General features: G+C 48.6%; 1 protein-coding gene across 9 annotated transcripts; it reads right to left on the bottom strand.

The window, feature by feature from the left end:
* Positions 1 to 63252: 63252 nt before the first annotated feature.
* Positions 63253 to 251648, bottom strand: ADGRD1 (adhesion G protein-coupled receptor D1). 9 transcript variants are annotated; one of them, XM_054444290.2, is made up of 26 exons: positions 250272 to 250968; positions 250143 to 250179; positions 237424 to 237507; positions 234669 to 234764; positions 232151 to 232273; positions 221707 to 221886; positions 216256 to 216510; positions 211993 to 212057; positions 210674 to 210829; positions 204993 to 205052; positions 202116 to 202233; positions 201096 to 201206; positions 199024 to 199099; positions 190809 to 190950; positions 128394 to 128467; positions 120617 to 120740; positions 100212 to 100315; positions 99271 to 99382; positions 94968 to 95121; positions 85281 to 85347; positions 82814 to 82880; positions 72981 to 73072; positions 68631 to 68757; positions 67740 to 67781; positions 66510 to 66602; positions 63253 to 65559 (listed from the first exon to the last, which is right to left on the bottom strand). In XM_054444290.2, the coding sequence occupies exons 1-26, from the start codon at positions 250335 to 250337 to the stop codon at positions 65464 to 65466; spliced, it is 2721 nt and encodes a 906-aa protein (XP_054300265.1). In that variant the 5' UTR covers positions 250338 to 250968; the 3' UTR covers positions 63253 to 65463. The 9 variants fall into 9 exon arrangements, with proteins under 9 accessions (XP_054300265.1, XP_063502895.1, XP_063502897.1 ...); XM_063646825.1 differs by lacking the exons at positions 204993 to 205052; positions 250272 to 250968 and adding an exon at positions 251553 to 251648; XM_063646827.1 differs by lacking the exons at positions 234669 to 234764; positions 250272 to 250968 and adding an exon at positions 251553 to 251648.
* Positions 251649 to 288358: the final 36710 nt, after the last annotated feature.

Here is a 288358-nt window from a genome sequence, read left to right as displayed (position 1 = left end):
TACTGAGGAGATGCAATAAAATCATACACTCTCTGCTAGTCACGTGACAAACATCACACTAGATAAGAGACATTCTGCCTTCAGGGAAATGGGCACTGTTTTTTTTTCTATTTTTAAAAATCAATTTTAATTACACAGAGATGCATGAACACATTCCTAGTCCACCATCTTGGGAAACTAATTTTTAGTTGCACACCCGTGTAAGAACATTTTCCCCTCTAAAGCTAACACATAAGTCACGAGGCTTTGAGTGCCTCCTCCAATCTAACCACACCTCACAAAACCCCTGTAACCTGTGGCATCTGTGGCAAATATCTGCCACCCTGTGCAATGTTCTTACAAACACACTGATGCACGCACAGAAGCATAAGGCGCATCTGGCAACACAACCAAGATCTATCTCTGACATTTTGGCTGGGATGGCCACCATTTTTCCACCCGACAAGGCCTCACTGGTGATGCTCTGGCTGTGATATTGGACCATCATTTTGCCAGAAGTTACCACTGGGGAAACCGGGTAAAAGTTGCAAAAGGTCCTGTATTACTTCTTACGACAGCACATGAATCTACAATTTTTCTCAAAATCAAAGTTTGAATTGAATATATGTGATCTTTCATTGTTTACACACATGTACTTAACTTGCTTGAAACTTATGCTTGGCTCATTGGGCCTGTGTGTCAGGCACAGACAATCAAAACCCTGCATTCCCCTGGCCACAATTATAGGAACATAGATGGATGCATGACCCAAACCAGACCTTTAGGAGACAAGGAAACTAAATTTTGGAACTCTTATTTTAAAGGACTTGAGAAATCAACAACTTCCCCTTCCAGCAGGGTTCCTGAGAGGCTGAGATGCAAGCCTCACAACCTCTAGAAGGTATCTTGACACCACAGTGAGGGATTCTGTCTGAGGATGCAGCCAATACAGAGCAAGCACAGTAAGAGGCAACAGGAGAGAATTATGGAGATCTCCTGGATCCAGCCATGCCTGAAGATAAACTATCCCTGGGTAGTTATTTACATCAATAAGCTATTAGGTGTTTAAGCCAATTCTAGAGATTTCTGCCACTTTGACCTGAAAATAAATTCTCATTCCACTGTTGTAGCTCCATCACCAACATGAAGAAAAGTAGAGCCAAGAGGTGTAAAGAGACAGCCTTCAGAGACCTAAGTTGATCTCCTAGATCCAGCCATGCCTGAAGCTGACATAGCTATGAATAGTTATATGTCAAAAAACTTTCCTTCTTACTCAAGTCAGTTTGAGTTGGGCTTTCTGTCACCTACAACGGAAAAGTCCCAATTATCCTGCTGTATCACAGTGGTTAACACATAGTCAGCATCAGTGAATACTTGGTGAATAACTGGTACATAATGAACAAAAGTGAACGTTGTGTGACCACCCCAGGATGCACTCTTTCTAAGCACCCACAAGGGGACAAACAAGGGCTCTGGAATGTCCCAGCAGATCCCATCTGCAGGTGGGAGGCTTAGGACTGGTGACTTCCAGAGGTCGCACATGAGCAGGAACTTCATAGAGGGGCTGAGTTTGCAGTGGGGACTCCAGACAAGCAGGCAGCAGAAGCAAAGGGGCTGGGGCTGGTGTAGAGGACAGCAAGGAGTCTGGGTACCAGGGCACACGGTGTGTGAGGATGAGAGGAGGACGAAATGGGCTGGGGTAGAGGCCTGAGTGTCCTGGTGAGGGGCACCTCTGCACTAGGGTCCAACCAAGGAAAGAGGGGTCACTGCAGGTGCTTCAGCCAGGAAGAGACAACACAGGGATCTGCGTGGAAAGCTGACAAGGCAAACAAGGGCCTATGATGCAAAGATCAGTGACAACCCGTCATTGACCCTGGGATAGAGGAGCCGAGAGCACGTTCAGTCTTCAGCTCAGGGGCCACAGAGGGGACTGGCGCCATGGTGGAGACACGGGCACTGCAGATGCGGCCCAGGCAGAGGGGAACACCCTGGGTCCTCCTTGCCCCCACCCTCCACCACAGCCCCCCACCGCTAATCCAGGCAGACACCAGCCCAGTCAGAGCCTGGGAAATGTGGCCTACCGGGGTGAGCCCAGAGACTCGTGGGAAGAGGGATGAAGTGGTCTGAGGACAAGCAGGCCCAGGGCAGCCCCAATGTCCCTCCAGACCAACCCTGAGTCCAAGAGACTTCCAGAAGCCCCTTGTGGTGCTGCTCTGAAAACACCACACTTCAGGAATGAGACAGTCGGCTCTTAGAGAAGCATCATTCCTCATCAGAGCAACAGGAAATGTAGTTAAATAAGCAAAACTCAATCTCTTTTAGTCTAGACATAAATAATGAGATTTCATAGAATGCTAATTTCAAGTGCAATATATTGCACGATTACTATCCCTCTAATGCGATTTTATTCCTTTGAAATGGATTCGTGAATAGATTTGGCCTGGGTATAAATCTGTGTTTACAGCTGGATCATAGGCACAGGCTGATGTCCCGTCTCTATGCTCAGTCCCCTGCTGCTGCACAAATGGCACGTATCACATTGTGCTAAACTGGGTCACAGTAGGTGGCCTGCCCGCAATGTCCTGTCGAGGACAAAAGTGCCCCCAGCAAACACACTGCCCATGGTCCTGCACTGGGCTCTAGCAGCCCCAGCTGAAAAGCCATTAGCATTTGATCCACATCGATCTGCGGCCCTCAGCAAGTGGGCCGAGTGACCCTCCCAGACAGAGGCTGGAACGCCTGCATTTCATCTGGCCTGGAGCCATGACACTCATTACAGGACCCATTCTCCAGAACCCCAAGGTCGCGGGCTTGTGGATATTCAATTTCACTTTCAAGGTCTAGTGGTGAGGGACCAGAGTCAGGCAGGCTCGGCTCCTTCCTGCAGATCCAGGGAAACAAGAAAGGAGATGTTCTGGGGTGAAGTCACCCCATCCCTGCTTGTGTCTTTGTGGTTCTGTGCGCCCGTGTAGACGGTTGTTTCTGGGTTTGTGTGTGTGTGCATGTGTGTCTAAGTTTCACCCGCAGGTGTGTGTGTCTGGGTCTTTTCACAGGTTTTGCATGTTTGTCTTGTCAGAGGTGTGTTTTCTCTGGATACGTGCTGGCCTCCTGTCTCACCCCTCTGCATTCCAGCAGCAGGATGGATAAAGGATGAACCCGATCATCTCACTCCCTGGTCACATCTCTCCCATGGCTTCTGCATCATCGGGTTCTTCGCTGTAACCACAGAAGACCACCCCTCCAGCTGCATTAAGCAGGAGTAGCTCATTACAGATCACGCTTCTCTGACTCCCATTACACACAAATCCCCAGGGGTCTTGATAAAATGCAGGCCCTGACCAGCAGGTCTGGGCTGGGGTCTGAGACTGTGTGCATTTCCAACAAGACCCAGGGGAAGCGGATTCCTTGGGGCCGGTGTGGACATCAGGAAGCTCCCAACCCTTTGTGGGGCAGAGACTCAGTGGCTACAAGTGTCCAGCCCATACCAGGGACTGCTCTGAAGAAGGCCATTTAACCAGACCCCACAGCTCGCCCTGATGACCCCAGGAGGGGACATCAACTTCCTTCCCATTCCCCCTGAATCCACCAGGCCTTTCTAGCTCCTGCGCCCACACGGGAATCTGCCCAGCGCCATCTTCTCGCCCTCTTCCTGAGCAGGGGCTCAAGGGAGACTTCTGATTGGTTGAGCCTGGGTCACATGATGGGATTCGGGTCACATGAGGGGCCTGACTGCAAGGGATGCTGGGAAATGGAGTCTGGTTTCCTCCTTGGAACTGTGCAAGGCAGCATGAGGGATGTGTGCATGTAGGAAGGGCACTCATAGGGATCATCAGAGGCCACAAAATGCCCATGGCAGCTTCTCCCAGAGCCCGAACTCTGACAAGACCCCAGGCCCCTTCCTGTGCATCTCAGCACACGCCTCCTTCACACCAACCAGGCCCATCCCCAACTCATGTCTGGAATATTCTCCTCACACATCTCCTTCCAGGCCTCAGCCAGAATGTCACCTCCTCAGAGAGCTTTCCTGACCACCCCAGTCATTTCACAACATGATACCGAAATCCAAGGCAGCAGACTGAGAAACCTGCCCAGAAGATTCCCCAATGCCCTCCCCCTTTCAACATGAGACTCTAAAATGTCTTTCCAAGGCCATCCCAGCCAGACACCATGACCCCAGCAGATCTGGTCCATGGATGCTCCCAGGCATCTCCCAAACAGAGGCAGGGCTCCTCCCAGAAGGTATATTCTGGAAATGAATCTAAGTCTGCGCTGCTACCTGTGTCTGTGCATGTGGCTTCTTCAAAAGTCTGGATTCTTTGCCAGTGCCCTTCTCTGCCAGCGTGATCAGAGTTCTTGGCCCCAGCATTTAGTAAGAATCCACTGTGCATGCTACCACACTGGCCTTCTGCATGCATGACACTTTTAAAGGGTCTGCTCCTCAACAAACACGGATGCTGGAGGTGATGCAGGTGCCCAGGGTGGGGAGGAAGCCTCAGGATTGGGGTCTGTCTGTCTGCCTTCCTAAAGCAGGATGGACATGTTCTTCCGTGTTTAAACAGCAAATCGTTTCCCTATGCTCAAAAAAATGACCCCAGTGATTCAGGGAAGGAAGGAAGGTAGGGGCCAGTGGTACTGGGCATGCTGGGGCTCTCAGCTGCTGCCTATTGTGGGAGGGGCTGTGGTGATCGAAGTGGGTCCATCCCCACAGACAGTGGCAGGAACAGCAGAATGGCCTTCTGGCGTCTCCTGCATGAACTGGAGACCTCTAGCTGGTGTGTCTCCAGGAAGAACACTGGCTCTGGCAGGATGCATCCAGGGACCTGGAGCCCCTCTGTGTGCAATAAATGGATCAGACTTGAAGAGCACGGACAGTGGGTGGAAGAGATGCCTGCTGGGACTGAGCCGCAGTGGACACCTGGGGTGGTGCTGGATGCTAAGGGACTCCTGGAGGGTCCCCTCATCTGTCCATGCACTCACTCACTGCCTCACTAGGTTTGGGTAAAGGGAGCCATGTCTCAGGAACATGGAGGATGGGACGGGCAGGGTTGGGGAAAGAGAAGGGAGCAGACAGAGGGCGGAGTCACAGCATCACCCAGGTGAATGAAAGTAAGTTTAGAAGCAGGTGAGAGCCATGAAGATGGAACCCAGGGATAGGGAGGGGGGAAGGTGAGGGCAGAGCTGTTGGGATGATAGAGAAATCAAAGTTCTTAATCCCGGCTCACTCAAACACTTGTGATCCCACTCCCCAGGGAGCTGCGGGCAGTAGTAGTGAGGGTGCTCCCAGGGTAGGCAAGAGATCAGAGGAGTGAACTGGAAGAGGCTGGATCCCTCAGCTCTGTGGCTGAAATGAGGAAATTCTTCCTAACAGGCAAGCCTGGACATCAAAGCATGAAAGAGAAAAATCTTGGTCCCCAAAGTAAGGCTCTGTTTCCTTTCATGCCTAGGATCTTCCCATTAGAGTAGGCAGACCAACTCGAATAAAGTGCAGAATCATGAAAAAACACCTATAATTCTTGAAAATTATATTTTACCATAAAACATATAAATGTAAACTTTTTTTGCTAATATTCTTAGTGTGGGTTTGATAGCTGGAGATCTGCCCCCTGTCTCTTACATCTCTTGCACCCATAATATGTCCAAGAATGAGTTTTATTTTACCTTTTTTAAATTTTATATTTTATTGATACATAATAGATGTACATATTTCCAGGGTACCTGTGGTAATTTAATACATTCATATAATTTGTAAGTATAATTGGGATACCCACCACCAATTACATGATGGATATTTGAGTACAAAAATTTACAATTTGAGTACAAAATCCTTCAGACTTCTACCAAATACTTCATAGTTCTTTGATCCCAATGTACTCTAATGGTTTAATTTTTAATGACTCTATTAAATAATTCTAAAACTAGCAATTCAGGTTTTACAGAAATAACCCATTTTGTCCTTTTATCTCAGTGGGTTATGGTGGTTTGTAAAAGTACCTAAACTCAATAACACATATAACCGGCACAAGCAGATTTCAGATCAGTCAGCATTTCCCCCAGCAGGAGCACACATGTCTGGGGACTGGAGAGGGGCTCAACCTACACGTGGTCCACACCCTTGGGCTGTGGTCAGTGTGCAGAGGGAAGAGTAAGTCAATGTGGGGGGTTCACCATGTGGATATAGACCAAAATGCCTCTACTAAGTTATTATATGGCATAAAATGGGACACTGGTGCCCACTCATCTAGCTTCTACAATTTAAATATATATAGCCAACAGAGAGAGAGCAAGAGCAGTTTAAAGCCATTTAGGTAATTCCAGTCAAGGAGCTAAACCTTGACGGCAAGGGAGTTGTGGGTTGGAGTCTGCTGTCCCCTCATCAATCTCTCCTGTATGTGAACAGCTCACCACCCTCAGGGTGATCCCAGTGTTTAAAATTACATTTTTCATTCGAGAATCCTACAAACAAGGCATTCATTTCATCTGCTGCTCAACAGAAAAGAAAAACAAAAAACCAGTTATCTCTTACAATGCTGAACAATTCCAGTGATGTCTAAAGGAACTGAGCTTAAACTGTACACCCTACACCACGTAGTTATTATTTTTCATACCCACTGTTTATTGTGCTTCGCCACACCATGCTGGGTCCTGGGTGTGAATGTCCCAGCTTAGACTGGAGTAGACTTGTGTGGGAATCCTGGATCCACCCCTTGCTGGATGTGGGGCCAACTCTGTAAACTCTCTGTGGCCTCAGTTTCTACATGGGTAAAAAGCACATGACAGTGGTACCAGCTTCACTGGGTGAGCATTAAATAAAATATTCCATTAAGACCCCTTAGCAGAAGGACTGTCACACAGTAGGTGCTCAGTAAATGCTATTGTTATTAACATCATATGCACAAGATGGACTTTACATTGAAGGATGCAGAGGTAATATAAATATCCATCAAGCTGTGTTTCAGGGCATTGGCGAATGAAGCACTAGATTAGGCTTTTGATCAAATACATTCACATCTCTCTCGTAAATAGGTCCCTGGACTCAAATAATTCTTTATGTTAAATGTACATATTTGTTCCTAAACCCATATTTCTTATTGCCTCAGTCTTAATGCTTAAACCTACATTTTAGAAGAATAACAGGAATTGGAACCACTATTTATTATTTTTCAAGATTAAAATTGATTTTCAGATTTTATGCAATATTGCCTTTTTCACACTGCCTGTGGGTTATTAACATTTAGTCAGAGCTTCCATTTCACATTCTTCATATCTCATTTCTCCTGCTTGCCATCCAGAAGAAGAGAGTCTCCCTGAGTTTTTAGGCAACTCGCTTTAGATTATTTTTAATTTACTCCTGATGGAAAACTGAAATTGCTCAAACTTAAACTTTCCTATTTTCCCTCAGGCTCCTATGTCAGCAAATATGATTTCTTTTTCTCCATTTTTTTAAGGTAAAATTTATGTAACATAAAATTAACCATTTTAAAGTGAACAATTCAATGACATTTAGTGCATTCACAATGTTGTGCAACCACCACCTCTATCTAGTTCCTCAGTAGACTTGTCCCTCAGTATCCACAAGGGATTGGTTCCAGGACCCTCTGCAAATACCCAAATCTATGAATGCTCAAGCAGTTTGTATAAAACGGCCTAGTATTTTCATGATTGTACTGCTATTGTCATAGGATCTTTGGGGTGTCATTTTTCCAACCTGAAACCTTTGTGGCTGGTGGTGCCTTTGCCTGAGTTTTGCTCAGACCTGCTGGGTTCATTCTGCCCATTCAGCCCAGCAGGCTGCACTTGGGAGTGCTACCAGCTTAGATCCCATGCCTGCCAAAGGTGCACCAAGTGCAGAGCAGTAAGGGGTGTGTGAGTGAGCATGGGGCCCAGCCACTGTGCACAGCCAGGCATGCTAGCTGTAGCAGAGTGGGAAGCTCCAGGTGCCAGCACAAGCAGCAGCTTCATTCAAGGCTGCAGCTGGGCCAGGCATATTGCAAGCAGCTTCCACTGTGGGCACCAGGGAACATGGTGGCACCCAGAGGCTTGGAGAAGCCAGGAACTGCAGAACCCCAAAAAGGGTATCACAGCCCCAGCTTGGAGAGCCCCTAGGTCTGAGCTCTGTGCTCAGAGTGCAGCCTGCTGGTTGAGTGGGCAGAATGAGCTCAGTGGGCCTGAGCAATATTCGGACAAAAGTGCCACCAGCCACAGATCTTCTCTCCTTCTTGTTGCCTGCAACATGGCGAGCAGGGAGCATGTTTCAGCCCTGATGGTGTTACAACTCTTTCGACTGTGCCATTCAGCAGGTCCCAAGATCTTGTCCCATGTCTTGTCCCATGTCCAGGAAGATTGAGTGCTATGGTTTTGCTGTGTCCCCATTCAAATCTCAACTTGAATTGTATCTCCCAGAATTCCCAAGTGTTGTGGGAGGGACCCAGGGGGGAGGTACTTGAATCATGCGAGCCAGTCTTTCCTGTGCTATTCTCATGATAGTGAATAAGTCTCATGAGATATGATGAGTTTATCAGGGATTTCTGCTTTTTCTTCCTCTTCATTTTTCTCTTGCTGCCGCCACGTAAGAAGTGCATTTTGCCTACCTCCATGATTCTGAGGCCTCCCAGCCATGTGGAACTATAAGTCCAATTAAACCTCCTTTCCTTCCCAGTCTCAGGTAGGTATTTATCAGCAGCATGAAAACAGACTAATACAATGAGGTACACAGACAACAGGAAGGTGAGCAAGGTGGAAAAGAGCTTCACTGAGCTACAGAATAGCTTTCAGGAGACCCAGAGAGAGTAGCCCTTCTTTCTGCAGGCAGGTCTCCCTGATGAGTGTCCAGCTCTCGGCGGAAAGAAGACCCACAGTGGGTAGTTTCTTTCTGTAGGCAGGTCAACTCTCAGTGGTGCCCAGCTATCAGTGGAGAGGAGACCTGGAGTTGATAGCTCCTTTCTGCAGGCAGGTTGTCCTGATAATTTGAGGAGAACCAAAGTGGGTACATCCTTCCCACAGCTGGTAGTCATGATGTCTCTGTGAATCTGGCTGAGTCTAGGGTTTGTATGGGCCTCAGAAGGGAGGAAGTGCGTACTGATTGGTCCATGGACAGCCATGGACGGGCCCACAAAAAGCATCATAAGTTCTTACTCCAGGCCGCAGACACCACCTGGAACTGATTACACCTGGAATTGGTGGGACTCCACCTGGCCCCCATGCTTCCAGCCGTCCCTGGCTTGAAGGTGGGGCTTCACTGGAAACCCACCCCTTTCTGCCTGCCCAGGAGCATGTCTGCCTCCTGCTGCCATCAATCATATTGTCCACAATGCCCAGGTTGTTTGTGTCAATGGGCAGCTGTAGGCTCATGCCAAGCCACCCTCAGCACCCCCCTCAGCCTCCCTCCCATGCTTTTCAGCACCCAAAGTCTGGAGGGGGCCAAGGTGGCAGGGTCATGACATCTTAGTGCCACCCTGAGCACATGCACACCCAGCCAGGTTGAGACAGCATGCAGTCTTGGCCTCAACTTTGCTCCAGAATCAGAGCAGCCACCAGGAACAGGGAGAGGCCAGGCAGCAGGAGAAGGCACTTCTGAGCCTGTGGGGGAAGGGGGATTCCCAGGCCCCTGAGGGTGAAGGAAAGCCTGGGTCTGCAACCATGGCCGGGAAGCTGCAGCTGTGCCTGGGAGCATGGGGCTCCTGCCCCAACAACTCGGAATGGGGCGGGGTTCCCACCTGTTCCTGGCTCCCACTGGCTCCATAGAGCATGCAGCTGGTGTCTTCACAGTGGCTGCTCCAGATAGGCCACTGCTGCCATCACTATCATGTGTACACAAGTATTTCTCAGAATACCTGTGTTCAATTCTTTGGGGTATTTACCTGTGAGTGGAACTGCTGGGTCATATGTCCTATAGTTGAAATTTGATCCCAAGTGTTGGAGGTGGGGCTTAATGGAAGGTGTTTTGGCCATGGGAGCAAATTTCTCATGAATATATTAACGCCCTCCCTGAGGAGTGAGTTCTCACTCTATTAGTTCCCATGAGAGCTGATTATTAAAAAGAGCTTCAGACCTCCCCTTCTTTCTCTTGCTTCCTGTCAGTGACCTCTGCATCCCCTTCACCTGGCTCCCCTTCACTTTCCACCATGAGTAGAAGCAGCTTGAGGCCCTCACCAGAAGCCAAGAAGCTGCTGGTGCCATGCTTCTTATACAGCCTGCAGAACCATGAGCCAAAGAAACCTCTTTTCTTCATAAATTACCCAGCCTCAGGCATTCCATTATAGCAACACTAAATGGACTAAGATATATGATAATTCTATGTTTAACTTTTTGAGGGACCTCCAACATTTTTATAGGGACTACATCATTCTACATTACCACCAGCAAGGTACAAGGGTTTCAATTTCTTCACATTCTGCCCAACACTTTTTATTTTCAATTTCTTATTTGTTTTTTTGCTTATAGCTATCCTTGCAGGTGTGAACTGGTATCTCATTGTGGTTTCAATATGCATTTTCTTACTGACTAATGATATCAATCATCTTTTCTTCTGCTTGTTGATTTACATATCTTCTTACGAAAAACATCTATTTGAGTCTTTTGCAATTTTCAATATTATGTTGTCTTTTGTTGTCAAGTTATGAGTTTTTATATATTCTGTATATTAGATCTTTACGAGATAAATGATTCACAAATGTGTTCTGCCATTCTGTGGATTGTCTTTTTACTTCCTTGGTAATGTTCATGATGGATGAAATATTTTCTTATTATTTTACTTATTTTTTAATTGGTAGATTACAACTATACATACATACTGGATACAGTGTGATGTTTTGATACATGTATATATTTTGAAATAACCAAATCAGGGCATATAGCATTCCCATCACCTTATACATTTATCATTTCTTTGTGGTGACAACATTCAAGATCCTCTCTTCCAGATATGTTGAAATATACACGTAATATTTTTAACTATAAGCACCTTATTGTGTAATAGAACACCGAAGCTTAATCCTTTTGCCTGACTGTAACTTTGTGCCTATTGACCTATTCCTCCCTCTACCCTCCCCAGCTTCTGGCAAGCACTATTCTATTCTCTACTTCTATGAGATCAACTTCTTTAGATTCCACATATGTTGAGATCATGTGGCATTTGTCTTTCTGTGCCTAGCTTATTTCAATTAACATAATGTCCTCCAGGTTCATTCAAATTGCTGCAAATGACAGGATTTCATTCTTTTTATGGCTGAAGAGTATTCCATTGTGTATCTACATCACATTTTATTTATCTGTTCAATCTGTTGGTGGACACTTAGGTTGATTCCATAGGTTGACATTTGTGACTGGGTTTGCAATAAACATAGGAGCACATATATATCTCTTTGACATAATTATTTTCTTTTGCATATATAGCCAAGTGTGAAATTGCTGGATCATATGGTAGTCCTATTTTTAATTATTTGAGGAACTATATGGTTTTTCATAATGGCTGTACAAATTTGAAGTCCCACCAACAGTGTATAAGGGTTCCCCTTTTTCCACATTCACACCAGAATTTGTTGGGGTGAGGAGATATTGTATTGTGGTTTTGATTTGTGTTTCTTTGATGATTAGTAATGTTAAGCATATTTTCATATATCTGTTTTTCCATTTGTATGTATTTTTTTCAGAAATGTCTATTCAGGTATTTCTACCCATGTTTTAATCAGATTATTATTTTGCTATTGAATTATGTGAGTTCCTTATATATTCTGGATATTAACCCCTTGTCAGATGCATAGTTTCCTTCACTTTAAGTCTATTTGTGTCCTTACAGGTGAAGTGAGTCTCTTGTAGACAACATATAGTTGGGTTTTGGTTTTTAATCGATTCAGCCACTCTATGTCTTCTAATTGGGGGACATAATCCATTCATATTCAAGTTAATTATTGATAGGTAAGAACTTACTATTACCATTTAGATAATTATTTTCTAGTTGTTTTGTAAATTATTTCTTCCATTTTTCCTCTCTTACTCTCTTCTTTTGTGGTTGATTTTCTGTGGTAGTATGTTTTGACTCCTTGCTTTTTATTTTTATGTCTCTATTACAGATTTTTGCACTGTGGTTACCATGAAGCTCACAAAAAACATCCTATAGTTGTAGCAGGTTATTTTAACTGATGACAATTTAAATTTGATGACAAAAAAAGAAAAAAACTCTACCATTTACCTTATTTCTCCTCCTCCCATATTTTGAGTTGTTTTTGTTTGATTGTTTGGTATTAGGTTATTTTTACTTTAGTAGCTGTAGGGGTACAAGTCGTTTTAGGTTACATGGATGAATTGTACTGTGATGAAGTGTGAAATTTTAGTGTACCCATGATATGGTTTGGCTGTGTCCCCATCCAAATCTCATCTTGAATTGTAGCTCCCATGATCCCCACATGTTATGGGAAGGACCCAATGGGAGGTAATTGAATCATGGGAGCAACTACCCCCATGCTGCTGTTCTCATGACAGTGAGTGAGTTCTTACAAGATCTGATGGTTTTATAAGGGTTCTTTTCCTCTCTGCTCATTCTCTCTCCTGCTACCCTGTGAAGAGGTGCCTTCCACCATGATTATAAGTTTCGTGAGGCTTCCCCAGCCAGGCAGAACTGTGAGTCAACTAAAACTCTTTTCTTTATAAATTACCCAGTCTCTGGTGTTTCTTCATAGCAGTGTGAAAACAAACTAACACAGTAAATTGGGACCACAGAGAGTAGGGTGCTGCTGTAAAGATACCCAAAAATGTGGAAATGACTTTGGAACTGGGTAACAGGCAGAGGCTGAAACTGTTTGGAGGACTCAGAAGAAGACAGAAAGGTGTGGGAAAGTTTGGAACTTCCTAGAAACTTGTTGAATTGCTTTAACTGAAATGCTGATAGTGATATTGACAATGAAGTCTGGGCCGAGGTGGTCTCAGATGGAGCTGAGAAACTTGTTGAGAACTGGAGTAAAAGTTACTCTTGCTATGCAAAGAGACTGGCAGCATTTTGTTCCTGCCCTAGAGATCTGTGAAACTTTGAACTTGAGAGAGATGAATTTAGGGTATCTGGTGGAAGAAATTTCTAAGCAGCAAAGCATTCAAGAGGTGATACAGCATAAAAGTTTTTAAAAATGTGCAGCCTGATGATGCCATAGAAAAGAAAAACCCATTTTCTGGAGGGGAAATTCAAGCCCACTGCAGAAATTTGCATAAGTATTGAGGAGCCAAATGCTAATCACCAAGACAATGTGGAAATTTTGTCCAGGATATGTCAGAGACTTTTGTGGCAGCCCCTCCCATGACAGGCCCTGAGGCCTAGGATAGAGAAATGGTTTCCTGGGCCAGGTCCAGGGCCCCCCTTTTGTATGCAGCATTGGGACTTGGTGCCCTGTGTCTCAGCCACTCCAGCTGTGGCTAAAAAGGGCCAAGGTACAGATCAGACCATTGCTTCAGAGGGTGCAAGCCCCAAATCTTGGCAGCTTCCACATGGTGTTGGGCCTGCAGGTGCACAGAAGACAAGAACTGAAGTTTGGGAACCTCTGCCTAGATGTCAGAGGATGTATGGAATGCCCAGATGTCCAGGCAGAAGTCTGCTGCAAGGGCAGAGCCCTCATGGAGAACCTCTGCTAGGACAGTGCAGAAGGGAAATGTGGGATCAGAGTGCCCACATTGGGGCACTGCCTAGTGAAGCTGTGAGAAGAGGACCATTGTCCTCCAGACCCCAGAATGGTAGATCCACTGACAGATTGCACTGTGTACCTGGAAAAGCTGCAGACACTCAACACCAGCCCATGAAGTCAGCCAGTAGGGGGGCTGTATCCTGCAAAGCCACAGGGGCAGAGCTGCCCAAGGCTATAAAAGCCCACCTCTTGCATCAGCATGTCTTGGATGTGAGACATGGAATCAAAGGAGAGAATTTTGGAACTTTAAGGTTTAATGACTGCCCAGTTGGATTGTGGACTTGCATGGGGCCTGTGGCCCCTTTGTTACAGCCAGTCCTTCCCATTTGGAGTGGGTGTATTTGCCCAATGCCTGTATCCCCATTGTATCTAGGAAGTAACTAACTTGGTTTTGATTTTGCAGGCTCATAGGCAGAAGAGATTTGCCTCGTCTCAGATGAGACCTTGGAGTTGGACTTCTGGGTTAATGCTGCAATGAGTTAAGACTTTGGGGGACTGTTGGAAGGGCATTATGGTGTTTTGAAATATGAGGACATGAGATTTGGGAGGGGCCAGGAGCAGAATAGTGTGATTTGGTTGTGTCCCCACCCAAATTTCATCTTGAATTGTAGTTCTCATAATCCTCACATGTCATGGGAGGGACCCAGTGGGAGGTAATTGAATCATGAAGACGGTTACCTCACGCTGCTGTTCTCATGAGAGTGATTGAGTTCTCATGAGATCTGATGGTTTTATAGGGGGGCTTTTCCCTCTTTGCTCATTCTTCTCTCTCCTGCTTCCCTGTGAAGAGGTGCCTTCCACCATGATTGTAAGTTTCCTGAGGACTCCTCAGTCATGCATAACTGTGAGTCAATTATACCTCTTTTCTTTATAAATTAACTCGTCTCAGGTGTTTCTTCATAGCAGCATGAGAATGGACTAATACAACCCATCACCTAAGTAGTATACAATGTACTCAATATGTAGCTTTTTATCACTCACCACCTTCCACACTTTTCCCTTCTGAGTCTCCAATGTCTATTATAACACTCTGTAGGCCTTTGTGTACCCATAGCTTAGCTTCCACTTATAAGTGAGAAGGTGCTGTATTTGGGTTTTCATTCCTAAGTTGTTTCACTTAGAAAAATGGCCTCCAGCTTCATCCAAGTTGCTGCAAAAGACATTATTTCATTTTTTATGGCTGAGCAGTATTCCACGGTGTACCTATACCACATTTTCTTTATTCATTCATCAGTTAATGGGCACATATGTTGATTCCATACATTTACAATTGTGAATTGCACTGTGATAAATGTACATGTACAGGTGCATTTTTTATATAATGACTTCTTTTCCTTCAGGTAGATACCCAGTAGTGAGAAAGGAAAGTAGTGAGCTTGCTGAATCAAATGCTAGCTCAACTTTTAGTTCTTTGAGAAATCTCCATATTGTTTTCCACAGAGGTTGTACTAATTTACATTCCCACCAGCAGTGTAAGCAGTGTATAAGCATTACCTTTTCCCCACATCCACATTAATATCTATTATTTTTTGACTTTTTAATAATGACCATTCTGGCTGGAGTAATGTAGTGTCTCACTGTGGTTTTAATTTGCATTTCCCTGATGATTGAGTGATGTTGAGCATTTTTGCATGTTTGTTGGCCATTTGTATGTCTTCTTTTGAGAGAGAGCTATGCATGTCCTTTGCCCACTTTTTGATGGGATTTTTTTTCTTGCTAAGTTCCTTGTAGGTTTCGAATATTAGTCCTTTGTCAGATGCACAGTTTTCAAATATTTTGTCTTATTCTGTGGGTTGTTTGTTTACTCTGATGATTATTTCTTGCTGCACAGAAGCTTTTTAGTTTAATTAGGTCCCTTTTTTTGCTATTACATTTGCTTTTGATATATTACTTATAAATTCTTTGCCTAAGCCAATGTCCAGAAGAGTTTTTCCTAGGTTTTCCTCTAGATTTTTTTATAATTTGGGGTATTAGATTTAAGACTTTAGTCAATCTCAAGTTGGTTTTTGTGTATGGTGAGAGATAGGGATCCAGTTTTATTCTGCTACATGTGGCTTTTCAGTCTTCCCAGCACCACTTATTGAATCAGGTATTCTTTTCTCAATTTATGTTTTTGAATGCTTTGTTAAGGATCAGTTGGTTTTAAGTATTTGGCTTTATTTCTGGGATTTTATTCTTTTCCATCGGTGTATATATCTACTTGTATATCAGCATCATGCTGTTGTGCTTACGGTAGCCTTGCTTGTAGTATAATTTGAAGTCAGGTAATGTAATGCCTCCAGATTTTTTTGTTTTCTTTGGATTTCTTTGGCTATTCAGGCTATTTTTTGGTTCTATATGAATTTTAGAATTTTTTTTCTATTTCAATGAAAAAATAATGTTGACATTTTAATAGGAATTTGAATCTGCAGATTGCTTTGGGCAGTATGGTTATTTTCATGGTATTGATTCTTCCAATCCATAACCATGGGATATATTTCCATTTATTTGTGTCATCTTTGATTTCTTTCAGCAGTGTTTTGTAGTTCTCCTTGTGGAGATATTTCATCTCTTTTGTTAAGCATATTCCTAGATATTTTACTATTTTTTCGCAGCTGTTGTAAAAGAGATAGAGTTCTTGATTTGATTCTCAGCTTGGTCATTGTTGGTGTATAACAGTGCTATTGATTTGTATACTTTGATTTTGAATAAATAAAAGGAATAAATAAATACTGAATTAATTTATCAAATCTAGGAGTCTTTTGGAAGAGTTTTATAGAGAGTTTTCCAGGTATACAATCATATCATCAGCAAACAGAGATAGCTTGACTTCCTCTTTTCCAATTTGGATACACTTTATTTCTCTTGCCTGCTTGCTCTGGCTAGGACTTCCATTACTATACTAAATAGAGGTGGTAGAAGTGCGCATCCTTGTCTTGTTCCAATTCTTAGGTGGACTGCTTTCTACTTTTCCGCATTCACTATGATTTTGACTGTAATATATAGCTTTTATTATTTTGAAGCATCTTCCTTCTATGCTTAGTTTGTTGATGGCTTTTATCATAAAGGGATGCTGGATTTTATTAAATGCTTTTTCACATTCATTAAGATGATCATATGGCATTTGTTTTAATTCTGTTTATGTGATGAATAACATTTATTCACTTGACTCTGTTAAACCATCCCTGAATCCCTGGGATGAAACCCAGTTGATCATGGTGAATTATCTTTTTCATGTGCTGTCAGGTTAAGTTTACTAGTATTTTGTTGAAGAGTTTTGCATCTATATTCATCAGAGATATTGGTCTGTAGTTTTCTTTTTTTGTTATATTATTTCATGGCTTTGGTATTGGGATAATATTGGCTTCATGAAATGAATTAGGGAAGATTCCTTCTCTCAATCTTTTGGAATAGTTTCAGTAGGATTGGTACTAATGTTCCTTTGAATGTATGATAGAATTCAGCTGTGAAGCTGTCTGACCCTGGGCTTTTCCTTGTTGGCATTTTTTTTATTACTGATTTAATCTCACTGCTCGTCATTGGTTTGTTCAGGATTTCTACTTCTTTCTGATTCAAGATAGGAGAGTTGTATGCTTCCAGAAATGGATGCATTTCCTCTAGGTAGTCTAGTTTTGTGCATTGAGGTGTTCATATTATTCTCAAATGATCTTTTGTATTTCTGTGTTGTCAGTTGTAACGTCTCTATCTTCATTTCTAACAGGTTATTTGAACCTTCTCTCTTTTTTACTTGGTTAGCATTGTTAACGATCTATCAATTTTGTTTATCTTTTAAAAGAACTGACTTTTTATTTCATTGATCTTTTGTATTTGTTGTTTCCATTTCATTTAGGTCTGCTCTGGTCTTTGTTATTTCTTTTTCTTTGCTAGCTTTGGGTTTGGTTTGTTCGTATTTCTCTGGTTCCTTGAGGTGTGATGGTAGGTTGTCAGTTTGTGATCTTTCAGAATTTTGGTGTGGCTTTTAACACTATAAACTTTCCTCTTAGCACTGCTTTTGCTATATCCCAGAGGTTTTGATAACTTGTGTCACTGTTATGCATTGCAAAGAATTTTTTAATTTCCATTTTGATTTCATTGTTAACCCAAAAATCATTCAGGAGCGGATTGTTTAATTTTCATGTATTTGTATAGTTTTGAGGGTTCCTTTTGGAATTGATTTACAGTTTTATTCCATTGTGGTCTGAGAATATACTTAATATGATTTTGAATTTTTAAAATTTATTAAGACTTGTTTTGTGGCCTATCATGTGGTCTATCTTGGACACTGTTCCATGTGCTGATGAGAAGAATGTCTTTTCTGCAGCTCTTGGGTAGAATCTTCTGTCACATTCTACTCAAGAATATTCTGTAAATATCTGTTCAGTCAATTTGTTCTAGAGTGCAGTTTAAGTCCAGTGGGGTTTCTTTCTGCTTCAGTTATCTGTCTTCTCCTGTCAATGGCATATTAAAGTCCCCTATTATTGTGTTGCTGTCTATCTCTTTCTTTAGATCTAGTAGTAATAGTTTTATGAGTCTGGAAGCTGCAGAGTTAGGTGTATATATACTTAGAATTGTGATATATTCTTGTTGGATTGTTTCTTTTATTATTATATAATGATCTTCTTTGTTTTTTTGTTTTGTTTTACTCTTGTTGCTTTAAAGTCTGTTTTATCTGATGTAAGAATAACTACTGCTCACTTTTGGTTTCCATTTGTTTGGAATATATTTTTCCACCCCTTTACCTTGAGTCTATAAGAATCCTTATGTGTTAAGTGTGTCTCTTTTTTATTATTATACTTTAAGTTCTGGAATACATGTGCAGAAGGTGGAGGTTTGTTACATAGGTATACACATGCCATGGTGGTTTGCTGCACCCATCAACCTGCCATCTACATTAGGTATTTCTCCTAATGCTATCCCTCCCCTACCCTCTCCACCCCACAACAGGCCCCAGCATGTGATGTTCCCCTCCCTGTGTCCATGTGTTCTCATTGTGCAACTCCCACTTATGAGGAGAACATGTGGTGTTTGGTTTTCTGTTCTTGTGTTACTTTGCTGAGAATGATGGTTTCCAGCTTCCTCATGCCCTTGCAAAGGACATGAACTCATCCTTTTTTATGGCTGCATAGTATTCCATGGTATATATGTGTCACATTTTCTTTATCCAGTCTATCATTGATGGGCATTTGGGTTAGTTCCAAGTCTTTGCTATTGTGAACAGTTAAGTGTGTCTCTTGAGGACAGCAGATATTTGGTTTATAAATTTTTATCCATTCTGCCAATCTGTATCTTTTAAGTGGAGCATTTAGACCGTTTACTTTCAATGTTAATAGTGACATGTGAGGTACTGTTCTAGTCATCATGTTGATTGTTACCTAGTTACTTTGTTTTCTTCACTGTGTTATTGTTTTCTTTTCCTTGTGAATTTTATGCTTTCAAGAGGTTCTACTGTGTTGCATATTGACCCATTGTTTCAAGATTTACAACTCCTTTTAGCATTTATTTTAGGGCTGGTCTGGTAGTGACAAATTCACTCAGCATTTGCTTGTCTGAAAAAGACTTTATTTCTCCTTCATTTAAGAAATTTGGTTTTGCTAGATACAAGATTCTTGTTGGACAGCTATTCTGTTTAAGGAGACTAAAGATAGGATCCCAATCCCTTATGGCTTGTAAGGTTTCTAATGAGAAATCTGATGTTAGTCTGATAGCTTTTTCTTTATAGATGACCTGATGCTTTTGTCTCACTGCTCTAAGAAATCTGTTCTTCACATTTTTTTTTCTTTTTCTTTTATTATTATTATTATTATTATTATACTTTAGGTTTTATGGTACATGTGCCCAATGTGCAGGTAAGTTACATATGTATACATGTGCCATGCTGGTGCGCTGCACCCACCAACTCGTCATCTAGCATTAGGTATATCTCCCAATGCTATCCCTCCCCCCTCCCCCCAACCCACAACAGTCCCCGAAGTGTGATGTTCCCCTTCCTGTGTCCATGTGTTCTCATTGTTCAATTCCCACCTATGAGTGAGAATATGCGGTGTTTGGTTTTTTGTTCTTGCGATAGTTTACTGAGAATGATGATTTCCAATTTCATCCATGTCCCTACAAATGACATGAACTCATCATTTTTTATGGCTGCATAGTATTCCATGGTGTATATGTGCCACATTTTCTTAATCCAGTCTATCATTGTTGGACATTTGGGTTGGTTCCAAGTCTTTGCTATTGTGAATAATGCGGCAATAAACATACGTATGCATGTGTCTTTATAGCAGCATGATTTATAGTCCTTTGGGTATATACCCAGTAATGGGATGGCTGGGTCGAATGGAATTTCTAGTTCTAGATCCCTGAGGAATCGCCACACTGACTTCCACAAGGGTTGAACTAGTTTACAGTCCCACCAACAGTGTAAAAGTGTTCTTATTTCTCCACATCCTCTCCAGCACCTGTTGTTTCCTGACTTTTTAATGATCGCCATTCTAACTGGTGTGAGATGGTATCTCATTGTGGTTTTGATTTGCATTTCTCTGATGGCCAGTGATGGTGAGCATTTTTTCATGTGTTTTTTGGCTGCATAAATGTCTTCTTTTGAGAAGTGTCTGTTCATGTCCTTCGCCCACTTTTTGATGGGGTTGTTTGTTTTTTTCTTGTAAATTTGTTGGAGTTCATTGTAGATTCTGGATATTAGCCCTTTGTCAGATGAGTAGGTTGCAAAAATTTTCTCCCATTTTGTAGGTTGCCTGTTCACTCTGATGGTAGTTTCCTTTGCTGTGCAGAAGCTCTTTAGTTTAATTAGATCCCATTTGTCAATTTTGGCTTTTGTTGCCATTGCTTTTGGTGTTTTAGACATGAAGTCCTTGCCCATGCCTATGTCCTGAATGGTATTGCCTAGGTTTTCTTCTGGGTTTTTATGGTTTTAGGTCTAACATTTAAGTCTTTAATCCATCTTGAATTGATTTTTGTATAAGGTGTAAGGAAGGGATCCAGTTTCAGCTTTCTACATATGGCTAGCCAGTTTTCCCAGCACCATTTATTAAATAGGGAATCCTTTCCCCATTTCTTGTTTTTCTCAGGTTTGTCAAAGATCAGATGGTTGTAGATATGTGGCATTATTTCTGACGGCTCTGTTCTGTTCCATTGATCTATATCTCTGTTTTGGTACCAGTACCATGCTGTTTTGGTTACTGTAGCCTTGTAGTATAGTTTGAAGTCAGGTAGCGTGATGCCTCCAGCTTTGTTCTTTTGGCTTAGGATTGACTTGGCGATGCGGACTCTTTTTTGGTTCCATATGAACTTTAAAGTAGTTTTTTCCAATTCTGTGAAGAAAGTCATTGGTAGCTTGATGGGGATGGCATTGAATCTGTAAATTACCTTGGGAAGGATGACCATTTTCATGATATTGATTCTTCCTACCCATGAGCATGGAATGTTCTTCCATTTGTTTGTATCCTCTTTTATTTCCTTGAGCAGTGGTTCATAGTTCTCCTTGAAGAGGTCTTTCACATCCCTTGTAAGTTGGATTCCTAGGTATTTTATTCTCTTTGAAGCAATTGTGAATGGGAGTTCACTCATGATTTGGCTCTCTGTTTGTCTGTTATTGATGTATAAGAATGCTTGTGATTTTTGCACATTGATTTTGTATCCTGAGACTTTGCTGAAGTTGCTTATCAGCTTAAGGAGATTTTGGGCTGAGACAATGGGGTTTTCTAGATATACTATCATGTCATCTGCAAACAGGGACAATTTGACTTCCTCTTTTCCTAATTGAATACCCTTGATTTCCTTCTCCTGCCTAATTGCCCTGGCCAGAACTTCCAACACTATGTTGAATAGAAGTGGCAAGAGAGGGCATCCCTGTCTTGTGCCAGTTTTCAAAGGGAATGCTTCCAGTTTTTGCCCATTCAGTATGATATTGGCTGTGGGTTTGTCATAAATAGCTCTTATTATTTTGAGATACGTCCCATCAATTCCTAATTTATTGAGAGTTTTTAGCATAAAGGGTTGTTGAATTTTGTCAAAGGCCTTTTCTGCATCTATTGAGATAATCATGTGGTTTTTGTCTTTGGTTCTGTTTATATGCTGGATTACATTTATTGATTTGCGTATATTGAACCAGCCTTGCATCCCAGGGATGAAGCCCACTTGATCATGGTGGATAAGCTTTTTGATGTGCTGCTGGATTCTGTTTGCCAGTATTTTATTGAGGATTTTTGCATCAATGTTCATCAAGGATATTGGTCTAAAATTCTCTTTTTTTGTTGTGTCTCTGCCAGGCTTTGGTATCAGGATGATGCTGGCCTCATAAAATGAGTTAGGGAGGATTCCCTCTTTTTCTATTGATTGGAATAGTTTCAGAAGGAATGGTACCAGCTCCTCCTTGTACCTCTGGTAGAATTCGGCTGTGAACCCATCTGGTCCTGGACTTTTTTTGGTTGGTAAGCTATTGATTATTGCCACAATTTCAGCTCCTGTTATTGGTCTATTCAGAGATTCAACTTCTTCTTGGTTTAGTCTTGGGAGGGTGTATGTGTTGAGGAATTTATCCATTTCTTCTAGATTTTCTAGTTTATTTGCATAGAGGTGTTTGTAATATTCTCTGATGGTAGTTTGTATTTCTGTGGGATCGGTGGTGATATCCCCTTTATCATTTTTTATTGCATCTATTTGATTCTTCTCTCTTTTTTTCTTTATTAATCTTGCTAGCAGTCTATCAATTTTGTTGATCCTTTCAAAAAACCAGCTCCTGGATTCATTTATTTTTTGAACGGTTTTTTGTGTCTCTATTTCCTTCAGTTCTGCTCTGATTTTAGTTATTTCTTGCCTTCTGCTAGCTTTTGAATGTGTTTGTTCTTGCTTTTCTAGTTCTTTTAATTGTGATGTTAGGGTGTCAATTTTGGATCTTTCCTGCTTTCTCTTGTGGGCATTTAGTGCTATAAATTTCCCTCTACACACTGCTTTGAATGCATCCCAGAGATTCTGGTATGTTGTGTCTTGGTTCTCGTTGGTTTCAAAGAACATCTTTATTTCTGCCTTCATTTCGTTATGTACCCAGTAGTCATTCAGGAGCAGGTTGTTCAGTTTCCACGTAGTTGAGCGGTTTTGAGTGAGATTCTTAATCCTGAGTTCTAGCTTGATTGCACTGTGATCTGAGAGACAGTTTGTTACAATTTCTGTTCTTTTACATTTATTGAGGAGAGCTTTACTTCCAAGGATATGGTCAATTTTGGAATAGGTGTGGTGTGGTGCTGAAAAAAATGTATATTCTGTTGATTTGGGGTGGAGAGTTCTGTAGATGTCTATTAGGTCCGCTTGGTGCAGAGCTGAGTTCAACTCCTGGGTATCCTTGTTGACTTTCTGTCTCGTTGATCTGTCTAATGTTGACAGTGGGGTGTTAAAGTCTCCCATTATTAATGTGTGGGAGTCTAAGTCTCTTTGTAGGTCACTCAGGACTTGCTTTATGAATCTGGGTGCTCCTGTATTGGGTGCATATATATTTAGGATAGTTAGCTCTTCTTGTTGAATTAATCCCTTTACCATTATGTAATGGCCTTCTTTGTCTCTTTTGATCTTTGTTGGTTTAAAGTCTGTTTTATCAGAGACTAGGTTTGCAACCCCTGCCTTTTTTTGTTTTCCATTTGCTTGGTAGATCTTCCTCCATCCCTTTATTTTGAGCCTATGTGTGTCTCTGCATGTGAGATGGGTTTCCTGAATACAGCACACTGATGGGTCTTGAGTCTTTATCCAATTTGCCAGTCTGTGTCTTTTAATTGGAGCATTTAGTCCATTTACATTTAAAGTTAATATTGTTATGTGTGAATTTGATCCTGTCATTATGATGTTAGCTGGATATTTTCCACGTTAGTTGATGCAGTCTCTTCCTAGTCTCAATGGTCTTTACATTTCGGTATGATTTTGCAGTGGCTGGTACCGGTTGTGCCTTTCCATGTTTAGCGCTTCCTTCAAGAGCTCTTTTAGGGCAGGCCTGGTGGTGACAAAATCTCTCAGCATTTGCTTGTCTGTAAAGTATTTTATTTCTCCTTCACTTATGAAGCTTAGTTTGGCAGGATATGAAATTCTGGGTTGAAAATTCTTTTCTTTAAGAATGTTGAATATTGGCCCCCACTCTCTTCTGGCTTGTAGGGTTTCTGCCGAGAGATCCGCTGTTAGTCTGATGGGCTTCCCTTTGATGGTAACCCGTCCTTTCTCTCTGGCTGCCCTTAACATTTTTTCCTTCATTTCAACTTTGGTGAATCTGACAATTATGTGTCTTGGAGTTGCTCTTCTCGAAGAGTATCTTTGTGGCATTCTCTGTATTTCCTGAATCTGAATGTTGGCCTGCCTTGCTAGATTGGGGAAGTTCTCCTGGATAATATCCTGCAGAGTGTTTTCCAACTTGTTTCCATTCTCCCCATCACTTTCAGGTACACCAATCAGATGTAGATTTGGTCTTTTCACATAGTCCCACATTTCTTGGAGGCTTTGCTTGTTTCTTTTTATTCTTTTTTCTCTAAACTTCCCTTCTCGCTTCATTTCATTCATTTCATCTTCCAGGGCTGATACCCTTTCTTCCATTTGATCGCATCGGCTCCTGAGGCTTCTGCATTCTTCACGTAGTTCTCGAGCCTTGGTTTTCAGCTCCATCAGCTCCTTTAAGCACTTCTCTGTATTGGTTATTCTAGTTATACATTCTTCTAAATTTTTTTCAAAGTTTTCAACTTCTTTGCTTTTGGTTTGAATATCCTCCCGTAGCTCGGAGTAATTTGATCGTCTAAAGCCTTCTTCTCTCAGCTCGTCAAAGTCATTCTCCGTCCAGCTTTGTTCCGTTGCTGGTGAGGAACTGCGTTCCTTTGGAGGAGGAGAGGTACTCTGGTTTTTAGAGTTTTCAGTTTTTCTGCTCTGTTTTTTCCCCATCTTTGTGGTTTTATCTACTTTTGGTCTTTGATGATGGTGATGTACAGATGGGCTTTTGGTGTGGATGTCCTTTCTGTTAGTTTTCCTTCTAACTGACAGAACCCTCAGCTGCAGGTCTGTTGGAGTACCTGGCCGGCCGTGTGAGGTGTCAGTCTGCCCCTGCTGGGGGGTGCCTCCCAGTTAGGCTGCTCGGGGGTGGGGTCAGGGACCCACTTGAGGAGGCAGTCAACCCGTTCTCAGATCTCCAGCTGTGTGCTGGGAGAACCACTGCTCTCCTCACAGCTGTCAGACAGGGACATTTAAGTCTGCAGAGGTTACTGCTGTCTTTTTGTTTGTCTGTGCCCTGCCCCCAGAGGTGGAGCCTACAGAGGCAGGCAGGCCTCCTTGAGCTGTGGTGGGCTCCACCCAGTTCAAGCTTCCAGGCTGCTTTGTTTACCTAAGCGAGCCTGGGCAATGGCGGGCGCCCCTCCCCCAGCCTCGCTGCCGACTTGCTGTTTGATCTCAGACTGCTGTGCTAGCAATCAGCGAGACTCCGTGGGCGTAGGACCCTCTGAGCCAGGTGCGGGCTATACTCTCCTGGGGCACCGTTTCCTAAGCCCGTCGGAAAAGCACAGTATTCGGGTGGGAGTGGCCCGATTTTCCAGGTGCCGTCTGTCACCCCTGGAAGGGGAACTCCCTGACCCTTTGCGCTTCCCGAGTGAGGCAATGCCTCGCCCCTGCTTCGGCTGGTGCACGGTGCGCTCACCCACTGACCTGCGCCCACTGTCTGGCACTCCCTAGTGAGATGAACATGGTACCTCAGATGGAAATGCAGAAATCACCCGTCTCTGCGTGGCTCACGCTGGGAGCTGTAGACCGGAGCTGTTCCTATTCGGCCATCTTGGCTCCTCCCCCTTTTCTTCACATTGACTTTAGATAGCATGACAATATTCCTTGGTGATGTTCTTTTTGCAATGAATCTCCCAGGAATTCTTTGAGCTTCATGTATTTGGAGGTCTAAATCTCTAGAAAGTCCAGGTAAGTTTTTCTCAATAATTCCCTTGAATATGTTTTCCAAACATTTTGCTTTTTCTTCTCCCTCAGGGACACCAGTGATTCTTAGATGTGGCCTTTTGACATAACTCCATATTTTTTGGAGACCTCATTTATTTAATTCTTTTTTTCTTTATTTTTGTCTGATTGGGTTATTTTAAAAGCCTTGTCTTAGAGCTCTGAAATTCTTTCTTCTACTTGGTCTAGTCTATTGTTAAAACTTTCCACTGTATTTTGTAATTTCCTAAATGTGTCTTTCATTTCCAGAAATTCTGATTGGTTTTTCTTTAAAATATCTATCGCTTTAGAAAATGTTTCATTCATATCCTGAATTGATTTTTTAAAATTTCTTTATGTTGGTTTTCACTTTTCTGTTGTATTTCCTTGAGCAACCTAATAATCAAGCTCTTGAATCCTTTCCTGGTATTTCAAAGATTTCATCCTGGTTTGGATCCATTGCTGGATAGCTAGGGTAATCTTTTTGGGGGTGTTATAGAATCCTGCTTTTTTCATATTGCCAGAATTATTTTTCTGGTTTCTTATCATTTGGGTAGATTATCTCTTGTAATTATTTTAATATTTTTGATTCAACTGTGTTATTTTTCCTCCTTTGAAGATGTGACTTTAATATTTATAGTTTATTGTAACCTAATTTGGCTCTGGGTGCTTTCAGGGATGAAGACTTTGCATAAGTTCCTTGGTTACAGAGAGTCTTTGTATGATGGCTTTCTCAGATGCTGGTTGTAGTAGCAATCTGCTCAGTGTGTGAGCAGGTTGGGAATGGCAAAGGTCTCATGAAGCTTATCTCATGCCCCATTGGTGTGCACTTTTTAGTTTATTTATTTTTTCCTCAGTGTTTTTTCAGTGGGTTGAACAGTTCAGGCTTCAGGCCAGTAGGAGGTGTCCACAAGTGACAAACAGTTGTGGCTAAAGCAGGTGGGTAAATGCAATACCCAATAGTAGGCAGTAGCCCCAGCCTTTACAGAGGAGGCTGGGGGAGCTTCTCTAAAGGAGGCTGGAAAAGAATCCTGCTTCTCCTCTGGGTCTAGCCACCTAGTGAGGCTGCCACACTCCAGGGTGGTGCTGGGGAATGTCTGCAAGGGATCCAATGATGTGACCTGTTGTCAAGTCTCCCAGCAGGCGGTACCAGCACCAGCTCAGTGAGACACATTGAGGTCTTTACAGGGGGAAGGAAAGGAGCCACCTCAGCTCCTCTATCAGGCCAAAAGGAAAGTGATTTACCGCCCAGTCATACTCCTGACACAGTGTTCCAGCTATTTGGACCAGACAGGCATTTCTTTTCATCTGCAGGAATGCTGATGCCCTATGTAGAGAGGGATCATGATTCTACCCCTCGTACAAGCCTGAACCTGGAGGACGCTTCTCCTGTGGGGATGCAGTGTTCCAGAAAGTCTGCCTACAGGTGTGGCGCACTCATGCCAAACTTCCTTGGGAGAAGCCCCAGTTGTGACTGCAGTGATGGGGATGTGGGAAGAGAAGAAATTTTCTTCTCCAAGACCCTTCACAAGCGCCAGGGTTGCCTGACTGTTGAGGTAGAGCTGCAGACTTTCCTCACTGAGCCCAGCACTACACCTGTAGCTCTGCTGAAAGAAACATCCCATAAGCAGAAAATTCTGGGACTCAAGTCCTGCCACCTGGATTCTTCTGTCCCATGGAATGCTCCTTTCATGTGGTGCACTCCCATTTCCCCTAGGAGTAGGAGTCCCTGAGTCCCTGCCAGATATTGTGAATCCTGCTTCTCCTCTGGGTATAGCTACCCCAGACCAGTGCTGGGGAATGCCTGCAAGGGATCCAGTGATGTGACCTGTCCTCAAGTCTCCCAGCAGTGGGTACCAGCACCAGCTCTGATGAGGGTGGCAGAGGGGTGATATAGATTCTGTGAGATTTCCTTGGTTACAAATAGCCTTAGTGTGTTGGTTTTCTCAAATGCCAGTTGTAGTCATAATGAACTGGTCACATGGACACTCAGGACCTCCTGTAGCCAGCATAATACAGGCAATGGTAATAGCTGAAGTCACACATAAGTTTTCTCTTTCCTGGGCATTGTGTTATTCTACCTGCAGATGTTACAACAGACTGTTGGCTGGCCTACAGCCAGGAGGTGGTGCTTGCAAAAGAGTGCCAACTGCAGTGGTAGCTAGCAGTGGGATTTGTGCTTGCCTTGTTACCTAGGGGAAGTACTCTGATGTCTCAGGGAATGGGCAAGGACATGGAGCTCCCAAAAGTTTCTGTCCTTTGTGTTAAGCTACCAGAAGGGGTGGACGAGCAAAGTCAGGTAGGGACTGCGTCAGGAAAGTCCACATTCTGGCTCCTCACATGCAGGCACAAGCAGCAGCCCCAGTGGGGAGTTGAGGGCAGTTCTCTGGCTATTGGGGTAGTGTTCCAGGGAGAAGCACAGCTGTTTCTGCTGCACAGAAAAGTCTACAGGGAGTGAGGAGTAGCAGGTGTCAGTAAGCCTCTAGCTCCCATGCACTTGGCAAGGCAGGTCTCACACCAGCAGTGTCCCACTAGCAGCAGCTAGCTAGGTTCCAGGCAGTCTGTGCTCAGAACTCAAAACTGCCACAGGCCACAAGCCTTCCCCACTGAGGCAGAAACCATGGCTTTCATGCCACACCACTACCAGTCTTCCCATGAAGCAGGGATATGCAGTTTCTGCCTCTGTGACTACAGCACACATCCCACTCTCCCCTGAGTTCTGGACAAGAGCGGTTAACCCCACTTGATATTATATCATGAATCTCAGTTGGGAGCTTCTCTCAACCTGCGACTGCTGCCTGAGTTAGCTGGCAGATTTCTGTGAGATCCCCTGTGAGGTAGGATCAGAAATGGCATCCCTCTGTCTTCACTGGAGTCTGGGAGTGCATACAAAGCACATCCTGATGCCACTCCTTCTTATATACTCCCCACCACTCACCAAATTAGTTCCAACACTGGGTAGGATTAAGGCCTTCCCCCACTGCCTAGATTGCCAGGTTTCCCAGTGGGAGCATACATGCTGGAGGCCGTTCCTCCTCTCTCTCACTCTGAGGACTCAGTTTTCCACCTGGCTCATGGTGTAGGCTTCAGCTCACCACTTCTTTCAAAGGGTCTGTGATTTCTCTCAGTTATCTTTTTCTTTTTTTTTTTTTTTTTTTGAGATGGAGTCTCACTCTGTTGCCCAGGCTGGAATGCAGTGCCGCCATCTCAGCTCACTGCAAGCTCCACCTCCCGAGTTCACACCATTCTCCTGCCTCAGCCTCCTGAGTAGCTGGGACTACAGGCACCCAATTTTCTTAAGTTCCTGTAGTGCTTCTTGGAAAAAATTTCATGGCATGAGTGGACACGCTATTTTGTCTTTACAGTGGGCGACGCATACAATGTCTCCAATCTGCCTTCTTAGAAATTTTTTTGTTACGTCTGATGTCATAATTTACATGTTTTATATTGCCTATCTCTTAATAAATTATTGTACTTATTACTATTTTAATAGCTTTGTCTTTTAACCTTCATACTAAAACTATAAATGATTTACACACCACAATTACATTTAGAGTATTCAAAATTTAACTCCCTACTTATTTTCCCAGTAACTTACATACTTTCCCATGTTTTCATGTTACTTATTAGCACTCTTTTCTTTCATCTTGAAGTAGTCCCTTTAGCATTTCTTGTAATACAAGTCTGGTGGTGATTAATTTCCTCAGTTTTTTGTGTTTGTTTGTTTTGTCTGGAAAAGTCTTTCTCTCTCCCTCATTTCTTTACTGAATACAGTTATTTTTGGTTGGCAGAGGTTTTTTGTTTTTTGTTTTTCCTCGCCTCCCCACCAGCACTTTGACTATATCATCTCACTGTCTCCTGGCCTGTAAGGTTTTCCACTGAGAAGTATGCTGTTAAACATATTGAGACTTCCTTATATGTTATTTGCTTCTTTTGTCTTGCTGCTTTCAGGATCCTCTCTTTGTCTTTGATCTTTGATAGTTTGACGATAACATGTCATGAAGTAGTCTTATTTGGATTGAATCTGACTGAATACCTTTGACTTTCCTGTACTTGGGTATTTATATATTTCTCTGTATTTGCAAAGTTTTCTGGTTTTCTGTTATTTATTTAAATAAACTTTCTACCTCTTTCTCATTGCCTACTCTCTCATACAGTGATGACCCATATATTTGTTCTTTTGTTGTTATCCCATAAATCCCATAAGCGTTCTTCATTCCTTTTCATTATTTTTTCTCCTTTGAGTGTATATTTTTTATTAACCTGTCTTTGAGCTCACATATTTTGTGCTCCTGCTTGATCAGTTCTGCTGTTATGCTCTCTGTTGCATTTTAAAATTTCATTGTATTTTTCAACTCTGGGATTTCTGTTTGATTTTTAAAACTATTTCAATCTCTGCTAAATGTCTCTGATAAATTTCCGAATTACTTCTCTGTATTTGGTTGATACTTTTTGAGCTTCCTTAACCCTTTCCCATTTAGAAAAAAAAAAGTGCAGCTCACTGCCAGCACTCACTAAATTTTATGTAAATACACTCTTTGAAGTTGAGGCAAATCTGATTTTCAATGTGAAAATAAAATATAAAAACTGTTCTTAGTTATTTCTAAACAGAACTAACATCAGAATCATCTGAATCATCAAAATTGTCTATTTTGAAAAAATCAGATTCATCAAATGAATCTTCAGCCAACAACTGTTTGAGAATGATGTTAATATAATGCATAGCAATGTCACATTTTCTAGGACTTGACATTTTCAGTGATCAAGAATTACTACATTTTGTAAATGGAAATGCCACTACTAAAAACAGAATGCTATAAATAGAATAATGTCTTTTGTTTGCAAAGTCGATATACTAGAGCAATGCAAAAATAATAATAAAAGTGAGATATTTCATGGCAAAGTTATCTCGGGGTAAACACTACAGTACAAGCACCACTGGTGAGTATTCTCAGGGGAAATGGGAAAACAGTTACAACAGCTGCTTTGAATTCTTTGTATTCTTCCATCTCCACTTTCTTAGGGTCAGTAACTAGCACCTCATTTTGTCTTTGACAATGTCATGTTTCTCTCATTAATCTTGATCCTTGTGGCCATATATTGATGTCTGTGCATTGATGTCAGTACCCAATCCAGTCTTTATGGTCTGGCTTTTGGAGTTTCCTTCGGCAGGAAGCCTGTCCAGAAATTCCAGGCAGGTTGACTTGGAGAACCTTAAGCCCATGACTGCTTCAAGCATTAAAGCCCTAGTGGTCACCCAGGACCAGGACTACTGCAGCTGGAATCCTTTAGACACCAAGGCTGAAACAGCACTGGGTCACACTCAAAGCCCATGGCCACGGAGACCTGCATAGCACTGAGGCATGCCCAAGACCCATGACTTTTGCATCCTGCCCACCACTGAGGTTTATTCAGTGCCCAAGGCTGCTATAGTCAGCAGGTAGTGATGTGGGCCAGATCTCACACCATCTTCCCAGGGGCATGGGTTTCCCTCTGGCACCAATGCACTTAACAGGATCTGCCCATTGGTACCAACCTGGTATCAGGGGCTATGAGGTTCTGCCCAGTGCTGAGTTTTATTGTGGCAGTCCCAGTACTGAGTTGCAAGACAAAGCCCCATACTTTTCCCAAAAGTGAGTACTCTCTCTGCACTACACTGCAGTGCCTGGAAAAGGAGTGACATGAGCAATTCCATGGCCACTGAGGCTGACAAAGTAGGGTTACATCCGAAGCCCACAACTGCCAAGATCAGCACAGCACTGAGGCATGTCTAAGGCCCATAGGTGCTATAGTCTGCCTGCCACTGAGATTTATTCAGAGCCCAAGGCCATTGTAGTCAACCAGCAGTGATATGGGCTAGAATATGAGTACATCTCACTTGGACCAGAGGCCCCTGTTTGGCACCAGATGGTACCAGAATAGGTCAAGAGGTTCCCTCTGTGGGTACTAGCCTGGTGTCAGAGACCAAAGGGTTGTGCCCAGTGCTGGGGTTTACTGAGGCAGGCACATTACTGTGTTGCAAGGTAAAGTCCTATGCTTACTTCCTTCTCCTTCCCCCAAGTGGACCATGTCTCTTTCTATGCTGTTCTCCCTGGGGTTGTAGAAGGGGTAATGTGGGTAATGTAAAACTGTCCTTCCTACCCACTTCACTACATGTTTTCTCACTATTACACTAAAACAATGTACTGTGACCTCTCACCTGTTTCCTGAGCCTTTGTGAAGGTTTTCTTTGTGTGTGAACAGTTCTTCAAACTGATGTTTCTGTGGAGGAATTATCCCTGGAGAGTTCTACCCACCATCTTGTTTCACTGCTTCTCAAGATTTTAATTTTTACAAAATTCAATTTATTCTTTTCTTCTTTTTGCTGCTTGTGCTTTTTTTTAATCATTTATGTCATTTTATTTTTTTTATTTTTTAAATTTATTATTATTATACTTTAGGTTTTAGGGTACACGTGCGCAATGTGCAGGTTAGTTACATATGTATACATGTGCCATGCTGGTGCACTGCACCCACTAACTCGTCATCTAGCATTAGGTATATCTCCCAGTGCCATCCCTCCCCCCTCCCCCCACCCCACAACAGTCCCCAGAGTGTGATGATCCCTTTCCTGTGTCCATGTGTTCTCATTGTTCAATTCTCACCTATGAGTGAGAATATGCGGTGTTTGGTTTTTTGTTCTTGCGATAGTTTACTGAGAATGATGATTTCCAATTTCATCCATGTCCCTACAAAGGACATGAACTCATCATTTTTTATGGCTGCATAGTATTCCATGGCGTATATGTGCCACATTTTCTTAATCCAGTCTATCATTGTTGGACATTTGGGTTGGTTCCAAGTCCTTGCTATTGTGAATAGTGCCTCAATAAACATACGTGTGCATGTGTCTTTATAGCAGCATATTTTGGTATATTTAAAAATCCATTGCCAAATCCAAGGTTATGAAGATTTGCCACTATGTTTTCTTCTAAAAGCTTCATGTTTTTTCGTCCTTATGTTCAGGCTGCTGGTCCATTGTGAGTTCATTATTGCACATGGTGTGAAATAAGGGTACAAGTTTATTTTTCACATGTGATAATGCAGTTTTCTCAGAACCATTTGTTGCAGAGACTGTGCTTTCTCCACTGAATGGTCTTGACACATTTGTCAAAACTCATCTTACCTTATATGTGAGGGTTTATTTGGAGTTATTTATTCTATTCCATTAGTCTGTATGTCTGTCTTTATGCTAGTATCACCCTGTTTTGATTTCTGCAGCTTTGTAGTAATTTTTGAAATCAGGAAGTGCAAAACCTTCAACTTTGTTCTTCTTTTTCAAGGTGGTTTTGGCTATTTAGGGCCCCTTGAGATTCCATATAAATTTTAGAATGAATTCTCCTATTTCTACAGAAAGAAATTGAGATTTTGGTAGAAATTACATTAAATCTGTGGATTGTGTGGGCAGTATTGTCATTTTGACAACATTAAGACTTCCAATCTATGAGCACAGTATGTCATCCCATTTATTCTGGTCTTTAATTTTTTCAGGAAAGTTTTGTGGATTTCAGTGTGTAAGTCTTTCACCTCTTTGGTTAAATTTATTCCTATGTATTTTATTCCTTTAGATGCTATTATGAATGGAACTGTTTTATTAATTTTTTTATTGTTCTTTACTGGTGTCTACCATCACAACTGTTTTTTGTATGTTGATGTTGTATCTTGCAATTTTGCTGAATTCATTTGTTAGCCCTAGTTGTATGTGTCTGTATTTTTTTTTGAGATTTTAAAAATATATAGGCTCCTGTCATCTGTGAATAGAGATAATCTGACTTCTTCCATTCCAATCTGAATGCCATTTGTCTCTTTCTTCTTGCCTAATTGCTCTGATCATAACCTCCAGTATAATGTTAAACAGCAGTGATGAAAATGAGCTTACCTGTTTTGTTCCTGATCTTAGAAGAAAGTTTTTAGTCTTTTGCTATTATGTATATTGTTTGCTATGGATTTGTCATAAATATGCTTTGTTATGTTGAGGATATTCCCTTCTATTCCTAGTTTACTGAGTGTTTTTATGATGAAGGGGTGTTGGATTTTGTCAAATACTTTTCCTGATCATGTAGTTTTCATAAATGATCATGTGGTTTTTCTCCCCCGCATTCTATTACATTGACTGATTTTCTTACGTTGACTCACTCTTGCATTCTTGGGATAAGTCACACTTGGTCATGTTATGCTATGCTTTTACTATGCTTTTGAATTTGGTTTGCTCATATTGTTAAACATTTTTGCCTCTATATTCTAAGGGATATTTGTCTGAAGTTTTCTTCCTTCTGGTATGTTTGTCTAGATTTGGTATCAGGTAATATTGGCCTCATAAAATAAGTTTGGAAGTGTTGCCCTCTGATTTTTTTGGAGGAGTTTGGGAAGAGAGTTGGTGTTAATTCTGCTTTAAATATTTGGTAGAATTTAGTAAAGCTATTTGGTTGTGGGCTTTTCATTATTGGAAGGTTGTTTACTGATTCAATCTCTTTCCTAGTTATAGATCTCTTCAGATTTTCTATTTCTTCTTCAGTCAGTTTTGGTAATTTGTGTGTTTCTAAGAAATTATCCATTTTGTCTTGGCTATCTAAATTTTTTGGCATACAATTGTTTAGAGTATTCTCTCATAATCGTTTTCATTTCTGTAACAACAGTAGTAATGGCCCCACATTTATGATTTATTTATGACTATCTATGACTATTTATGATTTTGGACTTTTTTTAGTCTAGCTAATTTTTTTTGTTTTGTTTTGAGATGGAGTATCTCACTCTGTTGCCCAGCCTGGAGTGAAGTGGCATGATCTCGGCTCGCTGCAACCTCCACCTCCTGGGTTCAAGCAATTCTCCTGCCGCAGCCTCCCGAGTAGCTGGGATTACAGGTGTGTGCCACCATGCCTGGCTAATTTTTATATTTTTAGTAGAGATGGGGTTTCATCATGTTGGCCAGGCTGGTCTCGAACTCCTGATCTCAAGTGATCCGCCCACCTTGGCCTCCCAAAGTGCTGGGATTATAGTCATGAGCCACCGTGCCTGGCTTGTCATTTTTAAAGAACCAACTTTTGGGCCAGGCACAGTGGCTCACGTCTGTAATCCCAGCACTTTGGGAGGCCGAGGCAGAGGGATCACAAGGTCAGGAGTTCAAGACCAGCCTACCCAACATGGTGAAACCCCGTCTCTACCAAAAATACAAAAATTAGCCTGGTGTGGTGGTGCGTGCCTGTAATCCCAGCTACTCAGAAGGCTGAGGCAGGAGAATCACTTGAATCTAGGAGATGGAGGTTGCAGTGAGCTGAGATGGTGCCACTGCACTCCAGCCTGGGTGACAGAGCAAGACTCTGTCTCAAAAAAACAAAAAAGAACCAACTTTTGATGTTATTAATTCTATTGTTTTTTTCTATTCTGTATTTTATTTTTCTCTGCTGTAATTTTTATTAATTACTTCTTTCTACTTTTAGGTTTTAGGTTTACATTGCTCTTCTTTTTCTAGTTCCTTAAGGTGTAAAGTTAGATTACTGGTTTGAGATCTTTCTTTTGTAATGTTGATGTTTACTGCTATAGATCTGTGTGTAAGAAGTGATTTCACCACATTCTATAAGTTTTGGTATGTTGTATTTTTATTTTTATTTGTCTCAAAATATTTGCTAAATTATCTTGTGATTTCTTATTTGGTCCACTGGTTGTTTAAGAGCATTGTTTAATTTCCATGTATTTTTGAAATACCAGGCTGGGTGCGGTGGCTCACACCTGTAATCCCAGCACTTTGGGAGGCCAAGGCAGGTGGGTCACTTGAGGTCAGGAGTTCAGACTAGCCTGGCCAACATGGTGAAACCCTGTCTCCACTAAAAATACAAAATTAGCAGGGTGTGGTGGCCCACGCCTGTAATCCCAGCTACTCGGGAGGCTGAGGCAGGAGAAGTGATTTAACCCAGGAGGCAGAGGCTGCAGTGAGCCAAGATTATGCCACTGCACTCCAGCTTGGGTGACAGAGTGAAAATCTGAGAAGAAAGAAGAAAGGAAGAAGAAGAAGGAAGAAAAAGAAGAAGAAGAGGAGGAGGAGGAGGAGAAGAAGAAGAAGAAAAAGAAAGAAGAGGAGGAGGAAGAGGAAGAAGAAGAAACAATTCCAGTGTTTTTGTTTTTGATTTTTTTGAGATGGGGTCTCACTCTGTCACCTAGGCTAGAGTGCAGTGGCACGATCTGGTTCACTGCCAGCTCCACCTCCCAGGTTCACGCCATTTTCCTGCCTCAGCCTCCTGAGTAGCTGGGACTACAGGCGCCCGCCACCACGCCCGGCTAATTTTTTGTATTTTTAGTAGAGACGGGCTTTCACCATGTTAGCCAGGATGGTCACGATCTCCTGACCTCATGATCCACCCGCCTCAGCCTCCCAAAGTGCTGGGATTACAGGCATGAGCCACCGCACCCGGCCTACAATTCCAGTTTTTATTCTAATATTGATTTCTAGCTTCATTCCATAGTAGTCAGAGAAGAGACTTCATATAATGTCAATCTTTTTAAACTTGGTGAGGCTTGTTTCGTGACTTAGTATATAGACTATCCCGGAGAATGTTCCATGTGCACTTGTCAGGAATGTGCATTTGGTTGTTGTTCGTCTTCTACTTCTTATTCGTCTCTGTCTATAAGTTGTACCCATTATTGAAAGTGGTCCCTCTTTCTTCTCTTTCTAATACTCACTCATATAAGGCATATTTAAATGACCCCCAAAACAATGGAACATCCCTCAAGAAAATCTTTCAGCATCCTTACAGCTGGAGGTATCCCCTTCACCCATTTCCAGGCATATTTCACACTTCCTCTCCTGCCACTCACCATCCAGCCCCTCCTGCTCTCTACAACCCCACATCTCTCAGGATGGATGATACTCTGCAGCCTGCAGGTAAGGGCTGCAGCTTCACCTGACTAACGCTTCTTAGACTCAGGGAGATAGCAGGGGTAGATCCTGCAACAACAGGACACAGCTGAAGTTCATCACATTGGTGAAAAAGCATAAGTTTTCTGGAAATCTAGAATGTTTAATGTATTAGGAGTGAAGTCAAAATAACCTCCTTCGTGGTATACAGATAGTGCAGATTTCATCCTGCTGCCATCCCACCATCTCTGCTCCCCAAATCTCTGACATGTGAGTTGATTTACAGGACTTGATCTTCCCACTGATGCTCACACCCAGCATCCAGGGGAGGGCCTGGTCCACAATCCACACTCAATAAAGATCAGGTTAAAGAGTGAATGTCAGGGAAGTGTGTAAGGGGGGCCAGGTTCCCAGGGCCATTCAGCCAGCTCCTTGTCATGGACATAGACTTATACCTAGGCTCAACATCATCATAAGAATTCAATGTGGGCTTTTTCCAGGAAGTCATCACCACCACAGGTAACAGACAACGTTCTAGGATCCATGCCAGAGCTGGTACAGCTGGTGATCAGAAAAGCTGAGAGAAATTGCCCAACTACTCTATAAATAATGGTGTGTGATTCAGACCTGCCAGTGAAAGAAAAAAAAATGACCCCCTCCCTGAGAACCTTTCAAAAATATCAGAAGATCATAGCAAGCAAAGAGCAGTTTCTTAACAAAATCAATCTTTCAATGTATCATTTCACAGTTAGGACACAAAAAGCACAAATACAACATTCTCAATAGAATATAAAAACACTTCAGCAGATCACACACTTTCCAACCTGTTTCTTTGCCCTAGCATTTCTAGGAAGTCGTTCTGCTGATCCTCTGCCAAGTCTACTAAGCAAATGGCAGCATCAGCACTCTGCTAAGTGGGTAATTAGCTCTCAGGATTCCAGTTCACGGTGGTGGTTATTTGGGGCTCACTCACCCTGTTCTACCTTTCAGGATACTGGTGAGCACTGCCAACATTTTCTCTTGGGCAGCTGAATGCGTCCTTCTCACCACATTTGTTTCTATTCTCCATCCTAAGGTCAGCTCTCCTCACCCAATACCTTGCATATACACCCCTGGCCTCAAGTGGAGCTGCCTTCCAGTCTCTGCAAGCTGAAGGGCAGCTCTCCTTTACTTCCAGAATCATAACCACCTATCTTAGATTCCCACTACGGCCCTAACAAATCACCACAAACTTAGTGGCTTAGACAACACAAATATTTTCTTGCAGTTCTGTAAGTCAGAAGCCTGACGTGGACCTCACTGAACTAACATCAAGGTGTCCACAGGCTGTGTTCCTTTTTGGAGACCCTAGGGGAGGATAATTTGCTGACACATTCAGGTTGTCGGCAGAATTCATTTCCTTGTAGTTATAAGACTGAGACCCCTGTTTTCTCTCTGCCTATCGGCTCAGGGCCTTCCCAGCTTCTAGGGGCCATGTGCATGCCTTGGCAGCTTTCTCTACCTTCCAAGCCAGCAACAGGGTGAGGCTCTCTCAAGCTTTGAATTTCTCCTCCTTCTGACTCATCTCTCTGACCCAGCTGGGAAAGTTATCCTATTTTAGGGACTCACATGATGACACTGGGCTCACCTGGACAACCCAGGATGCTCTCTCTATCTCAAGGCCAATACCTTTAGTCACATCTGCAAAGCCCTTTTTCCCATGTGAAGTAACATATTTATACATCCCACAGATTTAGGTATGGACATATTGGGGGGGCGTGATTCTGCTAACCACACCATCCTGGTTCTCCCCACTATTTCCCCACACAGATGCTGTCCTGTGATATGTTGAACTGCTTGTCTGTCCATCTCATGTAACATGAAAGTCAAACTTTCTCAAGATCAAAAACAGTATCACCATTTCCAAAGATCCATTCAGTGAATATGAGTTGGTGCAAAGTTGGAATCTTCAGAACACCCTCAGGCACATGGCTACAGGCTACAGGAGAAATGGAGCAGGTGGGCTGGATGAGCTGGTGAGAGTGTGCCCCCAGGAGGGGATGTCCACTGCTCAGCCATGGCTGCCATTTGAGAATGGGGCCTGAGGTAATCAGAGTCCTGACTGTTCAGGAAAATCAGAAACCTGGATTACAAACAAAACTTCTCAATTTTAAGCATCAGCCACTAATTCAAATGTTAACACTGATCATGTTAAGTAAACACCTGAGGATCTTGCCCAGCACGTGGTCCTCCAGCGTGAAGTCTCTGCCCTGGGAAATTTCTTATTTACCAGGAGCCCAGTGCCTCCTTCACAGGCCTGCAGATTAAATCTGATCTTGGTAACCATCATTTTACCCCCGCCCTCAGAGGATTCGATCCTGGGGCCGAAGGCTTTCCCCTACCTCCTCTCCAGCTTCACCTGCTGCCCTACCTTCCTCCATCTCCCATTTCCCCACTCCCAGCAGTTCCCTTTCACCCCACTATGTGCACTCCTTAAGCCTTGGCCCTGCTGGTTTCCACCCCTGGAATGTCCTCTCCCATTGTCAGCCTGGTGAATCTGCCTTCATGGAGAGCCCCCTCCTCTGTGAAGCCTTCCTCTATTTCTCCAGGGGACTCTGGGCATCTTCCTCTGAGCCAGTATCTTCCCCATAACGGGCTGCCACCGTGCATGATAGATGTTCATGGATTCAACCAAATGTTTACTTACCACCTACTATGTACTAACAGCCTCTCAATCCTGAAGACATGGCAGCGAGCAAGACACACATGGGCTCAGCCCTTATCAAGACAGTGATGCCAGCTATGAAGGGAACCAAATTGGGTGAAACGGTGGAGAGTAGGGTAGGTTTGAAAAAGGAGGTCCCAGAAGGGGTTTCTGGAGAGGTAACTCTCTCACTAGAATGATGGGAAAAAGCTGACACCCAACTGGCTGTGGGAAGAGTTTTCCAAGCAGAAGGAAAAGCAAGTGCAAAGGCCCTGAAGTAAAGAAAAAGGAAGATAATCACAGAGGCAGAGCAGGTTGGGGGTGGAGAAAGTCAAGCATATGACGCTGAGGAAATGATGATAGAGGAGCATGTAGGGCTTCACAGACCAAAGTAAGGGGGTTAACTGCTGATGTGGATTCCCCCCGCAACCCCCACCTGCTGGGGGACTCATGAGTGCTGAAAGAGAGCACGCCCAAATCACTTGAAGGGTGGACCGCAGGGCCGTGGGGTTTGGGTCCTTTCTCCACAGTGGGACAGACTTACAGCACGGGCGAGTGCTCCCTGCATCTGGACACAGCTGTGGCGCTGTGGTCGCCCCATCTTAGGCCTTGTTTCTAGGAGACGTTCCCACCAGAGAGTGTCTCTCATCATTTTCCCCAGGTGATTCAGGAGCCCCGGGTGTCATTAGGTTGCATTGCTCATTCCCAGATCGAGCGGAAATCCCAGCCTGGCGTCTCCCACCAGCGCTCACGTGCATATCTGCAGCTCTCTGATACTTTGGGACTTCTGGGCGTGATGTCAGTTTCCGAGTTCAGGAATCAGACAATTAGATTAAAAATTCAAATTCCACTTGGAACTCTCAGACCTCTGAAGCTCGGCGTGTTCTGCACTCAGTGGCCGCAGAGTCGGGGTCCTGGCGCGGATGCACTGGGGCTGAACGCCCACTCCTGACAGCGCCGTCCAGAGAGATGCGGCCCGCGGCGGGGCTGGGGGAGCTGGGGATCCGCGGGCCCAGAGGAGGCACAGGACAAGGGGCGCCGAGCCCCACCAGGACCGTCCCGGAGGCCTGAACGCAGTGTCTGGTGGGCCTGAGGAGGCCAAGACCCGGGCCGCGTCCCCGTCTCCTCGTCCCCAGTTCCCAGTGTGGGGCCTCGGGGTACAGACTCCACATCTGCCGGGGGCCTCGCCCCCTCCTTCCAGGACCGCCCGAGTTTCACTCAGGAGCCCGCCCACCCACAGCTAACACGCTGGGACCGCTACAAGGGCTCTTGGTCTATGAAGGGGCCTGTGGCCCAGGTGTGGTTGGAAGCCCCTTACCCTGGCTCTGTGATTGGTGCAGGGCTGGTCACGTGGCCTGAGCAAGTCCAATCGGAGTAAGCATCACGATTTGTTCCTTGGCCAATGGGAAAGGTTGTTACACTTCCACAGGCTGTGCCCTGGCTTTGTGATTGGTGCAGAGCTGGCCACATGGCCGGAGCAAGTCCAATCAGTGTCAGGTGGCTGTGTCCTGGGCCTATGATTGGTACAGACCTAGTCACATGGCTCTGCCAGTCCAATCAGAGCGCATGCCAGGACCTGCCCTAGGGCTGGCAGGTAGAGGTCCCTGCTTGGGGCATTAGCGGGGCCAAAGCCGCTGAAGGCCCAGATATGAGATAGAAAAAGAGATCACTGGAGCCCTGGACCCAGTCGAGCCTGCGGCCAGGTCTGTGCTGCAGCGTTTCCAGGGCCAGGTCCCCTCCCCGCTTTTATTTCCTTGAGCTCATTTGAGCGTTTCTTGGCTTCTGGGCTTCCTAGCCCAAGGAGTCCTCATCCACACAGAGCCGGATCAGAATCCGGAACCCCAGAACCTGGATCACTCCGCTTCCTTGCTGCGCAGTCCTGACCTGGGCCCGTGGCCTCAGTTTCCCTGCTGTGAAAAGAACCCGGAGGGCGCGGGCGTTGGGAGCGCGAGGGGCCTCAAGGCAGCATCGGGGGGGCACCGGGCAGACCCCGCCTGGACGCCAGCCCCGAGCCCTCAGAGCCCGCTGTCCCCGCGACTGCCCGTGTGGGACAGAGAGACAAGGTCAGGCCGGAGAAGGGCCGCGCCATCAGGCCAGGAGTCCACAGAGGGGCCGCAGCACTTGCCACCCGGGCAGCAGCGGGGCTCCCCGAGCCAGGCCTCTGGACGACCCCTGGTAGGAGGGGGAGTGGCTCGGGCTCGCTTCCGAGGGTCCTGGCCAGCGGAAGGAGGGGCTCAGGGACGGGCGGGGAGATGCCTTTGCGGTCGCGGTCCCGGTCCCGGTCCCGATGAGGACAGCGGCCGGCTCTTCCCGTGACCTGGAGGGCCCTGTCGGAAGCAGCTTGAGGACCCGGAGTTCCCCAGAGTTTCCTACCAGCCTTCATCTCTACCCGCCCCTCACGCCGCAGTAGAGGGAAGGGTGCGTTCCGCGGGCGGCAGCATGTGAGTATCCATGAGGCCCCGTGCCTGGGTGACACTGGCAATGTCCACATGTAGCACATAGCTAATAATCATGTCAGCAGCCTGCGTGTGTGACACCTATAAGTACAGGTGCAGGTGGCACAAACATGGGTGATGCAGATACACCCAGGCAGCACCACACACAGCACCATGTAGGTCATACAAGGAAGGAATCCGCAGACTCCTCCCATGAGCAGCGGACATACAGGAGCATGCGGGAATGGTTTAATACACAGAGCAGCAGGCCCAGGTAATAGGAGTGGCACACACAGGCTGTTTACAGGCAAACGCACAGGAAGTAGCCTGCAGCAGAACGCACACACACGACATATCAGGTAAAATACAAGACTCACGTGGCAACACAAATGACCACCAGCAAACAGATGACAGGCACAAGTGACACAAGATGATGACACACTTAGGTACCATGAAGGCACCATGCACACAGGAAATACAGACAGTGCGCGCCAGCAGCCTGCACGGTTATAACAACACACGCGAGCAACCCATTCACACCCCGGGTGAGTGAATGTGTAGGTTGCACGTAGATGGCATGCAGTTAATATACACATAATTCATGGAACAGCCCTTAAAGAAATGCAGCTGGGTGGTGCACACATAGAGATAACATGCACACAAGATCCACACTCAGCATCAAGGGAGCATATGATCAGGAAACATGCGGGTAACATACTGGAGCATAAGTGTAGCACACAGATCACATATGCAGAGATAACCTCCAGATAGCAGCACACGAGAAACACTCACAGATACCACACTCACTGGGAACACAGTAGTACATAGATCACTGGGAAGGAGCACATGTGTCACACCCAGGTGACACGCAGAGGCTTACACATGCAGGACCTACAACACACATTGGCAGCCCATAAGTCACAATTCACATGGGACCAGACAGATAAGGCACAGGTTACTCACACAAGTAACAGATACCACCCACAGGATGCACATCCATAGATGCAGACATGGGCAGCACACAGGTAACACATACATGGCTGATTCTGACGCCAGGCTCCGAGGTAAGATTGGAGAAGGTCCAGATATGGACCCAATATTACTTCTATTCTGAATGCCAGATGCTCTGGGAAATGCAACCTGTTTGGAAACCAGGGCAGAGGGTAGAGAAGGATAATTGGCCTGACTTCCTTGCTTGGTCCTAAGAAAGAGATGGCTGCATTAGTGCATTAGGCTGACCCCTCCTTGCTACAGCACTTCACAATTCTAACTCATTATCTTAAGATCATCCACAGAAAAGAACATCACGATGTTTAAATAAGGTAATTCACAGGAGTTCATTTCCTTTTTCAGCATCACTGGTGCAGTAAATACTTTGCAGTGAAGCCTTCATCTCTTAGATTTAAAAAAAAGAGCTTATGCAGACACTACTTTTTGACTTGCTTCATAAATCTTCCCGGTTGTGTCCTACTGCCAAGGCCTGTCCAAGCGCCCCTCCCCTTATTGGAAGTGGGCTTTTACTGGGATGTTAAAACTGCTGGGCTGAGACTGGAGAGAGCCCCCTCAGATCCTAGGAAGCCTCAGGCAACTCTGGGAATCACAGTGGAGCTGGTGTTAGGTGACACTTGAGTTTACTGCACCCATTCCTAATACTTCAAAGAAAGTGGAGGCCAAGGACCCCTGGAAATTTTATAATGACACAGTGGAAAGTGATGCTGCACCTGGACATTCCATCCTGAGAGCAGTTTCAAATCCTTACCCTTCCAGCGACTTGGACATACTCTCTTTCAGCACTCATAAGTCCCCCAGCACTGCCAAGTTGGGCCGAGGGAGGAAGCTGTACCTGGGAGGTGGTGTTATCCACCAGGTCCCCTAGGGGAACCCCTACTAGGGTGGGGTGAGGATGCAGTCTCACAGATGTTTGCCTGTGAGGCGGCTGTGATCTAAGCTCGCTTTCATCTCTCCTTCATATGGCATGTACAAGGCATCAGAACAGGGCAAAAGTCTCAAGTTCAGATGGATATACATTAAATTTCAAAATGTTTCTGTCTTTTCACGTTTGGCTTGATGGTGATACATATGGAGGTTTTGGCGTGTGTATGTAGGCATTTACTATTTATGTAACCCTGGCCAAGTTCTTTATCTATAAAATAGCGATAATTGGACTTACCTCCTCACATGATTGTAAGGATAAATGAGTAAATATAGGATCCCCATCCTTTCATTGAACCCATTTTATCTGAATTGCCCTGAGTCCAGGTCTGCTGCAAGACCTGGACCTGCAGGGACTATGACTTGTCCCTGGCAGAGATTGTGTCCTTTGGGTGCAGCACAGCCTTGGACTCAGGCTACTTGGGAAATGAAAGGCCCTTCTGCAAACCCCCTGTCACAACTCAGCTGTGATAGGACTGGCACCCCTCACCCTTTGCACCCAGACTCCAGATGCCCCCACTGATGCCCACCATGGGATGGACTTGGGAGCTGGACATTTTTATTACAGCATCTCTACCCAAACTCACCCCAAGCTCCCCTCCCAGAATGTCACCTGTCCCCAGTGCACTCAGTAGAGCATAGAGAAGGGAGGCTCTGTGTGAATTAAAAATGCATCAAGGCTGTCAGAAGACATCAAACTCAAATTCAGTTTTCAAGAACAAAATGCATTTCATGGTACAGCATTGCAATTACTTTGCATTATAAACACCCAGACCCTTTCAGACCTGTCTCCATCTCCTCATTTCTTATGCAAGATCTTAATGCAGAGTGATACCCATCTTAGTTGTAATTAAAAGCTCATAATGCACGAATGTATTTAAAAGGAAAAAGGACACAGATTCTCTGAGGATAATTATGTGATTGATAATAGCTCATTTTCTAGGTCTTGTGATATGTAAAACTCACCCCATGTGTCCACCAGGGGCCCTGATGGAGCCTTGTCACATGTCATTCAGCATGCATTTTCTGATTTTCTATCATGAGCCAGTCTCTGTGTGTTACTGATGGCATAAAACTTTGCAAGACAGAGAGAGCCCCTGCCTTCAAGGAGATTTCAGTCTAGAGAGAAACACAAAGAAGGACTGAGAAATCCTACCAACAAAGTTAAACTAATAGTCATTAGAAGGAAAAATACAGGAGTCTGTGAGAACATAAAGCAGAGAAATTCAGGAGAGAAGTCCTGAGGAAGCAACATTTGAGCTGAGATTTTTGAACCAGGCAGCTGAGTGAGATTACAAAGCTTGGTGTTTCCCTGAAGGTCACACAGATTGTCAGTAGTGAAAACAGTGCCGGTGGATATTCAGATCTGATCTCCCAAGACTGTGCACAACCACTGACAGTCTGTCTCCCAAGACTGTGCCCAACCACCTTATTGGAATAGCTTACAGCCTCCCTCGCCTTTGGGAAAGGGAGAGGGTGGGCTCCTTATCCTTGGTGCCACCTATCGGCCCTTAAGAGCTGTGATCAAATCCCTCTTGATGCCCCAGTTAAGAGCTCTGCAGGGGATATGGACATGTTTGGAAAAGGCAGATACCACCAGAGAAAGACCATGGCTCATCAGGAACCAGAAGTTTCTCTAGAAACGCTATCCTGATGCTTTTGTCTCAGTGAGTTTGGAGACACAAACCTAAGGACCATTACATTGCCTCAAATTATTTTCTGCCTCTTCCAAATAGAATCCCTCTCCCTCACCCGCTACCCACTCTACCCCTGCATGAGGAACCTTGACAGGAGTAAGGGCTCAGTCCCAGTCCTGTGCATTCTGCTGCCATGGGAATCTCACTGACTTTGACAATGTTGTCGGAAAGAATGTGAACAAATAGTGGTGATCAATAACCCAACCTCCAGGAATGGGAACAACACATAGCCCTGAGATCATGCCCCACATGGGTGATAGGCCTGTATGTCTGTGTGGCCACTGGGTCGTCACCCAGCTCTCCAGGTTCACCCTCTCTCGTGCATGTAGGAGCTTGTCTTAGTCCATCCATTTTGTACTGCTAAAACAGAATACCACAGACTGGGTAATTTATAAAGAACAGAAATTTACTTCTCATAGTTCTAAAGGCTGGAAAGTCCAAGATCAAGGTGCTGGCATCTTGTAAGGTCCTTCTTGCTGCATCATAACATGGCAGAAGGCATCACATGGTGGAAGGACAAACAGAGGGTGAGAGAGAGCAAAAGGGGACCGAACTCCCCCTTTTATAATGAACCCATTCCTGCAATAATGGCATTATCACTCATTCTCCCCTTGGGGCCTAATCACCTCTCACTACACCCCACCTTTCAGCACTGTTGCTTTTGGGATTAAGTTTCCAACATGCTTTTTGAGGGACACATTCAAACCACAGCAGAGCCATTGACTCTTGTCCCCTTTCTAGGACCATCCAAGAGCTTAGGTTGAACGTATCAGGAATTCTACCCCCAGCTGGAAAGCATCTGTAGGGAATATTTTTACATATTTAACCTTTGACAATCATAGTGCCCATCAAGGGGAGGGCACAAGACCCCAGGAGCCCCCATCAGAATTTCTGACCAGGGGTTTCAGACCAGAGCTATGGGCCTCTCTGCAATGGTGTTGGCTGGCTAGGCCAGGAAATGCCAAGCTCTGTAGGTTGATTCTCACAGAAAAAAATTGGTCTGAGAGTCACATTGACATAGAGAAGAGGAAGGAAGAAGGCTTGGTGAGTTTGTGGGTCCCTCCCCATTGAGACCCCATAGCTTAATGGCACCCCTGCCTCCAACAAGTTTTGGTGAAGTTCCTGTGTCGGGAATCCCCAAGACCACCCTCAGGTTTAATAATTCACTAGAAGGACTCACAGGACTCAGAAAAGCTGTTATACTCTTAGTTATGATTTACTTTCATGAAAGGATACAGATAAAATCAGCAAAATTTTAGGAAAAGTGCATAGGTCAGAGTCCCGGAGAAGCCAGGTTCAAACTTCCAGGTGTCTTGTTCCAGTTAAGTTAGATGGACAGCACTTAATTCTCCCAGCAACAATGCGTGACAACACACACAAAGTACTGCCACCCTGGGAAGCTCCCCCAAGCCTTGGTGTGTAGAGCTTTTACTAACAAGGCCCAGTGCAAAATGAAAATGCAGGGCCCCTCACTCAAAAATGAATGAAAAAAAATGCATTTCCTTCAAAAATGAATAATTGTTAGTAACAACAGAGCATTAAACCAAGCATGGATCTCTTCAAAATGCAGGGCCCTGAGTGTATACCCATGAAGCTGGCCTTGCCCTCATGAACACAGCAGTTTAGGAGTGGATGTTGTTGAAAACAGCATGTGCAAAGGCCCCGAGGCAGGAGCCTGCCTGGAGGGTGAGGAACTGTGCATTCAGTGTGTGCAGAGCAGAATAAATGCAGAGAGAAAGAGAGCTGAGGCCAAGAAAAAATGGGAACCAGACCACGTGGCCCTGTAGGCCATTCCCAGGAGGCAGGCTCTACTATGAGAAGCAGGCCAGCTGCTGGAGCATTGGGAGTAGAGGGGTACCATGGGCCTAGCTAGCAGGGCCCCACTTTACCAAGGCATGATTTACTTACAGTAAAATTCACCTATTTGAATGTACCTTTGATGAACTGCAGCCACTGTAGACAGTCCCCATTCCCATGTGCTCTCCCTCCTACAGACCAGTTGCTCCCTCAGACACTCCCCTTCTCCAGAGTGCAGGAGTGTCAACTCCTTAGGGAAGCCCATGCTGACCTCCTCGACCAGGTCAAATTGCGCCACAGGTTCCCACAGCATCATGAATCTCTCCTCATAGCTGTCCCAGCTTCCTTCACATGAGTGTTTGTGGCTATTGGATTCAAGCCCATCTCCCACTAAACTGTGAGCAGCACAAGATCAGGGGCTATGTCTGTCTTGAGTCACCATAGAGGCCCCATCACCCGAATGAACATGGCCCAGAGTGGTTGAGCAAAATAGAATTACTGAGTGAGTGAATAAATGACTGAACCTGTAAAACTGGAAGATGGTAAAACCATTTGACACCCAATGCTGGCTAAGCTGTGGGCAGATGGGCATTGCCACTCCCTACTGTGCACTGCTCACTGGTCTCTTCTTTCTGGAGTGTCAATGACAGTTTACATTAGATATGATAAAGGTTCTTTGGCCCACTGATCCAGTTTCCAGAATGTATCCACAATATCTGACGTATACAAAGATATACCTATTAGTATGTTATGTACTTATAAAGGCAATTATACTCCATAGATATCTATAAAGGTGAAAATACCCATTTCCAATTACATGGCCATGGTTAAAGAGGGACTCAGACATCCATAAAATAAAATGCTATTCATTATCACAACAGCATGAGTCAATCAGCCTCCTGGGAGAGCCCAGGGTCTGGGTGTGCCCTTCAAGGCTCCTCAGGTGACTCTGAAGTTCAACCAGAGGACAACTCATGCTAGAGAAGAAAGATCAATGCCATTAAAAATAAAGTTAGACTATATTGTTACATTGTATTGTTAAGAAAAAAGCCCAATATTTTGTAGCCTTTAACCCCATCTCCCAATTTCCCTCACCCCCCAGCACCTGGTAACTACCATTATACTCTCAGCTTCTATGGGTTTGACTATTTTTGATTCCACATGTAAGTGAGATCATGCGGTATTTGTCTTTCTGTGTTTGGCTTATTTCACTTAACATAATGTCCTCCAGGTTCATCCATGTTGTCACAAATGGCAGGATTTCCTTCTTTTTATGGCTATATAATATTCCAATGTGTGTGTGTCTAGATAGAGAGACAGAGATAGAGATAGTTTATATTTATCCACTCATCCTTTGAAGGACATTCATGTTGTTTCCGTATCTTGGCTATTGTGAACAAGGCTGCATTGAACATGGGAGTGCAGCTCTCTCTTCAAGATCCAGATTTCATTTCCCTTAGATATATACTCAGAAGTGGGAGTGCTGGAGCATATAGTAGTTGTGTTTTTAATTTTGGAGGGAACTTCTCTGGCAACTTTAGTTAACAATTTCTGTATTGTATACTTGAAATTTGCTGAGGGTAGATCTTAAGTATTCTCACCAAATAAAGGGAGGGAGGGAAGGAGGAAGGGAAGGGAGGAGGGAAGGAAAGAAAGGGAAAGAAGGAAAGAAAAGAGGAGGGAGAAAGAAGGGAAGACATAGTAACTATGTGAGGTGATGAATATGTTAATTACTTTGTGGTGATCATTTCACAAGGTAGACAAAACATCAAGTTGCATACCTTAAATATATATAATTCCTGTTTCTCAATTATACCTCAGTAAATCTGAAGAAGACAGTTATAATATAGGATGAATCAATTTTCATGAAGACAATGCACAAATGTGTAAGTGTATACACAAGCTCTCACATGCACAGAACCTGAAAAGCTATGAAATATTCACCACAGTTTTCTCAGTGGCATAATCATAGGTGGTTCTTTTCCTTCCTTTTGGTTATCAATAATTGACATATTTTCCATGATAAAAAAAATTGCTTCTAAGCTTCCAAACACAGTTGTTGGCATGTGGATATTTCAGAATGGATATGTAAGATATTGTTAGTACTAATAATACTATCACAAGAGGAAAAAATCCCAAACTCATGATTTTATAGACTGATATAAATGATTAAGAGTTGGAAATGAATAGAAGTAAATATGTATATCTGGAGTCTTAAACTGCTAAATTTTTTTCTAGTAATTGCTCAAGAAAATGCTCTTTAAAAATTAATAAATGCACACCAATAAATAGATGATTTCCTGGAATAAGGCCAGAACTTGATTCACTGTGCAAAAAAAAGTGATGAGTGGAACTGTTTCATTCAGGAAGGAGGAGAAATCTTTGAGCAATCAGGGAGACTTCAGGAGAACAAGTGGAAGGTCTGAGAGTTCATCATGAGAACCAGCTGATTTCCAGGCTGGTTCCTTGCAGGGATGTCCTAAGAGAGGACACTTGGGCCCAAAGAGAAACCAAGTTGACAGTTCCTCCAAGCCTGGCCCTCCAGCCCAGCACTGCAGCTTCCCCATCTGCGTTTATAGCAAGAGTCTGTGCAGGAGCCAAAGAGAGGACGGGAGGTGGTGTGGGAGAGTGATCCCTTCTGATTGCGGGCAGACGTGCTGTCTTGAAGAGTGCTTAGCATCCTCAGGTACAGTCAGGGTTCCTGTGCCGCAGCCTCCAATTTCTAGTCAACCTTCAGAAGACAGAAGGGAAGCCAATCTTAAAACCCAGCAAAATGGCTGATAAAACCTACTTCACAGACTCGGAGAAGCATGAATGGAAACTATTAACTCATCGTCTGGATCTTCCCCAGGCCTCTGAAATCACAATGGTGCCACAGTCTCCTGCTATGGAATGAAACTCACAGGGACAGCCAGGTGAGGAAAGGCAATACATTAACTGTCACTTGCAGCTGAAGAGTAATGGGGCGGCCTCCAGGACTCACAACATTGCAGAGCCCTCGCTCTCTGCCAGGAACATCCATGTTAGATTCCTTTTTGCTGATTGCTTTTCTCTGAAGGCTGTTCTTGCAGGTGGAGCTGGACAGAAAGTGTCCTAGGTGGGGAATGTGAGACGCCTGGGCTGAGACCCCAGAAGGCAGGTAAGCCTCTGCTACTCCAGGTGTGGAGTAGGACCTAGAGCACAGAATCCTCTGGGAGCCTGTAAGAAATGCAGAATCCCAGGCCCCTGCCCAGACCTAGGAATCAGCAATTGCCATTTAACTAGTGCTCTAAGGAACATGGGGCTCAGCCACCGCCAGGAGGGAAGCTGCTTTCTCCAGGAGCAGCACCGCACCGAGGCTCAGGAAATGCACATGCTGTGGCCATGTTGGTTAAGGTGAGGTCAGCTGTGAGCCACTGAGAACCACAAACACAGGAGCTTAAACAAGACAGGAGCGTACTTATCTCCCACAAAACAGTCTAGAGAAGTGTAGTCCGGACCTGGTGTCGTCATTCATCTCCATAAGGGAGGGGGACTTCTCCATCTTGCTTCCCATGCATCCTCAATATTTGATCCTCCTCACGTTCCATAATGGCTGCTTGAGCTCCAGCCCCCACACTGCACTCCGTCAGCCTGGGACAGGGAGGCCATCATCCTTATGTGACTCTACTCTCCCACCTGCTCCAGTCACCTCCACACTTGGGCTCAGCTCACACAAAGCCCAGCAGCCGTCGCCTGCATCCTGGGACGAACCTGGGAAAGCCTAAGTAATTCTGCTGTGGGGCCAGGCAGGAGGATCTAGGTGCCCTGTGTCCCCCACTCCACATGGAAAGAGCCTGACCAGCATCCGTCTACAGGACCCACCGGGGAGGAAAGAGAGAAAGTCACTTCATTTAGGAAACATCTCTCAAACCCCAGGAGATCTGCAGGACTGGGAGTAGAACAGAGGGAAGGCGCTGTTTGCAATCTCACTGACAATTGCAGCTTGTTAACCTAATAGAAGCAGAGGAGTCTCCAGAATATGTGAGCAGGCTGGGCAGCAGGCATCAGTCTGGCCATTATCTGACTCATCTAGACAGACTCCATTAGACCATTGCTTTTTCTTTCTTTTTTCTGAGATGGAGTCTTGCTCTGTCGCCTGGGCTGGAGTGCAGTGTCGTGATCTCGGCTAACTACAACACCCGCCTCCCGGGTTCGAGCAATTTTCCTGCTTCAGCCTCCCGAGTAGCTGGGATTAAAGGTGCGTACCACCGCACCCAGCTAATTTTTTTTTTATTTTTAGTAGAAATGAGGTTTCACCATGTTGGCCAGGCTGGTCTCGAACTCTTGACCTCATGATCCACCTGCCTCGGCCTCCCAAAATGCTGGGATTACAGGTGTGAGCCACCATACCCAGCCTCTGTTGCTCTTCCTTGATTAAATCTTCTCTAACGATGTCTGTCCAGGGAGGGAGAGAATAACCACATCTGCTGGAGGAGATGTGAGGGTGAGGGTGGCAGGTGGTGCCCTTTCCAGACCTGCCCACACAGCCCCTCATTCTCCCTCAGCCCTAAGTCAGAAGCAACCAGTGCATGGGCCTTCCTGCCGTGGGGGGACATGCAGGAGGCCCCCAGCTGTGAACAACAAGAAACACTGCCCTGCTGGCTGAAGGGAATGAAGGAATTGTTCTCGTCCAGCAGTGGCCTTAAGGGGGTTTCCAGGGCCAGTCCATAAAGCAGCTCCACCCAGAATCAGGAACCTCAGCTCACTCCAACTCCAGAGCCATTCTTAGTAGTTAGCTGCAGCCTGACTAGATCTCCTGCATCAAATGATGGTTCTTGACTTCCTGGGTGGACACCTCGGCATCTGGGGGAGAGACAGGGAAGATGCCCTTATATTGTCATGGGATCCTTGGAGTGTCACTTCACCAGCCAGAAACCTCTGCGACTGGTAGCACCTTCTGCCTGAGTATTGTTCACACTCACTGGGCTTATTATGTCCACTCAGCCCAGCAGGCTGCACCTGGCTCACACTACTGACCCAGATCCCACACCTGCCAAGGGCGAGCCAAACGTAGAGCAGCAAGGGGTGTATGAGCGAGCAAGTGTGGGGTCTGGCCACTGTGTACAACCAGGCACACCAGCTGCTGTGGTGGGGTGGGCAGCTCCAGGTGTCAGCTCCATGCGAGGCGGCAGCTGGACCAGATGTACCACATATGGCTTCCATTGCAGGCACCTGTGTCTGGACAAGGAATGTGGTGGTGTTGAGAAACTTGGAGACACCAGGAACTGCAGAGCCCCAAAGAGGATGTCACAGCCCTGGCTTGGGGAGCTCCTAGGTCTGGGCTCCCCAGAGGGCTACAGCTCTTCTCTCCTCATCCCCCACAACATGGCAAGTGGGGGAGGGGGCATGTTTCAGCCCTGTTTGTGTTACAGCTCTTTCAGTTCCACCAATCAGCAGGACTGAGTTCTTGTCCCGCCAGGAAGCATGAAGTACTCAGACAACTGGAGGGTCAGCAAGGCAGAGATGAGCTTCATTGAGTAACAGAACAGCTCTCAGGAGACCTGAAATGGGCAGCTTCTTTCTGCAGGCAGGTCATCCCAAGTGTCCAGCTCTCAGTAAACAGGAGAGCCACAGTGGGTAGCTCCTTTCTGCTGGCAGGTCATCCCAATGACTGTACAGCTCTCAGCGGAGAGGAGACCCACAATGGGTAGATCCTCTCTAAAGCTGGTAGTCCCAACATCTGTGTAAGTCTGACTGAGTCAAGGGTTTCTGTGGGCTCAAAAGGGAGGAAGTGTGTGCTGCCATGGGCAGGCCCAGAAAAAGCACCATAAGTTCTCATTCCAGGCCATGGACTCCACCCAGAACTGGCAGCCTGGACCTCATGCTTCAGGCCGTCTCCATCGTTTTTCCAGAGTTGAGTCCAAGTTCCAGGGAGCTTCTGTAGCACCAAAGTATCAAGAAGTGGAATCAGATCCCCACTTCTGTAGCTGAGAGCCTGCACACTGCTCATTCCTCTCTCAGTATTCTCCAAGTCCCTAGAAAGACAATAAAGAGGAAAGAGGATGGGGGAAGAGAACATTTCCAATGTAGTTAAAGCACATCTTGGTGACATGCCAGGAGAGAGCTGGCAGCCAGAGAATGGGAACTGTAGCTTGTTCCTGCCATGGTGCCAGCAGGCAGCCTATCTTCCAGGGTGAAGTATTCACCAAAGCCTCACCCCACTTGGGGGAGGGTGGTCCCTCCTCCCAGCTCCCTCAGGTTTTTTTATCTACACTAAGGGGAGAAATGCTGTCACTGGAGTAACACTTGTGAGGGTACCACCCTAGACACAAACCCACTGAAAGGCTGAGATTTATTGTAAGATGATATAACATGTCTCCTATCCCACACATTACCCCCATGACAACAAGAACACAGAACAACAAGAACTGACTACAGCTGGAAGAGATGCAAGATGCAGACTCTATGAGGAGTGTATGGGAAAAGCCCAAAGTCAAGAATAACGACAAAAGCAAGGACACTAGAAGAATTTGAAGCCTCTGGCACCTACAGCTACAGCAAACATTAAACAGCCCAACTCCTAGCCAGGTAACATAAGTCTTGACATTAAAGTCCTTGTTACCTCAGTTCCTAATACCCAATACGAAATGTTCAGCTTTTAACAACAATAACAACAAAAATTGCAAGACTACAGATGACAAGAAAAAAACCAACCAAGCATTAGAACTAGGTTCACATATGACACAATGTTGAAATTATCAGATGGGGAATTTAAAATAACTATGATTAGTATGTTAAGAGCTATAATGGAAAAAGTATACAACATGCAAGAACAGATGGCTAATGTAAGCAGACCTGTAAAGACTAAGAAAAAATCAAAATGAAACACTAGAAATAAAAAACCCTTTAACAGCAATGAAGAATGCCTTTGATAGGCTCATCATAGACCAAATGCCACTGAGGAAACAATCAGTGAGCTTGAAGATAGGGTCATAGAAATTTCCCAGACATAAATGCAAAGAGAAAAAGATTGGAACAAATAACACCCAAGACTGTAAGGCAACTGTAAAAAAAAAAAAAGTAACGTGTAATTGGAGCATCAGAAAAAGAAATTAGAGGAAAGGGTCGGAAGAAACATCTGAAATAATAGTAACTGAGAACTTTCCAAAATTAATAACAGATATTAAACCACAGATCCAGAAAGCTCAGGGAATACAAAGCAGGATAAATAACAAAGAAAATCTTGATGTTTCATATTAAAATTGCAGAAAGCAAAGACAAAAAGAAAATCTGGGTCAGAGGAAAAAACGCCTTACTTATAGATGAGCAAGAATAAGAATTACAGCAGATTTCTTGTCACGAACCATACAGGCAAAAAAAGACAGTGGAGTGAAATATTCAAGTCATTGAAAGAAAAAAATCACCAATGTAAAATTAACATAATATCCAGCAAAATGATTCTATAAAGGTGAATGAGGCTGGATGTGGTGGCTCATGCCTGTAATCCCAACACTTTGGGAGGCCGAGGCAGGTAGATAACTTGAGCTCAGCAGTTAGAGACCAGCCTGGGCAACATAGTGAGACCCCATCTCATAAAATAAAATAAAATAAAATAAATAAATAAATAATAAAATAAAATAAAATATAAAATAAAAAATAAAATTAAATTAAAATAAGTAAATAAAATAAAATAAATAAAATAACATAACATAAAAATAAAATAAAATATAAAATAAAATAAAATATAAAATATAAAATAAAATAAAAAAATAATGAAGGAGAATAAACACTATTTCAGACAAAACTTGAGGGAATTAGCCAGCAGAACTTCCCTGTAAAAAATGTATAAAGAATTTCTCCAGAGAGAAGGAAAATGATACAATCAGGACATAAACTGAGATCTACATAAAGAATGGAAGAGTATCAGAGAAAAATAAATGGAGGTGAAAGAAGATATTTTCTTTTTTTTTTTTTTTGCTCTTGATTGATCTAAAAATAGCTGTTTAAACTTATAGCATCAATGTATTAGATAATTATACCACATAGACAAGTGAACTGGATGATGACAGGGCATGGGGCCAGAGAGAATTGAGATACAGTGTTATAAGATACCTGTATACCTGTGGTATACTCTTATTTGAAGATGGATTTAGATTAGTTAAAATCTATATTGCACTCTCTAGGGCAATCACTAAAAATAAAATAAAAACTAGTTAAAAATAGACATTGGGCATGGTATCTCATGCCTGTAATCCCAGCACTTTGGGATGCTGAGGTAGGAGAAACACGTGAGTCCAGGAGTTTGAGACCAGCCTGGTCAACAGAGTGAGACCTCATCCCTACAAAAAAAAAAAAAAAAAAGGTCAAAACTTGCCAGGTGCAATGGTGCACACCTGTAGTCCCAGCTACTTGGGATGCTGAGGTGGGAGGATTGCTTGATCCCAGGAGGTTGAGACTGCAGTGAGCTGTGATCATGCCATTGCACTCCATCCTAGGTGACAGAGTGAGACCCTGTCTCTAAAAATTAATTAATTAAAAGCATATACATTGGAATAAAAAAGTAAGTCTAAATTCTACCAAACATTTAAATAAGAAATTATTCCAATTCTAAAAGTCAAAATAGATGGAGACATATTCCATATTCATGGATGTGAAGACTCAATATTGTTAAGAAATGAATTGTTCAAGATTGACCTGTGGATTCATTGAAATCCCAATCAACATCTCAGCAAGGTATTTTGTAGATATTGACAAACTGATTCTAAAATTTATGTGGAAAGGCAAAAGGCCTAGAATAGCCAATAGAATTCTGAGGAAGAACACATTATGGGAACTCATACTTCCTGATTTGAACAATTACCATAAAGCCAAATAATCAAGACAGTGTGGTATTGGAAGGAAAACAAATAGACACGTATGTCAGTGGAATAGAATGGAGAACGCAGAACTATAACCATACAAGTATAGTCCACTGATCTTTGATGAAGGAGCAAAGGCAAGTCAATAGTTAAAGGAGAGATCTTCGAACAAATGAGGCTAGTACAACTGGATGTCCATTAAGATAACCACAGGCAAAAAGAATGTGTCTTGACTTCAGCTTCACACCTTATGCAAAAGTTATTTTTTAAAGGATTCTATATTTTAATTTAAAGCTGAAACTATAGCCCTTTTAGAAGAAAATCTTTTGGATCTAGGTTTTGCTGAAGAGTTCCTAGGCATGATACCAAAAGTACAATTGACAAAAGACAAAATTGATAAATTGAACTTTATTAAAATAAAACTTCTCTTTGGCAATTTCTCAAAGAAGTCAAAGCAGAATTACCATTTGACCCAGCAATCCCTTATTGGGTATATACTCAAAGGAATATAAATTGTTCTACCATAAAGACATGTGCACATGTATGTTCATCACAGGACTACTCACAATAGGAAAGACATGGAATCAACCTAAATGCTCATCAATGGTAGACTGGATAAAGAAAATGTGATAGATATACACCACAGAATCTTACGCAGCATAAAAAAAAGTGAGATCATGTCCTCTGCAACAACATGGATGGAGCTGGAGGCCATCATCCCAAGTGAACTAACAAAGGAACAGAAAACCAAATACCATATGTTCTCACTTATGGGTGGGAGTTAAACACTAGCACACATGGACACAAAGAAGAGAACAACAGACACTGGGGGGCCTACTTGAGAGTGGAGGGAGGGAGGCGGGTGAGGATTGAAAAATTACCGTACTGGGTACTATGCTTAATAATCTGTACATCAAACCCCTGTGACATGCAATTTACCTGTAACAAACCTGCATATGTATCCCTGAACCTAAAATAAAAGTTAAAAACAAATAAATAAAACTTTTGCTCTGTCAAAGGCTCTGTTAAGAGAATGAGAAGGCAAGCCACGGACAAGAGGAAAATAATTGCAAAACACATATCTAATAGAGGAAGTGCTCTCTCTCTCTCTCTCACACACACACACACACACACAATGGTATGTCAGAGGGACACAAGATCCAACTGAGAAAGCTCTCAATGGCCAAAGCTGGAATAATTTGAGCAACAAAATCATTAAAGTAGTATTGGATAATAATCCATCAAGTATCCATGAGTCTGTACTGATATCAATGGCTGAATTAATTAATAAATGGCGAAGAATAGACATCTCCCATGCAGAAGAATTCAAAATAATTTATGCAGAGCCTCCTTCCTTGAGGAGGTAGAACATAACTCCACAGTCCTTTAGTGTGGGCTGTGCACAGTGGCTTCCTTCTAAACAGGATGGAATGGGGAGACAGGGAGGGAGTAATTTCCCATTGGAGAAACCGGACAAACACTACCTCAGCTCAGTGATTAAGGTCATCATCAACATATGAGTCATATGTCAACATACAAGTCAACATATAAGTCATGTTGATAGTATGTACATACCCTTGACATGATGCGATGAGAATGACACTTTACCTCTATGGTCTTCCTCCCCAAAACCCATAACCCAAGTCAGGCATCAGAAAAACATCAGATCCATCCCAACTTAAGTACATTCTACAACATACCTGATCATTCATCCTTAAAACTGTCAAGGTCATCAAAACAAGGAGAGACTCAGAAACTGCCACGGCCAGGAGGAACCTAAGGAGACGTGGCTACTAAGTGTAATGTGACATCTGAAATAGTATCCTGCACGGGAGAAAGGATACAAGGGAACACCTGGAGAAATTGGAATAAAGTACTGCTTTAGGTGATACAGTATCAATACTGGTTCATTATCTGTAACAAATGTGCCATATTAACATAAGATGTTAATAATACAGAAAACTAGGTGTGGGTTACATGGAGACCTTCTGTATTATTTTCACAGTTTTTCTATAAACCTAAAATGTTCTAAAATAAAATATTTATTTTTAAATGAGACATGGAGAACAAAACACAGGAATCCAATCTGTGGACCGTAGGAATTCTTTATGAAGACAAAACCATCAGGTCAATAATGGGATCGATATGCAGCCAAGTCTCACCTTTTGATTTACACAGAGCTGATTTTAATTGCTTATGCTGGAGGGCCCTGACTTTCACTAATAAAAATGACTGGTTGAACTCTCTCCCCTGCCCATGAGAGGAACTGCATGATAAATATTCACCAGTTAAAAAATACACAAGGTCAGTCTACAGTTATGACTGCAATGAAGCTTTTAAGTGATCTTCTTATTAATTACAGCATGATCTACATTTGGAAAGACAGGCACCTAGAGGTAGGAGACACATTGTTTATTCAAACTGTAGACAATGCTTAGGGTAGATATTGATTAGCAGATACCCTGTTTAAAAAAGCAGCTCTGCATGGCCCACCACAGGCTAGGAACCACGGATCAGGACCCTGGAGGTCTGCCATAGAGTTATTTCCACTCAACCCACAATCTAGTCCTATCCCTGTATTCCAGAAAGTCTACTTAATAGCCACCCTAGCCATGGGAAAATCCACTGAGATTCAGGAAAACAATCCTGATCTCCAGAGTAAACTCATGAGTAAGAAAAAAAGTACTGGCATTGCAAAAGATTTGCAATGCAAACACATCATAAAAAGAAGAAAATGTTCTTCTTGGAAAAGATTTTCAAGTGAAGCAAGTAAAATTCACAGCGTGGCTGTTTTATCAATAAGATAAAAGAACACACTGCATCACATCAAGAAGAACCCATCTGGATAAAATGTGCTGTGCAGCAGAATGAAAACCACAGCAGACTAAATAAAACCTTTGTTGAAAGCAGGAAATGGAGAACTGACCCCGAAAAACTATAAATTTGGTAAGTAACGATTATTTTATAAAATATATCCAAAATATCAAGAAAATGTAAAAATAAAATAAAGAAAAATAAGAGATGATGATAAACACAAAGGACACAGCACAGATTCCCAACTCGTGAACAACGGGAGTCCTAATGGAGATGAATGCACATCTCAAATATGCCATCGGAGCTGCAACTCAGAAAGGATAGCACAAAAGGCCTGGGATTCGAAAGAGTGGCATGTCTATATTCTACTAAAAACTGAGAATGAAAACAATATCAATACATAATCTGGTTAAAAATTAAACTGTAAGGGAAAGCATCTTGACATTTTCCAAAGAGATCAGATGAGGGTAAGTTGACTTTCACATAAAATTATATTATTAACTTCTGAATTTCTCTTCTTCATTAAACAATCATACCTATAGATGCTTCTGGGGAAAAGGATGTGACATCAGAATTGTGTATCTTGATACTTACAAAGAAAAAAAAAACAAAAGATACTCTCTTTTTTTTATAAACTTAAAATGTTCACATGGCAAGTGTTCACTCAGCAAAGTACTTCAGAACAAATTCCAGAATCACCAGAGAACCAGTGAACAAAGAGGGTGCAGAGATAAGGAGAGGCATTAGATGATAAAGCAATCAGTTCTCCAAGGAGACATAACAGTCCTCACTGTGTATGCACCAAACAACACAACACCCCAATACATGAGGCAAACTGATGAACCGCGAGGAGAAATGGCCAATTCAGATACTGACTGGATTAGAACAAATACCCAAAACTTGGGGAGTAGTGCTCAATATCATATGCCATTAGGGAACTGAAAATTCAAACAATCAGATGTCACTACACACCTATTAGTATGGCTAACATTCAACACAATGACAACACAAAATGCTGGTGAGGATGTGGAACAACAGAAACTCTCATTCACTGCTGGCAGGAATGCAAAATGGTGCAGCTACTTGGCAGTCTCTTATAAAACTAAACATTTTCTTACCATACAATCCAGCAATCATGCTCCTTAGTATTTATCCAAATGGGATGAAAACTTATTTCCACACAAAAACCTGCACACAAATGCTTATATTAGCTTTACTCATCACTGCCAAAATGTGGAAGCAACTAAGCCGTCCTTCATAGGTGAATGGATAAACAAAGCGTGGCCCCTCCACACAATGGAATATTATACAGCAATAAAAAGAAATGATCTGTCAAGCCATAAAAAGATATGGAGGAACCTTAAATGCATATTGCTATGCAAAAGAACCCCATCTGAAAAACATACGTACTGTGTGATTCCAACTATGAGACATTCTGGGACAGGCAAAGCTATAGAAACAGTAAAAAAAAAAAAAAAAAAAAAAAAAAGATAAAAAATAGTGGTTGTCAGGCTTAGTTGGGGAGAGAGAGATGAACAGGTGAAGCCCAGAGGGTGTTTTAGGGCAGTGAAGCTACGTGATGCTGTAAGTCAATACCTTTGTCAAAACCCGTAGAACAGTACAACACAGAGTGAGCCCTGGTGTAAACTATGGACTCTTGTTAACAACAATGCATCAACATTCATTCGCCAGTTGTGACAGATGCACCGCACTGACGCAAGACATTGATAATCGGGGAAACTGCAGGAGTGGGATGGGGAAAAGGAGGTATGAGGGAGCTTAGTTGTTCTACAGACTTAAAAGTGCTCTAAAAATAAAGCCTATTAATTTTTAAAAAGTAGATTAACAATTTAAATTTGCTTAATTTATAAATAAGATTAAAACAGCATGAATGTGTACAACTTTTAAGAGTAAAAACACTAATATGAAAATCCTTTTTTTTTTAAATTTTTTGAGACAGGGTCTTGCTCTGTCACCCAGGCTGGAGTGCAGTGGTAGGAACAGGGCTCACTGCAGCCTCAACGTTCCAGGCTCAAGTGATTCTCCGGCCTCAGCCCCACAAGTAGCTGGGACTACAGGTGCACACCACCACACCTGGCTAATTTTTGCATTTTTAGTAGAGACGGGGTTTTGCCATGTTTCCCAGGCTGGTCTCAAACTCCTGAGTTCAAGTGATCTGCCTGCCTTGATCTCCCAAAGTGCTGGGATTACAGGCATGAGCCACGGTGCCTGGCCTGAAAATCCTTGCTTTAAATACCAAACAGAAACAAAGTTGCCAACAGTAAGTGCACACTAAATACTAAGCTTTATGGGCCTGTATTATGGCATTAGTGCAGATGTAGTCAGGGAAAAGCCAAGATAGCTCTGAAGCAAATTATCGTAAAAGATTGAAAGATTGCAACCCAGACACCAAAAAGCAAAACAAAAAAGAAATAACAGAACAACACTGCCCCCAACCCCTCACCACAACCCCCCAGCACAAAAAAACCCAGGAAGCATGAATACAATGACAGATGCAAAATGTTACAAATAGATCACATAAATATCAAGATGTCAATTCCATAATTAAATGCAGAGATCCTCAGACTGGCTTTGAAAGCACAGCCACTAATACGCTCTTTAGAAGGAATCATCCTAGCGCAAACTGGCATAAGGGCTAAAAATAGAGGCTGGGCAAAGAGGAACCAAATGCCATTTAGAAGCAAGCAGGAAATCGGACAATGATGCAGACTGCCCACATCTTCTTTGCTCACATCCAAACTCCCTGAATTTAGCTGAAAAAAATATTTTTAAAGGCCTGTTGGAGCACGAAAATAATGACTCCCATTTGTGGACTGTAATTTCTGATGCCTCTGAAAGAAGTTGGAGGGCGGCAGGAGCAGCTCGCTATGGAGGAGAGGCTGGGATGCAGGAGGGCACTCAGGGGACCCCCCTCCTTCCAGGGTGACCCCTCTGCCCCATGATTGCAGCTCCACCAACCTGACTCGTCCCCTCATCCCCAGAGGCTAAAGGGAGAGGCCTGGCCAAGGCTGGGCGTCAAGTGGCTTGTGGGAGAGGGAGGGCCCTGCACCACCCTGGATGGGCGGCACCGGCTGAGGCATTTCTCCAGGCACCCAGGACGGCCACAGCTGCTGGCTCCTGTCACCATGTGTGCGGCTCCCGTGGGACCTGGTCCCACCGTCACCACAGGAGAGCGCAATTGGGATGGTTGCAGGGCAATGAGTGATACCGTAAACAAATGAAACATCTCCCCTATATATTCAGAATTGTAGCCACCTTCCTAAGAAAATAAAAAGTAAAAACATATGAAAGACTTCAAACTCAGTAGTAATCAAGAAAATACAAATTAAGTTTCACACATACTAAGCTGGTGATGAGAACACTGCTCACCTTTCCTGTAAAAGTTTTGAGAAATGAGAGTATCAATAAGTTCTCACTGAGAGTATTAAATTATCACCAGCAGTGAAAACTGACCCGATAACTCTTTCGGTAAAGAATTTGGCAGAATGTTTCAAAAGTCATGGAATTCTTTACTTTTTGATGCAAAACCCATTTTTTTTCAGATTTTTAACCTAAAAAAAATCAACATAAAAAATAAGGAAAAAAGTCATAAGCACAAAGACATTATATCTATTCCTCTATTATATATTATAAAAAATATTGAAATGTTAAAAAATATATATATGATAAATATGTAAATGTTGATATATGACACAGAAGCATAGAAATAATCCAGTTATAAAACAGTGCAAGATTTTTGGTAAAATATAATATGTAACGGAGCACTTTATATTACAATCATAATTATGAACAATAGAGAGTAATATGGAAAGTGGTTTATGAGTGCATATTAAGTTTAAAAGCAGACGGTGGGCCTGGTGCAGTGGCTCACACCTGTAATCCCAGCACTTTGGGAGGCCGAGGCAGGCAGATCACCTGAGGTCAGGAGTTCCAGACCAGCCACGCCAACATGGTGAAACCCCGTCTCTAATAAAAATACAAAAATTAGCCGGTTATGGTGGTGCATGTCTGTAGTCCCAGTTACTTGGGATGTTGAGGCGGGAGAATGGCTTGATCCTGGGAGGCGGAGGTTTCAGTGAACCAAGATGGCACCACTGCACTCCAGGCTGGGCGACAGAGAGACTCTGCCTCAAAAAATAATAATAATAATAAAAGCAGACGGCTGCACAGCAGAGACAATGTAGGACCATGTAAATTACATCTCTGTAAATTCTGTAAAGAGTGGAAAAGCAACATGGGGAAGGAATGAATGAGTGTATTTGGGCGTGTGGCATGTGGCTGAACTCCGCCTCCTTTGAAGCAGCGGCCACGTATTTTGCAGTAAATTACCCTGGGCAGACAAAGGCCTGTGCACGTCCCTCCAGGCCTCCTTCCCACGCTTCCTTCCCAGGCGTGCTGCTTGTCCCCGGTGTGTGTTCATACCCCATCCCTGGGACAGAAGCTTCTGGGGCATCCCCACAGCAAGAATGTGTGGGGCTCACAGCAGGTGCTGAGTGAATGTCTACTGAGTGGATCCCAGCCTGGGATTTTACTGACATGTGTTAAGAGACTCACGGTCCTGTTCACATTCCACTAGCAACAGATTTTAAGGAGCACACTTTCTTTTAAGGACATGAAGATTTTATTTCATGAAAATCACAACATATTTTCACAACTTAGTGTCATCATCTTTCTTCTACTATAAACTAAACATTTCATTCTTTCCAATTTCTTATTTTTGGCCAAATTATGTATAGATAATAAAAGTACTGCAGAAGCCAAAACATATAGAGCCTATAAATAAAGCGCACGACTTTCATTCATTGGAAATAAAAGGTTTAGACAGGTTTTGTTCATTACTTATCTTGAAATATTAGCTATATAGATGAATATGGCAACAGTTAAAAACAAATAATTCCATCTAAACTAAAGATAGTTCCTTACTTGATTTGTTTCACTAGAAACTAAATAAGGAAAAATATCCAAGTGTAAATTGTAGGAATACAGTGTTCTCACTTCTAGGTGCTCACAGGTGTGATGAGGATCTGGCACTGTGGTCCACGTGACCTGGTTTCTGGGGTCATGGGAGCCTGGGGCAGTGGCTAAACATGGGACTTCAGTCCATACTAAAGATGGGACTCTTCACTGAACAGTGGCCTTGGCCCGCAGCAGCCGGGTGTGCCCACCACAGCACGGTGGCAGGGGCTATACGCAGGGCCCGTGGCACTGTCACCATGTGTCAGGTGGCCGGTGCAGCCTGGGCCTCGCCTGACAGACGAGCAAAGATTCACCCCTGCAGACATGCTGCTCCCTGCCTACCCTCCCCAAGCAGGAGAGGCCTGCGGATGACTGGTCCACTCCAGGTGGCCAGGGGAAGAGTTACATTAAGAAGCCACCATATGGCATGCAAAAGGGCCACAGGCTGCATAGAAAACTCCCTCTGAAACAAGGCAGACATAGGGGTGCGGAGGGGCTGAATGAAATCATGCTCACAGTTTTAAAGGAAGAGTTTCCAGTATCAAAACCAGGTTTGAATGTCTTACCCACATTTCACAGACACCACAAGTGCTATCGGCACAGTATGAACCTCACAGCCCGTGTCTCAGTGGTGTCTTAATTCACATCTATGATCCCAAACCTGTGTTCCACAGGATCATGCCCACGCACGGGTCTAACGATTATCCCATCTCCTCTGGGGCTGAGTCTGAGTCCATAAATTTCCCTCAACACAGAAGACACGGCTGTCGCCAGCCCTCCCTCTCCAGGTCAGTGGGGACTTAGCGCAGGTCGGTCTCATGGTGACCAGACGGAGCGCACTGTGCTACATGCGGCGTGGTCTGCCCATTAGAAACTTAGTGGAGTGCCTGCGAGTCATGAGGAAGTCTCTGGGGAAAGTGGTGCCTTGGAAAATGCTCTCCATTTTCCACCTGGACACCAGGCACTGCAGGGACACGGCCAGCTCCCGTGGCCCAAGAACAACCAAGGAGGCTCGCACACGAGGAAGGAGGGCATCTTAAGGCCGAATTGGGGTCCAAAGAGGCAAAACTCACAGAGGATGGCCAAGAAGCTCCCCAAAGCACAGGTACCATCAGGCAGCCTCAAGGCCCAGAGCGGCTCTTCACGTGAGCAGAGGGGACCCCCCCAAGGACAGGGCAGAGGGGTCACCCTCACCTGGAGAGTCAACGACTCCCGCCCACGGCTCGAGCTCGGCTTGGGCAGGGGCCCCAAACTGATGACACAGCGCAGGTTGGCCCACGCCAGCACCACCTACGGAGACACACACCACGGCTGGCGCCGGCTGTGGGCAACTCACCACTCAGTGGATTCAGACACTGGGGACTCCTCATGCTCTTCCCCACACACCCCCAGCTGCCTGCGCCTGACTGAGGGTGCGTGGGGACCTGAACCACCTCTTTGGCCCTGAGTCCCCAAGTCCCACCAAGGCACAGACACTGAACGTCCCCTCCTGGTGCTGCGGGACCAGGCCCTGAGTGTCCTGGCCTTGCTGGGTCTGGTGCTCAGTGACGAAGGGAGGCTCAAGGGCACCATCACAGTAAGGCCACTGTGTCCTGGGAGTCCCCAGAGGGAGTCACTCAGCCCACGGGTGGACGCGAGGCAGGAGGGGCCACATTGGCCTGGGCATCAGGCTGCTGGGCTCAGCAGTGTGCTCTGACAGCCAGAGTCACAGGGGAGGACAGCTGTCTCGGGGCCGCAACACCCATGTCCAGACAGCAGCAAGGAGAGGGTCCCATGGGCAAAGGTGGGGCATTTCATTCCGTTTTGGGGGGTGCGTTCTGAGTGCAGCCTGGCCTGGTTGGCAGCCTCCCGGCTCACACGGCTGACAGGTCTACGCGGTGGGCAGAGTGGCTGCTCTTGTCCCAAGGGCTGAGCTTGGTGGAGGCCGTGCCTGGCCGGGTCCCATTCATCTGCAAAGCATAAAGGGATAAGCAGTGAAGGGCCTGCTCCCAGGGGGAGAGCCATAAGCCCAGTGAGTGCAGGGAGCACTGGGCCCACAGCTGCCTGAGGATTCTCCCTGCGGGAAGAAAGGTGCAGAGAGAGGGGAGCCCCCATGCTCCTGGGGGAGATGAGAACGTGCACACTGTGGCATCTCCACCCACACAGTTCTCCACGCTGACTTCCCTTAAGGGCACTGCAGGCGTGCTGTGCTGAGCGCTCACTCCCTCCTCTGCTCACCCATCTGCCCGGCATCCACGCTTTCACCCCCATGCATCTGTCCATGCTGCGTTCATTCCATGGTGACTCGTGGAGCACGTCACACACCCAGCACAGCTGAAGCTGTGGGGCTAGAGCAGCGCACGAGCCAGCCAGCTCCCATGGAGCAGGGCAGACGTGGTCCCTAAGCAAATGGAAAACCCCACAGCTGCCGGCGGAGGCGGAGTGCGAAAATGGGCGGGAGCGCCTTGATTGAGCACCGTGTGCGGGGAAGGACTTCCTGAGGATGGGACACCTGAGCAGGGCTCCAGCAGGGGGGGAAGCAGCGGCGCAGTGAGAACCCTAACAGGGCCTGCTCCAGACTGCCTGGGGGCCTGCCTGGGCTCTGGAGGGCAGCAGGGATGGGCCACCTCATGGTCAGTTGATCTCTAAGTCCTCCCATCCCTAAGTGAACACAAGAAGCCCTGACTCTTCGGGGTCAAGGGGGAGGGCTGCGGTTACTTCATCAGGACACAGGGCACTGTGTGGGGGACACAAGCCCAGAGCACGTGCAGCCTGCAGGCCTGAGTCAGGCATGAGAGGGGGACAAAGACTGCTGGGCACCCGAAGCCACCTCTGCTGCCTGCACACCCCATCCTGCTGACGACCGAGCCTGGGGAAGGAGAATGGGCTGGGACCCTCGGTTTACGGAGGCTGCACTCACGATGTCCGAGTGGAAGGGCTTCGCGTTGGCGGTGCGGGCGGAGCTGCTCGTGAGCGACCAGACCTTGGTTTTGTGCTTGAAGGCGGCTCTCACCTTAAAAGCGGGGAAGGCATCATGAGAGCAAGTTCAGAGGCTGAGAGCAAGTTCAGAGGCTGAGAGCAAGTTCAGAGGCTGCAACAGCCATAACCAGAGGAGTCTGTGCCGGTGCAACTCCGGAACCACATGTGCCAGGGAGGTTGGGATTGGGAAATACCAGTCGGAGCTGGTGGCTCCACAGCTGAGCTGTGCATCGCTGCTCTGTGGGGCAGACCCAGGTTGTGTCACAGGCCAGGGAAGCTGGGTGTGGAGTGGCCTCTGCTGGGCCCCTCACACTCAGCAACGAATGTCCCGGGGTGAGTGTGAGAGAGAAGCAAATAAACAAATGTGTGGTGGGCAGGCAGGCTTCCATGGCTGCACTGCCTTCCTGCCACCCGGATCCACCTCAGGCCTTGCAAGAGGTCACTGGGCATTGTGATCAAGGGGTCACTGGGCTTTGTGATCGTGCAGCCCTTCTACCTGGCCACCATCGTGCTCAGTGACTCTCTGCTCGGCCCTCCTTGGCCCACCTGGCCTGTCCTTGCAAATGGACACGCCACTGAGACAGACCGGGCAGGGCGGCCCCTCTGCCCTGGGCCCATTCCCCATCCCAAGGCAGCTCCCACAACCTCAGCCTGGCAGGGGCTCAAAGCTGACTTGGGAAAAGTTCTCCCACAGGAGCAGAAGTCCTTGGGGCAGCCCCTGCTTCCCCCCAGCCAAGTACACGGCAGGTGCCAGGCCCAGAGCAGTACCGAGAATAAGCCTGCACTGGCTGCCCCAGAGTCCAAGGAGGCCACATCACAGAAGTCCTCTTCCCAGCTCCGGTGGACAGAAGTCCTCCCTCTCACACCCAGGCCAGCTTCCCCAAGGCCCTTGAGGAGGACTGTGGGGAGCACACCTACATCTCACTCTCCCCAAGATGCAGTCGCCACTTCTCCAGGGAGAGAGGATGCTTGCACATCGCTTAGCAACTAGGCGGGGAGAGAACAGCTGCTCAGCAGCAGGCCCCAGGGCACACAACTTGTCATCAGGAACGCAGCTGGCTCAGGATTTGAGTCCCAGACACCACCCTGACCGGGCAACGCTATTCGTGCTCCTGTGACCTTTCAGAAAGGAAAAGCCAGCTGCACACTGCCAGGAGTAGAGCGGACATACCTCTGAATTCAGGAGACAATGAAAGAGGAATATGAACAGTCCCTGGGAAGAAAGGGAAGAAACGCAGAGATTAGAGCCCTTTGCACGCAGTTAGGAACACTAGAGGTCCCTCCCACGCAGCCTGGGAGTGGCACTGGCACCGCACGCTGTGACACCAGGTCCCATGACCCGGGGCCTGTGAGGACGGAGGGGCATCCTGGGTCCCACCCTGTGATCCAACCTAGATTCAGGCAGCTGCTCGGACCGAGTTCAGAGAGGGGGTGCTACGTGGGCAAAGGTGCAGCAGCAGGTGAGTTCCCAGGCAGGCTCAGTGCGGGGAAGGGCAGGCACTTCCGGAAGACGTGCCACTGGCCTGCAGGCACAGACGCAACTTGAGTAGCCCAGGGAGGGCCAGGAGGGCAGTGGACGGTGACGGGGACCCATGCCCGCCCTTCCTCGGGGGACTGTGGGTCTGAAGGCCCTGACCCTGCGCATCCCAAGTCTTTGGTTCCCAGGTGACCCTCCCTGGCCCTTCGCACAGAGGACAGCACCTGGGGGCCGCCCTGGCCACCTCTCTGCCTGACTCTCTTTCCAGAGCTGCCGCAGGCTGACTGTCTTACTGTCCTCCATTCCCAGCCAGGACATGCCAACTACAGATGCTGGCCAGAAGCATAGGCAGCCCCGCCCTGAAGGGGTCAGGATCCTGCAGGCCCCACTTTCTGAGAGTCCTCAGGCTTCGGGGACGCCCCGCATTACAGGCTCCTAAGGTGTGGCGGGGAAGGCAGGCCTGCCTCCTGCCCCTGCAGCCCTAGCCCCCTGCAAGCCTGCTCCTGATGGCTGGCGGCCCCGCCTCCCTGCCAGTCCCTGACGGCTGGCGGCCCCACCTCCCTGCCAATCCCCGCGGGCTCTCACCTGCAGGGAGTTGAGCGTGGCGAACATGTACTGGAAAACCACAGCACAACCATTGACAGCAAGCACGCCAAAGACCCACGAGGTGCCCAGGATGGGCAGCAGCACGGCCACTGCCTTGGCCGTCAACCTGGAGAGAAACAGCGACAGTCACCCTGAGCGGCAGGAGGGCAGGTGCAGGCTGTGAGGACTGCCCTCGAGACGCCAGGCTTCCAGACGGGTGCAGGCACCGCCCTGCTAGGAGCAAGACCTGGGGTCCTCCCTACAGGTAGCCCTGGTTGAGGCATTTACCTGGGAGGAGCCTCGGTGTTTCCACACCTCCATCCCTTACAGCTGGTGGGTGGGAGAGAGCTCTGGAAAAGTTCAGGTAGCACCCAGGGTTCACCCAGGCCATAGGGAGAATCTGTCCAGGCCCAGGGCTTGCATTTGAGCTGTTTGCAAAGATGAGGAGGAGCCAGGCCGCAGAGGAGAGATTCGGGGGACTGAAGCAGCACAGGGTCCCCCGCAGCGTCTGGAACCCAGGCCTCCTGTGAGACACTTGGAACGGGGCAATGAGGCCCGGGCCTGAAATGAGGCCACGGCCGGGAAGAATTCTCCAGGCCTCGCTGGGCTGCAGCCCGCATGTCCCCCGCTGACCACCCGAGCCCTCCTGTGACACTGATAGTGAGTTCTCACAGGGCAGGACCAAGTGATCATCTTCATGTCCCTGCTCATGCTCAAAGGACGTGCTAAACAAGGGCTCGCTGAACTGCACCGTGAACTCACAGAGTCCCATCGCCGAACACACCACCCCCATCAGCACGCGTTTTTATCTCCCTAGAGCCCCATGGGCCCTCTTGACACAGGAGAGGCAGGTTATGTATTGACCCCATTGTATAATAAGGAAACTGAGGCCCCACAGCCCCTGGTAATGGCTAAGGCGATACAGGGTTTCATCAGGGGCAGAACCAGAGGGTATGCAGACGTCCCCACCTGGGCCAGAGTTAGCACCCACTCTGACTGGGCCCACCAGCTGTCTACCTCAAAGCCATTCCGATGTGCAGTGTCAATCATGGCCAGCTACCTCAAGTCCAGTCCATCCTGACTTCTGAAACAGCTGGGCTTTCCACAACAGGGACCTTCTGCCTTTGAGCTTCAGAGAAAAGTCTAGAGACTGACGGAGTTCCTGCTGCCCAGGTCAGCCACTGTCACATGCCTCAGTTTGCCCCTCATCACTCAGCCCAGTGACTGAGATTGTCTCCCTCATAGACTGTGGGTTCCATAAAGGCTGGAACTTGGTCTTTTTTTCTCTGTAACCCCAAAGTGCATCCCGGCGCCAGGACTCAGAGGCTCTCAGGAAATAAACATTGAATGAATGAATGAATGAATGAATGATGAACAAATGGACGGACATGCAACAGTGCTGCACACAGATCCGGCACCTCCCCGGAGGAGGTGAGACACAGCCATAATGAGCTTCCTTGTCAAGAGCCCAAGAGCCTGGCAGTGACAGCTCCTGGCAACGGGCTTCTATAAAACCCAGAATTGTTCCAGCACTTCAGATCGCAGAGAAGCTGCAGCCAGCTTGTTCTCATAACACTAATGCAATAAAAATAAAACACCTGTTTCTGGGAAACAAAAATATCATGCATTATTCAGCTACAATCTTTAGATCCCGGGAAACCATATTTGAAAGGAAAGGTCACCGAGAAATAGGTACCAAAATGTGCTACTTTTAAAGTGATGGTTTGACTTTTCTTAAAATGAACAATAGAAGAAGATCTTGGGGGAAGACGCTGAGCTGAAGCTGTGAGGACTCTCAACACGGCCAGAGCTGTCAGTGTCCCTGGTCAAAAGCGGAAGGAGAGGGGTCCCTGGATCTGAAGGAGGCTCTGGGAAGGGGGTGTGCTTTCCTCTCTATGACCCCCTTCTGCTCCCCCAAGGTCAGCCCTGGCCTGGGGGGCTCAGGCCTTGAGTCTCCAGCCCCCACAGCCACCTGCTCATGGGTGCATTTCCGTGGGGGCCTCACCCTCACACCCCCTCCCCCAAGGTCCCACTTGTAAAACCTGACCATTCTCTGCTTCTTTTTCAGGAGTCTGGAATCACAATCAATAAACAGAGACTTTTTTAAAAAGTGAAAGCCAGGCTTCTCCCCCTTCTCAGACCTCACCTATTCTATTCTCCACTTCTTGGGGTGGGGGGGTGGCGGGGAAGTGAAAGCCAACCCTGTGGAGGGCCCCTGAGGAAGAATCTTATCTTGTTATTCACTGAGTACTGGGCTGCTTGGCACTAAGAAAATCACTAGAGTAAAACCAGAGGATGAAGAATAGGAAGGTGCTGGGGAAGCTTCCTCACGATGCAGTGACTGCCTCTTCCTGCCTGGCGCCTGCTCCCTGGCTGTGCTTTGTCAGCCCTGGGAGTCAAGTGTTACATAATCCACACTAAGAAGATTGTGAGGAAGCATCCCTGGGGGGTAGACCTGGCCGCCCAAAGGAGAGGAGCTGAAGGCATTGGGGAATGTGCTGGGTTACACAATGGAGAGGGACCCAGAGGGGTCTGTCCCCAGAGACGCCTGCCTGCACCTCCCCGGGAGGGACGCATCTCTGGCCTGCCAGGTGCAGACTCATGTGGGAAGGATGGGCAATGCCTTCAGCTGTGCCCTGCAAAGACCTGGGCATGCTCTCCCGGGGCACGCTACCTCGAGCCTTCACAAGAGCTGCAGACACAGTGCCAGCCTGTCGCTTGGAGGACATTTCTATGGAGAAGCAAAGGCAGTGGACAGAAGCTGCTTCCTGGGTGGGCACTGATGGGAGGATGGGGGGCAGTGGGGTAGAGATGGAAGGCGGTGCACAGGTGCAGGGCAGGTGCACAGGGGTGTTCTGGTGACAGTGAAAGTAGTGGTCTCGTGGGGGCTCAGACAGGGGAGTGTGAGCTTTTGCTGGAGACAAGCTGGCAACAGACTGGCTGACCCTGAACGCTGAGGTGAGGGCCTGGGGAGCTGAGGGCTGGGGTGAGGAAGGGACAGGTCCCTCCCTGGCCAGGCCATGAGAGGTCCAGGAGACCAGCCTGGTCTCAGCAATGGAAGAGGAAAGGACGTGATCTCTGACCCTACGAGCATCTCTTCTTGCACGGGGCACAAGTCTGGAAGGTTTCCAGGAGCTAAACAGCCCAAGGAGGCTGCAGCCTCTTGTCAGGTTAATTTATGGTGTTTGGAATTCATTACAGACTAATTCTCTCATAGATTCACTGCTGACATATTTACCACTTTTGCTTTCACATCAGAAAAGATATACGGTGGCTGAAGTAACATTACAAAATGTCAGCTGCCTGGTACCCGTGCCCTGCTTTTCACAAACCCCCCAAATTCCCTGTGAGGGATGGCCTCCCCAGCTTTCAGCCCTGTGGTTTGGGGGTGCTGACTGAACAGTCACATGGTCATATGAGTGAATCCCCCTCTACAGGGTCTGGCTCAGGGAGGGCACAGGTCCAGCCAGAGTCCCCATCCTCCAGGCGCAGGCCTCTGTCTGAGCAGGTGGGACAGGGACTCCCCCGTGGGCCTGAACCCCTGCCGCAGCCATTCTGCCACCAGGGGGCAGAGTCGACCTCGGCCTGAAGCCAACACCGAGGATGCGAAGGAGGAGCTGGGCCCCGCTGCTGCAACTGCCAAAGAATTCCTGCAACACCAAGGCTTCTGAGCTCCGGACTTTGCAGTCAGCTGCGTCAGTGAGTCCCCCTTCTGCTTAGGCCAGTGTATGCTGGGATTCTGTCACCTGCAATCGTCTGGGCCCTAACAGATGCGGGTCAGGACACCCCCGATGGCAGTGAGTTGTGTGGCTGGAATCCCTCACAGAGACCCCACCCCTTCTCCAGGTGGGCAGCCCAGAGCACACCAGGACACTACTCTCCCTTGGACCTTCCCTGATGTGCCAGCTGAGGGGGAACCTGTTATCATCCCGTTCTGCACGTGAGGAAGGCGAGGTGCTGAGGGGCTAAATAACTCGCTGAGCCCAGCAGATGGCCAGGGCAGACACAGGACTGGCAGGGGCTTTCTGGCTCTAGAATCTTCCCCGTTGCCGCCCCCAGCTGCTCATCACCCTGGGGTGAAGAAATCCCTAGCAGAACTCCGTAGACTCCGTTCTTCTACACATGGAAGCTCTGGGGCTGGGTAAAGGCCCTGTCCTGGGTCACGAGAGCCAAGCGAGGACGTGAAGCCAGAGCTGCCCCGAGATCACAGGGACACCGAGCTAGTGGAGGACTCTGGTGCCGGCCACAGGAGGCAGGAGTGGCTATCTCTCCTGAGATCCAGAGGATCTCAAAGCAGTCCTCTGGGGGCAGAAGGGCCATGGCACTGCTGGCAGCCTGAGGTCAACTTACTTGAAGGCACTGGGGTCTCCATGGATCTTGTAGTTGTCGGCGCTGATCTGTGAGATGACTCTGGTCACAGCGATGAGGATGCCAATGTTGACCTGCACAAGAAGACACGAAGGAAGGTGAGGAGCGCCTGGGCTGCACCTGCAGGAGAACTGCACCCACCTGGCCACTGCCCTCACCACAGGCTACCCCTGCCCAGCCAGGCCTCCTGGGACACAGAGGCGTCACTGGGACAAATCTCACCCTGTTCCGTGGGCTTTTACCAACACACACAACATGCATGCTTGCCTGTGAGAGCTCCTGCGCTGAGAAGACAGCAGAGACAAGTTCTAGCCCCAGGAACACATCCAGGCATGAGGGCATGAGCCTGGGCCAGACCTCATCTTAGCATTTGCTTCGTTAGTGTGACCCTGGGCAACTCACCCAGGTCCTCTGAGCCTCAGTGCCCCAGGTGACGAGAAGGACAGTGCCCACTGTGCAAATGACTGCTCAATGTGCCAGGCCCCAGCACAGCAGCTGGCTCTCATCTCCCGCCCCGGCCCAGGCCTGCGGCTGTGTGACCCACAGAAGCTGCGGCAGACGGGCATCATCTGCCAGCACCCCTCCTTGCTGGGAAACTGCTGGAAGGCTCCTGTTGGGACCTATGGGGGTGGGCGGGGCACTGAGGGGCCCGTGGCAGAGGCTTCAGCACAACCTGCCCCTCACCTGGGCAGCTCCATCAGTAGGAGGCTGGCAAGGCAGGCACAGCATGGGGAAGAGCCCCCTAATGTCCTCTGGCTGCAGGGTTAGGGTGAGGGTTAGCCTTCTCCCTTGTGTCTGAAAAATTCTGAGGCCGTGTACAGAGTCAGCAAGGAGTCCAGTTCCAGGGTAAAGTCCTCTGTGTGAAATCTCAGGCTCGAACTTTCAGGCAATGAACAGGGCTCTACCTGGCCAGCCTCACAGGGCAGCTGCTGTCCCCACGCCAGCCTGGGTGCAGCCAGAGCCTGCCAGTCTCTGAAGGGAGCTGCAGTCAGAGGGCCAGCCTCGCTGTTCCCCCGCACGGGATGGGCCAGCCTGGCTCTTCCGCACATCTGCACCCCTCACCTAGGCGCCCGCGCCAGGCCTTTCTAAAGCACCTGCTGAGCCCGCCCCACCCTAGGGGCCCTGAAGGTACCTTCTGTGCCCAGGACTTTTCCACTGTGAGCCCTTCCCCTTCCTCCTCGCGCAGCTCCCAAGCCCGTGAATCAGCAGGAGCCCCCCGCCCAGGGCTCTCTCAGCAGGAGACCGGCCCTGTCTGCACGGAGGCTTCAGACCCTCCTGGTGCTGTTCTTTGGGGGAGAATGGTGCGTGGTGGGGCCACCCCCTCCTGCCTAGCCCCTTAGGACACTATTGTGGCAGTGAGCACCCCAACTGTTCCCTCCTCAGCTCCTGTCTTCACTGACCACCTCAACACCTGGCAGCTCAGCTCACGCCCAGCTCAGCTGACAGTCTGATGCACCTTAGTTGCCCTTATTTTCCTATCTGTAAAGTGAGGCTAATAATAGAAGGGTCCAAAGGCCAGGGAAGGGAAAAGAAGTGAACATATTAGCCACCCAGCATGGCGTCTGCACAAAGAGCATGTCCAGAAATGCTGATGCCCTCCAGCCAACCTCACTGTGTAACGACAAGAAAGCCACACTCAACTAGGAGCAGAAAGCAGAAGCAGCGTGGATGACAGGTCAGTGGTTTTCAAATGCAGTGATGATTCAACTAGGACAGTGACAAACACGTAAGTGACTAATGTGCAGTTATTACTTCGAGTGGGGATTTCAAATGCAGACGGCTGATGGTCACTGATGTGTGAGTGGGGCCCGTGCCCTCGGGGCAGGCTGGCCTTGGCCATCTGCCTGGGAAGAACTTTCGTGCCTCCAGTGGTGGCTACAGCATCTCACAGAGAGGAAGGTGGAGATGGAAGGTGCCCCAAGTCAAACTGCCACAGACCCTGCCTGCCCTTCTTACTGAGATTCAGAAGTTTTTCTTGAATAAACGCTTTTAGTGTGCATGCCTTTGTTTCTAGAATTCCGAATATTTTTCAAAACAATTCTTCCAGTTCTTTCCTTGTTCTGGGGGTGGAGATTTCCCCAGGTCCTGACTCTGCCATTCTGCAACTCATGCCCCTTTCCCTTGAGGGATTTCTATTCTGGGTACCTCACCCACTGACATAGGCAGGGGCCTTATCTGTAACAAGATTGGAAACAACCTGAACGTCCACACCCAGACAGCAGGGTGGGGCTGCCAAGCACACCCAGACAGCAGGGCGGGCCTGTCACTCACACTCAGACAGCAGGGCAGGCCTGTCACTCACACCCAGACAGCAGGGCAGACCTGTCACTCACACCCAGACAGCAGGGCGGGCCTGTCACTCACACCCAGACAGCAGGGCGGGGCTGCCGTCCACACCCACTCTGTGGAACACTTTGTGGGTCTGAGACAGACTGAGGCAGCTCTTCCTCGGCGAAGAAGCCACACCCCCACATGCAATGAAGGCCGCGATGGGGTGGGTATGTAGTTATAGCCCCCCATCTGCACAAAAGCCCGGGATCCCCATGAAACCAGCATCACGGGTTGCCTGTTTGGAGGGAGGGTGGAAACCAGGAATTGCAGAAACATACATGGGCAGACACATTTATGCACAGATTCTTAGGCTTTTCCTTTAAATTTTGTGTTGCCAATTCAAAAATCAAATTCTTTAAATTTTAGTTTTAAACAATTATAAATTAAAAGGAAATAATATGAAACCCATTTCCTGTGAACGACTGAGCAGTGTCCTTGGGCTCAAGTGGAATAGAAACTCAGCCATGCAGTGTTTCAGTGATTCAGGGGATGGAGAAACCGTGAAGCCTGGGACCCATGAGAGGGATGCCTGGAGACGTTGGAGAGGGTCTCAAGCAACTTGAGTGAGTGCAGAGTTCCCATCAACCAACACCCCACCTGAGCTCAGAATCCCATCACAACCAACACAACCAACACCTCACCTGAGCTCAGCGTTCCATCATACAACACCCCACCTGAGCTCAGGGTCCCATCAACCAACACCCCACCTGAGCTCAGAACCCCATCACAACCAACACAACCAACACCTCACCTGAGCTCAGGGTTCCATCATACAACACCCCACCTGAGCTCAGAATCCCATCACAACCAACACAACCAACACCCCACCTGAGCTCAGAGTCCCATCACAACCAACACAACCAACACCTCACCTGAGCTCAGGGTTCCATCATACAACACCCCACCTGAGCTCAGGGTCCCATCACAACCAACACCCACATAAGCTCAGGGTGTCATTACAACCAACACCCCACCTGAGCTCAGGGTCCCATCACAACCAACACCCACATAAGCTCAGAGGTCTCATCATCACTCCTGCTTTGCCGCTGGAGGCTATGAAGTGTGCTTCTGCCCCGGACCTCTCAGCTGTAAAGCTGAAAGATGCACACATGACTGTTCCCAGACTTTTCTGACAAGGCCACTGAAAGGATGATCAACTTGCAGCAAGATGTTTTGCCAATGTGAAATGCTACGAGTGATTAATTTGCGATTTCAAGTCCTTTACTTTATCTTGACCGCTTTGCATAAGATCCACTCTAAGTGTTTCACAACAGTTAAGCTGATCACATTATTACTTGTCAGAATTCATCATCTTTCCTTTTTCTCCAAAGATTTTGCTGGGTCTTTTTTTTTCTTTTAGCTTGGGTCAGTCTGGTTTCATTTTCCAGGCACATTTTTTCCATCTTTTCAGGATGATACATTTGCTGTGGCTTCATAAGAGGAGGAGCGGCTCACCACGGCCTCCAATCCTGCATCGGTGCAGTTAAGTGGGGGACTCTGGCTGCGAGTGGCACAAATTTGACATTTCATGAAAATATAAAACAGAATCAGGCCTGGCCCCCCTCACTCCATTTCACTCATCCTCATCCATGCCTTGCCGTATGGTACACCCACACTCGACTACAAATCGGAAAATGCCCTGGGAGTGAGGCATGTACAGTGTGAGCACCACGGATGTTCAGCAGCTAAGCATCTCCCCACTAAAGGCAGACAGATGTCAAAGAAACAACTCACAGGCCTCGCTGCAGAAGAAAAACCGGAATGCACATGGAGGCAGAAGAACTGTAAAGCAAAGGTCTCGTGGCTACTATGAAAGCTAAGATCACGGTGATCTCTGGTGGGAGGAGGGAGGCAGGACTGCATAGGAATCCTGGTGTTCTGTTTCTTGACCTAGCTCAGGGTCACCAGAATGTTGATTTGTGAATAAACACTGAGCTGGACACCACTATTTCACAATGAAAGGGCTATACAGGTACATACACACATACACAAATATGTAGTTTACACAACAGTGTGTGCCTCAGTCTGTTTTCTGCTACTATAACAGAATACCACAGACTGGGTAATTTATAAAGAACAGAGATTTATTTCTTACAGTTTGGGAGACTGGAAAATCCAAAGTCGAGGGGCCTGCATCTGGTAAGGGCCTTCTTGCTGCACTGTCCCATAGCAGAAGTCGGAAAAGCAAGAGAGCACAGAGAGAGAGAAGGGGGCAAAACTCAACTTTTAATCAGAAACCCACTTGTTCAATAATGAAATCACTCCCACAATAGCAGCATTAACTCACTCACGAGAGCAAAGCCCTCACAACCTAATCAGTTCCTAAGGTTCCACCTCTCCGAACCTGTTGTACTGGATATTAAGTTACATGAACTTTGAGGGAAACATTCAAACCACAGGAGTATGTCTCTGTCTGTCTGTATTTAGGTATCCGTATCTATGTATCAGTATCTACATGTATCTACAGACAGTTCCTAACTTAGGAAGGTTCGAGTAACAATTTTTTGCCTTTTCAGTGGTGTGAAAGCAAGACATGTCAGTACAAACTGTACTCTGCAAACCTATACAACTAGTTTTTCACTTCCAGTATTCAATTTCATTTGATATTCAACATTGCATTATAAAGAGGCTTTGTGTTAGATGATTTTGCCCAACTCTAGGCTAATGTAAGAGTTCTGAGAATGTTTGAGGTAGGCTAGGCTAGGCTATGATGGTTCTGTAGGTGATATGTATTAAACACATTTTCAATTTACGATATTTTCTGCTTATAATGAGTTTATCAGGACTTAATCCCATTGTAAGTTCAGGAGCATCTGTATATATCTGTATCTATATTTATGCTTAGCTGTACCTATGAATCTATAGCAATGCATCTGTATCTATGTCTGTATTTGTATCTGTATCCATGTATCTGCCTATATCTGTATCTACATTTCTATCTGTGTATCTGTCTCTATGTATCTGTTTGCATCTATACCTCTGTATATATATCTGTAACCATATCTCTATCTGTCTCTATATAGACACATAGCTACCCTGGCTTCTCCCCAAGGGAGACAAAGATTTTAAATCAGAGACTCCTTCTCTTCCCGAGACCTGGAGGCACTCTCCTTCTTTCCTCGGTGGGGCCAGCACAGAACAAGCCATTTTGAAGGCTCAGGCTAAAGTGCCCCTGACATCCACAGAGTCCCTGTTCTTTGGGGGAACAGGGTGTCTAGGCTCTGTGGCTTCTGGAAAATCAGGTGTCATGGGCTGAACTATGTCCCCTTAAATTCACATGCTGGAGCCCTAAGCCTCTGTACCTATGAACAAGACCATTTGGAGACAGGTTCTTTAAAGATGTAATTAAGTTAAAACGACGTCACTAGGGTGAGCTTTAATCCAATGACTGGCTTAAGCAGTCATTTATTTTAAGAGGAGATTAAGATGCAGACGTGCACAGAGGGAAAAGCATGTGAGGACACAGGGAAAAGACAGTTATCTACGAGCTAAGGAGAGGGGCCTCGGGAGAAACTAACCCTGGCGACACCTCGATCTTGGACTTCCGGCTTCCAAAACTATGAGAAAATAAATTTGTTTAAGCTGTGCAGCCTGTGGTCCTGTGTTACAGCAGCCCTATAGACTAAGACACCAGGGAATGCTGGGCCTGCGGGCATGTTTGCATTTTGTGTAACTGGAATCACAGAGTGAATGAAAATCCATTTCCCTGCCTTATAGCAGAGAACAATTCGAGAAGGGACAGTGGGCAGCATGTGTGTTTGGCGGTAGATGCCTGGTGGGGGTGTTACTGGAAGTCTCTGGGCTCTGCCCTTTTCTCCTCAACCCTAGGCCCAGCAGGCCCTACAGTGACCCTTTACTGTCTCCCAAGTTCTTGCCTTTTCAGGACGAACCTTGCCAGGACACAGGGAAACCACATATCCTAATGCAAACACACAGCTTCCTAAAAGTTTTTAATTTTCAAATTATGCAGGCAATACATGGGTGTTTTTAGATGCATACAATCTTGAAGAACATACTCCCCAAACCCAAACCTCTCCTTAGGGAACCATTATTTTGTGTGCATCTGTCCGGGCATTTTCTTATTCAGTTATATGTTCACATGTGAGTGTGTACCCATATAGAGCTTTTAACTTTTTAAACAAATGGGGTCATGCTATACTTGTGATCCCAAAACCTGCTTTCTTCATCTGGAAATAAGGCCGAGGACTTGTCAGTAAATGAGGAATTAACCCAGATGGCACAAACCCTGGGATCCTCTGAAGACGTGGGAGGGACAAGACCCCCAACCCCCCTCCACGGCACTCCCTGCAGGGGTCGGCTTGAACCTCCACGGCACCCCCTGGCCCCGAGGTTGATATGCCTTCTGCCAAGAGCCAGTTAGTACTTTCGGCTTTGCGGGCCACGCAGTCGTTGTTGCAACTATTCAGCTCAGCTGTTTTAGCCTGAAAGCAGCCACAGACAATGTGCAAATCAATGGACGTGGCTGTGTGCCAAGAAAACTTGATCTACAAAAGCAGGCAGTGGGCCACACTGCTGCCATTTGCTGGCCTCTGCACTTGAACCTGGAATCTTTTTTTTTTTTTTTTGAGATAGAGTCTCACTCTATCGCCTAGGCTGGAGTGCAGTGGCGCGATCTCGGCTCACCTGCAAGCTCCGCCTCCCGGGTTCACGCCATTCTCCTGCCTCAGCCTCCCGAGTAGCTGGGACTACAGGCGCCCACCACCACGCCCGGCTAATTTTTTTTGTATTTTTAGCAGAGGCGGGGTTTCACTGTGTTAGCCAGGATGGTCTCGATCTCCTGACCTCATGATCCGCCCGCCTCGGCCTCCCAAAGTGCTGGGATTACAGGCGTGAGCCACCGTGCCCGGCCTGAACCTGGAATCTTTTAAGGCTGCCCCATTTAGCTCTTGCCTCCCTTCCAATCTGTCTGTTGCTACCAATGTCCCAGGAGGGCATGAGGACCTCAAGCCAGCTGTGCTAAGAATCATCTGGAAGATTCTAAAGGCCAAGAAGCCGAAACTTCAGGAGGTGGAGCTTAGGCAGGAATACTCTTAAAGCTTCCCAGGGCCGGGCGCAGTGGCTCACGCCTGCAGTCCCAGCACTTCGGGAGGCCGAGGCGGGTGGATCACCTGAGGTCAGGAGTTTGAGACCAGTCTGGCCAACATGGTGAAACCGTTTCTACTAAAAATACAAAAATTTGCTGGGCATGGTGGCACCTGCCTGTAGTCCCAGCTGAGGCAAGAGAATTGCTTGAACCTGGGAAGCAGAGGTTGCAGTAAGCCAAGATCGTGCCACTGCACTCCGGCCTGGGCGACAGAGCGAAGGCTCTGTTGCAAAAAAACAAAACAAAACAAAACAACCCCCCAGGTAATTCAATTATGTAATGAGTTTGAGGGCTCGTTCTGTCCTCCAGGAATGATGGCCACTGACAACAAGCAGTGGGGTAGGGGGTGGGGCCCTAAAGGTAATGTCCCCTCGGGAATGACAAAAGGGACTCTAGTGAAGCTGGGAGCCACAGGGGTGCTGGGTTCCTGGCGCCGGGCCCCACGCCATGTGGGTGGTGAAGGAGCCAGGCAGAGCCACCTCGGAACCCCAGCTGTCACTGACCACGGTCAGACATGAAAGCCAGATGACCAGGACAATGTCTGACATAGGGGCCTGTTCTGCCCAGGCCCTGCAGTTCTAGAGGGTTCAAGTCAGTACAGAGAGGGAGAATAAAGAACAGCAGACTTGAATACAACTTACCCTTCCCACTCTCTGTCACTAAACGTCCTTTAAACCCCCTCCCAACTGGCCATGCTCCAGCCAGGAGTTTGATGACTGAAGGGCCTGGAGTCCGTTCTGAAAGCGTTTTTGCATTTTGGTTGACAAAATGAATGGTCCTCCCAGACCCTCAGGGAGCGCGAGGACCTCTCACTGAAGCCTCTGACACTCTTTAAAGGGTAGAGTCGGTAAAGCGATGGCAGGCGATCCTCACGCAGCCCCAGGGAGACGCTCTGGCCCCAGATCCTAAGAGCTCAACCGCACAGCCCCAAAGGCGTCCCCTCTGGAGCTGACAGGGACTCACTGAAAGAAAAACCAGCCCTACTCGGAGCTCTGTAGACGCTGTGAGGGAGGCTCTGATGCCACAAGCCTTTCCCTTGCGACCTCCTCTGCTTGCACAAAGATTCCTGCCCCTCGGCTGGTGGCGCCCCGCCCAACGCCCCTTGGCCCCTGACGCCCCTCAGCCCAGGGAGCTGCTCCAGTTCGCTGCGGGGCCCTGACCCAACCTGCAGACGGGAAGCCTGGGCCAGGACGCACAGCCCGGGCCCAACCAGCCAGGGCCCTCAGAGACAGGCACGTGGAAGTACAGAAGGGAAAGCACAGACTCTGCTGAGGTCACACCCTGTAATCACGACCCCATCATGCCAGCAGCTCCTGGTGTCCACCGGTGCTAACTGCACAAAGAAATCACGTGAGGCAGACCTGACCAATCATTGGACTCCATCCCATTTCCCTGATTGGTTCTGGGACAGACACATGACTCACCACAGCCAATGAGAACCAGCCTGGGACTTCCGCTGGGAGTGCTGGGAAAAAGCCTCTGTTTTCATCCGGGGAGGCAGAGAAGATGAGAGACGAGCCTCATCCCAGCGCGGTGCAGGAGCCCCGGGCACAGCCTCCCCACAGATGGTCCTGACTCAGAAGCCGGTACATCCCCATCCGTGTTTAAACTCAGAGTTGGGGCCAGGCACAGTGGCTCACGCCTGTAATCCCAGCACTTTGGGAGACCGAGGCCGGCAGATCACCTGAGGTCAGGAGTTCGAGACCAGCCTGGCCAACACGGTGAAACCCCGTCTCTACTAAAAATACAAAATTAGCTGGGTGTGGTGGCGCATGGCTGTAATCCCAGCTACTCGGGAGGGTGAAGCAGGAGAATCGCCTGAACCCAGGAGGCAGAGGTTGCGGTGAGATCGCACCACTGCACTCCAGCCTGGGAGACAAAGTGAGACTCCGTCTCAAAAAAACAATAACAAAAACAACAACAAAAAACTCTGAGTTGGGTTTTCTGTCACTTGCAAACCACTGTAACAGTTATGTGTGATTCCCAGGAGGCTTCTGCTAAGATTCCCCTCTGCAGCCTTGGAGTCCTGGTGACTTCTCAGCAAGGAGCTAGCCGGTGGGTGAGAAGGCGCCGGAGGATGGGGAAGGACGAGCCCGCGCCTGTGCTGTTCTCAGGGCTGTGTGCCTGCACCTGCCGCCTTGGCTGGAAGAGCTCTGGGGCCTTGAGTGGACCCGCCTGGAAAGCACCACCTTCCTGAGCATTCAGGGAAATAAGACCCTCAGTCACTGGCCCAGAGGAGCCCTAGTGAGGAGTGACCGAGGAACGACGCTGCATCCTTCAGAAGCTCCTCGGGGGGCCCCATGCCATCTCCAGAGCCCCGCACCCTCTCCTCCTGCCCCTCCCCAGCCCCGCTCTGCGCCCACAAGGGCAGGAAACGTACCACGATGACAAACAGGGCAGGTGCTACAAAGGCCCAGATGGCGCCACTCGCCAACGACAGCCAGCAACTGCGGAGGGAAGCAGAGCCGTTACTTCAACAACCTCGTTCCACCTGCCAGCGTACCTTCATCCAAAAGTAGTTGCTAAGGTGATGTCTTTCTCAGCTACAGGGTCCACCTGGGGCAGTCATACAACTTTCCTAATCCCTGCAAATGTATTTTTATCCATGATGATCCCACATCTCATTCTTGGAAAGGATTTTCCAGGTTTGAAGACCAGGACAGCAACCTCTGGAGGGTTTAGCCAAAATCCAAAATAGATTTTAATTTCATTATGAAATAGACCTTTGCTGGGGACTGGCTTTCCTGCAGAGCACTTCAAATATGACCCAATAGGGGCCTTCTGTGAGGGATTACCATACTGATGAGTTGTCAGCGATGCAGCACCCGACCATTCCCATATACCCAAAGCTTGGGGTCAGTTCCACTCCCTCAGCCCTCCAACTGAGAGGAAAGGTTCCAGAGGGTCCTAGTGATTGCTCTGATGTCCTGAGAGGAGGGTCCAGTTTGAGGATCTGGCCTCTGAGAAGTGACCCCCAGAACTCAGGCAAAAAAAAAGCCAGCTCCTTCACAATTTCATCTCCAGAGCCTACGGCACTGTCAAGAGCCAAAGATTCCCTAGGACCTCTCATCTTCTTGACTCCTGGACACTGTTTCCCAAGGACCTGGAGTGCCTTTAATTGCATCTGGGCAGGTGCGTGGTGCAGTCCTCACCAGCACACAATGTGATGTCTCCCCGGGGCTGGCTTATTTCATCCCTCGGTGACTGCTCACTGAGCAGCAGGTCTGCCCCACAGCACAACAAACTCCATCATCCCATTTAATCCTATGCTGCCCCTGAGGTGGGCGCTATGATCACTCCCATCCTGCAGATGAGGAATCTGAGCCCTAAATAGCTCAGGTGACTTCAGAGATCACTGTGGGCACACTGCCTCCCTGCCCCCATTCCTCCCCAAAGCCTCCCGGACCAGGAGACGGCAAATGCCCCAAAACAAGAGACAGCACCTGCAAGAGGCTCATTCACAGCTGCACACCCAGAGCACGGAGAGGAGAAACCTCTCATCTGAGGATGCACTGTTTAAAAGGAAAATGCACCGCAAGTCTGAGTGGTACCTCTGCAAAGGTGTGATTCAAACCAGGCTCTCTGGAGAGTGGGATGCTTCTGCAAAGACAGAGATTGTGCTTTCCAGCATTTCATGCAGAATTTTAAGTCGATGAGGGGCTTCTGATAGATACTCTATCCTGTTCAGAAACCTGGTGAGCTTCCTGAACCTGGCTGGTGCTGCCTGGCTTTCAGGCAAGAGTGTGGGAAAAGGCTTATATTAGAGTCAGACCCTGGGACTCAGGACTGTGAGTGAGTTCAGCATCCCCAAGCTCCAGATGCGATAAAAGGAAACAAATGCCATCAAGCTGTGTTTGAAGAGAACATTCTTCTTCTAATTAGTCCCTCAACTTCTAACAGCATCCAGAATTGAAAGGATGGGCCAGAACAGTGATCTGCATAACCACACTTGTTTCACTGTGCTCTCAGACACTGCCTTCTACAAATGCTTCGCCTTCAGGGAAACTGAAACATGGAAAAGGCTGGATTTCTCCCAGTTTCACTATTCGTCTGTACTATTATCTCATTCTGAAGCTGTGAAAATGCTCAACTTCCTTTCTGTTTGTAAGCACCATCAATATTTATCTTCCATGTTTTCACTCAGTGGTTTCTCAGCATGGCTAGAACAGGTAGCAGCTTCCAAGCGACATTTGAGTGAAAGCTCTTTTACTTGTAAGGAAAGAAAATCATATTTCTGGAACCTGAACAGCTGATCTGGTCCCTCAGCATCATCCCATCCTCTTCCTGACACAACTGTGGACCCATGAGCTGCATTTCAAGTGGCAACAGGAGATACTGGACATCATAAGGTCCATCCCCTACTACCCAAGCAATGGGACCCTCAAGACCACCTGCCTGGTGCACAGTAGGCCCCACTTACTCCAACATGCGTGTACCTGCTCCCTGTGAGTTACTGGGCACACGGTCTGCACAGTGCCCTTGCTGACCACCCCAAGAAAGGGTGAAAGGGTCACAATTTAGCCTCCGTGGATGACCAGAACTGTGTCTGAGAAGACCACGTGGATGAAAAATTTCCAAGCAGAAACTCCTACCAAGCCCCCTGCTATTCCTGGAGGCACTCTGTGGTCTTTGTTGCTAGTTCCAAGGCCCCAAAACATCCAGAGCACAGCTGGGTTGTTTCTCCCTCTCCCTGGACCACAACTTTCTCACTGGCTAGGCCTGTGGGAGCCAGCTTTGCACAGCACCCCTGCACCCAAAACAGCACAGGAAGGCAAGAGCCATGGGGCTCTCGCCACAAGCTGTTCCATGGAACGCCTGCCAAAAGCAAGGCAAAGCCCTGCACTTACTTGTTGCTTGTTCCGTAACTGTCCATGGCAAATGACAGTGAAATGATGCAGATCAGAAGAGGAAAACCTGCAGAAGACCAGAGAATATAATGTTCACTTGCTCCAGTTTTCTTCCCTCCCTCCCCCCTCGCCCTCCTTCCTTTCTTCATTCCTTGTACACCTGATATATGTATACAGAGAGGGAACTATGTGCTAATTGTTGGGACACAGAACAGCCCCTATCCTCAAAGAACTTTTAGTCTAAACAAAGGAATAACACACACACACACACTCATACTCACATGTTCACACTTATGTATTAGACAAGAAAGTGTATGAGTCTTCATCAAAACAAACCACGTGGGTGAGATGTGGCATTGTGACTGGCAGGAAGGGAAGCTCAGCTTGGTCTATCTAGACCTGTGGTTCTCAACCAGGGCCAAGGTGGCCCCACAAGAGAACTGGCAATGGCTTAAGTCATCTAGGGTTGTCATAATGGGATGGAATCAGGCAGGCAGAGGCCAGGGCTTCTGCTAAACACCCTACAATGCACAAGAGTGCCCCACAAGAGTCACCCAGCCCAAGTATTTATAGTGTTGGTTGAGAAGCCCTGTTCCAGAGCAGCGGTGGAAAGGTGTGAGATCAGCTGGGACTGAGGGGACATCGGGCGTGGCTGACTTTGCCACGCACACAGTCCACATTCTTATACTATTCGAGCCCATAATTTCCTTAGGGAACCTATCATGCTCCATCTTTCCATGAGGTCCAGGTGGGCTGGTTTCTTCCTGGCTCTGAGGCATGGGACCCAGGACTGGCTGACTGGAACATCAAATCCCCCAGCCACAGCTATTGGTTCAAAGATAGGCATGTGACCCTGGCTGGCCCAATGAGACTCAATCAAGGGCTTTCTTCGAAACTGCTGAGAAGAAACTCTTTTCTACCGAGCCCCTAAGAGGATAAGGATGTCAGTGAGCTTGGGGTCCGGGCAGCCATTTTGGCACCACAAGAGAGTGCGTGGCTCCAACACAGAGGAGATCAGATCTGAGAAACGGAAAAAGAAAATAAAATCTTGATTATGTTACTTAAGCTCATGGATCAAGCCATATCTGAAGTCCAGCATCTTAGAACTTTTTTGTTATATGAGCCATTACATTCCCTTTTTGCCTTAGCCAGTTCAAGTTGGATTTCTATTACTTGAAACTGAGTGTGACAAATTAAACGTGTTTAATATTTGACAAAGCCAAGTGAGACTTTGGGGGGTGGTGATAGAAGGGAGGCCCACGAATGAGGTAGAAAGCATCTGGATCACAGCAGTCCCCAGAGCTTCGTCATTCTGCAGCGAAAACACTCTATGGCCACACTACTTGTAGAAACTGACCTAACCCAAATCTGAACTGGCCTCAACTTTCACTTTGAAAGTGCAGAGGTTTTGTAGGCTAATGTGTCTTATGACTCTCCAAAAGGAAGATCGCATTGCAACACTCCTCGAGCTCAGCCATCCACGGAATTTGTCTGGAAACATGGCTCTGCTTCCACATGCACATGTGAGCTTTGAAACAGATCCTGCACGAATGGGAATCTGTTTCTGAAAAGAACACACTTCTGGTTACTCAGAAAGTGGGGCATTGTCCACGGGGCCTGCTCTGGTGCAGCCACCCTGAGCACAGCAGCCTCTGTCCTCTGCTCCCTCTGCAGGGAAGGATGGGAGAGAGATGGAGAGACTGCAAAGGACCAGCTCCTTACTCCACCCCTGAACCTTTTCCCCAGGAGGATGCTCAAGAGAAGCAGGGTGGGGGACAGAAGCGCACGAAGAGCATGCGGCTCTCTGCCTCAGTAGCTGAAGTCATACAGGTTCTGGGAGATTTCTGCTCCAGAGGAAGAAGGAGGAGGGAAGGTGGCTCCTGGCATCCACCAGCAGCTCCGGCACCCGCCCGAGTGCCTCCAGGCCACAGCCCTCCAGTGCCCTCTGGGGGCGGAGTACACGCCGTGCCTGCCCTTCCAAACATCAGGGTTTGGGTTTTAAGTTAATTACCCTGGAAAGACATTTCCTGGACAGTCTTGTCTCTGAAATACTTTGTTTTAAATGTCAAAAGGATTTAAATGCATTACAGAATGTCTGGGCAATAAAGTTGTCCAGAAGGAGACCAGGCAGCCTCTGTGGAAGAGGCACACAGTTGGGGCCCAGCAGTGACTGTGGGCCTTTGTTATCCTGTCACTTTGAGTTTCCCTACGTGAGCTCCTCTGCCATTTCTTCCCGTGCATCTACCCCTGTGTCCAGCAGAGGCCAAGCCATGGGCAAGGACAAAGGGTCTGAGAACAGGGTGGGCCCCACTGTCTGCTTTCTCCAAAATGAGCTGCAGGAGCTATGAAGTCTGGATGAGTGACTTTGTGGGGCTTTTTAAGAAGAAAACATTCCTAAGTGGGAGGATAAGAAGAGGGGCAGTAAGATGAAGACAGTGAGTGGGAAGAGCTTGGGCTTTGGGGCCAGAAGACACCTCGTTCTATTCCTGGGGCTGCCTGGGACCAGCTGTGCAGCTGCAAGGAACCAGCCGAAATTCTGTGCTCAGACCGTGGGAATGTAATGAGTTGCCTTCCTCATTAGGGCATGAGGATGATATGAGCTGTCTATGAATGATGAGCCCCTCGATGATGAAGCTAATCCTGCAATAATCTCTATCATCAACCAGCTCAGACCTCACCCCTTTCCTACCACTGCTGTCGTCTGAAACTCTCACACAGTAACCCAGGCAGACCTGGAACATGCTTCTGCAGACAATTTGAAGTCCCTCTGGCCCTGTTATCACAAACATTTACTTTGGGTGCTCCTCTTTGCAACACGGTGACCTTCAGAGGGACCGGACTGGTGCTGTCCTTGGCATCTGCCCCCTAAGATTGAGGGGCAGGTGAGGAGCATGTGTTATGAGAGATTAACTGAGGTGGGTGAAGCGAAGGCCTGGGAGGATGGGCGCAGGGGCAAGGTGTCTCGACAGATGGGGTGGAGGGAGACAATACCAGGGAACTGTGGAAGTCACTGGTGCCACCTATTTCCAGATGCCCCACATGTGAGCACAGGGGAGGTCCACACCCCTGCCCCTCGGGGCTCTTGAGGCCATGGGGCTGGTTCTGGGCACTGAGTTGTGTACAGAAGGGACACATGTCTTAAGGGCTGAGCACATGATTTCCAGTGCAGTGTCCTCTCTGACCCCTTCCCTTGCACAGCATCCAGCAATGGCTCGAGGCGGTGCCTTCTCTGTCAGCCTGGGCTCTTCACTGTCCACCACCACTGGCCACCGTGGACATGTAGCATGCACAGGAAAATGATATTTGTTCTTTAAAACCAAGGAAGGATGGAAGCTGTTTGTTATTGCAGCCTTGCCCGCCTACCCTGACTGATCCCCCTCCTGTGATCGTGGCATTATGCAATCTCCCTGGAATGAAAATGCAGCTTCAGAGAAAGGTGGGGCCTGGAACTAAGATTAAGTTTTGTCCCCAGAGGAATAGGAGCTCACAAAAGAAACTAAGTTGCAATAAAGAAAAATAAAACGAGTTACATTCTCTTCACCTCTGAGTTTGCAATCAGAGTTTCTTGTCTGCTTCAGTGATACGTAAACTCTCCAATGCTTGTCACTCTGCCCTCCTGGCTACCTTGTGGACTCCTTGAGGACAGAGGCTATCTGTCCCTCCCTTCGGAGTTCCTCGCACAAGTCTAGCAGTCAACAACACCTTAAGGTAAGGTGTGGATTTGATGCCCCACCCCCACCCCACCTCAGCTTCAGAACAGTCTCTAGGTTTCCAAAAAATAATATTGCTCAAAAACTAGAGTAAGGCCAGGGTGAAATCTGCAGGAAGAAGCCACCTCCCAGGGGCTCCCCCCACCATGCTCTGGGTGGGCCTCCAGCTCCTTAATTAAAAACCGAAGGTCGAAAGAGCCCAACTGCCTGCAGACCCCCCGACTTCAGCTTGTAGCCAGCTCCAATCCATTTGGAATGAAAGACACAGTTCTTGGGCTCCTGATGAAATTAATTAAGGGAAAGCTGACAGGGAGATAGATGGAGGTTGCAGGACTCACAGAACCAGCCAGCGCTCCATTTGCAAGAGCTGTGTTAGGGACTACAAGCTCAGTCTCCTACTGGGGCCGCATTCGTATCAGAAACCACACAGTTGTAGCCGCTGTTGTCAAAGAGGAATATAAACTCAGGGCATCGGATCTCCTCATTTTTCAAAAGAACTTTGTAATCTTGTGTAAAATCCCTCAATCTTAAAATATTGGCAAATAATTCATTTTTTCCCTCCAGCATTGTGCAGATCAAATAAAACATCCTTCCAGGCTGGATTGGTTTGGCTTAGATTCTCTGTCTGTCACACACACACCCCAACCCTATCCTATCGGCGACACAGACAGCCCCGCTACATAGATTCCTCTCACTCTAGCAACAAATCCTGCAGACACTTTTCGTTCACCCCAGCTGTCTTTTCTGTGGCTTATGGAGAGTGTGAGTGTGTGTGCGTGCACACATGCACATATGCCTCTAAATTACATGACTGTACCCATAAAGAAACTATAATAAACTACAGATAGTTGGCCGTAAATCATCCTCTAAATCCTCCCTGATGAGGTCAGATATCATCAGAAGGAGCAGCTCTCCTCTCTGGGGCATCACAGAGGCCTGAAGAAGCAGTTCATGCGTGACCTGGAGGGAGGGCAGAGGACACGGGTCTCAGGACCAGCGTGTGCAAAAGCATCCTCATGATGATACAGCATGAGCAGCGAGGCAGGACGGAGGACATCCGTGGTGACTCGGGGAGCTCCCTGCATGACCAGCCGCAGTCTGGAGGTGGCTGCCCAAGTGGCCTCTTCAGTCTCCCCAGGGAGCCACGAGGGGAGCACAATTTACCTCCACTTAATCCTCAGATAAATTACATTTGCCAACTCAAAGCACAAAGTAAGCCTGTTTACCTGCTACTTGCATAATGAAGACTGTGAAAATTAAATGTATTTGAAACAAGTAGCAGGTCCCTCATGTCTGGTCAGTGTTTCACAACAATTGCGAGAATGCTAAGTGTCAATGCACAGCCCAACCCAGAGCCTCCAGTGCTCACTGGGACCCCTTGGGATAGGCAAGGGCAAAGCTCAGCAAAGAAGCCACATCACTGGGGAGTTGACTTCCAGAATGACAGCACAAGTCACTCAGCAGACCCCTCCCCAGAGACAGCTATCACTCATTTAATTCTCTGTACATTTTCCTAAGGGTATACAGCAAATTAAGAAAAACTGGCTCAAGAAAATCTACTAAATCTTGTAAGAAGACTGAGTCTGTGGCACTTCAGCCAAAACCTGCTTCCCTGCCCAGCGTGGAGTGAGACAGGCTCTGCTCCAAGTAGGTGTGGGCAAGAAGACAGGGCTCCACTCCCTCTAGCTCCTAGTCCAGGGCTACGGTATCTCCCCAGGCTGGGGGAGGTGGGGAAGGCTGCCGGCATTTCTCATTTCCCCCAACTTTGTGCTTTAGAAGCTCTACTCCAGGTAAAAGCAGCTGAAAGGTTGGGACTCCCTTCCTCCTCCAACTCAGAGTATGCAGGGTCTGTCCAGGTGTGGCAGGCTCAGAACACTGGGGCCTCACTGCCCTCATCTCTGTTGACGCACAGGGCAGAGGTTCTACACTGGGAGAGACAAGCTCTGAAGATTCAAAGCTATTTCCCCCACTCAGTGCCCTGCATGAGAGGCAGACATGTCACTCCACAAAAAGTGGGCCACTGTCCTTGCCTGCAGCTCCAGAGCAGTGCCTCAGGAATTCTTCCCAGGAAAACAAGCTACCCATTAGGTTAAAGAACTCCAAAGTGCTCCCCATGGGAACTGATTTGAACCAGAGTGGAGAAGTTCAAGCCTGAGGTAGTCTGGGAAAGAACAGAACCTTTGCAGCAGGGAATGAAGAGGAAGCTGGTGGCTCCGTGACAACACCAAGATGAACCATATTCTAGCTGGTTTACCGGAGAGAGCCAGGGAAGGGACAGCTAAGAAGAGCCTTCCTGGGGTCAGAACAAACCTCAAAGACTGGCCTCAAAAATACCCCTATGAAGGGGCCTGGAATTTTTTTTTTTTCTCAAGAAGATGGAAATATTTTTATTTTTTATTATTTTTTTATTTTATTATTATTATACTTTAAGTTTTAGGGTACATGTGCAGAGGATGCGGAGAAATAGGGGCCTGGATTTAATCAGATCAAGCTGTAGAGCAGCATGTGCCCCAAGCTATTGTTGGAAACAACAGAGCCACAGGCTGGCAATTATTGGAAGCTAACAGATGGTGTCATACAAACATAAGCAGATAGCTTGAGAAAGAGGCCATGGAGACACACAGAGAGAGCCCTGCTAAAACCACTGCCATCCCAGGGTGACTGCACATGCCTAAGACTGCCCTCTGGGGAGTGATGTCAGAGGAATCACACCACAAGGGAAACAGACTGTGCTAAATAGTCCAGCCAAGTTACTAAACAAATAAATAAGCAAGCAGGGAGAAGCCACGAAGGAGGGAATCAGTATCAAGGGTGGTTACAATGTATCATCTAAGATGACAAGTCTTCAACAAAAAACTATGAGATATACAAAGAAACCAGAAAGTGTAACACATACATGGGGAAAAATCCAGGCAACAGAAACTGCCTGTGAGAAGGCTCAGTTGTCATATTTATCAAAAAAAGAGACTTCAAAGCAATCATTACAAATATGTTCAAAGAACTAAATGAAACTATCTTTGAAAAAGTAAGGGAACACGTAACGACCCTGTCTCATCAAACACAGAATAGCAATAAAGAGATCAAAATTCTAAAAAAAGAACCAAATGAAAATTCTGCAGTTGAAAAGTATAACTGAAATTTTAAAAATCCACTAGAGGGGTTCCAAAATAGATCCAAACTGAAAGTAGAATCAGTGAACCTGAAGAGAAATAAAGAAAGATTATGCAATTTGAAGAACAAAGAAAAAAAAAGAATGAAGAAAAATCAAGAGTCTCAGAGAAACGTGGAACACCATTAAGCATACCAACCTGTTCATAACGGGAATATCAGAAAGACAGGAGACAGAGAAAGGAACATAAAAAGTATTTCAATAAATAATGGCTGAAATGTTCCCAAATTTGATAAAGAGAATTAATCTACACATCTAAGAAGCTCAATAAACACCAAAAAGTGGGCCAGGCATGGTGGGTCACACCTGTAATCCCAGCCCTTTGGGAGGCTGAAGTGGGAGGACTGCTTGTGCCCAAAAGTTCAGAACCAGCCTGGACAACATGGAGAAACTCTGTCTCTACAAAAATACAAAAATTAGCCAGGCATGGTGGCATGTACCTGTGGTCCCAGCTACTCAAGAGGGTGAGGTGGAAGCATCACTTGAGGCTGGGAGGTGGAGGTTGCAGTGAGCCAAGATGGTGCCACTGCACTCCAGCCTGGGTGATTGAAACCCTGTCTCAAAAAGAAAAAAAAAAACAGGTAAACACAATGAGATATACACCCAGACACATCAGAATTAAAATGCCGAAAGACAAAGAGAAAGCTTGAAGGAATCAACAGAAAAACAATTCTTCAAATACAAGGGATCCCAGTAAGATTAAGTTTTGACTTATTATGAGACACAATAGAGCCAGAAGGCAGTGAGATGACATAATCAAAGAATGAAAAGCAAAAAAGAATCTTATATCTAGAAAAACTACTTTTTAAAAATGAAGGTGAAATAAAGGCATTTCCAGATAAACAACAACTAAATCTGTTGCTAGCAGACATGCCTTACAAGAAATAACAAAGAAAGTTCTCCAGGCTGAAAGCAAATGACCCCAAAAAGGAATCTTAACACACACAGAAACATATATACACATAGCAAGCAACACCACCAGATGGAAACTCAAATTCACAGGAAAAAATACAGAGAATCAGAAATGGAAATCAGAAGGTTAATGTAACTCTATAAATATGTACTTGCTCTCCTTTTATCCCAGCTTCTTTAAAAGATACACGATTAAAGAAATAGTTACAAAAATGTATCACTGAATTGTGCCTTATACAGATGTAACATGTATAGCAATAATCACAGAACAAAGGAAGACAGAATATGCCCATATAAAAATAATGTTTATATCTTGTAATTTAGTATAAATTTGGAATAGATTCTAATATGCTAAGATGTATATAGTAAGCATTAGGTCAATCGCTAAGAAAATAACCAAACAAAAAAGTGAAAAAAATCATTAAGAGAATTATCTTAATTACACTAGGAAATATTCACTTAATTCAAAAGAAAGAAGTAAAGGAAGAATAGAGAAACAAAACAGATAGTAGACATATAGAAAACAAAGAGAAAAATTGTTGATGTGAATCTACCATATAAATCATAACATTACATGGGAAAGGATTAAATGACCCAGCCAAAAGGCAGAAATTGCCAATTTTTAAAAATCCAATTGTATTCTGTTTACAGGAGATAATACCTTAGGTTCAAAGATACAAATAAGTGGAAAGTAAAAGGATGGAAAATATATATACTCTGCAAACAGCAACTGCAAGAAAGCTGGAGCGACTCTACTAATCATATGGGAGAAACAGACTTTAAAATAAAATACTAGAGATGAAGAGATGTTTTATAAATGTAAAAGTGTCAACTCATCAGGAAGATGCAAGTATAAACATATGTGTACCTAAAAACAGAACCCCAAGTGACAGGAAGCAACATCAACAAATTGAAAGGAGAAAAAGACAATACAACAAGTGGTGACTTCAATACTTCAGTAATGGACAGAACAACTGGAAAAAAGATCAGCGAGGAAATAGAAGACTTGAACAATACTATAAACCAACTTAGGCCTAACAGATATCTGTAGACCACTCCATCCAACAGCAGAATACACATTTTTCTCAAGGGCATATGGAACACTTTCCAGGGTAGATACTTACTAAGGCATAAATCAAACCTTAATACAGTTAAAAGGACAGAAATCATACAAAATATGTTGTCTTTCCATAATTAAATAAAATTAGACATCAATAATAGAAAAAAAGTGAGAAACTCATGAATATGTACAAATTAAACAACACAAATAATCAATGGGTCAAATAAAAATTAAATAAATTTGAAAATACTTTGAGATGAATTTAAAATGAAGACACAAAACATACAGGATGCAGCTAAAGCCGTGGGTAGAGGGAAATATATAACTATACGTGCCTATATTAAAAAAGAAAATCTCAACTCAGTAACCTCAACTTTCACTTCAACACACTGGAAAAGAAGAAGAAACTAAAGCTAAAATAAGCAGAAGAAAGGAAATAATGAAGATTGAAGCAGAAATTAAAGAAACAGATAATAGAAAAACAAAAAAGAAAATCAAACCAAAAGTTGGTTCTTTGAAAAGATCACCAAAATTGTTAAACAAGTCAGGAATGTTGGAAATGTTTCCAAGTGATGGGGAATTTTTGCCTTTGATTAGCCAGTGGATTCTCCTTCCTATCTGGGTCTCCAGGAGGCACCAAGAAGGATAATATGAAGATGAAAGCACATCTGACTTTCCCTGTCCCATCCTATCAAACCCCATTCCCACCTCCCCCCATCCCCACCTGCCCTTCTGTCCCCACTTCCACCTGTCTCATCCTGTCCTACCTGCCCCATCCCCACCTGTCTCTTCCTGTCCCTCCTGCCCCGCGATCCCACCTGCCCTGCCCCACCTACCCCATCCCATCCCATAGTAGTAACGGTGCTTGCTGTCCTCCGACCCAAAGACCTTGATCACCATGCTGTAGAGGTGCAGCCCCTCCACCAGCATCCATGCGAAGGCACTCAGGAAGAAGTAGTGTAGGAGCACGGCCATCACCCGGCAGGGGGTCTAGGATTTAACCAGAGATGGGAGGTGAGACAGCCCTGGGTGGGCCCTGGGCGTGGCTATGGTCCCAGCCTCCCAGTACCCATGTCCTGGGCCGTCTTTTGGTCATGTGACCATGTTTCTTCCCAGAGTATCTTCCTGTTGCTCAAGCCCAGGGATTTGGGTGTAGCACTTGACTCAGGGCTAGCCAATCACAACACCATGTTGCCTCCAGGAATGCTGATTGGTTTAGGAGAGGGCACAGGACTCAGGCCCAACCAATCAGCAAAACTATCCATTCCTTGCAACAGGATTGGCTCAGGGATGGGCACATGACTCACCTGGTCCAATCAGGGTGGATTCCGGGGCTAAGGCAGGGACTATGGAACAGTTTCCCTCCCTTCAAGTGAGGACTGGAGCAGGGAACTTTGGAAGCCACGTGGCTCCCAGAGAGGTGTGGAGCCTGCCGCCTGCCATGTGGCTGAACCCTACATGCTGGGACTTAGTTCTAACTAAATTGACTGCAGCTTCCAAGTTGTAGTTACCCAGAACTGAAAGGGGCTCAGGCGACCATGCTGCTCCACCGGCTTCCCCTCAATAGGGCTCAGGGACAGAAACGCAGGGCCTTGGGAACCTCTCCATTCCTCGCCTGGGGCCTGGAGGCCCCAGGTGCCCAGGACGGACAGTTGGGCCCTGCACAGCGCAGCCTCAGATCCTCCTGGGGCTCCACTCATCTGCTCCCTGTGAGTCCAATTGCTGGGAACAGCCAGGGCTTGTCCCTTAGCTCTAGATAAAAGGTCCAGGAAACCAGAGCCCAGGAAGGAACACAAACCAAGGACCCCAGGACAACCCAGCTCTGCTGGTCTCCAAGTTCTGTCCTTCAGATGTGCCCAAGGCCGTTAGTTCTCAGAGAAGGAATGTACAAGCCACTAAATGTGTTTCTTGTCATCACGATCTATCTAGATACAAAATAAGACATACCTATTATTTTTGTTGGTTCAGCAACCCCTGGCCCTGTGTCTTCCAGGACCAGCTGCCCCTTTCCCTTGGGGAGCAGCCCCTCCCTACCCCAGAGGCTCTGGTGGGACCAACCATTACAATCATCCTCTCCCATTTGGGCACAAAGGTTTACCCTGTAGGAATATCACTCGAACAGGACCAACTGGGGCCCTTCCCTGGGATTCAGACCCAGGTCTCTGGGAGAGCGGGACCCATCAGAGCCCTTCCCTGGGATTTAGACCCAGGTCTCTGGGAGAGTAGGACCAATCAGAGCCCTTCCCTACGATTTAGACACAGGTCTCTGGGAGAGCGGGACCCATCAGAGCCCTTCCCTGGGATTTAGACACAGGTCTCTGGGAGAGTAGGACCAATCAGAGCCCTTCCCTGGGATTCAGACACAGGTCTCTGGGACAGCGGGACCCATCAGAGCCCTTCCCTGGGATTTAGACACAGGTCTCTGGGAGAGCAGGACCCATCAGAGCCCTTCCCTGGGATTCAGACACAGGTCTCTGGGAGAGCGGGACTCATCAGAGGCCTTCCCTGGGATTCAGACACAGGTCTCTGGGAGAGCGGGACTCATCAGAGGCCTTCCCTGGAATTCAGACACAGGTCTCTGGGAGAGCGAGACCCACCAGAGCCCTTCCCTGGGATTCAGACACAGGTCTCTGGGAGACCAGAACCAATCAAAGCCCTTCCCTGCGATTTAGACACAGGTCTCTGGGAGAGCAGGGCCAAACAGAGCCCTTCCTTGGGATTCAGACACAGGTCTCTGGGAGAGTGGGACCCATCAGAGCCCTTCCCTGGGATTCAGACACAGGTCTCTGGGAGAGCGAGACCCATCAGAGCCCTTCCCTGGGATTCAGACACAGGTCTCTGGGAGACCGGAACCAATCAAAGCCCTTCCCTGCGATTTAGACATAGGTCTCTGGGAGAGCAGGGCCAATCAGAGCCCTTCCCTGGGATTCAGACACAGATATCTGGGAGAGCGGGACCCATCAGAGCCCTTCCCTGGGATTCAGACCCAGGTCTCTGGGAGAGCAGGACTCATCAGAGGCCTTCCCTGGGATTCAGACACAGGTCTCTGGGAGAGCGGGACCCATCAGAGCCTTTCCCTGGGATTTAGACACAGGTCTCTGGGAGAGCAGGGCCAATCAGAGCCCTTCCATGAGATTCAGACCCAGGTCTCTGGGAGAGCGGGACTCATCAGAGCCCTTCCCTGGGATTCAGACCCAGGTCTCTGGGAGAGCGGGACCCATCAGAGCCCTTCCCTGGGATTCAGACCCAGGTCTCTGGGAGAGTGGGACCCATCAGAGCCCTTCCCTGGGATTCAGACACAGGTCTCTGGGAGAGCGAGACCCATCAGAGCCCTTCCCTGGGATTTAGACACAGGTCTCTGGGAGAGTAGGACCAATCAGAGCCCTTCCCTGCGATTTAGACACAGGTCTCTGGGAGAGCAGGACCCATCAGAGCCCTTCCCTGGGATTTAGACACAGGTCTCTGGGAGAGCAGGGCCAATCAGAGCCCTTCCGTGGAATTCAGACCCAGGTCTCTGGGAGAGTGAGACTCATCAGAGGCCTTCCCTGGGATTCAGACACAGGTTTCTGGGAGAGCGGGACCCATCAGAGCCTTTCCCTGGGATTCAGACACAGGTCTCTGGGAGAGCGGGACTCATCAGAGGCCTTCCCTGGGATTCAGACACAGGTCTCTGGGAGAGCGGGACCCATCAGAGCCCTTCCCTGGGATTCAGACACAGGTCTCTGGGAGAGCGGGACCCATCAGAGCCCTTCCCTGGGATTTAGACACAGGTCTCTGGGAGAGCGAGACCCATCAGAGCCCTTCCCTGGGATTCAGACACAGGTCTCTGGGAGAGCGGGACCCATCAGAGCCCTTCCCTGGGATTTAGACACAGGGTTCTGGAGGAAAGATGCTCTCCCAGTCCCCTAGGGCCACCAGCTGGGATTATAGACACCTGGAGCTCCTGCAGACCTGCCTCGCCTCCTGCTGCCAGCACACAGTGGGATCTCGCTCCCCAGTATGGACTTGGACAGGCAGCGTCAGCATCACCTGAATGATTGATAGAAATATAGCATTCTGGGCCCCACCCAGAGCTCCTAAACCAAAATCTGCACTGTAAGGAATCCTCATGGGAGGTTTCACACTGGAGCCTGAGAAGCGTCCAGCAGGAGAACATGAGGCCAGTGCACACCCAGTCCATTCCACGGTGCGTCCAGGAACTTCGCGGACGCTCCCCTGAGTCTGAGGTGGGGTGCCCTGGGAGGGAGGTGCCTGCTGCCACAGGAAGGTGGGTCTGTCCGTAGGCAGCAGCCCCAGGACATGCATGGGGACAAAGGGCTCTGCTGGGCAGCGAGGAGGACAGGCTCTGCTGACCCGCTAGGCATGGGATAAAGCGTTCATCTTCTGTTGGCCAATCCTGATTGTACCCTAAGACCACAGGCTTATCCTGATGGGTTCCTAAGAGCTTCTGCCAGAACCAGCTCCCTTTTTCCTCCCGCACATGGAGCAGGCAGCCCTCTGTTTTTCTCTTCCACCAACTGGCTTACAAGCCCACGTCACTCCACTGCTGGGTCACTTCAGAGAGTCTCAGCTCTTTGCCTTCTGTGAGGTCTAAGACTTCTTAAGGCCCCAGAGAATCCCCCACTCCATGCAAAGGGCAGGGAAAGGTGGCATCTAGGTCTGCAGGTCTGCTTCGCTGAACAAAGGTGGCACAACTGTTTGCTGTCAAGCACCTGATGAAGGGCACAGCCTGCAGCGGACAAGAGTCCTGGTCTGCCCACACCAGGCTGTCAGCTTGGCCAAGGCCTGTAAGCCCTGTGCCCCAATTCCTTTATCTGTAGGCTGAGAGGATGACAGGCTGGTTAGAGGGTGAGATGGCTTCGCAGATGCAAGCCCTTGTCACGGTGCCTCACGCGTAGCTGGTGCTAGGCAGTGTGAGTGGGTGGCGGCAGCGGCAGCTTTACCCGAGGCTTGCGTGCAGCACAGAAACCAGCTCATGCACGTCACGATCTCTGCTTGCCCCAAAAAACCACAGCCCTGGTTGTCTGGGGAGATGGGTTCTGAAATTTGAGTTGAAAAAGCTAGCAGAAGGTGCCACCCAGTGACATCCAAGGAGGCAGGGGAAGGACAGCGCAGGAACACAGAGCTGCATCCACTCACCGTGCCTGGCTCGAGGCGGAAGCTAATGAGCAGCAGGACCTGGGCCACCAGCACGGCAAAGGACAGGTTGGCGTGGATGTGGTAGCGCTGGTTCCGGATGGTGCTCACGGAGCTGAGGACAGAGGCAGGGTGTGAGGCCCGGGCCCTGCGCCGACCCAGTCCCCCAGGCTGGGCTCCCTGGCCCCACGAAGTCTCTGTATCCATTCCTCCAAGAGCAGCCAGAGGGGTTGCTGTCACTCCCTGCTGTGGACCATCAATGGCTCCCTATTGCTCTTGGATCTGACCCCAGCTCCTTCCACGCCCACCCAGCCCTACACAGTCTGACCCTGGGCCACGGCTCTGCTCTGACTCAGTTCTTTTCTTTCCCAGCTCATGTTGCTGCTTCTCAAAGCCCCAGCTTATTCCAGCTGTGGGGCCTTTGCATAGCTGTTCCCATGCGGTAAACCCTCTCCCAGGTACCTGCATGGCGGCCCGAATGTCTCCCTCAGCGTAAGCTTCCTGGCCACTGCTGGGACCCAGTTGCACCCCTCCCTGTCTGCCCTGCTGCCTCGGGGCGTGATCACAGTGAAGATGTTTGTTCTCGCTTTTGTTTACTTGGTTATTGTCCAGCCCCCATCCAAGCATGTTCTCATCTCTCTTGGGCACAGTTGGGCTCTCAAAGCTGACCACACACCTGTGCTGAGGAACGTGGGAGCCAGAATGAATGAATGAGCACAGGGCTGAGGTGTCCCCAGGCCCATGGCCATCCCCTTTTGCCTGGCTCCGGTTCCACCAGAATTCCTGTGCCTGGGCTGGGGGCCTTTCCAGACCTTTCCAGCTTAGCTAAGCCTGGTGCTTTTACCTCTACAGCCCCTCCCCTCCCCCATGTCTCTTCCATCTTGAGATCTGGGGTGCAGGCAGGGGCCGAGGGGCTGTTGGGTGGATTAGAAAAGGGGACTCACGACAGCACGGCAAAGGTGACCAGTGTGGCCACCAGGCAGAGCACGGAGAGGGAGCAGCCCACGTAGCTGATAGACGACAGCGCCACCTGGTGTCCGCGTGCAAGCTGCAGGGAGCAGAGCAGAGGCGTCAGCAGTGGGCCCAGACACCCCATCGGAGCCTGAAGCTGCAGAGGGCCCAGGTGGGTGCACAGCTGGTCCCCTGTGAGTGTGGTGCTGACCACCAAGCCCTGCCTCCCAGCCCAAATGTCTGTTGCTACCACCGACAGAGGCCGGTGCTGGGGTTGCAGCCCTGGTTCTGTGTGTGCATGTCCGGTGCTCTGAGGTGCCCTACAGAACACTCAGGCTCCCTCAGCCACAGTCTCCAGACTGCGACTGCCTGGCCCGGGCAGGCACTGAGCCTCCTGATTACACTGCAATACACAGGGCTGCAGACTAACAGTCAGCCCCGGAGCCAGATCTCCTGGGTTCAAGTCCCAGCTGGGCCATGTCCTGGCTGATGATCTGGGCCACGTGACACTCGGCTGTGAAATGAAAATAATGACCCCTCTCCCCTCCCACAGTGGCCGCAAGGACTCCATGAATTTACAAACATAAAGTGCTGGAGCAGCTAGGGAAGAGCTGGCTACCACCCCGGCCTGAGGCCACGCCCCTCCCAGTGCCCGCACAAAGCAGTGCTAGGGAAGAGCTGGCTACCGCCCCTGCCTGAGGCCACAACCCTCCCAGTGCCCGCACCATGGCTGCCGCCTGCACACTGTGGGCCTCAGGAAAGCTCTCTAAATGGACACGGTGGTGATCACCAGCATCCGTGTCTGCTGGGTCCCACCTCCTTGTGGGAATGAGGCAGAACAGAACACACCTGGGGATTAAGCGGCTGCAGGGCCACAGAGGATAGAACCGAAGCCGCAGTTCACCGACCGCACAATCCAGACGGCGCCCCCTCGGTTCTGAAGTTGGGGCCTCAAGCTCAGACACATGTGACCCTGGGCTCCAGAAGGCTCCGGGCTCCTAAGCCACAGGCCTGGAAGGGCAGCCTCCCAGCTGCTCACGTGCAGGAGGGCGCCACGTGCTTCCTCCTGTGGTCCATGGCTCTTGTCAGAGGCCCAGCTGAAGCCTGAAGCCTGCATCATGCTGTCCCTGTCCGGCACTGAGACCCCAGACCCACGTCCCCCCATCCTCCGAGACCCCTGCCTCCAGCTTCCTCCTGTGGCATGGGGGTAGGGGGCGTCTAAATGCCTTCTCCCCTGATCACCAGGACAAAGGAACAAAAGGAGGCCACACTGAGTGTGTAAGGAGCTGTTGGCAATGAGGGAGGAGACGCCGCAGGCCCAGGGGTCCCCAGCTCAGGGTGAGGCTGGCAGTGCGCTGGACCACGGGGAGCAACCTGGGGCCAGGGGGTCATGGGAAGCCCGAACACTCAGCGAGCACCGCCTTCAACTGTGATTCACAGCAGAGTGGGCTCACGCCTGAGAGGCTACAGACGTGCTAGATTCCTGGGTGCGTGGGGCTGGGGTAGGGGCAGCCTGGACCCCACAGCCTGTGCCTCCCACTTTAGCAGGAGCTCATTTTCACCCTGCAGGCCCTCTCTGAGATCCAGTGCTTGCGGAAGGCAGGGCCTTGGCCTGGCCCCCTTCAGGAGTGAAACAGCTGTTGCCATGACACCAGGAGCATGTCCCCTGGAGGGGCCCTTTTGTGCTCTCGGGCTCAGGGACAAGGCAGAGAGGCTGAGGGCTGGGCAGAGCCACCTGTGCTGAACGCCGGCTCAGGCCTCAGCAGGCAAGGACCTGTGCACAAGTTCCAATTTCCCAGGGGCTGGACTTCCCTCTCCACGGACGTCGTGGCTATCACGAGAAAGGTGGGCACTGCGTGGCCAGGACCAGGGAGACGGAAGAATCCCCCTTCCAGGTTCATGATGCCCCAGGGAGAGAGGAGGGGCAGTCACAGGGGAGCCCATCAGTGTCCCTGAGGATAAGAGGGAACTTTGAAGAAACGGGGCCCCCTGTCCCCTCGGGAGAATGGCTGCGGTTTCTTGTGCTTGTTTCTGGTTATTGCAGAATCATCCAGTTAGGGGTGGGAGAGCCCCACTATTCCTTCTCCCATGGATAAACCTTTTTCCTCCAACTCCTGGGCCTGGCCTCCCATATTTGAGAAGACCTTCAGGCTGTTGACCTCTGCCCCCTGGGAATCACAGCCACGCCCGTGGGCTTCCCTGCAGCAGGTGCCACGATGTCCCTGGGTGTGTGCCTCCATCTCAGCTTCCCCTGACCCTCAGGGGCTCTCCTGCACTGGGCTTCAGGAACTCAAAGTGGAGACTTTGGTGAACTCACACTGATTCTGCCCAGAGCCCACTCCCTATCCCTGCCTGGCAACACCCAGGGCACCTGGGACACTGTGGGCGAACAGGGGCCTCCCGGGGGCCGAAGCTGCCCAGTGCTGCCCATCTCTGCTCCACCAGGTGGGAGCTGAGGTCACAGGCGTCTTCTGCCAGCAGAAGGGGACTTGTGGGAGGGGTAGGCACCCATCAGTCACCTGCCGAGTATGTTTGGCAAAACAAGTTCCTCAACTCAACAGGCGGGTGCTGCCAGTGCATTCCCACCGCAGCATTCTCAGCAATGGAAACAAACGTCTCCACCTGCAGATGGATGGGCCAAGAGCTACTCCCATTAATCGCATAGCCGCGGTGGGTGAAGGGAACTCAATTTCTAGGCCACATTCCCCAGGCTAAGTGTGTGACACTCCAGTTTCCGCATGACATTATTAGTAAATCGTCCATGAAATGATGTTTCTGGTTTCAGATAAGTTTGGGAAAAGCTCCATTCTCTGCACCCCTTAAAAGACTTTTTGGATGAATATAAAGCCACTTAAGAGTTCTGAGGATTCTGCAGGTAAAATAAATCCCCCCTGTTCAGCTATGTTCAACTTGGCATTTCTTAAACTCTTTGGAGGAGGAAGGGAAGAGACCCAATGACAGCAACAGAGGTGTGGTTTAAGAAGTGCTGTTTTAGAGGAAGTGAGATTTTTCAGAAACTAAGAATAAAACCAAATACAGGACACACTGACATTATACTGGATATGCAATCTTTCTTTGCTGTCTCCTAAGACAACTGAAGTCTTGTCTCTCACACTGATCTCTGCCTAGAGATGGAAGTAAGGGTCAGTTACAAGAGTTTTGGGCCTCAGCAGAGGGAATGGTTCTTGGAAACGAACGTCCAGCTCTTCAGCAGTCACCAAACTGAATTCAGTTAAAAACCAATGGAGGCCAGGCACAGTGGCTCATGCCTGTAATCCCAGCACTTTGGGAGGCCGAGGCGGGCAGATCACCTGAGGTCAGGAGTTTGAGACCAGCCTGGCCAACATGCTGAAACCCCATCTCTACTAAAAATATAAAAATTAGCCAGGCATGGTGGCCCACACCTGTAATCCCAGCTACTCAGGAGGCTGAGGCAGGAGAATCACTTGAACCTGGGAGGTGAAGGTTGCAGTGAGCCGAAATCATGCCACTGCACTCCAGCCTGGGTGACAGAGCCAGACTCCGTCTCAAAAAAAAAAAAAAAAAGAAAGAAAAGAAAAGAAAAATCAATGGAAACACTGCTAGTAAAGGAAGGAAAGCAGTGGTGTCCAAAAGCCTGCCTGGCCCACTGCCCTGGGAAACCCCCCAAGAGATGCACCCCACACAGGTCTCCACCCCACAAGGCCCTGGCTTCTCCCCACCCCTGATCATCTATGCTCTACCCAAGTCATCTCATGTCCCACCAGAGGGATGCACATCACTCTCAGACACCATGGCTGCATTTCATGGGGCATTGTCTCTCCCCCAGGGACATGGGAAGCCCTGAGGATGCAGTCCACTTAGGGAAGTTTTTCCTACCTCATCTCGCAGCTCTAAGAATAGCAGTGAGCACTACTGGGCACAATGGTAACCAGAGGTATTTGCTGAAGGCGTCAGGGGAGAAAAAGCCCTCACATCTACCCATCTGACTCTGCCACTGATTCAACAGAGAGATTTCCTAAATCTACATCACTGATTAATATCTTTTCAATTGAGAAAATAAAGCTTTAGCTCATCTATTTGCAAATGCAGTGAGGTTCCAGTGGGCTGACATGAGAGTTCGCTGCACATTGGGCTGCAGTTGGTCAGCCAACTTTCTAAAACAATCTTAATCTCGATTCTTGGCCACCCATTCTACTGGGAGTTTCTGACAAATGGGAGTCTAGCCCTAGCCCCAGACCCACACCTACCACTTATGCCTTAAGCCTTCCAACCATATTATCAATCAACCTTATCACCAACCAACCACGCCATCAACCAACCCATTATCAATCAACCCACCATCAACCAACCCATCATCAATCAACCTTACCATTAACCAAGCCTACCATCAACCAACCTTACATTCAAATAATGCACCACCAGCTAATCTGACTATAAACCAACTCCACCATCAACCAACTCCACCATCAACCAACTCCACCATCAACCAACCCATCACCAACCAATCAACCAACTCTACCATCAATCAACCTAGCCATCAACCAAACCGACCATGAACCAACCTTACCATCAACCAACCCATCATCAACCAACTCCACCATCAACTGACCTCACCATCAACCATCCCATCATCAACCAACTCCACCATCAACTGACCTTACCGTCAACAAACCCATCATCAACCAACTCCACCATCAACCAACCTGACCATCAACCAAACCGACTATGAACCAACCTTACCATCAACCAACCCATCATCAACCAATCTACCAGCCAATTCCACCATCAGCCAAACCCACCATCAACCAACCTTACCTTCAAGTAGTCTACTATCAACCAACTCTACCATCAACTGACGCATCATCAACCAAACTCATCATAAACTGATCTTCAACCAACCCACTATCAACTAACCTAACCATTAACCAACCCGTTAACCAAATGCATCATAAACCAACCTATCAACCTGATTATCAATCAAACCCATCGTCAACCAACCCATCATCAACTAACTTTACCTTCAGCAATCCTACCCTCAACCAACCTACTGTCAACCAACCCTATCTTCAACTAACCTTACCACCAGCAAACCTTACCATCAACCAACCCCACCATGAACCAACCCCACCATCAATCAAGTCTCTTTATCATGTACTTTTATCAAATTCACCCAAAGCCAGCATCATGCCAGGCGCAATGGGGAACACTAAAAAGAAAGACATATGGCTCTTCCCTTGAACAGAGCTAATAGCCTGACCAGGCAGCCTTGAAATGATTGTAAGAAACATAAGGCCAGATATATTGGAGGGTCACATTGTACATGGGGCTTGAGTTATAAGGTGAGCCCATAGGTAAAAATGATAGATGATCAAAATGACCTTTGAAAACTCCTGAGATCCCCCATAAACTGGAGTCTCCAAGGCTTCTGCACGTAACATCATACATTCTTCTTCCACACAATGGTCTGAATAATGAGGCCGACTTCAGGAGGGATCAAGAAGAAACGGCATGCACACATCAGGGTCTGCAAACCTCGCTGCTTCAACACAGCTTTCAAGCCCACAGAGTGGACTGAGGCAGAAGGTGACAATCTAGGTGATCCTGATAGTGGCTCACTGCCTTCTCTTTACTACAGGGACTTTCTAGTTGTAACACACATTCAGCCATGGATTTGTCATTGTATTACTTAACCCTGCAACCTGTGTTAAACGTTAACTCCACCACGACCTGCACACAGCCTTAGGAAATTGGAAGGGAGGGAGGGTGATCTGAGGGAGGGGGAGATAAATACTGAGTGGGCGTTAGGAGGGAGAGGGCTTCACACAGGCCTCAGTGCTTGGGCAGGAACCTGACAGACAGGACAGGAGACAGCCTTCTAGACCAGAGTGATGTGAGCTCTGACGGTAAGTTCCATGAAGACAGGTCGACTGTCTTGTTTAATTCTGAATCTCTGGGGCCCGACAGAGGATCTGGCAAACTCTAGACATCATGGAGAATCACAGAAGAGTGGCTAGAAATGACAGAAATGAGGCACCTGCTGGTTGAAGGCATCGAATCCTCAGAGCAAGCCTGTGAGTGGACAGCGTGGTTTCCCTTTACAGATGAGGACGCTGAGGCAGCCGCTGTAAGTGATTGCCCACCACCACACAGCTGGTGAGAGGCAGGGCTGGGGCTGACCCTTGATGGCCCCTGCTTCAGCAGCAAGCACGTATTCAGCACCTACTGTGTGCCAGGCATGGAAGTCTCATTGCAGTGGGGAAGCGGGTAATGAACAAAGACGTGGATGTGTAAACATGAATAAATACCTAAGGCTGCCAGTGTCGTGTTGATGAGGCTGTGATGGAAACACACAGGGGCGGTGGCGGAGGTGACTGCAGAGGGACAGAGGGATGGTGGCCCTCACACAGCCATGATCTGAGAAAGGCCCTGACCCAGGCCCTTCCCTCTCCCTTGGAGCACCCACCTCCGAGTCCTGCTGGCTTCTCACCACTGGCCATCTGTCTCAATCCTCTTTCTGACAGATTTCTAGAGCCTCCGCCTTGATCTCTTCAGCCTCGTGGGCTTCCCTGGTCTCCCCACAGCACCAGCCCCATCCTCTACCAAGTCCCTCCTGGCTTGGGCTCCACTGTACACTGGAGCCTCCTCCCTCGCGCCTCACCCCCTCCACGGCGCCTGAGTCTCAGACTCAAACCCCCATTCCCCCACCATGGCTTCTGAGGCTCCGCAGGCTCCAGCCCAGCCCATGCCTCTGACCTGCCTCCATCCACCCTCTCCCTTCATCATGGGAAAGCAAGACCCTCCCCGCTCGGGATTGGACATGGGGAGCTGGTTATGAAGGTGAGGGAAGCCCTGAAAAAGCAGAGAAGGCAGTGAGGCAGCCCAGACAGCGGCCACCGCGGGAGGACAGCAGGAGAGGGGACAGCAGCAGAGCCAGGCCAGGCCACCAGCAGAAGCTGGAACCAGACCAGCCTGCCCAGGTGAGGCTGGCGCGGGGGTGCAGGGAAGGGTCTGCATGCAGGGGCTGGAGCCACAGGGGGATGCCCATGCCAGCAGGAGCCCAGCCAGGAGGCTGGTCCCTTCGCCCACGCCAGCAGCACCATCTCTCCTTGGTTGGACTTGGCAGGAAGCCAAGCGTAGAGCAGAGAGCAGGGGGAGCAGAGGATGGGTTCCCGAGTACAAGAGCAGGAACCCCGGGCTAGGTCCACACTCCACCCCCACACCAGCCCTTGAACCAACCATCTGCTCCCTCACCTTTGACGCCCACCCTGTCCTGGCCAGGCTGGCTCCTCCCTGTCTCTGGTCTCTCAGCGGCTGGCATCCAGGCTCTCACCGGGCCTGTCTCCCCTCAGGGCAGCCCTCAGCCCCTAGCTGGGCTGCACTCCTGCTCTCGGCTCCTGGACAGCACAAGCAACCAGGCACTGGCGGATGTGTGACTCCAGGCATCCCTGGTTTGGTGGCCGTCCCTGGCCATAGGCAGCCGTAGCACGTGCCAGCAGCATGCAGCCAGCCTCCCCCTGGGCTGGGTCCAGTTGCTGGCACATTTCACGTCCACTGATGGAAATGAGCCAACAGCCCGGGGACAGGTGGAAATGAGTTGCTTGGCCGCTTGAGGGGTGCTGCGGGATGGGAGAGGACTGGCCACGGGCAGGAGATCTTCCCCGAGGACCCAGCTGGGCTGCTGTGTGTTTGAATAGATGCTGGGACTGGCCTGCCTCGGGCCACTGTGACCTAGTTGAAAGTGTCAGCTGAGGGGACCATCGCCCCCTTGTTTTCCAGACCAGGAACTCTGGGGGCTCCTGCTGCCTCCCCTGGCTGCACAGCTTGTGCATCAGTCTGGGGCCAGCTGGGAAAAGAGAAACCACTCCAGCCTTTCAAAGAGTGGAACATTTGACTCCGGGAATTAATAACCCTCAGGAGGGGAGAGAAAGGGGGACCTCACAGGGGTAGTGAGGTGGCCCAGGAATGAGCCACACCACAAATCCCCCAGTGGAAGCCAGATCCATAGACCGTCCAGCAGGGCTGCAGCCACAGCAGAGGTGCGGCTGCTGCCCAAAAAGCCACCTGTAGCAGCGAGAGAAGAGCTGCTGGGCCTCCCCTCCCATCGCCTGCCCCAAATGACAGAGTTGCTGGGCCTCCCCCCCTCCCATCACCTGCCTCAAGTGACAGACCTGGGACTCAGCACAGCGGTCAGCCCTGGGAGGCAGAGCCGGGCAGCAGGAGGCAGGTGGACCTCAGAGCAGAACCCAGGACCCAACATGACTGGGAACTCAGGGCCCAGTCCCCACTGTGCCCCAGATGACGGCCACTTTAAACAGCTGTGGCGATGTAAACCTGGACCGGCAGTGCCCCACAGGAACCCATCCTCACAGATGGAGGCGGGATGTAAACCTGGACCGGCAGTGCCTCACGGGAACCCATCCTCACAGATGGAGGCGGGATGTAAACCTGGACCGGCAGTGCCCCACAGGAACCCATCCTCACAGATGGAGGCGGGATGTAAACCTGGACCGGCAGTGCCCCACGGGAACCCATCCTCACAGATGGAGGCGGGATGTAAAACTGGACCGGCAGTGCCCCACGGGAACCCATCCTCACAGATGGAGGCGGGATGTAAAACTGGACCGGCAGTGCCTCACGGGAACCCATCCTCACAGATGGAGGCGGGATGTAAAAGTGGACCAGCAGTGCCCCACGGGAACCCATCCTCACAGATGGAGGTGGGATGTAAAACTGGACCGGCAGTGCCTCACGGGAACCCATCCTCACAGATGGAGGTGGGATGTAAACCTGGACCGGCGGGGAACCCATCCTCACAGATGGAGGCGGGATGTAAACCTGGACCAGCAGTGCCCCACGGGAACCCATCCTCACAGATGGAGGCGGGATGTAAACCTGGACCAGCAGGGCCCCACGAGAACCCATCCTCACAGATGGAGGCGGGATGTAAACCTGGACCGGCAGTGCCTCACGGGAACCCATCCTCACAGATGGAGGCGGGATGTGTGCACAGGATGCTGGTCATTTGCTGCGGCCAAAGACCGCCATGACTTCAGTGTCCACCCTCGGGAGAGCTACGCAGTGGTTAACACGGGAGATGTGGCTCTGTGTACCCCGAGAAGGAGCAATCTCCAAGATACGTGGATACATTTTTTAAAGTGTGCCATCTTGCCAGGCATGGTGGTGCACACCTCTAGTCCCAGCTGCTTGGGAGGCTGAGGTAGGAGGATCTCTGGAGCCCAGGAGGTCAAGGCTGCAGTGAGCCGAGGTGGCGCCACTGACTCCAGCCAGGATCATAGCATGCAACCTTGTCTCTAAAACAAATAAATAGTAAATAAAAGTACAGGGAGCAGTTTTTATACTTCACTACCCTTTGTTTAAAGTAAGGTTTGCATCCATTGAGGTACAGAAAATTTAAAAAACAAACAAAAAATGAACAAAGAGCAAAGCGGGGCCCCAGGCTCAGCAACTGCATCTGGAATGACAGAAAAGCAAGCGCGTGTCTAGGCCGCTGCTCTGGGCAGGGCCGGGAGGCAGGAACGGTGGCCGTGACCCTAAGCCGCTGCTCTGGGAAGGGCCAGGAGGCAGGAATGGTGGCTGTGACCATCAGTTTCCACACTCTGCCTTCTGTGTTCTTGCATTTTCCCACATGTGTGTATCATCTTTACAAACAATTCAACCTACAGAACCCCTCTATCTCCTGACACCCCAGCTTCCTGTATGTCCCAGAAAGAACCCTCGAGCTCCTGTCCCCACTCCTAACATGGGGGCCGGCAGCTTCTCAAAGACGGCCCCCACATCCCCACTCTAATTTCCCAGATTCAACACACTCATAACAAAAAATACGTGTGGACTAGAAACCCGGCCTGCTTCAGACGTCAAGCCCTGACCACAGCCTTGCAGCCCACAGCTGCCCCGCCAAAGTGACTTGATCCCTCGGCCGGGCTATGCGTCCATCTGCCCCGGGAGCGTCCAGTCTGGCCCCCGACCATGTTCCCAGTCCTGGCCACCCAGCCCACCCTCAGCCCCACAGAGTAAGACCCCAATTCTGGGGGTAGCCCCGAAAGAAGATCCCCCGAGACGGGACCACCCCAGAGGCTGCTGCAGCTCCCTCTGCAGAGTGGCTCAAGCCCAGCACAGCTCCAGAGCAGACACTTCTTCAGGAGAATTAGGGAATAAATGAAGCAACATATGCTTCTCCTCTAAAAGGAGCAGCCTGGGTCTGGTTGGAGGAGGCAAGGACAATTGAATTTGTCAAGAGAGGCAGGGATGGAACCCTCAGAACCTTGAACCTACGTCTCCCTGCCCCCAGGACTGGGAGGTGCCCAGGCAGGGCTGGGGCTGAGCTGACAGCAAAGCTGAGTCCTGGCAGCTCCTGGCTGCTACTCCACCCCAAAGTGCAGGTTTTCACCTCTTAGTCCCATTTCCCAATGTCCCAGGTGGCCAGCAGCCTGAGAGTCGGGGGCACTGAAGGGAGAGATGGGGATGGCAGGTGTCAGCCCTGTTCCCAGGGCTCACTCAGCTCTCCACTCGGAGAGGCACAGGCCACAGGGTACAGGGGAGGGCCCTGGGGGCCTAGAGGGGGTGTCTCGAGGGAGACTGGAGGGACATGGGAGGGGTGGGTAGGGCGGGAGACGGGAGGGGGTGGAAGGATGCATGCCCCTGCGCCTCCCCTGGGCGAGCTCCCAGCTCCCATCCCCAGCCCAGCTCTCAGCAGCCCAGGACAGGGCTCGGGAAAACTCACCCATGAGGCGGGGTGTGAACAGCGCGCACCCGTGCACCTGGAGGGCTTGCTGGTGGAATGGTAAGGAGCTCATGCAGAAGGACCCAGCGGGCTTTGCCCACCACCCTCTCCTTCTGGAAGAACTGCACAGGCTGGGAAATCAGAAGGGATGGTGACAATTTTCTGGGTCTCTAAGAGGATGGTACTGAGGATGCATGCCCTCCCCACTCGGCCGGAAGATACTGGTGAACCATGGCATTGCTTGGGAAGTGGTGGGGGGATGCTGAACAAACCAACTTCCTTGTTACCGAGGCTGGGTGCTCAGCGCTGGGTGTTGAGGCTGGGTGCTTGGGCCTGAGCTGTGCCTGCTTCTGCCTTCTCTGATCACCACCACAGCTCCACAAGGAAAGGGTCCCACCCATGTCGCAGCAGGGAAACTGAGACTCAGAGCAGGCACCTGCCCAAGGCCACTCGGCACATCACTGGGAGGGACCTGTGTGTCCAGCTGGCTGGGAGGCAGACGGGCCACTACTAACCCCAGCTGCATGCAGGAGGTGTTATTGGGAGGTGGTCTGGCTAACATTCACACAGAGACCCCATGGAGGGAGCCTGTTTCTGACTTGAGCTGTACATGCTGCAGCTGCCGGCACTGCTGTTGGCACAGTCCCGCCTGTGACACACCCTCGGGACTGCAAAATATAGCTCAGAGTGGTTCTCACAGCTCCCAGCAACACCGTGTAATTCAGGCCCCTGCCACTGCCCGCCCTGTGCCCTTCCCTGGAGCCACAGCCCGTCTGAGGGGCTCAAGGCTGCACCTGGCTGGGTAACCGCGGGGCGCGGGGCCTAGAACCGTGGGTCTGGGCGGAGGCCGCAGTGCCGTTCCTGCCTCAGGAAGGTGTGGTGTGCCCCCATGGTGCCCTTCCTTTCCCACCCGTAGCTAGATTTAGAAATGCCCAGAAAAGCCTGCAGTTGGTTTCAGGACACGGACTCCTCTGACTCAGAAACCACAGCCTCAAATGTCTCCTGAGAGGCAGGGCATCAGCTCAGGAGGCCAGCGGGGGCCTGCAGACATAACCACCAGGTGGGACTGTGCTGCCAAAATGAGCATCCTCCCTCCCACAGTTCTAACCCAAGTCCTTCTCCGTGGATATGTCACTTTCCCGCCCAGACAAGAGCAGGAAGCATTTCACTGTCTCCTAAAAGAAGAGCGATGCGAACATAATGAGGAGGGGCAGCTGCTTGTGGTACGGGGAGGCCACGGGGACCGGGGGGCCCTGGGGACCTCGCCCTGAGTGCAGGGGTGGCAGCCACTCGCCTCCAGCATCGTTTCCAGCCAGAGGGGGAAGCCCAGCGTGGCCACATCTTCCTCTTCTTATTTAAAAAAAAAAAAAAAAAATCCCAAATTTTAGATAAAATATCTGTGTTCTGGAATATTGACAACCAATTTTTAAAAATTAAGCCTCTGTGGGCTAGAAGAAGCCCAGTCACTGGCCAGAGTCAGCCTTCAGACCACGGTTCATGACCGTCCCATTGAAGTGCTTTTTCCCTGTGACCACCAGGCCCCAGGAGGGGGTGCTCGGGGACTGGCATTCCCAGGTGCTCCTGTACTGGCACAGGGCTCCTGCACCCCGCAGGTCAGAGCCACCCCAAGGCAGGTGCCCATGCCTGGGACACTTCCCACGCCTGAAGCCTGGGAAGTGGCCGCCTGGGAGGCAGCGGCCACCTGCAGGAAGAAAGAGCGCACCGTGGCAGGCCCTGGGACTCCTCCCAGCCTCCCACACACTCCTCGACCACTGCCCTTCCTCGATGGGTGCAGCCTTGGCAGGACTGTCTATCAATATCGAGGGCTCTCCCCCCTTAGACAACCAGACCCTCTCCCTGGCCTGCACACCGTGAGCTGGGAACATAAGTGCCAGGAGTAGGTGCAGCTGAATTTTCCCTAAGGCCAGGCCCAAATGTCTTCCACGGCACCAGTCCCCATGCCCAGCACCTTCACTGGGTGTGTGGCTTCAGCAAGAAATGCTGGGTGGTCCCTGGCTGAGCCAGCCCACACCTGCATCCACCCCTGTGTTAACCTCAGGTCCTCGCTCCCTCGTACCCTGCCAGCCAGTCCTTAGGGAGGACAGAAAGTTGAGCTTCCACCTACCTGCGGCAGTACAGACCAGTTGTGCCGGCATGACTGGGATCCACCGACTAAACCAGCACGCATGTGGCATTCTGGCCTCCAAGGAGAACACATCTCTTTCCCTAAGTTCCTCTGCCCTTGTGGAACAGACTCGCTCCTCCGTACCCTCATTCACACAGCAAACACGGGCATGGGCATGTCTCAGCGCCTGGGCATCCGGAAGGCGCAGTGAACGTGAAACACCACCCCTGGGTAGCAGGCCTCAGAAACACCTCTTCCAGCTGGCTGACTTTATTCACTGGATCATATCACACAATTCCACACAAATACACACCTGGGTCAGAGCCCACAGGCTGGTGTTTACAGTCCTTTCTCTCCCCAGCTCCTGCCACTGCCTCACCTGTGTGGCTCCCTCCTGCCTCCGCCCACTAACAACCTTGAATGCACGGCCCGTGCCTTTCTGATAATCACATACCAAGATATAATGTTGCATATTTAAACACATATACAGAAACACACTCACGCATAGGGGTGTGTTTTGGATTTTGGCGTGGCTTTACAAAAATGGGATATGTATCATCCTAGTCTACGTCTTGTCCTTTTCATACAATGTTACCTTGGAAATCCCTGCAAATGCACTGGCATGGTGACAACCCCATTCTTTCACAGTTACACCGCGTTTCCTGACTTCATCATTCCTCTTTTAGTATAGAGATGAATAATCTCCCTTAGCGTGGATGTATTAGAATTTTTGCAATCATTAGTGTTATGTTTATTTATGCTTCCGTTATTTCTACTATAAATAATATAAATATTCTGATTTTATAATTTTTTATGTCATCTTACTTGCTGATTCTTTTAATTCTCTGACATAGATTCTCATGGGTGTACTGAGAAGTTACAGGGTCTGTTCTGGATGAATTCTCTATCTGTTCCAATGGCCTACTTTTCTAGGATAATTTTATCCAATTAAAAGAAAAACTTGCCTTCTCTGGGTTCTTACTGGATCTGGGGTTGCTAATTTCAAAGGTGCAGAAAGCACGCCTGGGGAATGGAGCAGTTGGGGTGGTGAAGGGTGGGTCTGGATGCAAATCTGCTGGACAGCCCAGGGGTTCGTTCCCCTGCTTGAACTGCACTCAGTAGGAGAAGTTAGAAGCACCCAGAGATGACGCCATGTTTCTGTGACTCACATGTAAAGCAAAGCTATCCATTCTTGCCCACGGCTGGAGGAGGAATAAATTGGTACACGGTTCCCAGAGTGCAATGCGGCAATGTCTTTCAAAATCAAAATGCCTGTGCCCTTTGCCCAAAGACTCACCTGCCAGGAATTTATTCTAAAGAAGCATGTGCAGGGTCATGCACTCCGGAACCACTGGAAGTTGCCAGACGCTGGAAGCCATCTCAGCGTCCATCAGCAGATGCCTTGACATGGCCCCTCAGGGCCTGGGCCCTAATCACCACATTGACAGCAGCATGCAAAGACAGAGTGTCGTTTTGGGGTCTCCCTCCCCTGGACAGCAGCCCTGGAGCCCACCCCAGCTAGGTCCAGTTCACTCAGGTGAACCCTGTTGTCTGATGGGCTTTCCACAAAAAGGGCACTGCCCACTTAGGAGGAAGAGGGCTTCCTGAAACCACCACCAAGGAGGAGGCCGGGTATAGAGAAAAGCCAGGGGAAAACCTCGGAGAGAGAAGGGACACGATGAGGACGTGAGCTCCTGAGCAGACAGCCTGCACCAGGAACCCAAAGACCAGCAGTGCAAGCCCAGGGCCCTGTGAAAGACATGCCTCCAGGTCCCAGAAATAAGGTCACTGGTGCTATTTTTATTAATTCTCTAAGTGTGCTGCAAATTTGGTTTCTACTTATGATATCAGCCTTAACTTTTTTTAACGTTGACGAGAGTGTTCATTTTTAGCATGGATAATTTCAAACCATTTTCAAATCAACCTTTTCTGGCAATGAATAGATGTGATTTGCTCCCATGAAGACACCCACAGACTGTCGAAATCCAGTGTCACCGAGAGGGAACGGTGACGGATTGAGACCCATAAGTCGTCTCTGTTCCAGGTTTTTTACTCGCTGGACCAGGCCCTTCCCTTCCTTCCTCTACCACAAACACACAACACGCACAAACACAGTTTTCGGCTGAAAGTGTAACTCCCCCTCTCTCTAGCCATGCCAAGAAGGAAGCCACACTGGGCTTTAGTTCTCAGCCTATAGAGGATCCAGAGGAGGAGGCTCTGCTCCCAGGCATCTGGTGCTCCAGAGCATGGACACAGCCCCAACATTCGAGATTTGGCTCAAGGCTGGGCTCTGCCCCCTGATGTGACCTCAGGGAATCACCTATGACTCTTGTCTGTGATGGCCACATGACAGCACCTCATTCGTGTGGTGTGGACTGAAGGAGAGGGCAGGCCTGAATGCAAGCCCCAGTGAGGCAGGGAGCACCCACAGGCAGGGAGCCCCCATAGGCAGGGAGCACCTTCCAGGCAGGGAGCACTCACTGGCCGGGAGCATCCACAGGCAGGGAACACTCAGGTAGGGAGCACTCACTGGCTGGGAGCACCTACAGGCAGGGAGCACACACTGGCAGGCAGCACCCATCAGGTAGGGAGCACCCACAGGCAGGGAGCACACACTGGCAGGCAGCACCCATCAGGTAGGGAGCACTCATCAAGTAGGGAGCACTCACTGGCCAGGAGCACTACCAGGCAGTGAGCACCCACCGGCAGGGAGCACTTGCAGCGAGTATCCAACAGTTAGGAGCATCTACAGGCAGGGGGCATCTGAAATGGTGCCTGTTACTGTTTTCCCCTTACTCCCAGGTGGTCGGCTGTGTGAAGGCCGCAATCACCAGCTAGCATTCAATAAATGGCTCCCGGCAGCCAGTGGGGCCAGTGCCCACTCTGCAGAGCTGTGCATGAAGGAAGATGTTCCCCGTTCCCTGAAGGCAATGCCTGTGTCCAGAAGCCCCGCCCACTGGCCCTTGGTTTGGGCTCCTTTTTAAGCCATGGTCTGTTTCTTCGGTCTCTGAATCTTCCAGGTTCTCTCTTCACTCACTTCCAGGCTGAAGACCTGTCTCTCCAGTTCCCCCTTCAGCTCCCGGGACAAGGGAAGTTTTTCACATGCCAATGAGCACGTATCTGGGGCCAGACTATCTGTCCTCAGATTTGGTAACAATTGCTGCAGCCATCTCCCAGGACATGAACAGAAATGCGAGCTGATGTTTGCAGACTGGGCACCTGTGCCTGGGTCTGTTCAGAGGGTGGTCTGGGACCGGTGGGGCCTCATTCCACCCGGGCCTTGTCGGAAACGAGGATGCCAGGCCCCACCCCAGACCCACTGAATGTGGGGTCTGCATCTTCACAAGACCCCGGGTGGCTGGTCAGCACACAGATAACCTCTCACATATGGCTCAGAGGTAATAACACGACACCTCTAACAGTCAGATTTCATGGGAGAAACAGATCGCCGGCTTTCTTAGTCAAAGATGGGGCAACCCTGGTCATCTGCAGTGGCACTCCTGCCCCTCCACCCCCGCCACACCAGCAGGGTGCCGGTTCTTGAGTCACCGCAGCAGCCTCTGCCACCTCTCCTGCTCCCTGCCTCCTGCCCCTCACGACCCCTGGGCCTGGAGCCCCTGCCTCAGCCCTGGCGTCTCCCTGAGGACCACCCCTGGCTGCCCCCTCCTTGGCCTCCATCCCCGCCCTGTCCTCTGCCTGGACTGTCCTTGCTCAGGGCCAGGAGGCTCCATCCTCTCCACCCTGAGATGTAGAATCCACCGCCACCTTCTCAGGCAGGCCCTCCTGGGCTTCCGTCTTTAAAAGAGCACCGGCATCACCAGCACTGTGTTTTAGCACCTAATTATCCCCAAGTCGTCCTACGTGACCTCCCGCATGGCCCTTACGGGGCAGGACGTGGTGTGCACTGACTTGCTGTGTCTCTGTGAGCGCCACAGCATCCTCACTGCCAGGTCCCCATGGCCCGGGTGCTACCTCAACAGCCCAGGCTCTACCAGTAATTCAATAACATGCTGGTGAACAACGGGGGACCACCAGCAAGTGCCCCCCTCTCTCTGGGGCTCAGTTTCTCTGCTGGTAAGACGAGCAGCCACAGCACCGTGCAGACCGCCCATCTCCAGGAATGAACAGGTGCTCTCCGTGGGGGCAGCTCTGCGCCTTCTCCCCTGGGCTGCTCCCTACGACACCACGAGGGAAGCCTGAAGGGAGCCCTGTGGGCCGGGCCCTGGCAGGAGGGGATAGGAGAAACAGAGCCCGTGGGAGGAGACAGAAGGCATCACGGCCGTCCACGGAGGACGGTGCTCCTCAGACTGAGGCCTGGTCCATGGCAAGAAATTTAAACCCAGGAACTGTTTCTACGTTCACCACACTCTGGTGTGGGTTTCATTTATTCTGTTTAATTTTCTTTAAATTGCCGCCAATGATCCAGGTCATGGCTCTCCCCAGTCGCGAACGGCCCACCTCCACATGGAGGCCCCGGGGTCTGCAGGCCAGGAGAAGAGGGGCCCCTGGGGAGGCATGGGGGGGCGTGGGGACTGGGAAGGGGCAGTCACTGGCTGGGCAGCTGTTCTCGGGGTACCACTCCTTAAAGAACATCCCCTCAGGATTGTCTGGCGGGTCACACCTGCCTGCACAACATTTACCAGTGAAGGGTGCAGGCAGTGGGTGGGCTTGGGTCCCACCAGCCTCACGACAGAGCCGCCCCTTCAGAACCTCTCAAACCCCACGGCCCTGAGCCAGAAAGCCCCGGCACGCAAGGGCTTGGTGGTTCCACCTGCTGCACGGCCGGCCCTTCTTGGGGGACCCCGACAGCGTGGAAGCTACTGAGGAGGCTGCCGGTCCCCTGTCACCTGACACTTCATCTCATGCAGCGCCAAGGGCTCCTGGGTCCAGGCTCCAAAGCACATAGGTCTAGGATGCTAGGTGTGCGTCTGTGCATGAGGGACCCGAGGGTGAGTGGTGCCCCCTCCTATCCACTTCAGATATGTCTCAGAGCTTGGGCCACAAAGTGAAGCCCCATCTCTACAGAAAATTAATACATGCACACAAAAAAGCTCGTGCAGTGGCTCACACCTGTAATCCCAGCACTTCGTAGGCTAAGGTGGGAGGATTGCTTGAAGGCAGGAGTTCAAGACCAGCCTGAGGAACATGGTGAGAACCCATTGCTACGAAAAAATTTAAAATTAGCCAGGCGTTGTGGCATGTGCCTATAGTCCCAGCTACCTGGGAGGCTGAGCTGGGAGGACAGCCTGAGCCCAGGAGTTCAAGGCTGTAGGGAGCCATGATCGAACCACTGCACTCCAGACTGGGCAACAGGGTGAGACCCTGTCTCTAAAAATTAATTTATTTAATTTAATAAAAATAAAATATGGCTTGGACATCTCTCTGCAGTCTCCATAAGTAATTCACAGTGTGACATCAAGCATGCATTTTGTGAAAAGAAAGGGCCTTCTCTTTGGAAACAGGAATAGCTGTTTCCCTCCGGCGTCTTCTGCAGAGTGAGGCTCATATGCGCTCATGTGAGCAGCAGCCCGTCGGCCAGTGAGGCCGGGATCATGTTGGCTGCTGGTGTCACATGTCTCTTTTGCCCTGTGAGGGGCTGCAGCTCAGGAGCATCTGCCATTTTGTTTTCCATGGAATTTAAAGATGAGGTTATCTCCATCTGCCCCAGCAGCATTACAAGTCACTTCCAAACACCAGGGCCCTGTCTCCATTGATCTGAGAGTAACTGCGGTCCACCAGGCCTCTGCACACAGAACCCCATGGCTCAGGTTTGCTGGTGGTTTCTGTTGGGGAGTGAGGGGTGCCTGGGCTGAGCACTGGACCTATGACTGTGTCGCAGTGAACTTGTGTCCTTCCCACAGCAACCCTGGGAGGCTGCATTCCTGGGCCCTCTTTCTGGAATAGGAAAAGTCTCCCAGGATGGGAGAAGGCGAAGCCGGGATTCTGCCTCCGTTACACCTTGAAGAGTTCTGTCTCCTGGTCAACAGGACAGTGGAAGCCCAACCCATTCAACCCCCCCAAAACCCACACAAAACCACTCGGGACATGCGGGGCAGCATCACCCTCTGGCCCAGTGCAGACGCTGCGGATGCTGGTGGATTCAGGTAGATTCCGCCTGTCCACGGCCTTGATAAACATGACCACAGAGGCAGGCAGTGACCCAGGCAGGGACGGGTGTTCAAGCCCTGGCGACAAAGTGCCTGCTGGGAACCACCTGAGCTTGGTGCCCCTTCCCGGGAGCTGCTGTGATCAGAGACATCCTGACTCTTCCCAAAACCACCCTGAAGAGCCCTAGACTGGGGACGAGCCTCCAGAAGTGAGTGGCCAAGATGAGCACATGAGGCTCTAAAAGACCAGGGCCCCGCACAGAAGATGAGCCTCGTGACAAATCTGTCCGGGAGACGCTGGAGGCGTCACTGCTTCCCTGTCTGACTTACCCTCCAGCCTGGCCCTCTCTCAGCCCCCAAGATGCCCAATGCCAGCCACAGGTTACAGCCCAGCATCCAACAGATCGCCAGTTCCCAACACATCTGCCAAACCCAGCCGGGCTCGGAGCAGCCACATCTATGCTGTCCAAACCAGCCCTTCTGTGAGCCCAACCGACAGACGTGAGTGTGGGTGTGCAGTACGTAGTGTCAGCAGCAACACCTCCTTCCACTCCTGGTTTCCACCTACATGCGAGTCTACTCGCCCCACCCCAGACCCAGGGTAGCTTAGACAAAGCTGCTCCCGGGCACAGCTCTCCAAAGCCTTCCTATGCATCTAGAATGAAACTCATGCTCCTCCCTGAGGCCTGGATGCTGGAGCTGAGCCTGCTCCTCCCTGCCTCCCACCTCCCCAGGGCCTTGGAGCTCAGAGTGCTCCATCCACAACCATGCCAAGCCCCTTCCTGCCCCTTGTCCTGTGCACTTGCTGTTTCCTGGCCTAGAACATTCTCTCCCCAGGCCTTCAAGACATCAGCTTCCTCTGGCCATTCAGACACCACGTCCTGGAGATGCCTCTCCTCACCGCTCCGTGAACACAGCCCCGTTCCCTGCAGTCATCTTCTACTGGGCTTTCTCTTCCACTTTCTTCCTCCACTGATTCAAAGTGACTAATTTATCTGCTGGTTTGTTTATTATCTGTCTTTCCCACTAGAACACAAACTCCTCAAGAGCAGGATTGTGTTGTTTTTCTTGTTTACAGCGGAGCCCCCAGCTACCGGCTCACAGTAGGCGCCCAGTGAGAATCTGCCAGAGGGAATGGATGCAAGGACGAGGGGTCCCTCCTTGGACTCCCCCCAGGTGCAGTCTGGGCGTTGCTGTGGGAAGCACACCACACTGGACTCGGCTTACACAATCATGGGCTTCTCAGATATTTGCTGGCACCCAATACACGCAGGGCCCTGGACTACAGAAGCCAAGAGAATGGATTCCGTTTGTAAACACGGGCCCCATGGAATAATGTGCCCAGGGCCCATGGGCACTGGCGGGCAAAGCATGCCCCCACCCCCACCTGCAGCCTCATGGCACATCCCCCAGGTCCCGGGACCCCTGAGGCCTGGCTCTTACCTCCAGTGGGACCACCTGCATGAGGATGGCAAAGTTGGTGAGGTGAGTGCAGCGGCAGATGGAGTAGGTGAGGTTTCCTCTCGTGAGCGCACAGCCCTGGTTCGACCAGACCCCTTCTCCGGAGCTGAGGACACAGGAGAAAGGATCAGAGGAGGTAGTGCCACACCCTTGGCAGGCAGGGGACTGAGAGCAGCACACCCCATGACACACGGCCCCGTGAACTCATGGTGGTGCCCACGCCTGCCACGCCAGGAATGCACACCCAGACCGTGGTGTGGGGGTTGGGAGGAGAGATTCTGGCCATCAGCCTGGCGAGAGCTGGAGAGCGTCTGCTGCTGGTCAGGCCACAGGAAGCAAGGCCCTCCCTCTGGGACAGGGAAGGGGGAGCTGCTTCGGCACAATCACCCTGAAAAGCACCTGGACAAGGCCTAGCACAAAATGAAATGCACACGGCCCACAGCCCTGCGCCTAGAGAACAGGCAGCAGCACACACCAGGGACCATATTCAAGCCCAGTCACTGAATCATGAGTGACAGTAACTTAAACGCCCATCGGGGGAAATGGGTGAGTGCAGTGTGGAAGACAGAAATATGATAAAAGACCTTGCATCGGTTATAAAGAACATCCTTGACCAATGTGTACTGATAAGGATGAAACACCAAAACACAACGTACAGTGACTAACGACGACGCAAGGCCCGTGGAGCCAACAGCACCACACACTTCCCACGAACACAGCTATGACCGACACAGAGACTACAGAGAAAACGCTCACACAGAAACTCCCCACAGTGTTACCGCCAGAGACAGACTGGCGAGATCAGGATGAGACATAAAGGTCTAAGGAGACCCTTGCTTTTTTATAATGTTTTACTTTTTACGTGAATAATGTGTGGATCTATTACTTGCATAACTTTGTAAAATATAAACCTAGACAAAAATGACTGGAAGCAAACGTGCTCTCAATTAACTGTGGTTAATCCTGTTGGTGTGAATATTGGTGAATATCATTTTCTTCTCTACATTTCTCTATATTTTCTTTTTTGTTTGTTTGTTTGCTTTGAGACAGGGTCTCAATCTGTTTCCCAGGCTGGAGTACAGTGGTGCGATCATAGCTCACTGCAGTCTTGACCTCCTGCACTCACGCGATCCTCCCACCTCAGCCTCCCAAGTAGCTGGAACTACAGGTGCATGCCACTGTGCCCAATTAATATTTTTCTTTTTATTTTTGTAAAGATATAGTCTTGCTATGTTGCTCTGGCTGGTCTCAAACTCCTGGGCTAAAACAACCTTCCTGCCTCAGCCTCCCAAAGTACTAGGATTACAGGCGTGATCCACTGTACCCCATCTTCTATATTTTCAAATTAAAAAAAAAAAAGATGTAAATGGTTCTTCCCTGAAGTTGGAACCTCAAGTTATCAGTAAAGACAAATCCTTACTTCAGCCAAAGGCAATGGCCCTTGGGGGAAAGCATTGATAAAGGCGAATAAATTAAAAGGCTCTAGTTTGTATTTGCTTTGTATTCACTTTCAACTGTGGTGTCAGCATGGATGTGGCAGATGAGAACTGTGGCTGTCCGATGGCATGACCGATGAAGACCCCAGCTTGCACCTCTCTGGCCAAGTCTACCAGATGGAGCACGCACCAGCAGCCTCGGGCAATGGTAACCCTGCGTTAGCCCTGGGCAATGCGGAGCCCGAGGGAGGGGCTGGGATGGTCTTTCAGACATGACCCAGGAGTGGCTCTGAGTTTGAGGACGGAGACTCGGACAGCAGCTCAGTGGTGATTTTCATGATTAATGATCTGCTCTTCTATGGGAGGGAGACAGCATTTAGCAGAGAGCAGAGGACAAAGCGAGAGCCACTCAAACGTACCAATTGAGAGGAGCAAAACCCCATTAATAACTTCAGAATTGATAGGACTTAAAGACGGGGTCACGTCCTCCTCCTCTACCTCCCCACCCCTTTTGATCTAATTTTCCCAGGACCTTGGAGGGAGTTAGAAAACACCAGCTGTTGTGTTATATATTGCGCCTTTGTCTGTCAATTGGCTGCATGAGTACCATACTTCAATTTGAAGGGGGGCCTGAACATTAACAGGCATTGGATTAGGTGAACATAGCCATAGGTATGAGCTGCCCCTTCTGCTTACACAAAGGGTAAGCTAAACAATATGAAAGTCACATTGCTCAGATGGAGCCGAAAAGGTGTGACGATGACCTAGTTAGCCAGAGGAGTAGAGCCTTAAGTGGCATCAATGAACATCTACTTCCCGGGGACTCAGCGAAAACAAAGAGGCAGGCTTGCAGCTTGTGCATAAATAAATCTGCTATGGAAGCCAGATGAAGCAGTATCAAATAACATTAAAGATATGTATGGCCCTGTGACCCAGGAAGTCTGCATCTAAACAGACAAATGTTCAGTCATGCATAAATAAAATGTAACATACATAAATATGGTAAAAAACATGTGTGTCCATACAGGCAAAACACAGAAACAAAAGGTGGAGGAATGATGGAAGAAACATTGAATTAAGCAACACCATATATTTCCTACGATTATAAATATAAATTATGTATAAATTATTGAAAAAACCCACAAAAAACCCTCCCACGGTGGTTATCACTGGGGAAGGGGCGGAGACCAGGATAAGAGGTAAAGATCAAAGGGAACACTTGCTTTTCGATAATGTTTTACTTTTGAACAAAATAATATATTGATATATTACTTGTATAATTTCTTAAAGTATCAGTCTAGAAAAAAAGCGGTCCAGAATTGGAAGCCCAATGAAAATCTTTCAAGACTAAAAGAGAATACTTTTTCAAATGGTAACTGAATCTATTGCCAGTGGACCAGAACTACAAGAAGAGTTAAAGGAGTATGATACTAGACAAAAATCTACACAAAGAAATGGAATAGCTGGAAGTGGAATAAGTGAAGGTAAACAGGCAATTATTATTATCTTAATTTTAACTGCTCTAGAAGATTACTCATTGTCCTGGGGAAAAATTACTAGCAATGCATTGTGTTTATGGTGTCTGTAAAGGTGAAATGTACGACAACAGCACACAGAACGGGCAGGAGGAAGTGTGAACCTATTGTTATAATGTCTTAGAATACATTTGGAATGATATCATAGTATTTGAAGGCAGGCATGAATGAATTAAACATATATACACTGTAAGCTTAGGTCAACCACTATCAAAAAAGTTTTTAAAAGGATGTATAAATTAGAAATCATTTATAGTAGAGATAAAATAGCATCATAAAAGATATCCAACAATCCAAATGAAGTCAGAAAAAGATAACATTTTAAAAAGATAGAAAAGTTAGAAGACATCTAGCAAAATGGTAGGTTTTAATCCAGCCACATCAATGATTACATGAAATATAAGCTGTCTAAACATGTCAATTAAAAACAGAAATTTCAGGACTGGATTAAAGAAAAGACAAGACCCAGCTACATGCAGTCTAAAAGAAACTCAATTTAAATATAAATATATAAATAAGATAAAAGTTAAATGATGGGAAAAGATACAGCACTCAAACACTAATCAACAAAGCTAGAGTAGTTTTATCTAAATTAAACTAAGTAGACTTCAAAGTAACGCATATTTCCCAGGGTAAAGAGAGACATTATGTAATGATAAAACGGCTAATTTTCCAAGAAGACGTAACAAACCTAAACATACATGCACCTAATAACAGAACTTCAAAATTCATTAAAGAAAAATTCATAAAACTAGGCCAGGTGCAGTGGCTCACGCCTGTAATCCCAGCACTTTGGGAGGCCGAGGCGGGCAGATCACGAGGTCAGGAGGAGATCAAGACCATCCTGGCTAACACGGTGAAACCCTGTCTCTACTAAAAATACAAAAAATTAGCCAGGCGTGGTGGCAGGCGCCTGTAGTCCCAGCTACTCGGGAGGCTGAGGCAGGAGAATGGCGTGAACCTGGGAGGCGGAGCTTGCAGTGAGCCAAGATTGTGCCACTGCACTCCAGCCTGGGTGACAGAGCGAGACTCTGTCTCAAAAAACATAAAAAAAAGAATAAAACCAGGAGTAGACATAGATAAATCCACCACTAAAATTGGAGAATTCACACTCCTCTCTTTAATTGACAGAACAAGTTGACAGAAAAGTAGTAAGAATATAGAAGACCTAATCATAACTATCAATCAACTTGGGTGTAATTGACTTTTATAGAACACTCCACTAAGAATACACTTTTTTTCAAGTGCACATGGGACTTTCATCAAAGACTGAACATATATGGGGGTCTCATAAAAACTTTTAACAAATTTAAAAGAACTAAAATTATACAAAGAATATTTTCTGATCATAAGAAAACTATTTACAAATCAACAGCAGAAAGCTCTCTGGAAAATTCCCAACTATTTGGAATTAAACTACACACTTCAAAATAACACATAGGTTGATGAGGAAGTCACAAGGAAAATTAGAAAATATTTTAAATTTAATCAAGATAAAAACAACATATCAAAATTTGTGGGATGCAGCTAAATCAGTGCTTACAGAAAAAAATATAGCATTAAATGTTTATATTAGAAAATAATAAAACTTCATAGCAATAACCTAAACCTACACTTTAAGAACTTCTAAAATGAAGAGCAAATTAAACTCAAAGAAAGCTGAAGGAAGTAAATTAAAGAAAAACAGGATAAGTCAATGAAATTGACAACAGAAACACAAGAGAGAAAAATCAATGAAGCCAAAAGTTATATCTTTGGAAAAATATCAATAAAATTAAGAAACCTATATATAGTAAGAGTGACTCAGAAAAAAAAAGACACAGATTATAGATAAAAAAGTGACATGGGAACATCACCACAGACCGTTCAGGCATGAAAAAGGCTAACAATGGAATACCACAAAAAACTCTGTGCCTATAAATTAAACAACTTTGATGAAATTGATTAATATTTCAAAAAACCATAAATTGCTAGAACTTATTTAAAAAGAAGTAGATGATCTACATAGTCCTGCATCCACAAAAGAAACTGAATGTGTAGTTGAAAACATGCCAACATTGAAAACGAAGGCTCAGATGACTTCATGGTGAATTCTACTAAAATGGAAGAAATAATATCAATTCTATACAAACTATTCCAAAGTGTATCCCAAAATGTAACTTTTATGAAGGTATCATTACCTTGATATAAAAATAAAGACATTACAAAAAAAAAAAGAAAACTGCAGACCAATATCCGACATGCATGTAGACACAAAAATTCTCAACAACTGTAGCCAATTAGATTTAGCTGTATACAAAAAGATAATACATCATGACCAAGTGTCGTTTATCCCAGGAAAGCAAAGCTGGTAAAACTTCCAGCTTTAATCATAATGATCCCACTCTGAAAACTACTCAAATGTTCCTCTACTTGGAAGAAGATAAACTACGGTACATCCATGTAATGGAACACCCCCTCAGCAGTGAAATGTGAAAATGAGATGTTGATACATCCAACAACACACGTGTGGTGACGCTCAACACATTATGCAAAATTAAAGAGGCTAGACTCCAAAAGGCTGCCTGTGCCATGATTCCATTTATGCACACTCTGGCAGAAGCAAAACTATATAGGAGCAGAAGACAAATCAGTGCTTGCAGGAGGTGGATGTGAGAGGAAGGGATGACTGCAAACAGACACGGGGGCATCTTTGAGGGTGATGGATTGTTCTAATCCTGATTACAGTGGTTGCACAACTGTATTCGTTTGTCAAAACTCACAGAACTGTACAATTATCTGCAAGTGTGGATTTTTCTGAATATCAATTATATAATAATAAGTAATAATTACACAATGGACAGGAAGGATACAGATACTATATTCATGATGGTAGCTGCCTCTGGGAATTGAGGAAAAAGAACAGAAGGAGGTGGAGGGTTCGTTAACTTCATCTGCGATGTTTTAGTTGTTTCATTCTTAAAAATACAAAAATATAAACATGCTAATAACCATAAATTTGGGGCAATGGGTACCTGCATTTGTTATATTATTCTCCGTACTTTTCTCTGTTCTTAAAATTCCTTCAAAAATAAGAAGCAACATGCCAATTTAGTTCTTACCAAACCCCATCCCGTTTTGGAGTCATAATTTTTTTCTCCAAACAGTGCCCCGGAATTGGGATAACTATTTCTAGGAGCATGTGCTTCCAAATTTTCGCAATTTACAAATAAAGGAAAAAGAGCTGCAACCTGCTGAGCCTGACCAGGGCAAAATCACTGAAATGACAGAGCATCCATCCACATTGCAGAGGCATGACGCCAACGGTCATAGCCAGACGCCGACAGCCATAGCCAGAATGAGGCATCCCAGGGAACAAAAATGTAAGCAGTGTTTGCTGGAGGTGACAGGAGCTGGGCTGCATTTTCCTCGCTGTTCACAGAACAGAAATAAAGGGGGATTATGCCGACCCACTGCTGCATCCCCAGCTCAGCGTCTTGCAATCTCCTGGCCCTCTGGGTGCAGGGAGCAGAGACGCTTTCTCTGACAGGGACCATACCAGCAGAGGCAGCACAGCCTGTGTGGATCCTGCCCTGAAGCAGCAGGAGGAGGGAGCTGGGGAAGTGAGTCCAGGCACAGGAAGATGCCCGGGTGATGGGGAGCCCTGACAACATGTAGGGTGATGGGCCACTAGGCAGGGTGTGAACTGGATGTCCCAGAAGTGTTCCAGCTGCCTGTGCAGTGTTTTAAACACTGGGAAAGTTCATATAATAATCTAGTCACAGCCAGGCACAGTGGCTCACACCTGTAGTCTCAGCACTTTGAGAGGCTGAGGCGGAAGGATTACTTGAGCCCAGGAGTTTGAGACTATAGTGAGCTAAGATCACACCACCGCACTCCAGCCTGGGTGACAGAGTGAGACCCTGTCTCAAAAAAACAAAAACAAAAACAAAATCCAGACATGAAAACTGATGACCTGGCAACACAGGACCTGCAACCTGCATCCCACACGGAACAAGCCCCAAGGGCCACAGCTGAGCAGCAGCTGAGAATCCGGGAGCCCCACGCCTCCCTCCACTCCCCGGCCCTGCCGGGAGCTGAGTTCTCAACACCGCTCTGACTGTGGGAGCCACTCACGGTGGGGTCACGTCTGGAAGAGAATTGTGATCAGAGTGATGGTGGGAGATCTCCCAGACATCGGGCAGGTGAGCTGAGGAGGCAAGATGGGGCAGGGGCTGGGAGGGCGGGAGGAGACTGCACGTGACAGGTGTGACGGGTGGACATGGGAGATGCTGGGAAGGACGTCTCGGTTGGGGCCCAAGTGGAAGAGGCTGAGGCCTCAGTTTTAGGCAGGCCTGATGGTCAGCCTGCTGCCATGGAGTCAGCAAGGTTTCAAACAGGAAAATGCCAACGTGGCCAGTCAGAAGCCACTCCCCCAACCCCCTTCCTCAGCTGCTCCAAGACCCTCGAGGGGGACAGCCAGGGCTATAGGGCCTGCCTCAATGGACAGCATCCTCCAGCTCCCCCGAGCATCTGCTGCACTGACTTGAAAGTCGCCCTGGGCATTCAGAGGCTTTGTCCAGACACGTCATGCAACAGCAGGCCCCTCCTCGCATGGTCTGGAGGGGAGGCCTCCACCCAGCACTGCCGCAAGGTCCTGCCCACGTCTCCAGCATTTCCAGCATTTTCGCATGACGCAACCATGTCAGCTGTGGAAATGGGTGACCCGGATCCTCCCCTGGGCTGGCATGGGGCGAGCCTGGGCTTGGACACCTCGTGCCCACCTGCTGTCCCCTGTGCAGAGGGTACCTGAAGTCCAGGAAGGCACAGTACACGAAGACTCGGTTGCTGCTGTTGGTGATCTCACTGTGCTGCTTACGGGTCTGAAATGAAAGAAAACAAACACGATGCATGACGCTGCTGAAGAGGCCTCTGCTTCTCAGCACTGACGTGACAGCGAGACCCTCACAGCTGGGCGACCTCGGGCAGGGACAGGCACAGCCACCGATGTCCATCTCCATCCATTGTGGGTGTGGTCCCACGTCACCCAGCCCATGCCCTCTGCTCTTGCCCTCCCCAACCCACCCGAGGGCCCTGGCAAGTGCTGGGCCCTCCCTCTAGGACACTCCTCCTCCTAGGACGCGCCTCCCCATAGGGTGCTCCCCACCAGGCAGCCACAGCCTCCTTCCCCACTCCCCACCAGGCCTCTGTAGGAGGAGCTCCTCAGAGAGACCTTCCCTTCCCTACCTGTTCTAAACAGCACCAGCCCCCTGCCCGCTCTAGCTCCATTCCACTCACTGATGTTTTCATAGTCTTGATCACCATGTGGTATGTGACATATCCACTGTCCACTGTGTGTGTGTTTGCTACCTTCCCCTCTACAATTTCTACTACAGGAAGGACAGAGCTTATGTCTCATTCACGGCTGCATCCCCAGAACCTAGAGGGCATCTGGCATACAGCAGGTGCTTACTAAATATCTGTACAATGAATGAACAAAAGAATCAGTGAACAGGTCCATGAGACCACTTTGTTCCGGAGACTGGCGTTCTCTCCTGGGCTGCTCCTGGGTGCCAGCCCAGAGGACTCTGCAGCTATGGCTTTACCCTAAATGAAAGGCACAGACACCTTCAGGAGCCATAGTTGGAGGCTCAGGAGGCCAGCGACTCCACCAGGACCCAGGGCTGCTCAGAGGCGGCATGGCTCCGGGATAAATGGTGCCTGATGGATTCCCAGCCAGTCAAGTCAAGCATCTCTTATTTGCCCTATGCCTGCTCTGTTCGGTGACCCATTCCTGAGCCATCATTGCTCCAGTGAGACCCTTCCCCCATTTCAGGGTGACGAGCTCTCAGGAAGGCACTGACTTGTGCAGGACAGAGCAGCGAGGGCAGCCCCCCTCATGAGCACCATCCTGCCTCTACCAAAAGCCCCTCCTTTCCCAGGAAGCAGCAGCTCTGGTGCCCTTGACAGGCACCTCGGACCCCACTGCAGAACCAAATGGCTCACAGGGCTCTCATCGCAGCATCTGTCTGACAGCTCCTCCGGCCTCAACCCAATTATCCTAGTGCTATTACTAATGTTTTGGCAAAATGGAACGTTTACTCCTTTTGCTTTGTCCCCCACCCCCGCCGCCCCGTATCTTAGGGTTATTTTAACCCATCACAGGGTCTCTTAAAACTGCCTGGGGCTGGGCGCAGTGGCTCACGCCTGTAATCCCAGCACTTTGGGAGACCGAGGCTGGTGGATCACGAGGTCAGGAGATTGAGACCATCCTGGCTAACGCAGTGAAACCCCGTCTCTACTAAAAATACAAAAAAAAATTAGCCCAGCGCGGTGGCGGGCGCCTGTAGTCCCAGCTACTCGGGAGGCTGAGGCAGGAGAATGGCGTGAACCTGGGAGGCGGAGCTTGCAATGAGCCGAGATCGCGCCACTGCACTCCAGCCTGGGCAACAGAGTGAGACTCCGTCTCAAAAAAAAAAAACCAAAAAAAAAAAAACACACACTGCCTGGAAAAGACATCTTCTCCTCTGTCTTCCCAAAGCCACAGCCCGCTGTGAACTCTTGCACAGACAACAGGGGGCCCTGTGTCCTGCAGCCACCTGGACCACAGAGGGGCATCGGCAGGGAAACTGCAGCACCAACCCCACATAATAGAAAAGACGAACAACAACCTGGTGGCCACAGCCCGGTTCTCAGAGGGATGTAATGAGGCTTCCTTGGGCCCAGGCTACTGCAGGGCCAAAGCCTCCAGCAGACAGTGTTATATATAATTTTTAAACAAGGAGGCGTATTTGTGTGTTACTTGAGTAATTTAAAGGAAATTTAAAAAATAAGTCGGTGACCTGGGGAAGCCAGCAACCAGACCCCTACACATCAACACGCGGCAAGGGCTTCTCAGGAGTGAGGCGACACCTCTTCCCATCACCCCCTCACCCAGCGCCAGCCCTGCCTCTGCCCCGGGTGTGGAAGCGTGGCCCCGAGGGAGCAGAGAAGAGGCTGCAGTGGCCTCTGGAAGCCCTGACACTCTGACTTCAGATCTAAATCACTCTTCAAAGGAAATGTAGAAAACAGCCACCACTGCAACAAGCCAAGCATGTGTGTGGTCAGAGGGTGGGGAAGGCAGCTAGCTTTCTCTTGGATCTGGAGCCAAGATCACGCCCTGAAACGGGGAAACTCCCTCCCCTCCATCGTCAGAGGTTCCATCACAGCCTCTGCTCCTGGGATGAGAAAAGCAAATTGACTCTTCATGTGTGTGGAGTTCCCCACTGACCGGGAACAAATGTTCTCAGCAAGTCTCCAGAAAAGGGGGCCTCCCGGGCTCCCAGGGGTGTGACGTGGGGTGGGTGTGTTTTTGACATGGGAGTGTGGTGCTGCCAGAACGTAAGTCATCTTCATACAGGCCCCATCTCATGCAGAAATGTGGGAGGTGCCCACAGCCCACCAGCCTCCCTGAGGCCTGGGCGAGGCACAGAAGCCAGTTCACTTCGTCACCAGGTGGCTGGGGAATGGGAATGAGGTGCTTCCTCCTTGTGGAGTCTTCAACAGTGTTGGGGGACAGCCGCATTCACCTGAGCGTCCTCCTGAAACCTCAAGCCAGGGGCTGCTGAGCTCTGCTGGACAGAAGTGAAGGCCTCCTCACAGGGCTGGCTCCACGGCAAGTAACCTAATTTCCCACTACACACACTTCACTGGAGTATGTCTAATGGGGAGTGCCTGTGAGCCCTCAGGAATATCTCCCACAGGATCTGAGATGCCCTCCAACAACCATCTTGATCTTTCCAGTCAGGGAGAAGCAAACGGGATTAACCAACTGCTTGTTTATTGCCTACTGTTCATGAGCAAGGTACACCACAGTGTCTCCTTCTAGGAGACACATGCAGAGAGAAGAAAAAAATTTGATACTCATGATAGCCTGTTAATGCCCCTTGTTTAGAAATGTGCTGGCTTTTATGTAAGTATTGCTATGGTTTGACTGTGCCCCCCAAAAGCTCATGGGTTGGAACCTTAATTCCCAATGCAGCAGTGTTGGGAAATGGGGTCTTTAAGTGGTAACTGGGTCATGAGGGCTGAGCCCTCAGGAATGGATTAATGTCACTGTTAGGGGAGTAAGTTAGTTCTTGCAGGAGTGAATTTGTTCTCATGAAATTAGGTTGATGCAAAAAGCAAGCTCGACTCGCTCTTGCAGTCTCTTTCACTCACGCTGGCTTCCCTTTCCCATTTCCACCAAGAGATGAAGCAGCACAAGGTGCTCACCAGACACAGCTGCCCGAGCTTGGACTTCACAGTCCCCAGAACTGCGAGCCAAAATAAACTTCTTTCCTTTATAAATTACCCAGTCTCAGATATTCTATTATAACAACAGAAAATGGACTCGGTGTACAGTTTTACCTGTAAATAATTTGGGGAGCTATGTGTCCATCATTGTCCCAAGCAAAAGAGAGATGGCACCATGGTCCTTAAATTTGAAGGTAAGTAAAGCAATATAAGGAGCCGAATACTGACCCCAGAGCAGTGGGTCAGGTGCAGGTGGATCTCAGTGGAAAGTCTGGGGCAGCCCTCTGTACCACCCTCTTCTCCAGCCCATCTCACAACTAATCAGGGTTCAGGGCTTTGAATGCTTGAAATGTCCCACCTTTAGGGAAATTAAGGATAACAGAAGTAATGGGAGAGATACGACAAGGAAAAACCTTGAACCAGCCTCTATCTCTTGGTGCTTTCTGATGTTTCTTGCTTTCAAAGAGTCATAAGACAGTCCAGCATGGATGAGGCAGCCACAGCCTGACAGAGGCTAAGACAGGACTTTCACAGCCTGGTTCCAGCACAGGAAGAGAAAGGTGGGAGGTGGGCAGGACCCTGACTGAGGCATTTCAGGACAGGCTGATGAGCTGGGCCACCCCAGTGCTGAGAGGGAAAGGTTAGGCCAGGTGAGACCCTGGGACAGATGGCCCAGTGGAGCAGGGGCTCATGGTGGGGATTTACTACTCTGCCTTCACCCCACTAGTGCCATCTACATGTGGGCATATCTCGTTAAGTCACTCTCCCCAGTGCTGGCTCCTGGGCAGAGGTGAGCAGTGCCTTGGGGCACCAAGGATACCCACAGATGCTGTGCTCAGACCCTTAGGACATCCCACTCAGCCCAGGCTGCTTCAGAAACCAGAGGCATCCTTCTTCCAACATGTGATCAATTCATCTGAGGACAACAGCAGAGGCCCTGGAACATGACACCCCCGAGTCTTCCCTCTTCAGGCCTCCCAGGCCCATGAACCTGCAGAGACCTCTTTGGCATTAAGGCAGCTTGAAGGGGTCTGTCCTTCCTATGGAACAAGTCCTGACCACAGAATGCAGGCGCCACCCCCCACACACATGGTGTTGACATGTGCTCGTCCTTATTTTGAGATCATGGGGCCAGACCTCAATCCTAGAGAGCAGCCTCCCCAACCTCACAACCTACTGCTTCCCTCTTCAAAGGCAACTGAGCACAGCCAAGAGACACCGGGCAGAGGGGCAGACTTGTGCAGACAAGCACAGCCCATGGCCACCTGGGACGCACCAGGGTCAGAGAGACCCACCGATGCCCCCTACTTCAGAAGACCCCAGGAAACATGGTTTTTGCCAAAGACCAAAAAGCTTCAGTTTCCTGTCTGTTCATCGTCAATGTGGGACGCTGGTCTGGTAAGAGACCCACCCTCCAGTGTGAACTGAACTCTAAACTGTGTCCCTCCCTCTGAGGTCCCCCAGTCCCTGTATCCTCTGCGAAACCTCAGGAGTCCGGTTTGAGAAGAAAGGGGCCCGCAGACGCCTGATTATCATGCTCGGTTTATGCACAGGTGCCAGCCTGCAAGCCAGAGAGGCACACAGAGAGGAAACTGCGTAGCTGTTTCAAAACACAAAGAAAAGAAAGAACTCTGAAATTGCGTGGGGATCTGGAGTTAGGGCAGCTTGCCCCGAAACTGAACAGAAAGTGTTTTTGCATCACCCCCTCGCCCCGGGTAGCACCCAGTCATGCGGCTCTCAGCAGAAAGCGCGGCACACGAAGCCAGGCCGGGACCCACAGCCCAGGTTCTGCATTTGGCATTTAGCAGCTGCGATGTCTCCGAGAACCCTGCAGAGACAGAGCCCACAGAGAAAGGTACAGCGTGGACCAGAAGCCACCAGAAGCCGGGCGAGGTGGCTGAGTTCAGTACTGTCAGCCAGAGGCTGGGGAGGGAGCACCCTGGTGCCCGCATCCCTGGTGAGCCTTGAACCCGGCATCCGGGTCTCCACCCTCTCCTTCCTCAGGCCTCCTGGACACACAGGACCTGCCAGTGCGTGCACAAGTTGCCCTCTGTGACCCAGCAGCACTGGGGTCCCCTGCACTGTGGCCATGGTACGTGTGGAGAGGTTCTATCCTTGGGAAAGAGGTCCTGAGTGTCCTGGGAGCCAGGAGGAAGAATCTCCAGAGACAAACCGGAGAATTAACCACAGAGACCCCGCCCCCTTAACTCCACCCGACTCACATGGCCCCTCTTCTCCCAGTGGCCTCGCCCCACCCACTTAGCCCCACCTTCCTGGCACATGGCTCCACCTCCTTTCACTTAGCCCCACCTCCTTGTACATAGCTCCACCTTCTATCAAGTGGCTCCAGCCTCTCTTACATTCCCCTGACGGTGTAGCCCACAGCCCCTTCTCAGGCCCACTCTGACCCCAGGACTCTTCTTCACCATCCTGGCTGGCAAACTCACCCCTGACTCTCCAGGACGTCCCATGCAGACAACTCCATGGCCGCATGGGCAGGGCACTAGAGGCCAGCCAACCTATAAGGACACAGCCTGAAGTCACATGTGCTCCACACTCCAATCAGCTAAGGCTGTGGGTGGGGCCAGGAAGGTTCTGCCCAGGATAGTGCTGTGGGTGGAGCCTTGTGGTGATGGACATACCCTCATCTCCCTGGCAACCAGCTTTCCGCCCACCTCTGCTCACTGCGCACCTGGCTCTCCTCTCACCTGGATGATGCAGCAGCCTCCACCCCTGTCCGCCGCACCGAGTCCCCGCAGAGCAGCAAGTCAACTTCTAAAGCGCGACTCAGACCGCCTCTCCCTACAGAAACCCCAGGGGCTCCCAGCCTCCGAGTACAACCCAAACTCCTACCCACCTGCAAAGCCTGCACCTCGTTTTCCTCCTGAGCTGCGGACACGCGACCCTCCCACTTCAGAAAAGAAAAACGCTGTCACTGCCCTTCGTCTCTGCCTGTATAAGCGGACTCAGCACCAGGGGGTATTTGTGGGGGCTGCGGAGCTTCCTGGAGACCCCCGCCCAGCCACAGAAGGCTCTGGAAGGGGGCGGTCTCTGCTGAGGGCCTGGCTTTGCGGTCACCCCCCTAGAATGCTGGAGTCTCGCCTCCTACAGGTCGCAAGCCTGTGGTCCCCCCACTCGGGTGTGACAGGTCCTCCAACGCTAAGCAGAGATGTGGCCCAGAAGGGCTCCAAGGACCCAGGGGGTGCCCAGGGAGGCTCTTCCCAGAGGGAGCATTTTCTCTCTGGGACAGGACGTTCATGCTTAGGACAGACCTGCACACGGACAGGCCTTTGCTTGTGGCTTCATCTCCGTGGGAATAGGAACCTCCACATCGGATCGTCTTGGATGAGTGACACTGAATTGTCTCAGGCCCATGTTATTGGAAAGCAAGGGACTTTGGCGTTTCTATCATAACAAGGCGACCTGTATTCTTTCATACATGCAATAATAATTAACAGTTACGTTTTAAATAATTTTCACTCATTAGGCTACTCAAAACGTTTTTATACAGTTGTCTCATTAGGGCTTATTTTTGGCCTGCCCTTTTTGTGCCGAATACAAAAATAATATAAGATATTTTCTAAGACCTTGGATTTTGTCTTGTTTTCATGACTTCACTCTGATATGTTGTGCTCCCCTTATCCTTCCAATAAACTACCTTTCTGCTCAGGAGAACCAGAGTCAGCGTCTGTTGCTGGCATCCAGACATCTCTAACACCCCCTCACAGGCTGCTAGAAGCCTCCACTGAGCTCATGTGTGTGAGCCCCTTGATGATTCCTAATGATGGCAATAGTTAACCTTTTCCAAGCACCTGCCCTGCGCCTGGTCCTGCTCTGTTTTACATGAGTGAAGTCATTTAATTGCTCAGCCCTTGCCAGCTGCGCACACTCTTGCCCCACTTTACAAATGAAGCCACGAAGCCACATGGTGGTTGGAGGACTCACGGCAAGTGACAGAGCTGGGAAGGGGCCAATTCAGGACTCAGGTCAAGACATCCTGGTTCCAGAGCCCCACCCTGACCCACCATGTTACTCAGCACAGGTGAGTTACACTGATCTTTATCTGTCTTTTCATGCCCTGGGGATGGAATTTTCCTAGAATGGCCACTGGCTCCCCCAGCCTGGTACATCATGGACTTGTAGCGCATGGCCCTGCCCTCAGATGCCTGTGATGTCAGAGACGGAGGATGGGCCTGCTGGGCCCCCCGGCTCTGTCAGCTCCAGGAGCCTCGGGGTGGGGGGCACGAGCCACAGGAATCCACGTGCCTCCCAGAACATGGAAGGCCATGGCCCCAGAGCATCCAAATTCCATCTAATGGCATTTTTCAGGAGGAAAGAAAGAGGCAGAACAGAAAATCCATACAGCTGCTGTGCTCAGAATGAACAAGTTTACCTGCTGAAGGGCACTACTGCCTAATCTCAGTGCTGCAGTCAGTCCAGAAAAGCAATACCTATAAACGTCTATAAAAGTGTTACAGCTTTTCAATTTGGCTCCTGGGCCATGGCTACTTGAAATCTCAGCTAGAATTTAAAGGTTGTTTTTTTTTTCTTCCCTTTGTTCTTCTTGTCATGAAGTTGGCCAAATGGTTTCCATCAAAAGATCCAATCCATTCATTATCCTTTGATTTATTTCGTTATAGCTGGCCTCTACCCAAGAAGAATTTTGGATGACTTTCAGAAACAAGGGGAAAGCATTGCTAATGCCAGAGTGTCTTTAAACTTTCAGGAGAAGCAGATATGCTGTGGTTTTTCGCATGAGAACAGTCAGGGGTTCAAAGAGGCCTGTATGTGGAATCTTGTCAAAATCAGTGCGGAGTCAAACAGCCTCAGCCACCTGGACCCTCCTCACGTTGGAAAAGTCATCATGGTACCAAGGCCTAGAATGGCCAAGCTCATCCCACTCCACGCCTTCCCTCCCCGCCCCTCTGTCTGGTGGGGAAGATGAACATTCTTTCTTTCCTAGTAGAATATCTGAGATTCTGGTCTGTCTAATGTTGGGCCAGAGGTAGAGAAAAAACCCAAATGCCCAGAGTTGACCGTTCCAGCGCCACCCATGAGACACAAGCGTGCATCATCAAACCCAGCAACATGGTTTTCCAGAACAGAGCAGGCTGAGGTGTGCAGTCACTCAGCCCCACTCAGCTCTAGACCTCTGCCTGTCCGGGGTTCCAAGTTTCCATGGGGTTCTGGAACCAGCCCCTGGTCCCCATGGTGACCGATCTGGTGGCCTCAGGAAAGTGGCTGAGGTCTTCAGGGCTTGGTGGGACTTCTCTGAAATCTCCCTCCAGAAGGATCAGGTGCACTGCGATCAGACATATAGGAGGTAGAGGGCGGCCCCTGCTCAGAAGCCAGGTCTGGAGGAGGCCCAGAGAGGCCTGACAGAGCCAGGCACACCTCCTCCAGGGCCTGGGCTGACCCTGATGACAACTGACCAGTATTCTTTCTCCGGTTCTTTCTCACTAACAGAAGCAGTTTTGCTTGGGGTGGCAACGTGCCCAGCTAGAAAACTGCAAAATCTGCATCTCCGTCCTCCATTCCAGCTCCAGCTCCAACACCACCGATGAAACTTCCCCACCTGCGCGTCCACAGGCCTCCCAAACGGAGCATGTCCAAACCTCCCTCCTGACCTCACTCCCAGCCTTGGACACTGTCCCAGAGTCATGCCCTTGTCAGTTAGTGGCCACTCTGTCCTTCAACTTTTTGAGCCCCCCAAATCCTTGACCCTGTCAGCAAGCCCCCGCTAGCAGGCCTGAAGCTAATATCCTCCACTCCTATCCTGAGCAGGGCTCCCGGCGACGGCCCTGTCTACCTGCTCACCCTGCCCTGTACAGGGTTTGTGAAAGCCCAGGTCCATCGCTTCGTCCCTCTGCTCAGACCCTCCGGCGGCATCCACCTTACTCAGGGGAAAGCTGAGGCCCTTAAAGTTGCCCCCAGGCTCGGAAAGATCTGCCCGTGGCCTCTGACCTGCCTCCTCCAGCCCCTCGGCCTCCTGGCCGTTCCTCAGACTTGAAGGTGTGCCTCCCAACCGGCCAGGTGTGTGATGCCTCTCCCCCGATGCCCCCACAATCCCCCCATCCACGTGGCCACTCCTCAGGGCAGCCTCCCACAGGCTCATGCCCGCAGGCTTCCCACCTGCTGCTCCCTGGGATCTGATCTTGCGTGTACCTGTCACTGCCTGTCTGTCTGCCTGCCTGTCACCTCCCCAGGTCCCCAGCACTGGGATGTGAGAGTCACAGGGCAGGATTGGGTCTGTCTGGCTCTGTCCTCTCCCTCACAGCCTGAACAGGGGCAGGCACGCAGGGGCACTCCGTGAACTTCGGTGGGATGAACCCACACAAGGTGGCCTGAGGGAGGGAGGGTACAGGGGTCCGAGGACAATGGCCCAGCCAGGCACCCCTGCTGGGAGTGAATGGACAGGGCCACCGCCCCACAGCCTGGAAGGTGCTGACAGGCCACCCGAGCCCTAAACATCCTGATGGAGTCACCCCTCGGAGTGAGCAGCAGGTGCAGACGCCTCGGCGGGAAACCCCAGGGAACCAAAGCCTGCGGTGCTTGCAGATGTGCGATCACATCCTCCGCCCCTCCCCGCAGCAGGGGATGAGTGGCCAGGATTATTGTTTTCTAAAAATATTCAAATCTTGTAGTGAGTCACCATCCTATTGTGGCTCCTATGACTGCTGGACTCAGGGTTTTATTTCTTTACTGCCTGTTCATGAGTCTGGAGTTGCCCCACAAATTTGCTTCCAGTTTGGCTCAAATGGACTAAAGGCCCCTGGCCTGGCCCTGGGGCTCTAAGGTCTAACCTCAGCCTCACCCCTGTCAGAGTTCAACCACAGAGACATCAGGTGTCCTCTGAAACTCCCCAGGGTCTGGGCAGCTCAAAAGGTCCCCAGCGTTCCTGAGAGGCCCAAAGACCAGGGCTGAGCCAGGTCTGTTCCTCCACCCCCAGTAGAGGGCCCTAACCTGGGAGATGGGGGCTTCCAGCCAGGAGCAGAAATTCAGAGTCTGTGGTAAGCAAGTCACAACAACTTTTATCCTACCTTATGTGGGGAAGAGAGAGGCAAACCTCTCCCTCATCTACTAATAAAAATACCCCCTCTCCCTCACACACACACTAACAACCAAGGAGTCACATCTTTAAACACACCTGGCCTCCGGCAGGGGCCTTCCCTGCACTCTGACCCCCTCCCTCCCATCACAGACTCCAGCCTGGTCTCAAAAGGGACCCAGAGCCTGGGTGCCTCTCACCTGAGATCTGTACAAGGGAAGCTGCCCAACCCAGGACAGATCCGCATCAGGAAACACAGACAGTGACAGGCAAGGGCCTGTCTCTGATGCCTCCTCCCACAGGACAGGGGTGACTCCAGTTCTGTCTCCAGAGGGTGCTGGGTCCTGGCACCGCACACCAGCCTTGGTCAGTGGCTCCAGCAGACAGAGCCGAGGGTCCACGCTGTTATAGCAGGGCGTGAGCCTTCTCATGATGGTTTGCTTTTCAGACAAGGTTCACTCTTGTTCAGAAATCAAACCTGGCATGAGCAACACTAACAGGTGTGTTTTCTCTCTGGTCAATCGCTTCTCAAGCCACCCTGTCACTGTTTTCTCTCACCTCTACTGAGCCACTCACCTGGTACAGAAAAAAAATCAACCCTGAACCCCGGCACCATTTAAGATTTGCAGAGCAGATGTTTATGGCATCAGTGTGGGGAATGGGATGGCCACATGGCTTCTACAAGGGCCAAGGAAAGATTTATTCGAAAAGGACTTCTGAGAGTGGGGAAGGGAGTAGAAGTTAAATGCATACAAAGAGAGAGGAGAGGGAAAATCTGAGGGATGAATGAGGACTGAGATAACAGCCCGCCTAGTGCTGCTCATCCTGCTCAGTAGGTCTGGACCACTGGCTCAAGAGCTGGGCATTTTGATGGAATTAATTTACACATCTATGCATCTATGCAGGAACGCTCACCCAGACCAGTGTACCCAAAAGGAGCATCTCAGTACTTGAGGATTCACTGATTCCCAAAGAAAACTCTCCTTTCCCTTTGCTTTCTAAAACAACATATGAGAGTGGGGAAAACATTAAGGTTTCTCTGAATTAAGATAAACTCACTTGAGTAACGAAAGGGTCTTTTCTATAGAAGACATGGGATCCTCAATGGAGTCATTTCCTCCATTTAGAAAATGTGCTCCTTAAAGAGACCAAGTGCCAACACGTTTCCTTATAGTGTTTCATAAATTGTGTGCCCATATATTTACATGCCCCGTGAAGCAAAAGATGATAGTATTCTCCTAATACACAGAATGAAGATTTAGAAAGAAAATGCACTATATAAATACAGCCCCAGTCTTCAGTTGGAATGCTGTGGAATACAAGGCTGGCTCAATACTTGAAAATTAGTGTAATTCACCATATTATCAGACTAAAGAAGAAAAATCATGTGATCATATCAATTAATGCAGAAAAACCAACAAAATCCAATACCTGTTCATGATTAGGACTCTCAAAAAACTAAGAATACAGGGAAACTTCCTCAGTCGAATAATGAACACCTATAAAAAACCTAGAGCTAACTTATTAGTCGAAGACAGAATGGTTTCTTCCTAAGATAGGGAATAAGCAAAGATGTCTGGTCTCATTACCGTTGTCCAAATAGTACTGAGGATTCCAGTCAGCACAGAAAGGAAGAAAAGCACACAGATCAAAAGGAAGAAGTAAAACTGTCCCTATCTGCAGATGGTATGTGCATTTATGTCAATAATTTCAAGGAATCCAGAAAGAAACTCCTACAATTAAGTGAGTTCATAATCACTCAAAAAATGTATATTTAGGTGTAAATTTAACAAAACATGCAGAGGACCTGTATGCCAAAAACTACAAAATACAGATGAAGAAACCCAAAGAAGATTTTAAATAAATGGAGAGATATGCCATGTCAATGGATTGGAAGACTCAACACAATAAAGATATAAATTCTCCCAAAATTAATATACAGTCTTAATGTAATTCCTATTCATCCCAGCAAGAATTTTTGTAGACACAGAAAATCTTACTCTAAAGTTCATCTTTAAAGGCAAAGGAACTAGAAAAGCTAAAACAATTTCGTAAAAGAAGAATAATGTGATATGAATCATGTTCTCAAGCTGATTTCACTCTACCTGATTTCAAAACCTACTACACAGCTACAGTAATCAAGACTATGTGGGACTGGCACAGGGAAAGGCAATTAGATCAATGAGACAGAGCCGAGAACCTGGGAACAGCCCCACACAAGTACAGCCAACTGATTTTTGTCAAAGAAACAACAGCAATTCAATGAAGGAAGGAGAGTTTTTTCCCCCTCAACAAATAGTACTGAAACAGCACCTCATACAAAAAAATTAATTCAAAATGGATCATAGATTAAATGTAAAAAATTAAACCATAACACTTTTAGATAAAAACAAAGGAGAAAATCTTTGGGACCAAGAGTTTGATGAAGGGTTCTTAGTGATGACACCAAAAGTATGATCCACAGAATTAGAAAATCAATAAATTGGACTTTACAAAATTTAGAAGCTTCATCTTTGTGAAAAACCCTTGTTAAAAGGATAAAACTATAAGCTGCAGACAAGGAGAAAATATTTACAAACCATGTAGCTGACACAGGATTCATATCTATAATAATCCAGATCCACAACTCATATATATCTATAATATCTATAGATTCTATCTGTAATTCATATCTATAAAATAGAAAGAATTCTTAAAATTCAATGATAAAACCCAAAAAGAATCCAATTAGAAAATGGGCAAAAGATACTAAGAGACATTTTATTGAAGAGAATATCCAGATGACAAGTAAGCACAAGAAAAAATTTTCAACATCATTAACCATTGGGAAAATTCAAATTAAGACCATGATGAGAACAACTAAAATAAAAAATAGTAACTATACCAAATGCTGTCAAAGAAACTAAATCACTCATGCATTGCTCATGGAAATGTAAGAAGGTACAGACGCTCTGGAAAATAGTTTGGAAGATTTTTTTTAATATTAAATATATTTACCACATGACCCTTGTTATTAGTTCATTTTCACCTTGCTAATAAAGACATATCCGAGACTGCATAGTTTATAAAGGAAAGAGGTTTAATGGACTCACAGTTCCACATGGCTAGGATGGTCTCACAATCATGGCGGAAGGTGAATGAGGAGCAAAGTCCGGTCTTACATGGCGGCAGGTAAGAGGGAGCTTTCGCAGGGCAACTCCCCTTTATAAAACCATCAGATCTCATGAGACTTACTCACTACCATGAGAACAGTATGGGGGAAAGTGTTCCCATGATTTAATTATCACCACCTGGCCCCCTCTTTGATATGTGGGGATTAGTTCAAGGTGAGATTTGGGTGAGGACACAGTCAAACCATATCGGCCCTGTAATAGTACTCCTGGGCATTTGTCTCACAGAAACGTAAACTTATGTCCACACAAAATGCCGTTCACAATTGTTCACAGCAGCTTTATTAGTAATAGTCAGAAAATGGAAACAACCAAAACATACTTCAGTGGGCAAATGGTTAAACAAACTGTGGTTTGGGCAGGTGCAGTGGCTCACGCCTATAATCCCAGCACTTTGGGAGGCCAAGGCAAGCGGATCACAAGGTCAGGAGTTTGAGACCAGCCTGGCCAACAGTGAAACCCCATCCTACCAAAAATACAAAAGTGAGCCGGGCATGGTGGCACGCACCTGCAGTCCCAGCTATTTGGGAGGCTGAGGCAGGAGAATCGCTTGAATCTGGGAGGCAGAGGTTGCAGTGAGCTGAAATTGCACCACCTCACTCCAGCCTGGGCCACAGAGTGAGACTCCATCTCAAAAAAACAAACAAACAAACAAAAAAATCAAACTGGTTTCTCCATTCCATGAAATACCACAGTAAGCAATGAAAAAGTATAAACAACTGACCTACACAACCATGGGCATTACGCTGAGTGGGAAAGTCCATCTCAAAAGGTCACTTACTGTATGATTCTATTTACAGACCACTGTCATAATGACAAAATCATAAATAAATACAGAGAACAGAACACTGGTTGCCAGGAGTTCGGGATGGTAGAAGGAAGGCGGGATAGCAACGAGGAGATCTGCTGGCTGGTAAAACGGCCTGTATCTTCATTTCAGTGGTGGTTCCATGAATCTACACCTGTGTTAAAATAACAGGGCTATATACATACATGACACTAATGTTAGTTTCCTGGTTTGACATTGCGCCGTATTTCATTTGTAATCACTGGGGGAAACCAGATGAAGGGTGCACAGGACCTCTTTGTAATTATTTTTGCAACTTCCTGTGAATCTATCATTATTCCAAAATAGAAATTTTAAAAAACAGTTAAATCAACATCAAATCAACTATAAATGAGTCAAGATTTCTAGCTGGAGGAAACACAAGCGTGGGCAGGCGAGAAGAGGATCCTACTATTAAGCCAGAGACTTGAATATTTACATCTCATTTTGATTTGCTGAGTTCTGCACAGGAAGAGGGAAGTCAGTGGTAAGCCTGTGAAGGGGACGGCAGGTGACAGCTGGCTATTGATCCCAAGAGGACCCATGACTAACGTTCTCACGAAGCCAGGTCAGATGGGTTGTGGTCCCTCCTCCCCTGCCTTCAAGGCATAGTCCCAGCCTGAGTCACTGGGAGTGGGAACACAGGGACTTTTGGGGGCCATAGGCATCACCTTGAGAAGGGCTGGGCGGGGCTCCTGACCGCAGGTCCTCATGTTATAAGCCCCATTATACTTATACTGCTGACCTGCAGGATTTGTTCTGAGGCCTGCAGTGGGGGCTGGGGGAGGGAGAATATGACGCCCTGCATGATTCTGAGCTCATTCACAAGGATGAGTCTCATGGGTGTCCAGGTCTGAACAGTGTTACGTAAAATGCACCCCAGGAGGAGGGACCTTCAGGACTCTGTCCATTCTGTCCTCCATCCAGGTAATATGGACGGGGTGAACTGAGCCCCTGGGAGGCCAGAATTACCGCAGCCCATGAGCTTGGCCCAAGGGTCAAGGAGAAGGGCTGCCTGAGAATCCAGGCAGTGGGATCTCCACGCAGTGAGATTGTGATTTTACATTCCACATCCCAAAGTTTTTGATCAAAAGAAACCAGGGGTAGCTATTGATACGTGAGGAAAGAAGGAAGAAACAGAACCATCAAGTGTCAAATTGACTCTGATGTTGTTGGACAGAGTAAGAACCAGAATCCAACTCCTCTGGTTTAGTGGCACGGCTGCTGATGCCCCTGGAGAGGCTGCTGGTGTCCGTAAGGCCCCCTTGGCCATGGCCTCGGTCACCCAGGACTGACTTGGCCAGTCTCTGCATGGTGTGGCCCAGCCAGCAGTTAACAGCCAGCATCGCTCTGACAGAGCATTGTCCATGCTGCTGGGTCTTTTGAACATGACCCCTGCTGTCGCTGCCCGCATGGATTATTTGCCTCCTGAGCTATTTGATCTGATGTCCAGTAACCACAGAGGACCAGAAAAGGGGCCACCTAGACAGGCAGTAATTAGCTACTCCAAATACCACGGGAGAAAGTGTGGCCCCACCCAGCCTCTATGCACAAAGGCTGAGTGGGTCACAGGGCTGTGGCGGACACCCCAAGCATCCCCAGAGAGGTGGCATTGGAGAAGACCGAGTGTGGAGCCATGGGGAGAAGCAACGCGGGGCATCAGCAGAGCCCTGGGGGAACCTAGCAGCCGTGCGGCACCCAGCCATCACCAGGATGCCAAGGGACACGGAGTGGGCACTCGGACTTTCACCCCCACGCTGCAGTACTGAGGCACACGGCCCTTCCCAGTGGTGGGTGTCAGAGGAGGACTGCTAAAACAGATTTAAACAAGATCCGGAGTGTCATAACATAATAACAAAGTGTCCAGGATGCAACTGAAAATCATTTGTCATACCGAGAACCAGAAAAATCTCAACTTGAATGAGAAAAGAAAACCAACAGACATCAATACCAAATGATGCAGACAGTGAAATTAACTGACAAGGATTTTTAAAACAGCCATCATAAAAATGCTTCCATAGTTACAGACACTCTCGAAACAAATGAAAAAGATAGAGTCTCAGCAAAGAATCAGAAGTGCTTCCAATTGTGGACTTTTTCAGATTTTGACATTTCTGCATTATACGTACCCAGCTGAGCATGCCTAAGCTGAAAACCCAAAATCTAAAGTGCTCCAGTGAGCAGTTCCTTTGAGCGTCATGTCAGCGCTTAGCAAATTTGGAGTTTTGAAGCATTTCAGATTTCAGATTTTCAGATTAGGGATCCTCAACCTGTATAAAGGAGAACCAAATGGAAAATTTAGAAGTGAAAAATAGAATAACTGAAATCAAAATCTCAATGGATGGGCTGGGCGTGGTGGCTAATGTCTGTAATCCCAGCAATTTGGGAGGCCGAGGGGGGCAGATCACTTAAGGTCAAGAGTTCAAGACCAGCCTGGCCAACATGGTGAAACCCCATCTCTACTAAAAATACAAAAAATTAGCCGGGCGTGGTGTCTATTAGCGCACCTGTAGTCCCAGCTACTCGGGAGGCTGAGGCACGAGAATCACTTGAACCTAGGGGGCTGGCTGCAGTGAGCCAGGATGGCGTCACTGTACTCCAGCCTGGGTGACAGAGTGAGACTCTGTCTCAAAAAAAAAAAAAAAAAAAAAAAACACCTCAATGGATGGCTCAACAGCAAAAATAAAAATAGAGAGGAGAGGGGAAAGAGTAGTGGACAGAAGGATAATTTGAAGAAAAACAACATAAATTACCCAAGCTGAACAACAGAGATAAAATAGATTTTTAAAAATTAACAGAGTCTTGAGGACCTGTGGGACAACAACAAAAGATATAATATCCGTGTCACTGCAGCCCCATAAAGAGAAGAGAAAGGGAGTGGGGTTGGAAAAACAGTCCAATGGTCAAAATTTCTTAAATTTGGCAAAACATATAAACACACAGATTCAAGCAGCTGAGCAAACTCAAACCGGAAAACCTAAACAAATCACTGCCAGACACATCATAATCAGACTTCTGAAAACCAAAGATAAAGAAAACAAATTGTTGAAAGCAGGGAGAGAGAAAGGACATCTCACCTACAGGGCCAGACAATTAGAACAGCGTGGATTTCCCATCAGAAACTGCCAAGGATGGAAGGGAGCGGCCTCTGTCAAGAACTGGAGGAAATGAACTGTGCACCCTGAGTTCTATGTCCAGCGAAAATACCCTTGAGGGATGAAGAAGAAACAAGAACGTTCTCAAAGGAAAACAGAGAATTTGATGCCAACAGACCGGACATAAAAAATGTCTAAAGTACATTTCTGGAAATGGAAGGAAATGATAAAAGAAGGAATCTTGAAACATCAGGTATGAAGAAAGATCAGTGGAAAATAAAAATATGGTCCCAGCCTGCAAATATGTACGGTGGTACCTTGCTCAGCAACTCAAACCCAGCACATTCCAAACAGATCACTGAAAGGGCATGAAGGTTTCTGCTGGAGCGAGCAGCCGACCCGCCCTGGGTCACATCCTCTTGAGGAGCTCCACTGACCCAGGACTCTCACAATGCTTCCCTAGAATCCAGCAAGCAACAGACACAGCTACTGAAAATGTGTTCTGTAGGGTCTGGAATCTGAGCCGTCTGGAGGGATGCTATGAAATACAAAATCCGGACTCTGCCATCAAAGAACTTCTAGTCTCATGGGGAAGGCAAGGCCAGAATCCATGAAAAAAATATTGTCAGAAATGAAAAGTAACCTCTGAAACCCCTCTTGCTCTAAACTTCTGGATCTAGTAAGTTGCTATCTGCTTCTCTTAATACTTTTTATTTCCCAATAAAGTTACAAAGGTTAAAATAACAGAAGCTCATTCTCCCTGGCTGCGGTCAGTCCTCCAGGAAAGCACACGGGGTCCTTGACTAGGGAGGTGCCAGTGAAGACAGAGACATGGAGACCCATTTTCTGCCTCATCCCAGCTCCACCTGTGTTGTGGGTTGAACAGTTTCCCCAGAAAATTCATGTCTCCCCAGAACCCTCAGAATGTGACCCTATTTGGAAATGGGGTCCTTGCAGGTGTCATTAATGTAAGGTTGAAGATGAGATTGTGCTAGATGGGGACGAGCCCCCAGTCCCATCTGAGTGTCCTCGTACACTGCTGGAAAGGACAATGACACACGGAAGAGGAGGCCGTGGGGAGACGGGGCAGAGACTGGAGTTGGCTGCCGCAGGCCTAGACTGCTAGGAGACAGGCAGGGGTGGACGTTCCCGCTGAGCCTCCAGAACGAACCAGCTGTGCCAACGCCTTTGTCTCAGACTTGTGGACTCAAGAGCTGCAGGAGAATGGGTTTCTGTTGTTTAAAGCCACTAGCCATTTGTCACGGTGGCCCTAGGAAACGGCCACAGCAGCGCGGACTTGGCTCCGCTGCCATCTGGCCCCTTTTCTCCACCGTTCCCCTTCCAAGCATTCTTTGGTCTCAACACATTAGGAACCACTGATGCCGTCCAACCCAGCTTCAGGGGTGAAGCACAGAGTTTCTCTCAAACACCAGCAGGCGCTCGCCAGCCAGCGTTCTGTGCAGTTCTTCAAACCTGTTTATCACAGCGGGGGTAGCCTGTGATTATTTCCTGCAACAATTTCCTCTGCTTCGAAAATTACACCCATGTCGTTGCCACAAAATCATCTCTCTAAATTTTATCCCATTACTCTAATCATTGTGGACAATGCTACCATAATTAGTAATTATCCTCCCCCTCCTTCCCAGCATCCTAAATCTCATCTATCTGTTGAATGTCAACACATGTGAGTCCAAGACCCACGGCACAATCAACGCCTCCACAACCGGCTCCTAGGACGTGGGTATCTTCAGTTCTCCCCAGGGACATGGCTTCCTTCCTCGTCCTGGGGCCCTGGAAGCTGTATTAACACCTGCTTGCATCCAGGAGCGTGTGCTTTGTTTTCTCTTTCCAACACAAGGATCTCTTGTGTGGTCCACGCTAGAACCAAGGGAAGTGATTATCCCCACAGGGTCCATCCCCGGCCTTCCGCCTTGTGTCAGGTTCCATGGTCCACCGACATCAAAGGTGCTGGCTCTGCCTCTAGGTCTCTTTCCAGACTATTTTTCTTCTCAGGTGCCTCTTGCTCATGGAATATTCATGTTATAAATTATTTTTCTCCAGACACTTGGTTAGAATTTTGCCAAGTTCTCCACAACTTCACGTTAATGTTGTCGGCGCTGTGATATAGCACAGTATCAGCGGACGAAAAGAGAAGCCCAGCTTAAAATACAGCCTCAGCAATGATGGGCTCCATGTTTCCCAGAGGAATCCTCCGCCTTGGCCTCTTATCCCCGAATTTTGACAGAGTCAGGGCCCCAGTGTGGCTAGGCCTGAGCTTTAGGAGAACATTCTTTATAAAGATCAAAAGAATGGGCAGTGGTCCCTGCATTGATCATTCTCACTGGTTCCTGTTTCCAATGTCACAACTTGGGATTTTTCCCTATAGCAGGCAAACTTTCCTCCTGGATTGTAAACTGAAGTACAACCTCTAATGTGTGTCTGAAAAAGCGTTTATGATCAGAACAAGTTAACACTGCCTCTATGTATATCAGTGATCCTCAACCAAGAGGAAAAACATAATATTTTCATAACACAATCTACAAAACAGGACTCTCAATATATTCCTTCAGGGTGGAAGATTTCAGATGATGGGAAAATTTCCATCATAGGTTTGCCCCTAGGGGACCATATCAGGAGCTCCCAGGGGTGTAATCCTCACTCCTGTGAAAATAACAGTATGGGTTTCAAAGTTTGTAAAATTCTGGTCTATTTTACAGCCAAGCTCTGTGGCTGTTAATAATAACTGGTCATGTTTGTGGTCTTGAGCCTTCTGATATGCCACATCAAAAATGATGTTATTTTCCATGAAAGATGAGTGGTTTTACTTAGAAAAGAATGGGGGAATCTGACAGCCCACAGTTTGCATCTAGAACCGTCTAAGGAGAGATGTGCTCTGTGAAGCTCTGTGGCTCTCCCCAGAGCCTGTGCTCGTTCATATTTCTGTTCGTCTGCTTTGTCTCAGTTTCCCTTATTTGCTATGCTATTTTGTAAGTTCTCAAATGAAACAGTTTAAACCAGGTTTTCCCAGGCCTTGAGCACACACACGCACAAGAACTCTTAAGTCAACAACATAGAAAGCCTTCCCCTTGAAATTCTCCCCCACATATTAAAGGATAACTTTTAACAAGGTAAATCATGACTCTCATACAGAGATAAAATGAACACACATCAAAGATATTATTTAATGTGTTAATGGGTGAGGGAACCTGTGAGATGTGACTGTCACTTCAAAGGGAAATTCAAAGAACCATATGTACATGAGCCCATCCCGAACGCTGAAGTCAATGTGCTTAATAGACACAAAACTGGCAGAACTCGATGTCCAGGGAGAAGAATCAACTGAATCAACCAGACGAGACCTACATTTCAATGGCCAAGGCTCACGTGAATCCGTGGGCACCCTGTCACTCACAGGGTTGTGAGGTGGCTCAGGGACACGGAAGGGAGCACAGACTCCCGAGAATCAGGTAACCCAGATAACGCCTACTTCCCATGAAATGCATTCAGCAATCTTTTTGGTCTATTTCAAAGTCTTCCATAATTTTTCCCTCCACAAATTAAGTGTATTTCTTAAAATCTAACTTTCCAAACTAAAAAGATATGGCCAAGTTCAAAACTTAAATAAAATTTCCATGCACCAGAAACGGGATAGAAACATAAAGTAACAAGCTCAGTCAAGACTTGTGCCCAAGACAGTGTAACAAGACCAGACTCACCCGCCCATTGGCACCAACTGAAACCTAAGGCGAGTTTGTGAATTTGTGCCTTTCACAGCACTGGGCATCCGTCAGGCAATGAGGGGGAGGGGTGCATGAGGGACAGGAAACAGTGCAGAATCGAGCTCTATGCCTGCCCCGGAGCTCAGCCTTGAGACAGTTCCCAGACGCTGCAGCAGCGAGGGGAACCTAGGCAAGACCCGGCAGAGACCCTGGTGCTCAGATATCCAAGATCAGTGACTGGAGAGGAGAGAGCTGCACGGAGCGGAGGGCCCCTTGAGTTCTCGGCACAGCAGAGACTGGCACGTGCAGGGAGGAAGCGCCCAGAACAGGGAAAGAGCCACCCAACGGATTACAGGGAACCGAACTGGAGCTCACACAGGGCCGGGAATAGCCTGAGTCCACACCTGCCGGCCTGGAAACCTTGGAATTTCTAGGGCACTGGGTGGAGCGCTCAGAAGGGTCTTGGCTCGCTAGTCCAGTGAGCAAAACTGGACTTAGCTTGACACTAATGGCTTAGCAAAACAATAATGCTGAGTGGAAAACGCCAGGCCAGAAAAGAGTACATACTATGCAATTCCATCATACAAAGTTCTAGAAAATGCAGATTAATCTACGGTCAAAGAACAAGTAATAGCGGTTGCCTTGGGACAGGGGAAGGAGGTGGGAGGGGACAGGGATTACAAAGGGGACCCAGGGAGCTTTCGGGGTGACACACACGTTCACCATCTTCACCCTGGTGATGGTTTTATGGGTATATGCTTTGAACACTTTACACATGTGCAGTTATTTTTTTGCCAGTTATACCTCAATAAGTGTGTTTTTGTTTTTTTATTGTCTGTAACTGTGCAGGTGAAGCAGCTCTAGGCCTGGGGACTCCGATACAGGTTTGGGTTCTCGTGGTGAGGGCTTGAAACCCAAGGTGAGGGGAAGCAGAAGCTGGGAGGGAGACAGTAAATGGGACGGGCTATAACCAGGTGAGAGATGCTCACACTCACAGGTAATCGGGGAAATGCAAATTACATCTTCAGTGAGATCCTGTTTCACACCAGTGAGGGTGGCAAGACTTTAAGTCTACTACACCGGTGGGCTATCAGTGCTGCCCTGGACAGAAATTTGGCAAAAATCAGCAAAACTGGAATGTTTCTCACCATGTGGCCCCATTCCCCAGCACACCCCCCAAGTAAAGGACATGAATAACCACCAGTAGAGTAACGGCTGAGTCAGTGGTGGGGTTGTCGCGGCACGCTACCGCCCTCCCATTTTGGATGCTTGTCTTTGGGTTGACTTTCTTGAGATTTATCCATGTTGATTAGCACCGTTCTGGTTCATTGACTTTGACTGATGTTATGGAAGTCTAAAATTCTTAAAAACAGCCCTGTTTATGGGGTTACTGTGGGGTGATGGCCGATTACTTCTGAAATGATCACCTGTCATTCCCAGGCCACAAAAATCATGTCAGGTCCTCTCTAAATCACTATGTTTGCTTCTACAGAAAACCCTTTACTTAAAAGATACACATTTTCCTGATTTAGCAGAGCACTTCAGCAGAATTAAGCAGCCTTGATCGAATGAAGACGGGTTTCCAAGAAAATAAAACATTGACAACATGCCACGGTACGTGTGTGTGAAGAAGGCAGGGTGCAAACGTTCACAGCACAGGAAACGGAGCAGGGAAGTGGAAGCAGGCAGCAGAGGGCCCAGGCCATCACCAGCCTGCACTCCGTCATCACAGTGACTCTGTGACACTGTCAGAGAAAGAGCTACCAGAAGGACTGTAAATTATGCTTTAGAAACCAGCATGACACCAGCAGTGACTTGGGAGGTCCCAGTGCCCAGATCTGACCGAGAAAGGCCCAGGCCTGTGCAGAAGAGGATCATTTGGCCCCACTGTATGGCAGAGAGAACTCATGTTTTCTGGATCAGGCAGAAAAACAGCCATGGACATGTTCTGTGCTATAAACTGGGGCTGAGGTGCCTTGGGACCCAGCTCCTGAATGCACCCGGCAGACAGTGTCGTGTTCTCCACAAGCGGAGATGTAGGACTGGCTGGCCTTCAGCAGGTCTAGTGGCAGATGCTCCCACCTGCTCTCTCCAGGGTCCTCACCCCTCCAGAGCTCCTACGGCTCCTCAGGGGCTCATGAAACCACAGCATCCTCCTCGAGTCAATGCCATGAGGCCAACAGGAAGAAATGGAGTCCTAGAGGTGGGTTGTTTTGGGTACTCAGAAGGTATTCACACTTCTGTCCATTTAACCCTAATTTAATTTCAGTCTAGTGGGCCTCTCATTCCTCCCCCCACAAAGACCACTCCCCATTCCCTAGGTCTAAGCCAATCCGTGCATTTTATCCCCCCGACTCCTCCTGAATAAAGCAGACCGTGCCAGCCCTGGCGGAGGCAGATGCCTGGTTGCAGACCTCCAGGAGAGCCCTGGAAGCACCTTTTAATTCCTCAGTGAATGTGAAGCAGGAGCCCTCAGGGAGAACAGAGCTCTTGCCCTGAATGTTCCAGCTACAGAAGAAGAGCTGGCTTTGGGGACTGAGTTCCGGAACAGGTGAGAAGACAAGAGAAGTGATGGTGATGTGGGCACAAGGTCAGAGTGAAACGGCAGGAAGCCAGCAGGTGCCCACCCATGCCAGCCTTGGGATACGGCCCTGACCAGGGTGGGACTCGGTGCAGGGGGTCTCATCTCAGAGAAAATAAGTCCCGGGAGCAGCTCACGCAGCCCAGTGTTCCCAGGAAGAGCTTTTCCAATTTGCGGAGCAGCAGCAGCCTCCCCTTAGCTCGACTCCTGCAAGCCCTTCTCTCTAGGACAACCTTCCTGGGGTAATAAAGGAGGGTCCCGTGCAGACCCCAGGAGGGGCTGGAAGTTTTCAGATCAGAGCTCACCATGCAGGGTTATGAAAGATGTGATTTCTGAAGCAGGAGGAGGAGATCTCAACATAAACTATTTAATTAAGAAACGCAGAGCAGGGAGATGCGAGTCTGGAAACATCCTTTGAAGCAAGCTTGATCCTCTCCATATGTATGTTTCAATTCATATTCAATTCAATTCAATTCAATTCTCCACCAGTCCGGAAACAGAATGTTTTCTCCTTCTTTAAATAATTGCCTACTGGTAGAGAAATGCTAAGAAAGTGTTAGGAAAACAGCTATCGCCCGGGCGCGGTAGCTCACACCTGTAATCCCAGCACTTTGGGAGGCCAAGGCAGGTGGATTGCCTGAGGTCAGGAATTTGAGACCAGCCTGGTCAACATGGTAAAACCCTGCCTCTACTAAATATGCAAAAAAATTCGCCTGGCGTGGTGGCAGGCACCTGTAATCCCAGCTACTCAGGAGGCTGAAGGACGAGAATAGCTTGAACCTGGGAGGCGGAGGTTGCAGTGAGCCAAGATATCGCCACAGCACTCCAGCCTGGGCAACAGAGTGAGACTTTGGCTCCAAAAAAAAAAAAAAAAGAAAAGAAAGAAAGAAAGAAAGAAAACAGATATCCACTGCTCTCCCAAGGATCTTCTCCTCCAGAACATTATATGTTGTTCCTGAGATTCCCAATTTGTTTAAACAGGAATTTTGATGGAAAATTACCATTTGAATACAAACACCCAAGTTCTGTTTCAAATCAAATAGCAGAAAAGAAGGAAAATGAAGCAGACCATTGGCTATTGTTGATGTCAAACAAAAGAAACAAGGAACCATTCCTGGGGCAGCATAATCCTGAACTTCCCACAAGTACGAGCACCCCGGGACATGGGCGAGACTTTGTGCATCTTCCTCCCCCAGCTGGACAGGACAGTGCCCGTCTGAGGCAGGACGTGGTTCAGATCTGTGTCCCCACCAAATGTCATGTTGAACTATAATCCCCAATGTTGCAGGCGGGGCCTGCTGGGAGGTGACTGGATCATGCGGGCGGCGTTCTCATGAATGGTTTAACACAGGGGTTCCCAACACCCGGGCCATGAACCGGGACCAGCCTGTGGCCTGTTAGGAACCGGGCGCACAGCAGGAGGTGAGCTGTGGGCAAGCAGGCATTCCCACCTCAGCTCCCCTCCTATCAGATCAGCCGGGCGTTTGATTCTCATAGGAATGCAAACCCGACCGTGAACTCTGCTTGTGAGGCATCTAGGTTTCAAGCTCCTCATGAGAATCTAGTGCCTGATGATCTGAGAGGGGAACAGTTTCATCCGGAATCCATCCCCCACCCCATCCGTGCAAAAATTGTCTTCCACGAAACCAGTCCCCGGTGCCAAAATGTCTGGGGACACCATCCCTCTTGGCACTGTCCTCACAATCATGCGTTCTCGTGGATCTGGTCTCTTAAAAGTGTGTGGCACCTCCCCACCTCTCTTGCTCTGCCCATGTAAGACGTGCCTGGTTCCCTTCACCTTCTGCCACGGCTGTAGCTCCCTGAGGCCTTCCCAGAAGCTGAGCAGATGTCAGCACCAGGCTTCCTGTTCCGCCTGCAGAACCGTGAGGCAATTAAACCTCTTTTTTTAAAATAAATTACCCAGCCTCAGGTATTTCTTACAGCAATGAACAGACTAACACACAGGGCAACACACAGAGTGGCTCATGATCTTGGGAAATTTGGGCTAGAAAAACACAAGTCAAATTTTAGTTCAAGCAACTCCGGAGTACTTGGCCTGCCCAACTAATAGCACTTCCTGGCTACGAATAGCACCAGATGTCCTGACTGAGAATCTCATTGATGATGATGATGATGACAATGACGATGGTGATTTCAACTTGAGACAGGAAAATCTGTTATGTAACAGGCCACCAAGAGGCAATGAGGTTCCTGCTGGTCTAGCAGGACACACTGAATTCCCAGCTTCCTGCACGCATTCCTGGACCCCCGTGTATCCAATCTATGTGCCAAGCACTACGCAAGAGAAGCATTCGTGCCCAGTTTCCCAGGGAGAGGGCCAAGCCCAGGCAGAGGACTCTCCCTGGACCACCAGGGTGACATCTGCAAGCCACAAAAAACTGTCCTGCTTGTCCAGGTTTTAGATGCTCGCTTCACATCTTTTCCTGCTGTGTCTCCCCCGACGCCCTCTCCAGCCAGAGACCTTGACTGGGAGTGGCTCCGAGTCCCCCACGGACCCCACTCACAGGCACAGCTGGGCCCATGCTCTCCCCCGCCCCAGGAAAGCCATTCCTAAAGGCAGCCCCACTGGCCGGCCCCAAACCTCCCCTCGCTCTGCAGCCTCCCCTCGCTCTGCCGCCCCTGCTCGCACCCCAGCCGGCAGCACACACTTGAAAGCACATGGTTATGGTCCTGTGGGGCAACCAGAGAAGCCGGCAATCCCATTAACCAGCGCTCGCCGGGAGACAGTCAAGAGGTCACTGCTGATCTACAAGGTCACTCTGGGTGGTGCATGGATGAGCATTTTATTTTAGTGACATGTGCATTCTAAGGCAGATTAGGAAGTGACATAGTCAACACTCTGTTTCCAGAATCTCTGGCTATAATGGCTTAGAGTGAGGGAAAAGTAGGCATGGAGGTCGAAAAGACGTTTCTCCACATCGAGTGGAGGAAGTGCATGGGGCACAAGTGTGCAGGAGGCACATAGGTGGAGCGGGAGTGAGTGGAGCAGAGGACGGGCATCAGGGCCATGCCTGGCAGCGCAGGGCTCACAACCTGCCCCCCAAGGCCAGGTCCCACTGTATGTGCGGCATGCAGCCCTCATGCCAGCCCTAGGCTCAGACGGTATCCAAGGCCCCGCCTGATTAGGCAGGAAGCTGAGACCAGAGACCCCAGGGACTCGGTCACAGTCACACAGCTAATCCACAAAGGAGCAGGCACCTGAGCCCGAGGGTCCAGCTTCAGAGTGCTCGTGACGTACAGCATATGAAGTATCATCCGCTTTTCCAAACTCCCTTCCTCGGCCTTCGGCCTCGCTCTTTCTCCCATCCCTTAAAACCCATTCTCACCCTCTCTCTCTCTCTCCCATCCCTTAAAACCCATTCTCACCCTCTCTCTCTCTCTCTCCCATCTCTTAAAACCCATTCTCACCCTCTCTCTCTCCCATCCCTTAAAACCCGTTCTCACCCTCTCTCTCCCATCCCTTAAAACCCATTCTCACCCTCTCCCTCTCTCTCCCATCCCTTAAAACCCATTCTCACCCTCTCTCTCTCTCTCCCATCCCTTAAAACCCATTCTCACTCTCTCTCTCTCCCATCCCTTAAAACCCATTCTCACCCTTTCTCTCCCATCCCTTAAAACCCATTCTCACCCTCTCTCTCTCTCTCCCATCCCTTAAAACCCATTCTCACCCTCTCTCTCTCTCCCATCCCTTAAAACCCATTCTCACCCTCTCTCTCTCTCCCATCCCTTAAAACCCATTCTCACCCTCTCTCTCTCTCCCATCCCTTAAAACCCATTCTCACCCTCTCTCTCTCTCCCATCCCTTAAAACCCATTCTCACCCTCTCTCTCTCTCCCATCCCTTAAAACCCATTCTCACCCTCTCTCTCTCCCATCCCTTAAAACCCATTCTCACCCTCTCTCTCTCTCCCATCCCTTAAAACCCATTCTCACCCTCTCTCTCTCTCCCATCCCTTAAAACCCATTCTCACCCTCTCTCTCTCTCCCATCCCTTAAAACCCATTCTCACCCTCTCTCTCTCTCCCATCCCTTAAAACCCATTCTCACCCTCTCTCTCTCCCATCCCTTAAAACCCATTCTCACCCTCTCTCTCTCCCATCCCTTAAAACCCATTCTCACCCTCTCTCTCTCTCTCCCATCCCTTAAAACCCATTCTCACCCTCTCTCTCTCCCATCCCTTAAAACTCATTGTCACCCTCTCTCTCTCTCTCCCATCCCTTAAAACCCATTCTCACCCTCTCTTTCTCTCCCATCCCTTAAAACCCATTCTCACCCTCTCTCTCTCTCCCATCCCTTAAAACCCATTCTCACCCTCTCTCTCTCTCTACCATCCCTTAAAACCCATTCTCCTTGTGCTTCCTTTCTCCTTTCTTCCTTCTCAGACCCCTCCTCTTGCCCTGAGTGTCAGGAAGCTAAGCAGGCTGCTTCCCCACCCCCCGGAGGCCCTTTCCCTGCACAGTCTCGGAGAGGGGAGACGGCAGGCCCTGCCGCCCAGCCCTTCAGGAGGGACCTGTCTCCTGGAATGTGGGTGTAGCCCCGTGGTGCACAGGAGGGCCACGCCAGCATCTGAAAATGATCCCTGCCCTGCCCACAAATGAAGACTGGTTTCTCAGAAGACAAGAGTCTTTCTGTGAACTATAAAAAGCTACTGGATCGACAACCTATTATCATTGTGGAAGAAATTACTGATCTGCACATCAGCTGGGAGGGTGCCTGGCTGGGCCGTCCGCCCCGCAAATCCATGGAGCCCCGGATCACCAGAGACTCCCTCGGTGGCCACGCCCCACATGCCACACACCCATCTCAGTGCTTCCCGTAGGCTGTGGGCTCAAACCCAGGAAAGATGGGCAGGCCCCTCTGCACATCTGGGCCGCCCCACAGCTGTAGCAGCGGGGGTGCAGGAAGACACCCGAGGATGGGTGGCTGCTTCCAGCTCTCCACGACAGACATAGGTGCACCCCTGGCCAGCTGCAGGATGTGTGAAAGGAAACGTGCTCCCTGGGGAGTGTGAGACTCACAGATGGTGCGGGGCTGCCCACCCACTGTGCCGTCCGCTGCTGGATTCACAGTGTCAGAAGTACTGCTGGCCCCGGCTGGCCCTGCGCCCTCAGCCTTCTACTCAGCACACTGCATGCACAAGCCCCAGGTGCTAGGGCGGGGCCAGAGAGAGCTCGGTGACCGACAAGCATCTGCTCTCCCTGTTTCAGGATTGAAGGGCCTTTGACCACCAAGCTAGTCCAGCCGGTGAGAGGTCAAGAGCGCATGTGAAGCCCCCAGCCCCCTTCAGGGGAGCCGACACTCTGCCTCTGCCACCCCCACCCCGCCCCTGTGACATGGGATGTGGAGGTGACCAGCAGAGCCCCATCCTGGGCTTGGAGGAGAAGGGGCTGAAAGTGGGGGCCAAGTCCACAGGGCCTGGTCCTGCAAGTATCAGACGTTCATCTCAGACCCTCACTTGAGGGAGAAGCAGGCCATCAGCAGGGCTGTCATTCTTTGGGGGTGGCTGTTGGTGACGATGTCTTTACGCTGAGCCAAGCCTCCTCCCACTGACCCACGTCTTCCAAGAAATGCTGAGGTGGGGAATTTATGGCCTCACCCAACCCCCAGAGCCACGCACAGTCGTGGCGTCCCTGGCACTGACACTGGCTGGCTAACCCTTGTCTGGAATGGTCACAGCCGTAGAGGAGAGTCCCAGCCCCAGACCGGCAGAGGAAGTGTCCCCACGTGAGCTCACAGGGCGGTGCAACTGTCCTCACACCGCACAGTGTGTCACTGCCTCTGTGGCGCCTCTCACCAGGCCGCTGACCTGACTCTGCGTCTGCCCCTCTCCTCCCGACAGGGGCTCCCTGGATGGCTGGGGAGGGGGCACAAAAGGGGGCCAGGGGCTGCCTGCTCCTGGAATGCTCCCACCCATCTGCCCTTCAGAGCCGTCGCCCCATTGCCCAGGCTCCAGGTGCAGAGGGCACCGGAGCAGTCTCCAAACCACAGCGTCTCCTGGCCGTGGGTCACCTGACTCCCCTCCCTCAGGCCAGCACACAAGGACAGAAACTGGCCACACCCAGGGCTGGAGCTCCTCACAGGACTCGCCCCTGCCCTCAATGGGCTCCGTCCTCCCTGCCTTAGGGACTGACCAAGGAGGACACTGACCAGGAAAGGAACACTGATTAGCGGGCACACTGACCAGGGAGGCCACTGACTAGAGAGGGAGCACTGACCAGGGAGGACACTGACCAGGGAGGGAGCACTCCCCAGGGAGTGGGCATTGACCAGGGAGGGCGCACTGACCAGGGAGGACACTGACCAGGGAGGACACTGACCTGGGAGGACACTGAGCAAGGAGGGAGCACTCCCCAGGGAGGAGCACTGACCAGGGAGCGGGCACTGACCAGGGAGGGAGCACTGACCAGGGAGGACACTGACCAGGGAGGACACTGACCTGGGAGGACACTGACCTGGGAGGACACTGAGCAAGGAGGGAGCACTCCCCAGGAAGGAGAACTGACCAGGGAGGACACTGACCAGGGAGGACACTGACCTGGGAGGTAGCACTGACCAGGGAGGACACTGACCTGGGAGGACACTGAGCAAGGAGGGAGCACTCCCCAGGGAGGAGCACTGACCAGGGAGGACACTGACCTGGGAGGACACTGAGCAAGGAGGGAGCACTCCCCAGGGAGGAGCACTGACCAGGGAGGACACTGACCTGGGAGGACACTGACCTGGGAGGACACTGAGCAAGGAGGGAGCACTCCCCAGGGAGGAGCACTGACCAGGGAGCAGGCACTGACCAGGGAGGGAGCACTGACCAGGGCGGGAGCACAACCAGGGCGGGAGCACCACCAGGAAGGATATGGACAAAGGCAGGCAGCACTGACCGGGGGCACACTGACCAGGACAGAGTGCTATCACCTTGGTCACATCTCTCAGCCTGTGCCCGCCCTGAGGACCACAGGGCAGCTCCCTCGCTGGCCGCCTAGTGCCAGCAGCTGTGGTACTTTGTCCCCCAAGGAGGAAGCATGATCTTCGGAATGAGACTCAACTCTAATCCCAACTCCGCTGTGGATTTGGGCAGCATGGTGACTTCCCTGAGCCTCAGTTTCCCCAACTGTAAATCCGCATATCCCTCTCAGCTGTTGTAAGAAGGAACCCCGTGGGCATGGGCGTGATCCAGGTACAGCCGCGTGCTGAGCGAGGCTGGCCTGTGGGCTGGATGTGCCCGGGCAGGGATGCGGGGGTCGGGGGGGTCCCTGCACAGCACTGCCCTGCCGCAGCTCCCGGGCATGCGCTGACAGAGGCTGCCCCGCTCTTCTCCTCCTGGAGCCCCTTGTGGACACAGAGTTTCAGGATCCTCCTATTGCCCTCCCTGCCTGGGGCTGATGCCCAGAGACCAACATGATGGCACCAGGTTTCGGGAGAAGACAAGATCCTGCCTCCCGAACACTGTCCCGCCTACGGGGTCCACATGAAGCAGTGCTGGACAGAGGGCTCAGCCCACATGACCGCCGCGACCTGGAGACCCACAGGTCCTGCAGGCTGCCCTGGGGACTGGGGGACAAGGGCCAGGCTCATCCACGCTGTCCCGGATTTTGGCATGCCCAACGCGCCCGCAGGTGGTGTGGGAGGCGTGTGCCTGTCTGGAGGCCCCCTGGACAGCAGCCATTTGCATTCGGATCCACTCCTGGCGCTGCAACACCACTGCAGGCACACGTCGCAGAAACCAACTGGCACCCGCACCATGGCCTGCGGAGAAGGTGCTCCCAGGCACCACGCACGAGGAACAAGAGGGCGAAGCCTGAACATCGGCAACAGAGCGGCCCCGCAGGGACCAGCCACACAAACCACAGTGCAGCCACGCGGTGGAATAGGGCGTGCTCTTCGGATTTTGGTTTCGTTTTTGTCCTTTAATGAAGTAGCTCTGTGTGCTGGAAAGAAGTCTCCCAGAGCGCTGCTGCAGCTCAGAACCACACTGGCAGCGTGATGCCGTCGTGTGTGTGTAAAAAGAAACTCGCACACCCAGAGGTTTCCAATGGGTGCAAATATAAACACGAGGGGAAATCTGGAAGGACAGCTGTGGAAGGGAGGGCAGCGGGGGGTCTCAGGGGAGGGGAAGGTAAACCAGGCCTGGGAATCGTGGTGAAAAGGACACTGCCAGCATTTAGAATGTTTCAGGTTCTTAATGGAGATGTAATTATGTTTACATAATTATAAATAAATATTTTAAGTGGGCCACTTTTAAAAGTAAAAGGGTGCAGAGCCAGTCCTCCGAGACCAGGGGCTGTGAGTCTCTTGTGACCCCACCCAGGACCGGTCCCCTCAGCCCCGTGTGCTTCTGCCTCTCCTGTCAAGGAGGGAACCGGTGGGTGGACGGGTTCCTGGGAGCCAGACGGCAACACGCGCAGACCCAGCTCTGCAGACACAGCGTGGGCTCCTCGGCCCCGATGCTTTTGTGCACACAGGACACAGGGGCACCCATGTGAGGACGGCCGCGTCATCCTTCTAACGAGGCTCAGCGATCATTAAATGGTCCTAACACCACTTCCCACATAGCTAGGACTTCACAGCTGCCAGTGAGAAAGCGGTGCTTTATCAGAACCTGTTCTAAGTCCCCACAGAGGTGTGGAGAGATTCAGTTCACTCTATGGAAACCCAGTTAGAACCTCTATTTCTTGTTGATGGAGTTCCTACACGGTGTCAGATCCGAAGTTAACACCCAGTCTTCCACGCTGTCTTGACAGCTGGTAGAACCAGGGAGCCTCTAGTGGCCCGGCCAAACGCTTCCCTCCCAACTCTGCTCCTCGGAATAAGGTCCCCAAAAGGACCCCCTCCTCATGGGGACCAGGTGCACTTCCCGCTCATCCCAGGGTGGCGGGTTTCAGTCCCACCCACCTGCAGAATTATCCAAGAAGCCACTCACATCCTCCTGAGGGAAACAGGGCACCCACCCTCCAGTCACTACGCCCTCCGGTCACTATGAGCCTGCTCCCCAACCACACGAGCCCGTTCCCCAGCCCTGCGGGTGCACTCTGCCCCACGTGCATCCCCGTGTGGCCCTGTATGCATGTGCAGGGCCCTCCATCCCAGGACCCGAGCTTTCGCGTCTTCCTCTGTCCAGTGCTGGGCACCCCATGCCCTCAGGCAGCACTGCCTCCCTCACCAAACGGTGTAGAGAAGGAGAGCCAGCCTCCTGCTCACACGCAGCCTGTAGGGGAGATGCCTGCATGGTGTCTGCAAGGACAAAGCCGTGCGTTCCACACGCCCACGGCCAAGTCATGTTTTGCCAGGGCAGTGAGCGTGGCTGCTGGAGGAGCCCAGAGCTGGTATGCACCCAAAGGGATGGTTTTCACCCCTGTCAGTCCAGGGGCCCAAAGATGCGGGTCCTACTCCCGTTTCCAGTGCTTAGTGGCCGGTCTGGACTCACAGGACCTCCGCAAGCCTCAGTTTCCTCATCTGCAAAAAGGTAGTAAGGCCTCTTCCCAGCTCTTCACCAGAGCTGTGGGAGGAAGCAATGAACCCAGACAGGAGGCCATCTGAGAAAATGCACGGCATGCTCACCCCTGGGCTGGGCTGCTCCAGGGTGCACAGGACCCTGGCCTGTCTCACTCCCAACCCCACCCTGCACTTTGCTCTTTGCTCAGCTTTGGGTTGATGTACTTGACATCTGCGGGCTCCCAGCTGAAAGCAGGGGCAACAACTCACCTGCCCACAGGGGCCAGGCTGGGCCATGCCCAGGAGGGCACAGGTTGGCAGGGCCGCAGGGCGGGGAGGGCGGCAGTCTCGCATGGACAGACACTCAGCTGCGGACAATCCGACAGTTACCACTGGGGAATGCGCCCAGCTGTGCCCGCAGGCCCTAGTCCAGAGTTCATGTGAAATCAACCAATTCTTAACTGTTGCCAGCTAAATCAAATTATTCTGCTGGCCTAAAGCCATCAATTTCAAACTCTGGCTTGAATGCTGCTCCCACACGCTCAGGAGGAAGAGGCTTTGTGTTGTAGATGCCACGCCGGGGCTGGAGGTTGGCATCCCCCTCCTGGCTCACCTGGTCTGCCGCAGACAGAGCCGCAGCACCTGTGACCCCACCGGGACCGAACACGGAGCTGGGAGAAGTCTGTGGCAAGGCTGCTACCTGGTGGGGGTTTCCTTTAGAAACCAAACATCTGAGCTGGGAGAGTGACGAGTCCTCAAGGTTTTCAAGTGGAGGACGTATAGACATGAAGTCAGGAGCTGTGTCTGCTGGATTTTCTTTAACTCACATGTAATTTCTTATGTCTACTTCATTCATTCATTCATTCATTCAACAAATATTTACTGTGTACCATGAGGCTGTTTCTGGAACATTCCTCATCAGTGTCGGGGCAGCAAGAACATGGCTCGGGGGGTGGGGGCAGCGCTGGGCAGGCTCCAGAACCTGAGGCTCACTGGGGAGTGGCAGGCTTCTCGGGATGATGCCAACCAAGGGCTCTGGGAGGTCCAGGATGTGGCCCCACGGAAGGGCTGGGTTTGGCCTGTTCAGCACTTAAGCTGTTTTGAATCACTTGCTAATATTTTAAAAACTGGGACAGTTCATAACTTTACCAAAAAAGTCTGGATCGCCAGTTCTGTAAAAAAACATCCCTGTGGGCAAGTGGCAGCTGGGGCACAGTGGCCGCCTTTCCTCACCTACTGGGCAACTGCCCCATGCAGGTGCCTGGGGCGCAGCCGATAATAAAATGCACATGGACACATGGCGCCTTCTCCTCGGGGTGGCGGAGGGGGGGGACTTGGATAACAAACCAGACTGCGAAGGGAGCCCTAGGTCTTCGGCGCCTTCTCCCCGGGGGGGGGGGGGGGCGGGGGGGGGAACTCGGATAACAAACCAGACTGCGGAGGGAGCCCTAGGTCATCGGCGCCTTCTCCTCGGTGGGGGGGTCTCGGATAACAAACCAGACCGCAAGGGAACCCTAGGTCATGTCGATGTCAGCAGTGGCATCTAGAAAAATAACCCAGGAAAGGAGGACCGTGGGGAGGGAGTGTGACTTGGGCAAAGACCCCAAAAGAGCGAGAATGTGCTTCCCAGGCGGGCGCAGGCAGAGGCCCAGGCAGGGGGAGGCTGCGGCAACAGTGTGCGGTGTGTTCCCCGGGAACTGCTCCCTGATTCATGCATGACATGTCCACTCTGGCACCTGGTGTCCCTGAGTGGATGGCCAGGCCCCTGGGTCTCTGCAGAGCCTCATTAAGCTGCACACCTGCCTCTCCAGCTGTAACTGGATGTTTGCTTTTCCATTTCTTTGATTCTGAATACATGCTGTCCTGGCCACCACGGTCTCCGTCTCCCTGTGGAGGTCACAAAGTGGTCTCGGTCTCAGTCTTGGTCTCCCTGCCAAGGTCACTAGTTATACCCTCAAGGGTGGGGTGGGAAGCAAAAGCCGCTTCAGGTGGCTGGGTCAGCTCCCCAGCGAGGCTTTCCACTGGACGGGGAAAGTGCGGACCGCTGCCCTGTCCGCACCTGCTCTTCTTCTCCCCAGACAACTTGCTCCTTCCAGGGCTGGTATCCTCTGCAGCTCCTTTGCACCCACATCCCCCACCCACACCCTCCGGCTCTACAAGATCGTCCAAGAACCAGGCCCTGGAGGATCTTTCTGGGCACCTCCCCACACTCTCTGTGCCAGTGGCCAGCACCAAGACCCCCGATTTTCTGTGCTCAATGAAGTCCCTGCTACCCTCTCCTGGTAACAGCATTGAAACATTCACCCCAGGACAAGCGACGGCATCAGAGAAATGGCGGCATCATCGCCAGAGGTCACAACTCAGATGTCCCCAGGGACCATCCAGGTGGGGATGATGGCAAACTCCAGGGGGGCCACCATTCAGCTCCCCTGTCCTGCCACACAGCAGGTCAGACCTGCACAGCAAGAAGTTCAGGTTTCAGGAAGAAGCTAGCAATTCTGATGCTAAGGTAAGAATCGTCTGATGTAAATATTGGCCACTGTCTTGAAACTGAAACAGTGTTTGGGTCACCTGCAGGCTGAATGGTGCAAAGGCCGCTGCCTGGCAGGCTCCGGTCCAAGAGCGAGCAAGCCTGCCATTTCCCAAATGACTGTCGCACGCGATCTGGCAGCCAGCAGCCCCTGAGGCTGGCACACACAGGATTGTTGTATCCCTGTCTTACAGATAACAAGGCAGCTCTGGAGGGCGGGTGGTTTACCCCAAAATCACAGTTCACCTAGGTGTGCACCTGGGGCTGTTTCTGAGCTGCCCGGCCCAGGCCTCTATTAGTTCCCTGCCCTGGCTCAAGGGGCAGGCTGCCCACGGCAGCGCTCACAGGACGATCCTAGGTCCCTGCAAGTATGAGAAGCATGTGAGCATTTTGTTTAATAGTTAAGTATTTAATGCATTTTTAAAAGGGTGTGCCAAACACATGATTTTATGGAGATTACTGCTTAAGACTTTGCCCTTAAGAAATAATATACATTTACTTTAATGTATAAACATACATAACCACACATCAAAACCATGATTCACCCTGTGTTCTTTTTAATGAGCAAATGCCAGCTCCTTCTGAATAAGAAGAAGAAGGGGAGGATGAAGAGCAGGAGGGAGAGGAGGAAGCCACTGACTTCTCTGCACCAGTTGCATGTCTGGTTGACAAAACACCTCAAATCCCTGTCCTGTTAATGACAAACCCCATTCATCTCCTCCAGACTCCTGGGAAAAAGCATCAGAGATACAATAAAGTGGCCCCTGGAAGCAGGAGCCACTTCGTGGGTCTCAAACTCAGGCTCCTACAGGGGGCCAGGGAGGTCATGCCTGAGGGTGCCGCTGATGGGGTGGGGCTCTGGAAACAGAGCAGCCAGGTCCCTCTGTGGCCCTTGGTGTCTGTCTTGTTCATAAAACAGGGACAGAATGATCCTGTCTGCGCTGGCCTCAGGGGCCACCGGCAGGGCCACCAGCACAGCTGGCCGGCGGCCCCTTCTCTGATCCTCTATTTGCCAAGGGAACATAGAACTCCAGGTTTTTATGTGGTATCTCCCAGCTTTGAAATGTCTGCACGTAATTCATTATTTTAAAGCAGAAAGCCCTGTTTGGGCCCAGCTGAGTCTGGGCCCTTTCCCAGCATGGGCCTGGGCTGAGTGGCAGCGGCGCGGACCAGCCACCATCCTCCAGGGAGTGCCGCCCCAGCCAAGGCGCCCCAGGGTTGGGTTCGGGTGGGTGCGCCCCATGTTTGAAATGGCAAAGCACTCAGAGCGGAAAGCCTTCAACAAACAAGTGACCCCCTCGGAGTCCACACAGCCAGCCTCCAGGGCGAGATGTTCGGAGCTGTCCCTTGTCAGAGCTCCCTGCAGGGAACAGGACTCATTTGTCTTTGTTTTATCTTTCCATCTCAGGCACGGCCATCGTGAACTCTGTGTGACTTTTTCACAACTTTCTGGATAATGACCGAAGATGGTCTAGACCGGGAAATCTATTTTTATGGAAACCCTTCTCTCAGGCTGAGCTGGCTTTTCCCCCATTTCCCTGGCGTTGAAAGGGTCGCCCCATGAGGGTCCTGGTGGGACTGGGGGCTGAGCTGGAGCCTGCGGGGGCCGGGAGCACAGGACTCTCCGCACCATCCCGGCTCAGCGGGCAGCGGCCTGGGGGAGCACAGGACTCTCCGCACCGTCCCGGCTCAGCGGGCAGTGGCCTGGAGGAGCACGGGCTCCATGCGTTCCTGCTCCGCACACAGCTGGGGCCTTCGACGGAGGACTGGACTCAGCAGTTTCCTGGCCTCTCCCGCAGGCGATTCCCTCTGAGCTTGGCCTGGAGAGGCTCTGGGGAGACGACCATAGGCTTCCTCCTCCCCAGGGGGATGGCCCTGCTCCCTCCTCCACTCGAGGCCGTAACCACCCTGCTCCATCTGCCCCAGGTGTCGGCCTGCGACCTAGTCTTTTCCCTTTTGTGTTTTGCAAATATTTAAAAATCAGAAGTCTCAGGCAAACAGCTCTTCTGGGAAAATCAGCAGGTTGGGGGACAGGACAAGTCTGGGGGACCCATCACATCAGGTTTGCTTCTGACCCTGAGGTCAAAGGTCAGCCTACCTGTCACTGCCGTCCCCCTCGCCTGCGCCCCGGCTGTGCTCTCGTGGCAGAGTCAGCGGCAGGTGGCCCCTCCACCACCTCTGCCTCCAGCCAGGAGGAAACAGCCCACGCTGATGAGTGTGCACCTGCCCCACACCCTGGGCCACTCCAGTGGCTGAGCCCGGGGCATTTCCACTTGCCACGTCTGCCCCAACTGTAGTATCGGCCCCTCTGTTGTCTGGCCCCAGTCACAGAGAAGAAAGATGCTCTCGGCTGGACGGTCCTGGGTGGGAATAAGCAGGGCTCGTTCCCTTGTGGGAGGAGTGTCGGCTCTGCGATACCAAATCAGAGTGGATGCCTAACAACCCGGAGGCGGCAGGCAGGCGAGATGCAGGTTTGAAGGTTGAGAGGAATTCTAACACATGGCTGCCCTGCGCCACCTGCCACCTGCCCTGGCTCAGCGCACAGGCCCTCCCGACACTGTGGAGACACTGGGCTATGTGGATGGGGGAAGTCCAGGGCTTCCAGACTGCTGGGTCATCTGAACCCCTCCACAGGGGCCTGGTGATGGTCCCCACACGTCTACACAGTTAGAGCAAAAATCAGCAGAAATGGGCCAAACCCCCAAATGATGCAGTGAGTGAGACCCGGTGCAGTGACTGAGACCTGGTGCAGTAAGTGAGGCCCCATGCAGTGAGTAAGATCCTGGAGCAATGAGTGAGACCCAGTGCAGTGAGTGAGGCCCCATGCAGTGAGTAAGACCCAGTGCAGTGACTGAGACCTGGTGCAGTAAGTGAGGCCCCATGCAGTGAGTAAGATCCTGGAGCAATGAGTGAGACCCAGTGCAGTGAGTGAGGCCCCATGCAGTGAGTAAGACCCAGTGCAGTGACTGAGACCTGGTGCAGTGAGTGAGGCCCCATGCAGTGAGTAAGACCCGGTACAGTGAGTGAGGCCTTGTGCAGTGAGTGAGGCCCCATGCAGTGAGTAAGACCCGGTGCAGTGAGTGAGACCCGGTGCAGTGAGTGAGGCCCCATGCAGTGAGTAAGACCCGGTGCAGTGACTGAGACCTGGTGCAGTGAGTGAGGCCCCATGCAGTGAGTAAGACCCAGTGCAGTGACTGAGACCTGGTGCAGTGAGTGAGGCCCCATGCAGTGAGTAAGACCCGGTACAGTGAGTGAGGCCTTGTGCAGTGAGTGAGGCCCCATGCAGTGAGTAAGACCCGGTGCAGTGAGTGAGACCCGGTGCAGTGAGTGAGGCCCCATGCAGTGAGTAAGACCCGGTGCCGTGACTGAGACCTGGTGCAGTGAGTGAGGCCCCATGCAGTGAGTAAGACCCAGTGCAGTGACTGAGACCTGGTGCAGTGAGTGAGGCCCCATGCAGTGAGTAAGACCCGGTACAGTGAGTGAGGCCTTGTGCAGTGAGTGAGGCCCCATGCAGTGAGTAAGACCCGGTGCAGTGAGTGAGACTCGCCGCAGTGAGTAAGGCCTGATGCAGTAAGACCCAGTGCAGTGAGTAAGACCCCCGTCCCGTGAATGAGACCCCCTCCAGGGAGTACAACCCCCTCCAGTGAGTAAGACTCGCTGCAAGGCTGAGCCCTGCTGTCCCCATGCCTCTCCAGGGGCCTGATGTAAAGGGGCCAGGAACAGGAGCAGCCTCACCAAAGTTAATTTCTTTTTATTTTTAAACCCAAATAAGCTTTGTTGTTTTTAAAGCAGGTAAACAAAAAGGAGAACAGAAGAACCTTAGTAGTGGTATAATGTGACTCGGTTTTGGCTTGGGTGTGAATAAATCTCCAAGCAATCATCTTGCCTTTTACAGATGTAGTGAAAATAATTAACTAGGAGAATAACATTTTTATCTACATTATAATTTTCACTTATAAAATGTTCATGTCTGTGTGCATAAGGCATAACAGGTCTACATCTAGGAAAATGGATCCATTTTTCTCCTTTTGATTTGGCTCCTATTAACATTGTTATAATACAGTTTCTTCGATAAATAATAATAGCATCATACTATGTAAGTGATTGACTGCTGCCCTGTTTCTATTTTCAAACAGGCAACCAGACATCATGTGTGGGGGCAGCTGCTAACACCCCATCATCAATTAAACACAGAGAAGCTGTGTTTCGGCTCAGTGGATTTCCTTCTTGAGGCATAAAATGCAGAGGCGGTCTGAAGGTGCAGACTACAGTCTGAATTTATTCTATGGAGAAAACAAACGCTACTGAAGTCGCACTTGCAGTCAACTCCAGGCCCCTTGGGGCGTGACTGCCCAGCTGTGTCATCCGGAGCAGCTCATGCTGCTTCTAAGCTCAACTTCCTTGTTGGCAAAGGGCCCTACTGTGTGGCGCAGGCCGTGCATTTCAGGACAAGCATAACGCATGGCGCACACCACCTGGTAGGAAAGGCAATTGTGCACTCTACAGCCACAGGAACAGGACACAGCGCGGTGAGCCCACCCAGTCCAGGAGCACTGGGAAAGGCCCCCAGGAGAGGCAGCAGAACTGAGACAGGACGACGACCAGGAGCGACCAGGAAGGGGAGGAGGAGAGTGCTCTGGGCAGAGGGGACAGCGCGTGCAAAGGCCCGGAGGCGAGGGCACGGACAGAGGAGGAGAGAGGCTCAAGATGAGGCTGGGCTGACCACACAGGGCTGTGAGTCCCAGGTCAGGGTCTGTCTCCACCCTGAGTGACAGGGGCTCAGAAGAGTCCACAGCAGAGGAGGGAGTGACCAGATTTGCTTCTTTACAGGGCACTCATCCTGCTGTGGAGGGGAGGGCTGAAGGGGGCGGAGGAGCAGCTGTAGGAGTGGGGGACCAGTGAGGAAGCCCTGCAGGCCCCAGACAAGAGTGGCCCTGTGTTCAGGGTGGAGGCTGGGGAGCGGGAGCCGGTGCGGTGACATTTCCAAGGTGACGTGACCAGGTTGGTGAAGGAGGGAGTCTCAGGTAGAGCCACCTTCTCCAGAGCTGGGGGACACATGGCAAGCCCACCCTGCCCAGCGAGGGGCCACCACCATGTCCTAGCCTCAGTCATTCAACAAACATGTTTGTGGAGACCCTGTCATATGCCAGGTTCTGTTCTAGACTCAGGAAATAGCAATAAACATGATAGCCTCTCTCTTCCCCAACTCCCTCTCTCTTCCTCCCTCCCTCCCTTCCTCCACCCCATGGAGTTTACTTTCTAGTGAGGGAGACAAAGAAGAAAGAATAAGCAAACACAGAAGTAAGACAGTGCCGCCTTCCAGGAAACAAATGGAGCCAGCTGATGTGATGAGTGGCTGGCGAGGCTGGGCTGGGCAGTGGAGGACAGTCAGGTCTGCAGTGGCGACTCTGGGAAGGTGTCAACCATGAGGGGACCTGGGGGAAGAGCATTCCATTCAAAAGGACAGGCATGCAAAGGCCCTGGGGTGGGAATGCACTTGATGCGACACAGAGCAAGGCAGACGCAGTGGCGGGAGCACAGTGGAAGGGGCAGGGGGTGGCCCAGAATGCAGCAGGGTGAGCAGGGGAGCAAGGGCGTGTAGATCTCACTCGAAATGCAGAGGAAGCCCCGAGAGGGTTCAAGCACAGGGTGACACCACCTGAGGGCCACGTCGAATATCACTCCGGCTGCTGTGTGCAGGGAGGGGCGGCTGGGAGGCCGGCGCTGGCCTCCGGGGGAGACAGTGAAACCAGGGGCAAGGCTGGTGATGGTGACGATCGGTACCAGTGGAAATCGGATGTGAGCTGCAGGTAGAGCCGGCATCCCCTGGGGAGGACTGGCAGAGGGTGGAGCTCTGTCCCGCCAGGAGTGCCGTGAAAATGCACAGACACTCACACCTAGGTCCTGTGGATACCACGTGTCCCCAGCCTTCACCCACACCGCCCAGGGAAGCTGCTTCCCCCTGGCAGACACAGCAGCTGTGGAAATGACCACAGAGCACACACGGCTGTGCAGCCCTGGTTGGGCACGTGCTCCAGGGACCTGGCAACCACCACATCCTGTGCTCCTGCAAGCCCCTGTAGCCACCCAGGCCCACGGTCAGCCCCCTCCAGGGCCGGCTCCAGTCCACTCCACCGGGACCCCAGGCCCACGGTCAGCCCCTCCAGGGCCAGCTCCAGTCCACTCCACCAGGACCCCAGGCCCACGGTCAGCCCCTCCAGGGCCGGCTCCAGTCCACTCCACCGGGACCCCAGGCCCACGGTCAGCTCCTCCAGGGCCGGCTCCAGTCCACTCCACTGGGACCCCAGGCCTGTCAGCCCCTCCAGGGCCAGCTCCAGTCCACTCCACTGGGACCCCAGGCCTGTCAGCCCCTCCAGGGCCGGCTCCAGTCCACTCCACTGGGAACCCAGGCCTGTCAGCCAAGGCAGGAGGGACACACACTCTCCTCTTCACGGAGAACCTGCCTGGCTGCCTCCGTCACCGCACACGTGCGCAGCCCAGCCCAGCAGAGGACAAGAATTCCCCGCGTTCAGGGGGCTCCGAAAAGACATAAGGAACCCTGAGCCGGTCTCTGAGCGGGAACAAAGGCCGTGTGTGGACGCCTGTCCTGCTCACTGTGCCTCCAGGGCTCTGACGGCGCTAAGCACAGATGCGGTGCTGGGGCAGTGCTTGTGGGGTGCCTGATGGAAGGGCACCCTGGCCCCAGCAATGACCAGCTCTGGAAACCCCTCTGGCCTGGAAGTCCTTCCTTCCCACCCCACCCCAGCCCCTGCCACACAAAAACAAGACAATCCCATCTGGACACGGCTACAGGGGGCCCACCCAACGGTCCTGCTCCCACAAAAAAAAGAGCTCGGGCAGGGCCAGCCTGGTCTGCACACGGAGGGTGGGGATGCAGGAGACCCAGGGCACTGCCTGGCACAGCCACGAATGTCCTGGAGGGCAGGGTGGGGCTCATCACACGCCATTCAGCTCGGGAGGAGAGGAAGCTGCAAATGAAGTGGCCTCTGTAACGGCGTGGCGATTTCTCTAATAAACGTCATCTCTGTGACGGGGTGGCGATTTCTCTAATAAGCATAATCGTCACTTCCCCACCATAGGGAGAGGAAGCAGAGGGGCCCTGGAGGAAGCACAGTGAGCGACCACGTGGAGCTGCCGAGCCCTCTCCGCTCACTGCTGTCCTAAGAGGGTAGCCAAAAGTTTGCAGTGCTGGCACCCGGGCCTGCAGCAAGAGCACTCGGGGAAAAGGCCACACGGCGGTGGGGGAAGTGTCAGCGGAGGCATCGCATGTACTTCCAGGGTATCAAAATGAGTTGTGAAACCTCCCACTACACTGAATTTTCAAAGCAGGCGTCAGAACCCATGAGATGATTCGTGCTCGTGGAGGATCTAAGCGGGGTGGCGAGTGGCACAATAAGCTGTGGACCTGTGAGACTGTCTTTGAATGGAGCTATTTTGTGAGCTCTGCCTCCATCACCAGGGTGGACAGGGAAGGTCTGCCGCCTACTGAATGCCTGTGTAGCCTAGGAGGGGGCTTCAGTAGAGCCTGGGGGAGCCCTGTGTGCCCCTTGCAGGGGACAGGGTTGGAGCTGGTGCCTGACACTTGGAGGAGGACATTTGGGCTGTGTCTAAGGGCTAAGGGCTGCATTTTGGAAAGAAATGTCAGCCCCTCTATCTGTGGGGCACAGCAGCAGGAACCCCAGGGCCAAGGGTGGAGTCTGCGATAGGAGAGAAGTCAGGCTGGTTCATCTCAAGGCCTCCCTTCCGGAGCAGCAGTTCACCAAACAGACACAAATGGCTCCCCAGCTTCCCACAGGGAAGGCAGGCAGACACCTGGCACGTGTGGGGAGGAGGCAATGACACCTCTCAGGGTTTCCGAGCATTGCCAGAAGTGACCCAGATGTTTGGTATGCAGAACTGGCCCCTGGGGAGAAGCCAAATCACTTCCTGAGGTTTTGGGGAGACAAGGTGTTGACACCCAGGCCCAACCTTGGGGGCACAAGAATCAAAGACACAGAGATCCGTGGAGGTGGCCCTGGGGGTCCAGTACAATAGGATGGTGGAGAGGGGCCCCAGAACTCCTGCAGCCTCAAGGGGAGGGGCAGGTGGGTGACCTGGTTTAAGACCAGGCCTGAAGGAAGGACGGGGGGGCCCGTGTTTGCTAATCCTGGAACCTTGGGAAAACAACTGACGAACGCGAATCTGCGAAGCTGTGAGCAATGGGTGACTTGTCGACAGAGTCGCATGGGTGAGGGACTGCATTTAGGTCTCAAGCTGTGTAAATGGTCATCCCAGCAACATGTCAGAACTCACCCCATTCCAGTCATGCCCCACGGTCTCCCCGAGTCCTCCCGCACCTGGGCTCAGACCTGCGAGAGGCTAAGCCAGGCCTAAAGGGATGAAGGCCACCGTCCAGTGTTTGAGCTGCACCAGGGCAGCACGCAGTACCCAAGGCTGCCCCAGACGTGAGTGGGCTCCACTGTCAGAGCCCCCAACAAATGACATGGCGCAGGAAGGGAGGGTGGGAGGCAGGGAGCAGCTTCGACAGGACCCCCCAAGGTAGCAGAGCTTCCAGCAGTAGAGCTCAGAGTTGAGACCGCCCAGGCCCTGGCTCCCTGGGGCCCAGTGTGGTGGGTTGGGATGAGGTGTTGCCCTTCCTGCATTCCGGGCTCCCATGTGGCCTGTTCAGAAACCCTGGTGAAAAGAGCAGCCCTCGGTAGGGGCCCTGGCTGTGGGCGAATGCTCCTCTGGAAGGAGGCTCCGACACACTGCGCATTGTGACAGAGGCGGCCGTAACCAAGGCGACCCCAGAACAACAGGCTGCAGACGCAGCTCAGTGTCTCCCCTACACAATAGCTGACCTGTGCTCTGCACACCCCGGCGTATTCAAAGCGATAAGCCCTCAGCCGCAGGTTAAAGTACTAGGCTGACCTGTACTCTGCACACCCCGGCGTATTCAAAGCAATGAGCCCTCAGCCGTGGGTTAAAGTACTGGTGTCTTCTGTTCTTTACAGTCTCAGTGTGCCACATTGAGGTGTCACTCGCCACACTTCATGGCATCCACGCTACAGATGCCAAAGGCCACGGGAAAGCGAGTTCGCCATTCTGCTGAGGTGGGCAGGCTACTATTCCCCGGAACGTGGCTGACACCCCTCACCTGCCCCGATGTGCAGCTGAAGATACCCCTCGTCCAGCCTTGGCCTCAGGGGAGGGACGATGTCCAGCAAGCTTCTGTCTGACCCTGTGTCTGTCACATCAACTGGAGCAGAGACAACTGGATACAGAAAATCCCATTCACCAAGGTGGGTGCCCTCAGGAGGAAGGGCCTGCACACGCTGCAACGTTGGGGATGCATTCTGAGATCTAGCTGCATTCTCAGAGATCCAGCCACTGCCCCAAGAATTTCAGCGGCACGGTCTGGAAGGGCTTGCCACAGATTCTTAATTTACCCTCTGCGGCGGACAAAACACGATGTCCACCCTCTGCCACAGGGGTCCACAACCTAACCCCACAGCCTGGGAATGTCACCTACGACAGGTCCACAACCTAACCCCAGAGCCTGGGAATGTCACTTTACATGGCAAAAGGGACCTTTCTGATGTGGGTAAATTAAACGTCTGGAGGTGGGAGGTGATCCTGGATTAGCCACGTGTATCCAGTGTGATCCCAAGGATCTTGACAGAGGGAGGCAGGAGGCCGGGGTCAGAGGAACGGATTCGCACTGCAGGTTCAAGAGTTCATCTGCACTGACTGTAATAGTCAATATAAAAATAAGCCTGGTAGATTGCAGCAGCAGGCAATGAGTTAACGTTGGAACTATATCGAAAGCTCTCAGAAGTCACTAACAAAACAAACACTCCACTGAAGAAATCAGGAAAGAAGGGGGTGTACAACATAAAGAAAAATACAGATGGCCAGTTCACTTAGGAAGCCTCACCAATAACCAAAGCGACGCAGCTACGAATGACAACCAGGTGCGACTTCCTGCGCATCAGAGTCTGCAATGGCGTGGGAGAGGCGGCACTGCCGATCCCCACCCATGGCTGGATAAATGGTTACGACCTTTTCTTGAAGAGCAGTTTCACGATGCGCATCAAATTTTTAAATGCGTCTCACCAAAAATAGCCAAGGCCGCCTGGAATAACAAGCTGGAGCGTTTACACGAGCCAATCTCAGGCCTTGGCATAGAACGTGGCAGTTGCAATCGTACCGGCATGCAAATGGGATGACGGACAGAGCAGAGTCCAGAAACAGCCACGTCGCCCCTCCCGTGACTGACGGCAAAGGCAGCACCACAGCACTAGGGGAGAGGTTGGTCTTCCCACACGTGAAGCTGGGTAAATTACGTATCCGTCTGGGGAAAGTAGTCAGTCTCAACCCCTACTGCACTGCAGACACAGAAACAAGCAGAGAAGGACCACAGGCCCAAACACGAAAGTGAAAACAACAAATGTTCCAGGTAACACAGGAAACTATTTTCATGCCCTTGGTTTAGGCAGGATTCCTCGACCAGGACATAAAAGCACTGAACACAGACTGCACTAAACCGGACTGCACTGACGTTGAAAACTGCTGTCCACCAGCAGACACCATCAAAGTCAAAAGGGAAGACCCCGTGGAAGAGATATTTGCAATACATATATCAAACAAATGACTCATACTCAAAATACACAAAAACTCCTTAAAAAATCAATAAGAAAGAAAAGCAGACAGCACAACAGAAAAATGAGCAGAAGACTTGAGTAGATTTTTTTAAAAGGATATCGATGTCCAATAAACATAAAAAGGCCACCAACATCATTCAGGAAAAGCAAATAAAAAACAGAATGAGACAACATTAGCCACCAGAATGGCTGACCTGGAAAAGACGGGCCACACCCAGTGCTGGACACTGGGCTTCTCACGCTCTGCCAAGGGGAGAGTGAACCAGTGCCCGCTCTGGAGAAGGCACCGGGCACCATCTGTTCATGCTGAACATGCCCCTCGACCCAGCGACGCCATCCTGGGCAGATCCCATAAAGAAGGGCACAGTCAGGTTCACCAGCAGAAATGCGCTCAGTAGAACATCCGGCAGCTCTGTTCCGCTGGCGTCTGGAAAGGCATTCCGTGGTGCTGGCCGTGTGCTGCTTCTTGACCTGAGGGGTGATTTCTTGGGTATGTTCACTGTGTAAAAACTGCCATACCATACACACATGTACATGCTTTTCTGCAGGCATGTTATACTCCAATAACACGTTTGCTTTTAAAACACGGCTGGCAGGGGGATGCAGGGTGATGAAAGTTTGGTCTGAGTAACCTGAACCCCTAGCTCTAATTTTTTTTGTCTATGACTCTACAATTCTACCTGCTCCCCTCAGTAAATAAATACAGATCTGGCTTAAACATCCAAAATAAATTTTAAAATGAGAAAAAAATGTGTAGACATTTAACAGAGCAATTCTACCTCTAAGAATTCATCCTACAGAGATAACCCAGCAAGAACACAGAAGATTCATTACAGCATTGTGAGAATGCAAACCCGAAGCCAGACGCATACCAGCAGGATGACAAACGTAGACTATTAAGCAGCCGTGAAAATGATGATACAGTCTGAGCTACTGGCACGGAAATATAGACATGGTAAATTTAAAAACTGAAGCTGCAAAACGGCACAGATAGCAGAACCCCATTTATATAAAATCGTGTGCGCACACACACACACCTAGAGAAGCCTCCGAAAGAAGTCACCACAATGTTGACACTGGTCATCTCTGGGGGATGGGATTTCAAACGATGTTTGGCTATGCGTGCGTGCATGTGTGTGCGTGTGTGTGTGTGTTATTTAAACAGCCTGCAGAGTAGGAATATCCTGGATCTACAGTGCACCAAGGAATGACCATGGGAAGAAAATGAACCTTGCTTCATTCACAATCAACCGTTTTTCCCTCATTCACAGCAAATCCTAGAGAAATAACAGCTGCGTGCCACAATCCCTACCAGAAAGTACCTGCCTCCAAGAGAAGCCACCCGCCTGCTTTCATCTCCCTCAAATATGGTTCTGAATCTGAGAAGCACAGGAAAGTGACTGTGTTTAATAGTCTGCAACTGGAAACAGCCAAATTATGGTTACAAGGATGAGTCAGCGGTGGTCTATTCATATAATGGAATATGGAAGAGTGACGAGTAGCATCCAGCCGTGAATGCTGCAATATCCCCTGGGAGACTCTCACCTGGGAGTCTCGCAGGGGATATTGGTGATGCCTAGAGACGTATCTAGTTGTCATACCTGGGGAGGGGCTGCTGGCATCAAGTGGGTAGAGGCCAGGGATGCTGCTCCACACCCTCCCTGCAATGCCCAGGCCAGCCCCACAGCCACAGTGCCCCAACACCAACACATCTCAACACACCAGAACCAGTTCCCTTGGGAGATTAAGCCCCAGAAACACAAGTCGACTTCAAAAGGCCAAAGTCTGGATTCCACTCTATGCCTGGGAACATCCTCTGTTCAGGGGTGACACAGATGCTGGAGCTCCACGTGGTCAGAAAGCGCTCTGGAGCTCGGCTCCACGTGGTCAGGAAACGCTCTGGAGCTCGGCTCCACGTGGTCAGGAAGTGCTCTGGAGCTCCGCTCCACGTGGTCAGGAAGTACTCTGGAGCTCAGCTCCATGTGGTCAGGAAGCACTCTGGAGCTCGGCTCCACGTGGTCAGGAAGCGCTCTGGAGCTCAACTCCACGTGGTCAGGAAGCCCTCTGGAGCTCAGCTCCATGTAGTCAGGAAGCCCCCTGGAGCTCAGCTCCACGTAGTCAGGAAGCCCTCTGGAGCTCGGCTCCACGTGGTCAGGAAGTGCTCTGGAGCTTGGCTCCACGTGGTCAGGAAACGCTCTGGAGCTCCGTTCCACGTGGTCAGGAAGCCCTCTGGAGCTCAGCTCCATGTGGTCAGGAAGTACTCTGGAGCTCGGCTCCATGTGGTCGGGAAGTACTCTGGAGCTCACTCCCTTCCAATGCCCTGAGAGATCGGACAGACGATTGCTGACATCAGTGGCAAAGGACCCCCCCCAGACATTAAAATGAGCCCTTTGGGAGAATAAGGGATTCCGTCCAGCTCAGAGGGGCAGGAGTAATGAGGCCGCCCAGCCCTCTGGAGGGCACCGGGAAAGGCTGGAACCAGAGTCTGTACCCTGAGACACAGTCTACTGAGACACAGTCCGTGGCCCAGCCACGCCCGCGGCTGCCCCGTTTGTCTGTAGGGTGCAGGCTCCCCAGCAGGGGAGAAGCACAGATGGCACCTCACTGTCCATTCTCACTTACCCTCTGCAGCCTGGAGACCCAGACACACCGACGGCGCTGGCGCATCTGACATGAACCGGGCACAGTGACACAGTCACGTGTCCCAGGGCCTCCGTGGGCTTCCGCGGTGCAGCCCTGGAGCATGCAGAGTGCCCAGCCTCACCCCCAGGCTTTACCAGGTGCCCCCTCAGAGCCTCCAGGATGGGCCTGCAACTCTGTCCCTCACACCCTGGGGAGCTTGCACCCCATTCTGTGCCAGCAAAAGAAGGTATCTCAGGCCAGGCACAGTGGCCCACGCCTGTAATCCCAGCACTTTGGGAGGTGGAGATGGATGGATCACTTGAGGCCAGGAGTTCAGGCCAGCCTGAACAACACGGTGAAACCCTGTTGCTATTAAAATTACAAAAATTACAAAATTACAAAAATTACAAAATTACAAAAATTAGCAGGGAGCATGCCTGTAATCCCAGCTACTCAGGAGGCTAAGGCAGGAGAATTGCTTGAACCCAGGAGGTGGAAGTTGCAGTGAGCCGAGATCGTGCCATTGCACTCCAACCTGGATGACAGAGCAAGACTCTGTATCAAAAAAAAAAAAAAAAAGAAAAAAGAAAAGAAGGCATCTCAGCCTCGGGCCTCAAGACCTCAGCCCATGTTGGGAGAAAATTCCTGCAGCCTCCATGTCACAGTTCCCTGACAACGATGTGGGGGACAAACGTGTGACTCTCTTCTGAGTTAACCTCCTCCTCACGGCCCGTGACAGAGTGCCGCCAGGGGAAATCTTCCCATCAGACAAATCACTTTAACTCAGAAGAGCAGGCCCCCGGAACATCCTCAGAAATATAAAAGCAACCTTCAAAAGAAAAACCCCAAAACCCTAGAGAACGCTTGGCTAAGACAAGCCTTAATTACCATCCTCTTTCGGTATGATAAAAATTCCTCTCCACCTCTCTTCAAGACAGGATTCCTTATTCAAACACTTTCTTTTTTTAAAAATAACTACAGTAACCAACCATTAAAATGGGGACTGCATTTTAATCCACCCTTTCTTTTTCTCTGGTTTTCAAACTGGCACCTTTCATACTTCACAGAAGACACAAACATGGCCTTCTACAAAACTTCTATCCACGGCATCAAACCCCACAGCGCCTGTAATTCACTGGAGCAGGGAGGTGAGAAGTGCCTGCAGAGACAGTTCCCCCAGGCCACCATGCCGTCCCTGCCCTCGGGCCACGGCCAGCAGGCCTCAGGACCAGTGAGAAAATGGTCCAGACAGCCCTGCCCAAGCTTCTCACACGGACACGCCTGCTGCATTGCTCCCTTCCCATTGCTCCCTTCTCGTGTCTGGGAGGGCTGAATGGTGCCTCAAGGAAAAGGAGTACAGTCTTGCATCGCTTAATGACAAGGACACATTGTGAAAATGCATCATTAGGCGATTTCATCGTGCTGTGAACATCACAGAGGGGACTTACACAAAGATAGACGACGTAGTCCACCACACACCTGGCTGTATGGAGCAGTCTATTGCTCCTAGGCTACAAACTGTGCCCACTACTGTACTTAACGCTGCCAGCGGCTGTAACACAATCGGAAGGATCTGTGCATCGAAACACATCAAAACATAGACAAGGTACAGGGAAAATCTGGTCTTACAGTCTGATGGGACCACTGTGGTATACACAATCTATCACTGACCGGAACATGACTGAATGTTTCCAAAACACACAGGACGCTCGATTGGGTCTGCTGTAGCACCAGCCACACTGGAAATCCTGGTGGCTTTAGGGACCACTAGAAGCCACACTCGACCTCCCCTCTGCCAGGAGAGCCAGCACACTGAGGAGCTAGCCATCAGGCACCAGCACCAGGTTCCAGCCCTCCATGTGGGCCTCTCTGACCCTAACGTCACAGAGAACACCAGTGACCCGGCCAGCGGGGCTGCCTGCACCTGCTTCCTGCACAACTCCCCCCAGGCTGCTCTGCCGGGGGCAGGAAAGCACTGTCCCTCAGGGGTGGCTAATTCTAGGCTTTGCCACTCCCAAAACCATTACTCGGATCATCCAGATGCTAACCCCAGATACATCATTCATCTCTCAGATCCGTTCTGTCTTCATCTGTGGTCGACAGCTCATCAGGTTGACTCTTCAGAAATGACTTAAATCCACACACCAGGGTCAGGAGCAGAAGGCGGCTAGCTGGGGGCCATTCTGAGTTGTCTATTTGCAGAGACTGGTCATCTTCTCCCTGCTGTTTGTCACCTCATTGCCCCTCAACACTGCCCGAGGGTCAACATAAGGGGAAGAAGAAGGTCCATCTGCTGGTAAATAGAAACTTTCTGGGTTTCCAGAACAGAGGCTGGACCGCCCACTGCAGGAATATGCAGGTTCACAGGGTCATTTGCTGCAACAAGTTATTTATACAAAATATGGGTAACAACTTAAATGCCCATGAGTAGGAGACGAGCTGAATAAGCTGGTGATGGTTGAGTAAACCCACACAGTGGGGCTCTGTGCAGCTGAGAAGCTGGAAGGCCTCTGCGGACGGGTTTGGAGTGACTTCCAGGATAAACTGAGTACCAAAGAGTTTCTATGGTGTACCACCCTTCACAGGAGACAGAAGGGACTATTTAAAAAGTATATGTATCTGTCCATTTGGCACAAAAGAAATACAAACACACACACACACACAAATGGGACCTGCTTACCTGGGGAAGTAGGTGGGAACACGGTGCAGGGAATGGAGGATAGAGACAGAGCGGGGGTGGGCTGTGCCTCGGAGGAAGCCTTGGTGTAGATCTGCCTTTAGAACCACAGTATGGTTCACATACCCCTCAAATACATCAACACTGAAAATCAACCAACCTGTGGGGGACCCAGAAGAGAGTACCAATGACAGCAGATAAACCTGACTGTGTTCTACGTGATGCTACAGGAACGGAGGCAGAAGAAAGGAGGCAGCTATGGAATGCAGAGAAACGGTATCTTAACTATATGGTGTAAGGCTAAAAGCAGAGAGGATGTGAACAAACACTGTCCCCGCATCAGTACATACGTTCCCCACAAGGGTGTGGGTTAGCAATTCTGAACCTGTGTGCGCAGCACATTTATACAAATAAAATTATTGAGAATAATGAGAGACAGGTTTCCTACTTTGGGAGAAAGAAGAACATACAAGGAAAGGCTAAATGAATCCCACAATCTTAGACCAGAAACAGGTATCAGAATGCAATCATAGTTTGCAAAACAGACACACATACAGACACACAGAAAAATGCAGGAAGATGCAGGTGCATGCGTGTGCTTCTGAGAACACACACACACAGATTTCCCGGCTCTATCCACCAAGAGAGAGGACTGAGAACAGTGATGCTCCAGCAGAAATGAGCACGCCTGTTCCTAATCCTGCTTTCTAAATGCCATTCTCCAACCAAAGGCACCAGGGCTCCTCAGGTAAAGAGCCGATTCCATGAGCCCAGCATATCTTTAATGCCTGAATGTAAGGAGGGACTCAAAAAATGAGGGAGGCATCAAAGGAGGCAGAAACCAACTGGACAGAGCTCCTGATGGTCACAGCTGGAACAACAGGAGCAACAGAATCCGTAATGATAGAGCCGGACGGCGCCCTGTGGGATGAAATAGTATCCCTGAGTCATAGCAACACAAGCAACTGAATAAATAAATCATGGTTTGTACTTATCATAGAATTCCAATTAATAAATGCAGAAGGAATGATGGAAATGGAAAGTCATCATTAGGCAAACATTTCGTCAAAATTTTTGCAGGCAAGAGCCATCAGTGGATGTAGAAATTCATGAAGGAAGATGAGCTGAAGGAGGGTTGTGCAGTTTCATGGTATCTCCCCACCACCAAGATATTTATTCTAGGCAAAGGTGAAAACCATCCCTTTACAGTGGGTTCATCTGGCAGACACCACCTCACCCACGCCATCCGAGTGAGCATTACCGGCAACAATGAACATTCACATCCCATACTCGCTATGCTGGAGCCGAATTGCTCCCCGCTAAAGTCACCTGTTGAAGCCCTAACCTCCAGTACCTCAGAACGTGACAGTGTTTGGAGTCAGGGTCTTTGAAGGGGTGATTACGATAAAATGAGGTCATTAGGGTAGGCCCTAATCCAATGTGACCAGTATCCTTATAAGAAGAGATCAGGGCCGAGCGCGGTGGCTCACACCTGTAATCCCAGCACTTTGGGAGGCCGAGGCAGAACTGCCTGAGCCCAGGAGTTCAAGATCAGCCTAAGCAACATAGTGAGATCTCATCTCTACAAATAATTGAAAAACGAGCAGGGCATTGTGATGCATGCCTGAGGTCCCAGATACTCAGGAGGCTGACGCAGGAGGATGGTTTGAGCCCGGCGACCAGGGCTGCAATGAGCCGTGACTGCACCTCTGCACTCCAGCCTGGGCAACAGAGAGAGACTCTGTCTCAAAAAAAGAAAAAATGGAAGATCAGGACACAGACACGCACGAGGGACAACCACTTGAGGACACAGGGAGAAGACACTGTCTGCAAGCCGAGGAGAAAGGCCTTGGGAGAAACCAAACCTACCGACACCTTGATCTTGGATTTCCAACCCCTAGAACGATGAGAAAATAAATGTCTGTTGCTTGGTAGCCCACAGGCCGACTCACACAGCCTGATGCTGCGATAAGAAAGGACCATTTCACTTCTCTGGCATTCTTGTCAAAGACGCACAGCATCGGCCTAATCGGGAGGAAGCATCGGACAGTGCCCAGGGATGCTCCACAAAGCACCGGCTGGGCCACCGCGAAGTGTCAAAGTCATGGGACACAAAGGGAAGCTAAGAACCCATACAGACTGCAGTTGCCTAGGAGACGTGACAACTAAACGCTCTGTGCCGGCCGAGATGAGACCCCGGGACTGAAAAAGAGCTGCAGTTGACGAAACCAACACCATTCAAAAAACGTCTGTCGTTAATATCAGTGTCAATTTACTGGTTTCAATCATTGTACTTAAAAATACCACCGTCAGGGAAGTCGGGTGAATGATCTGTATGTCTGTAGACATACAGGGGAATTCTATACTATTCTTGCCATTTTTTTCTGTAAGTTTAAAATCATTTCAGAATAAAAAGCTTAAAACATTGAGGTTGTAAACTGTTGACCTCCTGGCTGAATGCAACCCACACATAGGGTTTCTTTGACAACACTGGAAACAAATTTGAATTAGCTGCCAACAAGACACATCCAGGGATATAATTTAAAGCCCAGATTCCGGGCTGCTCTTCGAAAGTCACAAGCTGTGGCGATGGTGACACCCCAAGGAGGCCAAAACCCAGCCTGAAGGCACCCTGTGTCCAGGGCTGCTCCTCACACTGGCCATCCCGGGCCTGGCCCCTGAGAGCCACACCTAGAGTAGGGCCTAGTTTGAGGAGGTGCCCAGTCCTGAGGACACAGGTCCCCCGCACTGCACAAGGAGAGAGCCTGAGGGCTTCTTTGCGGTCCAGGGGCCTCAGATCAACGTCCAGCGTTCAGCCTTAGCCAGGGCTTCATGTGAGTGCATCCACAGCTCGGGCAACTGCCTCGTTCAGACCCGGCCCATGTCCAGGTGGGCATGGCCAACATTTCAGAGCACTCAGCTTACAGACCTCCCTTTGCCACCAGTGCCTCCGTTTCCCTCCTCAGATCACCAGTGCCCCACTGCGTGTGAGCCTGGGGAACCAAACCTCTTCCCTGACCTCAGCCCTGGGGTGCTATTAGGCATGCATGAGGGGCAGAGCCCTACCCTGGCCGGAGCTTGGGGTCCTGGCCTGGAACATCTCCCTGGAGCACTCCCTGCCCTGGCTGGAGCTCGGGGTCCTTCCCTGGAATATCTCCCTCGAGCACCCCCTCCCCTGGATGGAGCTCGGGGTCCTGCCCCTGGAACTCTCCCTGGAGCACCCTCATTACACTCAGTCCCTTCCAGAATTTGTGACAGCCTGAGCGATGGCCTGGCTTTGGGACTGACTGACATTCAGGTGGAGCTGAGGCTGTCTGATGAGCAAATTTTTGACAACAGCAATCAAACTGACAGCACTGGGCTCTTTGCAATACGTATTTTTGGTGCTTATTCTAATTCTAAAATTTCCCAAGACTCTGCTTCGCTCATTCCTTGCTCCCTTCTAAGGAAAAAGGTTTCATCTTCATTGACCTGGGAAATTGACATTTCAATGTTGATTTAAAACTTCAGATTTTGATTGAATGCAGTGAGCAATTTTGACTGAAGAGAACACTGCAGATTCTGATCAATCGTCATGTCAAAAACCCCTGGCATCCTAGGGTGGTGTGTGGGCACCATCCCTGTCCAGACCCTCAGTGGAACTGCTGGAAAGGCCTCCTGAGTAGCCCTGGGTGAGGCACCCTGGAGACCCGCTCTGCCCAACAGCATAGCCTGAGCTGCAGAAGGTCTCAGCCCACTGGGTGCCCCTAGAGCTGGGTGGGACAGTGGCCAGAGGTCAGGGTGACCAAGGAGGAGCAGCAGGAGCCAGTCCACCAGAGGCCACTGCTGAGTCGGCCCAAGGTCAGGGTCTGAATCTGGATTATTTGATAGTTTGGGGAGCAAATAATGTTAAAAAGCAAAATCCTGCAGAGGCGTCTGTGCAGGGCTCTGAAGTGTGCACACCTGGGCACAGGCTGGGCCACCACGGCTGTTCTGAACCAGACACCTACGAGTCTGTGCCCCGGCGTCGCTGAGACGCTGCCTGTCATGTCCCCAGGCCCCAACCGGGCTCCTGCCCCCACCTGCAGGACCTCACAGAACCAGAATAAGCTTTGGGCCCTGGAAGCCAAAAGCAAAGTCCCTCTCAAACACCTTGGTCTGTCCTGAAAGAAAATGACTGAGCGTATTGAGAAAGGATGGTGGAAATGAAACGGCTGTGCTTTGAGAAAGAAGTTCCACGAGAATGTCAACGCCTCTGCTAACAGAAATGATCCAATGGTGCCATTAAACAGCGTTAAGCAGAATACGTTTATTTGCCCTTCGTGTGTAAAAGCAAAACCCTCCACATATCAGGGAGGTGGGCTCTTTTCTATTTCATTTTGCACCGGTCATAACTGACTCAAGGTGGTTTCCTAAGAAAATAGAAGAGCAGGATTTTTTAACATATGGGTCCTCGTGGCCTGAAGTCAGTGAATGATGGCGCAGCACGAGGGAAGCGCTGAGCCAGGCGGCCGACCCGAGGTGGAGCTTCCGTCTCCTCCCATTGGTGGACCCTCTCGGTGGGAAACCGCTGGGATGAGCCGATCTCTAAGACTAAGGTTCACCAGGCACCACAGGGGGCGTCCTCCACAGCAGGGGCACGGCGGGATTTAACCAAAACCCGAGCCGATGCCCCTCATCCCGGGGTGAAGGGTCAGCCCTGCGGACGCCTGGGAGCGCGCGGGCGTCAGCCCTGCAATCTAACCGCGTAGCCGTGATTCAGTTTACTGCCACCCTGCCTTCCGGGGAGCTGGAGGGGTGGGAGAGGAGGGCGCTGCCTGGGCGGGAGAGCAGACAGGCATGAGGCCCCTGGGCGAGGCACCCCGGAGACCCGCTCTGTGCAGCAGAGGGACAACCGGTACCAGACAAAACAAATCACTTTCCACTTTCCAAATTCCAGAGCTCCTGCCTGCCAGCCTAGCAAGGATGCGATGTGGGTGTGTGTGGGGGGGGGGGTGTGTGTGGTGTACTGAGGCTGGGTATGTGCACGTATGTGCCCATATGGGTGCTGGATGCAGGTACATGCACTGGGTGTGTACTGAGTACGTGTCTGTGCTGGGTGTGTGTGTACTGAGTGTGTGAGCACTGGGTGTGTGTATACTGAGTGTGTGTGTGCCTGTGCTGGGCGTGGTGCACTGGGTATGTGTGGACTGGGTGTTTGTGCACTGGGTGTGTCTGTGATGGGTGTGTGTGTATTGAGTGTGTGAGCACTGGGTGTGTCCGTGCTGGGTGTGTGTACTGGGTGTTTGTGTCTGTGTTGTGTGTGTCTGTGCTGGGTCTGTGTGCACTAGGTGTGTTTGTGTGCTGGGTGTGTCTGTGCTGGATGTGTGTGCACTGGATGTATGTCTGTGCTGGGTGTGTCTGTGCTGGGTGTGTGTGGACTGAGTGTGTGTGGACTGGGTGTGTGTGTACTGAGTGTGTGTGGAGTGAGCGTGTGTGCACTGGGTGTGTGTGTCTGTGCTGGGTGTGTGTGGACTGGGTGTGTGTGGACTGAGTGTGTGTCTGTGCTGGGTGTGTGTGGACTGGGTGTGTGCGGACTGAGTGTGTGTGTCTGTGCTGGGTGTATGTGGACTGGGTGTGTGTGGACTCGGTGTGTGTGGACTGAGTGTGTGTGGACTGAGTGTGTGTGTCTGTGCTGGGTGTGTGTGGACTGGGTGTGTGCAGACTGAGTGTGTGTGTCTGTGCTGGGTGTGTGTGGACTGGGTGTGTGTAGACTGGGTGTGTGTGGACTGTGTGGACTGAGTGTATGTGGACTGGGTGTGTGTGGACTGTGTGCATGTGCATGTATGCGTATGTGTGTGCATGTGTGCCTGTGCAACCTCACTGAGTGTGTGGCCCCCTGCAGCCCTGGCACTCAAGCTGTGCTCTCATCTCCTGCCTCCCCTCTTTGCCCGTGCCCTCCCCTCTCCACTTGCCCCCGCCTCACCTTCTGGGATGATCCCTGACTCCTGCTCTTCAACGTCCCTCAGCCCCTGTGGTCGGCTGTGATTCACAGTGCCCGCCTCACTCACAAGGACAGCTTCAACCTCAGAGCACAGAGAGGTTCCAGAGTCCTTCAGAACAAGCCTCCTGCCTTTACAGACTTTTTTTTTTTTGAGATAGAGTCTCACTCTATAGCACAGGCTGGAACGCACTGGCGCGATCTCTGCTCGCTGCAACCTCTGCCTCCCGGGTTCAAGTGATTCTCCTGCCTCAGTCTCCCAAGTAGCTGGGATTAAAGGCTTGTGCCACCATGCCCGGCTGATTTTTGTATTTTTAGTAGAGACAGGAATTCACCATGTTGGTCAGGCTGGTTTCGAACTCTGACCTCAGGTGATCCGCCCACCTTGGCCTCCCAAAGTGCTGGGATGAAAGGCTGAGCCACTGCGCCCAGCTACAGACTCTTGACTACAGGCTTGACACGCCTCGGGGCAGCACTGCCCTACCCTCAAGCCCAGAAGCTGCAAGTGTCTCTGCTGCATGTTACAGCCACATTTCCAAACACAGGCTGAGCCCGTGGAGCGCACCCTCACTGACGTCACGGCAGAGGGGACAGCCTGTGCAGGGGACCAGGATTCTCTCCATACAAAGAGAAGACACAAATGTCAACTGCACAACTGCAAGACAGGGCACTGACTCCAGCACAGCACTCACCCAACAAGCATCTCCTGAGCCTCCACTCAGTGCCAAGGCTCGCTGTGGGCAGGTGGGGAAGGGCAGTGGGCTCCATGCTGGATCTGGCAGCCTCTGAGAAGCTGCAGGCCATTTAAGGGATTACTGATTAGCACAAATGATTATAGCGTACAGAGCTGAGACTCTGTGCTAATGCAGTGCAAAGATGGCATGGAGGGAGGTTCCCTTCTGTGCAGGCCGCAGAGGGCTTGGAGGAGAGAAGGCTCCTCCTGAGATGGGTGAACTCAGACAGCAGAGGTGTGGGAGAGGCCGACCAGGCACAGGGAACAGCACCAGCAATGACAGCAGCTGCCTGCTGGGCTTGGAAGGAGAGCCAGAGGTGCAGATGGAAAGCCAGACGGGAAGGGTCTGCTAGAGATCTGCCGACAGGCCCAGAGTGTAAATTCTCCTTCAGGGAACCTTGAGAACCAGAAGGTCTTTGAATAGGTAAGTAGCACCACCTGATCTGTGTGTTTGAAAATACATCTGTAAACTATGGGGAGAATGGAGCAGACAGAACACGAGGAGGCTGCTGGTCCAGGTGGTGAGAAGTCACTGGGAAGGAGAGGGACACTGGGGAGGGGTGGAGGAAGCAAGGCAGGGGACACACTGAAAACAGGCTCATGGCTGGTCACCTGCAGAGAGGAAGGGCAAGGAGCTTGAGGTGACCAGTCTCATCTCCAATCCCCTCTCCATCTCCATTTCCATCTCCATCTCCAACTCCATCTCCATCTCCAACTCCAGTCCCCTCTCCATCTCCATTCCCATCTCCATCTCCATCTCCAATTCCAGTCCCCTCTCCATCTCCCTTCCCATCTCCATCTCCATCTCCAACTCCAGTCCCCTCTCCATCTCCATTCCCATCTCCATCTCGATCTCCAATTCCAGTCCCCTCTCCATCTCCATTCCCATCTCCATCTCCATCTCCAACTCCAGTCCCCTCTCCATCTCCATCTCCATCTCCAATTCCAGTCCCCTCTCCATCTCCATTCCCATCTCCATCTCCATCTCTGTCTCCAATTCCAGTCCCCTCTCCATCTCCATTCCCATCTCCATCTCCATCTCCATCTACAACTCCATCTCCATCTACAACTCTAGTCCCTCTTCATCTCCATCTCCGTCTCCATCTCCAACTCCAGTCCCCTCTCCATCTCCATTCCCATCTCCATCTCCATCTCCAATTCCAGTCCTCTCTCCATCTCCATTCCCATCTCCATCTCCAACTCCAGTCCCCTCTCCATCTCCATCTCCAATTCCAGTCCCCTCTCCATCTCCATTCCCATCTCCATCTCCATCTCTATCTCCAATTCCAGTCCCCTCTCCATCTCCATTCCCATCTCCATCTCGATCTCCAATTCCAGTCCCCTCTCCATCTCCATTCCCATCTCCATCTCCATCTCTGTCTCCAATTCCAGTCCCCTCTCCATCTCCATTCCCATCTCCATCTCCATCTCCATCTACAACTCCATCTCCATCTACAACTCTAGTCCCCTCTTCATCTCCATCTCCGTCTCCATCTCCAACTCCAGTCCCCTCTCCATCTCCATCTCCATTCCTATCTCCATCTCCATCTCCAATTCCAGTCCTCTCTCCATCTCCATTCCCATCTCCATCTCCATCTCCAACTCCAGTCCCCTCTCCATCTCCATCTCCAATTCCAGTCCCCTCTCCATCTCCATTCCCATCTCCATCTCCATCTCTATCTCCAATTCCAGTCCCCTCTCCATCTCCATTCCCATCTCCATCTACAACTCCATCTCCATCTACAACTGTAGTCCCCTCTTCATCTCCATCTCCATCTCCATCTCCAACTCCAGTCCCCTCTCCATCTCCATCTCCATCTCCAATTCCAGCCCCCTCTCCATCTCCATTCCCATCTCCATCTCCATCTCTATCTCCAATTCCAGTCCCCTCTCCATCTCCATTCCCATCTCCATCTACAACTCCATCTCCATCTACAACTCTAGTCCCCTCTTCATCTCCATCTCCACCTCCATTCCCATCTCCATCTCCATCTCCAACTCCATCTCTATCTCCAACTCCAGTCCCCTCTCCATCTCTATGCCCATCTCCATCTCCATCTACAACTCTAGTCCCCTCTTCATCTCCATCTCCATTCCCATCTCCATCTCCATCTCCATTCCCATCTCCATCTCTATCTCCAACTCCAGTCCCCTCTTCATCTCCATCTCCATCTCCATTCCCATCTCCATCTCCATCTCCAACTCCATCTCTATCTCCAACTCCAGTCCCCTCTTCATCCCCATCTCCATCTCTGTCTCCATCTCCAGTCCCCTCTCCAACTCCATGTCCATCTCCAACTCCAGTCCCCTCTCCATCTCCATCTCCAGTCCCCTCTTCATTTCCATCTCCATCTCCGTTCCCATCTCCATCTCCATCTACAACTCTAGTCCCCTCTTCATCTCCATCTCCATCTCCATCTCCATTCCCATCTCCATCTCCATCTCCAATTCCATCTCCATCTCCAAATCTAGTTTCTTCTTCATCTCCATCTCCAACTCCAGTCCCATCTCCATCTCCATCTCCATCTCCACTCCCATCTCCATCTCCATCTCCAATTCCATCTCCATCTCCAAATCTAGTTCCTTCTTCATCTCCATCTCCAACTCCAGTCCCCTCTTCATCTCCATCTCCATCTCCAGTCCCCTCTCCAACTCCATCTCCATCTCCAACTCCAGTCCCCTCTCCATCTCCATCTCCAGTCCCCTCTCCATCTCCATCTCCAGTCCCCTCTCCATCTCCATCTCCAGTCCCCTCTTCATCTCCATCTCCATCTCCAGTCCCCTCTCCATCTCCATTCCCATCTCCATCTGCATCTCCAACTCCAGTCCCCTCTCCATCTCCATTCCCATCTCCATCTCCAGTCCCCTCTCCAACTCCATTCCCATCTCCATCTGCATCTCCAACTCCAGTCCCCTCTCCATCTCCATCTCCAACTCCAGTCCCATCTCCATGTCCAGTACCATCTCTTGACTGCCCCAGCTCACCCAGCAGCACAAGCATGTGGGCCCCTCCCAGGCGGGGCAGAAACACAGTCACTCCAGAAAGAACAGGAGCACCCACCCAGGTATGCGCACAGAGTCGGCCTTGGCCATAAAGCAGAGCCAAACAGAATGAAATAGAAAATCCTGCCAGGAAACGCCTTTAGTGTTAATCCTGACCAACAACACAGTGAGTTCTTTAATAAACACTTTGAAAAATCTCACCCTTTGAGTGTCACATCAACACCATACCTCCTGACATGAACCTGGAGTGGGGAACAGTGCATGTGTTTTTTAAAGAACGGCAGCATTATACTCTGGTTGCTCCTCAGATTGTATACATCTTTTGCCTTTTACTAAAGAACGGCAGCGCATCAGTATCCCCAATGTCTCTGTCAGTCCTACTCACTGCCAAAAACAAACGACATGTGGAGAGGAGAGCGGTTATGAAGCATCAGGACCAACAGCTTATCACACAATGCCTGAAGCATAAAAATGGTTTTTCCTGAGCTCTGAAGCATGTTTCTCTCTAACAGAACACAGTGCTGCATCTTGCTGATGGCTAACACACATGGTAAATGCGATGGCCAAGGTACCCCCCTCCTCCAGTAAGGACACTTGTTATAAATGAGGAAGATCTCCACACACGTCTAGGAGAGCCACCTCGAAGCCTCTTCCCCAACATCGACACCGCGCGGCCAGCCCAGGCTATGCGAGGGGCCTCCCACTGCAGCTCAGAAACAAAGGCCCAAGAAAAGGAGCTCCAGGGAGAGGAAGATTCCAGTTCGGGCCGGCACCAAGGCTGCTGGAGATTCTTTATGCAAGCACACAGACAACCCAACATTCTTCAGTGTGAAACCAGATCAAAGGCGGCAACAAGGGTGAAGGCACCGCCACTCACCAATCTGTGCTTGAGGTGGACCGTAATGAGCGGAGAGCCCGACAGGTTCTGAGACAGGGTGGGCGGAGGGGACACCTCCAGGGAAATCAGGTGGCTGGTGGCGAACAGCAGGTAGTCCTGGTGATGCATGGCCTCCGCGATCCTTGGGAAGAGACAGAAATCGTTACAAAATGGGAACCGCAGGGGAGCAGCACATAGCTAGAATCTGGGCTGGGAGCCAGCGCTCCACCCGAAACTATTGAGACGGAAATCTTCTTTGGATGAAGATTTGGTTTCTTTCATTCAGCTCCAGCTGCTCTCCTTCAAGATGTGAAGCCAGTACCTGCAGGCGAGTTCAACTATTCTGTGTTTTAACTCTGTCCCTTGAATTCTCGTCTTCAATACGTGCTCTCATTAAGGTCTGATGCCAGGACCAAGAGGTGAGACAGAGCCCTTGACCTCAAAGAGTTTATAAGAAAAGTGAGATGGCCCAGGAAGCATGGATGAGCAGAAATGCTCAAAACAACAGGGCATGAATCTCAGCAATTCCACTTAATCAGCTGTGTGACTTTGGGCAGGTAACTCACCCTGTCTGAATGTCAATTTCCCTGATTATAGGATGGTGCAGTGGCCATCTGCTGTTTTGCCCACCCAGTATTCATTCATCATTTTCCTGATCAAAGCACCTGCATTCCCCTCTAGGTGGCCATCCCTTTCCCCGTTCACAGCCCATACAGCCTTGAGTTGACTCTATCTTGGCTCAGGAGGGAGCCCTGGTATCTGGGTCTGGATCAGTCAGTGCACTGCAGCCCTCAGGCCACGGGGACCATTTAGGAATGACACCCAATCCAGTCAAATCCTAGGAGATGCCACAAGGCGAAGTGGGGGGAGAATGCGGGCTCAAAGACCCTCATTCTCCCTGCCAGACTTCTCCTCATGCCCTGAGGCACGAGGCCCTGGGAGCTGCTTGCAATCATGAGGAGGGAGACTGACTGAGAAGGGAATTGCTGAGAGATGGAGCCCAGCGACATCAATGGGATGCTGGATCGAGCTGCTCCTGAAGCCAGCTGCCTGCGGAGCTCTCGGCTTACATGATCCAATAAATTCCCCCTTTGCCTAAAACTGTTTAAGATGGGTTTTCCGCCCCTGGCAGCCCAATCTAAAGGAGCCTAACTGATGTCTACAGTGGCTGTCTCATGGGTTTATGAGCTTGAAAATATATTCAGGGCCAGGAAGAGGGTGAGGGAAGCCAGGTACCTGAAGGGCAAGATTGAAGAAGGTGCTCACACTGGGCACGACCCCAAGGGGGACCGGCTCCTTTAATTTTGTGCCCTCAGCCCATTTGCCTGATTTGATCCCAGCCCTGCCCGGCACACAGCAGGTCACCAAGTATCTGTTCCATGAATTTGAATTTGGGGTGACTACACAAAGATGCCTGAGATGTGCTGTCACCAGGCCCCCCGCAGTCACCCAGCCGTCTGCTTCTGTGTGGGCCTCACGCGGGTCCTGTGCGCCTCCCCCGTCCACCATCCAAAGCGCTGACCGACAGAGGAACCTGCAGGTCCCTGTTTCGACGCCCACTGAACCACCTTTGGGACATCCCACAGGGCCCTGGGAGCTGGGGGCACCATATTTTTCCTCCCTCAACTTGTTTTTCCTTCTAACTAGATTCAAACACCATGTTCAGTGACTCTGCCTGGGATGAGCGGTGGGGCTCATGGAGCAGGAGCATGTCCCCCCTCACCCCCGGCCTCTGCACTGTCTCCTTACACACATCCCTGAAAAAGAGCAGGCCTCCAAGAAGCACGCAGAATTATTCCTGGAATTGTAAATACAAAGTGTTTACAAAGATGGCGTCATAGAGAATGAACACCCTGTCTGTTCTCGCAGAAGCGACTTCCTGCAGATCATCACCAGTTCACAGGGTCTGGAGCAAACCAGGGGCATCGATTCTCAGGCCTGTGAGTAACAACAGACGTGACTGCTCGACCTGGCGATTCCTCTATGTGACCATGTTATTGATCCAAGCCCAAAGTCCAGATGACACACGTGGAATAAAACACAAACTTAAAAAAAAAAAAATGAAAAGAAAGCATCACCCTAGGTCCATATGTCTCAACCATTTTTCTCATTATAGCCCCTCTGAAGAGGCTTTTTAGACATTTTTTTCTAATAAACTTGCCCAGAAAGTTTTAGTCCCACAGAAATACAAGCTGTGTTTACGTGCAGAACGTACAGAAACATTCCACTCTGCAGAGCTGCAGACCCGGGTAGTATCTCAGATGTTTCCCTGGAAGAACAACATTCACCTTCTGAGAACATTCACCACTGGGCATGCGTGGGCTCAGCCCCCACCGCAGAAAGTGAGGGGGGACCAAGGCAGAGCCCCGCGGCGCCCAGCCTGACGCGCTCAGCAGAACCTTGGCCCGCCCCGCACGTGACTCCAGGGCCCTAAGACGTGTGATGCGTTCGCTTCAGCCAGGAGCCTGGTTCTCACTTTCTGTGCCCAGTGCCCTGATGCTTGTGGCCTTTTCTGCAGAGCTCCATGAACTCAACACATGTGCACATTTCCACCAAACACGTTGGAAAAACCACGTTTCTAGCAACACTTAGGGCTGTGCCATTAGCCGGAACAGAAAGTCGCAGCTGTGGGCTTCAGGCCCTAAACACGCAGCATGATTCGCCCCTTGACTTTCCCTCCGTGGACATTTCCTGATGGTGCAACCGGTGGTCATCATCTCCCTCCGAGAACAGAAGTTCCCTTGGGGCCCGGATGCTTTCCTATTGGGTTCACTGCTCTCCCCCGCTCCCAGAACCACGCCTGACACAGTGGGTGCTCAGCACACACGTGAGTGAGTGAGTAAGTGAGTGGATGAATCTACTTAGATTCAGGCAAGCAGCGATGACTTAGATCCATTTCTTAGGAAAAACATGAGGAAACCATTAAGTGAGAACCTTCTATGAACACAAATGATATGAAAGCCAATCTGGAGTGGTTTCCTGGATTCCGCTCCAGGAACACGTGGCCTCCACCAGGCCTAGTTTGGTAATCAGTGCGACGCCAGACGTCGGCCAAGTCAAGATGAGAATGGGGCCAGACGCCTCCTTAGGAGCATTTTCCTCTGGTAAAGGTGGGGACAGAGGCGAGGTGGGGCAGGGGTGAGGTGGGGCAGGGGCTGTGCTGGCTTTTCCTCTGCCCCTTATACCCCGTCTCCATCCACCCCGTCCTGTGCCCATCAGCCAGGCTCTGGGCTCTCTGCCTTCAGTGCTCAGCAAAAGGGAAGCCCCAGAAAGGGGTCAGAGGGCGTCGGAGCAGACAGTGGGGCCAGGATTCTCACTTCCCTCAGCCCACCAGGGCACAGTCGCTGCCCGGGGGCCCCTCCATCTCTGCCCAGGCATGGTGCTCTCCCCTGCCTGGCTGGCCCTGGAGAACACAGCGTGCCCCCATTCTTGTTCCTGGCCCGTGACTGTGCCGTCCCCCAGAGCTCTCCACTCCTGATTGCACCTTTGCAAATCCTCCTTCCTTCAATGTGCCCCAAGTTACTACCTGGCCCCACGGAGCCCCACCGACGGTCAGGCTCTGCGGGCCTTCACCCCATGCAGCACATCTGAGCCAAAGCCACGCTGATGCTCCGCCTTCCGTTACACAAAGAGGGAACTTAAAGTTATGTGAGGCCTCAGAGAAGTGCTGAAATCTACGAGGAGACACAGAGACTTCCCAGTATGTGCAGGAGACCGGCTTGGGAACTCAATCCAAAGAAGTCAGACCAAGTGGAGTAAGAAAAAGGGCTGTTATTAGGTTATTTGGAGAATTATCAAGTCCCCACAGTTACCATGTCGCATTGGGGAGTGAACAAACATTGCAAATGAAAATATTCCCTGGTAAAGGAACTCCTTGATAACTGGCTCCTGCTGACACATGCCTGTGTGCTCAAGGAATCCCCTCATCCATCCATCACATGCTGCTTGTCACCCTCCCTCAGCGCGAGAATTCAACGCCACCCTGGGAACACAGTGTGAAGGAAACTCCAAATCTTGCCAACGAGGCGGCACATGGCGGCATCTCTGAGTGTGATCTTGGGTGATGGTGAATTCTTGAAGGAGACCCGAGCCCCTGACTGATGCAAACGGCAGAAGGAGAGAGCATTGAGGGTGATAGGCGACTTCCTCAGCGCCGATGCTGCCCAGGTGACGTTGTTCTCTGTTTCGAGCAGTACTGCAGCCAGGGCCTTTCAGAAAGGACAGCAACAGCCACAATTCCTGCCCATGCCAGGAACCCCTACAGCTTTGCACTGTTAAATAGTCAAACCTGCAGGAAATTTGCCAGAAAACAGTACAATGCATACGCTTCACCTACACTCTCAGCTCTTATCATTGGCCATGTTCACTTTCTCCGGCATGGTCACACTCACACTTGACACACACACACACCACACACATACATGCAGGTATACACACATACCACACACGTACATGCACATGTACACACATACAACACACAAATGCACACACGTGCATTTGCATGCCCACAGCACACACAACACACATGCACATATGTGCACACATAATGCACATACACCACACAAGCACATACATGCACATGCACCTGTGTGCACACACACACCACACAAATACACACACACATGCACGTTTCCTTTCTGCTGAAGCACTAGCGGTGTGTTGCAGGCATCACAGCATACTCCATCTCTACCACGTGTCTCCTAAAAATGGAGACTGCCTCCTACATAACCATCAAACAAGGATCACACTCAGAAATTTAACGAGGACTCCACAAGATGCTCTAATGCACAGCCCAGAGTCAACTGCACACAACCCCCACCGTCACTCACTTCCTCCAGAACTCCACTTTTCTCAACCCAGGAACGTGCATTAGCTTAGGCACGAACCTCTTTAGTCTCCCCCAGTCCGGAACTGCCCAACTTCTGCCTTGCAGTGCAAACCACAGCAGCACACGCCACCCCCTAGTTCAGCTGTGTCTCACTGCTTCCTCGTGAGGGGCGTCAGGCCATGCATCTGACAGGAGTATGCCATAGGAGGCATGGATGTCTCCCCATGATGTGACAGCAAGAGACACGGGCCCACGTGTCCCACGTTGATAATGTTGAATGTGGCCACCTGGCTGCAGGGGTGCGGCCAACATTCCCATCACCAGGCACCCTCTGACCTGGTACAGCTAGGACTCTGCAGGTCGGTGAGGTCCCCCGCCCCGCAACCCTGCTCCCGCTGGTGTGCACATCCACTGATAGCTTCTGCCTGGGTCAGTTACTACACTGAGGACTGCAGAACCATGACCTGCTGGTTCCATCGGTGCTCTGTGTTACTCTATAGTGACTAAGGACACACGCTGAGCCGGGTCCACCTCCCCACTCATCTTTCTCGAGCACCTGTGAGTCCCTCACAGCCTGGGGAGAGGCCCTTCCCTCTGTGGGCTGTGGCTTCCATCTTCACAGGAGGAGTGGGAACAGGCCAGTCTCAGCCCCGTCCACCTGGAGGAACCGGCCGTCCCGGTGCTGGCTGGGCCTAGCATGAGCACCCATAAAAGCTGAACGGTCTCCATCATTACGGGGCCAGGCAGCGAGTGAGACTCAAAGGATCCTAGGGGTACAGGCAACCTGGCAGGAAGCAGCTAAGCCCCCACCGGGCCGTGGGTGGTCAGATATCATCCCCTCAGTCATCACAGGAGCCCTGGAATGGTCTGCCTGGGGCTGGCTGTGGAGACAAAAGTTCCTTCCAGCCCAGGCCCTACCCTTTGTGCACTCAGACTCACATACTGACTTAGACCCTCACCCTCATCCCTGAAGAAGAAATTAAAGGACACTACGGCACCAAAGCATCCTTTCATCCTCACGACACACTGCGGACGTATGAGGATGACAGCGCACAATACAAAGACAAAGACAGAGGGAAGTCCACTGCAGGCTGGCAGGAACCCGGCATATGCACGCGCATACATGCACTGCCCGCACGGCGGCTGCACTAACCTGCTTCTCATCGTGCCCAGCATTTGATAATTACCTCAAAGGCAAAATGGCGCAAATGCCCAATCAGCTTACAAAATCACAAAAGCAAGCACTTGTATGTCATGTTTAAGAATACCAAGCCCTACTTACACCATTAACTCATTCAGTCCTCCTGGCAACCCTCAGAAATCAGTGCTATTATTACTTCTGTTTTAAGAGGAGAACACAGGCCTCCAGGCTGAAGTCACTTGCCCAGGGTTACACAGATAAGGAGGGCACCTGTGAACCAAACTCTTTGTCCCCTCCACTTCCGTCCACCTCTTCTGCTACAGGTACAAGGTACACAGGAACAATGTAACAAGTACAGAGACTTTCCTGGATGAGCTGTTTCCGTGATCTTTTTCCACGTTAATTTTGATGACAAGGCATCTTTGCACTAAGTGCTGAAGAGAACTTCACCTGAGCTGAAGATCCAACTTCACTGCAAATGAAAAACATGTTCCATTGCTGCACAGCAATTCTGTTTTGGCTTCAGCACGTAAATGTGCTGCTGATGGAACTTGTTGTGGGGCTGATGTCAATGCTGACGAACCAGGGATGACTTGCCTGTCCAATTTCCGGGCCCTCGGTTTGCAGGGGGAAGTCAGAGTTAGCTGCATTGTTCTGGGACACAGTGCCTGAATCCTGGGGCTCCAGTGTCCCGTCTGCAGACACCTGGGTCCGTGAGGACAGCAGAGGGAGAGTGAAGGCTGAGGCCCTGGGGACAGGCGAGACAGACTGTCTTCTATCTGCAAGGCTGTGGGCTCCCCAGAGCAGGCCCCGCCAGCCTCTCCTCTGCCCATCCCTGCCAGCGCTGATCTAATGGAGGGTCTGGCAAAGATCTGCAAACTGCAGCTCTTGGGCTGGCTGCCTGGTTTTGTAAATAAAGCTGTATTGGAAGGCAGCCACTCCCCCGTTCCCCCACGTAGTGTCCTGGCTGCCTTCACCCTGCGAGGGCAGAGTTCTGGAAAGCCAAGGCAATTTACAAGCTGGCCCTTCATGAAAGAGCTGGCTGACACCTGGCTGGAGTCAGATTCTGGTGGTCACAGTGAATTGCCCCTGGAATGTGTGCACCCTGCGTCTGGAAGCAACCCTCCCGCCTTTGTGAAGTTGTGGGCCATGGCACGGATGCCGCTTTCCCACGCAGGTTCTCACTGTGGCCGCACAAGGCACAGCGACACCTCACAAATGCATGTCTCATACATTTCACAGCAAGGCCAGTTTTGTGGTGGAAACTTCAGCAGGAGGGGCCAAGGAAGGGTCAACTTTTCATTCACTATCTTGGAAAGATCTCCCCAAATAACTGAGATGGCATCTTTTTGAGGAAAATAGATTGCATTTTTCTTTGACCATTTTCCTGAAGAATTTTGGAATCACACATAAAGAGTGGCGGGCCCCCCACTTTCTTTCATTAGGAGGAAATTGGTAAGCATGCAGGCTTTCCCTGAGAAATCTGACCCAGAAGATGGTGTTTCCTCCAGATCACAAAATCGCGACTACATTCCTCAGGAAAGAGGCACACCCTCCCCTCCCTCCTCATTTCCGTCGTCCTCCCCACCCTCGCCGCCCTCCTCGCGGTCCCCACCCTCCTTGCTCTCCTTCTGGGTTCTCAGGACCCAAACCCACATGAAGCGATGCTGCAGGAGCCAGCTCTGCTCCTATGGAGGGGGCCTGTCTGGAGGACAGCAGAGGCAGGGGACAGACAGAGCAGGTCTAGACGGCATCCTCGGGGTCCCCGGGTCCAGCCATGACTGAGGCCCACCTGCTCCTCACTTTTCAGTCCCCTGAGCCCTCAGTTTCCTGGCCTTCCACTTAAGCTGATGTGAAATGGCTTTGCCCATCTGTGTGTTTGCCCATGACTGACACAGACAGGTCTGTTGTCTTCCATTCCAAAGCAGTGGAAACTGAGGCTCAGAGAGGTTAAGTCCCTTGCCCAAGGTCACACAATTCGGTCCAGGCGGGTGGGTAGGGTCTCCTAGCCTGTGCTCCTGACCTCCACTCCGCCAACCTGGCCCCGGGCCTGCAGTTCCCGAGTGGCCTTCAAAACGCTGCACGTTTCCTTGCCTGAGAGGTGAAGCGCCCGGTACTCATGTCCAGAGTTTTCAAACAGTGTTGTGCATGCGTGTGACCCCGTGTGGGGCGGGCATCCCTGTGGCCAACCACCCAGCAAACCCACGCACACCCACGCCCCTGAGCTGGGCACCCCCGAGACTCACTTGGTGTGGGCAGGCCAGATGTTGTTCAGGTAGTAGTGCATGCTGTGGTACAGCAGACCCACGACGGTGCTCCAGGCTGCAGAGAGAGCAGAGGGGCAGGCGCTGTCAGTGCTCCAGGCCACAGGCAAGAAAAATACCAAGCCCCACGCCCTGCCATGCGTGGTGCCGCCCCTCACTCCCAAGAACCCTCTGGGGAGAAGGAAGTGAAGGACACTCGGGCAGAACTTGCAAGGACAAAGACTCTGCGGCAACTCAGCAGCGTGACAGTGGCTCCCTGCTCCATCCCCTGAGCCAGCTCAAGACATGTGGAGGCTGAAACCCCCCAGGGAGGCCAGGCTCACCCAGGGCATCCCATGGTCTCAGAGCCCCTGCAGGGAGGGCCAGGCTCACCCAGGGCATCACACGGTCTCAGAGCCCCTGCAGGGAGGGCCAGGCTCACCCAGGGCATCACACGGTCTCAGAGCCCCTGCAGGGAGGGCCAGGCTCACCCAGGGCATCACACGGTCTCAGAGCCCCTGCAGGGAGGGCCAGGCTCACCCAGGGCATCACACGGTCTCAGAGCCCCTGCAGGGAGGGCCAGGCTCACCCAGGGCATCACACGGTCTCAGAGCCCCTGCAAGGAGATGGCCCCTGCAAGTCAACGGGGGGCAGTGCCAGCCTCCAGCCTTGCCCCACGAGTGCGTCCCGTCTGCCCTCCGCACGCAGAGGATTTAGGGCACCACTGAGTGAGGCAGAATGCAGGTTTTCAAGGGGACAGCAGCCACCGGGACGTCTGTATGCCTTCGCCTGGCCACACCTCTATTATATCCAGCCATGAAGCGGGGTCACGTGTGCTCTTGCTATTTCACTCCATGGCTCGGCCACAGCTCTGCCAGGATTGGAAATCAGGGCACTCCCAGCAGATCACGTGGCCAGGAGATGCTGGTGGATGTCGCACCATCCCTGGGCCCTCCCTGCTGATGCTGGTGGAAGGTGGCATCGTCCCTGGGCCCTTCCCTTGGCTTCTGGGGTAGGGACATCCCTGCCTCTGCCCTAGGAGCAGGGCACACCTGACATCATGCTAGGTGAGGACAGGGCAGAGAACCAGTCAGGGCACCTTTCCCACAGACAATCAAGATGGTGGTGGGTGCAGAGACAAGCTCCCCACTGCAGAGGGAGATGTCTGATCAGGGCTGTCCTGGTCCCCATCTCTAAGGCAGAACCCTGGGAAGGGGACGTGGCCTCTGGCCAGGGTGACGGGGCACAAATCTGAGGCTCTCCCCTGCTTGCCCGAGGTCCCCAGGGAGGGAAGGAGAGGAAGGAGATGTCTGCAGAGTCATATTTGCTTTTCCAGGAACCAGAGAGGGTGACGGTCATTGTAGCAAAAAATACCCAGGGCCATCTGGGCTCCCAACAGGGCTCCCTGGTCAGAGGCAGGGGGTCCCCTGAGCCTCTCATTTTTTATTATGTGACTCGACTTGGGCCTGCACAGGAGTGGAACCCCAGGTTCCTGAACGGATGAACCCCTCACCTGGCCCACAGCTACCTGAGCAAGAAGGCGAGGTGGCCCCATCTTTTTATCTTTGGCTGACCAGGTGTGTGCCGATTTAGGAGGATGTAGGTAGGATGACTTCCCAGTGGGCTGGATTCACCAGGCGAGCAGGTTTAGATGCTCCCAGACCCCACCCCAAATTCCAGTTCAGTGGCCTGGAGTGGGCACAGCATTAGCATCACTAAGGAACCTCTCAAGTGTGTCCATGAGGGTGGCCTGAGGACACGCTTTGAGAACGGCTGCCCAGAGTCCCTCTCCTGCACAGAGTCCCTCTCCTGCAGGACAGGACAGGCGGCCCGGGGGAGCACCGCAGGCAGCCCGGGGGAGCACCGCAGGCGGCCCGGGGGAGCACCGCAGGAGGCCTGGGGGAGCACCGCAGGCGGCCCCGGGGAGCACCGCAGGCGGCCCCGGGGAGCACCGCAGGAGGCCCGGGGGAGCGCCGCAGCTCACTGGTGCGGTGGGCACCCACCAAAGCTTGGGGACTCTTCAGAAAGACTTGCGGGAGCCACCCCGGAAGGGAGTCCGGGGCAGCCACACTCACCGTGCCTGTGGAAGGCCTCGTGGGGGATCTGGATGAAGCTCTGCCCGTGGGCCGGGAAGCGGTAATGGGAGGAATTCATGGTCTTGGTTAGGATTTTGGCCACGGAAAACTCTGCGGTGGAAGGAGCGAGAGAGCGAAGTCCCGTCAGAGAGCTCACAGGCTGCAAGAAATCAGACTGCAAAACCCATCTGCTTTTCTTTTTTGACAGGACAAGCTCCCCACGGGAAGTATAACTACCTTTAGAAAGCATGGCCTCAAAAAAAAAAAAAAAAGGGAAAAAGAAATGAAGAGCCCAGGCAGTGACTGCCACGGGGAGGCTCAGCATTCCCGCCCACGGGCGCGCGGCTCCTCACCTGGGGCGCCCTCCGCCCCAGCACAGCCCCCAGCTCTCAAGGCCGGTGCAAGGATGGGCTGTGCTCAGCGATGCGGTGACATCGGCTCCTCCCCAAGCGCAGCAGGCGAGGGCAAGGGCAACATGGTCCCGAGGGAGAGGTCTGGGCCGATAAACTGCCACTGAACTAACCGGTGTAGCTTCAGCCCATTTTCCCCAGCTTGGCTCTTGCAGCGAAGTATCAGCACGATAATGTGCTCCAGGTAAAGACTTTTAATATCGAAAGGTCATCACTTCTGCCTCTACAATTAGACAACTGTGACAATTATCCTGGAGCGCAGTTGAGAGCAAGCTGACTCCAGAAACCCGAGGGCGCCCCTTTTATTCCACAGACTCTTGCAGGCACTGCTGCCTCCGCCTACTGCTCTGAACTGAAACCATCGCCCCAGGACAGGAGCTTGGCTCCCAAGTCACTGGGAAAAGCTTACGGGCCCTGTCTGCATATCATGGCCGAACACACCTGCCCTGATCTGACCACGGGTTTTCCTTCCAAATGTGGTTTGCGCGAGGCAGAGCAGTCAGGGAGACAGAGCAGGGCTCTCTGCTAAGGGTGTAAAAAGACAGGCAGTGAAACGCAGCCTCCAGCCCCCGCCCCTGCCATGTGGCTCACCCTTACAAGCGACAGCTACCTGCCATGGCAGAGGAGCCCTCCACGGTGACCTGGGGCATGCTGCTGTGCAGGTTGGAGGATACGTGGCCCATGACGGTGTCAACAGTGTCGATGAGACTCAGTACCACGGCGCTGTCCTGCAGCAACACAAGCACCAGGAGCCATGAAAATCCACCTCACTCAGCCAGGGCACCAGGCAGGTGCACCAAGCACACAAAATCAAACTTCCCCACGTTGGCCACGAGGAAGAAGTGCAACTGCCCCTTCCCATGGATCAGGAGGGGACCACACGGAGGCCACACGCCCAACTGAGCTCACGGAGCATGGACACAGCCCAGGTGGACCCATCACCCCAGCCATCGCCGGCTCCTGCGTTTCTACACTTAGACATGGGGACTGAGGGGAACCAACTCCTGCTCCTGCCTCCTCCCTGAACTCACAGAGGGACCCTCAGCACATCCCAGACCCTCCCCCTGCCTCCCTGTGCTTCACGAGGAGGGGCTGATCGCCCCCAGGTCCGCTCTGGGATGGGGACACCAGCAGCTCTGTCCCCTTCTCCATGAAGGGTGGCTGCTTCCGAGGTGCTGGCACCCGGAGCTATCTCTGGCTGCCTTGACTTCCCAGGTGCTTGCCTTCTACTCCAAGAGCCCTCTTTCCTTTCTGAGTTCCAGAGCAGACAATCCTGGTAGACACTGCCCCCAAGAAAGCAGGGGGCCCTCATCCTCAGACACACATCACCAGGGGAGAGGCCTCTCTTAAGCCCTGCTGAGCTGGGCCAGTGAGCTCTGCCTTCACTGCTTCTCTTCTTCCCGCTTTTCTGGGGAAGCACCTGCCTGCTGCTAAGTCCTCAGCATTCTCCCACAAACACACACTCCAGGAGAGCCTCATGAGCTGGAAATAGAACGCTGAGGCCAATTTTAGACATTTGCTTTTAGGCCCATGGCCCGATTTCAGGCAGCCAGGCCCAGTTAAGCACATGGAAGTCTGTGTTTCTGGCATGCAGTTCTGTGGGGTAGAGACCGATTCATGCGTTCTCTTTAATGCATATTGGACCCTGCCTGAGTCTGGACAGTTTCCTGGTTATTCATATTTTGTAACAGATTTGCATATTTTGCATTCAAAAGTAGTTAATTTAAAATCATGCACAAAATACGTCTGCCTGGATCTTCCGTCGGCTGTCCTCTAGGTGTTCCCAGCCTGCAGCTTTGGACACAAAGTCCCCTTGAAATCATGAAAAAGGTCATACCTTTTAAAAAGGAATTGTTTTCTAGGTAAGACTGTATCCATCTTACATTCTTGAGCCTTTTTTTCTCCCTTTGCCACTGTTAAACCTAATCTCATTCCACTTGAAATTATTCAAACAAGTTTATCAAATGTAAACTCTAATGCAATCTTATTAATAATGAAAGAATAAAATGCCACTTCTGCCTCTCAAACTGGCAAACATTTTTAAATATTATCAGGGCTTAGGAGAATGAGCACTTTAATATCATGGTGGTATGGCTGGGACCCTTCTGGGCCAAGGCAGTTAAGAGTCCTCCTCACCCTTCTCTGCCCCTGCCTGGCAACCTTGGAAACCACATGTTGAGAACCCAGCACCGGAAGACAGATAGAGCCAGGATCCCTGAGTATCTGGTGGAGAAGAGGCTCCTCTGACCCACTCTGGACTTTGCATGGGGGAGAAGTAAATTTCTACTGTGCTGAGCCACTGAGACGTGGGGATCTATTTGTTACTGCAGTGCACCCTGGCCTGTCCTGACTAATACAGTGTTGCAGGTGAATACTTAATATCATTGGAAAGTGTCATTGACATAATTAAGGAAAAACAAATTAAGTCAAATATACAATATATTTGTTGAATACATATATATAAGTGAATTGAAAACTAGACTATAGGGAAATATACAAGAATGTTAATAATCTCAGTTTTAGGATTTGAAGTGATTTTTATTTTGTTTTTTATTATCTGCATTTTCTAACTTCTCCACAACTATTTATTTGTTTTCTTTTTAAGTAAGTACAATCAAGTTATTTTTAGAAATAAAGGAAAAATTATTTCATTCTCCTTTCTAGCTATTTTGAATACAGAGAACAAGAGAAGCTTTTTTTTTGCACCTTAATCATGAAGTACATATTGTCATGTGTTCTCCTTTTTCTTACTAAATCTGGTGACTTTTAACATAAAAAGCTTTCTATTATCATTCAAGAATGATGTGATGGTAAAAAAAAAAAAAAAAAAAATACATATTATATGAAATGACCAAGATGAACCAAATATACATTTCTCATGGGGAAAAAAACCATCATTTCCTTCTTCCATGTTTAGGACAGTAACACATTACTGACACACATGCATTTCTTTTGCCTTAGAGGATAAGGCATTCTGAATCAGTTGCACGTCTACTCAAAATAAGCTCTTATATCCCAGATGTCAGGACTGGGAGACACATCATTCTTTTTGTCGATGTGACTGGGCCATATTATGCCACTTCTAGGAAGACAAAATGGTTCCCAAGGCACATACGTTTTGAAGATCAAAATGTTCTTTTCTCTCTCTCTCTCTCTTTTTTTGTTTTTTGTTTGTTTGTTTGTTTTTTGAGACAGAGTCTCACTCTGTTGCCCAGGCTGGAGTGCGGTGGCACAACCTCGGCTCACTGCAATGTCCACCTCCCAGGTTCAAGCAATTCTCCTGCCTCAGCCTCCTGAGTAGCTGGGACTACAGGTGCCCGCCACCATGCCTGGCTAATTTTTGTATTTTTAGTAGAGACGGGGTTTTGCCACATTGGCCAGGCTGGTCTTGAACTCCTGACCTCAAGTGATCCACCTGCCTTGGCCTCCCAAAGTGCTGGGATTACAGGCATGAGCCACCGTGACCGGCCATGTTCTTTTCTCTTACCTCTGACACAGCAATCCAACCAGGCAGTAGAAGGATCTCTCCCACAGCTTTTAAGAAGGTCTAAAGGTAGACAAAATGACACTGCTCAGCACCCGTCCTTAGGCAACAAACTTGAAGACCTTCAGTTTTCCCCGCATCTTCCAATGGGTCTCTATCAACCACCAGTTCAGCTGGATGCACAGCAGTCAACAAAAATAGCTGCGTCATGGACCACATGATATGTTACGAAGCCCTTTTATGGACGTTATCTTATTTGCTCCTGTGGCAGCCCTGTCAAGTCAGTGACCAGCACTGGAACGTCAGAATGAACACTGCTCAGTGACGACAGGGGCCATAGCACAGCACCTGGGGGACACGGCAGGCCCTCAGTGAAAGCCTGTGGAGTGGAGAGACGCATGGGAAAATCATGGCCTGCTGAATGTGCTTTTCTTGGGGCGAGAAACCAAACTGACGTGGAAGCACTCGTGTTAACTGAAAATGACCTCTCTAGAAAGCAGAAGCTACTCGGGCCCTTGGTCAGGTCGCCTTAAAACCATGTTTGGTTCGGCTCACTATTATTCTAAGGAAACAATGAAATTAATTTCTACTGTTTCCTAATCTGGAGATTTAAATGAAAACATGTGGATTTTCTACTTCGTTTTTAAAAAGCAGAATCTTGGACACCCCCTAGCCCACATTCCCATAAAACCATAATTGACCACAGCTGAGCAGCACCGGCTTAGTGGATGTGTCCCCAGCCCACTCCAGACCCCGCCATCCCCACTGCCTCATACTCTCAAGTCCGTTTCACTCATCTGCATTATTCACACACACTCTTAACTGTTTGTCTCCACTATCAGCATCAGAATTAAACTTAGAGGCTGACCAAACTCTCCCATATTTCCACCAAACCACCATCTCCAGAATACTCAAGTTCTTCCTCACACTCTAAGACACTAAATTCTTAGAGAACTCATCATCAAAACTCATCATTCATTCATTTATCTTTATGAGATAAATATTTTTTGAGACCTTAGAGTGCAAGGCCTTAAGAATTAATGAAATAGGGAATAATCACCATCCTGTATTCACTGGGCTGGAGCAGGGGCAGCAGACTTCCTAAAGTGTCACATAGGAACGAGGTCAGGCCTCATGGGTCATGCCCTGTGTCACAAACACTCAACTCTGCCATGGCAGTGCAAAAGCAGCCACAGACAATATGCAAACAAATGGGCATGCATGAATAAAACTTTATTTCCAAAAGCAAGCAACGGGCCAGATTTGGCTCAAGGGCCATAGTTTGCTGACTCTTGATCCAGAGCAGTCTATCACACAGAAACATAATACGGGCCACATCTATCATTTTAAATTTTCTAGCAGCAAGCACATTTTTAAGAAGTAGAATAAAAAAGGTGAAACTAATTTTAATAATGTATTTTACTTAGCTCAAAAACCTAAAATATTATCATTTCAACACAGAATCCATATGAAATTACTAATTAGATATTTCCCTTTTCTTTGCACAAAGTTTTAGAAATCCAGTGTGCATCTTACATTCACAGCACATCTCTAGTTGGACGAGCCACACGTAGCTAATCACTGCCTCACGGTGCAGTACAGGAAATGACCCCTTGCCATTTTCCTGTCCAGCTGCTAGTGGACAGGTGAGAAGCCAGGACACCACAGAAACCTGTAGAACGGGGCTGGGCGCAGTGGCTCACACCTGTCATCCCAGCACTTTGGGAGGCTGAGACGGGTGGATCATTTGAAGTCAGAAGTTTAAGACCAGCCTGGGAAACATAGTGAGACCCCATCTCTACTAAAAATACAAAAATTAATCAGGTATAGTGGTGCATGCCTGTAGTCCCAGCTACTTGGGAGGGTGAGGCAGGAGAATCGCTTGAACTCAGAAGGCGGAGGTTGCAGTGAGCCAAGATCATGCCACTGCACTCCACCCTGGGTGACAGAGCGAGACTCCGTCTCAAAAAAAAAAAAGAAAAGAAAGAAAGAAAAGAAAAGAAAGAAAAGAAAGAAAGAAAGAAAGAAAGAAAGAAAGAAAGAAAGAAAGAAAGAAAGAAAGAAAGAAAGAAAGAAAGAAAGAGAAAGAAAAGGAAAGGAAGGAAAGGAAGGAAAGAAAGAAAAAAGAAAGAAAGAAACTTGTATAATGAATGCCAAAAACTTTGACTTCTCATCAGGTCAGAGATCACTGGGGTTTTGGGTAAATCTGCATGACTCATCCCCAGGGTCCCCAGCCAGATACCCCAAACAGGTCTACACCAGGAGTCCCACACGGATGGCACACAGGCTGAGCCTGCCTCGTAGATGTCTTGTATTTGGTCTGCACATAATTTCATTTAAGATTTCAGCTCACTGCCCATTTCTTAAAATTGGGAGATGTTCCGTTTTAAAAATCCAGGTCTGGGGCTTTTCTTGCAAAATCAGAAGCAGTCACCCTAACGGTTACAGACAGGTGGCCTTGAGTCGCTAGCAACTGCTGGCTGCAGAGGAGGCGGTGCATTCAGGCTGCCACTACCTCCACTCCCTACTGTTGCTCTGTCTGGCCCATGCCATCCATTTCCTTTGGCCCCTGAAGCTACATGAGTTTGCAACCTCTGACTCTCAGGTATAGCTGAGGGAGAGAAGGAAGAAAAGCAGCAAGGAAAGTAAAAGTGACCAAGCTTAAAAAGAAAGTGTTTCCTGTGTAGACCTGCATTGCCTTGTGTTCCAAACCAGGCAGCCAGTAAGGATACGGAGCTGCCTTGGCCTCTACCCACCTCACTGCGCATACGCCATCCCCAGCCAACACCCCCAGCCCCCACACCTGGGCTCCGCAGAGGGCAGCCCTGCCTGGCCTTTTCTGGGGTGCTTGCCTGTCTGGCCTTGGCCCCAAGTTCTGCTTGTCCTACTTTGTCCCTGTCTCACTCCTGCCAGCCCCACCACCAACTCTTCCCACAGCCCTGCCAGCCTGGCCACTCCCTATCACACTCAGTTCAGGGACCCTGCTGGGTGGTGTGGGCCACAATGGCACAGCTAACTGCTGCCACTGCAATGTCAGGTGCGAGACAGACCCTTCTAGCTCGTGATGAAGAGATCACAGAGCCAGGCAGGCGGTGGGCCACAGTGGCTCCGGCCTGCCCTAGGGCAGGACACACACTTCTAGAAGATTCCGAGGAGTGACCTTTAGGACCAGCACCCCACAGGTAGCTTTCCAGCTAACTGGACACGCACCTGGCCACAAGCCCCACGAGGGCAGGGGCAATGCCCGGCACATCCATCACACATCCCCAGCACCAAGCCCAGCATCTGGCAGAGAGCGGAGGCTGTACAATGTGCTTAATTAATAAAGTCATCAGCGAACCCACTCATGAGAATGCAACTGTGGCTCATTAAGCCATCCATTTTATAATTGATGGGGTAACCCACCCACAAGTAGGTGTTTAATCAACATTCGTCTAATTAATTTATCCTCGCTTGGACTCCCTCCTTCCCTAGACACCCGGAAACACAGAGACAGCCTGCTAAGTGTCTGCTGCACATTCCTGAGGATGCTTCAGGGTACCCACGGCTAGTCAGAGGGGAGGGCGCCCGTGCCCAGAGTGGGTGTTTATTGAGCGCCGACTGTGTACCACGGCTAGAGGGGAGGGTGCCAGGGCCCAGAGTGGGCATGAAGCCCCGACTGCATACCTTAGCTAGAGGCAGGGCACTAGTGCCCGGAGTGTGAGTGTTTACTAAGTGCTAACTGCATAGAAGGCAACGCCTGTCACAGTGACCCCTTGTAGCCCATCTCAATAAAAACAAGAGTGTTAGTATTAATAAAGCACTTACTGCATACCAAGCCCTGTCTCGGCGCCTCACACCCGGTCCTGTGCATACATGCATAAGGACCTTCCAGCTTGTCTATACCCGCTCTTTCCACCCAACACCCTGCGGGTCCTTCCCTTCAGAGCCCGGAAGTGCTCCCACACTGGGCAGCCTTGGCCCCACCCTAGAGCTCCTTCACGATTGGCTGAGCTAGTGGCTAATCCCACTGCCCTTGGTTAGTGATTGGCCCAGGTGTGGTCATGTGGCCCAGCTCTGGCCAATGAGATGTGAGGGGGTGTCGCAGCAAAGGGAACCATGGGAAAGATTTCCCCCTGACTAGGAGGGAGTCCCCCGACCCGTTCTTTCCCTCCTGGACGTGCTAGGGTAAGGCGAGGGTGCTGGGGGCCTGCAGCTGGGCGAGAAAAGGGCCGAGTGACGAGAGAATTGTAGCAGTACCTATCCAGCCCCTGCTGTGAGTGAAGACTGAGTTAGTGAATCCTAGGATTCCCACCTCTAGGCCTCTTGTTGCCTGAAGCAAGTACATGGCCCGAAGTCTAAGTCCGCTAAGCAGAGGGCCCTGTTTCTCACAGCCAGAAGCACCTGAGAGACGTGGGCGATCTCACTGTCCCCATGTCACAGTGGGCAAGCAGGTGTGCTGAGGTTAAATAACCTTCCCACGGACACAGAGCCGGGAGTGGTGGAGATGGGGTCAAAGCCAGGTCTCTGTGACTCCAGGACCGCTGAGTCCCACAGCTCCATGTGGTTGCCTTTAAAGCCCCTCTCAGACTCCATGACCTGTCATCACTCCCTCAACCCTGAGCCTCTTGAAAGCAGGGAGTATTAGCACCTGGTCATCCTGCACCCCCAGAATCTAGTATGTTCTATGAATGAATGAATGAATGAATGAATGAAATCTGAGAAGTCTAACTTCTCTTACGTGGACAGAAAAGCTGACGGCAATCTCCCTCCATTACAAGATGTCTCAAGTCCCTGAACACATGGCTCTGCATGTGCTTCTTTGGGTGTGACTTCAGCAAGGAAATCAGTAAGAATTAAGAACCCTTGAAAAGTGCTCACCACGTACCCAGCACTGTTCTCTGCACATAGGAACCCACTTATCCCCGATGAAGTGGGCGCTGTTATTATTTCCTCCACATCTCAGAGGAGCCGAGTGAGGCAGGGATGTTAGGTCACTTGACCAAGGCCACGGAGTAACTGCAGATCAAAGGTCAGTGCAGCCGTGGGACTCCATATACCCTGCTCCTAACCCATACGCTGTGCTTTCAAGGTGAGCCAATCTCCAAACCCCTTCTGTCTTCGCCTCCACCAAGATAAGCCCTAGCCCTGAAACAGAAGACAGCAAGTCCACGAGAGCCCACGATCCACCCTCTGTCTTCACCTGGAAACTATTTGAAGGAGCAGAAAGAGAAAGCATCTTGATTTTAATGCCATAAATGTTGCATTCTCTAAGTGCTTAGATAGCTTTGGGATTCCCACTATGCACAGGCTGTGGTCCACGCCCCATGGCTGGATCTGCCAGTGAGGCCCCTCCACCTTTTACCTGTTGCCAGGAGGCAGCAGAGTTTATTTAGACTAGGAGTTGCCAACCCACACGCCCACAGGGGCCAGGTGGCTGCACAGGGGGGACCAGGCAGGTTGAGCATTGGGAAACCACAGCAAAGACTCAAGTGTCCCGCCCCTAAAGGAGGCTCCACTGAGCTGTACAGAGCTGGCCTGAAGGGCCACACGCCAGCTGGTCATTCATGAGAAGCCTGAAACCCAAATGTTTAAGTAAAAGTTCCTGCTTTTTTTAAACTCGATCTAGGTCAAACAGAAACATCTATGGTCCCGGTGAGGGTGCCACCCCTGGTCTACCAGACACAGACATCAAATAGCCTTACCTTGGTGAGATTCAAGGCTGTCTGCTCCGAGAGGGACTTACTGGGTAAGCTGAGGGATACATTTTGGAGGTAACTCAGTATCACTCCGGGACTTTGGAAGGTTTTTCTCTCTTCTGTCAGGTTGGTTATAATGGGATGGTAGGCATCTGTGGGCATCTGAAGGAAATTGGCAACATGAGTTTCTACTAAGAACTAAAACCAAAATATTATACAGAAGTTTAATGTGTCCTACTCTGGGTCGAATGCTTTTTTTAATTTTTTTTTTTTTTTTTTTTTTGAGACTGCGTCTTGCTCTGTTGCCCAGGCTGGAGCGCAGTGGCGCAGTCTCGGCTCACTGCAGCCTCTGCCTCCCGGGTTCAAGCAATTCTCTTGCCTCAGCCTCCCAAGTAGCTGAGACTACAGGTGTGCACCACCATGCCTGGCTAATTTTTGTATTTTTAGTAGAGACAGCGTTTCACTGTGTTGGCCAGGCTGGTCTCGAGCTCCGGACCTCAAGTGATCCTCCTGCCTCGACCTCCCAAATTGCTGGGATTACAGGCATGAGCAACTGTGCCTGGCTGCTCTTTTTTTTATTTATAGAGATGGGGTTTCACTGTGTTTCCCAGGCTGGACTCAAGCAGTCCTCCTGTCTCAGCCTTCTGAGCAGCTGGGACTACAGGTGCAGCCACCACACCCAGCTGCTCAAATGTTTTTATACCATGATAGTAATATAGCTCCTACTATGTACCTGACACTTTTGTGAATATTTTGCTTATATTAACATTTCATCCTGACAACAACCTTACGAAATAAGTCCCCATTTGATGGATGAAACTAAGCACAGAGAGGCTTACTCAAAAATAAGTGGTAGAACTTGGATTTGAACCCAAGCAGATGGGTCAGAGTCTGTGCACTCACTATTATATTAACGTTCTCAAGAAAGGACAGTTCTTTAATTACAAACACTAATTCCAGACAAGAATTTTTCTATATGAATTGAACTTTTCTCTAACGTCAAACGAAAAGGGCACAGAGAGAAGCCAAGCAGGGCAGATTCCTCACTCGCCACTCACGGTGTCCACATCCCATGAATGAGCCCGGCATTTCCTTTTGGGCACCTGAGGTTCCTGGTGGCAGGAGCTGAGAGTTTTCCCTTCAGTCACTCTTAGCACCAAGAATTAGTACTGCAGTTGGCTTCCCCTCCATTTGTTATTTCTTCCCAGACAATGTACTGCCGATAACAGAGAGCCCAGACACCTAATGGAATTTTCTCTCTCCCAGCAAACAGCCCAAGCAGAAGGACCTCAGCAAAGGGGGCCAAGGAAGATGCATCTGCTCACCATGGGGCTTGCTGTGGATGTCATGAAGAGGCTTGGCAGCGTTGAAGACAGTAAAGCATGCTTTCCTGGAAAAAACAATGCTGGATTAAGGACTAAAACATGGTCACTTTTTTCACCACAAGGAAGACCTGTCCTTATTAAAAATGTACTGACTTCAAACACATGGAAGAGAGTCTGAGAATGTTTTGAGTAGGAATGTTGCTGCAGGTAAATTATGGGCTAAGAAATCAGCTGACTGAGTCGACCGTATGGATTTTCCCAGGTCACATTACTTTTCCATTTGTATTCTCAGTCGCTTTTGAACACCCTTCATGCAAGTCAGCATATCAAAAGATGATTTTATACAAGGATTACCGATTTCAAATAAATAAAGAACCAAAGAAATAGATTTCAATTGCATCCAGACTGGTTGGAGATAAAATGAGGAGTGCTGCAACTCGCTGGGCCAGCACAGACAGGAGCCCTGGGAGCGCCCTCCTCTAAGATCAATGAAGTGAGAATAGGCCCCAGTAAAGCAGTGGAGAAAACTGTCTTCCTGAGCCCCCTCTAGCCCAAGGATTCCAGCTATTCTTTGCACTCAGCCCCCACGGGGTTAATGATGAATAATTACAAACAATGAAGACATTTAAGACTGAAGACTAAGCCATGATTTGCCGTTTTCTGCCTGTTCACCTGCAACTATTTCTAATCTCACTATTTCCTGATGAGAACACACACTTAACCAGATATTCTACTTCATTTTCAGAAAATCTCTTCAAGTTGCTTTGGATGAGCTGAGGAAATGACGTCATCACCCCTTGCTGGCTGCAGGAGTGACTGAGCCCTTGGGTTTGGGTGGGGCTGGGCTGCTGGTTAACGCAGAAGGTGTGACGCTGCCCAGAGAACTGGACCGCAGAACCGCTCTGTTCTCCAAGTCAGAGTGACATTCACTCCTCAGGTGCCAATGAGTTACAGAGGAGTCATGTCAAACTCACATTTAACTCATGTGTGTCCACAGAGCAGAGTAAGGGATAGTGAAAATCAGTCCAGCGATCCTGCCAACCCTTGCACGCGATGACCACGGAGACTGGAGTGAAAATGAGAATCTGCCAGGTCCTCAGTCAGTCCCAGTTCCCATGTGTCGAGTGTGTTTCCAGTGCCCAAAGGTACATGCTTTCCGATTGCACAGATCTGAACATAACCTTCTTCCTCCTCCACAGAAAGAGCTGCTGTCCATTCCAGTGGTGGGGGAGAGGGGACACCTGGCCAGGGTGACAGACTGTCAGCACTGTGCCTTTGTATCAGGAAAGGCCACCACACCTGGACGGACCGGTCAGCAAATGGTGCCAGCTCTGGCCATGAGATTAGAGGAGGGTGTCCCCTCTGGCCAGGTCACTCAGAAAAAGGCCCCCTCTGGGCACCTACAGCCCCAGCACAGCTTCAAATGCAGACAGGTCTTCATGTAAAGAAAGACTTCTACCTACTTGTGTGGCTGTAATGCCCAACCTTGTTTTTTCCTTATTCACCGGGCCTTGTTTCTCCCTTAGCTGAGAGAGCCAGACAGACTCCATCTTGGCTCTTTCACTGGCAGCCCCTTCCTCAAGGACTTAACTTGTGCAAGCTGACTCCCAGCACATCCAAGAATGCAATTAACTGATAAGATACTGTGGCAAGCAATATCTGCAGTCCCCAAGAATTCGTCTGATTGATAACACCCAAAGCCCCGCGTCTATCACCTTGTAATAGTCTTAAAGCCCCTGCACCTGGAACTGTTTACTTTCCTGTAACCATTTATCCTTTTAACTTTTTGACTACTTCTGTAAAATCATTTTAACTAGACCTCCCCCGCTTCCCCTTCCTAAACCAAGATATAAAAGTTAATCACGCCTCTTCCTCGGGGCCGAGAGAATTTTGAGCGTCAGCCGTCTCTCAGTCGCCGGCTAATAAAGGACTCTTAATTCATCTCAAAGTGTGGCGTTTTTCTAACTCGCTCAGGCACAACATGGCCATGTCCCCACCGAGGCCCGGCCTAGCTGAGAGCAGGCTGGATTTCAGTTCCAGTAGTCACTCTGCATGGCTGCCCTGAACTCGGCTGTGTGGGACTCACTGAGCAGTGGTACACTGGGCCCCACACAGGCCTTCCAGGGACTTCAAGAGCCGTTCTCCTATACATGCTTTACGTCATGTGCCTTGTCTTCAGACCAGGTCACCAGGTGAGATGGGATTCTGGTCGATCCAGTTCTGGTTCAGTTCTGGTTCTGGCAATGAGAGTTTGCTCTGACAAGAACAAGAACCAGAAACAAGGGCACCTCTTTCCAGTGTTACTAAAACAAGTAAACTGTCAGGAGGGCAGGATTTGTTTGAAGCTTTTCGTAACATAAATACAAGTGATATCTGGGTTTCAAAGTGAGAACTCTAAACTCTAGGCAATAAAATGCAGTAGATTGGTAATTTTTTTTTCTTCTGAAGGACACTATCATTTGCCCTCTGTCAGTGCTAGGAGAGGGAATGCATTCCATTTTTCTAGGTGGAAACTGGAAGATGTAAATGTCGAAGGCTGTAGTGGACACAGGCTATTTTGCCTGCACAGCATCTGTTCCTTCTGAGACCAGCATCCCTGATTGTCCCCTGGGAGTTCCCTCTCCTCCACATGTTCTGGACGAGGCTGACCTCACTGTCATTTCAAGGGGGCTGGGGATGGGGGACTATGACCCAGACCTAAGCCAGTCAGCATATTCTGCACTCCCAGACACAGAAAATGACTCATAGAAGGTGCACGGATAAATGTGCGCCAATGTGAGTCCTGCCCAGCCCCAGCATGGGAGGTGATAAGAGAAAGAAGCTCTCTCTTCCACAGAGGCTGCTGAGGGCTGAGGATGCAACCCTAGAAGCATGACAGCCACCTTGGCACCAGGAGGAGGCTAACAAAAGAGGGCAGGGTCAAACGCAGAGATTCCCACTGACATCATGTGAGCACCTGGACCAAACCAGTTCTGAAGCAGTTTCCCCTAGAGCTTCCATTGCAAGAGATAAAAAAGACACACATGCCTTTCTTGGCCAAAGTTATTTTGAATTGGGTTTTCTCTCATACAATCAATAGGGTCCTAACAACTGAGGGACTCAACGTCAGAAGTGGAACAAGGGCAGTCAGCATCTGGAACTCAGGCCTTTCTCTCCTGGTCCTGACACCTGCTGTGCTGGGTCTCAGTGAAGCAGCAGCCACATGTTTATGAGTGCCTACGTGGGGTCTGTCATTTTTTAGCAGATTATTTTATGTGGAAATAAAGAAACCCGTTGGGGAAAAAATGGTGCATTCACTTGTGGGCAAAATGAAAATGGAATTGTAGGGAAAGATGAATATTAATTTTAAAAACAGCTAAGAACCACTGGATTCTTGCCATATGCCAGGCATTGTGCTAATGGCCTTACACATCTTTTCTCATTTTATTATCAACACCACCCCCAGAAAGGGAGTAGTAGTATTTTTATCCATTTAACAGAGCAAAAAAAAATCTGAGAGATTAAGACAAAAAGGTTATACATTACACATTTCCATTTATGTGGAATCTCCAAAATAGGTAAAGACAGAAAGTAGATTTGTGGTTGCCAGAGTCTGGGGGAGGGGAAGATGGGGAGTGACTGTGCTCACTGGGTGCAGGGTTTCCTTTTGGGAGGATGAAAATGTTTCCAAACCAGGTAGAGGTGGCAGCTGCATAACGCTGTGAATGTGCCAAGTACTACTGACTTGTTCATTTTTAAATGGTTATGTTTATGTTATATGAATTTGACCTCAGTTTTCAAAAATGACTTCCCAAAGTCTCACAGCTCATTATGGCACAATGAATATTTGAACCCCAGTCTACCTACCCACAGGCCCCTGCCCCAACAACTGCCCTGTGCTGAATAGGAAGAGGTATCTTTGGGGCTTTCCAAGGGCCCATCCCCTGGGAGGCACATGGCTAACGTTTGTTGATCAAAACCACTAATGGATCTGGAATATTTGCTCTCAAAAGCCTTCTATAATCCTCCATCACATATACCTTGAAACCCCGTGATGATCAACAGAACAATATTCATCTCAGAGCATCTCTAGTAAATTGTTAACTCCTCTATCTCAGGGAACAGGTGTTCTAACACACAACTGTGTTTATAAGGTTCATTAGGACACATCTGACGCCTGCAGTGCTGATAGCTGTAACGGGAGAGTGGGGAGAAAGGAGTCAGATACCAGGGTGACCCTGGGAACAGACAGTGGATCTGCCCCAGCCCTTCACACTCACTGACCAATGGCAGCAGTGAAGTACATGGCGATCTCATCCGGAGTCAGGGCCCGCTCCCAGATGATGAACTCATCGAAAGCACCGTTCTCATAACACTTGGCCTGGTCCTGCTCAGACCCTATCACGAGGTTGACGTTGGACTCTCCATAGTCACGAGACACTTTTCCACTCGGGTCAGAGGTGCTCAGGGTCCCGTTGATGTAGACTTTCAGGCCCTCCTTGGATTTCCACGTAAATAGGACATGAGTCCAATAGGGGCCTGGAAAAGAGTGAAGATCGCCATTCTGAGTGCTGTGGGAATGAGCTCCCCATGCACAGGTTTTTCCTGTTTGTAGGCACATCTTTCTTTCTTAAGATGACCAATCACTGTTAACTTTGGTGAGTCCTAATACAAGGTATAACGCAGACCTGACTTTCCCCAGTCCTTTGGAGCACAGGAAAGATGTTATATTTTTGTCCTCATGCCCTAAATTCCAGAATCAGTTCAACGAGACTCATTGTTATTTTAACATAGTAGTTACAAATTTAAATGCCCACAATCAAGTGTGATTAAAATATTTGAAAAATGGCAGGGCACAAGTGCCAACCAATCAGACCATAAGCTCAGTTAAGAAAAAAATGGCCAGGAGGGAGGCAAGGATGTCCCCTCTTACCACTCCTTTTTAACATTTTACTGAAAGTCCTAACTAATGCAATAAGGCAAAAAAGGAAAAAAAAAGGAATTAAGAATATACATATTGGGAAGGATGCAATGAAACTATATTTATTCACAGATGATGTGATTGTCTATGTAGAAAATCCAGAAGAGTCAACAACAAAGCTGAAACTAATGAGTGAGCATAGCAAGATTACAGGCTACAAGGTTAATATACAAGTCAATTGCTCTCCATCTGCCAGCAACGAACAAGTAGAATTTACAATTAAAAAACACATTGCCATTGTCATTGGTGCCAAAAAAGGAAAAAGAAATACATATATTATAACAATACATTTATAAGCTATATATGAAGAAAACTATATAACCCTGATGAGAGAAATTAAACAAGAACTAAATAAATGGAGAGATATTCCATATTCATGGATAGAAAGACTCAATGTTGTGAAGATGTCAGTTCCTCCCAAATTGATCTATATCTTCAACAGAATCCCAATAAAAATCTCATCAAGTTATTTTGTGGATATTGATAAACTGTGGAGAGGGAAGAGAGCCAGAATAGCCAGTACAATATTGAAGGAGAAAAACAACATTGGAGGAACAACACTACCCAATTTCAAGACTTACTATAAAAAGTTACAGTAGTCAAGACAGTGTGGCATTGAAAAAAAACAGACAAATAGATCTGTGGGACAGAATAAACAGCCCAGAGATAGACCAATAAAAATATAGTCAACCAATCTTTGACAAAGGAGAAAAGGCAGTACAATGAACAAAGAGAGTCTTTGCAACAAATGTTGCTGCAACAACTGAATATCCACTTTCAAAAAAAAAAAAGAATCCTGGCCAGGCGCAGTGGATCATGCCTGTAACCTCAGCACTTTGGGAGGCCGAGGCAGGTGGATCACCTGAAGTCAGGAGTTCAAGACCAGCCTAGCCAACATGGCAAAACCCCGTCTCCACAAGAATACAACAAATTAGCTGGGCATGGTGGCAGGTGTCTGTAATCCCAGCTACTCAGGAGGCTGAGGCAGGAAGAATTGCTTGAACCTGGGAGGCAGAGGTTGCAGTGAGCCGAGATCACCCCATTGCACTCCAGCCTGGACAACAAGGGCCAAACTCCACCTCAAAAAAAAAAAAAAAAAAATCTTAAACCTGTCATAAAAATTAATTCAAAATGGACTATAGGTCTAATATAAAACGCAAAACTATAAAACCCTTAGAAGATAATATAGGAAAAACATCTAGATGACCTTGGGTTTAGTGATGGCTTATTAGATCCAACACCAAAGGCACAATCCATGAAGGAAATAATTGAAAAGCTGGACTTCCTTACAACTAAAAATGTTTGCTCTGCGAAAGACGCTGTCAAGAGAATGAGAAGACAAGTCACAGATGGAGAGAAAATATTTGCAAAAGACATGATAAAGGACTATTATCCAAAATATACTCAAAAACTCTTAAAATTCAATAGTAAGAAAACAAACAACCCGCATTTTGGGAGGCTGAGATGGGAGGATCGCTTGAAGCCAGGAGTTTGAGACCAGCCTGGGCAACCAAGTAAGACCTCACCTGTATCAAAAAAAAAAAAAAAAGCTAGCGAGACATGGTGGCACATGCCCGTAATCCCAGCTACTTGGGCAACTGAGGTGGGAGGATCATCTGAGCCCAGGAGTTAAACGCTGCAGTAAGCTATGATTGCACCACTGTACTCCAGCCTGGATGACAGATCCTATCAGAAAGAAAAAGAAAGAAAGAGAGAAAGAGAGAAAGAGAGAAGAGAGAAGAGAGAGAGAGAGAGTGAGAGAGAGAGAGAAGAGAAGAAAGAAGGAAGGAAAGAAGGAAAGGAAGGGAGCAAGGGAGGATGGAAGGCAAGAAGGAAGGAAAGAAGGAACAAAAGAAGGGAGGAAGGAAAGGAAAGAAGGGACAGAGAAAGGGAGGAAAGGAAGGGAGAAAGGGAAGGGGAAGGAAGGAAGGAAGGGAGGAAGGGAGGGAAGGAAAAAAGGGAGGAAGGGAAGAAGAAACGGAGAAAGGAAAAAAGAAAGAAAGAAAAACAATCCAATTTTTAAAATGGGCAAAAGATCTACCTCACCAACCCATAGAATGTACAACACCGAGAGCAAATGCTAATGTGAACTATGGACTTTGGGTGACAGTGATGTGTCACTGTAGGTTCATCAAATGTAACAAATGGATCATTCTGGTGGGGGAATGTCCATAGTCGGGGAAGCTGTGCCTGTGTGGAGGCGGAGGATAATGGGAATTCTCTGAACTTTGCACTCAATTTTTCTGTGAATCTAAAACTGTTCTAAAAAATAAAATCTATTAAAATCTAACAGCAATACAGGCATTCCGTGGTGCCCACAAACCCAGTTTGCAGAGGCCAAGGAGCGGGTAAGCACAGTAACGACCTTTCCCTGAGGACGCGGCTTCTGTGCTGACTGCGGTGCGTGGAAGGGCGGCTGCCCCATCACGGGGTGGCCCCTACTCACCTCCCCCATCAGTAACACGAGAGATGAAGAGCCTGCCTTGCCAGTCTTTTTTTTCCCAAGAGAAATTGGAAAATCTTAATTTTAAAATAAAATCATAACTAATGATCATAAATCATTCCAAATATTTTTCTTACAAACATGGCCTAGGCAGTCACAATATAGGACCATAAAACCATCTGAGGACCCAACTCAGCCCACAGGCCATTGGCATCAGCCTGTGCTCTAAGCAAGGGCGTATAATGTTAACCAACATGGGAGTGAGTTTGGTAGAGGGAAAACCAACCTCCCTGCTCATTCAGGAACCTCCATCAACCAGCTTTTGTGTTACTCTTCTCTCTGGCACAAGAACCACGCTCATCAACAAGAATGTTCATCAGACTTTGACTGTCGATACCCCCACAAAGGGTCCCTTTGTTCTGCCAGCATGTGTGGTAAGCTGTCCTCCTGAGCTTGCTGCTGGAAGGAACAGGGCACCCCTTTTAAAGGACACACATCACCTCCAGCCAGCTATGCATCTTAGATCACCCAGAATGCCATCAGGGCTTCTTGCTCAAGATTGTGCAACTTTCTGATAATTTTGAGTCTCTGGAGCATGCTTGGACCCTAGGTTGGTCCAAAGTATTATTGCCCCTGAGTTTGAAAGCAAGAATAACAAACGACTTCAATGCACAAAAGAGAGCATATTGCCAGCCAGAAGTGTTTCTAATTCTCGCCCTTTCCCTGGGTGGAAAAGCAGCCAGAGTTGAGCATACTTTACTTTTGTTCAAGGTCAAAGAACCTAATGGGTGCCTGAAACCATGTTCCACCAGCCCCAAGGAGCACAGAGATAAGCTGCTTACAATCGGACTCTGATAGCAAGTGGAACAGGAAGGTCACGGACAAGGTTCAGATGGTTCTGTGTCAGGGTAGGGAGGCAGAGATTATTTCTGACCTTAGGGATCACAGAGGGCAAATTTGAAGTAGATGTTTGCTGAACTGCCCCACTTTACAGAGGTGGAGGTACAAGCTGGTCCGAGCACACCGAGCATCCACAGAAGAAGGCAGACAGCTTCTGGGCCCACTGTGCCATCATTCCACGCTTTACGCATAGCAACCCACTTAGTTCTTACAGTCACCCTGTGATGTGATACTGCTATTACTGTCATATTATGAATGAGGAAACTGAGGCATAGGGCAGTTAGGGAAGGTGCCCAGGTTCACACAACTACCAACGTCCAGAGGCGGGATTTGATTCAGCCTGTTTGGCTCCAGAGTTCACGCTTTTTAATAACTGGGCCATGCAGCCTCCCTTAAGAATGAGCCAAAAAATGGATTTCCCTTAAATACATCAAAGATGTTTCCTACTGGAGGAGACCATCCTAGGCTTTTGTGCTGCCCCCTCCACCTCTGCCCTTCCCTTGTTGGGCTCCAGTCCTGACTAGGCCCCCACTCCATGCCACTTTGAGTCCTTCTGCGTCCCCAGCCACCTGTTCCCCTTCTCCAGCTTCCACTTCCGACCTTCGTCAGCCTCTGCAGCCTACTGCCCCACGTCCGTGTCTCAACACCCACCTGCAAACTCAGCCAATGTGCAGGGACCCCTGTTCTCTTCCTACACATCCAGGGCCCCTCCCTCCTCCAAGACCACGCACAGTCCAGCGCTTCACACCCTCTCCCCCCAGCCCCTTCCTCTGCTCCCCGATTCTTCAGCCTCTCTCTCCAAAAGCTTCTTCTCGTCATGCTTTAAACAATTTCAAGTCTATACCACTAAGAAGAAGGAAGAAGAGGAGGGGGAGGAAGAGAAAAAGGAAGAGACAAAGACTATGAGAGAAAAAGGAGGCGGATGAGGAGGAAGAGGGAAAATGAGAAGGAAAAGAAGGAGAAATGTAACCACTGCTTGCACTTTGCACACCATATCTTCAGCTTAATTTCCTGGAAACTGTGAGGTAAGTACTGTTAATATCATCTGCACATCACAGGTGTGATCACTGAGGTCAGTGTGGTCAGGTAACCTACAGCAGTCACACAGTGCACGGGCAGACGGAGCCCAGGCTCTGCACCACCCAAAGGCGGCTTACCAAGGGCACATCCTTGCCTCTCCCCATGCAGGTCCCCAGCAACCCTTAAAGGAAAGGAGCTCGGGTGCCAGGAGGCAGCAGCATCCCTGGGCTCCTTGGGCTGCATTGGGCTTCTCAGCGTCCATTCTCAGAGAAGACTCCACTCCTCCAGGCAGAGCCTCCCAGGGCCAACGCTGTCACTCACCTGGGGGGCTGAAGGAGGCCTCCCATGTCACCTCCAGGCACAGCCTCCCGGGACCGACGCTGTCACTCACCTGGGGGGCTGAAGGAGGCCTCCCATGTCATGGAATTGTCCCGCGTGTACAGCTCCACAGAGCCTCTGCCGCCGCTGGAGCAGACTTTGAACCCATTGGAGATGACCTGCCCCCCATACGCAGAAGGGATTGGTCTAGACTGTTCTCCTTGTGTCTTCCAGAAAAAAGAAAATGTGACCCCTGAGGAGAGGAAAGTCACAAGATCAGTTATTCACAGAGAGCAGGGGACTTGACTTCTCACAAGCACATGGTTCTCTTTGCTTTTTATTTTTCACTCGAAAAGCATTTTGTCCCCATTCTTAAGGCAGTGTATGTTCAGCTCAGAAAATCCAGACAGTAATATTTGCTCATGTTTATTAAGGGTTCACACAGTGCCAGGCACTTTGCTAGGAGTTTGAAATGAATTCTCGCCTTTTAAAAAGTACAAAAATCCTGCTTCATCCCCACTACACAGATGAAGGAACTGAGGCTAGTTCACTCAAGGTCACCAGTGACTGATGAAGACTGCTGCAGCCCCAGGCAGTTCCCCGCCCCCACTCCCTGGGATCATGCAAATGTGAAGACCTACACCCTCCAGGTTTCTCTCCTGTTCCTCCAGAAATGTGGTTAGGGCGGCTCCTTCCTAAGCCTCTTCTATAAATAGATTTTACAAAGACACGAACCATCTCAGGCACACTGGTTTATAAACAACATTTCTATAAAGTTTACTCCACCGTGAACTTCCTCCAATGTCCATAAATACACTTTCACATTGTCATTTTTATGTCTGCACAGCGGCGCATTCTAAACAAGCACCACAGTCTTTTTTTTTAAACAACAATCCCCTGTCGCTGGATCTTAAGGTTTTCTTCCACTTTTTGAAGAAATTTTCAAACAGAACTTGAAGCAAATTTTTTTGCGTATCTCAGATTATATGCCTTTAGGATACATTCCCAAGAGGGGATTTCTTGCCAAAGGGAAGCACACTTTTAAGGTTGTTGATATCTTCAATTGTTCATTTCCCACAGTTGAATACAGAGAGGCCAGCAGCTGAAACCTTTTTCAAGACCCCAGTCTGCACATTCGTGGTAAGTCCTGACCCCAGGCCCATGCTGCGGGGGAGGGATTGCACCTGGACTAAATGGTCTGAGCGACGCACGTTAGCACGAATGAGCTGGCTCATTAGTTCATGTTGCCTCCGCCACCAGAAGCAGATAGGACATCCCTCAAATGTGTTGTGGCAGTAGATTACAGTATATTATGACAATTAGATATTGTACCTTTGTGGGGGCAAAGTCCTACTGTGATCAATGTAAACATGGAAAAACTGTAATTTTTATGATCCTGATGTGGGATTTCTCCATCTTTTTACTACAAGAGGAACTGCAGGCCGGGCGCGGTGGCTCACGCCTGTAATCCCAGCACTTTGGGAGGCCGAGGCAAGTGGATCACCTGAGGTCAGGAGTTTGAGACCAGCTTGGCCAACATAGTGAAATGCCGTCTCTACTAAAAATACAAAAATTGGCCGGGTGTGGTGGCATGCACCTGTAGTCCCAGCTACTCGGGAGGCTGAGGCAGGAGAATTGTTTGAACCGGGGAGCAGAGGTTGCAGTGAGCCGAGACCATGCCACTGTACTCCAGCCTGGGCAACAGAGCAAGACTCTGTCTCAAGAAAAAAAAAAAAGAGGGTCCGGGCGCGGTGGCTCACGCCTGTAATCCCAGCACTTTGGGAGGCCGAGGCAGGTGGATCACGAGGTCAGGAGATCGAGACTATCCTGACTAACATGGTGAAACCTCGTCTCTACTAAAAATACAAAAAATTAGCCAGGTGTGGTGGCGGGCACCTGTAGTCCCAGCTACTCGGGAGGCTGAGGCAGGAGAATGGCGTGAACCCGGGAGGCAGAGCTTGCAGTGAGCCGAGATCGCGCCACTGCACTCCAGCCTGGGTGACAGAGCGAGACTCCATCTCAAAAAAAAAAAAAAGAGGAACTGCAAAAGCCCAGCTCCTGAGCATGCCCCCCACCCACCCCAACCGCTGTTCTGCACTCACGCCCACTGGTCTGGCGGCCGGGCTCTCTGCTGAAGGGGCAGTCGGGGCAGGGCCTGGCTAGAGGCTCCATGGAGCTTGGGCCTCTCTGGAGTTGCATTTTGGAGCTCTGGTTGTCTCTGTTCCACTTCTCTGCCTCCAGTAGCATCTGCCCACCTGGCCTTTCTTTGTGTGTAAACTCCTGTCTGTGTGTGTGTGTGTGTGTGTGTGTGTGTGTGTGTGTGTGTGTGTGTGTGTGTGTGTGATACTAGCTGCCTGTCTGGACTCTGCCTGTGACAGCTGGAAATACATCCAGCTGCCTCACCCCCGCCAAGCCTGGCCCGGGCACATGGGTAGAGGGTTCAGTGGTGCTGAGAGAGAACATGTGCCCAGAAATGGTCCAAAGAGGCCCATGATGGGACGGTGGGCGCAGGGCAGAGGCAGAAGGATATTTGCCCTGGGCTTTATTTCTATAAATGGTGCCAAATTTAGACCTTAGGCCTTACCTTCACATGAGGTTATGGACACAGTCTTAGAGAGTCACTGAATTCAAAGAAGCCATTTGTCATTCGTGTATAAGGTGGTGTCTCATTGCCCACCGTGCTTTCTGTGATGCCTTATGAATTAACGTATCTGTTAGAAGTCCTTCAAATGTCTTGTGACAATATGTCAAGACAACTATACCTTTGTGAGTTCAAAGCCCTCGCAGGATTCAGGAAAAACACGGCATACATTTTATAACCCTCATATGGGATTTCTCCATTTTATTTTTTAAGAGAAGAAGAACCTCAAAAAAATTGGAAGGGGCCTGGACCTTTCTGGACCTCTGAGAGGCTACAGTGTACAACTCCAAGCCCTGCGGCGTCTGTCCTTAAGGCTCCCGGGAAAGAAAAAAGCCCTCGCAAGTGCCCAGTAACGTGGGTCACTGCAGAAGGGTGCGACTGTGGGGGCTGCACAGAGGCCTGGGGCAGCTGACGCTGGTGTCCCCAGACCTGGCCGGTGCCGCCCACACCCACCTCATCAACGGGCTTCCTGCAACACCTGCCTTGCGCTCTGAGGGGCACAGAAGCCAGGACAAACCCCCAAGCCTCCCGCCACTTCCCTCCACACTCAGAAACAACCCGTTTCACAAGGAAGTCAGCACAGTGCGTTGTGAAATTTTTGTTATGAAACAAATTCCCAGTAGGATTCATGGAAGTTAATTTTTTCCAAAAACTTTGTTGCATTTTAAAATTCCTTTCACTCAATTCAAAATGAGCCTGTCTTGGCCAAATGTCTTTCTGTTGAGGAAGAAAAATAAAAATAAAAAAATTCCATGTGGTGTTAGGTAAGGGTAGATTGAAGGCGATCCATGGTGCCGGTAACCAAGCTTTTCATTTAGTTAACTCAACCCACAAAACAATGACTTCTACCTGAGCAACAGCTTATATTTAAGTACCAATTCACGTCTTCATAGAGTCATAACAAATTCACAATGTGCCTTCCATATTAGCCTTTTAAGGAACTTTGTCTCATGGAGTTGGGCCATCAATACAACAAGGAAAAATCTGAAGGAAAAAGAAACAAGCACAATATTGACAAACTAATTTGATAATTTTTTCTTGTTATAAGCACTGAATCCTAAAACATCCAAAAAATAAAATGAGGAAGGATCTTTTTTGACAAGATAAAAAAAGGAAAAATAAAAATCTAGGAGTCATAAGAAAAGACTAATAAATTTGAGTGCATAAATACAATATTCTGCAAGGCAAAAAAAAATTACCATAACAAACTCAAAGACGGACAACCATCTAGGGAAAGAATATTTGTCATAGATTTACTAGATGAGAAGTTAATTCCCTTCATATGTAAAGACCACTGCATAAAACAAAGGATGATTTCTAACAGGTGAGGAGAACTTATATGGGCTGAAGCTAAATCCTCCCAACAAACTGTGAATTAGCGGTCATTACTGTCCCCATTTCATAGGGGAGAAAACTGAAGCACAGAGAGGTGAGGTCACTTGCCCAAGGCCATACAGCTGGTCTGTGACAAGTCAGGATTTGAACCCAGGCAGCCTGGAGCTGGAGTCTGTGTTTGTAACCACTGTGCTATGGTTCCCACCTTTCCCTTGGAGACCATGCATGGAGCTGCCCTTCCCAGGCCCACAGACTCAGCACCATGCAAGAGCATGATCAACACATGCCAAAGAAGCAGCGGGCCAGGAGGGCATGAGGTTCTACAGGCGTGTGGGCCTGCCTGGCGTCCGTACCCCCACCCCAGTCACCGCAGACCACACACCTGAAGGCTGACTCGGGCTGGGCCGATCAGAATCACCAGAACTGACCCAGGCACGGGCAGGCTCACCTGACAAAACCAGAACTTGGAGCTTCGGAGCGGATGCTGCTCCCACACCAGGAAAGCAGCCTTGAGAACAGAGCCGGAGCGAGGCAGGGACGGGGTCTGATGGCTGTTCTGGCACCCGGAGCAGCCTGTGGCCCACCGCGTTTCCCAAAGAGCCACGAGGATGCGCATCCCACACGTTTTCATGCAAGACTCAGAGCCCGTTTCCCGGCTGCCTCATGGGCCCTGTGCCTCGTGTGGCCAGGAGGAGACACTCGTTTGCATATCGAGCCTTTAAAATTCTCACTCCACACCCCCACCCCAAAGCCCCACTCTAATCGCTTCCTGAAATGCCTGGGGCTGTAGGACACTCACTTTCCCCACGGGAATAAGAAATTCTTCCCTTTCCCCTTTCCCTGCTCCTCTAACAAAGCCACATGCAGGCCATCCTGGGGAATGGCCACTGCCTTCAGCCACGGTGAGGGACAGCAGAGAGTCCTGCAGGCTGAGGACAACTGGAAAATGCTGGCCCTGCCTGAAGGGGCGGTCACTCCTTACCCCGACCAGCTGCTGCCGGTGGGGTGCAGGGGAGCAGTTCTCATATTTTAAGAGAAGTCAGAAGTGTAGATTTTTAAATGAAATTTTCCCATATGTAAAGGTTGAATTTTTTTCAGACAGTGTCTTGCCCTGTGGTCCAGGCTGGAGTGCAGTGGTGCAATCATGGCTCACTGCAGGCTTGACCTCCTGGGCCCAAGTGATCCTCCCACCTCAGCCTCCTGAGTAGCTAGGATGACAGGTACACACCACCTCGCCCTGCTAAATGTTTTTTTTTTGTTTTTTTTTTTTCGTAGACACGGGGTCTTCCTGTGGTGCCCAGGCTGGTCTGAAACTCCTGGGTTCAAACAATCCTCCTGCCTCGGCCTCCTAAAGTGTTGGGATTACAGCTGTGAGCCACTGTGTCCTGCCAGAGTTGAATGTTAATTTTAAAAGAAAAACACTGAAAGCACTGGGAGAAATTCCATTTCTGGAAACCTCGTGGGCTGGGGTATTTGGATCCACCCACCTGGCAGGAGACAATCTAGAAAGTCTCACTCTAAAAACAGAAGATCAACATAGCGTCCACCAAACCAAGCACGTATATAGTCAGCTGCAGATTCCGGGATGTGGTATCACGTGAGTTGGGAGAATCACCTGGAGAGACTGGCTAAAAATGCAGATTCCCAGGCCTTGTCCACTGAGACTTGGAATCAGCACATCCTGGTTGGGGCCTGGGAACCTGCAGTTGCTGCCACCCAGGGCCTATGAGCTGTACTTGGAGATGCACTGTACCACAGCATCGTGCAGCTCAGGCTCATCTTGCAGCCTCTCTAGGCCTCAGTTTCCCCATCTGTTCAAGGAGTGTGCTGAATGAATGCTTCTCTGAGGATCGTCTGCTCCACAGGCCTCCAAGCCCCCTGACCCCAGATCACCTGAGTAAGAGAGTAGCTAGACCCCTGCCAGGCCCGTGTCCCCCAGGCCCCTCTGGAAATTTCTATCCTAAAACTCCACCTGCAAGTATTTTAGCATATTGTTGACAGCTTTTTAAATTTAGGAAACAAATGCAAAGGGGGAAAAAGTCAACTCAAAGCTGAGAAGAGGGAAATGGCCGTGCGGAGATGCTCCAGCTGCTGCATTGGGACCTCAGCAGCCTCCCTGGGGTTTATAAGCAGAAGAAGTTCTTAATGAGTGTGAGGAAAAAGTGAAGGAAACATTCACAGAGGGAGGAAGGTGAAGCTGAGGGGCTAATCGGGGAGGCTGCCTTTCCCAGGAGCTGCCAGAGCCATTCACAGGAGAGCTGGAACTAGAAGCAATGGGCCGAAGTTACTCGAGACGGAATTTAGCCCAATATCAGAAATAACACACTAAAAGTCAGAGGAGTCCAACAGCGGAATGGGCTTCTTTTTCTGCCGTTGTCCGTGTTTTTACTTGTTATATCAAATAACATTATCTTAACTGACATAGCAATAAATCAGAGGTAGAAATGAGAGGTAAGCAAGGAAGAATTACCTAATAATCTGCACCTTGATGCTGGAAATGACCTTTTTCGGATTTTATGCAATCAGTTCCCTTTCATTTAACTTTATTACGGTCAGAAACTTCACATGAGATCTACCTCCTAGCAGCATGCTGAGTGTCCAGTCAGTGTTGACTATAGGTTCAATGTTGGGGAAATGACTTCTCTAGGAGTCGTGAATGGCTCTTGTTCAGTACTCAAGTGAAGGTGCAGCAAACCCTGGATGGAGATGCATTCAATGTGCAGTATCTATGGTGTGCCAGGCACTGAGAACTCATCACTGGCCAAGGCAGACTCAGTCCTCGTCCTCGCTGAGCTGAAGACCAAGTAAGGGAGACAGAAGTAACAGGCCATCATCAGTGGTGCAAGTTCTAGGAAGAAATGTAAGGGGAGCCACGAGGGCATGAGACAGAGGACCTCACCTGGACTGGAGCTCATCCCTGTAAAGGTTACACTTGAGCTGAGCCTTCAAGGTCTCCAGGTAGGTGAAAGAAGGTGCTAGAACATTCCAGCAAGTGCCCCTTCCTGTTTTCAGCTTCCCCACCTGTGTGCTCACTGGTCAGAGGAGTTAAAAGAGAGAATCCTGAGTATTGAAGGAACAGGCTGTGTTTTCTAAGCTTAACATTCAAGAATGGCCAGGGATCCAAACAGCCTTTTTCTCTCCAATGTCCTCCAAAGCTTCCCCCATTAGCAGCAAGTGACCTTAAGAAAATGTCCCCAGAAGGCACCATTTGCCAAAAGACAAGACCCACAGTAGCTTCTAGAATGAAGGCAGGCAGACAAGCAGCAGAGAGGCTCTGGAAGAAGTAGGGGTGGAGGGAAGGCCCGGAGCGGGGGTCCGGAGCGGGGCTGCAGCAGGGACCTCTGCCTTCTATGGGCCCCTCTGGGGACAGCCACATTTCTCAGCATCAACCCTAAACATTATTTGTTAAAAAATCAGCTGAAAATATGAACAGAGACCACATCAGGATTTGTAAATCAGAAATATAAAAGCAGTGGGCCTGTTAGGCAGGGGCTGGAGAGCATTTCTCTATTTGAGTGTTGTTTTTCGTTATAAGAATAACAGGTTATAAGTTTGTGCCACACCAATAAGTGTGGAGGAGGACTCACTCAACACATCTGAAAAGGCTAATTCAATGCTTCCCACGTTCTAATCATTCACAATTTTTATCAGATCTGAATAACACTTGAATTATGATTATTAGGGAATATTTTCCTTTAAATCTACCCATTTTTAAAGCTCAACGCTCACTGAAATCTCCTCTTAAATAATATATATGAAAACTCATTTCTGATGCGCCCATTATATTAAAATAAAAACATAACCATTGATTTTTGTTTTAGTTGCTCCAAGTGCCCCCTGAGAAGGCCTCCTCTGCCTCCTGCTACAGGGACTTTTATTTGGAAAATGCTGGGCAGGCCTTCCCTGTTCACGGCTTGGTTTCCCGCACACAGAAGTACAAGCTCATCGTGGCCCCAGGAGAATCTGCCCGAGCCAAGGATACAGCAGAGGAAAGCGGGAAAGGCATGCCGTGGCCCTCGCACAGGCTCATGGCCCGGTCACCTTGTGAAGCTAAACTCAAGACCCAGGGGGGCACAGTGAGAAATGCCCCACCTACTCTCTGCGTCTGCATCAGGCCTCACGAGAGCAGCCTCTCACCAAGCAGCATTGATTGAAGGTTTCCTGACTTTGTTTCCTTTCTTTTCTTTTTCTTTAGAGACAAGATCTCACTGTGTTGCCCAGGCTGGTCTCGAACTCCTGGGCTCATGCCATCATCCTGCCTCTGCCTCCCAAAGCACTGGGATTACAGGTGTGAGCCACCGCACACCCGGCTTTGTTTTATATCTGGCCATGCTCTAAAGGAAGTGGCCACATGAACAATATCTTAAAAGTTCTGCTTAACCACGACACAAAAGAAATTGTCAACAGTGGGACATGAAGCCCGAGTTCATGGCTCTTTCTTCCACACAGGTTCTTGTGTGTCTCATGTTGGGGGCATGAAATGAGTGAATACATGTTTGGGATTAGACCAAGGATTGGTGCAGAGTCGGGGCTCAACAAGGGTATGCGGCTATTGTGATCAGTTCAACCACAACGGCCCCTCTGTCAGAAGTCACCCTCCAAGCAGGCAACGTGGTGTTCTTAGAAATACCCTGGTGAAGAAAGGGAAGTTTGGAATCATGGACACATGAGCGATAAACCCAAACGGCCTCCTGACAGCTGGACCAACCATGTGCCAGGAATATGCTGTAATAGTTCTTCCAGTCTTCACAGAAACTCTATGGGAAGGTCCTTTTATTCACTCACTTTACAGATAAGGCTTTTCAAAGGGAAGCAGTGGTTGCCCAAGATCCCCACAAACAGGTCGGAACCGGAAGTGGAACCCATGCCTTCTGGCCCCAGAGCTCATGCTGTGGACAGGCTCTGTTCAACCTGAAGATTATTGGAAGAGTGGAGAAGTCTGGTTGGGGCTGAGGGGAACTGGAAACGGAAGTCTAGGGCCACTGCGACTTAGCTCCAGTCAGCCAGAGAAGTCAGGAGAGATTTCTCAGGAAAAACTGGAAATCTGTGGAAATTTCCTATTTTTCAATGTTGACAGCTAATTTTAAAATTTTAACCCGATGCCTGTCCAACCGAACACAGCCACAGGCCAGAATCAGCTCAAAGGCCTCTCATGTGTGACCTCGGCGTGCAGACAAAACTTGTCCAGTAGCTCTGATTTCCCGCTGGTCCCATCACTGTCTCCTTTCTCGGGTTTGTCATCTGTGATAGTCCCAGGCATTGGAACTCCTGGCACCTGCACCATCCTTGTCCTCAAATGAGATCGATTCCAGTGTGGTTGCTGGAGCTTTCTGGATGCCTCTACTCCAAAGAGAAGCCATTCCCTAGAAACCCAGAAAAGGACACCACAGAGATGCCCCTGCCCTTCCTGAATCCAACGCAAGGAAGGAGCACATATTACTCTCCCGTCCTCCTTGCCCCTGCCACCGAGCCCACGCTGAGCCCATGGTTGTTTTTCACTTTGTAAAAATAAATAAGCCTGGGATGTTTATGGAGCTGTTTGAACTCAGGAACAGCTCAAACTATGAGTTTGTAAACCTGACCGTGGTTTTGGGCCTCATAACCATTGCTCAAAATTCTGGTTTCCACAAAGCCCAAGACGTGTCCTCCCACATGTTTTTGCCTTGCTAAGCTGTTGTTTATTTTCACTGGAACACAGTCCATATTGTCCTACAATCATGTACGATGAACTCATCACAGAAGGCCATCTGATGTCCAAAATGCCTTAGAGCTTCATACGAGGCCTGCATTAAGCTTTGTTCCTCCCTAGAAATCATAATTTTCATTTTGCCTAGGAGAAAGGAACTTGAAGGCTCCAAGCTGTTTTGGAAGGCAGAGAACAATTTCCCAGAAAATTTGCAATGTGGTCCAGACGTGCATTGCCTGAAGCCTAGATACGAGAGAGCAGGCTACACTTCACACGGTAAAAGCAAACAAAAGCAAGTCGATTCCCAGTTTCTCTTTTGCATCTCTGCTCTGTCCATGGCACGACTTTAGCCACAAGCCTGCGACCGCTTGCCGGGACAGTTCGAGCCACTGCCCAGCCCCTCTTGATGAATGTAAAAGAACCAAAACCAGGCATGAGTGTTCGTGGGTATGCCCTGCCCGCTCACCGTCAACATCCCAGAGCCAGAAATCACACTGCAGGTGCCATGCCATCAATTTCCTTCCCACAAATGCCACGGCCCTGTCCGATCCCCACTGTGACATCGCTGCGTCTGTTTTTTAGGAAGGTTTTTTTTTCATCCTTTACAAGATTAAGTATTTTGATCTCACATCTCTGTAAGAGGATGTAATAACTTCCAGCCACCAGGACAAGTCTCTGCTTAGTAACCTCCTTGCCTGTATTGCTCCCTCCCCCGCCCTCTGATCCATCGTTGACATTCTCACGCATTCTGCAATTGATGAGAACCTCAGGTTCATATCTGACAGTCACCAGAGGAGAAGGTGCTCCCTGATAATGAAATGCATGACAAAGATGCTGCAGGGATCAGCCACTCACCTTCAGGGCCACACTGCTCTGGCTTGCTAATGCAGGAGCTGTTGTACCTGCCGTAATAGAGAAGCGTGACTCCCTTTTCCTCTTTCAGGTAAATGCCTTTGTTGACCTTCCCTTCCACAATATCTAAGGAAGAAAAATGACAACATCATATGTTAATAACCTTCCGAGATTAAAAGTCTGAAGATGTGTGTCAGACCTACAAATAACTTATGTGTAAGTATGTGGTATTATTTATCTTTCTAATTATATATTTATAACATCATATATTATTCTATAATGTTAATATTCATAGCATCAGTAATATTTAATTATTAGTAATTAAATTGTAAATAATTTATGTGTATGTCAGATAAAAATTTAATATTAAATGATATTAATATATTTGTATATAATATGCATGTATTATATACAAATGCATACAGACCTTTGCATATGGATTTCATATTGCATATCATATCGTATGATGATGTGATAATTGTGATATTTGCCAACAGATGGGCCACCAAGCGTGGCATGGCGACCCCTCCTGTCCTGGACTTTGACTGTGCTGACCTGCTTTTCGAGCCCTCCCCACTCCCGTCCTCATGCTGAGCGTTCCAAGTGGAACATTTCAGTGCAAGTGGAAACGTGGAACTACAGCTGAACTCCTTCTCCTTTTGAGTTTTAATTGAAATCCCCTGAACCTGGACAGGTAGATTCGGGATTTTAGCAGAACCCATTTTCAGGTGCCAGGAGGAAAACCCCGAGTAACATTTTGCATAGCCCCAGGAGAGCCTACGGGTGACAAGCCCAGCTGGCCGCAAATCCCAAGGGACACTGCCCCATCCGATCATCTTGTTGTGTCCCGTTCCCATGGCCAGGGTATCTGATGGTGTGGGGTAAATGGTTTACAGAATAGATAAGTGAAGACTGTAAAAATCAGGAGTGAATAGGATTTACTGTTAACTGGGGTCATAGTCGCTCAGAGATCTTTGCTACCACGTGGGTCGGGGAGAATGTCTGAGCCCCTGGCAGCCGTCAGCCCAGCTGAAGACACACGGGAGAGCTAACAGGGTCTGTGGACCTGACCCCAACCCCAGCTCAGGCTTTCCAGCTACATTGTCACATGGATAACCGATTCAAGGGACCTCAGTGTTTTTCCTTACTCCTTTTAAACTCATTTTTAAATTTTATCCTATTTTTGCTGAGGGAGACCTATACATTGCAAGGTTAAATGGATCTCTAGTGATTGCGTAATTGAGCTAGGCTGTATAAACCCCTAAGTCAGCCTGCTTGACTGGAAACATTAATTTTGGAAGCCAATCACCTTACAGTTGAAAGAACAGTCAGTTTCTGTGTTGAAAAGGATCACAGGGTAAGATCGACAGGGTCAGAACTGGCTTCTACACTGATCTAATGAATGCCTCAGTTGCTCCTACCCCTTTTGCTTTGAGCTTCATGTTGAGCCATGTAGGCTCTGGAGGTTATCAAATAAGACAACAATTTAACCATGATTCTTGTGGGTATGTTTCACAAACAGCTTCTAACGATTTTTTTAAAGTCCAGCTACAGACGAAATGCTGATTTTAATGTTTATAAGAAATCAAATGTTTGATGAGGTATTTTTAAATTAACTTTAATTTTCCATTAAAATGGCATGTTTTCCTCCCCCAAAGAAGACAATTCATTTAAAAATCCAAACAATCTCTATGTTTAGAAAAGGTCTCATCTTGGGTCTGTTTTGTTCTGAAAACAAGCAGTTGGCTTAGAAGATCCTGGAAACTTGAAAGAATATATATACCTTCTAATGCGGTGGTCCCCAGCGTTTTTGGCACCAGGGACCGGTTTCATGGAAGACGATTTTTCCATGGATGGGTTGGAAAGGTTGGTTTTGGGATGATTCAAGTGCATTACATTTATTGTGCACTTTATTTCTATTATTATTATATTATAATATGTTATGAAATAATTATACAACTCACCATCATGTAGAATCAGGGGGAGCCCTGAGCTTATTTTCCTGCAACTAGACGGCCCCCTCTGGGGGTGACGGGAGACAGTGACAGATCATCGGGCATTAGATTCTCATAAGGAGCGTGCAACCCAGATCCCTCACGTGTGCAGTTCACAGTAGGGTTTGTGCTCCCAAGAGAATTTAATGCTGCTGCTGATCTGACAGGAGGTGGAGCTCGGGCGGTAATGTGAGCGATAGGGAGCAGCTGTAAATACAGATGAAGCTTCACTCACTCACCCACCACTCACCTCCCTCTGTGCAGCCCAGTTCCTAACAGGCTACAGATTGCTGCCAGTCTGTGGCCCAGGGACTGGGGACCCCTGTTCTAATGTATTGCAATCTTCCTTTAGACTTAACCCTAGTGGTTATTTTTTATCACCTTGGATCTGCTCTCTTGACTGGGACATTTGCTCACTTGCTAGCCAAGACATAGTGAATTCAGATACTACCAAACAGAATTGGCCTTAGAATTCATCGTAGATCCAAACTTGACAGAACGAAGAACAAAAGTACATAAATGCTCACCTACGGTTGCAGAGAGATTTGAGTAGGCAGAGTCATTGGAATACACAAAGGTAGCATTACGGGAAGGAAGCACAGTGAGCTTGTGGGTTCGGGATGCTGGGTGAAACAACAAAAAGAAAAAGCACAGCAAGTGAGTGAGACAAAAGACAAATGGGACCAACATATCTCTCAACCTGCAGCAGGCACCAGGAGGGGCTCTTTCATCCAAGAGCACCCTGGACTTTCTCTTCAGACCTCACGTCCCCCAGCCTCCACCACCCTTGTTTACTTTGGTCAGCAGCTCGGCCACTCCAATGGCCCCACTCAGTTCCCACGCCAGGGCGTGATGGCTGCTGAATTTGGCCACAAGCGATAGTTCTAATTTTCTGGCTCCAACACCTATGCGGATACTTAGTTGAGAGATATGAAATTGAACTTGGCCACTTATAACACAGGCTCAACAAAAGGATGAATGGTTATGATGTCACAAGAACTGATGAGACAGACACTCTGCATGAAAATGACTGCGTGAGATGACGACAAATGGACAAAACGACGGAGAGTTCGGCAACAAACGACAAAGCCGCACATCCTCAAAAGGCTTGCCAAAGCCATTCGCCTGTCCCCAGCAGCAAAATGTGCTGATGGGGTCTATTCTTTTCTTCTCTCCCTTAAGAAGCCTGTAATCAATTGAAATATGCCAGCATAGCATTACAACCTAGAGAATGCATCCAGTAGGGAAGTGTGGAGAAACCTTCCACATTGCAGTGTTCCAGGACAAACACGGATATATTAGTGCTTTACTGGAAGTCAATACATTCAGGGAACAAAATTCAGCCACAGTGTGTAACTGTATCTGTGTAATTACATCTGTGTAATTTTTCATCGGTAAAGGTTTCAAAGCACCAAGAGTTACTGATTTAAGCCACCACAATGAGTTCAGGTATAGGGGTGAAGAGAGAAAGACACTGACAGTTATTCAAGCTTTTGTTTGAAAAAACTCCTAGCATTTTAGTTGCTGGGTCCTGGAACAGTGAGCTGTTTCAAGAAGGCATTTCCACTTGGTGAAATGACCCCCTTTCCATGCTTTAAAATAAAGGCCTTGAAAAAAGAAAACTAGATGCCAACAAGGGAACGTGGTTTGTTTGAACCCGAGCCAGTCGTGAAACAAACTTGCACAAGGGCTTTCTCAGCCCTGCCAGGCCGACCCTTTGGAAAAGACATCTGGCTGTAGGGTGGTTTCCAAATGTGGCCATATTGCTGCCCTACAGGCAGGTGGATGAGAGCGATGCTGGGCAGGGAGTGCGTGGCACCCGCGCAGGTGCCCTTCACGGAGTGCGTGCTCCTCCTCAACTGCGCCCCGCTCTAAGAACACCAGCAACAGAGGCAGCACTGATGGTTCTCAGTTTGCAAATTTTAAGGAAACATTTCAGAAGCTTCAGCGGTGATGTCCAGCAACACATTAAATCACAGGAGTAAGGAAAATGCCAGTGTGTCAATGTGGAAATCACAGTCACTGGCAATAAACTAAAACGCCTCCCACGGAACCAGAACAGGGACGACGAAAGCACGTGCTAGGATTGCTGTACAGTAAACCCTCGCCGTCCATGTCAGCCATCTGACATGATCAAGAGCAATCGGTAAATAAAAATAAAAATGGAAAACCGTCCTAAGTCATACAAAGCTTACGGTTTTTAAAAAATCCTTATTAGAAAGGGAAAAAAAAAATACCCAGGAAGATGTGAGGTTTCTCCTACCAACAAATGTCTGAAGTAACTCAAACAGAGACTATTTGGAAGTGGGTCTCATTGGAAACGTCTTAGGCGATGCTTAGTCTTTTCAAATGGAGCTGATGTGTGGAGAAGCTGATTGATAGATGGGAATGCATTTGCTGAATGAAACGGGGGCCCTTCAAACATGTGAGTTGGTCTTAGTTGGCATGACCTTTGACATCTGCTTCAAATAGGCCCCTGCTGTGGCCAGCGTGCAGACGATGCCAGTCCACTCAGCCTAGAAAACAGACGCCTGACTTGCACATAGAGACATCCTCAGGCCAGCTTCTGTTTCAAGATTGTTGGGGAAAATGCACATTTTAATCATATTTTGAATCAGAAATTCTCCCATTCAATATGTAATAGCTCTCTCTATAAAAATTCTAGTAAAATGCTTTGTGGCCTGGCACGGTGGCTCACACCTGTAATTCCAGCACTTTGGGAGGCCAAGGCCAGAGGATTGCTGAGGCCAGGAGCTTGAGACCAGCCTGGCAACATAGTGAGACCCCATCTCTACAAAAAAAAAAAAAAAAAAAAAAAAAAAAAAAAGCTTTGAAATAACTATTACGGGAAGTTACACAAGTATTTGTTCATCTCTATCACCCTGGCTTCAAAGCAGATTCTGTCCACATCTGCTCCCCCGATGGCCCTGGGATTCCCGCGCCCACAGCCACTCTCAGCACCCGTGTCTCCTGATGGCCCTGGGATTCCCGGGCCCACAGCCACTCTCAGCACCCGTGTCTCCTGATGGCCCTGGGATTCCCGCGCCCACAGCCACTCTCAGCACCCATGTCCCCCAGTGGCCCTGGGATTCCCGGGCCCACAGCCACTCTCAGCACCCGTGTCTCCTGATGGCCCTGGGATTCCCGCGCCCACAGCCACTCTCAGCACCCGTGTGTCCTGATGGCCCTGGGATTCCCGGGCCCACAGCCACTCTCAGCACCCATGTCCCCCAGTGGCCCTGGGATTCCCGGGCCAGCCACTGTCAGCACCCGTGTCTCTACCTCCAGTTGTATCCTGAAGTTCATGGATCCCATCCACATTCTCCAGCGGCCAGTAATGGGAAGCAGACGCCAACACCTGAAATCCTTGGGGAAAAAAGAATAAAAGTTTTAAATCATCATTAGGGAGGAAAGAACTAAACGGTAAGAACCGCTTAGCACACACATTATGGGGGAAGAGTAAAAGGATCACATGGCTATGGGAGATACTGAAAGCTTATTTAATAAAATTCAACACACACTCTTGGTTAGAAAAAGAAACTCTTAAATTAGAAGTTGGTAAATAATTCCTTAACTGGACAAAACAGGGTAAATAGGAATAGATGCCTCTTGTTGCATGAAAACAGAAGCCACTGCGTTTACTGGTGACACACTAGAAGCTTGCCCATTCATGTCAGGAAAAGATAAGAATGTTCCATATCCCGCTGTTATTTACCATTGTTTTAGAGTTAATATCTAATGCAATCACACTATAGAAAAAAATAAGGGTAAAATCATTTTAAAAGAGGAGAAAACTAACATGAATGTATGCCAGACACTGAGGTCCTTAACAAGCACTTCCTCATTTCATGCTAACAATAATCTATAAGAGAATTGAATTCTTAGCCTATTTGTAAAGACAGGAAATGAAAGTCTTGCACAAAATCACACTGCCAGCTCGTTGTAGACACAATACTCACAGAGTAAGTCTTTCTCAATTTAATCCTGGTCATTCTATTTTCCCTCTATGCTTCCTCCACACGAAGCATTACTCAATTCGAGATTTCCTTCATGATCCTTGTACTTTGAGTAAACATAACTTTATGCAGGTATGTTGTTTTCTATTTTGCTCTTCTCATTGAATGCTATATGAATTATTTCTTTGTTTCTATCTAGCCCTCATAATTGAGTTTCGGTAACAGTCTCTTGAGTGGCTGCCCCATAACAGGTTTAACCATTCTTCTGCTAATGAACAATCAATAGCTTCCATCCTTATTCATACAGGTGGCGCTGACATGAGTGGCTTTATGCATACCATTTTAGTCTTCTCTGGGATTAGTCCTCTGGGATTCATTCCCACAAGTGGAAATAATGGTTCAGATGACTAAACAATAATCAACTGCCCAAAGTGACTGCTAGATCATAGAAAAGGACAGACTAATAGTCTCTATGTTAGTCCTTGTTTTTAAAAAAAAAAAACTTTTTAAAGAGGAGATAATAAGATCACTATTTTCAAATGATGTATGCCTGATAACCAAAGTGGAAAACGATTACAAATAAGAAAAGAATTTCGTAAGTGAAACACTATTACAAACAATAAAAGAATTTAGCAAGGAGGCTTGTACAAATTTAATATACAAATGTCAATTGCTTTTCTGTATTCCAACAATAATGCTACAAAAAAAGAAGAGTTCTCCTAAGTGCAGCCAACAAAAAGAAAATATTTATGAACACAAGAATAAGAATTGTACAAGATTTTCATGAAGAAAGCAAAAAATAATAATTCTGAGGGATGTGAAAGAACCCTTGAATGTATGAAGGATTCAACCTATTCTTGGAAAAGCCGACTCAATGTCTTAAACTATACTTTAAACTATGAGTATTAGGAAATTTGTGTAAAAATGCTGAGAGAATTTTGTGGGGGAGATATCTGATTATGGAGTTTATATAAAAAATAAGCAAGAAAATCTGGAGAAGAAACAGAAGAGGATAAAGAGAGAAGATTCACACAGTGATAAGGCACACAACATAAAACTACAATAAAGATGGCTGATTGTTACACACGGATAGACAGTTCAGTGGGAGAAAAATCCACAAAGATGCCTAAGTACATATGGAAATTTAGTTTGTGATAAAGGGGGTCTTTTATTTTTTATTTACTTATTTATTTTTGGAGATAGAGTTTTGCTCTTGTCGCCCAGGCTGGAGTGCAATGGCGCAATCTCGGCTCACTGCAACCTCCGCCTCCTGGGTTCAAGCAATTCTCCTGCCTCAGCCTCCCAAGTTAGCTGGGATTACAGGCACCCACCACCATGCCCGGCTAATTTTTGTATTTTTAGTAGAGACGGAGTTTCACCATGTTGGCCAGGCTGGTCTCGAACTCCTGACCTCAGGTGATCCACCTGCCTCGGCCTCCCAAAATGCTGGGATTACAGGTGTGAGCCAACGTGCCTGGCCCCAAAGCTGGTCTTTTCAATTAGAGGAGAAATATTATTCAACAAAGACATTGGAACCAGTTCACCACCTGGAAAAAATTAAGATCCCAACCTCACTCTTTATACCAGAACAATTTCCAGATAGATCAAAATTTACATGTAATAAAATAAAACAAAACACAAAAGCTTCTGCAGAAAACAGGCTATACATTTGACAACATACCTTTTTAAAATTTCTGTGCAGAAAAAAAAAATCAAGCAAAATCAAACCGAGGAGTGTTGTTTATATAATACATATTACAGAAAAAGGTACTGATTTCTTTTTAGAGGTATTAAACGTATCATATTAGTAAAACTCCTACTATTAAAAAGAACCAACCGAATATTGAGGCAAAGGAGATAATCAAATAGTTCAATGAAAAAGAAATAAAAATTGTGTATAAATATATCAAATGATGCCCAACCTTGCTCATAAATTTAAGAAGTATATTAAACAACAATGAGCCTATCAGAGTTCACCCATCAGACTGGCAAGCAAAGTTAGCTATACTAAGCTGGCAACTTCCACCACATTTCTGATGGGAGTTCAAATCAGTACACCCCTTCTGAAGGGCAATTTGGCAATATCTATCCCAATTTTAAGTGTACATTCCCTTTGATCTAGTAATTCCACCCCTAGGAATTTATTCTAGAGATACACTCATACATATGATCAAAGACCTCTATGCAAGGCTTGTTAGTTGCAGAATTTTTTAATCGTATCAGAAACCTGAGAAAAGCCTAAATGCTCATCTACAGAGCGCTGGCTAAATAAATATAGCACATCTACACTCTGGACTGGAATACAGCTGGGACGAATACTAAGGTTCATAAATGCACTGAGATGGCATATTCTTTCATTGATATTGTCTAGTTTTTAAAAATTAAGGTGATAAAAATGTGTACACTATGAGCTATTTGTGTAAAATATAGTTGGTTCAGGGCAGGGATGGAGAAGAGAAGAGGAGAGAGAAGAAGAGAGAGAGATGTCTGGAGAGATACCGCAGAAACCAATACTGCTGTTTTGGGAGTGAAGAAATCGAAAAGCTGAGTGCAAGGTGTAAGAAGAAGATTTACATTGCATTATCTTCCTGTTTTATTTGAATTTTTCTTTCTTCTTTTTTTTTTTTTTTTTTTTGAGACGGAGTCTCGCTCTGTCGCCCAGGTTGGAGTGCAGTGGCACAATCTCCGCTCACTGCAAGCTCCGCCTCCCGGGTTTACGCCATTCTCCTGCCTCAGCCTCCCGAGTAGCTGGGACTACAGGCGCCCGCCACCACGCCCGGCTAATTTTTTGTATTTGTAGTAGAGACGGGGTTTCACCGTGTTAGCCAGGATGGTTTCGATCTCCTGACCTCATGATCCGCCCGCCTCGGCCTCCCAAAGTGCTGGGATTACAGGTGTGAGCTACCGCACCCGGCCTCTATTTGAATTTTTCAATCTGTATTCCTTTAGAAATATTTTAAGGCTTGCTTTCACAATTGAAGTGCCATAGGTAGTTATGGGCATACCACAATTTTCAGATAAGAACTGACGCACCCCATCTCATATCTGAATTTTTGTCCACAGGGCGCCCAACATCCACACGTGTCCCGTTGCTTGGTTCCACTTTTCAGTTTGTATCTGTCCCTCCAGTTTTATGTACACAAGTTCAAAATGTAAGCCAAGAACAAAGTTAGCTCTGTAATATGAGCTAAAGAGAAGTATCTAAACAATAACTTAAGTGTCTTGTTACTCTCTAAATAAAACAGCCCTATCTAGATAAACTAGCATGTTAGAAAGTAAGGCCTGACTTCAGTTGATTTCCAGTGGGGATAGTTCTACTATTGTAATGCAATATGAAGAATCTGAAATGCAAAAATCAAAAATATTCATTTTCATTCCTACTGTGCTTTTTTCCCCCTAAAATCTAGGATGTTCATTTTGAAGAGGACAAAACCTCATTGACTTGTTATTCAAGTCATCTGGGAAAAAAAATTGTAAAAGGAAATAACATCTGTTATACAAAGAACAGATGTGTCTTCAGAATCCTCATCTTTATAAAATAAACCCTGTGGACGATAAAGCCCTTCCCATTCTTTCCATTTACAAATGGCCACAATCAGTCCTGGCAGAAAGGCTGACAGAGTAAAGTGATGGTGTCTCGTTCACCCCAAAGCCAGCCAGGGTTCATAGGTGGCCAGTGATGAGAAGAGCGGGGTTGAGGCCAGAACACTGCCTTCTCTCCACACCATTGCACTTCACACAAGTGTAAAACACCTCAGTTGCCACAGATGTTTTGCAACTAGCAACACTGACTGGAAACAAGCAATGAAGGGGCTGCAAGCTGTGACACCCTCAGGGGCCGGCGAGTCCTGAGAAGTGACTGGACAGAGTCCAGGGATGGCATCCAAGGTAGTTAACAAGCTGGAAGGCACAGGCCAGACTCTTCAGAGCAGATGCTGGAAACCATCAGCTGGTACCACTGGAGTCGTAGGGCAGGAGAGGCGGAGGCGATGCAGAAAACTGTGTCCTGTCTAAATTAAGTAGCGCCTCCTGATGCCGAAGCATTACGGCTCTGCAGGAAGCTTTGCGGCTCTGCAGGAAGCTTTGCCCAGAATTGTCGGGTCTTCATTTTTTAAAGTGGAGTCAGAAATCTAGATTTTTTTAAAGCAAAATCTATCAAAATTTTAATGTTAGCAATTTTTAAAAATAAAACATTGTGTGGTGCTAATGGGATGGGCTGAATTCAGCCCACAGGTTTCTTTTCCAACTCAAGGAGTAAAATAACTCATAGTCCTACAAGTTTCATCAGAGCAAGAAAGTCTCATTCTTTCAGGAAAAAGGCACTCTGTGGTGCTTTTCCCATCGAGAAGGTGGCATGGGACCACCTAGCTCTGCAACCACCTTGATTTTCACCAAACTCTTCTAAAGACTAAAAGTCTTCTTAGGCAGGTCAGCCAGCCAAGCAAAACCATGGCCCATTTGAGGACTCCAAAACAACCCCAGCCTGAAAAACAAGTAGCAGGGGATACAGCCAGAGAGAAAATGGGGAGGGTGGGGGATGAAGACAAAGAACGAGAGAGAGAGAGAGAGAGGAAAGGGCAGAGAGAAAAAGGGGTATTTTCAGCCCACATCACCACAGTTCTTCAGAATTAATTTATCATCCATATGTAATGTTTTATTAAGTTTGGGGTGTGTGTGTGTGTGTGTGTGTGTGTGTCAGAGACAGACATAAGAGAGAGATGAAAGACAGAGTATTAATACTCAAAACAAGTTAATAAAACCTTTAATTTTTCCTTTTCCATTTTTCTTCCAGATTTCCCTATTCTTCTCCCTTCCCTGTTACTTATTCCTTGTGTGAGTCCATGGAAACCTTTATCCCTTGGTTTCCTGTAGGGAAATAATCTTCAGTGTTGCACTGACTTGGTCCAGCTGTAATCTATACCACACAGAGGAACGCCGGCCCCTGCCGATGGTCGGGCTGGCTTCGTGGCTGCATCCTCCTTGGCCTCCAACACATGGAGCTCGTTTTTCCTGCACAACTTTGCCTGCTGTTCCCACTACCTGGAATGCTGTTCCCACTGCCTGGAATACTGTTCCCACTGCCCAGAATGCTGTTCCCCGCGTTTTGTGTAGCTGATCCTGATTCAGGCCTCAGTTCACAGGACTCTCCCCTCATGCCACCCCTTCATCGCCACCACCATCCACTCTTTCTTTCAGGTCCTTCTTTGGTTTTCTCATGGCATTTACTATTGTTTGGGATTTTTTGTTAGTATATTTGTGTGTTGTCTCCTATATCAGACTCTGTTCCTTGAATGTTCTATTTACATTGCATCTTCCATGTCTAAGACAAGGGGCCCGGGAGGTGTGGGGGGGTGTGTGTGTGTGTGTGTGAGAGAGAGAGAGAGAGAGAGATTTTTGCATTTGAAATCTCCCAAATTTTTAATGTTAGCAATTTAAAAACTAACTATACAGGTAGAATGAATGATAAAATGCAAAAATAAATAAAAAATGAATAAACATAGAATGTAATTATCTGTATAATTCTAGTATTTAGAAAATTTCTATTTGCCAAATTTCCATTTCTTCAATCAGATATAAACATTGTTTTTTTAAAATTCTATTATAAATACTACGAAGAAGAAGAATCCAGCGGTTCTGACAGTTCTTTAGAAACTCCAAGGCATGATGGAGATCTAAGGAATGATAATTACTGTAATTATCTGCTTGGCCTCCCAGACCCCTAAATAGAGCGGGTGACGTGAGCCGCCCCAAACTTCTGGAAACGGTTGGAGCCAGCTGTGCCATGTGCCCCGGGACCAGGAAACTGCTGGGTAATGACATGCTTTGGGTTTGTTTTAAGTTCCCTTTTCCTCATTACAAATGTCATCTATCAAATGGCATGCTTATAAACTTTTTAAGAATGGCCTGCAATTTATTGGCCAGTGCCGTTTATGGATTCAGATTAATCAACCATCACAGCTTCATAAGGCTGTCCCCTGGGGAGCAGAGGCAAGAAATCGGGCAGCCTGGGGCCCTGGAAAAGCTTCCAGATGTGGGGAGGGGCCCGGACTCTGCCGACCCTGGATTTCCCTCTCCAAACCTACCTCCTGGCTTCCCTGTAAAGTGAGAAGGTGGCTCAATAGTCCCTATGGTCCCTTAACTATGACATTCTATAATGCCTCCAGAATGACAATCTACGGTCACAGATAAGCACAGAGTATGCAAAGGCTTAAAATGATTTCAAGTTGTTTGGCAATTACTTACAAAACGAAACACCTCTCTACATGGTAGACCTAAAGATCTGGCAAATATCTGGCTACCTCTGCCAGTGTAGACAGGCAAACCAGGTAATACAAGCCAAAACAGCCACCTGTGAGCCGAATGCACGCTGGTTGGCTAGCTTTATTGATGCGGTTTACCAGATGACTAGCAAATCTTCAATGACTGTGCATAGACAAGTCAATAAATACATAGATATTTTTTGAGACAGGGTCTCACTCTGTCACCAAGGCTGGAGTGCAGTGGTGTGATCATGGTTCGCTGCAGCCTCAAACTTCTGGACTCAGGTGATCCTCCCACCTCAGCCTCCCAAGTAGCTGGGACTAGAGGCATGCACCACCATGCTCAGCTAAATGTTTATTTTTTATAAAGATGGGGTCTCACTATGTTGCCCAGGTTGGTCTTGAATTCCTGGGCTCAAGTGATCCTCCTGGCTCAGCCTCCCAAAGTGCTGGGATTCCAGGCATGAGCCACTGCGCCAGCCCAACAAATATTTATTGTGTGCCTCCTACGCATAAGGCACAGTGCTGAGTGCCAGAATCAGAAAACAAGAAATGCTTAATAGTTGGGAGAACCTTTAACAAAATAATACAGTTTGGTGTGGTTGTGGTGGAAAGTAGGCTGGCCTTTGGAAGATCAGACTCTCGCTCTATACTGGAGACTCCTCCTTAAGGCTCCCCTAGCACCTGAGCGAACCTATGTCCCGGTACTGACCACTCGACTGCTGTTTTCCAAGAATCTCTGTCTGTGTCTGTCTGCCCTAATTCTCCTCATGCTGTGAGCTTCTTGGGCTTAATACTGTGTCTTCTGAGCCCTGTGAGCTTGAGCAAATCGCTTGGTCTGTCTGAAAGACACGCTTCTCCACCTGCGGTGCGAGGGCATGACACAACCACAGGGCTCTTGCGAGGATGATGTAAAATCATTGAAAGGCCCAATGTGCAGACAAACTGGCCGGTTTTCATAGCTGTTTAGCACTCTTTTTTTTTTTATTTGATGGTTTAATAAGCACGTTTTATTTTAGTTTGGTTCATTTTTTAAGTTGACAAATGCAAAAATGTATATATTTATGGCATACATCTTGATGTTTTGATATATATCTACCTTGTAGAATGATTAAATCAAGTTAACATATCCATCATTTCACATACTTATTTGTGATAAAAACATTTGAAATCTACTCTCTTAACAATTTTTAAGTATATTATACATTATTATTAATTATAGTCACCATGCTGTACAATAGACCTCCAGAACTTATTTCTCCTGTATAACTGAAATTTTCTTTTTTTTCATTTTATTTTTTTAAAATTATTATTATTATTATACTTTAGGTTTTACGGTACGTGTGCGCAATGTGCAGGTAAGTTACATATGTATACATGTACCATGCTGGTGCGCTGCACCCACTAACTCGTCATCTAGCATCAGGTACATCTCCCAGTGCTATCCCTCCCCGCTCCCCCCACCCCACAACAGTCCCCGAAGTGTGATGTTCCCCTTCCTGTGTCCATGTGTTCTCATTGTTCAATTCCCACCTATGAGTGAGAATATGCGGTGTTTGGTTTTTTGTTCTTGCGATAGTTTACTGAGAATGATGAAATGCTACATGTTAAGAAGCTGTTCTCTTGCGATGGAAACAGGTTGTTTCTGTTGGTGTGTTTGTGGCGCCCGTGCCCATCATGAGCGCTCCTGAGGAGACACGCCAGGGCCAGGCTTCCTCTACCAGAGCTCCCCGGGGGCAGGCGAGCCTCAAGGATGGAAGCTGGAACATGAAGGAGACCCCTAGATTCTGGTTCACACAGACAGCCAGGGATGGGGCTTTTCAGCAGGAAACGAGGTGAGCAGAGTCTGAGATGTGGGAAGAGAAGACAAAAAGAAAGGACTGGGGCTGTGTGTGTTGGCTCACGCCTGTAATCCCAGCACTTTGGGGGGCCGAGGCAGGCGGATCACCTGAGGTCAGGAGTTTGAGACCAGCCTGGCCAACATGGTGAAACCCCGTCTCTACTAAAAATACAAAAATTAGCCAGCCTTGGTGGCGGGTGCCTGTAATCCCAGCTACTCGGGAGACTGAGGTAGGAGAATCACTGGAACCCAGCGGACGGAGGTTGCAGTGAGCTGAGATCACGCCATTGCATTCCAGCCTGGGCAACAGAGCAAGAGTCTGTCTCAAAAAAAAGAAAGGATTGGATAGGATGGAGGGAGAGGGGGAGGGAGGGAAGGAAATGAGGGAGGAAAATGGAAAAAAGAAAATGAGATAGGAAACAAAGTGAGAGAGAAGGCAGGAGAAGGGGAGGAGGGGAGGAGGGGAACAGTGAGGAGGAAGGGGAGAGAAGGAAGGGAAGGAAGGCAGGCAGCAGGATGTTTTGTTCATGGAGGACACCTAAGCATTCAGCAAATGTGTTCACCTTCACCATTATTCTAAAAAGGAGGAGGAAGGAAGAGAAAAGAGGAAAAGGTCAAAAACAATTTGCAGTGAGAGGAGGACGAGGAAGGACGAGGAGAAAAAGAGGGACTGCTAGAACCTGGAAAGCTGAGAAGAGAGAAACCTTCTGGTTTCAAGAGCTCAGGAGGCATGGCCACCTTCACCGTGCTTTCCCACACAGACGCCGGGTCACCACGCCCTTCCATCCCTTTCTACTGTCATCAGCATGGCCATCGTTTCTCTAAGACAGTGCCTTCATCCCTAAATCCAGACTTGGAAGAACAAAGCTTCTATATGGAACAAAGACTGAGTTCAAACTGCTCCTTCAAGTTTAGGTACAAGAATGCAAGTGCATGTGTGCATGTGTGTGTACATGTGTGTACATATGTGTACGTGTGTGGATATGTGAGCTGTGTAAATGGGTGTACATGTGTGTGGATGTGGGATGTGTGTGAATGTGTGAGGGTGTATGTGTGTGCATACGTGTATGTGAAGATGTGTGTGGACACGTGCATGCATATGAGTGTGTGTGGACATGTGTGGGGTGTACGTGTGTGAGTATGTGTGTATGTATGTGCATGTGTGTAGAGATGTGCAAGCACGTGCAGATGTGTGTAGACACATGGACTTGTGTGAATGTGTGCACATGTGTATGCATGTGTGTAGAAATGTATGGATGTGTGTGGATGCATGTGGATGTGTGTAGTCTGTGACTGTGTGTGGTCATGTATGTAGACACGTGGATATGTGTGGACATGTGTGAACATGTGTAAATAGATGTATGTTGATGCATGTAGATATGTGTTGGCACATGTGGGTGTGGGTGTGTGCATGGATGTGTATATGTGTGCATGTGTGTCTACACATGTGAATTGTGTGGACACTCGTGTGGATGCATGTAGACACATGATGCATGCAGATGAGTGCATATGTGTGGATGCTTTTGCATGTGTATGCATGTGTCAACATGTTTGATGTGTAGGGATGTGTGTGGACATGTGATGTGTGTTGGCACATGTGGCCATATGTTGACACATGTAGACATCTGGTGTGTGTGTATGCATATGTGTCACCATGCGTGGATGTGTGTGATTTGTGTTGGTGCATGTGGGCATATGTTGACACATGTAGACATGTGGCATGGGGGCATGTGGACACATGTACATGTGTGAGGATGCATGTGGGCTCTGTATCATAAGCAGAAGTCCGGGGAGAACCCGCACAGCTTTTCTCCAACACTGAGCAGCAGTGAGGGCCATGCTGGGGCCTCGGGGGCCACCTGCCTGCTGCAGGAGCCGGGTGCGCAGCTCTGCCTGACCGCCCTGCAGTTCGAGAGGCTACCTCTCCCCTCCTCTCAGTCCTCTCCCCTACTGGAGCCCAGCCCAAGCCCGGAGGCCTGCATTCACAAGAAGCAAGGTGTCCAAGGTGGACACGTCCTCTCTTTAACGCAGCGCTGGGCATGTTTATTCATTCCCAAGCCACAGGAGCCCTTGTTTCATTCAGCGATTTGGCTGAGGAGAGGGGAATGTGTGGAAACTCACAGCTTCTACACCTTTTTAAAAGGAGTTCCCTATGCATGTGGATGAAAGAGAAGTGGCAGCGTCCCCACCCCCGAGTTGGTGCATGGAGGTGGTGGCGAGGCGACGATGGCTGGAACATCCTGGCTTGGGGCTGCCGGGCAGCCAGAAAGGAGACAGAGGCTGAAGGCACAGCCCCTGGACCCCAGCAGGCTCCTGGTGCTCCACCCAGGAAAGGTGCTCTCCCTGGAGGCCTGGGCATCGCCCTGGGACCTGCCCACAGTGCTGGCCTGAGTCCATTTGTGGTTGATCATTAAAGGCTGGTTCCCAGCCAGGCGCAGTGGCTCACATCTGTAATCCCAACATTTTGGGAGGCCGAGGTGGTTGGATCACCCAAGGTCGGGAGATCGAGACCAGCCTGGCCAACATGGCAAAACCTTGTGTCTACCAAAAATACAAAAATTAGCCGGGTGTGGTGGCGCGGGCCTGTAATCCCAGCTGCTTGGGAGGCTGAGGCACAAGAATCGCTTGAACCCGGGAGGCAGAGGTAGCAGAGAGCCGAGACTGAGATCTCACCACTCAACTCTAGCCTGGGTGACAGCATGAGACTTTGTCTCAAAAAATAAAAACAAAAATAATTTTTTTAAAAAGGCTGATTTCCCATCAGAGACAGGCAGGGCCATACAATAGCACTCAGGGGGGTGCCCAGTCAAGATCTGGTGGGGCTGGGGCAGAGGCTGTACTCACAACAGGCTTCCCAGAAGAGGTTCAGTCACTAGCAGGGTCTCCTCCCCACCTCCTGCAACCTCCAGCAGGGAGCAACAGCCCAGTGACTGCCCGCTGCTCCCAGAAAGCCTCATCTTCCCATCCCTGCCCCTGGCTGACCGGAACGTGTGCCCACACTCTTAACAGCAAAGGGTGTGTGCCTCCCTGTCTTCCCGAGAGAAGCCCCATCCTGATGCTTCCTGGTTGGGTGTCACAGTGGCCAAAGGAATGTGGCTCTGGGGCTGGAACAAGGGTGGCCGTCTATCCTGAGTCCCACTCATGGGCTGCTCCAGGATAAGCTGGTCAGCACTGTGAAGCTGGAGGTCCCGAGACCCTGCTATGGGCCAGAGCTCCAAGTCCCCGCCAGTGAATCTGCCCTGAAGATGTGAGATGGGCGTGGTGGCTCACATCTGTAATCCCAGCACTCTGGGAGGCCAAGGCGGGTAGATCACCTGAAATCAGGAGTTCGAGACCAGCCTGGCCAACATGGTGAAACCCTGTCTCTACCAAAAATACAAAAAAAAAATAGCTGGGTGTAGTGGTGCACACCTGTGATCCCAGCTACTCAGGAGGCTGAGGCAGGAGAATTGCTTGAACCCGGGAGGCAGAGGTTGGGGACACTGCACTCCAGCCTGGGCAACAGAGCAAGACTCCAACTCAAAAAGAGAAAAAAAAAAAAAAGGAAGAAAGAGAGAAAGAAAGAGAGAAAGAAAGAAAGAGAGAGAGAAAGAAAGAAAGAAAGAAAGAAAGAAAGAAAGAAAGAAAGAAAGAAAGAAAGAAAGAAAGAGAGAAAGAAAGAGACAGAAGACATTCAAGTGAAGGAGATCATATTTCCTTAATCACAATGTCTCATATGACCCAGCTCAAGGGGCCCAGAACCGCTTCTCCGTCCACCGCTCAGCCAGTGAGGGGTAGCGGAGCTGCCCAGGGTCAGAGTGTGTGGTGAGGCAGTGAGGTCGGGGACCAGGAGCCCAACAAGGGCCATTCGCCGATGCCTCAGAGATGAACAAGTGGGCTGTTCCTGGGATACCTGCACTAGGCGGGGGGAGGGCGGAGCTCAGAGTGAGAAGGAAACACTCTTACCTGGATGGTCCTGCGATCTGGAGTAGACGCCACGCACCTGCACACAAAAGACCACAGTGTGAGACACGCTCAGGGAAAGCCTCCGGAGAAACCAAGCCCGTCGCCACCCTGGCCACTTTGGGACATCACCTGAAAGCTGTAATAAAATAGCAGCAGCCAGGAGTACCAGCGGCACAGCCGCAGCAGCTTTTCCATGGCTCTCTCGGAAGTCAAAGCTCGGAGCCAAGAGAAATTCCTGAGGGTCTGTGAGAACGGGACCTCTTAACCTTCACTTCCTTGGGAAAGGGACATTTTCACAGGTTCCAGGGGAGAAAAAGTTCTGTCTCCTTAAAGTTTGTGAAACGCAGCTGTCTTGGAGACCTAATGGGTGTTTCTTCCTTGTCTCAAAACTTGAGATGCTTCAGTGATCAATAAACACGTTGCGATGACCAGAGCAGCTGTGGAGGAGAAACCCAGACCCGACTCGCAGTCCTGGGAAAGCAATCCCAGGTCACCACTGTGGCTGCGACCTGTGCTTGGGGACGGGAGGCTGTTTGTCCTGCGGTATTTTCTTTTTATTTCAAGAGCCTCCGTTTGTCTCAGTCAGGTTTGGAGCTTCCCTTTTCTCTGAAGAAGGTTTTGTGCGTGGTTTTTCCCTGGAGCACCCGCCTGCTCCTCAGGCTTGTCCTGCGGCCGCTCTCGAGCTCCTTCTGGTCTGGCTCAAGTTCACACCTCCGTCCTGCTCTCTGGGTGGAGGGGGAGTGAGTGATGTAAGTCTCTCTCCTCAAACTTTGTTCTGTTCTCCTTCTCTATTTATATCCCCACTGCTGTGTCCTTCCTGGGTCCTAACTCCAGCCTCTTAACAACAGCTGAAATATTTTCAGGATCTCAGGCTCAGAATCAAACCAAACAGACATGGTATGTGGTGTGTGTGTGTGTGTGTGTGTGTGTGTGCGCGTGTGTGTGTTACTGATGCCTTCTGGTCAGCACTTTCAAAGTCAGCATAAATATTAATAAATACAAAATGCAAAACAAACCATAAACTCTGTTTAGATCTGAGTCTTGTTTGCCCCCAAAAAAGAATGAAGTTGACAGAGGGATGGAAAAGAAAAACCGTCACACCCACTGTGCCCTCCATATTAAGCGTTGACCACATTTTTCTCTCTAATCCTTTCAGACGTCAGTGAAAGCTACGGAATTAATCACAAGGTACGCCGTGCAATTATACCACACTGCATATCCCCCCACCCCAGCACCAGGAAGATGTTCTCAATGTGATAGAAAAGAGTCAGCCCCTTCGCCAGACATGCCTCAGTTTACCCAAGACCAAAGTTTATCCGATCTACTCCAAATACACGTGTACACACAGAGACACACACCCTATAACTGCAGTCACAGCTATATTTGCTATGTGATTTAAGTAATATTTACCGCTTCATACTTTCTCCAACATTCACCAGCTGTGCTCCTAGGCAAATTACTTGATCTCTTTGTTTTCGAATTCCTCATCCACAAAATGGGGGTTAATAGTTCCTCGTCCTCGGGGCTGTAACAATAAATCAGAGGACAGATCCAAGGCTCTGCAGGCAGTACTTGGAAAATATGTGGCACTCAATAAATGCTGCTATTTTTTATTAAGAAAAATTATCACTCAGTAAATGTTAGCTATGATTATTATTAGCAAGTATAACATAACACCCAGTAAATGTTAGCTGATACAGTTATCTCAATTGTCCTGACTTTAAATGGGAATTAAGAATCCTGAATCCAACATACTTCCTAAAGAGGATAAGAAAATGACTTCCAATCTCTGTGGGATAGAAAAAAAGAAAGTGCTGTCAAAACGTTAGGTGATTATTTTTAACTTGTGCCTGCAGCCTACAACCGCTCAGATCCTCTGATAGCCTGAGCCTCTCTGTGGAGCTGGAGAAGGGTTCCAGAGAGTTCCATCTCCTAGCACTGGAGAAACTGTGAACTCCAAAGGCCCGGGGCTGTCTGTAATAACGACCTTTATCCTGTTGCTCAGGCTGGTCGGCTTCAGGGGAAACTAATTTACAACCTTTATCTCTGCCATTTCATCAGCTCTCCAGTTCCCCACTGCCTCTCGCTGGAAGAGGTGAAGGGAGGGACAGGCAGTTACAGGTTTTTCTCAGCCCCAGTTTTAACCTGGAAGAATTCAACAGATTGCTGAATATGCGGACCTTTCCCATCTCCATGACTGAACAAAGCCAGCATGGTTTCTTTTAATCATAAAACTGTCATCAGATAACGGGAGACACGCCGATTCAATGACTGTAATAAAAACTAGATAGAAAAGCAATTCAGCAGAGCTTGCCCTGCAGGCATCTGCACTCATCCACAGACTCACTCCGACTCTCCATCCCGGACTACAGTCTCGTGCCTCGTGCTATTTACCTGCATCCTGTCTCAGGCCTTGTTCAGAGGCCCAGATGAAGAGCCTGCCTCCGTGTAAAGCAGCGTGCCCTAAAGCCTGGAGATTTGAGACAGGGCCTTGAGTGGTCCGTGGGCCTGGAACCAAGCACCTCTGATATCTCTGTGCGTCTCATTCCATCATCCAAACGTCGGGGTGTTCGGCATCCAAATGTCGGGGTGTTCGGCACCCAAACGTCGGGGTGTTCGGTTCCAAACATCACCTTGACAGCAGGTCTCCCTCTCCCTAAAGCCCTCCCCTGCTGTATTTTCTGGATCCCACTAACCACGATCCAATGTACTTCATATCTTAGACGTTTATTTCATTTATTGTCAGTCTCTCCCCACTGAGGCGTAGGCCCCATGAGAGCAGAGAACTTCTTTCTGCTTGTTTGCTCTGTACCCCAGCCCCGAGAACAGGGCTTGGTACTTGGTGAGTACTCAGCATTTGTCACCGAACCCAGCCTGGCTCTGCCCTCCCGCAGCAAAGCCAAACATGGACGTCGGGATTGCAGCGAGAGGGAGTGAGGCATTTAGAGCAGGGAGCAGGGCGCCAGGTGAGCAGAACCTGGCAGCTCACACTTCAGACCTGAACTCCCCGATGGCTGATGGGGGAGGGTTTTTCAAGGTGGAGAGGCAGAGGTTACAGGCTAAGTGCCACATGAATAATACCTGCAGGCTGCACATTGGTTTGACCCAAAAAGCTAGGACATCTGGAACTGGAGGCCCATAGGTCGGATAGGTAGATTCAGAGGTTTTCTGATTTGTGATTGGTTAAGAAGGCAAGGCTTTGTCAAAAAATTTGAGATCAACAAAAAAGAATGTTAGCTCTGGCCTGTGGGCATGACCTCCTCCAGGCCCCTCAGGAAGAAATTTAGAACAAAGAACAGTGGTGGGCCCAGAGGGGTGGATCCCAACAATTTGGGAGGCCGAGGCATGTGGATCACCTGAGGTCAGGGGTTCGAGACCAGCCTGGCCAACATGGCAAAACCCCATCTCTACTAAAAATACAAAAATTAGCCGGGTGTGGTGGCACATACCTGTACTCGGGAGGCTACTCGGGAGGCTGAGGCAAGAGAATCACTTGAACCCAGGAGGCAGAGGTTGCAGTGAGCTGAGATTGAGCCACTGCACTCCAGCCTGGGCAACAGAGTGAGACTCTGTCTCAAAAAACAAAGAACCAAGAACGGTGGTGGAGTTCAGCTCTCCGCTCCCCCATATCTGAGGTCTGTAAGTCAACAGATCCATTTGGTGGGGGTCCAGGTTCTGAAAAACAACTCCGGGTCGTTTGTTACGATGTTGTCTTTAGTTTCTATAGGGAAGCAATGAATTCCTGACTCTAACTCTCTTGACTATTTTTTCTCGCCACTATTACCTTCTTGCTTCTCAAGTTGCTCATACATTTCTCAGGGCTAGCTAGGTGGCTGGAATTCCCCTTCAAGGAACCCAAGATTTTATTGTATTTCTTTCTTTATTTTGAGATGGAGTCTCATTCTGTTGCCCAGGCTGGAGTGCAGTGGCACGATCTCAGCTCACCGCAACCTCACTGAACTCCCAGGTTCAAGCAATTCTCCTGCCTCAGCCTCCTGAGTAGCTAGGATTACAGGCACCCGCCACCACGCCCGGCTAATTTTTTTGTATTTTTAGTAGAGGTGGAGTTTCACCATGTTGGCCAGGCTGGTCTCGAACTCCTGACCTCGTGATCCACCCACCTCAGCCTCCCAAAGTGCTGGGATTACAGGTGAGAGCCACCACGCCTGGCCCGATTTTCTTTTCTTTCTATGCTTGGGTGGGGAGTGCCCGGCAGGCAGCCTCACATTCAACATTCAAGTCATAGTTCTGGGCCACGTGCCTGTGTGCTTTACTTAAGGAATGAAAAACATTGCTACGCTTTGGTAAAATATATCAGACTTTACCAGGAGGATGCTAATTAAACATTAAAAATGAGACCTTACATTGTGATTAGGCTCCAATCAAAATTTTACAGGGACATAAAGTGTGACACCAGCTGCCAATGGGAACGTAACTGGATTATTTGCAAAGCTGATGCCCTGTGCACAACAGAGCGTGTTTCCTGGTGCTGAGCAGCTCAGATGTCCCAGGAGGACAGATCGGGCCTGAACAAAGAATTCTGTGGAGTGGCCCAAATGCTGAGGGAGAGCTGGACAAGCTGTGAGCACAGGAGTTCCTGATGCCTGATTCACACCACTCCAAGGTGCACCTCCCTCTAGCTCAGACCCTCCCATACGCCGGCATATTTGTGAGAGGCAGCAAGAGTTGTGTGTCCGTCACGTTTACTCCTGTGTAGATAAGGAAGGCGGAGCAGCAGTTCGTAAGCAGTGTGCTAGGAGGGGTGTGCAGCACGCAACGTACATGGAAATGAACGGTGTTAGAAGCCTGGGGTTGAATTCACTGAGGAAGTCACGTGAAGGAGTTCGGGAATTCTTTCTCTGAGTGGTTAAGGGATGGGACATTCTGAAAGAAGCTATGGAATGGGCTAAAGCTCCGATGCAGCATGCCATGGACCGTGGGTGTGTGTTGTTTCTACCGGCCTGGCCTCCCCTCCGGGTCCTGTTGGCTTTCCTTTTGAAGGACGTTTCCTCCACCGACCTGTGAGCTCAGATGGGACTGTCAGAAGCTTCAGGTGTTGCGGGGGACTTGTCACCCAGTGGGAACACTTGCAGCTCCTCCATACCACAGGCACTGTGAAGGGCCCAAAGGTGTACATGTGACCCACTCAGAACCAATCAGTGTCTTCCCCGGGATCAATAGATTGAGCATAGGAAAGAAAAGACTCCCTCCGCCACTGCAGTTGCAAATCCAGAATGGTCTTCAATCAAGGCTAGTGATGCCCATTTTTCCCACAACAAAGAAAAGAATTACACAGAGCTGAAGATAACAAGCAAACATAGAGACTCTAGCCGCCTACCCTTGGAGAAGGTCAAGAGAAAACCTGATGCTGTCAGCTAAGCCCTTGGGTCCTACAAGACCTAAAGCCAGCATTCCCTGACAGGCACCGAGAAATTTATGTTAGGCTCAAGCAAGTTTGAGCTTGGTTTCTGTCCCTGGTCATTAAGAGTCCTGGTCAGTGACACAGATTTGAGAAAACACAATTAATTATACATTCAATGAAGAGTAGGCACAAGTAGGGAAAGTGGCAGGGGCTGAGGCTGGAGAGTATCAACAACATAATCAAGAGGGCCTGTGTACGGGGCCCCTTTCATTCACCTCTTTAAATCTTCTCTGCTCTACTTCTTATCCACCTACCAGTAGGATGATCAGCTCCACACTGGCTTCCACCAGCTTTGCTCCTGATGGTGATGCCCTCAGAAGCCAGAGCGTGCTCCACCCTGGGGTCTCTAACTCAGCAGATGGGAGGCCCAGGGAAGCCCTGCAGCCTCAGGCATAAGCACCCAGAAACATGAGGGACTCGAGCCCATGAAGTGCAGGATCCAGTGGACAAACCCGCTTTTCTCCCTCCAACCATCGCGGTTGCAACACAGTAGTATTTCCCTGCATTGCCGCTTCCCCACTTCTGTGTCTGTTGCCCCCATCCCCCACTTTGGCCCCCTGGACTCACACTCTAAAGCACTGCTCACACGTGAGTGTTGGCACTGGGCTCTGCTCTCGGAGAACCAAAAATGAGACACTCGCGTAGGTTAGTCCCAATGAAGCAGCGTCGTTTGTCTGGGGAAATCCCCGGGGTTTGTTGTCTCCTGCTAAGGAAATCAAAGACACACAAGGAGTAGGTTTAAGAGCAGAAAGTTTAATAGGCGAAAGAAAGAAGAGCGCTTCCTTGTGTAAAGGAAGGGGGACCCAGCGGGTTTCCGGGTGTGGGGTAAGATGTGTTTGGTTTTATAGACGAGCTTGAGGAGGCGGTGTTGATTTACATAGGGCGTAGTGGATTGGTTGGACCAGATGTGTCATTTACATAGCCCGGAAGAGGCTGGCTATCCCACTCTAATCTTTTATTATGCAAATGGGGTCTTTACCTGGCTGGCACCGTGATGCCCGCACACATGGCGACAAAGAAAAGGGAAGCAGGAACCTCCATGTTGAACATACCTGGCTTCCGGGTTTCCCTTTTCTATTGGCACAGCTGCCAGCATTCACCTATGCAGGCTTCAGGCTTTCTTATCTGCACTGACAGCTCGATTTTTCAGGATGCTTTTTGTTAGAAAAGAAATGACTTGGAGGCTGCTTTCTTATTAAAAGGAAACCTTACCAAGGACTCCCGTACCCTCACTAACCGCCTAAATCATTTCTTTTTAGCTCCTGTATCACCAAGGATCCCAAAGGCATTCACGGATAGACTTCAGGGATCAGGAAATGCTCTGGATCACAAGCACTTTTTTTTTTTTTTTGGAGACAGAGTCTCACACTGTCACCCAGGCTGGAGTGCAGTGGCATGATCTCCGCTCACTGCAACCTCCACCTCCAGAGCTCAAGCGATTCTCCTGCCTCAACCTCCCAAGTAGCTGGGATTACAGGCACCCACCACCATGCCTGGCTAATTTTTTGTATTTTTAGTAGAGGTGGGGTTTCACCATATTTGCCAGGCTGGTCTCGAACTCCTGACCTCAGGTGATCCGCCCACCTCAGCCTTCCAAAGTGCTAGGATTACAGGCGTGAGCCACCGTGCCCGGCCCACGTGCACATTTTGAATCTGCATATGTGAATTTTGGGGGGGGAGAAGGTCGACAGCTTTTATCCAGTTTTCAAGGGCAATGAGAGCAAGGATGAAAGTGTAAGAAACTGCTTAGTTGGTAAGGAATGTTTTCAGCAAGAATATGCACAGAGGACATTGCTAATTGACTACCCAAATCTGTTCTCTTCTTTCTCTGTATGAAGAATTGCAAATATATTTGGGTGCCAATATGCACAGGTAAAAAGGTTACTTCCCTTTCAGTTAGGGGTGGCCATGTGACCTACATGCAATGAGAGACAGGCAGAAGTCTCTTGAATAGGCTTCTGAGAAGACATTTTGAAAAGGCAAACTCCTTTTGACCTTTGCTCTTCGTGAAGGCTTCTGACCTTCACCTTTCTGGCTGGAATGTGGAAATGCTAAGCTGAGGTGGAGCAGCTGTCCTCAACCATGAGAATGAAAACCACAAGCTTTTCCTCCTGGGATATAAAAGGCTGGAAAGAACATCACTCCCATCATGAGAAAAAGCCAGGTAATCTACAAAATCTTAACTTTTCTTGAACCCATCAGAGAGCTGAGGTTCAAGGAAATCACCCTGCCCAAAATCTAGGGGAAGATAGGTCTAAGGAGAAATGGGACATGAGCGTCATCTCGCAGGTGGCAGAGCATGAGCTCAACAGGTAAGAAGCATTCAGCAAAAGCTTTTGATGGATTTCTAAAGGCTGGTGTAGGCTGGAGTGAGAGCATAGACTGCTGGCAGCTGCACACCGAGGAAGTTTGTTCCCATCTCGGCCTCTTCTCCCTGGATGCCCAGCAGGTACAGAAGAAGGACTGGGGGCAGGCAGGAGGCTGGAGAGAACCACTCTGCACAGCTGGAGAAGTGAGTGGCCACCACTGTGCAAGGGCACGAAGCCCTGCCTGGACCTTTCTCCCCAAGGAACAAAGTCCTTGTGCTGCTGGGGGAAGGACAGCCAGCCCTGCCAACCGCAGGGCACAGGGAAGAACCTCTGGGATGCAGTGGGGAGAAACTACCCTCTATTCCCAGGGCAGGGGCAGAAACTCTCCTGGGCCCAGATCATCAAAGATCTACTTCAAATGGGAGAGGGGCAGGGCCACCAAGAAAATCCATCTCGAGACACAGAGACACAAAGTCCACCTAAGACTGAGGCTGGGCCTCAGAACCTTCTCTATTCCCCATGCCCAGGCTTGCAAGATCCAGCGTTCTAGGATTGAGAGGGCAGGAGCCAGAAGAGAGCCGCTCTGACATTCTGACACACAAGAAACACTTAAAACTGAAAGTAGAGCAGAAACACTGAGAAAAATCTTCTGCCAAACCAAACCCCACCCAAAGCGCAAGATTCTGCCAGAGGAATGTGAAGCTACCAGTGGACTGAAGGCAACCATAGCAACAGAACCCAAACCCAGCTCAACTCGCCTGATTGACTTAACACACACATCACACACACGCACATATACACACCAACACACATACCTTATGCACATGCACATAAACACACCAACACACATACCTTACACACATCCACATAAACACACACATCTGCACACACACACACACACACATGCAAGGACACACACACACGCAAGGACACACACGCATTAATGACCTAGCAGAGAAGACTTTTCTCCATTTCCTGGCATAAATATTATTTATCTTAGTCTCCACTGTCCTATGTGTGATGTCCAGCACTCATTCTAAAATTATGACACACACAGAAGAGAAAGAAAAAACAATCCACTGCCAAGAAACAAAGCAATCAAAACTAGAAGACAGACCGTTTTAAACAACTATGATTAATATGTTAAATGTTTTACTGGAAAAATGATGACAACACTGATGAACAAATGGAGAATTTCTGCAGAGAGATGGAAATTATATGAAGGAGTCAAATGGAAATGCTATCACTAAAAAAAAGCAGATAACAGATGAAACATTCCTTCTCTGGGTTCATCAGTACACTTCACACAGGCAAGGAAATGGAAATGCTATCACTAAAAAAAAGGTAGATAACAGATAAAACATTCCTTCTCTGAGTTCATCAGTACACTCCACACAGGCAAGGAAAGAATCCATTAACATTGTGATAGGTCAATTAAAATTATCTAAACTGAAACACAAAGTGAAAAAGAAAATATATATATTTTTAAAATCAGAGCATGAAAGAGCAATGTCACAATAGCAAATAATCTAACATATGTGTAACTGAAACTGTAGATGTAGACGTGAGAAAATAAGACAGAAAAAAGTTTGAAGACATAAAGTCTAAGAATCTAAAAAGAAAGAAAGAAAGATATTCAATTACAGACCCAAGAAGCTCAGACAATCCCAAGCAAGATAAATATCAAACACACACACCCCTAGAAACATTTAGACACATTATCATCACACTGCCAAAAATCAAATATAAAAGCAAAATCATGAAGGCAGCAAAAGGAAAAATATACACTGTGTACAGAGAAGCAAAAATCAGAATTACAGTAGACTTCTTATCAATAACTATGTAAGCCAAAGGATGATGTCATGAAGTATCTAAAGTGCTGTGGGGTCAGGAGGATGAGGAGGGCCCTGTCAACCCAGAATTCTATATCCAGTAAGAATATCTTTCAGAAATGAATGACAAGTCTGGGAATGGGGGAAGAGGGGAGTGACTGCTACTGGATACAAGCTTCCTTTGGGGGTTGATGAAAATGTTCTGAAATTAAATAGTGATGATGGTTGCACAACCTTGTGAATATACGCAAAACCACTGAATTTTACACTTAAAAATGAACTTTATTGTGTGTAAATTAAATCTCAAAAAAGAAAGAGATATAAGCTATTTTTCAAACAGAAAGTGACAGAATTTATTATCAGAAACCAGAACTACAAGAAATGTGAAAGAAGCTCTTTAGACAGAGCACTATGACACCACACAGAAACTTGGATCTACACAAAGAAATGAAGACACTCAGAAATGATTAAATTTGAAGTAAGTATAAAAGGTGTTTTTCTTATTTTCAGTTGCCATAGAAAGAAAAAATTGGCTGTCTAATGACAAAAGAGTAGAAGGTGCTGTGGGTTGATAGCATTTGTAAAAGTAAAATTTATGACTAAATGTAATAAAATGTGGGAGGGAGGAAGTAGGAGCACCCTGTCCTGAGGTGCTCACACAATACATGGAGTGGTATAATATTATTGGAAGGTAATTTGAAGAGATAGATTCTATGACAACCACAGGGGGTGGGAAAAAAACATTTGGTAAGCCTTAGGACAACCCCTGGGAGAAAATGTTATAGAGGGATAAATAATAAGCCAATAATATACATGAAAAGGAATCATACATTCTGAATGAATCCAAAAGCAGATGGAGAAAGAAGGAAGGAGAGAACAAAGGACAGATGGAACAAATAGAAAATAACTGTCAAAGATGTCCAATTTTATTCCAATCATATCAATCATTGCACTGAGCTTTAATGATCTGAATACACCAAAGAGAAGATAGAGATTCCCTGGATAAAACAAAAAGACCCAACTATCTTCTATCTACAAGAAACACATTTTAAATATAAATACTTAGTGAGGTTAAAAGTAAAAGCAGAGTGAAAAGATATACCATGAAACACCAAATAAAAGAAAACTGGAGTGGCTGCCTGGAGTGGAAAAAGTAGACGTCAGAACAAGAGAGACCATTAGGGATAAAGAGGGTCATTACTTAAGGATAAAGGGGTGAATTCACCAACAACACATAGCAATCCTCGGTAGGTATCTCTCTAACAAAAGAACCACAAATACATGTCAAAAGCCACTATAGCTGAAAGGAGAAATGGACAAATCCAGTTATATTTAGAGACTCCTCTCTCAGTAATCAATAAAATAAGTAGATAGAAAATCAGTAAGGATACAGAAGACCTGACTAACATTATCAACTTACTTGGCTTAATGACATTTATAGAACACTCCGTCCCACAACAGAGAAATGACGTCCTTTTTCAGTGCACATAAAATATACACCGATTAGACCATACTCTGGGCCATAAAATGAACCTCAGCAAATATGAAATTTTGAAATTCTATAAAGTATGTCCTCTTAATCATAATGGAATTGAACTAGAAGTCAAAATGAAAGAAAGATAACTATTTGGGTGATAAAATGTTCTAAAATTAGATTATGATGGTTTTTACGTGACTGTCAACACACTAAGAAACACTGAACTGTACACTTTAAATGAGTGAACTTTATAATAAGTAAATTACTAGAACTAATAAGTGAGTTTAGCAAGGTCACAGAAACATGTTCAACATGAAAAAATTAATTTGCTTTGATACAATAGCAATGGATGATTGGGAATTTAAATTTTTAAATGCTATTTTAAATATCATTTTACATATGATGTTAAATATCTAAAATGTAATTTTTAATTACCATGTATAATAACAACACCAAAAAATTAAATACTTCCTTTGGGAAATTTTTTGGAGTGTTGGACAAATTTTGTGTCTTGTTATGGTAGTGGTTACATGACTATGTGTGTGTCAAAACTCATGGAGCTGTACTCTAAAAAGAGTGATTATTTTCGTATATGAGTTACACCTAAATACACCTGCCTGAAATATCCCATAAGCTAAGAATGACAGAGCCACAGGCTAGAAGGTGCTCGAGTCCCTGGTGACATTGCAGAACCGCCATATTGCCCCTCTACTTGCCTAAGCCACTGGAATCTCGTGTTTATTACATGTACTTGAAAAATAATCTCGGCCAGGCGCGGTGGCTCATGTCTGTAATCCCAGCACTTTGGGAAGCTGAGGCAGGCAGATCACGAGGTCTGGAGTTCGAGACCAGCCTGGCCAACATGGTGAAACCCCATCTCCACTAAAAATACAAAAAATTAGCTGGGCATGGTGGCACATACCTGTAGTCCCAGCTACTCAGGAGGCTGAGGCAGAAGAATCGCTTGAACCCAGTGGGTGGGGTTGCAGTGAGCTGAGATTGTGCCACCGTACTCCAGCCTGGGTGACAGAGTGAGACTCCATCTCAAAAAAAAAAAAGAAAAAATAAAAGAAAAAGAATCTCTAACTGACACAGTATGACAAGTGGATTGGGGCCTCATCTTGATTATTCAGGTGATTTCTCAGTCCAGAGTGGCTTTTTCACTTTGCCTCTGAACTCAGCCAAAGTCATGGGATACCTATCTATGAGTCCATTTTTATTTTCACCCACCTGTAACTGAGGAATAAACAACTGTAGATATTAAAAGGTGGAATCCTATTAGACAGTGAGGCACTACATTCTCATCTGTCATCACCACCACCATCATCACATGACCAATTAATAGATCGTCCAGCAAACAGTATGATTTGTCATTTGCAAGCAAAATCAACTGCAGGGGAAAAGACAATCAATTACCTTGCACCTTTTAGAAAGTCATGCTGAACCACTGCAGCAAAACTAGCCATTAATTAATACCTCACTCACTGTCTCAGTGAATAACAATGTCAAGCTCGAAAAAACCTCCAAAAAGAGAATTGCATGTCAAGGGACATATTCTGGGGAGAGCCTATACCAACAAGTGTTCCAATACTTAATTTTGTGAAGGCCCTAGAAAGAGAATTAAACTAGAAATCAAAAAAGATATCTGGTTTGAAAATCAATTAAATTGTACCACAATTTTGTGATGTATGAGGTACTGTAACTTAACCCATAACAATAAAAGGAATTTACCATAATGTCCTTCCACAAAACCTTCTTCAGGACAATATCAATCAGCGTGCTCTCTGTTGCAAGAAACAGAAAATACAACAGACTTAACCAAAAAGGAGGAAAGTATGTATTTACACTGAAGCTATTAAAATCCCAGAGGATGGTATGGCCATCTTCAGGGCCTAGTCAATGGCATTGGGAATTTATTTTCTATTTCTCAGTCTCCACTTACTTCCTGTTGGCTCCATTCTCTATCAGCCTCATGCCTCACTGTCACAAAACGGCTACTGAAACATCTTCCTACACCCTAGCATCTGCAGAAAATGTCCACTACATTTTACTGGGTCGTGTGCCCATCCCTAAACCAATCCCTGTGATCAAAGGAATGTGTTGAGCTGACTGAAGCAGCATTGAGTCAGGTGTTCAATCCCTGGGTCCTGGGGCAGACCCACATGCAGGCTGTAAGGACTGACAGGAAATAGAGCAGTTATTGATGCTGTTCGACAAATGTCTCTAATTCTACTTCTAGGCACGTGCAAGGATTTCATTTCCTGCTCATTTGAAGTTAGTGTGACTATATGCCTTGCTGTGCCTCACAACAGGTGAGTGGAAGTGATACATGTCACTTCCATATGGAAGACCATACTCAAGTTTTCACTGCCTCATTGACTGCAGAAACTTGTGAGTGAGTGGATGAAACCTTCAACTGAGTGACTCCAATGAGCTGACCCCCTCCAGCAGTCCAAGTTTTATACATAATGTGAGCAAAATTAAGATGAAATTTTGTTGTCTTAAGCCACTAAGATGTTAGAACTGTTGTTGCTATAGCATATACCTACAACCTATACTGACTGATACAGTGGGTAAGGAATAGAATGAAAATCAGAATCCAGAACTCAAAGAAGGGTGCATGAATGTTGAACAAGCCATCAATCAATTTCCACTCCACAGTGCTAAACTGCTGGTTGAGCTTCCATTCCTAGCCAGCGGTACCTCTATTCCTCATGTTCCTGGGCTCAAAACATCAGAATTATCTTCCCCACCCTACTCTTCTTTGCTGGAAAACTTCCAGCTGGTCACGAAGGCAGAGCCCTCATGTGTGGGATTAGTCCCCTTACAAGAAGAGACATGAGGGAGATGATTTGTCTCTGCCATATGAGGACAAAACAAGAAGGCATCTGTCTGTAAACCATAAAGAGAGCCTTCACCAGAACCTGAGTATGCTGGCACCTGATCTTGGACTTCCCACCCTCCAGATGATGAGATATAAATTTCTGTTGTTTATACCCCAGTCTATGGTACTTTGTTATGAAAGCCCAAGATAAGCCACCATGCTCCAAAAACACTGCCCTTTATTCTCTACCTCATCATGGTCATTCCCTCCTGGAGGACTTTGCCCATCTTGTTTCCCCTGCCTGGGATCCTCTGTCTTTATTATTATTACTCAGGTTTTAGTTCAGTTACCACTTCTTCAGAGAGAACTTTTCATGACCAATAATAAGATGATATAGATGTTGAAATTATCTGACAGAATGTAAAGCAGCTATTATGAAAATGCTCAAATGAGTAATCACAAACACTGTTGAAACAAAAGTTAAAATAGAAAGTAGAAAAGGTCTCTAGGATTAACATTGAATCTGCTTTTAGTCTCATTTGCTTTTGCAATAACATCAACTGTACCTGTACCATAACAAGTGTCTCTCATAGAAAAAGTTAAATTTTGTTTACAATACCATTTGATAGAATTGGAAACACACACACACACACAAGTAGAAAAAAATAAAAATATAAAGAAAAAACAAATGGAAGTTTTAGAACTAGAAGATACACTAACAAATAAAAAAAGATGTTGAACTTGAAGCTAGATCAATAAAGATTAAGCAGTCTGAACAATAGAGAAAAATGATTAAAAGAAAAACAATAGAATGTCAGGGACCTGTGGGACAATAAAAACAGCCTAACATTTATGTCTTCAATATTCTGGTAGAAGAGGAGAGATTGTGGGGCTAAAACAATTTTTTTAAGAAATAATAACCGAAACTTTGCAAGTTTGATAAAAAACATAAACCTACATACTCAAAAGCTGAGCAAATCCCAAAAAAAATCCATGCCCAGAGACATCATAATCAAACTGCTGAAAACTAAAGGCAAAGGAAAAGTAGCAAAAGTAGGCAGAGAAAAAGAGCACATTACCTATAGGCAGACACTATTCAAAATAACTGAAGATTTCTCATCAGAAACCATGGAGGCAAGAAAAAAAACATTTTTCAAAAACTAAAATGAAAGAACTATCAACCCAGAAGTCTACATCCAGCAAAAATATTTCTCAGGAAGACCAGGCACGGTGGCTCACACCTATAATCCCAGCACTTTGGGAGCCTGAGGTGGGCAGATCACAAGGTCCAGGAGATCGAGACCATCCTGGCTAACACAGTGAAACCCCGTCTCTACTGAAAATACAAAAAAATTAGCTGGGTGTGGTGGTGGGTGCCTGTAGTCCCAGCTACTTGGGAGGCTGAGGCAGGAGAATGGCGTGAACCCAGGAGGCGGAGCTTGCAGTGAGTGGAGATCATGCCACTGCACTCCAGCCTGGGCAACAGACCAAGACTCCGTCTCAAAAAAAAAAAATATATATATATATACGTATATGTATATATATATGTGTGTGTGTATATATATATATATATATATATATATATATTCTTCAGGAAGATGATAAAATAAAAACATTGTGAGATAAAGAAGAGCTAAGAAAATTTATATCCAGCAGACATGCTCTAAAAATATACTAAAGAGGCCAGGTACAGTGGCTCATGGCTGTGACCCCAGCACTTTGGGAGGCAGGAGGGTAACTTGAGGCCAATAATTTGAGACCAGCCTGGACAATAAAGCAAGATCCCATCTCTACAAAAAAATTAAAAATTAGAAGGGTGTGGTGGCACACACCTCTAGTCCCAGCTACTTGGGAGGCTGAGGTGGGAGGATCACTTGATTCTAGAAGTTCAAGGCTGCAGAGAGCTATGACTGCACCACTGCACTCCAGCCTGGGGAAGAGAGCAAGACCTCGTATCTAAAATTAAAAAAAAAATAGATATGGTAAAGAAAGTTCTTTCGATACCAGAAGAAAAAAAAATGGAACATCAGGAATAGAGAAAGAGTAACAGAAGTGGTAGATAGCTGGGTAAATACGATAGATTATTCTTCCCTTCCAGAATTTTAAAAAATACGTTTGACAGTTGAAAGGAAAAAATATAACAGAGTCTAGTGGAGTTTTTAATATATGTAAATGTAATACGTAAGACAACTATTGCATAAAGACAAGAGGACAAAAGAACTTTAGAGTGACAAGATTTCTACATTCAAATTGAAGTAGTAAAACCAGGCATGGAGGCACAGGCCTGTAATGCCAGCTGCTTGGTAGGCTGAAGGGGAAGGATAGTTTGAGCCCAGGAATGCAAGACCAGCAGCCTGGGCAGTATAGCAAGACCTTGTATCTAAAACAAACAGAAAAAACTAATTGAAGTTATAAAATATTGATTCTATATAAACTGTGAAAAGTTAAGACTGTATTTTGTAATCCCAAGATTAACCACTAAAAAATATATACCAAAAAATACTCAAAATCAAAACAAGTTTAAATGACCTGCTAAAATATGCTTCAATAAACCTAAATAAGTTAGAAAAGGGGAAACAGAAGAGCCAAAAAATCCAATAAACAGACAACAAATATTAAAATGATAGACCTAAATCCAAACTTACCAATAATTAAATTTAATACAATGCCAATTAAAAGATACAAATTGTCAGATTAAATTTTATATAATGATGTAAGTATATGCTGTTTACAAGAAACTCACTTCAAACATGACAATAGTGGTAAGTTAAAAGTGAGAGAATGGAAAATATATCTATATATATCACACAAACACTAATTTTATTTTTTATTATTATTATACTTTAAGTTCTAGGGTACATGTGCACAACGTGCAGGTTTGTTACATAGGCATACATGTGCCATGTTGGTTTGCTGCACCCATTAACTCATCATTTACATTAGGTATTTCTCCTAATGCTATCCCTCCCCTAGCCCCCCACCTCATGACAGGCCCCAGTGTGTGATGTTCCCTGCCCTGTGTCCAAGTGTTCTTCTTGTTCATTTCCCACCTATAAGTGAGAACATGTGGTATTTGGTTTTCTGTCCTTGTGATAGTTTGCTCAGAATGATGGTTTCCAGCTTCATCCATGTCCCTGCAAAGGACGTGAACTCATCCTTTTTTATGGCTGCATAGAATTCCATGGTGTATGTGTGCCACATTTTCTTAATCCAGTCTACCATTGATGGACATTTAGGTTGGTTCCAAGTCTTTGCTATTGATAAACACTAATTTTTAAAGTCGGACTGGTTATATTAATATCAGACAGGATAGACTTCAGAACAAATAAAATTATAAAAGATAAAGAAAGATAATATATAAGCCAATTCATCAAGAATATAAAACAATACCAAATGTGTATGCACCTAACTACAGAGCTTCAAAACACATAAACAATTGACAAAACTGAAAGGCTTAATGGACAAATCCACAAAATCAGAGACTTCAGCATTTCTCCTTCAGTAACTATGATGGTTAATTTTATGTGTCAACTTGACAGGGCAAAGAGATGCAGAGATACCTTGTAAAACATTATTTCTGGGTGTGTCAGTGAGGATGTTTTGGAAAGAGATTAGCATTTGAATCAGTAGACAGAATAAAGAATATCTACCCTCATCAATGTAGGTAGCCAAGATCTAATACAGTGAGGAAGGAAGAATTTGCTTTCTTCCTGAGTTGAAATAATCCATCTTCTCTGCTCTCAGATATGGGAGCTTTTGGATCTTGGGCCCTCAGACTCCTGGACTTATACCAGTGCCCCACTAAGTTCTTAGGGCTTTGTACTTAAACTGGGAGTTACACCATTGTCTCCCCTGGTTCTCAGGCTTTCAGACAAAAACACACCACCTGCTTTCCTATTTCTCCAGCTTGCAGAGAGCAGATAGTGGAACTTCTCAGTTTTCATCATCACATAAGCCAATTTCCATATCAATCTCTCTTTTTCATAGAGAGGTAGGTAGATAGGTAGACAGATAGATAGAAATATATCCTATTGGTTTCGTTTCTCCAAAGAGCTGTGACTATAGACTAATAGACCATACTATGAGGCAGAAAATCAGCAAAGGATTTAGAAGAAATGAACAGCATGATCAACCATCTGGATCTAATTGACATTTATGGAACACTCCACCCAACAACAGCAGAATACACATTCTTCTCAAGTGCACATGAGAAGCATTCACCAAGATAAAACAGACCTTAATCAATTTAAAAGAAGTAAAACCACACAAAATATGCTCTCTGGACATAATGAAATTGAGCTAGAAATCAGTAACAGAAAAAATAGCAGGCAAATCTCAAATCACTTGGTGATTAACAAACATACTCCCAACTAATCCATAGGTAAAGTATTAACTCTCAATGTAAATTAGAAACTATTTGGAACTAAGTGAAAATGAAAATACAACATATCATAATTTGTGGGGTATAGCCAAAGCAGTGCTTAGAGGGAAATTTATAGCATCAAATCCATATATTAGAAAAGAAAAAAAAGCCTCAAATCAATAATCTAATAAGTTGCCACATTAAGAAACTGGGGAAAATAGAGCAAAATATATTAGAAAAGAAAAAAGAGCCTCAAATCAATAATCTAGTAAGTTGCCATGTTAAGCAACTGGGGAAGATAGAGCATAATAAACCTAAATCAAGCAGAAGGGAAAAAATAAGTTTTATTACATTATTATATGTTGCCATTGATTTCTGGGGAAGATAATTGTTGGAGAAATTAAGCCATCTCAACATCTTTCCTGCTTAGAGATCTTCGGTGACATATAATCACTCACCAAAAAGAGAATGGTTACTAATGTTCTTCCCCATTATGATCCCACATAACTTCCCAATATTATCATCTTCTCCTTCCCATTTTCTCAAGTAAACTGAGTATTTCAGCTATGCTTTCTTGCTCCTCATGCTTCTTTCGTTTACATGGTTCCATTTGGAAGTTCCTTGCCCACCTTTATCTTACATTTAAATTCTATTCAACCTTAAGATAAAACGCCTCTATCCTTAGTGCTACAAATTTAATATTTAGCAGTAAGATGCTGTTTTATATATGTCTTATGTGCATCATTTTAGCTAATATTTCTGATAATTCTAAGAGGTGGGTACTGATAGTTTCTATATCTTTAGAAAGTAAGGAAACCGAGGCACAGAACTATTAAATAACTTAGCAAAGAGTACACAAGTAGTAAAAAGAGAAACAGAAAATTGAACCCAGACAGGCCTCCTCCTGCATTAATGCCCCTGATCACTTCAGGGCCCTGCTTCCCTTCTCTGAACTTCCAAAGTATCATGTCTACACCTATCATGGCACTTACCAAACTCTGCCTCAAGTTTCAGTCTTTGTGTCCTTATCTCAACTCCCTTAATAGATTCTTAGTCTCCAGAGCACAAAGACCAGACCATATCAACTTTTTATTGAATTAAATTAAGGCTTTATAAATATTTGTGGGATGGAGGAGGGAGGGAAGGACACCAAAGCCTTCAGGTGGTGTCCTAAGTGCTTTAAGAGGACAAGTGAGGCTGACTCTTATCCAATGGAGAAAATTCTCTGAACTTGCACAAAATTTTAGAGATCTGATATCACGAGATTGTTCTCAGTGTCAGCCTTTCTTCTCACCGTCACCACCTCCCTCCCTGAAACAAAGCATGTTTTAATAGCATCTGTGTTCTAAAGAAGCTTCAGCTATCACTGGGTAACAACAGATCAGCAAAGAGTTACACGTCACCTGTCAGCTTATCAATTTAGTCCCTTTAAATTGTAAAAATTGTAAAAAGCAATCAACCTACAAAACAAAAGAAGGAAAGAAGGAAGGAAAGAAAGAGAGAAAGGAAGGAAGGAGAGAAAGAGAGACAGAGATAGAGAGAAGGAAAGGAAAGGAAAGGGAAGGAAAGGAAAGGAAAGGAAAGGAAAGGAAAAAGGGAGAAAGAAGCACAGTTTGGTGTTTGTGACTTGGGTGAAGGGAAGTGTTACCGCAGTTTGAGGGCCAGGGAAGACTCTGCTAACAGGTAATATTTGAGCTGAGCCCGGCCATGCAAAGATCTGAAGAAAGAGTGTGCTGGCTGGGCACGGTGGCTCACACCTGTACTTGAGGTCAGGAGTTTGAGACCAGCCTGGCCAACATGGTGAAACCCCGTCTCTATTAAAAATACAAAAAAATTAGCTGGGTGTGGTGGTGCATGCCTGTAATCCTAGCTGCTCTGCTCAGGAGGCTGGTTCGGAGGATTGCTTGAACCTGGAAGGTGAAGGTTGCAGTGAGCCGAGATTGCACCACTGCACACTCCAGCGAGACTCCATCTCAAAAAAAAAAAGAGTGTGCTGGATGAAGAGATCTTCGCATTCCCCATGGCAAGAATGAGCCTGGTGTTTATGAGAGCTGGCAAAGCTGGCATGACCAAAGCAGTAGGCAAAGGGAGAGGCTGAGAAGGGGCTGGGGGTGCACAGGGGCCAGGTACGAGCAGCTCCACAGAGCACGGGAAGGAGGCTGGACTGGACTCAGAGGGTAACGGGAAGCCCGGATGCATTCGCCAATGGACACTGCCAGGAGATTGCTCTGGCTGCCCTATAGATCCTCGGTTCCCAGGGTGGAGGGCAGCAACCCTGGAAGTCGAGCTGAGATGCCTTTGAGGACATCCAGCCACGAGTGATGGCGGCTTGGACCAGGGGAGTGGAGGTGGGAGTGGAGCAGAGAGATGCGGGTAAAGTCAAGGCACCCTTTTGGAAACAGAGCTGACAAGATGCGATGATGGAGTGGACGAGACCAGGCGCAGAATCTGGGGAGTGGGACTGACTCCTGGGGTCTGGGATAAGCAGCTAGTGGGGGCAGCGGGCGTGCCCTGGGTGAGAAGCAGGCTGGGGAAGAGCAGGCTGCGGCCTCAGACGGCAGAACCTGGAGGAAGGAGGTCCTGACCCCACAGGGAATCAGCATCCGAGGTCCTGCCCGCCCGGGTCCATGTGGGTCTCGACAGGCACCTGCTGTGACTCATGAGAGCAGGTTGCAGTCATCCCAAGCCTGCCTCCGTGTCGGGGCCCTGAGGAGTGCACGGACACCGAGAGACTCACGGGTGCAGCGATCAGGTCAAAACCTGGGGAGTCATCCTGGGGACGGGAGTCATCCTGGGGACAGACTTCACCCCCAGGATCTAACGTGGGGACGCCCCGAGGAGCCTGGATCCTCCATCTCAGGGGGGCTCCCGTTTCCCAGCTCTCTGGGTCTATCCCACATCGGGGACTGTGAGGCCCCAGGAACCACTTCAGAAGCTGCTTGCACAACCAAAAACGTCCTTGTCTACTGTGGGGCTTGTCACTGAAAGGGGTTGGTGACACCCACGTCTGGGCTTGCCGTTTGACGTGTGTTTAGGTCCACTTCAGTGGTGAGAACCTCCCTGCCTCCCGCCCCCCGAGCTGCAAACAAAAGAGCCCTTCATGCCCACAGAGGTTGCCTTTGTATCTTTTCTCCAGGGCTCACCCATATTTATTTGTTTTCGATATGCTGTTTTGCTAAGTGTCCGTGGAATGTGTCTCGGTTGCCAATTGAGCTGGAATAGAACAGAGAAGGAGGCGGCCTTCAGTGTCGTTAATTCCTTAAAAATCATTTCTTAAAAAACAAGGAAGTAGCAGTACCCTGTCGGTTTCTCCGTCAGTTTCTCTTCTGTCCTCAGCTGTCATTCATTTTTCCAGAATGAAAGGCACCTGCTGAGTCCCTAGAGCACAGCTAGACCCCAGAGGTACCTCAGAGCCCTGAAACCCCAGCCATGCTCTGTCCTTTCATGATGCCACATGGAAAGCAATAGATCAAATGTCACTTTTGACCACAGTTATGATAAAAAGAAGGAGAATGAACTTAAGAGACTCTCCCTGGCTGGCAGAAAGTTCATCAGGGTTGACGTTTTTATCTTTCACTTTAATCTATCGTTTCATTTTACTCAGAGGTTAGTTGATAATATAGCTAAGAGATCCCTGTGCCATCTCTGGTGCTAAAATATTTAGTAAATCTGGAAGAAAATGGTTTCATAAACTTCCCAGCTGTTAGATTGCATTTCTAGTTGGCCTCATTTCCCAAAAAGACTTACAACCCATGGAAACTCCAGAGGAGCTGGGTTATATCACATCACGTTGTTCTAAAATAAAGTGGCAAAAGCTATTGGCTGTTTAATGAGTCTGAGACTTCTCTCATTAGAAGGGGAATAAGAGAGATGCCATAACGGAGATGACTTTGCGGTTGGGGGTTTTGGGTTTAGGGGAGCATGGTTTGCAGAACCAGAGGCTCTCCTGGTATATCTATGGCTCAGGGTACAGGGGACAAGGAAGGGAGCGGGAAGAGTGTAAGTGTGTGTCCCAGCATCCCAGCGTTCAACCTCGCTCTTGAAGTTGCAGCCTCCCAGCCTCGGGGGAGAGGGACAACAGAAAACACATGTGAAGGGATGAATAATGATTTCTGTGTCTCAATGATTTTATTTATTTCCTTGACCCTAAATTTTGGATGTCTATAAACCGCACTTTAAAAAAATTCTCTAACTCAGAATGTGAGGAATTTGGGAAATTGAAAATGTTTATGCCCTGAGCTCATTCGTTTGCCTCCCATTTACCAACACCATGTGGTTCCACATCACTGAGGAAAAATACGCTATTTAGGCAATTACCAAAGATGATATTTCCTGAACCCTGATCCAGAGCAGAACCTCTTGCATGTCACTTTAAACTCATTAATTACCAATTTTAGTAGAAATGCAGTGGCTGCAGGGGTGTTGCTTGTGTGCCTCACTCTTTTTTTTTTTTTTTTTTTTTTTTGGAGACAGAGTCTCACTCTGTCGCCCAGGCGGGAGTGCAGTGGTATGATCTTGGCTCACTGCAACCTCTGCCTCCCGGGTTCAAGCAATTATCATGCCTCAGTCTCCTGAGTAGCTGGGATTTTAGGCATGTGCCACCACCCCGGCTAATGTTTGTATTTTGAGTACAGACAGGGTTTTGCCATGTTGGCCAGGCTGGTCTCAAACTCCTGACCTGAGGTAACCCACCACCTTGGCCTCCCAAAGTGTTGGGATTACAGGCGTGAGCCACTATGCCCGGCCCTCACTCCTTCTCTGGTTCTTTGTCACATTATTCCTATAATGGTATAAACTATTCTTTTTTCTGTTGTTTTTGTTTTTCAGACGAGGTCTTGCTCTGTTTCCCAGGCTGGAGTGCAATAATGCAATCATGGTCACTGTAGCCTCAACCTCCCAGGATCAAAGGATCCTCCCACCTCAGCCTCCCGAGTAGCTGGGACTACAGGCGTGTGACATGACACCCAGCTAACTTTTTAATTTTTTTGTAGAGATGGGGTCTCACTATGTTATCCAGGCTGGTCTCGAACTTCCAGGCTCAAGGGATCTGTCCACCTAAGCCTCCAAAAGTGCTGGGATTACAGGCATAAGCCACCATCCCCAGCCCAGAAACTATTCTTTTTAAATTTATTTCTTTTGTACATGTGCTCAGAGATTATTAAACACAAAGCATGCCAAGTGGTAATGATAAATGTAGAAAGTAATAGTTTGTAATCTATTTACATGAATCATATTAAGCTACAGAACAGCACATTCTTCTGAGAGCCTTTGTCCTAGGATCCTGATCATATCCTGTTATGGGTGATGGATTTGCCAAAATCCCCTTGAGAACTGGGGCTCCCAACCTGTACACTGACAATTTCAGGAAAATCTTTTCAAAATTATTTACAAAAATCAGAACAAAGTATTTCTAAGGAGTAAAAAGCCCCGGGAAAGATGTTGTGTGTGAGAGAGAAAGAGAGGCCAGGCGAGGTGGATCGTGCCTGTAATCCCAGCACTTTGGGAGACCGAGGCAGGTGGATCACCTGAGGTCGGGAGTTTGAGACCAGCCTGACCAACATGGAGAAACCGTGTCTCTACTAAAAATACAAAATTAGCCAGGTGTGGTGGTATGAGCCTGTAATCCCAGCTACTTGGGAGGCTGAGGCAGAAGAATTGCTTGAACCCAGGAAACGGAGGTTGTGGTGAGCCCAGATCGCACCATTGCACTCCAGCCTGGGCAACAAGAGTGAGATTCCGTCTCAAAAAAAAAAAAAAAAAAAAAAAAAAAAAGAGTGAGAGAGAGAGAGAAGGCTGAACCATTGATTATAACCAGCAGAGCCAGTTGGCAGTTACTGTGCAGCCAGCCACATGTCTCATTGAGACCTGCAGGAACAGCCACTAAATGAGTGGGAAGGGATGACCCTTGCACACGGCCCTGCTCCAAACTCAGCACTGTGTCTGCAGCCCATGTTTCCCTCTGGCAGAAAAATAACCTTGAGCTGTGCAGCTGCTGAACTGAACATCCAGAGGACCCGAGCACACCCAGACCTGTAAGTGCCATAGAGGAAGCACTGGAATGAGGAAGCTTTAACTCATCCTGGAAGATGAGAACGCACACCTGAAACCATGACCTTTTTGAGATTTTTAATAACGAGCATACTTTTAGACTGCTCTTAGGCGCTGTGTCTCTGAATTTACAGAGAGAGACTCCTCAGTCAGGCAGGCTGTCCAGTGGGGCCAAGTCTTAATAAAGGCTAAATCACCATCCCCTTCCTTCACCATCTTCATCTCATGATCAGAGACAATGTCATCCTCATCCTCAAAGTGATCACTGGTAGGGCAGCCCCTCATGCCAACCCCGCCCCAAGTGCCAACCTGCAGGCATCTGCTGATTCCTTAGGACAACCCTAGGAAGTTTATGCTATTTTATTTTTACTTTTTGGAGATCAGGTCTTACTCTGTCGCCCCCGCTGGAGTGTAGTCGTGTGACCACAGTTCACAGTGGCTTTGACCTCCTGCGCTCCAGTCATACTCCTGCCTCAGCCTCCCAAGTAGCTGGGACTACAAGCATGTGCTACCATGCCCAGGTAATTTTTTAAAATTTTTTTGTAGAGATGAGCCACTATTTTTAAAACCTTCTTTTAAAGATGCGGAAACTGAAGTTCTGAGGGGTAAAGTAAGTTCCCCAAAGCCAATTTGTGAGTGGAGGATTAAAGGTTCCAATGCAGGGAGCCTCACTCCAGCACCTGCGTTCTTAACCACTCCACCACGTACTTTCCGTATGTCCTAAACATTCTGAAAGAATAATATTTTATAACAAAGAAGTGCTCAGTAGAGTTTATCATTACCTTGATATTATATTCTGTGGTCCGTGAAGACATCATCATCACCAGACACGTGACCTGTGATCACCTCTAACTCAATCCTCTCACACTCACATCTCAGACAGACACACAGGGTCACAATCACGTGCACCACCAAGAGGATTATTTTTACGGTTTTATGATGATTTCATGTGCAGCTATTCAAAGGCTTTGGAAAACTTCCCATCTCATAGCATCTTCAAGAGAATGTTTCTTTCTTTAACCCATGGAAAAAAAAAAAACCTTCCTAGTCCGACCTTGCTCAAGTCTTTTTGACAATAGTCCCTGTTCCTCAGTCGCAGTAATAAAGAATAAAAATGGGTGGTCAAGACACCCAGCCGTGTCCTCGTGAAGAAAGAAACAACACCACTCACACTCCACTCTGCCCGATACAGTCAGCAGCATCTTGGGAGAATTTCCAATTTGACAGTCATGTAGAATGAGAAAATAAATGTGCAGGGAACATGTTTGTAATAATTTACATCCAGCTTGTGCAACATGGCAAAACCCTGTCTCTACTAAAAATAGAAAAACTAGCCAGGCATGGTTGCATGCACCTGTAGTCCCAGCTACTTGGGAGGGTGAGGCAGGAGGATCGCTTGAGCCCAGGAGAGGGAGGTTGCAGTGAACCAAGATCACACCACTGCACTCCAGCCTGAGCAATAAAGCAAGACCCTGTTTGAAAAAAAAAAAAATTCCAGGACTCATAGTTTTTTCTATTTGAGGGGAAGGAAGGATGACGTCGGAGCAATTAGATGTAAACTTTTGGCAGGAACTCAAGAATGACAAATACAAGAAAACTCAGGAAGGAGTGAAACTTCTCCATATGCCACTCCCCACACACTAGAGTTAAAACCATGGCAAAAATGTGTTGCCAAATAAGTTATCCTATTGCTGCATAAATACAAAGCATTACTGGGTTTGTTGTTTTCTGTGTGTGTGTGTTTTGCTGTGTTACCTAAGCCAAATATGAACTAATACACAAGTACACACAGTAAACATGAATGCAGTCAGACAAGTAATGATTTACGCTGTGTACAGATTGTTGACGTTTTTGGTTCTTTGCAGGGTTGGAATAAATAGAGAACAGAGGCAGAGCATCCAAGAAGGAAAAACAGAAGCTCCTGGCAGATGCTGAAACCAGAAAGAGGCATGAGAAGACAGCAATGGGATCTGACACTACGGCACTGTCTGTCAGGGCTGTGTCAGTTACCAACCCATCTGATAGAAGCAGAAGGAAAACAAACTGGTCCATGGAAGGAAAGGCCAGTGGTGATGCTGGCTGCAGGCACAACTGGATCCAGAGCTCAGGTGACATCCTGGGGTTCAGCTTTGCCCTTCTTTTCAGACCCTTTCCTTGCTGCAGATATTTACAAGAAGTGCCAAGCCTGGAGTCACTCTCTGACTTGTCTTAATTATGTCATTAGACCAGCTTTTCTTTTCTTTTCTCTTTTTTTCTTTTCTTTTTTGAAACAGGGTCTCCTTCTGTCACCAAGGCTGGAGTGCAACGGTACAATCACAGCTCACTGCAGCCTCAACCTTCTGGGTTCAAAGAATCCTTCCACCTTAGCCTCCCCAGTAGCCAGGACCACAGGCGTGCACTACCACACCCAGCTAATTCTTTTATTTTTTGTAGCGACAGGGGTCTCACTATGTTTCCCAGGCTGGTCTCGAACTCCTGACCTCAAGTGATCTACCCACCTCTGCCTTCCAAAGTGCTGGGACTACAGGCATGAGCCACTGCGCCTGGCCTATTATTACTTTTTTGAGACAGGGTCTTGCTGTTTCGCCCAGGCTGGAGTACAGTGGTGTGATCATGGCTCGCTGTAGCCTCGACCTCCTGTCTCTACAAATTTTTTAATTTGTAGAGACAGGGTCTGGCTATGTTGTTCACAGGGCTGGTCGCAAACTCCTGGACTCAAGTGATCCTCCCACCTCAGCCTCCCAAAATGCTGGGATTACAAGTTTGAGCCACTGTGCCAGCCCTCATTAGACCAGTTTTCTGACAAACATGATAGAGAAATCATAATCATTTTCTTGTTGGTTGGTAAGGAATAGAATAGAAAATAGCAACTCATTAATTCAAGCAAGTGAATATGTAGAAGAGGGGGTCCACACAGGGGAGAAGGTGGCCATTTTTCCAAGAAGGAACTCTGACTTGCTGCAGATATTTAGGGGAAAATTCTTAAAATAATGGGGATTTTAGGAAGATTGGAGAAATTCAAGATGACCTATTGCCAGGTAAAGGAAGCAAGTTGTCAAAATGTATGAATTTGAGGCTCTAGAATTCTCCAAAAGCTTTAGAGTGGCCTAAATAACCTGATTAATATTTTTCCTGGGTGGCAGTTTATAGAATACACGAGACTAACATGGGAAGAGTTCCAAGACATGCCGCATGAAAATGAAAACAAAACAAAAGAAACAAGTTACAGAACTATTAAGATCATGCGATATTATTTATGTCAGCATATACATAAATGACATCTGGGTACATATTATGCAAAGGCATAGGGAAAGTTCTGAAGGATAGGATGCAAACCAAAAGAGAATATACTTCTGGAGAATGGAGAGAAGGGCCAGAAGTCACAGGTCTTTACTGCCCAGGGGTGTGCCTGGGACTATTCCACAGTCCCAGCTGCTTGGGAGGCTGAGGTGGGAGGATCACTTGAGCCCAGGAGTTCAAGGCTGCAGTGAACTGAGATTGAGCTACTGCACTCCAGCCTTGGTGACAGAGTAAGACATTGTCTTTTAAAAAAAAAAATTAAGGCCAGGTGCAGTGGCTCATGCTTGTAATCCCAGCATTTTGGGAGGCCAAGGCGGCAGGATCACTTGAGGCCAGGAATTTGAGACCAGCCTGGGCAACAAAGTGAGACCTCATCGCTAATAAAAATAGAAAAATTAGCTGGGTGTGGTGGTGCCTCCCTGTAATCCCAGCTACTCAGAAGGCTGAGGCAGGAGGATCGCTTGAGCCTGGGAGGTTGAAGATACAGTGAGCCAAGATCGCGCCACTGGCACTGCAGCCTGTGCGACAGAGCAAGACCCTGTCTCAAATAAATTAATAAAGTTTTAAAAAAGAGCTCTCTAGCCTTGTTGTGACATTTTACATCTTTACAAGAAGAATGTATCCAGCCAATGACTTAAGTAATAAAAATTCCTTTTTTTTTTTTTTTTTTTTTTGAGATGGAGTTTCGCTCTTGTTGCCCAGGCTGGAGTGCAGTGGTACGATCTTGGCTCACTACAACTTCTGCCTCCCAAGTGATTCTCCTGCCTCAGCCTCCCGAGTAGCTGGGACTACAGGCGTGCACCACTACGCCCAGCTAATTTTTGTATTTTTAGTAGAGACGGGGTTTTACCATGTTGTCCAGGATTATCTCTGTCTCTTGACCTCGTGATCTGCCTGCCTCGGCCTCCCAAAGTGCTGGGATTACAGGTGTGGGCCATTGTGCCTGGCCAAAAATTCTGTTTTATAAAAGTTTCAAGCACATCTTAAGCCTTCTCATTTTAAGAAACCAGCCTGTGGCACTCTTCTTTATTATACATTCAATTCTTCATCCATCTTTTGTTTTTCCAAATCTGTGTAATTCACCCTCAACAACATCTCAGCATTTTGCAGAATGAGAAGGCCGGCGGGAAAGCACGCTCCTCCCAAACCACATCAACCAAACATATCCCTTACTTTCACGCAGAACCAGAAAACAAAGAGTATTCTTTACTAAGTTAGAGACTTTAAAATAGCAGATGAAAGAACGCCGTGTTCTTCAAGATTCCGACCTCTCTCCTCCTCTATCTTTAGCATGAAGTTCCTAGGATGCTGTGAATCACCGCTTGTTTGGGGCCAGCGTCAGCTGACCTGTTGAAGCAGCTGCCTTCTGTAGTAAGAAACCGGCCTATGTTTGGAAAACCACAAGACTCTTATTTTTCATTGCCTGGTTGGCACTTGCTGCAATTAGCTGTGGGTCAGAAATAAGGATCAAGGATGGTGCCTGGTCTCTTGCTGAGAGCCAGAAGGAACAGAGATCGCATGGTCTCTGACCCAAAGAATCCTCAATCTTGCTGGAAACACAAACCCACAGGAAACTCCAGTTAAGAATGAACACAAATGTGGTGTGTGATTAGCAGCCACAGCAGGCACTAGCTGTCAGCTGGAGGGCATCTCGACCTCACTATAAATTATCTGCAGGAGGAAACGGGACAGATCTACAGGCAGTGGGGACAGGCGCTGGGTCTTCTCATCTGCTCTATCCACGAGAGTCTAGTGGGGTTTCATCTGCCAAGTGAACCCAGTGCTTTGGTGGGGTCACGCTTGAGGCATTTGTTGACGTGTTGTTCCCGTGGCTTCCCTTTTTAGCCCCCCTCCATCTAAGCGGTCATTTGGGGTGTGAGGATCTTCACTCACTCACTCCTGCCCTGAGCCCAGACTCGAAGGCTCACATCAGCTGATGGAAGCCAAGATCAGACTCATACACGTGACGCCGCACCCTCCCCTGCACTCTGTGCACCAGGAAGCTGATCTCCCCCAACGCTGTCGACAAGGAACTCTTGCCCTCTAGCTTCTGGTTGGCTCTGCTTGGAGTCAGACCTCCAGGGGGTGGGGCCTGCCTCACCAGGGCTGGGCTGTCTGAGATGGGGGTTAAGAAGACTGGTTCAGCCAAGCGCGGTGGCTCACGCCTGTAATCCCAACACTTTGGGAGGCAGAGGTGGGCGGATCACCTGAGGTTGGGAGTTTGAGACCAGCCTGGCCAACATGGTGAAACCCCGTCTCTACTCAAAATACAAAAACTAGCCGGGCGTGGTGGTGGGCGCCTATAGTCCCAGCTACTAGGGAGGCTTGAGGCAGGAGAATAGCTTGAACCTGGGAGGCGGAGGTTGCAGTGAGCTAAGATCACATCACTGCACTCCAGCCTGGGTGACAGAGCGAGACTCCATCTCAAACAAAAAAAAAAAAAAAGAAGAAGAAGAAGACTGGTTCTATAAAGGCAAGAAGAAGCTGAACATACCAGGATAATGACCCGTTTCTGGGACAATGACACTTCATGGAAAAGAATTCCAAATGGCCAAGAAGCACAGGAACAATTGCTCAACATCACTGGTCATTAGGAAAACAAAATCACAATGATTTTCCACTGAACACATCACACACACTCTGAGCAAGGCTAACATAAAAGACTGAGGACCCCAAACATCGACGAGGGTATGGAGGAGTCAGAACTCTCTCTCGGTTGCTGGGAGCCCTGAACGTTTCTGCTCCAGAGTGCTCACCGGAAAAGAAGACAGTTGGCTCTGGAAGCCAAAAAGTCATCAGTATCTGCTCTAGAGGCACCGCACACATGTGGGGATCTTGGGAATATAGTCCCTTCTGCCAGGCAGAAATGAGGACTCAGTTTGGTAAGATCGTCTGATTTTTGTGGGGTTTTTTGGAGAAGCTGAAAATTCAGAATTTTGTGTAAAACCTTTTGATGTTTCAACACTGACCATTCAAGTGCTCTGAAAAGATGTACTGGGGCCGGGCACAGTGGGTCATGCCTGTAATCCCAGCACTTCGGGAGGCCGAGGTGGGCGGATCACCTGAGACCAGGAGTTTGAGACCAGCCTGGCCAACATGGTGAAACCCCTTCCCTACTAAAACTACAAAAATTAGCCGGGTGTGGTGGCGGCCGCCTGTAGTCACAGCTATTCTCAGAGTCTGAGGCAGGAGAATCACTTGAACCCAGGAGGCAGAGGTTACAGTGAGCCGAGATCACGCCACTGCACTCCAGCCTGGGCAACAAAGCAAGACTCTGTCTCAAAAAAACAAACAAACAAACAAAAAAAGGATGTCTCGGAGCCAAGTGAGTCCTGGGGACATCCAGTGCTCTGACCTCATAAAGATAGTGAAGCTGACCTACGTACAAAATGGATTTGACAACGAAAATAATAGCAAGTGGGTCAAAGATTGTTTTAGTCCATCCTGACTGCTATACAAAATACCACGAGTGGGGTAGATTATAAACCGCAGAAATGTGTTTCTCACAGTTCTGAGGGCTGGAAGTCCAGGATCAAAGCATGACAGATTTCATGTCCGGTGAGGAAGCCCTTCCTGATTCATCGAAGGCACCTTCTCACTGTGTTTTCACCTGGCAGAAGAGGCGAGGCAGCTCTCTGGATCCCCTTTAATAAGGGCACTAATCCCCTTCTTGAGGGCTTCACCCTTGTGACCTCATCACCTCACACAGGCCCCCACCTCCTAATACCATCACCTGGGGCGCTAGGTTTCAACATACGAATTTGCAGGGAGAGCAGTAACAAACATTCAGACCATAGCAAAGATCATCGCAGGTGTTTAAGGCCAGAAGAGGCATCACAATTGCCCTCCATCTCACGCCCATTTTTAAATAATTGTTATTATAGCTGAATACTGCGGACCATGGCTGCCAGTCAAGGGATCTGCCTCAGACGCTTTTTCTAAGATCTATTAACCAGCAGGGAGTTTTGGAACTTTACAAGTGCTGCCCCATAATCTTGCTAAGTGATATAAAATGGTGTTCTGTGAACCTTAAAACATCTATTTTCAACTAGGAAAACAGAACTTTCAACTCAGAAAAAGACTTTTTCTTCTTTCAGCTTTCTTGATAATTTTGCATTCCCTAGTGGTGTTAAATGTTGCTTAGATTTATAATAGAAAGCAATTACCAGACAAATTCACCATCTCCAGCTAATATGGTTTCCTTCAAACTGCAATGTTTCTGAAGAAACAGATAAAAGCCAGGCTTAAGTGATCACATTGTGTGAGGCAATTCCTTTTATATCTTTTTAAGAGTGATTACAGACAAATCTGCTTTGCCAAAAAAGCCAACGCCTAGTACACTTGTACTTTATTTTTTTGGCATCCCTAAGTCCCTTATTTTTTTGCAATTAGAGAAATATTTGGTGGCCATAACTTCTCTTGCTTGGATGAGGTTATCCCCCTTCCCTTCTTCCTCCCTACCCGGCCCCTCCAAACTGTACAGCTTTTCCCAAAATTCCATCTGTGGGAAAATCCAGCCTCTGGCCCCTGAAGCTTACTTTCACTGCCTGTGGTTTATCTTGATCCAAACTGTAGTGTTTCATTCCAAACCCTCCCAGTGCAAAGTAGACTATATTTCAAGTCAAGGCTGCAGCCCAGCGACCCTTAAGGTTGGGTGGTGAATGGAAAGTGTGAATCCAAGCTCTGTCACTGCCTAGCTGAAAAAAATCTCTCCCCCGCCTGTTAACTGAGTTTTCTCATTCGTAAAGTGGAAAGAATAGTATTTACGCCAAAGGGTAAATTAGCACCGCTAAGGACTAAGTGAGCTTACATCTGCAAAGTTCCTATGTGTAGTAGCCATTCAGCAAATATTAGCACCCATCCCTCTCTCCTCAAAGCTCAAGAAAGGACCATATTCTCAAGTTCCCCAACCCCACATATATTTAGCCCTAGGAGCAGATATCAATTACTTTTTTTATCTGTCCAGAAACCAAACATCCTCTCTTCCTGTAAAGGCTTATAGCAGAAGTGGTTGGCACCATGCAACATCCTTCTGCTTCTATGTCTCTCCCAGCATCCCTTGTAATTACGTTAGCCTTGTAATGAGTTATGGGAATATGAGCAAAAGTGAAGCATATCATTCATCCCCTCCCCTGCTCTATCCAAGCCAGGGCATTTAAGATGCACTGGAGGTAACTCCCCTCCTTCTTTTCTGCTTGAAGGCAGAGGACTCTGAAATGGAGCTCCAGGTTGGAAGAGCCTGGATCCCTGAGTCACTGCATGGAAGGGAATACACTCACTAGGAACACCTGCATTAGACTCTGACACAGAAAATGAACTTGTATCAGGTGAAGCCCATGAAATGTTTGGAGGAATTTGCCTTTGTGTGTGGATGGAGTAGGAGGGAACATTTACACCTACTGTGAAAGCTGAAGTGGGTAAAATCCTTCCTTTCCCGACTGATACAGTTTGGATCTGTGTCCCTGCCCAAATCTCACACTGATATGGTTTGGATCTGTGTCCCTGCCCAAATCTCACGCTGATATGTTTTGGATCTGTGTCCCTGCCCAAATCTCACGTTGAATTGTAATCCCCAGTGTTGGAGGTGGGGCCTGGTGGGAGGTAATTTGATCGTGGGGGTGGCTTATCTTGAATAGTTTAGCACCATCTCCTCGGGGCTGTTCTCATGATAGAGTTCTCATGAGATCTGGTTGTTTAAAAATATGTGGCACGGACCCCCTTCCTCCTGCCCCCACTTTGCCATCCTCCATGAGTAAAAGCTCCCTGAGGCCTTCCCAGAAGCAGGTGCTGCCAGGCTTCCTGTAGAGCCTGCAGAGCTGTGAGCCAATTAAACCTCTCTTCTTTGTAAATTACCCTGTCTCAGGTATTTCTTTACAGTTGTGTGAGAACGGACCAATACACCAGCCTTGGCGCAGCTGGGAGCAAGCCTGTGACTCAGGCTCTGTGCAGATGGCCCTCTCCCCTGGCACTTTGAATCTCCAGCAGTGATGAACATTCTGTACCTGCATCCTGGCCTCAGCTGTGATTCCTGCTGTCCAGCCTTCTGAAGTGCCCTTGGTTGGTTCCATTTTCCAAGATAGACCCTCTAGCTCCACAATGATGCTGTGAACCCTTGACGTCCTTTCAAAAATTCCCTTTTTGCCTAAGAAAGTCAGAGTGCTTGCAATTGAGAGCCCTGACTAATACACTTGATATCAGTGGAGAAAGAATGTTTACACATACTTCGTACATCCTCGGCCAAGCTGGCCACCCCGACCTCCCCTCCACTAGCTCTGATGCAACGGCCGAAGTGGCCACACCCTTGGCAAGATCTCCATGAACATGTCTTGTGAATTTACGACAATCCAACCAGCCAGTCCTGGTCATCCGTTGGCCATAAAATGCACATTGGCAGAGAAGGATCCATGAAGCCAGTGCTGAATTCCAAGAGCAAGCTCAGATTTCTGAGCGTAAGTGATAAAACTCGATTCTGGGAGGAGGAAGGTCAGGACAACGCCTCCTCTGTCTGAGCACGTGGACCTTCACTCTGAAGAGAGCAGAACAGGAGAGATGGCCAGAGTGAACGCTCAGGGGACAGAGTTTTGTTCCCTCTATTCAGCCTTGCCGTGGTCTCACCAATGGCTGGGCCCACGAGGTAGTTCACAAAACTTCTCCTGGATCCGTGAACTCTCCTCCTACTGTGGTGTCCCTAGATCCGAACGAAAATCTAATGCTGCAGCCACTGCTGCGGCAAACAAACCCAAACACAGAATGGCTCACACGTGATGGATGTTTCTTTCTCATTCTCACAAGTCCAAAGGGTGCTTCTCTGCAGCTGGCAACTGTGTCCTTCACATGGTGATTCAGGGACCTCGGTCCCTTCCATTCGTGGTTCTGTTCGTAATGTGTGGCCATTGAAGTTGCCTTGTTAGTCACCTCAAGCCAGTAGCAGAGAGAGGGAATGGCTGGCCATGTGGAGGAAATACTTGCGGGTCACGACTGCAAGTGTCACGTATGGCTCCTACTTACATCCCATCGGCCACATCTAACTGTGAGGTGAGGCCAGGACATTCAACCACATGCCCAGAGAGTGAGGCCATTTGCCCAGGAAGAGGAAACGGGTGGCAAGTGCTGACACTCAGCCACACAAAGATTCTCCAACGTGGAGGCTGAGAGTGCAGAAAATACCGCAAGCAATCATTCCAACCCGAATGGTCAGGGGCTGAGAGCACAGAAAACACCGCAAGCAGCCACATTCCAATCCGAATGATCAGGGCAGGTGTGTGTTGAAAGAAGGCAGTTCTCTGAATAGGTTGGTGTTTCTGATGACTGCCTGGTCTGCCCCTGGGAGCTAACGTCCAGGACAAGATGATAAAAGTGTGACCCCAATTGACTGCTCCAATTTCAACATGGGGAAATATGATTTCACCATGGAAAAATATGACTTCACCATGGGAGAATATGATTTCAACATGAGGGAATATGATTTAAACATGGGGGAATATGATTTCAACATGAGAGAATATGATTTCAATATGTGGGAATATGATTTAAACATGGGGAAATATGATTTCAACATGAGGGAATGTGATTTCAACGTGAGGAAATATGATTTAAGCATGGGGAAGTATGATTTCAACATGGGGGAATATGATTTCAACACGAAGGAATATGATTAAACATGGGGAAATATGATTTCAACATGAGGGAATATGATTTCAACATGAGGGAATATGATTTCAAATAGAGAAATATGATTTTGACATGGGTGAATATGATTTTTAGGTGCTAAGTATGAGCAGCAGAGACGTTAGACTGGCAGACCCTTTGGAAATGGGCTGGCCCTCGATGCTCTGAGGTCATGGGGAAATCTTAGCCTCAACCAAAACAAACCAAAGAAAATAAAAGAAATAAAACCACTCTTCTCACGCCCTGGTTCAAACAATTCCCTTTACAATTCTAAGCTGATGGCAGTATTGAGTAGCCACACCTGACAGCTGCTTTCTCCCCTTCTTCAAGGCCTGTTTGCCACCAGCTCCCTTCTCTGAGTGCAGAAAGCCTGCGAGGCTCACAGAGGTGAGGGCCGCCAGCCCGATGCCCACAAGGTGGGGTGAAACCATAGGCACTCCATAAACTTGGCCACCTGGCCCCCAAACCACCTGCCACCCCCGGAGTCGACGGCTCCTCCTGCCCCACGTCATAGCTAATGCAGGATGCAATCACGTTGGCCGTCTGGCAAATCTACATGTCTGCCAGGGCCCCGCCACAGGGCGCGGTGGGAATTGATACTGGGAGGTTGTGCCACGTTCCTGATGAGCGCAATGCGGGTCAGGGAGGGGTGACCTTGCCCTCTCCAGATGCCGTTCTCACCTAGACACCAGCCGCCCTGAAGGAACTGAAACAGGACCTCTGGAGTGAGCAGGCGCGTGTGGGCCGCTGTTAGCGCACAGCTTCTATCGAGACACCTAGAATATGTCTGCAGAGCTATCAATTCTAGAATTCCACGACAAAACCTTTCTCGTGCCGTTTAGACTCTGAGCCTCGGCGTTCCGCTCTGCTGCCCGCTCGTGGAGATGGGTGTCTACTGAGCTCGCGGAGCAGGTGGGTGTCACCTGTGCTAACAGGTACTTAGTAAGGGGGGCCGTTCCTCAAATGGAAACACGCCACCCTTATCATGAAAAGGGGAGCCGTCCGTCCCCACTTTCCCCTAATATCCACTATCTTTACCATCATCTAATGACGGAGGATGACCTGGTGTCCTGGCGGGATTACCAGGATCCCACCAACCCTAGCCTCACCTCCAGATACTCCAGGCTCACCCAGCGTGTGCCCACCATGTTCCAACCACACAGACCAGCCGGGTCCTCCAAAAGCCCGCATCCCTCCTGCTTCAGAGGCTTTGCACACACGCCCCCTCTCCCTGGAATATTATGCACCCCAGCCCACCTGTGGCTCTCTTGGCCAATGAACCCCGATTCTTCCTTGAACCTCAGCGCTGCCCTGACTTCTGAAGCTCACAGCCCCCGTTAGACACGTTCACAGCTGCCCGCTGCGCTTCCTCGCTGCTCAGCATTTAAAAGTTAGGAATTACCAATCTCTGTGCTTCTCTCCCAAACCAAAATAATAAGCCTCAACAGGAGAGGGACCAAGCTGAGTTTGACTCACCCTTTGTCTCCAGCCGCTAGTGCAAGTCAGGCCTCCCGCACAGGGCTGCCCCATTTTCTTGAGTGAAGAAATGAGATGGATCCTGCAGGTGGTAAACAGGGTGGAGGTAGGCTACTGCCTTCTGTGGAAGTGCTTTCCTCGAGGTACGTACTGCATAGCACCCTAATACCGCAGCATGGTTCAAGAACCACTAACATCAGTGTCGGCCGGGAGCCGGTTAGAAACACAGAGCGCTAGGGCACCCCAAATTTCTCATCAAAGTTTGAGAGGTGCTGCACAGTGAAACTGAGGAAAGCATGCATGGACGAACAAAAACCTGTGGCTTTTGTCTCACAGTCCCTTTGCTAAAATCTTGCCGATTGCCTCTTTCCAAGCATCAAGAGCTAATGTCCTCTGAAATCTCAGAAATCCCGAAAGCAACGATATTTGACAGACTTATGTGGCCTTACGAACCACCTGGATACCTCAAAGGACTTTTCCAGCTTAAAATGATTTATCTGATGCCCCCACAATTGACAGAGCTACTGCAGCTGGCATTACGATGTTAAGAGCTGCCACAAAGTCTCCCTGTTTTCTTGAGTGTTTATGTTATACTTTCAATGATTGACTTTCCAGAGACACGATTTCACTGAGGCTTAGAACATTGAATTATTTCAAGACACAGCTCCACACACACATATTAGTCTCCCTAAAAACCTGGATATTAGGTGCATCTGAACTACCCTAGGTATTCAGTGGCACAGCGTCTGCCTCGGCTTAAAATATGACTTCCCCATAACGTTGTTATTTCTACGATTCCTTTGCTGGCTGTGCATGCAGATATCTGCGGTTTCATGCGCCTCTTTGCAAAGGCAATCAGCCCAAGTAGGCGAGCGTAAACGCATTTCTAGTCGTCTGTGCTGCTCAGAGGGTCTCAGAAGACACACCAGTCTTTCTTCCCCTAAGTTGTAATGCTTTGAAGCACTTAAGGATTTCATTAGCAATGAACAAATCACCGTTCTGCAAGACCTAAAAAAAAAAAAATGTGACCCAGAAAAGGACACCATCCTTTGGTACCGCTTAGGCAGCCGAATCTCTCTTGTTCCAAACGACACCTGCTTGATGTGGCTTTTCTGTAGTAAGTTACAAATCCGTACTGCGATCATTAATCATGAGAGCCTCATCCACGTCCCCTTTTTGAGAAGGTAAAGCTGGAGGGATGATCACGGCGGACCATCTGAACACATGCTCTTAAGAGTGTGGCCACAGCGTGGAGCGTGAGCGCCCCCATGTGTCGCAAAGGGGAATTTATTCCATGAATGTTGCAATCGCCAATTGCACAGCGATTCTGAGAGGCTGCAGCCAGGCAGGGTCCTGCGTGCCGGGGATGCGGACGTGCATTAGATAGTCAGGCGCCCTATCCCCATAGCACATATTTCAACTGGACAGCAAATATCTGTGTGCTCCACAAACAAGTCCCAGAGGACAGGGACCTCTTGCTTGGTTTACCAGTAATCA

This window comes from Pongo pygmaeus, chromosome 10 (assembly GCF_028885625.2).
Source record: "Pongo pygmaeus isolate AG05252 chromosome 10, NHGRI_mPonPyg2-v2.0_pri, whole genome shotgun sequence".
Lineage (NCBI taxonomy): Eukaryota > Metazoa > Chordata > Mammalia > Primates > Hominidae > Pongo > Pongo pygmaeus.
This window is presented reverse-complemented; position numbering and strand designations above follow the sequence as displayed.

Excerpts from the sequence above, each read along its gene's own strand:
- ADGRD1 (XM_054444290.2), bottom strand. The coding sequence starts at position 250,337 with ATGGAAAAGCTGCTGCGGCTGTGCCGCTGGTACTCCTGGCTGCTGCTA. Across the intron at positions 237,508-250,142 it reads CAGATCGCAGGACCATCCAG|GATTTCAGGTGTTGGCGTCT; the intron begins GTAAGAGTGTTT and ends TTTTTCCCCAAG. Across the intron at positions 73,073-82,813 it reads CTGCCCTGTTTGTCATCGTG|GTCAACATTGGCATCCTCAT; the intron begins GTACGTTTCCTG and ends CTTCTTGTGCAG.